General features: G+C 41.9%; 9 protein-coding genes across 17 annotated transcripts; 4 read left to right on the top strand and 5 right to left on the bottom strand.

The window, feature by feature from the left end:
• Positions 1–156,427: 156,427 nt before the first annotated feature.
• shcbp1 (SHC SH2-domain binding protein 1) lies at positions 156,428–177,916 on the bottom strand. Its single transcript, XM_020489194.2, has 13 exons — positions 177,527–177,916; positions 171,849–172,031; positions 171,570–171,685; positions 171,068–171,276; positions 169,410–169,505; positions 168,370–168,600; positions 166,321–166,498; positions 165,772–165,892; positions 159,633–159,764; positions 159,228–159,346; positions 159,000–159,086; positions 158,419–158,566; positions 156,428–157,236 (listed from the first exon to the last, which is right to left on the bottom strand). The coding sequence occupies exons 1-13, from the start codon at positions 177,732–177,734 to the stop codon at positions 156,893–156,895; spliced, it is 2,172 nt and encodes a 723-aa protein (XP_020344783.1). The 5' UTR covers positions 177,735–177,916; the 3' UTR covers positions 156,428–156,892.
• Positions 177,917–188,092: 10,176 nt separating this feature from the next.
• Positions 188,093–190,234, top strand: LOC109895022 (histamine H3 receptor-like). 2 transcript variants are annotated; one of them, XM_031830747.1, is made up of 4 exons: positions 188,093–188,513; positions 188,722–188,888; positions 189,075–189,244; positions 189,335–190,234. In XM_031830747.1, the coding sequence occupies exons 1-4, from the start codon at positions 188,177–188,179 to the stop codon at positions 189,969–189,971; spliced, it is 1,311 nt and encodes a 436-aa protein (XP_031686607.1). In that variant the 5' UTR covers positions 188,093–188,176; the 3' UTR covers positions 189,972–190,234. The 2 variants fall into 2 exon arrangements, with proteins under 2 accessions (XP_031686607.1, XP_020344267.1); XM_020488678.2 differs by having other exon boundaries at positions 188,094–188,513; positions 189,075–190,234.
• Positions 190,235–190,667: 433 nt separating this feature from the next.
• On the bottom strand, positions 190,668–204,749 carry vps35 (VPS35 retromer complex component). Of its 3 annotated transcripts, none has more exons than XM_031830744.1 (17): positions 204,521–204,749; positions 203,412–203,498; positions 203,070–203,166; positions 202,785–202,908; positions 202,388–202,570; positions 201,712–201,931; positions 201,012–201,095; positions 199,300–199,409; positions 199,077–199,173; positions 198,629–198,777; positions 197,743–197,950; positions 194,447–194,602; positions 194,223–194,345; positions 193,371–193,550; positions 192,952–193,191; positions 192,370–192,513; positions 190,668–191,815 (listed from the first exon to the last, which is right to left on the bottom strand). In XM_031830744.1, the coding sequence occupies exons 1-17, from the start codon at positions 204,521–204,523 to the stop codon at positions 191,636–191,638; spliced, it is 2,385 nt and encodes a 794-aa protein (XP_031686604.1). In that variant the 5' UTR covers positions 204,524–204,749; the 3' UTR covers positions 190,668–191,635. The 3 variants fall into 3 exon arrangements, with proteins under 3 accessions (XP_031686604.1, XP_031686603.1, XP_031686605.1); XM_031830743.1 differs by having other exon boundaries at positions 203,412–203,510; positions 204,521–204,646; XM_031830745.1 differs by having other exon boundaries at positions 203,412–203,495; positions 204,521–204,639.
• A 106-nt stretch (positions 204,750–204,855) lies between these two features.
• orc6 (origin recognition complex, subunit 6) lies at positions 204,856–208,354 on the top strand. Of its 2 annotated transcripts, XM_031830746.1 has the most exons (8): positions 204,856–204,965; positions 205,047–205,310; positions 205,463–205,589; positions 205,727–205,890; positions 206,064–206,153; positions 206,248–206,357; positions 206,710–206,796; positions 206,947–208,354. In XM_031830746.1, the coding sequence occupies exons 2-8, from the start codon at positions 205,126–205,128 to the stop codon at positions 207,072–207,074; spliced, it is 891 nt and encodes a 296-aa protein (XP_031686606.1). In that variant the 5' UTR covers positions 204,856–204,965; positions 205,047–205,125; the 3' UTR covers positions 207,075–208,354. The 2 variants fall into 2 exon arrangements, with proteins under 2 accessions (XP_031686606.1, XP_020344786.1); XM_020489197.2 differs by having other exon boundaries at positions 204,879–205,310.
• LOC109895488 (myosin light chain kinase 3) lies at positions 207,347–246,131 on the bottom strand. 2 transcript variants are annotated; one of them, XM_020489196.2, is made up of 13 exons: positions 245,602–246,131; positions 219,921–220,014; positions 217,934–218,219; positions 216,658–217,196; positions 216,370–216,475; positions 215,352–215,445; positions 212,049–212,158; positions 211,685–211,826; positions 211,492–211,562; positions 211,110–211,238; positions 209,919–210,071; positions 208,915–209,050; positions 207,347–208,780 (listed from the first exon to the last, which is right to left on the bottom strand). In XM_020489196.2, exons 1-13 carry the CDS (start codon positions 245,677–245,679, stop codon positions 208,706–208,708), a joined length of 2,013 nt encoding a protein of 670 aa, XP_020344785.1. In that variant the 5' UTR covers positions 245,680–246,131; the 3' UTR covers positions 207,347–208,705. The 2 variants fall into 2 exon arrangements, with proteins under 2 accessions (XP_020344785.1, XP_020344784.1); XM_020489195.2 differs by lacking the exon at positions 245,602–246,131 and adding an exon at positions 229,825–230,566.
• Positions 246,132–248,547: 2,416 nt separating this feature from the next.
• LOC109895490 (UPF0547 protein C16orf87 homolog) lies at positions 248,548–256,110 on the bottom strand. Of its 2 annotated transcripts, XR_002255992.2 has the most exons (5): positions 255,747–256,110; positions 254,654–254,750; positions 251,933–252,112; positions 251,085–251,458; positions 248,548–250,460 (listed from the first exon to the last, which is right to left on the bottom strand). XR_002255992.2 is itself a non-coding variant. In XM_020489199.2 (4 exons), exons 1-4 carry the CDS (start codon positions 255,885–255,887, stop codon positions 251,340–251,342), a joined length of 537 nt encoding a protein of 178 aa, XP_020344788.1. In that variant the 5' UTR covers positions 255,888–256,110; the 3' UTR covers positions 250,600–251,339. The 2 variants fall into 2 exon arrangements, 1 of the variants encoding a protein (XP_020344788.1); XM_020489199.2 differs by lacking the exon at positions 248,548–250,460 and having other exon boundaries at positions 250,600–251,458.
• A 5,494-nt stretch (positions 256,111–261,604) lies between these two features.
• LOC109895491 (alanine aminotransferase 2) lies at positions 261,605–276,498 on the top strand. The gene is made up of 11 exons (XM_031830742.1): positions 261,605–262,179; positions 264,864–264,953; positions 266,045–266,153; positions 268,206–268,339; positions 268,552–268,795; positions 270,388–270,467; positions 270,593–270,729; positions 271,240–271,414; positions 271,524–271,679; positions 271,898–272,010; positions 272,510–276,498. Exons 1-11 carry the CDS (start codon positions 261,859–261,861, stop codon positions 272,619–272,621), a joined length of 1,671 nt encoding a protein of 556 aa, XP_031686602.1. The 5' UTR covers positions 261,605–261,858; the 3' UTR covers positions 272,622–276,498.
• A 284-nt stretch (positions 276,499–276,782) lies between these two features.
• cdca9 (cell division cycle associated 9) lies at positions 276,783–279,745 on the top strand. Of its 3 annotated transcripts, XM_020489201.2 has the most exons (10): positions 276,786–276,937; positions 277,017–277,148; positions 277,246–277,286; positions 277,395–277,443; positions 277,514–277,572; positions 278,798–278,850; positions 278,995–279,081; positions 279,267–279,357; positions 279,433–279,519; positions 279,602–279,721. In XM_020489201.2, exons 1-10 carry the CDS (start codon positions 276,829–276,831, stop codon positions 279,659–279,661), a joined length of 768 nt encoding a protein of 255 aa, XP_020344790.1. In that variant the 5' UTR covers positions 276,786–276,828; the 3' UTR covers positions 279,662–279,721. The 3 variants fall into 3 exon arrangements, with proteins under 3 accessions (XP_020344791.1, XP_020344792.1, XP_020344790.1); XM_020489202.2 differs by lacking the exon at positions 277,017–277,148 and having other exon boundaries at positions 276,783–276,937; positions 277,222–277,286; positions 279,602–279,745; XM_020489203.2 differs by lacking the exon at positions 277,017–277,148 and having other exon boundaries at positions 276,785–276,937; positions 279,602–279,745.
• A 2,566-nt stretch (positions 279,746–282,311) lies between these two features.
• On the bottom strand, positions 282,312–287,468 carry LOC109895493 (dnaJ homolog subfamily A member 2). Its single transcript, XM_020489204.2, has 9 exons — positions 287,287–287,468; positions 286,041–286,100; positions 285,656–285,882; positions 285,425–285,505; positions 285,116–285,249; positions 284,601–284,797; positions 283,740–283,884; positions 283,494–283,621; positions 282,312–283,121 (listed from the first exon to the last, which is right to left on the bottom strand). The coding sequence occupies exons 1-9, from the start codon at positions 287,362–287,364 to the stop codon at positions 282,936–282,938; spliced, it is 1,236 nt and encodes a 411-aa protein (XP_020344793.1). The 5' UTR covers positions 287,365–287,468; the 3' UTR covers positions 282,312–282,935.
• Between the last annotated feature and the right edge of the window lie 890 nt (positions 287,469–288,358).

The following is a 288,358-nucleotide window of genomic DNA, read 5'->3' as shown; positions in this document are numbered from 1 at the left end:
AGCGAAATGCCTTTGAACTGTATATAATCTTCAGATGTGACACAACACCTTAGTGCCCTCTAGGAGACTTCAGTCAGGCCACTTTGGTTTAGATGCTGTCGATGCACAGAGCGGACCTGTTGCCAATAAAACTGTCTTACACAATCAGCCTCAATCTCTCAGTCCCCCTTGAGACCCAGGCCAGAGTTAATTAACATCAGTGACGCCATTGTGGAATAGCATGATGATACTCTGTAACGTATCTTTATGATACCTACCTGGCCATTTCAAACATACCATTTGCCCGTTCTCTATAAAACTACCAATAAAGCTATGAGACAGAACACTGGTATAACACTGTGGTTAAATAATGGACAGCAGCTGTTGATGAAAGAAACCGTTCCATATTTACAAAGACCAAACTTGTAATTACATTTTAATATCATATTAATATGAAACAGCAGAGCAGTTGTGCATTCCAGGCAAAATAGTGCATTTCTCTCTCTGCCACCACCTCATCAATTATGTGCTACAACATTAAGTGCAAGGTAATGACCCACAATATGATGTGCTTTTTACCCATTTTATTCATGGGGGCTCAAGACCTTATTGAACATGGTGTTAATCCTACATTACAAATCGCTGTCACAGAGAAAGGCATGCAATTGCTCATTCACCAGCAGAGCAACTATCCTGCGGAGAGTTTAAAGGTGTCCACCAAAGCATATCTTCTATCATGTGGACAGCTCACCTTCACTCTTCAAGTACGGAAAAGCAGGGATGAGTGTATAATTACAACTTCTTCTCTTCCTCTTATCTGATAGACAGAGGCATATGAAGCCTGTTAGATGTTAGCATAGTTATTTTGTTTGTGGTTAATCCTTTACTGTGAAAATAGTTACAATATACATTTCACACCTAGTGCAAATACTCAATGAACGTAGCCCAAGTGTACATTTGATTTGACTTAGATTTGAATTTCCCAATATATTAACAATGATGTCGATGCTGCAAATGTTTTTTGGTAATGTTTTGTTCCAGTGTGACTTGCCACAGTAGAAATATTGTCATTTAATATGCTTGGCTACGTCTGATGACGTGTTCATCACCACCAGTGAGTCAGCTCCTGGCCCGGCTTTATAGAATCATCTATGTGGTTAACATAAACATTTATGTAACACAACTACTGACAAACAGTATCTTTAAAAAAAAAGGTAAATGGAGGGAAAACAGGGAGCATGGAAAGTTTGTCCATGTTCCCCACAAGCTCTTATTTTAATACTCTTCCCTCAGGCAGCTGTTTATAGAACAAACACCCACACAAATGAGGTGCCCAGACAAGTGGCAGAATGTTTCACTGTTACTCCAGAATTAAACAGAGGGAGAAAGAGAAAAACAATCTTATTCTGGGGCCAGGTCCCGCTGAAGCTGCTCATCCAGAAAAGGTAATTTGGTAAACTGAATAAAGGAGCTTTGTGCACACATGGGTGAATAAGATGCAAATGAATGGCTGGGGTTGGCCATTAAGACCAAGGCCTTCGTGCATATTCCTAATTTCCCAATATGCTTGGCAGGCTCAGGGGTCACCTCAGAACTGGTCTCTGCCCCCCCCCCCCCCCCCTCCTCGTCTCTGGCCCTGCTGCCCTGTTGTCCTGCAATAGACGCGACCTGTCACGTAAAACAAATGCCACCTCTACAGAGCTGAGATGGGGTGTAGAGGTCAAGGGACGCCTGGAATTCCATTCTGTCTTAGAGAAGTGAAAACTCTGGTTTCAAGCCATGCTTGAGGGCTTCCTGATCCCAGCACAATTAGAAGACATGTAATGTTTGTTTGGATGTTATTGTTATACAAGCCAATGTGGACGCCTACAGTCTGATTCTAGTTATACATGGTTAGGCTGATTTGGTGTACATGGTTAGGCACATGTTACGGTAATAGTCACACACGTTATTGTAATAGTCACACACATTATTGTAATAGTCACACATGCTACTGTAATAGTCGACACAAGCCTGAAAGAGGACTACATGATTCTCCTGATTTGTGCAGTAAAAGGATGAAAGGAAAAGTATCTGGGGCACTCCGTCGGGTGGCTTGAACTCTTTGTCACAAATTACTGCTGCTGAATGATGTATTGTACAAACAAGCAGCAGCTGCCTGCTGTCTTCTCAGTCAGTCAGATTGTTTACTTCTTAATCCATCTATATGGTATATATACTATGACATTGATAACCAAAGGTCACCGTGTGCTGCCTACATTGTGTGTAGGACGTGGCTGATTTCACAGACGAAAACAATCATGTTTACAGGAAGAAGGCTTCTTTACAGAACGATTTTAACCGTAAGTAAGTATTACAGAACATGTGTAGGATGTGTAGGATGTTTTCAACATTAAAGCATAATCTAAAATTAAAGAATAATCCCTTTCTTTGATATAAAAAAAAGACCTCCCTGGAGTGGAATGTCTTATTGTTCAAACGTTTGAATTTCTTACCTTTAACTTTAATTTACATAAGCAATATATCCATAGGTTGTTACAGACATGCTGACATTTCAAATACATAGAATGGAAATGAATGTGTGGTACCATTTTGTATTATTGGAAATGCGCTGACCTATGTGCAGGTGGACCGTTTCAGCAATGGAACAAAACAAGGCTGTTAAGAAATGCCTGTGAGCTTTCTAAAAGTCCCACTCTATTCCCAGCTACAAGCTGCAATGTGAGACCTGTGCCAAAAGCCTAATAAAAACACATCGGGTTCAATTGCAAGGGGATTTTCCTCACATCTAATTCTGTTTTATTCCCAAAGATTTAAGCATTTTTTACTTCACCCTAAGTTGCCTCTAGTGGTTGCAGACTGGTTGCAAATGGACCGTCGTTTGGACCAATTGGGTTCCGAGCTATATCTTGCATAGCTTTGCTGACGTGACCCACGTGAGGAGGACCTCCGAGTTTGGTATCAATAAGTCTAGATTTTACTGTAGTAATCTGAAGAAAACAATCAACACTTTATTAATCAGTATTGTGACATTGGATATCTGCAAGGTCATTGTGGAACGTCTTCTCTTTAACTGAAAGACTATTTGGTAGCCACATATCACTTTCCAACAGTTTATTCTGTGCCTGCGAGTTTGACTGAATGACATTGACTCATTCCCTATGGGATGAAATCCTGTTGCCAGAGCAACGGAAATCAATCAAAGATAAGTATTTCTCATGGCTGCCTCTGCCTTTGTTTACAGCTTGACAACCTAAACACGTCTGAAGAGCAGACCTACATCTTCATTAGCGTTGCATTTCTCACACGATGTAGCCTACGGAACACCTAGCTGTACTAAATAATATGGGTGGATCTTAATTGAGATCTGTATGTATACATATTTATAGGCCACCCGCTAATTAGTCTGAGTATATAAAAACATCTTTAGACTTCTGTATGACTTTGAACAACTTCACTGTAGAATGTATCAGATTCGTTCAAAGATCTGTATAAGGGGTATGTAAAAAAAAATATGGAATCAGAGGACATTGAATTAGAGGACATGACTAAAAACACCTGTTGAAACTGAAATAAAACTAAAACAAAAACCTAAACTATTTTATATGTAAATGCTCTTCCTTTGACATCCTTTTACACATTGACACAGAGGTAAAACATATTTTTTTTAAAGATACTTTTTTTTAAAGATACTTTCCTGGAAAAATGTTTCCCCCCTGTGTGGAACTACACCATCGCCATTGTTACAGGCACATTAACCTTCTCGTCTTCTCACAATGTGTAATTTAGTCTGAGGAAGGTCTGACTGTCTGACAACCCATCTTATTAAGTGTACCATTGCACTTGTTTATTCGCCCACGGCACCCGTTGTGATAGACTAATAGCTACATTTCACGTTTAAGGCGTTGGGAGTCTCATACACTCAGCACAATATTGCCCAAGTTAAAGCTGTCACAAAGGTAATATTGGCTGTACCAACATTCAATGTGTTTCAAGTCGAAGACAGACAAAAAAAAGTGCATAGGAAATGAATGGACAGCACTTATAAAGCATATCAGGGCTTCACTCACAGTTCCAGCAAATACTTACTGCTTTTAGAAGAATCAAATGCTGTTTACTGATCAAATTCCAAGACACGGTAGCAGCAAAAGATAATGTTTAGCCAGATACACTCTCCCACCAATAATATAACACATTTTCCCTCACCAGATGGTAAATAAAACACAAATAATTGCCACAGGCTTTCTTATCAATTGTTTAATTATAATTAGGGTAAAAAGCATTATGAATACATCAATTCCACCTCGGATAACCCTCAGGCATCGAATATCATCAACTACTGCAATGGGTTTGAGTTTTTGAAGCAATTTCCTACTATTTGACTTTCAAATTGTAACTCATTTTGTGCTGTGAAGAGAAAACACCCTGTTTCTATTGTTGGTTTAGTTTGATTGGTTCTCTTCATACTTGAGCAGTCTCTTAGAGTCGGCAAACAGAGAGTATGCTTAAATTGGCTGACAAATAAAGACCCTAATATGTATTATTTTTTTCAGTCCCTTCAGGTCTCCCTAATGAAACAGAAAATGTACACTCAAAATGATGTGCTCTGAGTGAGAAGGTAAGAGTATTCCACTCAATGTTTGCGCTCTCTCTCTCTCCTTTGTCAGTTTTTGTCATTATTGTGCTAGCTTGCTTGTGTGGTTCAAGAAGCCGTTATCATTCAACGACTACAATATTAGTTGACTTTTGCCATAAACTCTCCTGCAATTCAAGGCTACTGTACCCACTTAGAGCTAGATCGTTTCACAAATAGAGCACATTTTGGGTAGTGTAACTTGGTCAAGAAAGAATATTCATTTCTCCACCAAAAATGTAACACATTTGGAACTTCATAAAGAAACATGTTTCCCCATCTCAAGGGGTTAAATAAAAAATAATGAATACAAAGTGGCAATAAAGTGCCATTAAAGTAACATGGTTGAGGTTGTCATCTTAAATCAGCCATGAATCCCATTGTGACAGGGGGAATTGAATGCATGCTTCACAATTTTGGGGGAAATAATCTTAAACCACTTCTAGCCTATCTACCTATGGGTAACAGGATTGACATGTTATGCTAGACATGCTCAGTTCTCCACCACAAAATACCAAAATACTTCCAAAAAGAGTAGAACCAGCTCACCTGCATTTATACTATGATTTGACTATTATATGTTCAATATTATACAGTATGTCCTTCCATTACAACGGTTGGATTTTCAAATCCAAACAATGAGAGAAAAACAACAACATTTGAGTCAACCAATCAAACCCATTGCACAGTTTCTGAGCCAATATTATATTAACAAACGGCCTCTTTTCCAGTGTCGTCACAGCTGTCCCTGCACTGTGAGGCACGTGGGTCGTATCAGCCAGGCTAGAGAGAATAAAGTAGATGTCACGGGTCAAAATTTTGATTGATGACCCTATGTGAACCTATGTGAACTCTATGTGAACCCTATGTAGTGATGACGTGTGCATGTCTTCTGGTCAGGCAAGCCTGGTTAGGTGGGGGCTATGGGGTGAGTAAGGGTCCATTTGACAGGCCGTTAATGATTGATGACCCAAGCCTGATAGGCAAGCCTGGTTAGGTGGGGGCTATGGGGTGAGTAAGGGTCCCTTTGACAGGCCGTTAATGATTGATGACCCAAGCCTGATTTATGACCCTATGTAATGATTTATGACCCTATGTCATGTAGAAGGGTGCATGCCCTGGGTTGAGTAAGGGACCATGTGTCAGGTCAACCGGTTACTGTTTCTCACGGTTTGGGTTGGTTAAGGCCCCTTATAAAGCCGCTGAACAATACCTGTTTAAGACTGTACATGATAACCCCCCCTGAATATTAAACAAAAATGACACCTATGCCAATTTTAGGGATGTTATGCTCGGCTTGTCATGAACCCAGTGACCAAAGCCTTGAAGAAGTTCTGTGTGAAGCTCCAGAATGTTTTAAAGGATTTTTGGGTACGAGTGAGGGCCACATGTCTTACATATTCCACCCGGAGGATTCTACGGTAAAGATATTCACAGACCGGGGACCCAAACCCCTTTATCCTGCAAAACCTGGGAGTTTTCCCCCGGCTCTGGGGATGAGAGAATGGCTAAACATCAGGCTGGCTCTTTGTAAAATTGAACAGGTCCTAAGTGTTACAAATGTGCCAGGATATGCGTTGGAAGAACAGGTCTGCGGCCGCAGTGATCTCAAGGCTCTAAGAATTGCTTCAATGGACTATAGCCCTGACAACAAAGTGACAATTTTAGCCTGTGACCTTTATGATAAGGCTAATGCTACAAAGTCTGTCAATTCTCCGGTAGCTTCCAGAGCACGCAAACATGTAAACTTTTTTATTCCTGTGTTTAGTTTTAAATGGGTGGATTATCCAATTTTCATAACACTTATGAATAAGCTGGACATTCTCTTCCAAAATGGGGAACAGTTAAAGCGCTGGGCGAGGCTTTCCTTGAGACAGAGTCAAGACCAAAAGGCCCGACGGAGGATCTACCCCTGGAGTGAAAACTTACCATGTGTTGATGGACATAGCAAGAGAGCCTTGCCTTTTGAGGGTGAACTCGACACGGACAATGGCGGTTGGTTGCATAAGCTCCCAGGATCTGTAAGAAAGGCATCGTAAAATACCTTAAGAATGTAACGATATAAAATGTATGTACTAAATATTTTGAATGAAATAAATGGTTTTAAAATCAGAATCTCACCACGTTATGAACTCTCGCGTTTGTTCACTCTTAGCGCAGTCTGTCCCTGAGAAAAATCTTGCGGAAAAAGCCATGTGCGCGCGCATGTGCGTGAGGGAGTTTTCTGTAGTGGCTGTGTGTGTGTGTGTGTGTGTGTGTGTGTGTGTGTGTGTGTGTGTGTGTGTGTGTGTGTGTTTCAAAAACAGAAAAAGGGGGGCGGGTTGTTTGTTAAAAAAATACCAGTGCATGCCTGGTGGGTCGTTTGAAACCAAGGTTTACACTAGCCTGCAAAACAGATGCCTACCCCCCAACAATAATATTGTGTCTTACGACTCCTAATCTTAAAGGCCTTTCATAAAACTATTTTTTTAGGTGGGCTAAAAAAGTCATTCATCCCAGCGATGTCGAGAACAACACACCCCATGCATCTAGGTGCTAGCACCCCGGAGATTTTAGAAGCTCCAAAAGGATCCTAATGTTTAGACACACCCAATACCATGTGTTTGAAATGTGTCAAATATACCATGGGCGGGGGTATAGCCCGAAAAAAACGACAAACCCCAAATGCTATGTAAAAAAATCATTCAGGGGTTTTTCTCTAGGTCGTAGGGTACAAAAGCGCTAGAAACCATGGGCAATGTTAGCAGCGTTTTAGTTCCGATGCAAACAGCACCTCCAGAAACTCCAAGAATCGTTATCGGACTGAAGCGTTAAAAAAGATAATCGGGGAAAAAAGTCTAATGGATCTATCGCAAGGTGAGTTCTTGAAATAAATCTTTATTAGATTTGGTTGTTGTTGGGGAATTGTTTGAAAAGCGTGGGATGTTATAGAAATATTAAACAATCATTAGGATCAGTATGCTTACCGTATAACAAGGCAATATTAGCTAAAGTGATTATAGCTTTAATATTGTCGAATGTTTTATAGATTCTGAAGCATTCACGCAGATACTCCGAGGTATAACTGAGCTCGAACCATCCAATGGGGCTCCGAAACAAAGTGCCGACAAACAAACGCCTGCCCTGAATTGTCAACGTAAGTAAGCTCCAAGAATTCCATACATAAAAATATTTATACCTTAAAAACAAAAAGTGTGGGCATCTTATATTAAAAGTTATTTTATATGTTTACAGAGGACCTAAAGCCTAGAAGGTTAAACGATGCCCTATGGAGCCTGAACGGTTTCTGCGAAGCATATGACTACGAGACAATTCTGCCCTACTCCCAGGATGTATTTACACAAAAGCAGCGAACAGAGACTTTAAACGGCAGGTCAACTCCCCTTGGCCAGGACAACGTTGTCCCCCATATTTCTAAACACCAAAGGATAATTAGTGCTCAGATCCACAGTTCCGCTTCACCCGAACAATTCTACTTGGCCGATATTCACGAGACGTCGTTCCAAGGACTAGGTATGAATCAATTATATATTATTATTTATATATATTATTATTTTAATATTTATATATTTTTTTTATGCCGGAATATGTTAAAACAAGGCCTAATGCTGTTTTTTTTGTTTGTTTGTTTGTTTTTTTCAGGCTCACCATCTACCGAACCTGCAGATGCTGTAATACAGGTTGAACAAAGACATCAGCCCCTGGTTTCAGAGCTTCTTCAGAACAGCCCTCGTCAAAAAAGCCGAGGTATTTAATTAATGTATTGTTAATATATAGGCTTATATCTGAAATGTATTTGGCATTTTTAACATATTTGAGGGTTAATAACCTATTTGTGTATGTATTATTTTTATTTCAGACTCCTCACCGGCTTATGAACACAACGCACAAACATCGGAGGATGCCCAGACAAGCATCCCCGAGGAGGCTCCAAAGACACCAGCGAAACCTGATGATGTCAAAGATTTAAATGACATTTCTGAGGTAGACGATTTGATGTTCTGTGAAGCTGCCAACCTTCTTGAATCGGCCAATTCTGTGGGGGAAACAGCAGATTCTGAAATAGACCAAGAACGTTTTTTCAAAGCGTTTACCCTGGGTTTAAAATCACGAAAGGCTCTACTCCAGAGGCGCATGTGTATTCTACTCGAGCATCAATACAATCAGGATGTGTCATTCTGGCGTAGCGAGCTACCCCGTATGTTAAAAAACATTAGGGCTAAAACAAGCAAATACCGCCGTTAAAAAACACACATGTAAACACACACACACACACACACATCCTTAATTAGACAGATGGCGCCCCCTATAGACCAAAGTGAGACAATTGAAACCCTCTTAGCCAGGATCCCTACAGAGCTCCAAGATATAGTTAACCATATGAATGATTCGGGGGTAATTGACATAATGACAATAGATGAAAATCTATTATCCCAGATTCCCTCCGAACTCATAGACATTATTACACGTATGAATGAGTCAGGGCCTTCCGAGGAAAACATGTTAACACAGATTCCCGAAACCATCATATCTCTAATTACCCAGCTTAACGCGAGCCCTAGGTTTAATTCGGCCCCACAGACACCTCTAAGACAGCCTTTAACAACATTGTCCGAAGAGTCTGAAAGTCAATATGATGTTTTTGAACAGTTGGACAAATGTCTAGCAAATCTGGAGGGGGGCGGTCTTGAGATCAGTGTACAGAACGAGAGCGCTAGGTTTAATTCGGCACCCCAGACACCTATAAATCAGCCTTTAACACCAATGTCCGAAGAGTCTGAAACCCAATACGATGTTTTTGAACAGTTGGACAATTGCCTAGCAAATCTGGAGGGGGGAGGTCTTGATCGAAGTGTACATGTTTTGCGTCGAAATAAATTCAACAATATTGAGGTTCGCCAGTTTTTCAATTTCGCATGGGGGGGTCAGATTCGGGAATATGCTGTGTTTTACGTAATGCTTATGGACACTTTGAATGAACTGTTAGCGAGGATTAGAGATTATAGCGAACCTAGGGATCTCTTACAGTTGGAAATTTGTGGAGACAGTCTACAGAGCAAGGTATCGCTTATTTTACAGAATGGTGAAGCAGAGCTTGAACAATTTGTTAAACTGCTAGAACGCCTTGTTCAGTCAAATTTAAACGTGCTAGCAGATAGGACCCTCGAACTTGTAGTACAATTAGTACGCCAACCACAAGGGGGCGGGGGTCAGAGACGAAAGCTCGAGAGTTTAATGCAGTCCGAAATCATAAGCAATAAAAGGGCCTATCTCATAAACGTTCACAATCCAGGTAATAAGCTATGTTTTGCCATAGGTTTGGCCCACTTACTCAGCCCAGGATGTACTGATCAAGCCGCGTTACATAAAGCTCGAGAGCTACAAACTGCGGTGGGTCTCGGTATACAGGATGCTGTGGCTTTCTCAGACATAGTCAAATTTGAAAACTTTCTGAACATCAAGATTGTGGTTTTGTACCACAGTAGGGCTAATGACGCTCTCCTCAAGTTCCAAAATATACCCGAACCACATCCTAAGACTATGTACTTTTATGTGCAAAATGAGCATTACTATGCCGTAACTAACATCACAGCCTTTTTAGGCGCGCCATATGTCTGTCCAGCCTGTCATACCGGCTACACACGCATGGGGGGGCACTCGTGCCGTTACAACTGTTCAGTATGTCTGGATAAACATTGCCCTATGCAGCCGCTAAACTTGACCCCCTGTGCGGATTGTCACCGCACATGTCGTTCGGCCTACTGTTACGAAAAACACAAAACTGAAACATGGCATCCCAAGGCATGTAAATCTGTAAGCAGTTGTGACATTAACAAGAAATGTCCAAAATGTCATTGCAATTACAACCTTAAAATAGATAGACCTAAACCTCATGTTTGTGGAATTATACACTGCCCAATCTGTAAAGGTCCTTTGAAAAGCAGAGACGCGGAAGCGGTTCAAGAAGTAACACATGAGTGTTACATTCAGCCCTTGGCTGAAGATGAACATACAGAGAAATATGTGTTTTATGATTTTGAGACAACTCAGCAATCAGGGGTTCATTTGCCTATTTTTGTGTCAACCATGACTTTCAAGGGTGAAAAATGGTCGGCCGAGGGACCCGATTGTGCCCGACTCTTTCTAAAACATTTTAGAAAAGCCCAGTACAGAAACTTCACGTTTATAGCTCACAATGCTAGGGCCTATGACTCCTATCTGCTTCTGAACCCTTTGATACAGCAAGGCGTGGCACCCAGTGTCATAGCTCAAGGGAGTAAAATATTATGCTTTGTTGACCCCGCCTTCAAACAGAGATACATTGACAGCTTAAGCTTCTTACCCATGAGATTGGCTCAAATGCCAGAGGCCTTGGGTTTTGAAAACTCTGTCAAAGGCTATTTCCCTCATTTCTTCACATCTGAGGAGAATCTACATTATATAGGATCTTATCCAGCCCCCGAAATGTACGGGTGTGATCAAATGTCTCCCAAAGAGCGTGAGAGATTCATGACATGGTACGAGACCGTAAGACATGGCACTTTTGATTTCCATAAAGAGATGGAATCATACTGTGACAATGACGTTGTTATACTTCGTGAAGGATGCCTCAGATTCAGAGAAGAGGTAATCAAAGATGCGGGCATTGACCCCTGGAGCTGTACAACTATTGCATCAGCGTGCATGAAAACCTATCGTACACACTATCTAACTCCTGAATCTATAGCTATCCCATCGCCAGACAACTACCGACGCCAATTCAAGGCCTACTCTAGTGGTTCCATTCAATGGTTGGAGTACTTGGCCCAGGATAAAGATATTTTTATCCAACATGCTTTGAATCGGGGGGAGAAGGCTTTTGGGCCTTACCATGTAGATGGATACACACAGATTGACGGGGTTGAGACAGTGTATGAGTACAACGGTTGTTTCTTCCACGGTTGTAAATTATGCTTTGTCCCCCACACCTTGTGTGTCCTAACCCAAAAGACTTTTGGGGAAATGTACCAAGAGTTTCAAGACAAACTGAATTCTTTAAAGGCTACTTACGGGTTAAAAGTTGTGGTTTTGTGGGAGCACGAATGGACAGCCCTCAAAAAGGCAGATCCTAGTGTTAAGGCCTTCCTTACCCATTATGACCCTCCAGAGCCCCTGGAACCGCGACAGGCCTTGTTTGGAGGCCGGACCAATGCTTTGACATTGCGTTATGTAGCTCAACCCGACGAGACAATAGGCTATGTAGATTTTACATCCCTATATCCTCATGTAATGAGTTCCTCATTCTATCCTATAGGGCATCCTGAAATTATTCACAGCGACTTTGACGAACCCCAAAATTATTTTGGTTTAATCAAAGCGACTGTCTACCCTCCTAGGGGGCTGTTTATACCTGTGTTGCCTTACAAGGGTCCTAAAGGAAAACTTTTCTTTCCCCTTTGTCGCACATGCTGTGAAAACCACAACCAGGAAAACCCCTGTGATCACACAGATCAAGAAAGAGCCCTGACCGGTGTATGGGTCACTGTAGAATTCTCTAAGGCTTTAGAGAAGGGGTATCGTGTGGCCAAAATCTTTGAAGTGTGGAACTTTTCCAGGAAATCAGACACACTTTTTAAAGAGTACATCAAAACCTTCTTGAGATGCAAGCAGATGGCTTCAGGCTATCCTGCATCGGTCACAGATCAAGAAAGTAAAGACCAGTACATTCAAGACTACCATGACAGAGAAGGCATACTTCTTGACCCTGACAGAATAGAGGTCAACAAAACCAAAAGAAATGTGTCGAAATTGTACTTGAACTCCCTTTGGGGGAAATTAGCGCAGAGATGCAATATGCTAACAACTTCGATCATTAAAGACCCCGAAGAATTTTTGGAATTTGTTTTTTCGGACCAATACGAAATTTCACATTTTTCCTTCTTGAGTCAAGACATTGCCTTGGTGCAATGGAGGCGCCACCAAAAGTGGGTTCTACCCCCGGGTAATGTAAATGTGTTTCTTGCAGCATTTACCACAGCCTATGGCCGCCTTGAACTGTACACCCTCATGGAACAGCTTCAGAGGCGGGTTCTTTACCACGACACAGACTCTGTGGTCTATGTAAGCAAACCGGGGGATTGGACCCCCCCACTTAGCAACTATCTTGGGGGTTTAACGAGTGAACTCGAAGAGGGTGACCATATTACAGAATGGTCCTCATGTGGTCCAAAAAGCTATGCTTTTAGGACTAAAGCCAATCACGTGGTGTTGAAAGCCAAAGGCGTGACTCAAAACTATGAAAATGCACCGCGTGTAAACTTGGAATCAATCACGCGCTTGGTCGAGGGGTTCGTAAAGGACAAGAATAGTGACTTGGAGATTTTGAGCTCCTACAACAAAATAGTGAGGGATAAAAAGGGGTTCCATCTAAGAAACGCACCACTCACTAAAAGATTCAGGGTAGTCTATGACAAGAGACAGCTATTGCCTGACGGTACCACATTGCCCTTTGGCTACTGACTTATGCTACAAGCCCCAGTGTGTCTTAAAGCTTAAGATATTATGACTGCTGTCGAGGGTTTTGACCCCCGGCTACAATTGCCTTTTTCAGCATTAATTGCCGGCCCTTCAAACAGTGGCAAAACTTTTTTTGTAAAAAGTATTTTAGAGAATTCTGAACATGTGTTATCTCAAAAGCCTGACAATATTGTATGGTGTTATTCATGTTACCAACCTCTGTATGATGAATTATTGAAGACAATAAAAATCAAGTTTGTTGAAGGAATACCCGATTCTCTGTCTGATGATGAACTTCTCCCCCCACATGTAAATAATCTGCTGGTTTTGGACGATATGCTATTTGCTGGTAGCGAACACCCTGAAATTGCACGAGCTTTTACCCAATATACTCATCATAGAAACCTGTCCGTGCTTTACTTGGTCCAGAATGTGTTTCACCAAGGTAAAAATAGTCGGACCATTAGCTTGAATGCCAACTACATGGTATTGTTTAAAAATCCTAGAGACAAACTGCAAATTAGCACTCTAGCTCAGCAGATGTACCCTGGACGGAAATCATACTTTATGGAGAGCTATGAGGACGCTACCAAAGAGCCATTTTCTTATTTAATCGTGGATTTAAAAGCAAATACTCCAGAACACCTTAGGCTACGTACAGGGCTGTTTCCGGGGGAGAGGCCTGCTGCATACCTTCCTAAAAAGTAAACGCTATGTCTCTGCGTTTAAAAAGAAACCTCCCCCTCTTGAGAAGGCTAGTAGGTTCTACAGCTAAAGAACGGAAGGCCATCTTGGGTCGCTGTTCTTCAGATCTCATATTAGCCCTATGTGAGATTGCTTTGAATCTTCTCAAAGGACGCATTCCACTCACCCTGAACCAATTGAAAAAATTAAGGAGACAAAAGACAGCGATCAAACTCTTTGCCAATAAAAGGGCCAGTCTTCAAAAGAAAAGACATAGTATACAACAGTCTGGGGGTTTTCTTCTACCTTTACTCAGTATAGCCGTGCCCTTCATCACCAGCCTTATTGCGGCCAGACGTGGTGGTTGAACACGTGGGTGTGATGGCCACTAAAATGTACTTGGTGCCTCAACAAGAGTTGGATAGACTTAAAAAACAAATGCAGGGTCCTGAAGATATCAGACAAACAGCGGAAAATGATTTGGATACGGCCATGAAGGATGTTTTGAACCGAAAAGGATTGAACCCCTATGATAAGATTCAAAAATACACAAACCTAATGCAAAGGTATTTGACTCGGGTAAAGCAAGGGGAGAGAGAGACTAACCATTTAACCCTTTCCCTACCGGACCCTTTAACAGATGTCGAACCTAACGATAGCCATGCCCCTGTAAGGCCTGTACCGTCGATCTTACCTAGTGGAGATAATATGTCGGGTGAAGCTCAAAGGCCATTTGAAGATAAAGTTATGCATGACCTACTGACACATGTGCCTTTACGTAACAGGAAGAATGTTAAATACATTATGAACAAGATAAAAGACTCAAAGGGGATAGCTGCTTGGAACGACTCTGGAGAGTTTATCCTTCAGGGCTCTGTGGTTAGGGGGTCCCATATGCAGGACTTGCTTAAAAGTACCACGGCTGCCCACAAGGTTGCTGATGACCGAAGGCCTCCCGGCTGGCGTCAGTTTCTTAAGGCCCTGGCAATCCTCAACATCCCCCTCTCCGGTGTACCCAACCATAAGCTTCGTCAACAGATTCAAGCTTTAAAACAAAAGCCTTCAACGAGATACAGCACCCCTAAAGATGCCCCAACGACACCGGCCCCATATGAAAGCGATGATGCTAACTCATTTACTCCCATGAACGTCTCAGGACCTTTTCCTAAACCCGATCTCTCGGCGTGGTTAGACTTTTGAAAATGACTTTTGAATGACTATGATTAAATTCAATAAATTTTTTATTTGAAAAATAAGCAAGTTAACATTTGTGGCATTCTTGAAACATATGACGTGAGCATACGCCTTGATTACGCGTTCTTAAAGGACACACATTTGAACACTTTTGATATTTTCTAACAAAACAAGATACAAGGTTATCATTACTTCTTAAATCATCCTTATAAAGAGACATAACATCTTCAAAAGAAACTCCCCGGGCTCTTTGGCACAGGTAAAATACACAGTGGTGACCGCATGTAGTGGAAAGGTTATCTTGCACTTGTTTGATGTTGTAGTAGATCTTTGTACCGTTTAGGGTCAAAAAATCTTTAATAGATTTAGGGAAATGTGAAAAACCGGGGGGAAAGCCATAGGAATCAAAAAAAGTTGAGATTTTTCGTCCACCTTCCTGTTCTAATGTCATAGCTAGCCAATGTTCACCAGGCATGTGTTTAGGATGGGTATTGACAATAAACATTGCAGGCCTCTCAGACCATATCTCCATAGGTAATTCATCACAAGCCAACACTCCACAAAATTGTTTTCCAATCAAGCGGCTCATGAGCCCGTCCAACTCTTGGGTATTCATGTCTTTGTTCAAAGGTCCTTAATAATAATCCACTAAGACCTGTCTTCGGGCATTCACTTCCAAGATTGAATCAGAGCATGCGTAAACAATCATGCTAACTGTACAGGTTAAAGGTGTACGGAAACGCATTTCCAGCCTGAGGTTACCTTGGGACACCACAGACAGATTTCCTGAGGTGTCATCATCAGGTGATAAATTGAAAGCATACAATGTGTAACCCTCTGCAAAATCATTTCTGTCAATAGGTAAAGAGAGATCTTTTAGATGTCGCCCTGTAGCCAGGAATAGATTGTAAAATTCTCGCACAGATATGTTGTTATTAAATTGTGGTTGGAAAGCCTTCGCCGGAACCTGACGTCCGTCCTGACAGAGCGCTACATACTCTGCATTGAAGTGCTGAAAATTAAAGGGGTTTTTATCTAAACTGCCCGTATTAGAGGCGTGATCAACCAGACCTATAACCACATATCTAGGTAAAGGGCCTAGAAATAGGTTTTCTTGACTGCAGATTCTACTGCCCACAGGTATGCTAAAGGTTTTCATGGTAATTCTTTGGAGAGGGTAAAGGGCATTTCCTTTCATCAAAGCATGTGAGTGACCCAGGCGCACGGCCGGAGATACAGATACTTTTTTAATAAAAAGGGTTGCCCCCAACACTTTCAAACTAAAATCCCCGTCTTGGGGAGACATCAGGCAAAAATCATCCTTGGCCCTGGTTAATTTTAATCTTAAATCAACCGAATTTAAGAGTAACCGTTCTTGAAAGAAAATGTCAGAGTGTATAGGGCCTAGCAAATGAAACTCTCAAGATTCGGCGCAGTAGCGAGCTCGTGCCGCTAGTCCTTTGTTTGCACCGGTGGAAGGGTCTGTCGATTCCATAGAGGCTCCTGCAGTATCCTTGCTAAACAGCCCGGCGCTAAATTGGGTTTTGAGAGTGTCTTCGGAGTAGTTTAGTAAACACTCCATGATGGCTCTATAAGGGTATGTAGCGCTGCTTTGACTGATTAGGCGTTCACCCAAAGTCACATCAACTTGGGAGAAAATGGTGGCCAAGGGGTAATTAATGAGACTCACTTTGGCATCGTCTGCAATATTAGACCCATCTCTTTTGGTCACTTTTAGACGTAAATGCACCAAGGTGTTGTTGAGGTCCAGATAGTTGTCACCATGGCCTGGTATGAAAAATTCGATAGGCCCGTTATCGGTAATAGCAGAGAGAGGGGCTATCTCCACATAACTGGATCTATCTATTGAATGCTGCGTTAACGGTGCCGTGAAAAGATCAAGTTCTGTCTTTATAGCTTCAGAGGACATTCGATGTAAAAGAGCCATGTCACTTATTCTTTTAGAAAATACTTCCTAGTATTCTTTTAGCCTGTTTTGGTACAGACCTCCTCACTTTACCCCGTCTTTGACTTACTGAGGTTCTTTTAACAGTTAACCGCCGCTTTTTAGGTGCAGGTCTACGCCTTAAACCAGGGGGTCTCTTTTTAGGCCTTCGAGACAATATCATAAGCCCCGAGCCTTCTTGATGCTCCACCTCTGGTGACGCCCTTCGGGTCATAGCATTGGCTACAACCTCACTTACTATATTTTTAGCCGCTGATTTTAAATGTGGTTTGGCTATGCTGAAGCCTCTCTTCATAAACGGTAAAACCATCCTGAAGAGGTTACGGAATATACCTCCTATCCCCGAACCATACATTGTCGGCGCTCCATGATATCCTGGTAGTCCATTACCCACTTGATCCACATAGTATGAAACATAACGGTTAGGGTCGAGCTGATGGTGCTCCATAACCCTTTTATTTGTATTATGTTTATAAATATAATACAGCTATTATATATGTAGAGAGGTTTTGGTGGGTCTAAAGTGGAGTTTTACAATCGTTTTACCATAAGTAAATTCAATGTTTTCGTTCTGATCCGTTTTAAGCTCAACCAGAATGTTTTCAATATAGTTCTTGCTGACATGTACGTAGTGCGGCTTGTCATAATTGACAGTGACGATGTCCCCATCCTTGCCGTCTATATGAACTGTTCGCAGGAGGGGCACACAGCTGTCTCCGACCCTTTGATAGGTTATGATGTCGGTATAGACAAATATGTTGTAAAAGCCTGCATGTATATCCGCAGGGAATGGGAATAATTTATCGTTCACATACGTCCATTTATTGGGACCCATCCCCAACATGTAGGATAAATTACCGCTGGTCTTTATACCTCCGTTAGCAGGCCCTGAGATTTGTATCCTTTTATGGATTGGATTGTAGAATAGGAATATTTCCATCTTGTTCAGGGTTAGGTGTTCATTCAACTCTGAGACGATCCTGTCGACGGTTCTATAGAAACCTTTTTTAAGCTTAATAAGTTTCGCAGGTTCCGAGAACCTTTTGCAATAAAAATCACGGTCCTTAGCTTTGATATTATACCAACTATGGGGGTATGTAATCTCGCTGAGACCTACTTCCCAAGCCTCTGATAACTCTATAGGCTTTGGAAAATTGGTTGTATACTTCGAACTCTGATTATTACGATATATCTGTGCCGACGCATTACTGGGGAGAGTCAGGTAGAAGCCGCTGTGTTCCATGATGCCCAACTGTGTACACGCGAATGATGCGCTAGTTATCATGACTAGGGGTTTAAATTAACCCCCGTTGCCTCCACCACATCCTGCTCCAATACCCAACTGTTGAACTTTTGAGGCCAGTTTTTCCAGCGGACCAGCAACCATTTTTTACCCTTTTCTCTCTTCTGATCTAGAATCTCCTCCACGTGAAAGACTTTGTCTTTACCCAACTGGACCTTCTGTAATTCCTTCTCATAAAAAGATCCCTCTATAAGATCCCTGTCATAATCTTTTAATTTGTAGACCGGCGGAATGCGTGGCAGACATTCGGTAACGGTAAACAACTCCGAGCTAAAGCCTTGTTCGTATTTTTTGTCGAAAACACCCCTCAACTTTGTGGGGTGACGCACCAAGTCACCCACTAGGAATTTAAAAGTCATTTTTTTCTTACGGCGAAGTGGGAACAAACCATACATATTTTTAAAGACTTGAAAAGAGTTTTCCGAAGAGACCTCCGAGGGCTTCATACGTATAGTCTTATGGTAGCTGTGGTTGTAACCGTTTACTAAATCCTGAACTATGTCTGTATATCGGTTGGTGTTGTGAGCTGTAAAATAGCGCCACATCCGCTCTTTCAAAGTCCTATTAAAGCGTTCCACAACCGAAGCTTTCAAATCAGAGCCTGTAGCAAAATGTACTATATTATACTTATTCATTAGCTTCTGAAATGTTTTATTAAAAAATTATTTTCCGCCATCCGTCTGCACTTTCTTGGGGGCGCCTCCTGCCTTCAAGATCGATTCAAAGGCCCTGGTCACCTCTGCCCCGCTCTTATTTTTTAACACCCTTACATAGGCTAATTTAGAGAAAATATCTATAACCGTTAGCATGTAGCGATTTCCATCATTTTTATCGGCAAGGGACTGCATGTCACATAGATCCGCCTGAAATTGGGATAATGGATGCGTAGAAAAAACTCTATTTCTTGGAAAATGTTTTCTTACAGGTTTATGTAGAGTGTAGGCATCTTGCTCTGATAACCATTCATTCACTTTAGCATCGCTTAACAGACTACCTGTTTCTTCGACTATAGCTCTCTGTAAACGCTCTTTACCCCCATAAGACCCGGGGTTAGAGGGATTATAATATATGTTTTTCAACAGCTGCTCAGCCATCCTTCTTGCCTCTCTGAGGTACAATAACTGTAATGAGCCACTTTCATATAACGACAACATTTCAGTTTGTGAATTTTTATTTTAAGAATGCAACAATTATTACGTATACAGACAATTCAGGATTTGTTGCAAGATACAAGTCCCCGTTTTCTCAACAATCACAGCATGCAACACCCTGTATATATTGTTTAGATTTACAGGTTTGTTTCGCTGAATTTTTAAAACACACACGTCTGATATATAAGTATATAAACAACAAATATGATACACATTCACATTAAAGGGTGGTTCAAACAAATAATGTAAAATCTTAGCCAAAGTTATTTCTAGTTCTTCAGAATCCTCAACAAGCCTTGATACCATATGTGACCATTGTAAACTCTCGCCCGTATGTCGGACATGTTTCATGATTTGCTCCATTTTTAACACACGCTCTACAATAACCCCTGTATTGTGGGTTGTGTAGAACTTTACATTGTTCACTTTATTTTCAATAATCTGATGCATAACATTTGTAAGGTCTCTCAAAAGAAAAAATGTATTTATTCGCTCAAACATCGTAGACACATAGTTACCCATAGCTCTAAATAAACAAAATGTCACTCGGTCTCTTGGGATTTATTGAGCCAGAAAAGCATCACATCAGCCATCACAGCTTCCCTGTATTTGTTGTCGTCCACCAGGGTGTGTCGGATTTCTTTGAGTTTCTCATGGATGAAGAGGGCCTCCTTCAGTTCATGTAGGAAGGCTTCGGTTACCCCGTAAACTCTAGGGATAGACGGCGCAATACCCATAGACTCCAGGGCGATGACCAGCGCTGGTATAAAACGGCAGGACCACAGTCTTTTCACCAGCTCCTCAAAATGATTGAAAAAGTAGTATCTAGGAGGGTCGTAGAGGCAAGGATGACGACGCTGGCTGGGATGATTGATCTCACAGCCGATGCATTTTTCTCGTATATATTCGCCAATCACCACGTTTAAAAGTGTAGCTACAGAGGCCTTGATTGTATCCACAAAAACAGTACTGGCCACCCCATCAAACACATCCTCAGGCTGGGTAAATGTCGGGGGTGTCACGGGTCTTGCCAGGGGTGCGTAGAGTGTAGGGCTTCGTGGCATAGAGTCTTTAGTGTCGGGCCCCCATGACGTAGTGGCTTCCTCGTAGATGGTCTGGAGATCCATGGTGTATGCTGAAATGAAGAACTGGCTGCTTTTTTTCTTTTTATTGTAGAACAAGGCCCTTGGGTATCTGGGGGGGCGGGGTTAAAGCATCCGCTTACTTAGTTTTCTTCTGACGCTGTATCTTCTTGAGGCTCTTTTGCATCGTAATCTTTACGATTCGTATATATTATGCACTTCTTTAAATGAACAAGGCTCTGACGCTGTTGGCTCTGTACAAAGAGAGCATCCAACGGTTGCAACATTTTCAATTCCAGTACATCCCAACTGTTAAAAGGAATAAGCAGACGCAGTCGGGTATCCCCAGTCAGGCCACCACCCCTAAGTTTGTGGTTTCGGATTGCCTCGGTGCCGATATAGAACTCCACGCTGCCGCACGGTCGGCCATTCTTTCTTTGTATTTTCACCCTGTGAAATATTTGTCCTGAGGAGTCCGGGGTACCTTCCCAACGGGTCTCGTGGCCCGTGAACACACTATACCCCTTGGTGATAAGGCTCAGTTCAGGACACACAACCTTGCGAAAAACCGACCAGTCTTCAACACCATATTCCAAGCCTACAGTCTGGTCTGTATATTCTTCTCCTTCATCTACCGTATAGAGGGTCACTCTACAGGCCAGGTAATCAAACCGATACCCCCACTGCTGGCCATTAGACATCAACACTTGATCTGTCAGAGCATTTGCTGGCGGTATTTGGGTTCTATACACATTTAAAAAACGTTTTTTTGGCGCATCATATATTGCTGGTTGATACTTTGCCCTTGCTCTATGGGCAACCCTAAGGCCTGTTTCAGTTGTTACAGTCATCACTGCTTTGGTACCGATCCCAAATTCCATGGTTATTCTTAAGATCTTGTGCACTCTTAAACAGGTATTGTTCAGCGGCTTTATAAGGGGCCTTAACCAACCCAAACCGTGAGAAACAGTAACAGGTTGACCTGACACATGGTCACTTACTCAACCCCACCAACCCCCCTGGGCATACACCCTTCTACATGACATAGGGTCATAAATCATTACATAGGGTCATAAATCAGGCTTGGGTCATCAATCATTAACGGCCTGTCAAATGGACCCTTACTCACCCCATAGCCCCCACCTAACCAGGCTTGCCTGACCAGAAGACATGCACACGTCATCACTACATAGGGTTCACATAGAGTTCACATAGGTTCACATAGGGTCATCAATCAAAATTTTGACCCGTGACATCTACTTTATTCTCTCTCAGGCTAATGAAACCATGCATGCACAATTGCAAAACGAATATTGGAAAATCAATTGAAAGTGTTTAAAGCATGGCTTTCCAGTACACCCATCTTAGCTTACAATATCAACATTAAGAACATTATAAGATGGAAGCAGTTGCAGAGCCCCACCTGTCTTGAACCCCACATTTCTTGCAACAAATAAAACAGGGGCTTTTTATTTTGGCATTAATACGTGTCACATATCAGTTTGCAAAAAATGTTTAAAAGAATATGTATACATTTTATTGAGTGGTGGTGGTGGTGGTGGTGGTGGTGGTGGTGGTGGTGGTGGTGGTGGTGGTGGTGGTGGTGGGGCAAGCCGGCAGAAAATACAGAGCGTTGCGCCGTGATTGGCTCAGTGTTCTGTCACTCATGTGGACACTACGTCACCGCCAAGTCAAAGAGGAGAGCTAGCACCTTGGGTGCTGCCATAGAGTTACATTAGAAGTGCTCATCCAAGAAGGCTTAAGGTCCTTGGCCACAGATAAAATGACGTCATACACGTGATATGTACAGTAGCTTTGATTGGACAGATCATGTCAACATCATACTTTTAAAATCTTAGCTAGCAGTCATCATCATGAATCAAGTCGGCAATCTACTGGCTTTAATCCTTGTCATATAAAGATAAATAATGAAGAGAAATTATAGACAAAACGTATCGGTGCTCATCGGCCATTGGACATAAGCATTACCCAACAAGTTGGAAATCACAAATTCAACAATGAGTGGTTAGGGAGGAATCAGTGACATTGGCTAACGCTAACTGCAAGCATTGCAAAGCAGTCACTAGCCTGCTATTCAGTGGAGTGACTATGTGGCCATAAATCTGGGATTAAGGGGCTCTTTTCCATGTTTAAAATTATAAACATTCAACATTGGCCGTGCTGTCAATGAAGCATGATTTGTGCCGCGCTCAAAACAACTGTTAACTCGGAACTGCGAAAACTTGACTTCAGTGAGTTCAAGACACTGGGAGGTTGGGAATAAACAAGCTACAACTGGGAAAAATAGTTTTGAACTGTCATCCAACTCTGAATTGTTAATGCAGCCTCTTTCTAGAGCTACGACCTGAAGACCAATGACATCATCATGATTCAACCTTGTTTTTGTCAGAGTTCCCAGCTGTTTTGAAAGCACCATAAATCCAGAGAATGCCAGACTTTGATGACAAAATTTGACCACGAATGACCGACGCGCCACCTTCCTGTTCAAGTGAGCACAGCACAACAATGTGAGTCGAAAAATGTATTGTATGCTGCTGCATAAATCATGTAATATGCCAGGGAGATATGTATACTGTGGCTAAGAAAGTAATACTAAATGTATGTTGTGTAGTAAGATGTTAGTGCCTCACCCTAATACTTTGGTCAATCTATCCCCCTTAATTTAGCCTATTTGTCTGACTTGGTGGTGCACATGTAGCCTATAACCTGTTTTAGAAAAATATAATAATCAAATTTTGTAAGAGCTTTCATTGTCTACTTATATGCCCCCTTTATTTATCCGACGGTTCTGACTTGTTATACAGGGAGAGCACTGTAAGAATAGACCATGTTCTGAATTCTGTCACTGTACATTTCAAAAGTGCTAAACAAATAGTAATATTGACTATGTCCGTCCTAGCTCGCTCATTGATGTCTTTATCGAAATTACGGATTGCCTCTTATCTGCTTGTCGTCCCCTTATGTCATAGTTTTTACATCTCAATTGTCATTAGAAACCACATTTGTTTAAGCAAGTCAGCCATATCAGCTATGTTTTTTTAAAGGCAGTAAATGAGACTGAATGAACTGTTTCGCTGTCAGACAAGGCTCCGCTGATAGCCAGGTGTAGCAGTGGTAAGATGTTGGGACTGCTGTTGGGACAGCTTTATGTAGGCCGTTTGTGGGCACCGTTTGTCACCGTTATAGTACAATTAATGTATTGTTTGGTGTTGTGTTGTGTAGTGGCTTTGCTGGCATGCATCTCACCTTTTTATTTTTCTTGCCACACCAAGATGTACATGCTAAAATCGCCATTGGATGGAAGGACATAATAAGGAAGTTTTGGATTACCGAAAGATTGTGTCCTTTATCAAGTGTTTTTGTCATGACATTGGACCTCAAGTTATCAAGGTTACTGAAGAATTTTTATGCTGGGAAAATATTGTACACTTCAATACAAATGTCTTCTTATTTCTTTCTCATCTCCACTTTCACTTCAGACCAATATCAATAGCTTTATCTCTAAACCTTTCTCTCTCGTCTGTCTCCTTTTCGCTCAGTGTGCTTGTTGAATGTGCGTCAAGACTATGACATCATTCATCAGACACCAAAGAGGCAAATGACAAAGGAAAACCTAACAATCCATGACCACGGCTGATTTAAAGCAGGGCAGATGATCCTTTTTTCCCGGACTCCACTCAACTCTACGTTATACGCAGAGCAAATGTTGACTGATCCACTCATTGGTATGAGAGAGCACATCCATCTATAAATATTTTTGACCTAAATCCATGTGCTTAACACTGAGATTACCCAGACAAGTATCTCCAGATTTAATAACAAAGAGCCACTGCAACTTGATAAACAGTTGGTATCATGAGCTACAAGCTGCACATGTTATTTTATTGCAGTTCAGTTTGTACAACATGTTTACTTGCATATGGTGGCCAAACGGAAATTACATTTCACAATCAAGGCCCATTTGCATGTGGAAGTATGACATAATGCACCTTCAAGAAGAAGAGGAAAACATTTGATGAATGTTATGGACAATTCCAGTCAGCTCAGGAAGTAAATGAAAATGTAGGAATTGACTTGCATTCAAATGCATTTGACCCAAGCCATTGCTAGATACAAACATGGAGTCATCACCATAACCATTATAGATTTGTGGTGATATGTAGTGAGTATACTACGAAAAAAAGAGCACAGTTTTCAATGTATTTAATTTTTCAACCATAAATTGTCTGTTACACAAACACACACACCAGCACACAGACATTCTGCACGGCTAATGCATTTGTCATTCCGCTTCCGTGTTTCTGACTGCTAGCCTTTGATGTGATTTTCAGCAGCAATTGTATATCTTGGCTTTGGTTTTAGTTACTCAAGAGAGAGAGGAAATGGAAGTACATATCCAAGCGGAGGAAGTGAGTCGAAGAGTGTAAGAGTCCATTTCTGTGGCAATCGAGATATCACCATGAGACCTGAAGAAAAAATATTTGAGGCAGCATTTCTTAGTGATATCTGTCCACGGGTGAGATGGATCGATTCAGGTGGTCAGTCGGGGTGATTAGTTCTGGTTGTCAAGTGGAATCAAATCAAATCAAATCTTATTTGTCACATGCGCCGAATACTTACAGTGAAATGCTTACTTACAAGCCCTTAACCAAGAACGCAGTTTTAATAAAATACCTTTAAAAAAAGCATAAAATTAAAGTAACAAATTATTGAAGAGCAGCAGTAAAATAACAGTAGTGAGGCTATATACAGGGGGTACTGGTACAGAGTCAATGTGCAGGGGCACCGGTTAGTCAAGGTAATTGAGGTGCATATAGGTAGAGTTATTAAAGGAACTATGCATAGATAATGCTTGGGGGTAGAAGCAGTTTAGAGGCCTCTTGGACCTAGACTTGGCGCTCCGGTACAGCTTGCTGTGCAGTAGCAGAAAGAACAGTCTATGATTAGGCTGGTTGGAGTCTTTGACCATTTTTAGGGCCTTCCTCTGACACCGCCTGGTATAGAGGTCCTGGATGGCAGGAAGCTTTTTGGTCATAAGAGACGGTAGCAGCAACATTATGTACAAAATAAGTTACAAACAATGCGAAAAAAACTAACAAAATAGCACAGTTGGTTAAAAGCCAATAAAAAGGCAACCATCCTTTCCGGCGCCAATCCACACGCTGCCAGAAGATTAGTTATGCTTGTCCATAGATGCCTTGTCTGATTGGTTATGCCTGTTAGTAGTCAATCGCCCACCTGCCCTTCATTGGTTCACCTTAGTGTGTCTGTCTGTAAAAGGCCATGAACAGAGAGAACAGATGCATCCAAGATTAGGACAATTTAATTGGGTTTGGGTGTACTTTCTCAAATGTTCATGAATTCATCAACCACCTACAGTACAAGTGAACTGTGTTACTGTATGTAATGCGATTTACTTAGTCTATCTTATGCATGCATTACTCTCTGTGTTGTTAGTAGTGTATTTCTGCAGAAGGTTTTGATTTGCAGAAGGCATAACAGTAGAGAATAGGAATGGTCGGAGGACCTGAGCCTTAGGACCATGCCTCAGGACTAGGTGGCATCAAATCAAATCAAATGTATTTATATAGCCCTTCGTACATCAGCTGATATCTCAAAGTGCTGTACAGAAACCCAGCCTAAAACCCCAAACATCAAGCAATGCAGGTGTAGAAGCACAGTGATTATTCTGCCTGTGATTATTATTATTTGACCATGCTGGTCATTTATGAACATTTGAACATCTTGGCCATGTTCTGTTATAATCTCCACCCGGCACCGCCAGAAGAGGACTGGCCACCCTTCATAGCCTGGTTCCTAGGTTTTGGCCTTTCTAGGGAGTTTTTCCTAGCCACCGTGCTTCTACACCTGCGTTATTTGCTGTTTGGGGTTTTAGGCTGGGTTTCTGTACAGCACTTTGAGATATCAGCTGATATACGAAGGGCTATATAAATCAAATTGATTTGATTTTATTTGAATTGGCCCCCGGTGTGGATCATCTGCCTCTGAACTCAGTTACTGGACCTGAAGCACACTGACCACATCCACCACCTCCTACAAGCCCTCCTGTGTAGCCTGGTTGGCTACTGCATGCTGTGAGGCTTTACAGAGATACCATTATGACACTGTTTCTTGTGATCTGGATTTGGCTCTTGACTGTTTTTTGCCATTGCCCCTGCAGGGTGACGGTGGGACCACACGTATTTTAGTTTGTCCAGACATGCTGTCTACATTCACACATGCCGGCAAGAGAGATTATAGCCCCAATTTGCTGGATAGATGCTTCAGGCAGAAGCTTTTTGGGGTTTTGAACTTCTGCATCTTGTAGTCATTGCCTGACATTTCTCCTTTATTCCCATTGGTGTTTTGATCGTTCTTTCCTCGTGTCTGTTTTGGTCCTTCAGTTTACTGACGTTGGAAAATAGATGAGGGCTCCACAGAGACAGCAGAGAGGCATAAGGAAACATAATTTCCATGTAAAGTTCATATGAGCATGTTACATTTGGCTTCAATTAACAGCTAAGAGTTTTTGAGAAATTAAGGCATATATATTTTCAACTGTTATCCTTTAAAAACATTTAGAATAAGCAAACCATTTGATTTATTGTCAAAAAGATGGAAAAGGGCTCTCAGAAAACATGCACCATAAACAGTCTTAAAATGTGTTAGAAATACATCAAAACACAATGATGTTGAAATGAAGACCCCTGACAAGTATTATTATTTTTTTTTAAATCTGCCATCTGTAAATTTAAGAAACATTGCCTTGTGCCTTGTAATTCGTTTACCAAAGACCCACATATCTTTAAGACATTTTTAAATATCTTTCCCTCATGAGGAGGATAATGAAAGTTCACAGAAGTACCAAGTAAAGATAGACTTACAAATGATTTAAAGTGTTTTGATTGATATACATTTTTATTATGAGAATCGGAAACAGAATTTCCAAAATATCTGTAACCAAATTTTTTGCAATCATAGTAGTCACAAACCACATGTTACTGTCGTCCCTTCCACTGGCATACTGTTATATTCAGCTTATAACAGTTTTCTTTCTCTTTCTGTCATCTGGTGGTCAGAACAAGAGTCTGAGTGCGTAGAGTTCCACATATTTTAAATAATAGAAACTCACCAAACAAAACAAAACAACAAAACGTGGCGCTACTGGTGTGCACACGGGCAACTATCTGTAGACAAGATCCCACAAAGCACAATGAGGAAATGGCTGCCTAAATATGATCCCCAATCAGAGACAACGATAAACAGCTGTCTCTGATTGGGAACCATACCAGGCAAACATAGACCATTAATCACCTAGATGACCCATCCCAGTCACTATCATGCCCCAACCAACAGAAAATAAACAGCTCTCTATGGTCAGGGCTTGACAGTGAAACCCCTGCCTTTCTCTCTCCATTTCTCTCTCTCTCTCTGGAGGACATGCATAAAGATGGCGGCCACCATGTACGTACCACAAATGCCGCTTTTGCTAGGTTCACCGTATTATACAGTGGTGTGGATTACTCTTGTTTTAAATCTGTATTAGCATGATAAACTTGATCTCAATTCTAGCTCTACGATGGTAATTTGAAAAAAAACGAAAAAGTAGATTGGGCTGATTGAACCATGTTGCGTGCCGTAGTTTTTTTTCTTAACTCTGTGGGTAGTGCTAAAACAATGAGTTCATGTCACATATCATCCTTTTTTGGTCCGGAACAGCCTTGATTTCAATGTCCACCGGACCAAATCTGTACCACTCATGGACGAGTTTGGACAGTACAGTACAGTAGAGAACAGTACAATACAGTAAAGAAGAGTACAGTCATGGCCAAAAGTTTTGAGAATGACACAAATATTAATTTTCACAAAGTCTGCTGCCTCAGTTTGTATGATGGCAATTTGCATATACTCCAGAATGTTATAAAGAGTGATCAGATAAATTGCAATTAATTGTGTGATTCTCTCGTTAAGACAGGTGTGAGTGTTGACGAGGACAAGGCTGGAGATCACTCTGTCATGCTGATTGAGTTCGAATAACAGACTGGAAGCTTCAAAAGGAGGGTGGTGCTTGGAATCATTGTTCTTCCTCTGTCAATCATGGTTACCTGCAAGGAAACACATGCCGTCATCATTGCTTTGCACCAAAAGGGCTTCACAGGCAAGGATGCCGGTTCAATTGTTGTGAAGAAGGCTTCAGGGCGCCCAAAAAAGTCCAGCAAGCGCCAGGACCGTCTCCTAAAGTTGATTCAGCTGCGGGATCGGGGCACCACCAGTACAGAGCTTGCTCAGGAATGGCAGCAGGCAGGTGTGAGTGCATCTGCACGCACAGTAAGGCGAAGACTTTTGGAGGATGAAGCAAAGAAGCCACTTCTCTACAGGAAAAACATCAGGGACAGACTGATATTCTGCAAAAGGTACAGGGATTGGAATGCTGAGGACTGGGGCAAAGTCATTTTCTCTGATGAATCCCCTTTGATTGTTTGGGGAATCAGGAAAAAAGCTTGTCCGGAGAAGACAAGGTGAGATCTACCATCAGTCCTGTGTCATGCCAACAATAAAGCATCTTGAGACCATTCATGTGTGCGGTTGCTTCTCATTCAAGGGAGTGGGCTCACTCACAATTTGCCTAAGAACACAGTCATGAATAAAGAATGGTACCAACACATCCTCCGAGAGCAACTTCTCCCAACCATCCAGGAACAGTTTGGTGACGAACAATGCCTTTTCCAGCATGATGGAGCACCTTGCCATAAAGCAAAATGATAACTCCATGGCCAGGCCATGGACCCTGGCCAGGAAACTCCCCAGACCTTAATCCCATTGAGAACTTGTGGTCAATCCTCAAGAAGTGGGTGGACAAACAAAAACCCACAAATTCTGACAAACTCCCAGCATTGATTATGCAATAATGGGCTGCCATCAGTCAGGATGTGGCCCAGAAGTTAATTGACAGCATGCCAGGGCGGATTGCAGAGGTCTTGAAAAAGAAAGGTTAACACTGCAAATATTGACTCTTTGCATCAACTTCATGTAATTGTCAATAAAAGCCTTTGACACTTATTAAATGTTTGTAATTATACTTCAGTATTCCATAGTAACATCTGACAAAAATATCTAAAGATACTGAGGCAGCAGACTTTGTGAAAATTCTCAAACCTTTTGGCCAAAACTGTATAACTGTATAGTCCAGTACAGCATAGTCCTGTACTGTACAGTAGAGTAGAATAGATTGGAGTAGAGTTCAGTACTGTTCACAATAGAGCACACTGGTGTTAAGAACACTATAATGTGCTGTACTGAACCATACTGTACTGTACTGTGTTGAACTATATTCCACTTGACTATACTCTACTGTTCTGTGCTGTACTGTGCTGTACTCTACAATGCTTTACAGTGCTGTACTTTGATATCCAAACTTGAGAAATATACTGTAGACGTCTATGATTGACTGGTTCAGATTTGGTCCGGTCCAGACCCACCAAATTTGGTCTTATTTGGTGGCAGAACTTATTAAAATAATAGTATAGAATAATACTGAAATATGCGAAGGAGGATGTTGCATATTTATACCTTTGTGTACCTAAGTTAGATACATCGACATGAGTAGAATGACATTCATATTCATAATTATGCATTTCCGTGTAGTACAGATCAGGGACCCATGATGAAATTATGTTACAGCAATTCTGTACTGGGTGTACATCCACTTCACTTACTGTAGTTCAATAACCAAAATATCATTTTTCAAACTCATGGTGTCATGTCATAGCTGACACCCCCTTCTTTCTGCAGACATCTTTGAACAGTTTTAACAGTTTTTGGAAAGCATGGTCCCATTTCACCACAACTCTGTTACAAAATGTTTCATCTGCACAGTTCTTCCAGTAAATGTTTTTTTTGTTGTCAAATAGTCAGTGTAAGTTGTTAAAAGTAGTCCTTCTTCATGGAGTTGTATGGTTTTTGCTTGGCAAACATTTTCAGTGAAAAATCTTATAAGCTTAAATTCTTGTTAATATCACGGCACTGTCCAATTTACAGTAGCTATTATTGTGAAAAAATACCATGCTATTGTTTGAGGAGAGCTCCTAAAAACAAAACAGTTTTTTCATAGCGATAGGTTTGATAAATTCACCTCTGAAGGTGAAATGTGTACTTACATTCTGAAATCTTGCTCGGATTTATCATCCAAAGGGCCCCAGAGATAACATGAAGTGTCGTTTTGTTAGATAAAATCATTTTTCATGTCTTAAAAATGTCCATATAGCATGCACGATCGATTTTGTATTTCAACTCGTTCCATTTGCAAAGAAAGCAATCTGTGAAACGCTAACCCTAAACGTTGTTTCAATCAGTCAAATCACATTTGTATCTATTCCTCAGAGATCCTAGAAGGTAACAAGACTTCACTATTTCATTAGGGGTGTAGTATTTCCTATAGGACACCATATTTGGTCAGAGAGCGACGCCTTCATGGCACGCCGATGACGCGAGCGGCCATCACCTGAACGATTGTATCTTTGTCAAATAAGCACCTATCTAGCTAGCTAGCTAAAAAGCCAATGAACTGGGCTTTACAGGAGTATCCGGAAACCATGTATATTTCGTAAAATGTAGCTTTTAACCTTGTACGACAGCATGCCTTTTCATTTTGGGCAAAACTTATAAGGATATTCAGAGTTATGAAGTTATGAAACACTTAACTTAACACTTAAACACTTAAATCGTTGGATGCTACTTATCATTGCACACATAGGTTTGTTGCGGGTGCTAGCTACAGAACTCATCACTGTGTTTTATATCAAAATGTGGGTTGCACTTTGCTGTCCGTGAGACGAGAACAACATTCTCTCGTGTTTGTCTATAAAGCACTTCTGAATAAGCTACCTTCATATTTATCATCACTCATCAATATTAGAATTAGAATTCCTAAAACCAGGTCTCAAGCATGGATCACACTTGAGGCCCATGCGATTTCCATGGGTATGGCTGCCTTTTCCTGTTACGCTCCTTGCCTATGTAATAGCCTGCAGACTAAACTTAAACTTGAGACTCTTGTCCCCCTGTCACCCATTTAAACATTTATTGGAGGATTTGTATTTTTGTATTGCTTGTAACTGTTTGGGTAATGCATGTTCTTGTGCTGTTAGGGGAATAACCTGTTAGGGGAATAACTTGTGTGTAAATGTAATCTGTTGCTGTATTCTTTTGTGTTATCTGTGATTGTTTTGTTTGTCTTGTGTAGTTTCTTAATCATTGTACCTAAACTGTATGTAAAAACATGCATATGCAGGGCCCAGCTGTAAAAGAGACCTTGGTCTCAGTCTGTGTTCCTTGTTGAAATAAAGGTATAATAATGAAAACTGGTTGTTTTGCAAATGTTGAACTTATAGTATGGCTACTAATGCTTGGAAAGCTAAATCAAATCCAAGTATACAGATTTCACAATATTCTTGCAGAAAAATGGAATATGAATGCGAATGTCTCCTTCACGATTTGCCCAAATGTACCTGCGGACTTCACACTAAAAGTCTTGAGGATCAGTCATACTCCAAGTTATCAATCTCAAACTTTGCACATACACTTCTGCCATATTGTGGACACTATCGGAATTACAACATGAGTGATGGCTGTAACAGTGACCTTTCTCTTGCATTTCAAAGATGGTGGTAAAAAAAAAACACTGGTTGTTTTTTTCTTTGTATTTTCTTCTTCCCGATCTATTGTGTTATATTCTCCCACATTAAATTCACATTTCCACAAACCTCAAAGTGTTTCCTTTCAAATGGCACCAAGAATATGCATATCCTTACTTCAGGGCCTGAGTTACAGGCAGTTAGATAAAAGTTTTTAACACAATGATCAGAACCGTGTTGTTGACAGAGTACAGAAGTGTATACAGTGGCATTCAGACCTACAGTACCAGTCTAAAGTTTGGACACACCTACTCATTCAAGGGTTTTTCTTTATTTTACTATTTTCTACATTGTATAATAATAGTGAAAACAACAAAACTATGAAATAGCACATATGGAATCACATAGTAACCAAAAAGTGTTAATTAAACAAATCAAAATATTTGAGATTGTTCAGAGTAGCCACCCTTTGACCTTGATGACAGCTTTGAACACTCTTGGCATTTTCTCAACCAGCTTCATGAGGTAGTAACCTGGAATATATTTCAATTAACAAGTGTGCCTTGTTAAAGTTAATTTGTGGAATTTCTTTACTTCTTAATGTGTTTGAATCAGTTGTGTTGTGACAAGGTAGGGTGGTATACAGAAGATAGCCCTATTTGGTAAAAGACCAAGTCCTTATTATGGCAAAAACAGCTCGAATAAGCAAATAGAAACCACAGTCCATCATTACTAAGACATTAAGGTCAGGCAATGTGGAACATTTCAAGAACTTTGAAGGTTTCTACAAGTGCAGTCGCAAAAACCATCAAGCGCTATGATGAAACTGGCTCTCATGAGGACCGCCACAGGAAAGGAAGACCCAGAGTCACCTCTGCTGCAAAGGATAAGTTCATTAGTGTTAATTGCACCTCAGATTGCATACCAAATAAATGCTTCACCGAGTTTAAGTAACAGACATCCCAACATCAATTGTTCAGAGGAGACCGCGTGAATCAGGCCTTCATGGTCAAATTACTGCAAAGAAACCACTACTAAATGACATCAATAAGAAGAAGAGACTTGCTTGGGCCAAGAAACACAAACAGTGGACATTAGACCGGTGAAAATCTGTCCTTTGGTTCCAAGCCCCGTGTCTTTGTGAGACGCAAAGTAGGTGAACAGATGATCTCCGCATGTGTGGTTCCCACCGTGAAGCATGGAGGAGGAGGTGAGATGTGCATTGCTGGTGACAGTGTCAGTGATTTATTTAGAATTCAAGGTGCACTTAATTAGCATGGCTACCACAGCATTATGCAGCGAAATGCTATCCCACCTCTTTTTTAAAATCTTGTTGGACTATCATTTGTTTTTCAACAGGAAAATGACCCAACACACCTCCAGGTGTGTAACGGCTATTTGACCAAGAAGGAGATTGATGGAGTGCTGCATCAGATGACCTGGCCTCCACAATCACCCGACCTAAACCCAATTGAGATGGTTTGGGATTAGTTGGACCGCAGAGTGAAGGAAAAGCAGCCAACAAGTGCTCAGCATATGTGGGAACTCCGTCAAGACCGTTGGAAAGGCCTTCCAGCTGAATCTGGTTGAGAGAATGTTGAGAATGAGTGTGCAAAGCTGCCATCAAGGAAAAAGGTGGCTACTTTGAAGAATCTCAAATCTCAAATATACTTTATTTAGTTTTGTTAAACAGTTTTTTGGTTACTACATGATTCCATATGTGTTACTTCGTAGTTTTGATGTCTTCACTATTATTCTAGAATGTAGAAAATAGTAAAAAAAATAAAGAAAAACCCTTGAATGATTAGGTGTGTCCAAACTTTTGACTGGTACTGTATAACCACTGATTCGTAAGAATGGAGGGTTATCTGCAGAACTGACTAGTAAAGGAACTGAAGGTTTAATACTCTACGTTGACAGGAGAATAAGCGAGGAGAGGTGTATTAAGGAGAGAGGGGCACAATGTGTGGTCCTGACCTTTCCCATTTCAAAAAAAGTCTAAAACAAAGTTTAGAGAAGTGAGGCAGCCCAGATAGAAATTGCAGCAATGATGAAAACCTATAATATCATATATCTCTACATTCCCAGCTCGTGGCTTTCAAATCACGATCAGTTAATATTTGAAATGCACGGACACTTCTGGAAAGCTCCATGCACGGCAATAAGGTAGAATGTGTGTTACTTCAGCATACTGCTAATCTACAGTGAGTTTTGCTGAACATGCCAACCGGGGAACACACATGCACTGTGTACCCCAGAACCTTGGTAAGTTAGCTCATCGATAATGATACAAATTAAATTCATTTTTCTAGGAACTTAAAAAGGAAATTCTCCACTGGAGAATGACGACAACATGCTAACATGGCCTGAGATGTTACCGCTTGGAATATGCAGGTGATGATAAGAACATAAGAGAGACTTACAGTTTGTGAACATGCAGTATCCATGATTACAGCAGGAAGAAGACATGGATACGAAAAAAGGAAAAATGGAACCCCAAGTTGGAAACCAGAGGCTACATGGAATCCCCCAACAGTTCAGTATGGAACATTCACAGACACTCAGATAATGTAGATTGTGTCCATAGATAGGAACTAGACATAGAACCCTCTGATTACATCTAGCGTTGGGCATCTATCCCACCACACTGTTACAGTCACCCACAGTTGTAGCAACATACGCCATTACATTATCTTTGGTTTCTTGAGAGCAGGGGGACAGAATACTGATATGAAGCCAACAGTTGAGAAAAGGGCAGGAAGCAGGTGGCCCCAACTCAAACATATGCTCCAAACAAACCCATTCACTGAACAGAATGGCAAAAACACAGCAAGCAGGACCATAAGCATGCAACATTATCAGAAATGACAACCAACGGGTGCGCTTGACGAGCAATATGCTCTCTCATTTGGATTTTTTTGTGTAATTCATGCCCGAGCTGGTAGCATACATCTCTGCTTAACATTCTGTCTAGTACGTTCTCCAGACTGATGACTGATACAGAAAAGCCAGTAATCGAACTGCTGAGCTTTTAAAAGGTTTTTCACAAATCAATGTGAAGGGTTGTTGAGATGTGGGAGAGCACCTTGTTGAGGAAAATGTAACTTTTCTTGGCTGATGTTACTGATATGGAGGTACAGTATTTTCTCACCAATCGATTCCAATGAGGAAGAAAAATGATGAAAACACAATTGCTGAGCTTCCCTTTAAATGCATGAATTTCCAAAAGAAATCCATAAAGCCAATCAGTTTGTCATACTTCCCCTCTCTCTGGTCAAAGACACTATGTGATCTACACTGAACACCTTCCTAATATTGAGTTACACCCCCTTTTGCCCTCAGAACAGCCTCAATTCGTTGGGCATGGACTCTACAAGGTGTCAAAAGCGTTACACAGGGATGCTGGCCCAAGTTGACTACAATGCGTCCCACAGTTGGCTGGATGTCCTTTGGGTGGATGACCACTCTTGAGACAAACAGGAAACTGTTTAGCATGAAAAACCCAGCGGCATTTCAGTTCTTGACACACTCAAACCGGTGCGTGCGCCTTGCACCTACTACCATACCCTGTTTAAAGGCACTTCAATATGTTGTCTTTCTTATTCACCCTCTGAACGGCACACATACATACACAAGTCATCTCTCAATTGTCTCAAGGCTTAAAAATCCTTCTTTATCCCGTCTCCTCCCCTTCATCTACACTGATTGAAGTGGATTTAACAAGTGAGATCAATAAAGGATCATAGATTTCACCTGGTCAGTCTACTTCATGGAAAGAGCAGGTGTCCCTAATGTTTGGTACACTCAGTAAAGTGGGTCAAAAATGTCACCACAAAGAGCCTCTTTATACTCAGCAGTGGATGATGATCATTAACTGGATCTGTCATATAGAGTTGTGCTATTTCACTGTCAACTAATCTGTTATGCACCCTAACAAACACTTGTTAAGTTAGCTGCATTACACTTGCCAATTAATATTCTAATAACACACTTGTCCATTTCAAGGTCATAGGAATGCAACTGTGCCGAAAGAACAGAACTGAAAGAGAGAGAACTTCCATGTCACCTTACTATGTTGGACCCGTTATTAGTTTCATATCCATAGCTACATACTGTCAAAATAATATGTAGCCCATGATAAGAGAGCTTTAATTAAATAAAGGAGCCGGATATTGAAAATATGCCGTAGGTCTAAGCCACACAGCACTTGGAAGGTGATCTGGATTCAAGATTAGATTCGACCCTGCGTGTTTTGAATAATGAGACAAACATTTGGGTCATTGTCCCCTAAATGACCCCTTTTATCCTCTTATCGCACAAAAAAATGCCACACAGACTTGCCAGGTCATGCGACATTGGCAGGGTCATCAGTCTGATTGTTTGTGGTGATAAATCATTCATTTTGTAGAATTCTGCTTTAATTGGAAAAGGTCATTGGTTATTAGTAGGGCCAGGCGTGTTTTTTACTGACTGCGTGATCTGACCATGAAAGCCTCCTGGCTGTAGTTTTTGCCTTCACTGTCAATGGAAATCAGTTGCTGTGGGTGGTGGTAATATTTCCAGTCCATACTCCTCTAGCCTTATTTGAATACCTGCCCCAACACATAGATGAAACCTCAGATGCACACCCCCTTGTGCTGTCCATCCCTGAATATGGTGTTTAATATATACACTACCGTTCAGAAGTTTGGGGTCACTTATAAATGTCCATGTTTTTTAAAGAAAAGCCATTTGTTGTAAAATAACATCAAATTGATCAGAAATGCAGTGTAGACATTGTTAATGTTGTAAATGACTATTGTAGCTGGAAACGGCAGATTCTTTTATGGAATATCTACGTACATAGGCATACAGAGGCCCATTATCAGCAACCATCACTCCTGTGTTCCAATGGTACGTTGTGTTAGCTAATCCAAGTTTATCATTATAAAAGGCTAATTGATCCTTAGAAAACCATTTTGCAATTATGTTAGCACAGCTGAAAACTGGCCTTTTTTAGACTAGTTAAGTATCTAGAGCATCAGCATTTGTGGGATCGATTACGGGCTCAAAATGGCCAGAAGCAAAGAACTTTCTTCTGAAACTCGTCAGTCTATTCTTGTTCTGAGAAATTAAGGCTATTTCACTGAGCAAGAGGACAAGTACATTAGAGTGTCTAGTTTGAGAAACCGACGCCTCACAAGTCCTCAACTGGCAGCTTCATTAAATAGTACCTGCAAAACACCAGTCTCAACCTCAACAGTGAAGAGGCGACTCCGGGATTCTGGCTTTCTAGGCAGAGTTGCAAAGAAAAAGCCATATCTCAGACTGGCCAATAAAAAGAAAATATTAAGATGGGCAAATGGACACTGGACAGAGGAACTCTGCCTAGAAGGCCAGCATCCCAGAGTCGCTTCTTCATGTTGACGTGGAGACTGGTGTTTTGTGGGTACTATTAAATGAAGCTGCCAGTTGAGGACTTGTGAGGCATCTGTTTCTCAAGCTAGACACTCTATTGTACTTGTCCTCTTGCTCAGTTGTGCACTGGGGCCTCCCTCTCCTCTTTCTATTCTGGTTAGAGACAGTTTGTGCTGTTCTGTGAAGGGAGTAGTACACAGCGTTGAACGAGATCTTAATTTCTCGCATGGAATAGCCTTCGTTTCTCAGAACAAGAATAGACTGATGAGTTTCAGAAGAAAGTACTTTGAACCCACAAATACTGATGCTCCAGATACTCAACTAGTCTAAAGAAGGACAGTTTTATTGCTTCGGTTTTCAGCTATGCTAACATGAACACAAAAGGGTTTTCTAATGGTCAATTAGCCTTTTAAAATTATAAACTTGGATAAGCTAATACAACGTACCATTGGAACACAGGAGTGATCGTTGCTGATAATGGGCCTCTGTACGCCTAAGCAGATCTTCCATAAAAAAAATCTGCCGTTTCCAGCTACAATAGTCATTTACAACATTAACAATGTCTACACTGTATTTCTGATCGATTTGATGTTACTTTAATGGACAACAAAAATGTGCTTTTCTTTCAAAAATAAGGACATTTCAGAGTGATCCCAAACTTTTGAATGGTACTGTATGTTTTACTTTGCTGTGGGCAATTACAATTTTGGTCCTTCTCCTGCTCCTTACTTATTTCCATCATTCCTTCACTATCTCTGATGAGAACTCCACCAACACCAGTGCTCCATGATAATAAGGCTTGAAGGATTTGGTTTTCTTGGGCAGCGAAGGATTGCCTATCTGTACACAGCGTCTCGATGATACACTGCCAGCAGACATTTATTTAAAGCAGGGCTGTCTGTGGCATGTCAGTGGCTATGCAGAGTCTAGCAGAGAGAAAACAACCCCAAGGCAAGGATGGAGGAAAGTAGAATTTTAGGGAGTAGTAAGGCAAGGGAAGTTGAGTCAGCGATTCTATGTCAGTTTATTAACTTATGGCATTCTTATAGTTTTGTTTGTTTTGCATAACCTTGAAAATATCTAGTTCTCACATGCCCCAAAGGCAAAAAGCAGTCACGGAGCAGGAACCCCATTTCCAGGAATTCTTGGCCAGTCTTAACCCTAGTTCAAACACTGCTCTATCACCGCACCCCACAAAAAAATATGTAACATTCTATTTGGAAGAGTGGGGATAGAGTGCCGTCTGAAACAATTAAGTGCGTCTCGTCTGACTTTTGACGATAGTTCGGCACCGCTCTTTCGGCAGGGTACGGGTGAAGTACCTCTATGATTCATGCAGCATGCCAGAGCAGTTCTTCCACTGTCGGGAGAAATGGTAATGCATATTAATATATTTCAATTGCATGCAAATAAAGGTTGTTTTGCTACCACGCCAACAAGTGAAACACATCTCGGATTCGCAGGTCAATGTCATGACTGTCCTGATCAGGTCAGGTTACAGGAGACCACAACCCTACAGATTATCTCTCAACCCCAACAGAGGAGGAGAGATCTAGGGGTCTGAAGATGTGGGGGGTTTTATGGCCCCTCACGCCCCTGGTAAATCTCAGGCCACAGACAAATTCCTTTGTCCTGTCACTATGGAGAACCAGCCTCAGAACATTAAACATGGAATAAAGGGACTTTGGAACAAATGGTTTCCGTCAGCCACAATGGTGGTCATGACGATAGATGGAATATGAAAATGTATGTCATTTTTGTTTTGTTATTAAAGGTTAATAGATTACGTTATTATGAAAACATTGTAATGTGAAGGGTTTTCCTAGTATGTTTATACATTGTACGTTGTATGGAAAATATCCAAATCAAAGAGAATGTTTTGGGGAAGATGAAATGTTAAGTTAGTTGTCTAAAATTGGATTTGAGAAAAATCTGGACCTTACCTCATTAACTTTGTACGCCCAGAGAATTACCCTAAAGACGGCTACGCCCACTTCTGACCCAAGGGTATAAAGCCTGTGGGTATAGAATTTATAGGAGGTCTACGTGACCCCAGCTGCAGTGAGGTCTAAAAAAGTTAACGAACCCAGAACGCAACGCAAGTTTGAGGACAAAGAAATCCTTTTCTACCCAAGCTATGGATGAGTAGCTGTGTCTAAGCGGGTGAATTCAAGTCGATCCACCTAGCCTCCATCTCTCATCGAATCGTGGTATCTAAAGGGTTTCATTCCTATGCTGTGAGCTCTGAGCTACAGAGCTGTCTGTCCTCAGAAGACCCCTTCCATAGAAAAGGGTGAGGGAACAGACTCCTAAGCCAAAAAGGACACTGACACCGGGAGGACGAGCAGGGAGGTGCACAGGAGAAGTGCGTCATCGAACAGCGGAACGGTCCACGCAGAGAATCCTCGGAGATCATCCCCACGTAATTACATCATTATATTCTGACCCATAAGAGCGGCAGTTTGGGGCAAGGCTATGGTTAGAATAGCATAGCTGACAAATTCACCCAAATGTATATTTCTCTTGTTTACTTTCTTTTTTCTCTCTCTTTTGAAATTCCCATTGTGGGTAGCACGCGCCATAGTGTGTTGGCCCGTTATACTAAGTTCTAATCAATAGCCTATAATGTGTTTTGTCTGTATGTATCTTTTATCATAATTTTAGCTTTTTAGTAAATACATTTTCAACTAAGATTGGTGTGGTACGAATTCATTGGTGGGACCCGGGTCCGTGCAGATTCACGGGCTATACAACGTTCAGAACGAGATCGTTAGAGGCAACTGGTTAATTAGCGGCTGTTGTAGAATCGATATTCTGATATTCTGTGAAACTCAATAAAAACTAGTTTTCCCATGGTGCCCCAGGTTAATGAGTTAATAATTGCGTGATTCAGTTAATCACGCAATCATTAACTTGTAATCATTTGATGAGCAACAGTCGTCACATTAACTAATACAACATCAATGACTTCTGTGAGAGGTCGCTGTTATGCCTGAATTTAAAAAATAATCATTTTTACCCCTTTTTCTCCCCAATTTCGTGGTATCCAATTTGTTGTAGCGATCTTGTCTCATCGCTACAACTCCCGAAAGTCATGCGTCCTCCGATACACAACCAACCAAGCCGCACTGCTTCTTAACACAGCGCGCATCCAACCCGGAAGCCAGCCGCACCAATGTGTCGGAGGAAACACCGTGCACCTGGCAACCTTGGTTACACAGGAGTCACTGGTGCGCGATGAGTCAAGGATATCCCTACCGGCCAAGCCCCCCCTAACCCGGACGACGCTGGGCCGATTGTGCGTCGCCCCACGGACCTCCCGGTCGCGGCCGGTTGCGACAAATCCTGTGTGCAAACTCAGAGTCTCTGGTGGCACAGCTGGCGCTGCAGTACAGCGCCCTTAACCACTGCGCCACCCGGGAGGCCTGTTATGCCTGAATTTGACCCAAAATCAATGAGGAAGTCTGCTGCAGTATTGAGAGCGTGTGAATGAAACCAATCAGTACGTGAAGCCAAACGTTTAACCGTGCCAGCTCACTCTTAATTTCACTCTTAATTTCTATTCAGTTTAAAGATAGCTGTTGTTTTCCAATTAATTAAAAGACAACTGCAAGAAAGTTCATGATAGTGTGTGAATAAAGTGTAGCTAATAGGCTTAAAAATATATGTTTTTTAGAATGACTCTGCTACGTGAACTTTGAAACAGATCTCAACTTCACCACCCCCCACACAAACACACTCCCTCGTTCGCAGACATATTTGGGATCAAAGTTTGCTCCAGCATCTCTCTACACACCAGTAGACGGGAAGATTCAATCCATCCTAACAAAAGACAAGGCAACAGGATTCTTAAATGATTTGGAGCCATTTGTCGTGGAAGTATTGTGGATTATCCAGATCGTGGTCCATTTTTTCAGTAATGGGTGGACTTCAATCAAGCATGTGTCCCTTCAGGTCGGAGTCTAAATGTCACCTAATTGTCTGGCACAGAGCTGATTTGATAAATCGGACTGTGTTGGATGTGGTCCAGCTGGGATTCAGATATTCTCAGGGAGTTGACTGGTGCCAGGGAGACGATGACATTTTCCTTGGCTTTCTATAAAGACTTTGTGGCGGGATTACCTAATCCTTGCTCAGCCTTGATCAAGAGCTTTGGGGGCAGTCTGCTGTATTGGTCACCATGTTTTTAAACACCTGGCAAGGTCCTCCATCTATCTTTTCAAGTAAAGCCATTCCCTTGTCTTTTGTAGACAATCTGCAATTCATATTAACACATGGGTCTGAAAATCCCCGTGTTAAAGCAACAAGTCCATAATGAGCCTACGTTTACAAGGGAAATTCCTTGGGACTGTTGCATAGATGTGAGAAATGTTAAATAATGGTCACATTGTGGTGGATAATATTTATTTCCTTGTGCTCAATACTTTTGTGCACCTAAACTCTCTCTCCATGCACAGAAGATTTGAGATCTGAATTTTAACACCCATAGTGTTAAATGTAACACTTTCTTAGTGTTAAATATGTGACCAACCAAAATAGTGTTAAATTAAAAATGTTAAAGTGTTGATAAACTATCACCTCAAGAGTGTTGGGTCCCTAATATCATGGGTGTTGCAATTCCCCCACTAAATGTTTTAAATAATTAACACTTTATTAGACCTAATGCTGTTACATTTTCTCCGTTTTAGGGAACTAACCCCTGTGGTGTTACAGTAACTTGTTTTGGGGTGCTGTTTTTAACCCTGTAGAGTGTAAAGCCTTATTTGCATATTTATTTCCCAGATTGCCTTTTGGGGGAATTTTAGAGGTACCACTACCAAACATGAATGTGTTTGCTAGTGACAGAGACATGATTGTTGCATTTGATTGCCTTCAGTCCTGTAGCCTTATTTATGACCATACATGACTTTTTTTGACAATGCCATACTTCGACAGCCTAGTTTTAACCTAACACAGTGGCCTGAAACTCCTGGTTTGCAGGCCACATTGGCATGTCACATTATGCTGAGAGAGAATAAAGTAGATGTCACGGGTCAAAATTTTGATTGATGACCCTATGTGAACCTATGTGAACTCTATGTGAACCCTATGTAGTGATGACGTGTGCATGTCTTCTGGTCAGGCAAGCCTGGTTAGGTGGGGGCTATGGGGTGAGTAAGGGTCCATTTGACAGGCCGTTAATGATTGATGACCCAAGCCTGATAGGCAAGCCTGGTTAGGTGGGGGCTATGGGGTGAGTAAGGGTCCCTTTGACAGGCCGTTAATGATTGATGACCCAAGCCTGATTTATGACCCTATGTAATGATTTATGACCCTATGTCATGTAGAAGGGTGCATGCCCTGGGTTGAGTAAGGGACCATGTGTCAGGTCAACCTGTTACTGTTTCTCACGGTTTGGGTTGGTTAAGGCCCCTTATAAAGCCGCTGAACAATACCTGTTTAAGACTGTACATGATAACCCCCCTGAATATTAAACAAAAATGACACCTATGCCAATTTTAGGGATGTTATGCTCGGCTTGTCATGAACCCAGTGACCAAAGCCTTGAAGAAGTTCTGTGTGAAGCTCCAGAATGTTTTAAAGGATTTTTGGGTACGAGTGAGGGCCACATGTCTTACATATTCCACCCGGAGGATTCTACGGTAAAGATATTCACAGACCGGGGACCCAAACCCCTTTATCCTGCAAAACCTGGGAGTTTTCCCCCGGCTCTGGGGATGAGAGAATGGCTAAACATCAGGCTGGCTCTTTGTAAAATTGAACAGGTCCTAAGTGTTACAAATGTGCCAGGATATGCGTTGGAAGAACAGGTCTGCGGCCGCAGTGATCTCAAGGCTCTAAGAATTGCTTCAATGGACTATAGCCCTGACAACAAAGTGACAATTTTAGCCTGTGACCTTTATGATAAGGCTAATGCTACAAAGTCTGTCAATTCTCCGGTAGCTTCCAGAGCACGCAAACATGTAAACTTTTTTATTCCTGTGTTTAGTTTTAAATGGGTGGATTATCCAATTTTCATAACACTTATGAATAAGCTGGACATTCTCTTCCAAAATGGGGAACAGTTAAAGCGCTGGGCGAGGCTTTCCTTGAGACAGAGTCAAGACCAAAAGGCCCGACGGAGGATCTACCCCTGGAGTGAAAACTTACCATGTGTTGATGGACATAGCAAGAGAGCCTTGCCTTTTGAGGGTGAACTCGACACGGACAATGGCGGTTGGTTGCATAAGCTCCCAGGATCTGTAAGAAAGGCATCGTAAAATACCTTAAGAATGTAACGATATAAAATGTATGTACTAAATATTTTGAATGAAATAAATGGTTTTAAAATCAGAATCTCACCACGTTATGAACTCTCGCGTTTGTTCACTCTTAGCGCAGTCTGTCCCTGAGAAAAATCTTGCGGAAAAAGCCATGTGCGCGCGCATGTGCGTGAGGGAGTTTTCTGTAGTGGCTGTGTGTGTGTGTGTGTGTGTGTGTGTGTGTGTGTGTGTGTGTGTGTGTGTGTGTGTGTGTGTGTGTTTCAAAAACAGAAAAAGGGGGGCGGGTTGTTTGTTAAAAAAATACCATTGCATGCCTGGTGGGTCGTTTGAAAGTAACAGGTACCAGACAGTAGCTAATAGTAGCAGGTACCAGACAGTAGCTAACAGTAGCAGGTACCAGACAGTAGCTAACAGTAACAGGTACCAGACAGTAGCTAACAGTAGCAGGTACCAGACAGTAGCTAACAGTAACAGGTACCACAGACTAGCTAACAGTAACAGGTACCAGACAGTAGCTAACAGTAGCATGTACCAGACAGTAGCTAACAGTAGCATGTACCAGACAGTAGCTAACAGTAGCATGTACCAGACAGTAGCTAACAGTAGCATGTACCAGACAGTAGCTAACAGTAACATGTACCAGACAGTAGCAGGTACCAGACAGTAGCTAACAGTAACAGGTACCAGACAGTAGCAGGTACCAGACAGTAGCTAACAGTAACAGGTACCAGACAGTAGCTAACAGTAACATGTACCAGACAGTAACAGGTACCAGACAGTAGCTAACAGTAACAGGTACCAGACAGTAGCAGGTACCAGACAGTAGCTAACAGTAACAGGTACCAGACAGTAGCAGGTACCAGACAGTAGCTAACAGTAACAGGTACCAGACAGTAGCTAACAGTAACATGTACCAGACAGTAACAGGTACCAGAGACAGTAGCTAACAGTAACAGTACCAGACAGTAGCAGGTACCAGACAGTAGCTAACAGTAACAGGTACCAGACAGTAGCAGGTACCAGACAGTAGCTAACAGTAACAGGTACCAGACAGTAGCTAACAGTAACAGGTACCAGACAGTAGCTAACAGTAACAGGTACCAGACAGTAGCTAACAGTAGCAGGTACCAGACAGTAGCTAACAGTAACATGTACCAGACAGTAACAGGTACCAGACAGTAGCAGGTACCAGACAGTAGCTAACAGTAGCAGGTACCAGACAGTAGCTAACAGTAACAGGCACCAGACAGTAGCTAACAGTAACAGGTACCAGACAGTAGCTAACAGTAACAGGTACCAGACAGTAGCTAACAGTAACAGGTACCAGACAGTAGCAGGTACCAGACCGTAGCTAACAGTAACAGGTACCAGACAGTAGCTAACAGTAGCAGGTACCAGACAGTAGCTAACAGTAACAGGTACCAGACAGTAGCTAACAGTAGCAGGTACCATACAGTAGCTAACAGTAGCAGGTACCAGACAGTAGCTAACAGTAACAGGTACCAGACAGTAGCTAACAGTAACAGGTACCAGACAGTAGCTAACAGTAACAGGTACCAGATAGTAGCTAACAGTAGCAGGTACCATACAGTAGCTAACAGTAGCAGGTACCAGACAGTAGCTAACAGTAACAGGTACCAGAAAGTAGCTAACAGTAACATGTACCAGACAGTAGCAGGTACCAGACAGTAGCTAACAGTAACAGGTACCAGACAGTAGCTAACAGTAACAGGTACCAGACAGTAGCTAACAGTAACAGGTACCAGACAGTAGCTAACAGTAACATGTACCCGACAGTAGCAGGTACCAGACAGTAGCTAACAGTAGCAGGTACCAGACAGTAGCTAACAGTAACAGGTACCAGACAGTAGCTAACAGTAACAGGTACCAGACAGTAGCTAACAGTAACAGGTACCAGACAGTAGCTAACAGTAGCAGGTACCAGACAGTAGCTAACAGTAACAGGTACCAGACAGTAGCTAACAGTAACAGGTACCAGACAGTAGCTAACAGTAACATGTACCAGACAGTAACAGGTACCAGACAGTAACAGGTACCAGACAGTAGCTAACAGTAACAGGTACCAGACAGTAGCTAACAGTAACAGGTACCAGACAGTAGCTAACAGTAACAGGTACCAGACAGTAGCTAACAGTAACAGGTACCAGACAGTAGCTAACAGTAGCAGGTACCAGACAGTAGCTAACAGTAGCAGGTACCAGACAGTAGCTAACAGTAACAGTACCAGACAGTAGCTAACAGTAACAGGTACCAGACAGTAGCTAACAGTAACATGTACCAGACAGTAGCAGGTACCAGACAGTAACAGGTACCAGACAGTAGCTAACAGTAACAGGTACCAGACAGTAGCTAACAGTAACCGGTACCAGACAGTAACAGGTACCAGACAGTAGCTAACAGTAACAGGTACCAGACAGTAGCTAACAGTAACAGGTACCAGACAGTAGCTAACAGGAACAGGTACCAGACAGTAGGTAACAGTAACATGTACCAGACAGTAGCAGGTACCAGACAGTAGCTAACAGTAACATGTACCAGACAGTAACAGGTACCAGACAGTAGCTAACAGTAACAGGTACCATACAGTAGCTAACAGTAGCAGGTACCAGACAGTAGCTAACAGTAACAGGTACCAGAAAGTAGCTAACAGTAACATGTACCAGACAGTAGCAGGTACCAGACAGTAGCTAACAGTAACAGGTACCAGACAGTAGCTAACAGTAACAGGTACCAGACAGTAGCTAACAGTAACAGGTACCAGACAGTAGCTAACAGTAACATGTACCCGACAGTAGCAGGTACCAGACAGTAGCTAACAGTAACAGGTACCAGACAGTAGCTAACAGTAACAGGTACCAGACAGTAGCTAACAGTAACAGGTACCAGACAGTAGCTAACAGTAACAGGTACCAGACAGTAGCTAACAGTAACAGGTACCAGACAGTAGCTAACAGTAACAGGTACCAGACAGTAGCTAACAGTAGCAGGTACCAGACAGTAGCTAACAGTAACAGGTACCAGACAGTAGCTAACAGTAACAGGTACCAGACAGTAGCTAACAGTAACATGTACCAGACAGTAGCAGGTACCAGACAGTAGCTAACAGTAACAGGTACCAGACAGTAGCTAACAGTAACATGTACCAGACAGTAACAGGTACCAGACAGTAGCTAACAGTAACAGGTACCAGACAGTAGCTAACAGTAACAGGTACCAGACAGTAGCTAACAGTAACAGGTACCAGACAGTAGCTAACAGTAACAGGTACCAGACAGTAGCTAACAGTAACAGGTACCAGACAGTAGCTAACAGTAGCAGGTACCAGACAGTAGCTAACAGTAGCAGGTACCAGACAGTAGCTAACAGTAACAGGTACCAGACAGTAGCTAACAGTAACAGGTACCAGACAGTAGCTAACAGTAACATGTACCAGACAGTAGCAGGTACCAGACAGTAACAGGTACCAGACAGTAGCTAACAGTAACAGGTACCAGACAGTAGCTAACAGTAACCGGTACCAGACAGTAACAGGTACCAGACAGTAGCTAACAGTAACAGGTACCAGACAGTAGCTAACAGTAACAGGTACCAGACAGTAGCTAACAGGAACAGGTACCAGACAGTAGGTAACAGTAACATGTACCAGACAGTAGCAGGTACCAGACAGTAGCTAACAGTAACATGTACCAGACAGTAACAGGTACCAGACAGTAGCTAACAGTAACAGGTACCAGACAGTAGCTAACAGTAACAGGTACCACAGTAGCTAACAGTAGCAGGTACCAGACAGTAGCTAACAGTAGCAGGTACCAGACAGTAGTAACAGTAACAGGTACCAGACAGTACTAACAGTAGCAGGTACCAGACAGTAGCTAACAGTAACAGGTACCAGACAGTAGCTAACAGTAGCAGGTACCAGACAGTAGCTAACAGTAACAGGTACCAGACAGTAGCTGACAGTAACAGGTACCAGACAGTAACAGGTACCAGACAGTAGCTAACAGTAACAGGTACCAGACAGTAGCTAACAGTAGCAGGTACCAGACAGTAGCTAACAGTAACAGGTACCAGACAGTAGCTAACAGTAGCAGGTACCAGACAGTAGCTAACAGTAACAGGTAACAGACAGTAGCTAACAGTAGCAGGTACCAGACAGTAGCTAACAGTAACAGATACCAGACAGTAGCTAACAACGCTATTGTCTCTGCGTTTAAAAAGAAACCTCCCCCTCTTGAGAAGGCTAGTAGGTTCTACAGCTAAAGAACGGAAGGCCATCTTGGGTCGCTGTTCTTCAGATCTCATATTAGCCCTATGTGAGATTGCTTTGAATCTTCTCAAAGGACGCATTCCACTCACCCTGAACCAATTGAAAAAATTAAGGAGACAAAGACAGCGATCAAACTCTTTGCCAATAAAAGGGCCAGTCTTCAAAGAAAAGACATAGTATACAACAGTCTGGGGGTTTTCTTCTACCTTTACTCAGTATAGCCGTGCCCTTCATCACCAGCCTTATTGCGGCCAGACGTGGTGGTTGAACACGTGGGTGTGATGGCCACTAAAATGTACTTGGTGCCTCAACAAGAGTTGGATAGACTTAAAAAACAAATGCAGGGTCCTGAAGATATCAGACAAACAGCGGAAAATGATTTGGATACGGCCATGAAGGATGTTTTTGAACCGAAAAGGATTGAACCCCTATGATAAGATTCAAAAATACACAAACCTAATGCAAAGGTATTTGACTCGGGTAAAGCAAGGGGAGAGAGAGACTAACCATTTAACCCTTTCCCTACCGGACCCTTTAACAGATGTCGAACCTAACGATAGCCATGCCCCTGTAAGGCCTGTACCGTCGATCTTACCTAGTGGAGATAATATGTCGGGTGAAGCTCAAAGGCCATTTGAAGATAAAGTTATGCATGACCTACTGACACATGTGCCTTTACGTAACAGGAAGAATGTTAAATACATTATGAACAAGATAAAAGACTCAAAGGGGATAGCTGCTTGGAACGACTCTGGAGAGTTTATCCTTCAGGGCTCTGTGGTTAGGGGGTCCCATATGCAGGACTTGCTTAAAAGTACCACGGCTGCCCACAAGGTTGCTGATGACCGAAGGCCTCCCGGCTGGCGTCAGTTTCTTAAGGCCCTGGCAATCCTCAACATCCCCCTCTCCGGTGTACCCAACCATAAGCTTCGTCAACAGATTCAAGCTTTAAAACAAAAGCCTTCAACGAGATACAGCACCCCTAAAGATGCCCCAACGACACCGGCCCCATATGAAAGCGATGATGCTAACTCATTTACTCCCATGAACGTCTCAGGACCTTTTCCTAAACCCGATCTCTCGGCGTGGTTAGACTTTTGAAAATGACTTTTGAATGACTATGATTAAATTCAATAAATTTTTTATTTGAAAAATAAGCAAGTTAACATTTGTGGCATTCTTGAAACATATGACGTGAGCATACGCCTTGATTACGCGTTCTTAAAGGACACACATTTGAACACTTTTGATATTTTCTAACAAAACAAGATACAAGGTTATCATTACTTCTTAAATCATCCTTATAAAGAGACATAACATCTTCAAAAGAAACTCCCCGGGCTCTTTGGCACAGGTAAAATACACAGTGGTGACCGCATGTAGTGGAAAGGTTATCTTGCACTTGTTTGATGTTGTAGTAGATCTTTGTACCGTTTAGGGTCAAAAAATCTTTAATAGATTTAGGGAAATGTGAAAAACCGGGGGGAAAGCCATAGGAATCAAAAAAAGTTGAGATTTTTCGTCCACCTTCCTGTTCTAATGTCATAGCTAGCCAATGTTCACCAGGCATGTGTTTAGGATGGGTATTGACAATAAACATTGCAGGCCTCTCAGACCATATCTCCATAGGTAATTCATCACAAGCCAACACTCCACAAAATTGTTTTCCAATCAAGCGGCTCATGAGCCCGTCCAACTCTTGGGTATTCATGTCTTTGTTCAAAGGTCCTTAATAATAATCCACTAAGACCTGTCTTCGGGCATTCACTTCCAAGATTGAATCAGAGCATGCGTAAACAATCATGCTAACTGTACAGGTTAAAGGTGTACGGAAACGCATTTCCAGCCTGAGGTTACCTTGGGACACCACAGACAGATTTCCTGAGGTGTCATCATCAGGTGATAAATTGAAAGCATACAATGTGTAACCCTCTGCAAAATCATTTCTGTCAATAGGTAAAGAGAGATCTTTTAGATGTCGCCCTGTAGCCAGGAATAGATTGTAAAATTCTCGCACAGATATGTTGTTATTAAATTGTGGTTGGAAAGCCTTCGCCGGAACCTGACGTCCGTCCTGACAGAGCGCTACATACTCTGCATTGAAGTGCTGAAAATTAAAGGGGTTTTTATCTAAACTGCCCGTATTAGAGGCGTGATCAACCAGACCTATAACCACATATCTAGGTAAAGGGCCTAGAAATAGGTTTTCTTGACTGCAGATTCTACTGCCCACAGGTATGCTAAAGGTTTTCATGGTAATTCTTTGGAGAGGGTAAAGGGCATTTCCTTTCATCAAAGCATGTGAGTGACCCAGGCGCACGGCCGGAGATACAGATACTTTTTTAATAAAAAGGGTTGCCCCCAACACTTTCAAACTAAAATCCCCGTCTTGGGGAGACATCAGGCAAAAATCATCCTTGGCCCTGGTTAATTTTAATCTTAAATCAACCGAATTTAAGAGTAACCGTTCTTGAAAGAAAATGTCAGAGTGTATAGGGCCTAGCAAATGAAACTCTCGAGATTCGGCGCAGTAGCGAGCTCGTGCCGCTAGTCCTTTGTTTGCACCGGTGGAAGGGTCTGTCGATTCCATAGAGGCTCCTGCAGTATCCTTGCTAAACAGCCCGGCGCTAAATTGGGTTTTGAGAGTGTCTTCGGAGTAGTTTAGTAAACACTCCATGATGGCTCTATAAGGGTATGTAGCGCTGCTTTGACTGATTAGGCGTTCACCCAAAGTCACATCAACTTGGGAGAAAATGGTGGCCAAGGGGTAATTAATGAGACTCACTTTGGCATTGTCTGCAATATTAGACCCATCTCTTTTGGTCACTTTTAGACGTAAATGCACCAAGGTGTTGTTGAGGTCCAGATAGTTGTCACCATGGCCTGGTATGAAAAATTCGATAGGCCCGTTATCGGTAATAGCAGAGAGAGGGGCTATCTCCACATAACTGGATCTATCTATTGAATGCTGCGTTAACGGTGCCGTGAAAAGATCAAGTTCTGTCTTTATAGCTTCAGAGGACATTCGATGTAAAAGAGCCATGTCACTTATTCTTTTAGAAAATACTTCCTAGTATTCTTTTAGCCTGTTTTGGTACAGACCTCCTCACTTTACCCCGTCTTTGACTTACTGAGGTTCTTTTAACAGTTAACCGCCGCTTTTTAGGTGCAGGTCTACGCCTTAAACCAGGGGGTCTCTTTTTAGGCCTTCGAGACAATATCATAAGCCCCGAGCCTTCTTGATGCTCCACCTCTGGTGACGCCCTTCGGGTCATAGCATTGGCTACAACCTCACTTACTATATTTTTAGCCGCTGATTTTAAATGTGGTTTGGCTATGCTGAAGCCTCTCTTCATAAACGGTAAAACCATCCTGAAGAGGTTACGGAATATACCTCCTATCCCCGAACCATACATTGTCGGCGCTCCATGATATCCTGGTAGTCCATTACCCACTTGATCCACATAGTATGAAACATAACGGTTAGGGTCGAGCTGATGGTGCTCCATAACCCTTTTATTTGTATTATGTTTATAAATATAATACAGCTATTATATATGTAGAGAGGTTTTGGTGGGTCTAAAGTGGAGTTTTACAATCGTTTTACCATAAGTAAATTCAATGTTTTCGTTCTGATCCGTTTTAAGCTCAACCAGAATGTTTTCAATATAGTTCTTGCTGACATGTACGTAGTGCGGCTTGTCATAATTGACAGTGACGATGTCCCCATCCTTGCCGTCTATATGAACTGTTCGCAGGAGGGGCACACAGCTGTCTCCGACCCTTTGATAGGTTATGATGTCGGTATAGACAAATATGTTGTAAAAGCCTGCATGTATATCCGCAGGGAATGGGAATAATTTATCGTTCACATACGTCCATTTATTGGGACCCATCCCCAACATGTAGGATAAATTACCGCTGGTCTTTATACCTCCGTTAGCAGGCCCTGAGATTTGTATCCTTTTATGGATTGGATTGTAGAATAGGAATATTTCCATCTTGTTCAGGGTTAGGTGTTCATTCAACTCTGAGACGATCCTGTCGACGGTTCTATAGAAACCTTTTTTAAGCTTAATAAGTTTCGCAGGTTCCGAGAACCTTTTGCAATAAAAATCACGGTCCTTAGCTTTGATATTATACCAACTATGGGGGTATGTAATCTCGCTGAGACCTACTTCCCAAGCCTCTGATAACTCTATAGGCTTTGGAAAATTGGTTGTATACTTCGAACTCTGATTATTACGATATATCTGTGCCGACGCATTACTGGGGAGAGTCAGGTAGAAGCCGCTGTGTTCCATGATGCCCAACTGTGTACACGCGAATGATGCGCTAGTTATCATGACTAGGGGTTTAAATTAACCCCCGTTGCCTCCACCACATCCTGCTCCAATACCCAACTGTTGAACTTTTGAGGCCAGTTTTTCCAGCGGACCAGCAACCATTTTTTACCCTTTTCTCTCTTCTGATCTAGAATCTCCTCCACGTGAAAGACTTTGTCTTTACCCAACTGGACCTTCTGTAATTCCTTCTCATAAAAAGATCCCTCTATAAGATCCCCGTCATAATCTTTTAATTTGTAGACCGGCGGAATGCGTGGCAGACATTCGGTAACGGTAAACAACTCCGAGCTAAAGCCTTGTTCGTATTTTTTGTCGAAAACACCCCTCAACTTTGATATACGCACCAAGTCACCCACTAGGAATTTAAAAGTCATTTTTTTCTTACGGCGAAGTGGGAACAAACCATACATATTTTTAAAGACTTGAAAAGAGTTTTCCGAAGAGACCTCCGAGGGCTTCATACGTATAGTCTTATGGTAGCTGTGGTTGTAACCGTTTACTAAATCCTGAACTATGTCTGTATATCGGTTGGTGTTGTGAGCTGTAAAATAGCGCCACATCCGCTCTTTCAAAGTCCTATTAAAGCGTTCCACAACCGAAGCTTTCAAATCAGAGCCTGTAGCAAAATGTACTATATTATACTTATTCATTAGCTTCTGAAATGTTTTATTAAAAAATTCTTTTCCGCCATCCGTCTGCACTTTCTTGGGGGCGCCTCCTGCCTTCAAGATCGATTCAAAGGCCCTGGTCACCTCTGCCCCGCTCTTATTTTTTAACACCCTTACATAGGCTAATTTAGAGAAAATATCTATAACCGTTAGCATGTAGCGATTTCCATCATTTTTATCGGCAAGGGACTGCATGTCACATAGATCCGCCTGAAATTGGGATAATGGATGCGTAGAAAAAACTCTATTTCTTGGAAAATGTTTTCTTACAGGTTTATGTAGAGTGTAGGCATCTTGCTCTGATAACCATTCATTCACTTTAGCATCGCTTAACAGACTACCTGTTTCTTCGACTATAGCTCTCTGTAAACGCTCTTTACCCCCATAAGACCCGGGGTTAGAGGGATTATAATATATGTTTTTCAACAGCTGCTCAGCCATCCTTCTTGCCTCTCTGAGGTACAATAACTGTAATGAGCCACTTTCATATAACGACAACATTTCAGTTTGTGAATTTTTATTTTAAGAATGCAACAATTATTACGTATACAGACAATTCAGGATTTGTTGCAAGATACAAGTCCCCGTTTTCTCAACAATCACAGCATGCAACACCCTGTATATATTGTTTAGATTTACAGGTTTGTTTCGCTGAATTTTTAAAACACACACGTCTGATATATAAGTATATAAACAACAAATATGATACACATTCACATTAAAGGGTGGTTCAAACAAATAATGTAAAATCTTAGCCAAAGTTATTTCTAGTTCTTCAGAATCCTCAACAAGCCTTGATACCATATGTGACCATTGTAAACTCTCGCCCGTATGTCGGACATGTTTCATGATTTGCTCCATTTTTAACACACGCTCTACAATAACCCCTGTATTGTGGGTTGTGTAGAACTTTACATTGTTCACTTTATTTTCAATAATCTGATGCATAACATTTGTAAGGTCTCTCAAAAGAAAAAATGTATTTATTCGCTCAAACATCGTAGACACATAGTTACCCATAGCTCTAAATAAACAAAATGTCACTCGGTCTCTTGGGATTTATTGAGCCAGAAAAGCATCACATCAGCCATCACAGCTTCCCTGTATTTGTTGTCGTCCACCAGGGTGTGTCGGATTTCTTTGAGTTTCTCATGGATGAAGAGGGCCTCCTTCAGTTCATGTAGGAAGGCTTCGGTTACCCCGTAAACTCTAGGGATAGACGGCGCAATACCCATAGACTCCAGGGCGATGACCAGCGCTGGTATAAAACGGCAGGACCACAGTCTTTTCACCAGCTCCTCAAAATGATTGAAAAAGTAGTATCTAGGAGGGTCGTAGAGGCAAGGATGACGACGCTGGCTGGGATGATTGATCTCACAGCCGATGCATTTTTCTCGTATATATTCGCCAATCACCACGTTTAAAAGTGTAGCTACAGAGGCCTTGATTGTATCCACAAAAACAGTACTGGCCACCCCATCAAACACATCCTCAGGCTGGGTAAATGTCGGGGGTGTCACGGGTCTTGCCAGGGGTGCGTAGAGTGTAGGGCTTCGTGGCATAGAGTCTTTAGTGTCGGGCCCCCATGACGTAGTGGCTTCCTCGTAGATGGTCTGGAGATCCATGGTGTATGCTGAAATGAAGAACTGGCTGCTTTTTTTCTTTTTATTGTAGAACAAGGCCCTTGGGTATCTGGGGGGGCGGGGTTAAAGCATCCGCTTACTTAGTTTTCTTCTGACGCTGTATCTTCTTGAGGCTCTTTTGCATCGTAATCTTTACGATTCGTATATATTATGCACTTCTTTAAATGAACAAGGCTCTGACGCTGTTGGCTCTGTACAAAGAGAGCATCCAACGGTTGCAACATTTTCAATTCCAGTACATCCCAACTGTTAAAAGGAATAAGCAGACGCAGTCGGGTATCCCCAGTCAGGCCACCACCCCTAAGTTTGTGGTTTCGGATTGCCTCGGTGCCGATATAGAACTCCACGCTGCCGCACGGTCGGCCATTCTTTCTTTGTATTTTCACCCTGTGAAATATTTGTCCTGAGGAGTCCGGGGTACCTTCCCAACGGGTCTCGTGGCCCGTGAACACACTATACCCCTTGGTGATAAGGCTCAGTTCAGGACACACAACCTTGCGAAAAACCGACCAGTCTTCAACACCATATTCCAAGCCTACAGTCTGGTCTGTATATTCTTCTCCTTCATCTACCGTATAGAGGGTCACTCTACAGGCCAGGTAATCAAACCGATACCCCCACTGCTGGCCATTAGACATCAACACTTGATCTGTCAGAGCATTTGCTGGCGGTATTTGGGTTCTATACACATTTAAAAAACGTTTTTTTGGCGCATCATATATTGCTGGTTGATACTTTGCCCTTGCTCTATGGGCAACCCGAAGGCCTGTTTCAGTTGTTACAGTCATCACTGCTTTGGTACCGATCCCAAATTCCATGGTTATTCTTAAGATCTTGTGCACTCTTAAACAGGTATTGTTCAGCGGCTTTATAAGGGGCCTTAACCAACCCAAACCGTGAGAAACAGTAACAGGTTGACCTGACACATGGTCACTTACTCAACCCCACCAACCCCCCCTGGGCATGCACCCTTCTACATGACATAGGGTCATAAATCATTACATAGGGTCATAAATCAGGCTTGGGTCATCAATCATTAACGGCCTGTCAAATGGACCCTTACTCACCCCATAGCCCCCACCTAACCAGGCTTGCCTGACCAGAAGACATGCACACGTCATCACTACATAGGGTTCACATAGAGTTCACATAGGTTCACATAGGGTCATCAATCAAAATTTTGACCCGTGACATCTACTTTATTCTCTCTATGCTGTTTTGTAAAATGGTATATAATTCCTAATGGAATTCAGCCAGAGTTAGGATATCCAACAGTTAGAACGTTTAATCTGCAGTGAGAATGATAGGCAAGATTGATAAATCAGACTACCTAAAACCTCTAAACTGGAACAACCATCCCACCATGGGTGAAATAAATCCAAACACTTACAGATTGAATTAGTTTTGAAATGTTTTATTTACCTTTGTGTAGTATGAACTCAGTTAATCAAGTAATGTTCATGCAGAAACACAGATATTAAAATAAACTATTCTAATGAAGCTCCTCGTTTGTCTTTTTCACTCAGAGTCAACGGAAATTAACTCCATGTGGTGTTGATTCCACTGCGAATCAAATACCACTTCATTTATTCACTGCAGGTGGCATCAATTTCAATCTCACTGGTGTTAACCCACTAGAATCAAAACTCAGATACAACGCTAACATTTTTTACCTCAACAACTTAGATTTTAACACCCGCAAATTTGCTGTGTTGTTGTGGTCCACCCAAAATCATCTCTCCATCCCTCCAATAATACACACTCACACCCACACATAGAATTTGGTATTCTAATCTGTTTTGGATTAATTTGATTCATCGCACGTCACATGCACACAAACAATAGAAGGAATCCTCCATTTCCACTGACAATGAATCTTAGTGTTTAATTATGTTTCTGTATGGGTCGCTCCATTTTAAACAAACTCTCTTGGTGATGGAAAGGAACATAATTGTACTATTATCTGTCCGAGTGAGTTTGCTATCAGCCTTGAGCTTCCTGCTTTCTCCTTGCTCCGTTTAATGGGGCCACACAGCGATTCCATTCCTGCCAAGACAGAGCCTTTGATAAACTGACAGCAACGGAGCACTTTCTCCAAACAGTCTGTTTTCATTAAACGGCTAATCTAAAATCAATCAAGCAAAACATAGAATTTCGGCCTGCAATGGGGGGGGGGGGTATTTTCTCCATATGCATTAGTTTACTGCTGCTCTATATGACAGACCCCACCCCACATGCATGCATTCCCATGTTGCCACACAGCCAGTAGCGAGGACTTGCAAACTCAAACAAAGACAAGGTGATGTCACCTGGAATTACAGATCCATGCAGATATCCATGCAGATATTAATATGTGTGTTATAAGCCCTGGGTTAAATGTTACCGACATAATTGGAGAATGTTTTAATAGTTGACTGCTATAATTCATTTTCTGGGAACTTTCTACAGCTGTTTTACCTGGAACACAGATTTTAATTGGATGATGGAAGCAGAGATTACAAACAACAAGACCGTTTAGAGCGTTTCCCGCTATTGCATCAAGGCAGTGACGTGGTTTGCTTACTTTATAACTGTGTGATGGTTTTTATATTATCCTTATGACAGTAGTGGCAGGACCCTTTAATGCTATCCATTGTTCATTTACTAATATGTTTTCTTCAAAATACAGCGAGCGTCAGCAACAAGAACTAAGCCTGACACATTTCTCTGGTTCAGTTTGTTCTCTCATAGGTGTTCCTTTGGCTTCAGCCCAGAGCAACATCAGTGTTTCTTTCAAACATAATAACTGATAGATATTGACTAGCTCTCAGGGGCTGCATCTCCTAATGCTGGCATCTTACTCGGACTCGTCACCTGAAGCTGAAGCCGCACCATTTCAACTGATGCAAAGGGACTTCTGAGATATGTCTAGAGGACAGGTTAAGACCTGTGACGCAGGCATGCCTTCTCTAGTATTGGAGGTCATTAAAAATCCCTCACTCTCTAGGAGAGGCCCTGCTTTGTAATGGTCAATACTGCCGGGTGAATAGTTTATGGTAATCCAGGCTGAAGTGTTGTTTTAGCATGCATTTATTCATGACCATTTTAATATTCAGTGAGTGCACAAAACATCATGAACATTATGCTCTTTCCATAACATAGACTGACCAGGTGAATCCAGGTGAAACGAAAGCTATGGTCCTTTATTGATCTCACTTCTTAAATCCACTTCAAATCAGTGTTGATGAAGGGGAGGAGACAGATTAAAGAAGGGTTTTTAAGCCTTGAGACAATTGAGAAATGGGTTGTGTCTGTTTGCCATTCTGAGGGTGAATGGGAAAGACAAAAGATTTAAGTGCCTTTGAACTGGGTATTGTAGTAGGTGCCAGTCGCACTGGTTTGTGTCAAGAAGTGCATCACTGCTAGGTTTTTCACGTTCAACAGTTTCCCATGTGTATCAAGAATGGTCCCACCCAAAGGACATCCAGCCAACTTGACAACTGTGGGAAGCAGTGGAGTCAACATGGGCCAGCATCCCTATGGAACGCTTTCAACACCTTGTAGAGTCAAATTTTAGAGATATAGAGCTCTCTAAACTTAGAGAAAATGTGATTCAGTACACGTGTTTTTTGGTTGATTATATTGTATACAGTGGGGGAAAAAAGTATTTAGTCAGCCACCAATTGTGCAAGTTCTCCCACTTAAAAAGATGGAGAGGCCTGTAATTTTCATCATAGGTACACTTCAACTATGACAGACAAAATAAGAAAAAAAATCCAGAAAATCACATTGTAGGATTTTTTATGAATTTATTTGCAAATTATGGTGGAAAATTTGTATTTGGTCACCTACAAAAGTTTATCTCAATACTTTGTTATATACGTTTTCTGTGAATCTTCACAAGGTTTTCGCACACTGTTGCTGGTATTTTGGCCCATTCCTCCATGCAGATCTCCTCTAGAGCAGTGATGTTTTGGGGCTGTTGCTGGGCAACACAGACTTTCAACTTCCTCCAAAGATTTTGTATGGGGTTGAGATCTGGAGACTGGCTAGGCCACTCCAGGACCTTGAAATGCTTCTTACGGTGTGTTTGGGATCATTGTCATGCTGAAAGACCCAGCCACGTTTCATCTTCAATGCCCTTGCTGAAGGAAGGAGGTTTTCACTCAAAATCTCACGATACATGGTCCCATTCATTCTTTCCTTTACACGGATCAGTCGTCCTGGTCCCTTTGCAGAAAAACAGCCCCAAAGCATGATGTTTCCACCCCCATGCTTCACAGTAGGTATGGTGTTCTTTGGATGCAACTCAGCATTCTTTGTCCTCCAAACACGACAAGTTGAGTTTTTACCAAAAGGTTATATTTTGGTTTCATCTGACCATAGGACATTCTCCCAATCTTCTTCTGGATCATCCAAATGCTCTCTAGCAAACTTCAGACGGGCCTGGACATGTACTGGCTTAAGCAGGGGGACACGTCTGGCACTGCAGGATTTGAGTCCCTGGCGGCGTAGTGTGTTACTGATGGTAGGCTTTGTTACTTTGGTCCCAGCTCTCTGCAGGTCATTCACTAGGTCCCCCCGTGTGGTTCTGGGATTTTTGCTCACCGTTATTGTGATCATTTTGATCAAACGGGGTGAGATCTTGCGTGGAGCCCCAGATCAAGGGAGATTATCAGTGGTATGTCTTCCATTTCCTAATAATTGCTCCCACGGTTGATTTCTTCAAACCAAGCTGCTTACCTATTGCAGATTCAGTCTTCCCAGCCTGGTGCAGGTCTACAATTTTGTTTCTGGTGTCCTTTGACAGCTCCTTGGTCTTGGCCATAGTGGAGATTGGAGTGTGACTGTTTAAGGTTGTGGACAGGTGTCTTTTATACTGATAACAAGTTCAAACAGGTGCCATTAATACAGGTAATGAGTGGAGGACAGAGGAGCCTCTCAAAGAAGAAGTTACAGGTCTGTGAGAGCCAGAAATCTTGCTTGTTTGTAGGTGACCAAATACTTATTTTCCACCATAATTTGCAATAAATTCATAAAACATCCTACAATGTGATTTTCTGGATTTATTTTCTCATTTTGTCTGTCATAGTTGAAGTGTACCTATGATGAAAATTACAGGCCTCTCCCATCTTTTTAAGTGGGAGAACTTGCACAATTTGTGGCTGACTAAATACATGTTTGCCCCAATGTATATCGTGTAGAGAGTGTGAGAGTGGTGTGGGAAACTAAATAGTAGATACTCCATGTGAAATCATACAAGCAGGTCCACCACCCAAAGGACATCCAGCCAACTAGACACAACTGTGGGAAGCATTGGAATCAATGCCCTGACGAATTGAGGCTGTTCTGAGGGCAAAAGGGGATACAACTCAATATTAGTAAGGTGTTCTTAATGTTTTATAAAGCTAGTGTTGGTGATGTATATTATGACTTTGTGCAGAGGTGACCCTCAGAAATGTTGGAGTCTCTAATCCAGCTCAATGCAGGATGAGTTGGCTCAGAAATATGAGCCTTTCTGAATTTGTACTCTGTTCCAGCGACCCCATTTATATTTTGTTCATTTCATGCTTCATTTAAAAAATATATATAATTAAATGGGTCTTCTGTATGATGTTTAATCAGATATTGTTATAACAGTCTAGCGACTGATACCACATTTGTCATAATGAATGGCAATTTAAACACAAATCATCCCGATTCTGAATGCATTTTGTTTTATTATGTTATTTATTTTACTTTCTCCACGTGCGATTACATAACTTTACACATTTCTGGACTGTTACACAAAGTGTTTGTTGCACAACTGTCCCTGGGCGCTCATGCACTTAGCATGGCCCACTTTCAAAGATTCCAATAGCCCTCTCCACAGTCACCACGAATAAATATCCAAAACCCCAAACTCCCTCAATCAATTCATAGCCTCCTCTTAATGCAGCCATGACATGAAAGAAGACAGAGAAAACACACCAAAAAAGATAGCACATGATAATATAAAACATGGATGGAAAAAAAGGTAAGTGCAGCACCAAAAGAAAAGATAATCGTGTACCCTTCTTTATGAGGGTACGTCTTTGGCATGCATAGGCGTTAGAGGGAAACAAGAGCAGTCTCCACCTCAGCCCAGAATTCAGACAGTCAATCCCTCCCCGGGAAACAGTTCCCAGCCTTACTCCCCCGCCTCCCACTCCCAGCCTCCAGCCTCCAGCCCCTGGAACTGAGCCCCAGCAACGTTCACAACCAATGATTTATAAAGCAGCAAGGGAGAGGGGAGGGGGAAAAAAACAACATTCAAGTGGAATGTGGCATAAAGCAACGATGAGGAGAGCTCGGGATGTGAGACTTGCGTATTAACGAAGGGCATGCCGCTTTTACGAGAAGCCGCTGCATCCTATGCACAAACTGTTGCACTGACAGGGAGGAGGGAAGGGGTGCAGCATGAGGAAGAGAGGGGATATCTTGAGAGAGAAGGAGGAGGGAAGAGAGAAAAGAGAGGAGGGATGAGAGTGATAAGGCTGAGGAGAGAAGGAGATTGGGAACATGGGGATTTATTACATATTTCTGAGATAGCACTGCAGTTATCTCTCAATGCTGCAGCGCACAGTACAGTAACTGCAGTCATGATGACAAAAGTCAAAACAACATGCTGGGGACCCATGACAAAACATTCAAACGAAAAAAGAAGAGACAGCAATTACAACATTCTATGACCTCTACTTTCTTCCTTAGACATACAATTAGAAAATCCTTCTAATTTCTTCAATCGAGACGCCTCTCTTCTGTGTCATTATTACGACAGAGGGAAATCGAGATGTAGTTTTTCCTACTCCACAAGGACCTGCTGACAATCAATCGTGCTATTGATATTCATGAGATGGTGGGATCCCCCTGCTGCCAACACAAATAAGAGCAGAGTGAGAGAAAAAGACCAAGAAACACACCAAGGGGTTGAGAAACCATCAAGAGCTAACAAGAGCGAGTGGATTAAGCTGGGACACAACGGAATAATTGTGCTCATCACCACAGATCCGGAGAGCAGAGTAGAGAGTAGGAGAGGAAGCGTTGCTTATTAGCCCACGTGTAAAGTGGATTACCTCCTCAGTGGGTGCACAGGCCTGCAGTCAGAAGGAGGAATATTTAAATGAGTCTCTTTAACAAGTGAGCAGAGCAGGGAGGGTGCTCGGGAGTTCTCTTTCCAGGGGAAAGGGCTTGGATGTCATGCTATATTCATAAGATCATGAGCGTGTGCCTTTACAGAGAATGTACAATCTATCTCAATCAACGGTGGACATTTTATATTCATCACTTTTTTTATGGAATGCAATTAAAGAAACATTTTCTACCAGTAGATTGTAGTGAGCTCAACATCTTGCTGGAGGAAGAAAATAAACAGGCAGGCTTTAGGTGGCCACTGAGCACAAACTGATTAAGTCAACGTTGTTTCAACGTAATTTGTCAGCGTATTGTGATGTGGAATCTACGTGGAAAATACGATGGATTTGAAAAAAGTCATCAAAGTCAACTGTTGTTGTTTGGTGAAATTTAAATCGCAGGATTATGTAATCATGGTAACCAATTTTCAACATAGACAAACCTTGTATAAAATATGTTGAATTTGTAACTTTGAAAAAACGTCAGGTCTTCAACATAATATCCACTATAAAAGAAAGCATCCGGGCAGCATCTCCTACTGGAGAGTGGATCTATCTATAGCTATCCTTTTGGTCTCATATACAGGGTTTAAACCATGGCCAGTTCTGCTAAGATATTTGTCACTGACTACTCCCAATGTGCCATCGTGAGAATGATTGTTGAGAAATCTCCACTTAATAGATTCACTGTTGCTATCAAGTCATTCCAAAGAATAGATTTAACAGAGAGCAAATTAAATGTAAAGATACTTTATCCATCATACATACGGTTGAAGTCGGAAGTTTACATGCAGCTTAGCCAAATACATTTAAACTCAGTTTTTCACAATTCCTGACATTTAATCCTAGTAAAAATTCCCTGTCTTGGGTCCGTTAGGATCACCACTTTATTTTAAATATGTGAAATGTCAGCTTTTATTTATTTCATCACATTCCAATGGGTCAGAAGTTGACATACACTCAATTAGTATTCGGTAGCATTGCCTTTAAATTGTTTAACTTGGGTCAAACGCTTCGGTTAGCCTTCCACAAGCTTCCCACAATAAGTTGGGTGAATTGTGGCCCATTTCTCCTGACAGAGCTGGTGTAACTGAGTCAGGTTCGCAGGCCTCCTTGCTCGCACAAGCTTTTTCAGTTCTGCCCACAAATTGTCTATGGGATTGAGGTCAGGGCTTTGTGATGGCCACTCCAATACCTTGACTTTGTTGTCCTTAAGCCATTTTGCCACAACTTTGGAAGTATGCTTGGGGTCATTGTCCATTTGGAAGACCCATTTGCGACCAAGCTTTAACTTCCTGACTGATGTTTTGAGATGTTGCTTCAATATATCCACATAATTTCCCTACCTCATGATGGCATCTATTTTGTGAAGTGCACCAGTCCCTCCTGCAGCAAAGCACCCCCACACCATGATGCTGCCACCCCTGTGCTTCACGGTTGGGTTGGTGTTCTTTGGCTTGCAAGCCTCCCCCTTTTTCATCCAAACATAAGGATGGTCATTATGGCAAAACAGTTATATTTTTGTTTCATCAGAACAGAGGACATTTCTCCAAAAAGTAAGATCTTTGTCCCCATGTGCAGTTGCAAACCGTAATCTGGCTTTTTTATGGTGGTTTTGGAGCAGTGGCTTCATCCTTGCTGAGTGGCCTTTCAGGTTATGTCGATATAGGACTCGTTTTACTGTGGATAAAGATACTTTTGTACCTGTTTCCTCCAGCAACTTCACAAGGTCCTTTGCTGTTGTTCTGGGATTGATTTGCACTTTTCGCACTAAAGTACGTTCATGTCTAGGAGACAGAACGCGTCTCCTTCCTGAGCTGCGTGGTCCCATGGTGTTTATACTTGCGTACTATTGTTTGTACAGATGAACGTACAAACAATACGTTCATCCCAAGGATGAACCAGACTTGTGGAGGTCTACAATTTTCTTGGCTGATTTCTTTTGATTTTCCCATGATGTCAAGCTAAGAGGCACTGAGTTTGAAGTTAGGCCTTGAAATACATCCACAGGTACACCTCCAATTGACTACAATGATGTCAATTAGCCTATCAGAAGCTTCTAAAGCCATGACATCATTTTCTGGAATTTTAAAGGCACAGTAAAGGCACAGTCAACTTAGTGTATGTAAACTTCTGACCCACTGGAATGGTGATACAGTGAATTATACGTGATATAATCTGTCTGTAAACAATTGTTGGAAAAATGTGTCATGCACAAAGTAGATGTCCTAACCGACTTGCCAAAACTATAGTTTGTTAACAAGACATTTGTGGAGTGGTTGAAAAACGAGTTTTAATGACTCCAACCTAAGTGTATGTAAACTTCCGACTTCAACTGTATAGGCCTGGCGTCAAACTCATGTCAAACTGTACGAATCCAAAATATCAATTATTCATTTGTAGACAAACTTGAATTAAAGTTTGACTCGGTGGCAGAAATGGAACTATCCTAGCAGAAGATATATCTCTTTCAAATGTTGATAAGGTTGGTTGTGTTGACAACCAAAAAATATTCAATATTGCTTCTGAAATACAGTATATAGCCTATTAACTTGTCAACAAGTTAAGAATGTATATGTTAGATTCACTTCTCCATCTCAACAAAAAAAAATGCAAATTTAAGAATAGGATTAAGCCAGTGGCTCATGGGGAACTATCCAAGCAGAAGATACATCTCCTTTAAATGTTGATATTTGGTTGCGTTGTCAACCAAATACAACCAAACTCAATATTCCCTTTGTAATACAGCAAATAACAAACAGTTCAGGCTATCTTACAAACTTATGTCAACAGTTTTGATTCAACCTTAAAATGTCTAACACATCATGGCCACATTCTGAGGTTACTGGAACAATAGATGTCTTGTGTCATCATATAAAGTGTGCATGTTCAAGATAGCATGCAAAGGTTGCAGGCCTGTGGAAATCTTCACAAATGCTTGAATAATCTGTAATGGCATTGGTCCCTTGTACTTGACTGTATTTGAATGTAATCTCAACTGCAATCCAGGTCATTTGGTTGTGCTTTTAGATGATTCACAGTGATAACACATTAAGCTGTTGTATTCCCATTTGAACTTTGTTCTGCTTTGAAATTGTTAAAAGTGCAAGGATAACGCATTTAGGTGACAACCAAACCAAAAATCAGGTCATTGATTTTCCATAGAAAATTTGGTTGTGCTTTTAGATGGTTGAAAGCATTGTGATGACACTGTGAATTCAACAAACTTTTGGCTGTCTTTTTGAGTGGGTGAAAATAGGTTGTAATGTCATTGATCAACGTATCCACCAAATATTACCCAATTCTCCACATTGAAATGAGTGGTGTGCCAGTGGGGCTTTACTTCACATCCCAGAGAAGCAGCAGGGATTGAATGGAGCGAAGAGACATCAACGGGAGGAGCACAAGCGGAATACCAAACATGTACATATACACAAGCACTCTGAATTTCGATAAGCCCCCTTCATCACCTTGGCACTGTCAGGAGTCACAGTGCCCCCTGCTGGCCTCTGTGAGAAGACCCCCCCCCCCCCATCCTGTCAGCTCTCCCCTTACTAGTGTCCACTGTCTAGCTGACGTCTCATGCCACTCTCCCACTGATTAATGGTTTAACAGTGGGCTCCATTTTTATAATTGAGCAGAAGTGATCTTAAAGCTCTCCGGTTTTCCGGTGGTGCAGCGGTTGTTGAGGGGATTCCGATAGACATTTGTCAAAACGGAATAAAAAGGCTTTCAGAGAAGTATGCATTTAACAATCCTTTTTCTCTTTTATCACCCATTACCACACCCAGGTGGCCAGAGAGTGGTCAGTGACTTCTGCCAATGTGAATGACTGGCAATATCGGCTGAGTCAATAGTGCTTTTTTTGATTACTGGATGTTATCAATGCAGTGGCAGGGTGGAGTGGGCCAACAATCCAATCCCTCAGACGGACCCGGAGGATGACGAGTGTCTGCCCTGGACAACAGCCTGTGCAATCACAATCTCATATCACACACACATGCAGGCGCGCGCACACACACGCACACACACTAGTCCACACACAGAGAGACACACACACACAATGATGTCGACTGCTAGACATGCCAGTTAGGCAGCCACACTCCTTTCAGTTCTTATTATTACAAGTCAGCATCCAGCTCATAACAAAGTCAGCGGATCCCACGGTGTATCACGCTGAGGTATGGTTCAATCCCTCTGAGCGATTGAAGGGCTGTTGAGAGTCTTATCAGCAACCTCCGTTATCAAAATCTGATGTTTATTTAAAGCTGGAGATATTCAGCGTTGATTATAAAAAGATTTCAAAGCCACATTACTTCTTGGTGCAGCTTGATGAGATGAATTATAAACAAAGCCACATTACCTCTTGGAGCAGCTTGATGAGATGAATTATAAACAAAGCCACATTACCTCTTGGTGCAGCTTGATGAGATGAATTATAAACAAAGCCACATTACCTCTTGGAGCAGCTTGATGAGATGAATTATAAACAAAGCCACATTACCTCTTGGTGCAGCTTGATGAGATGAATTATAAACAAAGCCACATTACCTCTTGGAGCAGCTTGATGAGATGAATTATAAACAAAGCCCATTAGACAAATTGTTCAGTCTTACCTCGCTCATTTCCTGAAATATTCAGATGAAGGGAATTTGTTCTTAGAGGCATAGCCATAGTCAAGCTTATAGATTTGGCATAGGACTTTCCATCTAACCGACAGTTACTGCATGTGTGCTTAAATCAAACACCTTTTTAGCCACAGATGCTATTCAAAAGCTCACTCAAATGAAGTACAGATTATATTCCATTTAGACTACTACCATTTATCGTATGTATGGCAACTACCAGGTTTCCTATGGTCTTTAGCTATGGGCAGATTGGCAGACACGAATACTGAGAATGACAAGCAAGGCACTTTAAAAAAAAATGGAAATCTCCTTTTTAGGGGGTAAAGTGAATTTAAATACGTTTTTTCAAACAAGATTCTGCACAAACTGGTTAAGACCAATCATTTTACCACATAGCCTTTAGCCATCTGAAACCTGATCAAAACTGTTAAGACAATGATGTCATGGCGCTTATTGTTTTCCTCAGGTGAAACACCACACTTTGTCACAATACTGTACCAAGAATTTAAGAACCATAAAGCAACATATTGAGCCAACACAGTAATCTCCTACCCTGGTCACAATACCATAACATTCACTGAAATGTATCTTTGGCTGCTATTTTACCCCAGCTGAAGCTGTATCTCATAAATCCTGAAGTGGAGGAGAGAGTAATGTGGTTAGATGAACCAATAAGCTTACATCTTCATTCAAGCCGCACTAAACTGTCCTAGCCCTGTCCACCAGAGAGGCTAGAGGGGAGATTGAAAAGGCCAGACAAGAGGAGAGCTCACTCACATCTTCCTCCTGAATCTCATTGCCTCTCGAGCGCTATAGACTTGCCATTGACCCAATTTTCCAGGGTTGGCTCAGTAATGCGTCTGCTGCATGATGCTGTCACTGTGCCACCATATCGGCAGGTGAGTGAGGATTATGCTGGACCTTCTTACTGGTTATGGAAATGAATTTCCTTTGAGGCCTCGTTTCCCTCTGCTTCCCTAAGACAAAAAAAATGTACAGTGTGGTACAACATTATAGACACCCTTGATAAAGATGTGCAATAATGACTGTATAAAATAAATCATTCAAAGACTGAGCTATATTGTGTGCAATTTTTTTTTTTTATAGAGATATATTATTTCACACTAATACAATTGCTCAGAGAAAGAGAACATGTGAAAATAATTTCTCAAAAAGGTACGGGGAAATGATTGACGCCCCCTAAAGATTCAAAACATAGTATTTGGTCCCATATTCCTAGCACACAATGACTACATCAAGATTATGGCTACAAACTTATAGAATGCATTTGCAGTTTGTTTTCGTTGTGCTTTAGATGACTTTGTGCCAAATAGAAATTAATGGTAAATAATGTATTGTGTCATTTTGCAGTCACTTTTATTGTAAATAAGAATATAATGTGTTTGTAAACACTTCTACATGAATATTAATGTTACCATGATTATGGCTTATCCTGAATGAATAGTAATTGACACTATGAATTATATTATTAGTATAAAATAGTATAATTTAATATTTTTTTAGCATACAATATAGCTCAGTATTTGAATGATTGAAGTAATAGTAGTTATTTTCTCCATATTTATGGATTACCACTAACATTCTATTTCGGTTCACAAATTGCAAGAACTAAAGATGTTCCTCCAACCTTCCTTTTTAAAAACTCTTCTACTTTTCTACTTTAAGTTAAAAAAAAAAATTATACCTAACCACAATTCTAACTTTAGGGTATTCTAGTGGTTAGAGCGTTGGATTAATAACCAAAAGGTTGCAAGTTCAAATCCCCAAGCTGACAAGGTACAAATCTGTCGTTCTGCCCCTGAACAGGCAGTTAACCCACTGTTCCTAGGCTGTCATTGAAAATAAGAATTTGTTCTTAACTAACTTGCCTAGTTAAATAAAGGTATAATAAGATTTTTATTTCAACTCAAAAATCTATTGCTCCACATCATCATACAGAAAGAGATATCTGACACCTTAGTTCAAATAAAGTAAAACACATTGATATGTGGTACATTTGTTGTTTTACTGATGGAAGCACATTGTCATATCAATAGTTGTTACAATTTGCTTAGTTGCTTGTTTTATACCTCATCCTGCAGCTCCCAATTCAACACAGTGAGAAAACATTCCAACCCTGTTCCTTAATAGGGTGAGTCAACCGGGAGTTGAACACCTTTCTCCACAATGAACATGCCAATGGGAAAATGTGAGACGGTTCGCCCCGGGATTAATAAGGGTATGAAAATGCCCTAAGTGTTTTTTATGATGCAGAGTACACACCACAAATGCATTTCATGATAATGTTCTCTTGTAGATTTTAATGCCTGTTTACTCCCAAGTGCACTGCGAAGCCCACAGCTTGAAATGGTTGTTGTAACTGAACATTCATTTGTGATGTCTGTCTGGGTTTGTTGTTCCTCAATCCCAAAGTAATCATTACCATTTCTACACGGGTTCTGATAATCCCAACTGGGCGTTTGCATGGGTGTGAATGAGAAAGCTGGCCAGGCACATTTGAAGGCGACAGGTAGTTATTGCCAGTGAGGTTGGAGCAGATCCAGCCTAAACCCCTCTGCAGCACTGAAAACTCCTGGCTCTAAAACATCTTGCTGAACTTTTGAACTTTTTGGAATAAATCCAAACATGCACAGAGTCCAAGTCACCTCTATTTAGCTAATCCTCCTCTTTATTTTGGCTGAGAGAGGTTATAACATGATTCCTAAGCCTCTTACAGGATGATATCCAGGTGGGTGAATTGAGGTTTTAGCCATATGGATCGGGTGCTCAGAAAATATCAAAAAGTGAAGTGTTAAGTTTGTTAAGAGTCTGGCCGAGAGAGAGAGAGACCTCTGGCCGCTTTCACGGTGTAAACAGATTGAATTGGCATGTGTAGGGTTAAGCATAGAGACAGGCCACCCTGTACTTGGTCTAACATTTTGAGGCAGTGTTCGAATGTTATTTCTGAGAGTTCAAATTGCGCCTGTCACCGTGAAAGAGAAAGAGAGAGTGGGGGCATCCACAAGCCAGGGAACCTGGTTGGATGCAGCATCTGCCTTCATATTTCTCTCTTTATCCCAATCTCAATTCCCCTCTGTGTTCTTTTTTTCTCTCTTTTCCTCTCTCCGTGTTTTTTTCATCAACCACACTTTCCACTGAGGACTTCTGTCACTTCCCAGTCCAGGTGGGTCTGACTATTCACATTCCAGATGGTGGGGGAGTAGAACAAAATAACAGGAGACTGATTCTCTCTCCTCCGGGACGGCAGCATGAACGAGCAGTCAAAGATACTCCGTCACCAAAGCGACGCGACAGTATGGGCATGCGGGCACTTTGGTTTGGGGACGGTCTGTCCTGCTCAAAATTGCAATTACATTAACAGACACAATCGCAGAAGATTATAAGAGCCACAAGGCTGCAGTCTCTGTCTAATTCATGATGTTTTCATCATATGAAATCCTTTGCCAGAGCTGTGAATGGTGGTTAATTATTGTCAGACTCTTGAGGTGGATATCTCTGTATCCTTTCACAGGCAATCAAGAAAGAAAACAGAAGACAGGGCCAGGAACAATAGCAGCTAAAAAAATGTCCTCAAAGCTTATTTAAAATGGGAGGCAAGTGACATTGCAGACCTTTATTGTGTCAAGCTAAGAAAAGACAAGACAGTCCTTTTAAAATTCTGATTATTAACATATTTATCCTTAACTTTATACTTTGGGCTCAAGTAGCATACTTGTAAGCTACTCCCTTTTAGATTATTTTTAGAAAGTCACAGCAGGACTTTGATAGTGCTTATTAACCCTGAAACTTATAAATGATTGTTTATGATATCACAATGAACATTGGTTTACACAGCGGATGAAAGCTCAAAGGTTCGTGATTACCTTGGCCCACATTGTGAGCAACATGGTCATTTTGTGCATTTTAGCGGAACCATGAATCAAAATGTTAAAGTTGGTCAAACGTTTACATGTCCCGCCCTGACCATAGAGAGCTTTTTCTTTCTCTCAATGTTGGTTAGGTCGGGGTGTGACTAGGGTGGGTCATCTGGGTAATTATATTTCTATGTTGGCCTGGCTGAGGACCAAGCCTTGGGTGGTTGTGTTTTGTGTTGCGGTTGCTAAATATCTTTTCACAGTGATCCTGCACCTTTTTTTTTTGACAAAAAAAATGAAGACAAAGTACTTCAATGTACCATTTCAAAAGCCCCGTTTGTTCCCTTGGTTGTCTCACAACATTGAGACATAATGATGATGACCTTCCCTTGCTGGGAAAATGTGAAGTGGGCATTGGATAAATACCTGTCAACAAACAACAGACGCTTTTATATTGGTGCTTGTTAATCTGTTAAAATCAGGGGAAGCTTAATAGCAGCTATGGGGATGAGAGATGTTGCATCGTTGTTTTCAAGGTTATTAAAGGGTAATAAGGACTTGGGCACACGTCTTTTTTAACCATTTGTTTTTACGCCATACAATTGACAACAGCAGACGTTCTTTGAGAAACTATTTGACCCCTTGCTCATATTTTTGTCTAGTTCCCTATTTTCTCCTCTGTACTGGGTCAAAGATAAATAAAAGATCTGGAGAAAAGTTTTTGCGCTTCCAGTTAAACTCCCCCATCTCGCTCTCCCCCCTGTGTATTTCAAACCCATCTAAAGGATAACAACCTCCCAGGCCCAACAAGGCCTCCCTCGCTCAGCTTTACTTAACGGATGTCTTACATGATAACCAAACCCTTCACATTGTGTGGGCTCAGTGAACATTTGAGCTGGGGCTCAATCCCCTACACAATAAGGCCTAAGCGATACTCCCCTGGATTCAGCTTCATGCGGATGAATGTTTGTGGAGGTTTATTTTCACAAAGCCAGCTGCAGGTTATTCTGTTGGATTTGAACGCAATAGGGGACCTCTCTCAGTCCTTTCTCTCCTTCCTTCTTCTTCCCAATGGTTACCCATTGCTTCTATAGCATATATTGCTTCTATACACACTAAATACAAAAGGTTTGATACAGAAGCGGAGCTAGGGGGCAAGGGCCCCAAGGGCCCCAAGGGCCCACACACATAGAGGCCTCGTAAGGGGATCCCTGTCTGTGAAGATTTTAAAAGAAAAACATTTGATGTAGTTACATTTGTTAGTACATTTTTTTGGGGGGGGGGTATCTTACTTATAGCCTACTTCATACAGTACCAAAATTAAGATGAAAAGTATTCTAAAATGAAACGAAAACAAATTGTTTTTAGCCAAGACCTTTCATTGTTCATCGTACATTTTTTTTCAAAAAATAATGTTTGTCATATTTTATTGACTTGTAGCCTACCCTGTGCGAGCTCGACGTCGCTCACGTCAGGTCATGTCTAGCTAGCTAAGTTACACTCAGAGGAATGTCTCGATGTGAATCTTATGAGAGGCCAAGCCTGTGATGGGGTAAGAACAATGTCTGAACACTTAAAGGGACTGCAAGCTAGAGTAAAAAGGAACTGTTCGAACTGTGCACTGCTGTAGCACACAACCTCAATTTAATTCTACTGGATGTTGGGTGTTTCCTGTGTAAAGCAAATGTTGTTTTTTTATACACTGGAGGCCCTGAACTTCTTTTTACTTCTAGCCTACCAAGGTTTAAACAGTCAGGTCACTCAAGAGTGAAGTTAAAACCTGTCCACTAGGGGCAACAGTGAGCGCTATTACCATCAAGTGTCTTGGGTTTTGCTAGGGTGTTGTGGACACGGGTGGTGGATGGGCGTATTCCCATGACTCTGTATCAGGTTGCATATTCGATCCCCGTTGTCACGCTGAAGAGCCTGTCAGACACAAGGTGGGCCTACAGCAAACAGGCCACAGAAGCAGTTATTCCACAGCTAGAACAATGAGACAGATATTTCACCGGATGTATAAATGTGAAGCACCCGCTAAGGCGTTTCCACTCACTACCAAATATGGTGGTGAGAGGAAGTCCAGTGGCCAGTAGTGGGAGATGATGGAGTGAGATGGATTCTGAAAATGTTCTTATCGATGAAACATTTGATCTCAATACAGTTTTCTGTTCCCAAAACTAGAATCTGCTATCAACAGAGTGGACTACGGTTTTTCGACTTTACCCTTTACCAAAGTTTCTGAAATGTACGTTGTTTAGAAGGATTGCAAGGGCGAACTGAGTTATTGCACATGCACACTTCACAGAGTAGGCGTTCCCTAACGGAAATACGCAAATACATATTAGAACGCGCTAATAGAATCTCACTAGCTTGTGCTTGGCTCTGCCCCCTCCTTGCTTGTTCTTCCCACAATGACTCATTTGTTCCCATTGGAAACAACAGGCTATGGTCTATCTTGGGTTAGGTTATTAACATCTTTGGTTATATAGAGCCTGCCTGGGCTCCTTGAAGCCCTGTGCAAAATAAAGCACCATAACCATATTACACCAAAGATGCCCTCTGAAGCTGATGGCCTGCTTTCAACAATGAGCACATTTGAGTTTACATGCTTTCTAACTATACCCGCAAAAGGATGCAATAAATGTAAACACTGCAGTGGATCTAACGGACTGCTGCATGGCTAAGATCAGCCAGACGGGCACAGATGAGGCCTATGACAAGATGAGGAACACTGCGAAAGAGATGGCCCGACAAAACGACACAACAGAGGATGACCCAATTCCAGAAAGCACAAGGTGCTTTTAAAGCTGATGTATACAATTACATACTCAATGTTTTTGTGGGGCAGTTTGAGAATCGATTTGTCGACTTCATAGAAACGGCGTGACTGTTCTCTGTGCTCAATCCAAAGCGTTTTGAACACCCTGTGTAGAGAATAACATGCTTCAGCTTGCACATTTCTACTCAGAAAACATTTCCAAGCCTGAAGAAATTGTGCATGAGTTCTTCTCTTTCCGCACAATATATTCCGAGTTAGCCATGGATCTCAACTCTGACTCAGTCCTAGCATTCCTCATTGCCAATAACATGCACCGAGCATATTCAAATCTGACCATTCTCCATAGAATCTACAAAATCATTCCCATCAGCAGTGCCAGTTCCGAGCGAATACCTATTTGCATGCATGCGTGAATGAGGGCAGACTATCCATCCTAACATTGCTATCTATTCCGTGGGACATTGACATACCCAAAGACATAGTAGTTGGCAGGATTGTCAACATGAAGAAGAGGAGTATGGCGTTTAAAACAGGACCTTCATTTGCACATTGTTCGATGGAATGCAAGATGATGGAAATAGCAAATGGACTGGACTACATCAAACTACAACATGGCTACATCGGCTGAGCAAAAGACAATCTGGTGAGTGAAACATCATTTTGGTTAAGATGAAAGCAGTCAGAATGTTATTACAGGGCCTCTCGCTTATCACCTCTTGTGACCCATAGGCAGGCCGTGTGTGTGTGTGTGTGTGTGTGTGTGTGTGTGTGTGTGTGTGTGTGTGTGTGTGTGTGTGCGTGCGTGCGTGCGTGCATGTGAGACACTGCCTGCCTGATTTACGCTGTGCCTGTTTTGTTGTTGTAGACCACTGTGTCTACTTTATCATTGAAAGTAGACCTGAATGTAGACCTTTCTCTGTCTGTCTGCTAAACAAGCACTTCATGCGCTGCGATTAATGGTTTTGATTAATCATTGCCTGGTGCTGCTGTCCATGGCGCTGACGACCACTGCGCTTTGTAGAGTGGTGTGTGCTGTCCTTGGTACTGAAACCTATCAGCTACCCTTTTTTAAAAATGATTTGGTCAGAAAGGCCCATCGAGTCCCCTCTGTGCTGAGACCCTGGCTCTGTGCCTCTTTCTATATAGTGCAAAGTTGGGATAATTTGACTTGTAACCATAGCGGAACCCTTTTTTTGTGCTATATAAACTCAGCAACTGAGACATAAACTGAACAAGTTCCACAGACATGTGACTAACAGAAATGGAATAATGTGTCTCTGAACAAAGGGGGGGTAAAAAACATACGTAACAGTCCGTATCTGGTGTGGCCACCAGCTGCAGTGCACCTCCTCCTCATGGTCTACACCAGATTTTCCAGTTCTTGCTGTGAGATGTTACCCCACTCTTCTTCCAAGGCACCTGCAAGTTCCCAGACATTTCTGTAGGGAATGGCCCTAGCCCACACCCTCCGATCCAACAGGTCCCAGACATGCTCAATGGGAATGAGATCCGGGCTATTCGGCTGGCCATGGCAGAACACTGACATTCCTGTCTTGCAGGAGATCACGCACAGAACGAGCAGTTTGGCTGGTGGCATTGTCATGCTGGAGGGTCATATCAGGATGAGCCTGAAGGAAGGGTACCACATGAGGGAGGAGGATGTCTTCCCTGTAATGCACAGTGTTGAGATTGCCTGCAATGACAACAAGCTCAGTCTGATGATGCTGTGACACACCGCCCCAGACCATGACGGACCCTTCACCTCCAAATCGATCCCGCTCCAGAGTACAGGCCTCGGTGTAACACTCGACAATAAACGCGAATCTGACTATCACCACTGGTAAGGCAAAACCTTCAGCGACGGCGGGTTTGTGCCCATAGGCGACGTTGTTGCTGGTGATGTCTGGTGAGGATTTGCCTTACAACAGGCCTACAAGCCCTCAGTCCAGCCTCTCTCAGCCTATTGCGGACAGTCTGAGCACTGATGGAGGGATTGTGCATTTCTGGTGTAACTCGGGCAGTTGTTGTTGCCATCCTGCACCTGTCCCGCAGGTGTGATGTTCAGATATACCGATCCTGTTCAGGTGTTGTTACACGTGGTTTGCCACTGTCCATCCTGTCTCCCTGTAGTGCTGTCTTAGGCGTCTCACAGTATGGACATTGCAATTATTGCCCTGGCCACATCTGCAGTCCTCATGCCTCCTTGCAGCATGCCTAAGGCACGTTCACGCAGATGAGCAGGGACCCTGGGCATCTTTGTTTTGGTGTTTTTCAGAGTCAGTAGGAAGGCCTCTTAGTGTCCTAAGTTTTCATAACTGTGACCTTAATTGCCTACCGTCTGTAAGCTGTTAGTGTCTTAATGACCATTCCACAGGTGCATGTTCATTAATTGTTTATTAAGGTTCATTGAACAAGCATGGGAAGCAGTGTTTAAACCCTTTACACTGAAGATCTGTGAAGTTATTTGAATTTTTATGAATTCTTTTTGAAAGACAGGGTCCTGAAAAAGGGACGTTTCTTTTTTAGAAACATTTAGAACCCTTTTTTGAAGGTTCTATAAAGAACCATGCTCATATGTTTCTAAATTAAACCTGTATGGTACTATAAAGAACCCTTTCCTAATGTTCCATAAATGAACATTTCAAAAAGGTTCTATATAACACCAAAAAAGGGTTCTGCTATGGTTACAACCCTTTTTGGTGCATTATAGAACCCTTTTAATGGATCTTTATAAGACCTTTATGGAGAATGGTTTTATTTAAAAAATTCTCAATCTCAAAGATTCTATAAATAACCTTTTGAAGAACCATACAGGGTTCTTTCCTCTGGTTCGCCATAGTATATTGTTACAATTCCATGAGTTTGATAATTGTGTTTATTGACAAGTTGTAGCTCTGGAACAGCTGAAAGTCCCTGAGGAAAGAATTGAGAGTATTGATTTACACAACAGTTCTCAATTGACACAAGGGCTACATGAGTCTTTCATAAGACACATTTACATTCCATAGTCATATTTAATTATTAATGGTATAACACAACAGATAAGATAAACTGGAACTTTATTTATTTAACCTTTATTTAACCAGGAAGGGCACATTGAGATTTGAAATCTCTTTTTCAAGAGAGTACTGGCCAAGATAGGCAGCACAATTACAGACAGACAACATGAAAAACTACAAGTAATAGAGTAAAAACCATAGAATTCACAAGAGTATAACAAAATCATAAAACAGCTAATTAAAAACATTAATACCTCGTGGACTGGGAGGGGTATGGTCCGGAGCAGAGATGCTGGGTTCCGGTGTAGGACGTGTTGGATCCTTCAAAAAAGATTTTCACCGTCTCCATCCTTCTCCATCGCCCTGCACCTCGCCCCCCGGGTCGTCCCGGGTCGTCCCCGAGGTCAGTGTCGAGGTCAGTGCAGCTGGAGCCGCGCGTCAGGGGGTGTACTGTCACGACTTCTACCGAAGTCGGTTCCTCTCCTTGTTCGGGCGGTGTTCATCGGTCGACGTCACCGACCTTCTAGCCATCGCTGATCCACTTTTCATTTTCCATTGGTTTTGTCTTGTCTTCCATCACACCTGGTTCCAATCCCATCATTTACATGTTGTGTATTTAACCCTCTGTTTCCCCTCATGTCTTTGTCGGAGATTGTTTGATTGTATGTTATGTGCAAGTTATGTGTTGGTGTGCGACGGGTTTTGTACCCACTTTTATTATTTTGTATATTTTGGTTTTTGTAGTTTTGTGATCACTTAACCCCTGGGATATGTGGGACGCTAGCGTCCCACCTGGCCAAAAGCCAGAGAAAATGTAGAGCGCCAAATTCAAATAAATTACTATAAAATCAAACTTTCATGAAATCACACATGCAAGATAGCAAATTAAAGCTACACTTGTTGTGAATCCAGCCAACATGTCAGATTTCAAAAAGGCTTTTTGGCGAAAGCAAACAATGCTATTATCTGAGGATAGCAGCATAGTAAACAAGGAGAGAAAAGCATATTTCAACCTTGCAGGCACGTCACAAAATGCAGAAATAAAAATATAATTCATGCTTTTTGTCACGCCCTGACAGTAGAGAGCATTTTATGTCTCTATTTTGGTTTGGTCAGGGTGTGATTTGGGTGGGCAGTCTATGTTCTATGTTCTATGATTTTCTATTTCTATGTGTTTGGCCGGGTGTGGTTCTCAATCTGAGGCAGCTGTCTATCGTTGTCTCTGATTGAAAACCATACTTATGTACCCTTTTCCCCCACCTGTTTTGTGGGAACTTAACTTTGTCTTTGTTCAGGGCACATAGCCCAAAGCTTCACGGTTTGGTTTTTGTTCTTCGTTTTGTCGGTGTCATTTTTGAATAAAGAAAAAATGTACTCTTACCATGCTGCACCTTGGTCCAGTCCTTCAGCCAGCCGTGACACCTTACCTTTGACGAGCTTCTTTTGTTGGCACTCCAATTTGTCCCATAAACATCACAAATGGTCCTTTTGTTCGATTAATTCCGTCGATATATACAGTGCCTTGCGAAAGTATTCGGCCCCCTTGAACTTTGCGACCTTTTACCACATTTCAGGCTTCAAACATAAAGATATAAAACTGTATTTTTTTGTGAAGAATCAACAACAAGTGGGACACAATCATGAAGTGGAACGACATTTATTGGATATTTCAATTTTTTTTAACAAATCAAAAACTTAAAAATTGGGCGTGCAAAATGATTCAGCCCCCTTAAGTTAATACTTTGTAGCGCCACCTTTTGCTGCGATTACAGCTGTAAGTCGCTTGGGGTATGTCTCTATCAGTTTTGCACATCGAGAGACTGACATTTTTTCCCATTCCTCCTTGCAAAACAGCTCAAGCTCAGTGAGGTTGGATGGAGAGCATTTGTGAACAGCAGTTTTCAGTTCTTTCCACAGATTCTCGATTGGATTCAGGTCTGGACTTTGACTTGGCCATTCTAACACCTGGATATGTTTATTTTTGAACCATTCCATTGTAGATTTTGCTTTATGTTTTGGATCATTGTCTTGTTGGAAGACAAACCTCTGTCCCAGTCTCAGGTCTTTTGCAGACTCCATCAGGTTTTCTTCCAGAATGGTCCATCTTCCCATCAATTTTAACCATCTTCCCACGGCAGGGTAGCCTAGTGGTTAGAGAGTTGGACTAGTAACCGAAAGGTTGTAAGTTCAAATCCCTGAGCTGACAAGGTACAAATCTGTCGTTCTGCCCCTGAACAGGCAGTTAACCCACTGTTCCTAGGCCGTCATTGAAAATAAGAATTTGTTCTTAACTGACTTTTCATTGAAAAATACAGGAGGAAAACAAACTGTAGCATGCTTTCTGGTCACGCGCCTCTATCTAACAGTACACTTCAAGTTACCCTCGTTCAAGATGGCCATACTTCTTCATTACACAAAGGAAAAACCTCAACCAATTTCTAAAGACTGTTGACATCCAGTGGAAGCGATATGAACTGCAAGAATGCCCCTTAGAAATCTGGATTCCCAATTAAAACCCATTGAAAAGAGAGTGACCTCAACAAAAAAAATCTGAATGGTTTGTCCTCGGGGTTCCGCCTGCTAAATAAGTTCTGTTATACTCACAGACATTATTCAAACCGTTTTAGAAACTTCAAGTGTGTTCTATCCAAATCTACTAATATGCATATCTTATCTTCTGGGTATGAGTAGCAGGCAGTTGAATTTGGGCATGCATTTCATCCTGGATGTGAAAATACTGCCCCCTGTCACCAAAAAGTTAAACGACTCTGTTTATATCAAGTTCGTTCTCCTGCACCTGACTTCCCTGCCACCAACACACACCCATTACAATATCCCCATAGTCTAGTAAAGACATAAATGTAGCTGATACTAGCCTCCTTCTGGCTTCAAAAGTAAAACAGGCCTTATTCCTAAAATAAACAATAAGTTGTTGAATATTCAATTTAAAAGAGAGGCCGTCATCAATTACATTTCCAAGATATTTCTATGAGGTTACAGTCTCAATCTCAACCTGCCCTGACAGGTAGTAATAGGTGAAGGGTTCAGAGATCTATTTCTTGCTTTGGAAAACACTATTAGTTTAGTTTTGTCAGTATTGAGGATAAGCTTCAATTGACACAAGGTATGTTGAACAGTATAAAAAGCAGTTTGCAAGTTCTGGAAAGCTTTTGTAAGAGACGAGGCACAACAATAAATAACAGTATCATCAGCATAAAAGTGAAGTTGAGCATTTTTGTTAATTATTTATAGAAATAGTGAATAAGAGGGGACCAAGTACAGAGCCCTTGGGCACACCATTACAGTCAGACAATTTAACAGACATGAGCCCATCAAAAAGACCTACACTTGACAATTTCTGCCTCAATATATCATGATTAACTGTATCAAAAGCCTTAGAGAGATCAATAAAAAGTGATACACAGTGCTGTTTTTTGTCAAGGGCTTCAGTGATATCATTTAAAACCTTCATGGCTGCTGTAATTGTGCTATGCTTCATCCTGAAGCCCGATTGGTACATTGATAAAATAGAGTTAGTATATAAAAACACTTTTAGCTGTTCACTCACAAGGATTTCAAGTGTTTTCACCAGGGGTGCCAAATTTGAGATTGGCCTATACATTTTAAAAGAATGACACTCTCACTCACGATTGCACAAAAATAGCTGTGAGCAAATCATACCCCAAAATATTCTAATGAGCCATGCCCCTACACTTGAATGCTTTCCATCTTTCTCTGTCTAAAGATTATCAGAGATTGGTATTTATTAGAATGCCTATACTGCTCATGTCAGGTGTCATTTGACCAGACTCTTTTGGTCTTTTGGTTGTTTGACCATGGAGACATAATCAACACATCAGTCTATCTATCAGAATAAGCAGTATGGAGCACAAAACTCTTCTAGTTTGTGTCTCATTTTAACCATTACTTACTAGTACTCATGAATATACTATTTCAAGACCCATTCAATGTCATGTGCAGTTGAAATTGATATTATAATGTTATTACAATGCTGTTGGTCAAACACTTGAGCCTGACTAGTCATATTATTTAATTGTTATCATTTCCTAATGGCATGCATAGCCTTGAACAGGGACAAAATGGTTAAGAGTGTGTTCCTGTATTAAAGGGTTACATCAGGATTTTGGCAATTAAGCCCTTTATCTACTTCCCTAGAGTCAGATGAACTCATGGATACGATCTCTACATCCAGTATGAAGGAAGTTAGAGGTAGGTTTGCAAGCCAATTGCGCTAACACTAGTTAGCAGCTTCCTTCAATCTGCACACAGGAAGTATATTAAGGGCTTCATTCCCAAAATCTCAAAGTATCCATTTAAGGCTATTAGATTTTGTATTCATGCTAGTGCAAATAAATTACACTGCATTTGCCTCCAAATGGTGTGTTCATTAACACCAGTTTAATGTGTATTATGCATGAATAAATATTGCTAATTTTAAAGATATAACAAGCTCAAATGGCTGATGAAATGGGCAACTATCATCTTCCTGGCTGCAACATATTAACCTTGAGGTATTGCCAGTGAGTTCCCTCTGTCACAATTGGTTTTATCTGTAATCCTATTCCCTGTTTGAACATAGTATTCCCCTTATTTATAGTGAGGCTTATTCAAACTCAACTTGTGGGGCAGAGGCAATTCTGTTAGTGACACACTTATTTTATTATTCTCTTTTAATCTCGTCCACACTATTTAAGGTCTTATCAGCTTGCATTAATGACTGAGGAAGATAAGGGAGGGGAAATGAAGATCTCCGGGCCCAATGTCGGATGCTATGAAGTCAAGCCCTCAATGTTTCAGTAGTGATGAAGGGGCTGATAAAAAAAAACAGCAGAGCAAAGGCATTTCTCGACTGTTAATAAGTTAGACACATGACTGGAGCCAGTCAGACAGAAAGCCATTATGCTACCGTCCATTGTGACTAGGGATCCATGTGTGGTTTGAACCTTAGAGTAAATCCTCCATAGCTCAATGTCCTGGTTTGCGCATGTGTTTGAGTTTTGCATGTCTGTCTCTTATTTCACTCACCATCATTGCAGAATGTCAATCAAAAGTCTAAAAAAACAAAAACGAAAGAGAGCATCTGGCTAAATCGTGTAACATCACTGATACATAATGCATAAAAATGAATAAAACTCAGGAGAAGTCTTGGTTCTGTAACTTAGGGATCGGATCCCGCTAGCAGGATCAAAATCGACAACATCCGGTGAAGTTGGAAATTACAAAATTGTAATATTAAACAATAATGAACATACAGTGTCTTATATCATATAAAAGCTTCCCTTTTTGTTAATCCAACTGCGTTGTCAGATTTCAAAAAGGCTTTACGGCAACAGCATACCATGCAATTATCTAAGGACAGCACCCCACATCAAAATAATTTTTCAACCAACACCGGCTTTACAAAAATCACAAATAGCGATAAAATTAATCACTTACCTTTGAAGTTCTTCCACTGTTTGCAATCCAAAGGGTCCCAGCGACACAATGAATGTTCATTTTGTTCGATAAAGTCCTTCTTTATATCCAAAAATGTCTGTTTAGTTGGTGCCATTGATTTCAGTAATCCACACCTTCAACATGCTTACAAAGGAATCCAAAAAGCTACCGGTAAACTTCGGCCAAACAAGTCAAACAATGTTTCTAATCAATTCTCAGGTACCCTAATATGTAAATAAACTATAATACTTCAGACGTAAACAATGGTGTTCAATAGAAAAATAAAATTATGAAGAGCGAGACAAAAGCCTACCTTTTCTGATGAGAACTCCTTGGATAAACTACAACTACTTGTTCGTTTTTCAAGAAACATGCCTGAAACCCTGTATAAAGACTGTTGATATCTAGTGGAAGCCATAGGATCTGAAATCTGGGAGCTATTTTTTGTATATCCCATAGGCTTGCGTTGAAAAGGCCTGTGACCCCCCCCCCCCAAAAAAAAATAATCCTGATGGATTTTCCTCGGTTTTTCGACTGCCATATCAGTTCTGTTATACTCACAGACATTATTTTAACAGTTTTAGAAACTTCAGAGTGTTTTCTATCTAATGCTACAAATTATATGCATATATTTCTGGGCCTGAGTAGCAGACAGTTTACTTTGGGCATGTCAGTCATCCGGAAATTCAGGATACTAACCCCTAGCCTTAAGAAGTTTACACTTTTTCTGAATTGCTAAAACACTAAAACCCATTGGCTGAACAAAGTTCTCAGTTGTCTGGACTCATTTAGCTAATTATGCAGTCTGTTGTAAATACCTTAAACCATTTCACATGGTAAAACACAATTTGCAGATCTCACTTAGACTTTTCAGCAAAACTCTAAACACATTCTCATTCTCAAAACACATTCTGCTCTCTAATGCACATGTCATCCATACTGGTAAACACAAGTGGCAACAATCAAATACAAATAGAGAACACATGTCATTGATTGAACACAACCGCTCAAAATTGATTTAACCTGTTTCAAATGATGCGACACAACCAATATAAGCCAGTTCAGAGAGCAAACAGGTTGTTGAAGGTGGGAAGGAGAAAGTCTGAGAATGGATAGAAGAAACAATGTGAGAGGACAAGTGCGTATGCGAGGTGGGCGACGAGGAGGAAGAGGAGGAGGAGGGCAAGAAAGAGGAAGAGGAGGACGAAGAGGAAGACAAAGAGTGGAAATATCTGATGAAATTCGAGCAACAGTTATAGAACATGTTCTTGTCCATGAACTGACAATGAGGGAAGCAGGACTTAGAGTGCAACCCAATTTGAGCCGATTTTCTGTGTCCATCATAGTAAGGACATTCAGAGAAGAGAACAGGTACAGTATACCTACTGTATTTTTGTAATTGCAAATTTACTGTACTACACTATATGCAGCTGTTTCAATAGACATGTGTAAAGTGAATCACTGCATGTATTGTACTGCATGAATATGTTTTGGAACTGCACAACTACTTTTTGTAGAATTGCAAGGCTGCCACATGCAGGTGGAAGGACAGCTACAGTACATTCACTCGGGAGCAAGAGGCCGTTATAGTTGGCATGGTCCTTCAAGATAATGCAATACGACTCAGAGAAATCCAGGAACGAGTGATACAAGACAACACACACTTCCAGGGAATCGACAGTGTGAGTATTTCCACAATTGACCGTGTCCTCCATCGTAACAGGATGCGAATGAAACAAGTATACAGAGTACCTTTTGAGCGCAACTCACCAAGGGTGAAAGAACTGAGAGCTCAGTATGTGTGAGTAAGTGTACATTCAGAAACATTTACTGTAATCCAGATTGTCTACAGTACTAACACATACTATGTGCATGACATTACTTTTCAGTACATACAATGTATGTGAATCAGAAGCCTAATTGTACTCTACAGTATAGCATTGTTTCTGTACGACTTAATAAATCCTACATACAGTATATATACAGCATTTCTACACAGACAATATTTGACTTGGAATCCTTGGACAGACCCCATGAGTTCATCTTTGTCGTTGAAGCAGGCTTCAATCTAACAAAGAGGAGAAGGCGAAACATGATTGGACAGTTGGCCATTGTTGAAGACCCTGGTCAACGAGGTGGCAATGTCACAATCTGTGCTGCTATCAGCAACCATGGTGTTCTACATCACCATGTTACACTCGGGCCATATAACACCCAGCACCTTCTAAGATTTATTGCCAATCTAAGAGATATTTTATCTGAGCAGCAGGTTCAAGAGCAGCAGGGTCAAAAGCTCAATGATAATCCCATTCCCACCTATGTGATAGTGTGGGACAATGTCAGTTTCCACCGAGCTGCTCAGGAAAGGGAATGGTTTAACATCAATGGGCAGTTTATGAACTTGTGCCTCCCTCCATACTCGTCTTTCGAGAGAGAGAGAGAGAGAGAGAGAGAGAGAGAGAGAGAGAGAGAGAGAGAGAGAGAGAGAGAGAGAGAGAGAGAGAGAGAGAGAGAGAGAGAGAGAGAGAGAATACTTCAAATCACATAGGACACCGGATAAGACAGGAGAAATACTCGAGGTATAACAGACTGACACTAGCCCCCCGACACATAAGCTATTGCAGCATAATTACTGGAGGCTGAGACAGGAAGGGTCGGGAGACACTATGGCCCCGTCCGACGATACCCCCAGACAGGGACAAACAGGCAGGATATAACCCAACACACCTTGCCAAAGCACAGCCCCCACACCACTTGAGGGATATCTCCAAACCATCAACTTACTACCCTGAGACAAGGCCGAGTGTAGTTCAGGAAGATCTCCCCCGTGGCACGAACCCAAGGGGGCGCCAACCCGGACAGGAAGATCACGTCAGTGACTCAACCCACTCAAGTAATGCACCCCTCATAGGGACGGCATGGAAGAGCACCAGTAAGCTAGTGACACAGCCCCCGTAATAGGTTTAGAGGCAGAGAATCCCAGTGGAGAGAGGGGAACCGGCCAGGCAGAGACAGCAAGGGTGGACCGTCGCTCCAGTACCTTTCTGTTAATCTTCAAACCCCTGGGCCAGACTACACTCAATCATAGGAACTACTGAAGAGATGAGTCTTCAATAAAGACTTAGGGGTCGAGACCGAGTCTGCGTCTCTCACATGGATAGGCAGACCATTCCATAAAAATGGAGCTCTATAGAAGAAAGCCCTGCCTCCAACTGGTTGCCAATAAGGAGGTCTGCATCTTGTGACCATAGCGTACGTGTAGGTATGTATGGCAGGACCAAATCGGAAAGATAGGTAGGAGCAAGCCGATGTAATGCTTTGAAATCAGCCCTAGTCTTAACAGGAAGTCTGTGTGGCGAGGCTAGCACTGGAGTAATATGATCAAGTTTTTGGGTTCTAGTCAAGATTCTAGCAGCCGTGTTTAGCACTAACTGAAGTTTATTTAGTGCGTTATCCAGATAGCCGGAAAGTACAGTATTGCAGTAGTCTGATCTAGAAGTGTCAAAAGCATGGATTAATTTCTCTGCATAATTTTTGAACAGAAAGTTTCAGATTATTGCAATGTTACATAGATGGAAAAAAGTTGTCATTGAAACAGTCTTGATACATTCGTCAAAAGAGAGATCAGGGTCCAGAGTAACGCCGAGGTCCTTCACAGTTTAATTTGAGACGACTGTACAACCATCAAGATTAATTGTCAGATTCAACAGAATATCGCTTTGTTTCCTGGGACCTAGAACAAGTATGTTTTGAGCTTAAAGTAAAACATTTGCCCCCATCCACTTTCTTATGTCTGAAACACAGGCTTCCTTAGAGGGCAATTTTGGGGCTTCACCATGTTTCATCAAAATGTACAGCTGTGTATCGTCCGCATAGCAGTGAATGTTAACATTATGTTTCCGAATGACATCACCAAGAGGTAAAATATATAGTGAAAACAATAGAGGTCCTAAAACGGAACCTTGAGGAAACACCAAAATTGACAGTTGATTTGTCAGAGGACAAACCATGCACAGAGACAAACTGATATCTTTCTGACAGCTAAGATCTAAACCAGGCCAGAACTTGTCCATGTAGACCAATTTGGGTTTCCAATCTCTCCAAAACAATGTGGTGATCGATGGTATCAAAAGCAGCACTAAGGTCTAGGAGCACGAGGACAGATGCAAATGCAGAGCTCCATGTCTGACAACATTAAAAGGAAATTTACCACCTTCACGAGTGCAGTCTCAGTGCTATGATGGGGTCTAAAACCAGACTGAAGCGTTTCGAATAGAATATTTGTCTTAAGGAAGGCAGTGAGTTGCTGCGCAACAGCTGTTCTAAAATGTTTGAGAGGAATGGGAGATTCGATATAGGCCAATATTTTTTTTATATTTTCTGGGTCAAGGTTTGGCTTTTCCAAGAGAGGCTTTGTCACTGCCACTTTTAGTGAGTTTGGTACACATCCAGTGGATAGCGAGCCATTTATTATGTTCAACATAGGAGGGCCAAGCACAGGAAGCAGCTTTTTCAGGAGTTTAGTTGGAATGCAGCTTGAAGGTTTGGAAAAAAACATGAGTGTCTCCCTTGATCCTAGGTCCTGGCAGTGTTGCGCAGACTCAGGACAACTGAGCTTTGAAGAAATACGCAGATTTAAAGAGGAGTCCGTAATTTGCTTTCTAATGATCATGATCTTTTCGTCAAAGAAGTTCATGAATTTATCACTGCTGAAGTGAAAGCCATCCTCTCTTGGGGAATGCAGCTTTTTAGTTAGCTTTGTGACAGTATCAAATATACATTTTGGATTGTTATTATTCTCCTCAATTAAGTTGGAAAAATAGGATGATCGATCAGCAGTGAGGGTTCTTCGATACTGCACGGTACTGTCTTTCCAAGCTGGTTGGAAGACTTCCAGTTTGGTGTAGCGCCATTTCCGTTCCAAGTTTCTGGAAGCTTGCTTCAAGGCTCGGGTATTTTCTGTATACCAGGGAGCTAGTTTCTTATGACAAATGTATTTTGTTTTTAGGGCTGTGACTGCGTCTAGGGTATTACGCAAGGCTAAATTTAGCTCCTCAGTTAGGTGGTCAACCAATTGTTGTACTCTGACATCCTTGGGTATGTGTAGGGAGTCTGGAAGGGCATCTAGGAATCTTTGGGTTGTCTGAGAATTTATAGCACGGCTTTTGATGATCCTTGGTTGGAGTCTGAGCAGATTATTTGTTGCAATTGCAAACGTAATAAAATGGTGGTCTGATAGTCCAGGATTATGAGGAAAAACATTAAGATCCACAATATTTATTCCACGGGACAAAACTAGGTCCCGATTATGAGTCGATGATGGCTCCGAAAGCCTTTTGGAGTGGGTCTGTGGACTTTTCCATCTGAATATTAAAGTCACCAAAAATGTGAATATTGCCTGCCATGACGACAAGGTCCGATAGGAATTCAGGGAACTCGGTGAGGAACGCTGTATATGGCCCAGGAGGCCTGTAAACAGTAGCTATAAAAAGTGATTGAGTAGGCTGCATAGATTTCATGACTAGAAGTTCAAAAGACGAAAATGCAGTACTTTTTATTTTTGTGAATTGAAATTTGGTATTGTAAATGTTAGCAACACCTCTGCCTTTGCGGGATGCGCTGGGTATATGGTCACTAGTGTAACCAGGAGAAGAGAGACCTCATTTAACACAGTAAATTCATCATACTTAAGCCATGTTTCAGTCAGGCCAATCACATCAAAATTATAATCCGTGATTAGTTCATTGACTATAACTGCCTTGGATCTAACATTAAGAAGCCCTATTTTGAGATATGAGATATCACAATCTCTTTTAATAATGACAGGAATGGAGGATGTCTTTATTCCAGTGAGATTGCTAAGGCGAACACCGCCATGTTTAGTTTTGCCCAACCTAGATCGAGGCACAGACACGGTCTCAATGGCGATAGCTGAGCTGACTACACTGACTGTGCTATCTGCACCCTATCTCATTGTGGAGCTAGAGGAGAGAGCCCTGTCTATGTTCATAGATAAGATGAGAGCACCCCTCCAGCTAGGATGTCACTCCTCAGCAGGACAGGCTTGGTCCTGTTTGTGGGTGAGTCCCAGAAAGAGGACCAATTATCTAACAATTCTATCTTTTGGGTTGGGCAGAAAACAGTTTTCAAACATCGATTGAGTTGTGATACTCTGCTGTAGGGCTCATCACTCCCCCTAACTGGGAGGGGGCCTGAGACAATTACTCAATGCCGACACATCTTTCTAGCTGATCAACTCTATTGTTCGATGCCGGCACATCTTTCAACAACCTGATCAACTCTATGCGAAGGAGATGTGTCACACTGCATGAGGATAATGGTGGTCACACCAGATACTCACTGGTTTTCTGATACACACCCCTACCTTTTTATTAAGGTATCTGTGACATTTTAAATGCACGTGTATTCCCAGTCATGTGAAATCCATAAATTAGGGCCTAAATAATTTATTTAAATGGACTAATTTCCTTATATGAATTCTAACTCTTTGAAATTGTTGCCTGTTGCGTTTATATATATTTTTCAGTATATATTACTGTTCTCTATAAATCATACTGCTCATACTTTCAAGACAAATTAGGCCAACCTTGTTACCATTACTAACAAAGACAATCTGCTAAAATGTCACCTTGTCAGTTTCACACCAAGGGAATTTGTGCAACCCAACAGCTGCTGATGAATACTACCACTCATTATTAAAACATGTTCTGGGGCCCCAGTGAGTGGGTGGTGTAGAGGCAGACACAGACACATCTTTTTTGGTGTCGAGACTCAAACCAATGGGTTGCGTGTTAAAATCCCACATGGAGCACACTTGCTGTACCCTTGAGAGTTGAACTAACCTGCCTTGCTGAGGAAAACATTCAGTGGAGTCAGAGGATTACATAGAAAAATACATATTTTTGTGATGTGGGCGGCCAGCCGGCTGCGAGTGAAAATTTCAAACAGTTAAATCCACTAGATAAGTCAACATTCCAATCTAGATAAGTAAACATTCCACTGTCTTTCATAAGGGGGAAAAAAAAGTTTGGTATTCTATTCAACTGCAGTAAACTTCACTTCTTACAGACTCTCCAAGGAAACAACTGCAGTGGAGAGATAGGCTACCGTTTCCTCTCACCTGTCAATGCATCCTTGACTCACATGCAGACACATACTCATGCACTGTCAAATCACTATCGCCTTAGGCCACAGTCTGGTGCTGCCACGGCAACACCGTAGCGACAGTAGATTCAGAGGGAAAGCTAACAGACAGTTGGAAGAGTACTCTTTAATCCCACAGACATTTGGCAGGTATTGTAGTGAGGTTGAATATGCATCAGCTGAAAGGAGAGCAGTGGGTGGATGAGAGACAATGGAGGCTAAAAGACAATGAGGAAAGGGGCTGAGGTTTGTGTGTGTGTGTGTGTGTGTGTGTGTGTGTGTGTGTGTGTGTGTGTGTGTGTGTGTGTGTGTGTGTGTGTGTGTGTGTGTGTGTGTGTGTGTGCGCGTGCTTGCGTGGGTGCGTGCGTTCGTGCGTGCAAAACAAAGATTCATACCTTGAGACGATAACAGTGTCAATTATCACAATTTATTATTGTGAAGTGGCAATACAGGGAGCTCATTTGGGTTAATTGCTAACTTAGATGCATGTGCATGATGCCTTTATTGCTATCCATTTTATTTGAGCATTGATGATGTAAATGGTATTCATTTTCTGTCTCAATCAACCTTTTCCAGTGAGATTGAACAGCCACCAGTGCAGGTCCATTATACATTTCTTTGATCATAAGAATATTAACTGAATAAATTCGCTATTCTAATTTGTACAATCAAGCATGGGATAGAGTGTTGAATATAGTACTTGCTAGATATCAAGAATATACTTTCACATTGTATTATAATATTGTATTTAGGATAGTAGGATCATTTTGGGGGGGAATTTCTCAAAATATTTGTAAAAAGAATTGTTGGAGCATGCACATAATATGTATATGAATTGCCTTGCATGTACAGTGATTGCAGGTCTTGGTGTATGTATACTGAACAAAAATATAAATGCAACATGCAACAATTTCAAGAATTTTACAGAGTTACAGTTCACAAGGAAATCAGTCAATTTTAAAAAATTCATTAGGCCCTAATATATGGATTTCACAATACTGGGCAGGGGTGCAGCCATTGGTGGGCCTGGGAAGGCATAGGCCAACCCACTTGGGAGTCAGGCCCACCCACTGGGGAACCAGGCTCAGCCAATCAGACAGAGTTTATCCCCACAAAAGGGCTTTATTACAGACATGGGATGTAAACAAATGTGTGCACAATATTTTAGAGAAATACGTTTTTTTTGTGCGCATGGAACATTTCTGGGATTTTTTTATTTCAGCTCATGAAACATGGGACCAACACTTTACATGTTGCGTTCATATTTTTGTTCAGTGTATATGAGTCAGTGTTCTGTGGCATCCCTTTCCCATGCTCCAGCACTGGCCCCCCAAGGGGACAAGGGAGACTATTACAGCAAGCTAAATGGGTCAGAAGCATCCAGTGACCTGGAGAGCCTGGTAATCAAACAACTGTTTTCTCCATTACTTTTTATAACCCTGTGCTGTAACAGTCATCTGCCACTGTTTTTTATCCAGCTTTGTTTTCCTTAGCGGAAGAGATAAAAAATGAAAAGTGATTGTCACCGTCATTCCTCTAGTGTAAGATCATGACATAGACAATTGATTCCAAGACATTGTAAATGGAAATAACGAAGCTCTAACACATTCTAATAAACACTCGCTGACAGACACACCAACACCAGCTGCAGCCTCCCAGTCCATTAATTCTTTCCATCCAGAAGTCATTATAGTGACTGGTCAGAATGGTGGTCGCTGATATTCAGACACCACTCTGCAGAGTTAATGTATTGGGCATAGTTTGCTAATGTACAATATATGTTTCAGGTAACCTTTGTGGATGCAAACTGTCCTGGAATTAATTTGTTGAAATTACATTGTGTAGTCCTGGAAAGATTGACTCTAGCGACCAGAAAAACATTGTAAATAAAGAACATTGTTGTAGAGGGGGGGTGTTTATCTGATGTGTACTGTTAACTTGTATAGTTAAAGGACAAAACACTGGTTGGTTAGCAATGAGGACCCTGCAGGTGCCAGGAACATCATACTAAAATCTAACACCTATACCTTTATAGATAAATCAAGTCTGCTGCCCCAGCTGTTTCCTGACAGAGAGCGAGAAGAGAGAGAGCGGGGGGGGGGGGGGGTCATCATTAGCGTGTTGGCATACACAGGAACAGCTGTTTTGTTGCACTCCCAAAAAATGTACTATTCCTCTTTTCTCCAACACATAAACATCACTTATATGCTTTAAAGCTGAGGCTAGACATATGACCCCATTGGATCAGGAAGACATTTTGTCCCATGCATTTCCCATCGTGAAAAACGATGGGAAATGATCCGGCCATGTTCCATAGTATTTCTCCTACACAATGATATTGTGAAGGGTTCCATGCATTATTGTGCCATGTGAAAATGTGTGTCGTTAAAATGTCCATCTTTTTATTCTAATAATTTCCTAAACGGAGTTTAAAAAACCCTAATGTGGCCATTAGAGCGGGTCATTTGCATGAAACGTAATGTTCCTGCTTCTTGCTAACCAAAGCCTGACATAAAGGACCATAATGAAGTGACAGTCTAAACCTGCAGACCAGGGGCCATAAAAAGTGATCCCACCACCTGATCTAATAAATTACATCTCTCTCAGAATTCATCAGCAGCCACCGCACAGTGACACATATCCCAGAGGTTGCTAATGAAAGTCACCTGTATTGTGCGCGACGTCGATTCATTACTCTCTTTCGGTAAATGATCAGCCTACACGGATTGCAAGTCACTGACTTGGGCATAAACACAGGAAGAGACATCATCAGATGTTGAGACGATGGGTAACAGTTGACACCGCAATTAAAATAATATACATTTATTTTCCCTCTAATTTTTATCTTCAGGCGTACCAAAGTAATTATAATGTTTGAAGATGAAACGAGAGCTTTAACAACTGCTCTAGCTATCAAAGCTTGAGTACCATAGAAAAAAAAATACATCTTCATTTTCTTCCCTTGTTACATCAAGGGTCAATGAAACTAAAAAGCAGTTGAGCCTCGTTTGAATATTCCTCCTCGTGTCATTTTCCACAGTATCTTCAAATTGTTTGGTGTCTGACTTGCAGAAACAAAAAAAACATTTTGACTTGGACAGTCTTAACCAACAGTCGACCCTCTAGCCACACTTTTCACTCCACCCCTCCATCCCTGACTAAACCGTATTTCGCGAGACGCAGAGAGAGTTGCAATCAGGACAGGGCCTGGAACACAACATGTTGTCTGGCATGACTAAACTGCATGTAAGAGTTGCACAGCAGGAGGGCTCATGCATAGTTCCCCTCTGCATTAAATCAACCCGTTCCCTGAAACCCATGAAATCAGATGCCTGTATAACACTGGAGTGGAGGCAGCAGACTGGAAATGAAAACCGGGAAGCAGGCCCCAATTTGTCTGGTAATGGTGCACTGTCCGAAAAGGATTACACTGCTGCCTGACTACTTTTATCACTCGTTCCTCTACACTCATAAGTTATTACATTTCATTATTAGCCATTTATAATGGAGAAAAAAATGAATGTCCAGGTAGTATGAAATCTAATAAGAGAATACAATTACAATACAATCAGTGTCTCCCGAAGGCCAAATATTCTCTACACAGAAATCAATGTCTAACAAATGTGAGGGGGAAGTGGTATTGTGCATGCAATAAATGTTGACCACGCATTGGCTATGAACCCTTGCTTACTTGTTATTGATGAAATCAATGCTGATTGGATAATGCTGCAGGCTCCTGTTTACCTCCTTTGCTTACCTCAGAAGGCAGAAAATGTCAATTAAATTGTGATACCAGAGGGGAATTTGAACATTCAAAGTGTGGTTAGCATCTCTTCTCTCTTCTGTGTTTCAGGTGACCACACCAAAACCAACAACACAGATTTACCTACAGTGAGCAAAGAAATCAAGATGGAGGGTATGTCTTGTCTGTTTTACTCCTTTATCTCTCCTGTGTATGTCAGTCAGACAGGGTATCATTTGTTCTTTGTGTTAATGGTGAGAGGTAGGTGAGGGTGTGAGACGGATCAGGTGGGCCTTGTTATGGATTGATCTGGATGGGGTCTGGATGGATGGAGCAGGAGGAAGTTGTGCCTCCTACTGGAACCATGCGGTTCAGTCTTCATCTGGCCCAATGACAGTGCTGTCCATGTGAGGGATGGATACGCACTGGACCTGGATGCAGTGACGTTCAAATCCCTCACAGTTAATAAGATCCATTGTCGCGTAGGACTCCAGCGCTTTTTCAGTGTCAAAGGTCAACTTGAACCAATTTACTGTGTCATGGATCATTTTTATGTGATGGCCTTAGGTTCCGAAAGAAGACAATGACGGGTACCAATCGATCCAGCTGACTTTTTTCACATCATTTTTAGAGATGTGTTTGCTGCAATCTTCAGTCAACAGACAGAGGCCTTGATTTTCCAAAGTAAATGGTAATGTTAAAGGACAACTGGAAAATCGGATTACGATGGAAACAACCGATAAAACCCAGCCTCAAGTTGCCGTTTTTCATGTTATAAGCGTTGATTGCAAACCAGCAGTTAGATGTTCCAGCTGTTAGGGGTTTGTAGAGAAAGTGTGATTGTCTCTGTTCGATCACACGTCTCCAGATGGAATGGTAACACCAATAATAATGCTTCAATCTGTTGCTCTGTCTTCTGCTGCTTTTCTAGCCAGTCATCGAGTTCATACTCTCTGGCCAGTTGAGACTCCAGATTCATTCCCCCTACAAATGGGCCACAACCAGCATTAAGTATTCTAAAAGCCATAGCTAGTATAACAAAGTTTGAAACTTTGGAATTGAAGTGCTGCGGCAAATCACACAATCACCGCATTGGGAAAAGGTTATTAATAACTAGTGGGGGGAAAAAATCTGTATGCAATATCTATTTAATTGAATGTATCAAACTTAATAGAGCACTGTTTCACTCTAACTCCCCTGAATACCCTCTGATACACATCTAAATGAAGGATTTACATTAAAAGGGGAACAGAGAAGGCTCATGGACAGAGACAAACTGGCAAATGCCTCTTCCAAAAAAAATGTGCTCTATAATTATGTTAATCATTATTCACCTCGAGCGACGGGAGAAGGTAAGAATTACTACTGAGGAAAGACAGGGGAAACCTGGTCAATGCGCATGGTAATGAGCTGTCAAATATAATTGAGCTAATTTTACATAATATTCATACGCAGTGTGAGCACGTTATTAACACAGAGAGAGGACATATGGAGGCGTGGCTGTGCTATGGTCCCTAAAATGCTGTTTCAAATGTACCTCCTAATAGGAGCAGGCAAGAGGGCGTGGATCTTCTCAAGCTTCAAAAGCCCCTCTCAGCATCTCCAAGGCCCCAAGGCCTGAGAGGTACTCGCACTGAAGGTAAAAGCAGGCTAAAGGGAAACTAGAGAAAACTGGATGGGCAGGTGCTTGAGTCAGATACAAGGACAACCGGCATGGGGCGGACGAGCTGGAGAAGACTGATCAGAACAGAACATCGATGACCTATGCTTCCAAAGGAGCGGTGGGCCTAAGTAAGTTAGTGAAGGGAAACTATTAATCTACAGCCAGTGCAGGCTAGGGTAGGACCATGAGAGTTCACGTGGGGTCATGTCCCTTTCGCTTTTAAGTGAGTACATTTTCTTGGAAGAGAACTATGATAGTTGCAGTGGAAAGTGAAAACTGAATGACGATATCCATCATTAGAGAGCGGAGGAGGGGCAAGGTGGAAGTGTGTTGGAATGGAATAGTCATTGGTGTGTTTCTGTCATGTCCCATGGGCCTTGGCTGACAGCCCCCTGCCAATAGAGGGGGGTACAGATTAGAACGCGAGGCTTGCGTAGAGTCCGGGGCTCATCTGTGTGCCATTAGAGACATTGTGGCGGCACTCAGTGCTTCATTGGCTGCTCTTCATACTCAATAACCCACAGCTGCCACCCAGCCTCATTGTTTTCTCTCCTAACCGTCACATTACCTTGGCGATATATGGCACCGAGAGGCCAGATTACTGTGTATGAGCCTTCGCACTTCACTTTCATTATTTCATTATTTTGTTTGACATTTTGAGCAGGACAGACTCAAGTTTTCACGCTTTTGTGTAAGAGGCTTACCTTTGTCTTAAGTGCCTGTACAAAAATCTGTCCACTGTGCTATATCTCTGGGGACATTTTGCTCATTCGATTGAAAGTAGATCGAGTTGAGGGTTTGTTGATATCAAATCACAATTCTAAACAAAAATACTTTGATTATGAGTTATGATGCTTATTGCAGCTGGTAGAACAGATGGAATATTCTACAGGGCAAGGGAAAAGTCTTGCCACTGTCGTATGCATTAATGCCATATATCAGAAGAACTATTGTTATGGCTGAATGATAATGACTCAGAGAGCTGCATAGGACAATCCCTTCTGTATTTAAGGTTTAAAAAACCTTTTGAAATTAATGTTGTGTGAAGCATCACAAAGCTGTTATGTGTCTATGACTTCAAAGCGCTTGAGTAAAGGGTTTAAAAAGTGTATTCAAATTATATACATTTAAGGGAGAAGTTTGATGTAAAATATTAAGATTTTTTTGTTTACCCCTTTCTCATGGTATCCAATTGGTATCCATTGCTGCAACTCCCGTACGGACTCGGGAGAGACAAAGGTCAAGAGCCATGTGTCCTCTGAGCAGCACTGCTTCTTGACACAAGGCCCGCTTAACGCGGAAGCCTGCCGCACCAATGTGTCAGAGGAAACACTGTACACCTGGCGACCGTGTCAGCGCGCATTGCGCCCGGCCACCTCAGGAGTCTCTAGTGCGCGATGGGACAAGAACAGCAGGCCAAACCCTAACCCGGGCGATGCTGAGCCAATTGTGCGCTGCCCCATGGGTCTCCCAGTCGCGGCCGGCAGCGACAGAGCATGGACTCGAACCAGGATCTCAGCACAGCTGCCTTGCGCCACTCGGGGGTAGATAAAAGTCCAATTACATTTAATGTCATCTCTAATAACCAAAAAGCAAGTCTCATCAACATTATGGTGATAAGTCATATTTTGCAAACACATGGAAATTGCACGAAATACAAATGTTTTTCTTGATAGTATTTTTGATGTATAATACCCAGTGCTCAAAAATCCTCCCTCCTATCCTCAGTCACTTGTCTTATCATCAGTCTCCTACTGGTTTAGTCAGGATGACGGAGGATACTGACAGAGGATACTGACAGAGGATAAAACACCAGAGAGGAAACTGAAGCAGTCCTAATCCCTCTCCTGGATCTCTCCTGGCTCCAGGGTCACAGGGGTCATGTTAGCAGTAGGTGAAAAGCTAATAGATATCATTATAGGAATGGCTAGATTAACCAACTGTTATGGATTAGCATTATTCATCATCTAGTCGCTAATTGTTTACATTCTGATGATGGTATGTGTCTTTAGTGATGTTGTGCATATTTGTCAGAGCTGGAATTGTAAAAAAGAAAATTGTATAATTGCAACTATTTCCTTTGATCCTATGCCCTCTGATGTCATTTAACACATGCATGAAGCATATCTGAAAAGCTCCTAGGAATAGGAATCGTGTTAGAGTAAAATCTAGTATTTTATGAATGTTACATGAATTTTCACACAAAATATGTGCGACATTCACTTCTCTGTGGGAAGTCAATGTCTAAATGGGCGCGCTAAGATGGAAAGTGTTGCATTGGGAAATGCAGCTACTCAATAAATCTTCTATTTTATAGGCAGCCCATAAACCAAGAAAGGAGCATATTTGACCCATGTCGGTGACCTTTGCAGTGGGATTGCATTATTTGCATTGCAACCAAAGAGTTTCTCTCTTTCTTAACAACAGATGACTGCTGTGATGTCTGGTGCATTACAGCCTAGGTGACCTTAACAAGCGTAAGCAGCAGCAAAGAGAAACTAGTCAGATTTCCCCTGTCTCTATTGATTAGCCGGTGGAAATGTAGATGGACAGCGTGGACTAAACTCTGCTTTGTGGGTGCAAAGGTGACCTTGTCACTTTGTAATTAGAACAAAATGAGTGTAAATAATATGCGCTTTATCGAAGATGGCTGGTGAGTGATTCAATTCTTTAGAGGGCGATTCAAATTAATTTGTTCCTCTACCAAGGAGAGAAAAAGAGGCCATTGTTAATTTAGCCAATTAGGGCGCGTTGGAGGCAATATCACATGCATTACAAAAAAAACTTTCCCGGGTGTGTCGTGGTTTAGCATGAAAAACTCAACCTCCTGAAAATCCTGGATGCGTGTCAGAGACTAAAAGTTGGATCTGACCCTGCGAAGCTAGGCGTTAAGCCACTAATTGCAATTAGAACTGAGCCTTTGATGAATAATAGGTGGAAGTCTCTGGGTATTACCCTTGAATGCAAATGTTCCGGAGTAATTGCTTTTCTTTCTCTCATCTAATCCACATTCATTGTCTAAAGGTGTCAGAGATTGAATGACATTGATCATGTTAAGCATTTCCAGAACCTAAACCTCAGTTCATTTAGCTACGTCATGTTTGACAGTGGAGTTGATGAAATGGTTCACTGTTACAGGTGTATTCGGAATCCACATCCACGGGACCCCACAAAAACACGGGTATACCTAGGAACCTTTTTTTTTCATCTGTAGCTATGCCTCGAGGTTGAATATTTATTTAAACTTTTCATTTGCTCTTGGTCAAATGGTAATATGAAGAAGGAGCTGACATTCAAACAATGTTCTTACTCCATCTAGTCTCTCTGATGGGGACTTTTCGAGGTAGGCTGCTGGCTGCCAGTTAATCCTCCTTCAGACCCGGCACCAGGTAAAGTGACTAAGAGGGCAGTTGAAATCGGTGAGGGGGGGGGACATTTTTAGCTGGTTCTTGCATCGGAAATATATTGAATTCGGCTTATATCGCGCTATGCCCAAAATAAACATGGAGTTCAATTGCAGAGACTCCGAGACCATTGAGTGCTTTTGAAGTGACAGGTCTCCGTTGCTCTGTATAAGCACAATGGATAACACACTCTACACACTAAAGAAAGGCCATTTTGGTCATGAATGTAGGCTACCAGTCAGATAGGGTAATTCACCTATTACAAACAGCCTATAGGAATGCAGCCGTACACACAGTTGTCTTACCAAAATAATGCAAACTAAATGGTGAAAGTAGTAGCCTAGATATTCATACAAAACAAAAAATACTTGAATAGTAGTTTGGCTTAGAATACAGACACAACTGTGAATACGAACTAATGAATGTGAACGGAACAAAACCGCTGTAGGCCTACTATAAATGTCACGCCCTGGCCATAGAGAGGCTTTTGTTCTCTATTTTGGTTAGGCCAGGGTGTGACTAGGGTGGGCATTCTATGTTCATTTTCTATGTTTTGTTTTTCTTTGTTGTTTGGCCGGGTGTGGTTCTCAATCAGAGGCAGCTGTCTATCGTTGTCTCTGATTGAGAACCATACATAGGTAATCTTTTCCCACCTGAGTTTTGTGGGTAGTTATTTTCTGTTTAGTGTGTTTTGCACCTGACGGAGCTGTTTTCGGTTGTTCCTTTTGTTACTTTGTATTTAGTGTACAGTTCTATTTATTAAAACGAAGATACACGTACCACGCTGCACCTTGGTCCTCACCTTCTTCCACCAACGGGCCGTTACAATAGGCCTATAAACAAACTATCATATTGATAAAGACACGACATGGTCTATATTCAGGCTAGTTACATTAACAGTAAACAAACACGGTAAGCAAAAGGCAAATGCAAATAACCAGAACATACAGCCTACGACAGTGAGATGCAGCACAGCTGTCTCGACGAATAAACAGACCTACAGGCCCGCTTCAAACACAGAGAATCATGCAGCTCGTGAGTTCAGCAACACGTTGTGATATGATACATTAGACTTCAACACACTTCTGTGGGCCCAGTCTCTAATGGCACCCTATTCCCTATAAAGAAGGGAATACACTAGGTTTGTGCTGAAAATGACACCACTGGCTTTGCCACCAAGATTGGATTGTTTCTGACATTTTCAGAAGAGTTGCAGCCTCCTTTATGCTCTGTTAAAATCCTGAGTAATCGGTCATTCCATTCGCCCCAACAGTTTGTAAGATGCCCCTCAAATGCCAGTTGGATTAGTGGAGATTTCCTTGGGCGTAGCATGCGTCGTCTGTGCTTCCCAAAGTTGGAAATTAGTTCTTGCCGGCTGCCTATCACCTCAGTTCCCATAGCACTTCGAACTTGTTTTTCTTTCCTCAGTGCAGTGCATTTCAAATGCTCCTTGCTGGATGCACGCCTAGCAAATCCTTTGGTTCTATCAATAGCATGCTTCAAGTTAGGTGAAGGCCTTGTCTGAAACTGTGCGATCAGGTTGCTGCTTTAGTATTGGACCCAATACAGAACTTTCGACATTGGAACAAAAAATGCAGCATCTGCAGTAACCGAGTATTCCAGCCACTCTCTTCATATAAACCAGTTGCTATTAAATGAATTTGCTGATTAGACCAAAATGGGCTGATAACACTAAAACGCCTTTTACATCTAGCTAAGAAGCTAACTAAACTCTGTAGTGGTGGGGCGTAAGGCTGAGTTGAGTGAAGCAGCTTCCACTGTAAACTTGACCCCATCCTTATAAATCACAGATGAGCAGCTTTTTCCCCCACTTTTTACCTAACTGCCCAGTGGCTTTCCATAGCCCTCCTAAACACACACAGCACAGCGCCAACCTGTCAATTAATCATTTTAACTTTTTGGGTATTTTTATATATGGATATTAAACTGAAACTGGGGGGGCACAAGTTTCAACTGACGAGGCTAAGCCCCCTTTTGCCCTCTCGTGGAGCTGGGCCTGCCCTCTTTGCTCCTAGCTACCTCAACATGAGGATAAAAGACTATTTGGCTGGCAGCCAGCTTATCTACTGCCACTGTGCTGGCTTCCATCAGGTTTTTCACACTGATGCCTATGTCTCGCTATGATGAGCCCTAGGGCTTGAGCATTTACATGCAAAACCTTTTATTTCCCCCTGGTTGGGGTGACAGAGGGTATCGCTGCTTATTCTCAGGCCTAAAAGATAACAAGAATTATAATGCTAATTACTTATGGTTAAGCTAATGAGTTCTGCATTGCCTCTGAGTGTAATTGAAACGGTTTTATTCCTAGTGTAGTCATTTAAAATGAATGTATAAAATCTTCTTATTTTAAATGAATTGTTTCAACATTTCTGTTGGATTTTCTCAATCTTTTCAAGGCAACACGGACAGACATTTCAGGTAAAGGGTAAGGGAAAGGGGGAGACATTCAACTGAAATGTGTCTTCAACATTTACCTCAACCCCTCTGAAACAGAGAGGTGCGGGGGGCTGCCATAATTGACATCCATGTCTTCGGCGAGATTCACGCCGTGGGTGTAATCAGGTAATAGTCATTATAACTTTATCAAACAATGTCTTAAAGCACTAATTCTGTCTGGGAAGCTGATTCACACAGGAGTAAGCTTCTCATTAAAAATAAAATAAGCTTGTATGAAGTTTGTTTTGAATAACTTTTTCCCATTCCACGCTTAAATTTGTATGTGGTTATAAAGAATGGGGATCTCTTTATGTTTCTAAAAACTCTCCAAAAAATGTCTGATTAAATTAATCTATTGATATACCACATCAAATAAGAATACCCTCCCCCAAAAATGTATTGGTCACATACACATATTTTGAAGACGTTATCACAGGTGAAGCTAAATGCTTATGTTTCTAGCTCCAACAGTGCAGTAATACCTAACAACACAAATCAATACACATAAATCCAAAAACGAACATGAACATGAACATGTATACTGCATATATATATATATACACAGTACCAGTCAAAAGTTTGGACACTCCTACTCATACATTTTTACTATTTTCTACATTGTAGAATAATAGCGAAGACATCAAACTATATTACATATAGTTATATATGTTATGGTGTTATATATATATCTTATAACACATATGGAATCCTGGAGCAACCAAAAAACTGTTAAACAAATCAAAATATATTTTAGATTTGAGATTCTTCAAAGTAGACACTCTTTGCCTCGATGACAGCTTTGCAACTCTTGGCATTCTCTCAACCAGCTTCATGAGGTAGTCACTTGGAATGCAATTCAATTAACAGGTGTCCCTTCTTAAAAGTTCATTTGTGGAATTTCTTTCATTCTTAATTCTTAACTCAAATAAGCAAAAGAAATGACAGTCCATCATTACTTTAAGACATGAAGGTCAGTCAATCTGGAAATTGTCAAGAACTTTTAAAGTTTCTTCAAGTGCACCTGCAAAAACCATCAAGCGCTATGATGAAACTGGCTCTCATGAAGACTGCCACAGGAAAGGAAGACCCAGAGTTACCTCTGCTGCAAAGGATAAGTTAATTAGAGTTAACTGCACCTAAGATTGTGGCCCAAAATAAATGCATCAGAGTTCAAGTAACACACACATTTCAACATCAACTGTTCAGAGGAAACTGCGTGAATCAGGCTTTCATGGTCGAATTTCTGCAAAGAAACCGTTACTAAAGGACACCAATAAGAAGAAGAGACTTGCTTGGGCCAAGAAACACAAGCAATGGACATTAGACCCATGGAAATCTGTCCTTTGTCCTGATGAGACAAAATTTGAGATTTTTGGTTCCGACCGCCGTGTCTTTGTGAGACGCAGAGTAGGTGAACGGATTATCTCTGCATCGGTGGTTCCCACCGTGAAGCATGAAGGAGGTGTGATGGTGTGGGATGCTTTGGTGGTGACACTGTCAGTGATTTATTTAGAATTCAAGGCGCACATAAACACCATGGCTACCACTGCATTCTGCAGTGATACGCCATCCCATCTGGTTTGTGCTTAGTGGGACTATCATTTTTTCCCCCAACATGACAATGACACAAAACACACGTCCAGGCTGTGTAAGGGCTATTTGACCAAGAAGGAGAGTGATGGAGTGCTGCATCAGATGACCTAGCCTCTACAGTCACCCGACCTCAACCCAATTGAGATGGTTTGGGATGATTTGGACCCCAGAGTGAAGAAAAAGCAGCCAACAAGTGCTCAGCATATGTGGGAACTCCTTCAAGACCGTTGGAAAAGCATTTCAGGTGACTACCTCATGAAGCTGGTTGGGAGAGTGTGCAAAGCTGTCATCAAGGCAAAGGGTGGCTACTTTGAAGAATCTCAAATATAAATATATTTTGATTTGTGTAACACTTTTGTTTGCTGACCACATGATTCCATATGTGTTATTTTGATGTCTTCACTATTATTCTACAATGTATAAAATAGTAAAACATATACAGTATATAAATAAAAACCCTTGAATGAGTAGGTGTGTCCAAACTGTTGACTGGTACAGTATTTGATGGTGTGTATAGACAGTATGGACAGTATATGAATAGAAAAGGTGTGTACAGCAGTAGTTATATAGCATGAGCTTTGACTAGAATCCAGTATATATGTATGAAGTGGGTAAAACAAAGCACTTTTTCAGTCTCTCGGACCCAGCTTTGATGCACCTGTACGGTCTCTGCCTTCTAGATGGTAGTGGGGTGAACATGTAAAACCAGACTAATTACAACATGGCCTCTTTATTTATATCCTTCTCATCATCCACTCAAAATGTTCAATGACACGCTGAACGACGAAGGAATATTTGGTAATTCCCCTTGTGACTACCTGCAATTGAAATGAGACAACTTATCAAACATGGATTGCCAATTAGACGTTGTTTAAACTAATTTTGAAAAAACACGAGGGAGATGACTTGAAGAAATGAAGAAAGACAGGGAGTTGCTTGAGTCGTGATGAGGCAGGGCAGAGCTGAATGGCAGAACAGAACAGAGGAGAACAGCCAGTGAGGTCTAAAATACAGACAGGGAACTGTGGAGGGAACCACAACCAAGTCGCTAATCACCCAGCATGTTAAAGCTGGATCTCACGCCATAAACAAGCACTGTCGAAGTGGTCCCTCAGAAGACCGACAGCAGAAAGAGGCAGGCAGGCAGTGAGAAGGAGAGGTGCTGCTCGTGCGGACAGTCAAAGCTTTGTGATGCAAAGTCTCTGTATCGTTGTACTTTACTCCGCTATCTCATTAAGATGATGATCTTCTTTCAAAGTGTCCAATTTAGTTATTATAATCTGTCTGTCTGTGTGTGTGCGGGTGCGTGCGTGGCAGTGTCTTATGTCCCACAGCCACATTTCAAAACAGTTATGGGAAGAGGAGGTCAATGGGTTAATGGAGGACTTTATTGACCACTTTACTGCCTCTATGTCCTTAGAGTTTGTCATTGTTGAAGAGCATGAGGAGACTAACGATCGGTCCATCAGGAATAATGCTAGTGTGTCAGGGGTGTCAAGAAGGCCAGGCAAGAACTCCACAGAGAATGGACCTGATTTAACGAAGAACCTGTCTCTTTCTATGTACTGTGTAAACGGAGACAGGTGGAATCCACACGGAACAGTGATTCATTAATTTATCCTTCAATGATATTTTCCTATTTTATATGTGTATGATGAGAGTGTTAATTGTTTTGCCAGTCTTGGTCTTATGGGCATTGACTCAAAGAGGTGCATCTGTGATAGTGTTAGCCCCGCAGCATGCTGGAGGTGAATTAATAGGCATACCATGGCACCTTTTCATATTAAACTAAACCTTTCCACAGACTCCACTGTCCAGACCAATGAACGTGATGCTGTGGGGCCAGACAGGACCTGACAGGAGGACAAATCGCCTCGCTTTTCACCCCTCTTTGAGCAGCACCTCACCTATCTCTCCCGTCGCATTAGAAGGAGACGCGCCGTTTCATCACCCGACCGATCCCCGACAGCACTGGCCGGCTGCTCCCCATGCCCCCCTCCCAGCCACCCCATGCTCAGAGAGCCTCATCTACATATGGCTTCTGGCCTTGCTCGCCAGCCTAGCCCCCGATGAAGAATCACTGTGTCAAATGGTGGAGCTCATTAAACTTTTATACCAAGATTGTTGTGCTACCCTCGGCCTTCCCGGTATCCGTTCCTCCACAATGCCTTTGGCTTTTTGCCCTGGAGGCAGAAAGCATACGCAAAATCCACCTGGTGGTGGGTTCAGCAATGTGGGGAAAGTAGGACGGTAGACATGGAAAATGAGCTTATTCCCTTATTACAATTTAGGACATGCATCAGATTCGGTCTTGACCACAGGCCCTATCAGAGAATCTTTCCAGGGTGTGTTGGACACTGAGCTATTAGATCATTAGCACTGCCTCTGGTGGAAATTCCTGCATCTCCTGGCCTTTAAGAATCCAGCCTTCTGGAATGTTGCTCTGTCCCCTTCTAGCGTGTCCAGATTCAGAGCCAAGGATCCTCTCGTGTTGCTACTCTGAGAATCACCTGTACAGGACGTGCACTGATACCTTCCCCCTGGGAACAGATTCGACCGACCATCCGTCAGAGGACGAGAGAAAAAGACCTCTGGATCCATTGATCTCACCTTCAGGATGCATGACTGTCAACAGAGCTGTGGATGACATATCAGGCAGGAAGCTTTCTCAGGGGTTCTCTAATCTCTGTTTCCCTGACAGTAATCCAGTTTGATTTTGGTTTAATCTGCTCAACATTCCACATGCAAGATGTCCTTGTGAGTAGCAAACACAAGCCGAAATCGGGCTAAACAAATTTGTCCCAACAAATCCCTGTGAATATCAATCATAATCCAGCACACCATTACTATGAACATTATATTGTGCAAATCATAATCAATCATTTGAGTCTCATTGTTGTCCAAAGAACACAAAATAGTGCTGAAAGAGATTAAACTACCAAACATGTAGATTCTTGCTGTATTTAAATGACCAATAGTGGCCTGCAGTAGCATAGATGTACACAACAGTTGTTCAGTGTTGACTCCCTGTCTAGACAATACTGTTTGTCTTTATGTTACATCTCACCACTAATGTGTTTTAACACCCCATCCACCTCCTCTCTGCATACAATCTGCCCTCAGCTTCGCCAAGAATAAACGTCTGAAAAGTTCTCAACCACTTACCCTAAAGCGCCAAGCTGTGAAATTCATCCATTTAAGCTACCTTAAGCAAAAGGTCATCGACCCACAATATCTGTGAATGAGATGAAACCCATTTCCAGAGCTGCTGATAAACACTTGTGATTATCTTTAGGTTGGGGAAAGAGAGGAGGGAAACCAAAGAAAAGGAGAGGAGAGATAAGATCTAGCTGCCTCAAAGCCTCTGCTGATATAGACCAACGCTGTTAGTAGCGGCTAATTTGATTGTCTGATGATTCAATTCATAAACAAAGTTAGTCAGAGGAGGCTTCTATAATTGGATTGTATTCCGTTAGAGATGTACAACTTGAATCTCTTGAAATTGCACAGCTTCGTTTCCATCATGTATAGTCATTCCAGAGACAGGCATCTCCTGTCATGCTTAAATCTAGCATATTTCCCACTAATTAGTTCTATGAATGATGCTAGTAGGCTCTGAGACTTTCATAGAACACAAGGCGATTGGGATTAAACCATTAATCTTGGGTTGGGATGATGCAGACCATCCCAAGGCTCATTGTAAAGTGAATGTAAACATTTGCACTAATGTTTCAGTGGGAAATAGACCTTTAATGAGGTGTGATTGCTGCTTGGCAGTGCGGGTGTGGACGGAAAGGATGTTTTATCAGGTGGCAGTACATTGCTTCTCATTACTGAGCTAAATGAGTTCACTTTCAGTCACTTAATTTAGCCATTTCCACTAAATGTGTATTTGGGAAATCAACACGGACGCTTGAAATAAACTTTGTGCAGAAGCTAATCATTGCACAGATTCACCCGATTAATGATTGGGAGGACCCATAATTGTGTTACTACTGCTCTTCCTTAGCCATCGGCACCAACAAACAGTTCACATTAGCACTACATTCACTAAAAGACCTCAATCGCAGCAACAGCCAAATGATACATGCAAATGAAGTAATGATTATCTCATTAGTAACCCAAAAAGTAAACACATTTAAAGCAGTGCGATCCATGCAAGGTACAGTACCACGCAGCACAATGTAGAAGGCGGTGAATATCAAGTAGACACAGTGCTGAGCAGGCTCACAAAGATTGTACGGTCACAGGATGGGAAAGTGACAGGTGAGTTGAGTGGGCAGTGTGAAGTGTAGGCAAACTCAACAGGGTTCAAACAAATTATACATTTTAATAAGGCAGGACATGTCTCTGCTCAAAGATCAATGATGCGCCATTCACTCCAGTCCCGAACTGCTTCAATCAACTCTACATTTCCCCCCTATCTAAATCTACTTATTTTAATTAAATGTTTGTCCGTTTACTGTAATTCTGCTTTCAGCTGCATATAAACCTTACTATATCTTCATAGCTCTGTTCATGGGTTGAATTACATCATTGTTGACATTGCAATGGAGTAGCCAACTCTACAGTCAGACAGCAGGCAGGGTTTTTCTTAAGCTCTGCAGTGAGGAAAGGAAATACAACAGTCCCTAGTATATTCTATATAGTAATATATAGTAAGTCTATATAGTAACAGTTAATCTGAAACCAGTTCCATCTGTTACACACAAAAAACTAAATTTCTCCCATCATTCATCATTAATGAAGTTTACGTACCACCCCATTCAGTGACACGTACTCAAACGCACACTCTCTCATGGAACAAGCAGCCCATCATCTGTGTGTGTCGACCAAGACAGCGCCACCACAACCCTGCAATTTCGTCTTCATCATGTGAAACAATAACGATGAGCCCCACCAGTGACACTATCACTCTGTAGGCAAAAAACCATTTCTGTTGGGAGCTCAGGAAACCCAGATGTAATTTGATGAGGCGAAGATTTCCTTCTCTCAAATGACAGGCTTGACATTTGAGAGATGTACTACTTGTGAGTGCTCTCTCACTTTTCCCCCTCTTTTTTGACATGACTAATGGATGCTGTGAGCGATCCTCCCGCAGTGGAGAAGAAACAGTGCTGTAACACATCCTCCCCTCACCTTTCCCACCTCCACTTCTTCAAGTAGAACATGAGTTGTGACATGTGAGAACCTCACATTACGATACAGTGCCTTGCAAAAGTGTTCATCCCCCATGGCGTTTTTCCTATTTTGTTGTATTACAACCTGTAATTTAAATGGATTTTTATTTGGATTTCATGTACTCGATATACACAAGTCCAAATTGGTGAAGTGAAATTTAAAAAATAACTTGTTTCAAAAAAGTCTATATTTTTTTTAAACGGAAAAGTGGTGCGTGCATATATATTCACCCCTTTGCTATGAAGCCCCTAAATAAGATCTGGTGCAACCAATTACCTTCATAAGTCACATAATTAATTAAACAAAGTCCACCTGTGTGTAATCTAAGTGTCACATCATCTCAGTATATATACACCTGTTCTGAAAGGCCCCCGAGTCTGCAACACCACTAAGCAAGGGGCACCACCAAGCAAGCGGCACCATGAAGACCAAGGAGCTCTCCAAGCACATCAGGGACAAAGTTGTGGAGAAGTACAGATCAGGGTTGGGTTATAAAAAATATCAGAAACTTTGAACATCCCAAGGAGCACATTAAATCCATTATTTAAAAATGTAAAGAATATGGCACCACAGCAAACCTGCCAAGAGAGGGTTGCCCACCAAAACTCACAGACCAGGAAAGGAGGGAATTAATCAGAGGCAACAAAGAGACTAAAGATAACCCTGAAGGAGCTGCAAAGCTCCACAGCGGAGATTGGGGTGTCTGTCCATAGGACCACTTTAAGCCATACACTCCACAGAGCTGGGCTTTACGGAAGAGTGGCCAGAAAAAAAGCCATTGCTTAAAGAAAAGAATAAGGAAACATGTTCAGAGTTCACCAAAAGGCATGTGGGAGACTTCCCAAACATATGGAAGAAGGTACTCTGGTCAGATGAGACTAAAATTGAGCTTATTGGCCATCAAGGAAAACGCTATGTATAGAGCAAACCCAACACCTCTCATCACCCCGAGAACATCACCCCGAGAACACCATCCCACAGTGAAGCATGGTGGTGGCAACATCATGCTGTGGGGATGTTTTTCATGGGTAGGGACTAGGAAACTGTTTCAGTCTTCCAGAGATTTGATACTGGGACTGAGGTTCACCTTCCAGCAGGACAAGGACCCTAAGCATACTGCTAAAGCAACACTTGAGTGGTTTAAGGGGAAACATTTAAATGTCTTGGAATGGCCTAGTCAAATCCCAGACCTCAATCCACTTGAGAATCTGTAGCATGACTTAAAGACTGCTGTACACCAGCGGAACCCATCCAACTTGATGGAGCTGGAGCAGTTTTGCCTTGAAGAATGGGCAAAAATCCCAGTGGCTAGATGTGCAAAGCTTATAGAGACATACCCCAAGAGACTTGCATCTGTAATTGGTGAATGCTTTCACAAGCCACTGTATCACTGTTAATATCCAACCTGACATAATAACAAGGAGCAAACACAGAGGTTCCCATACTTTGGAAAAAGGAGAGGGAAACATTTGAGGAAATAGCAGTTTTGGCATTTAAAACGAATTGCAGTTGCATGCCTGTGACCTTTGCCTACAGTATAGCATATGAATGATGAATAGAATTCTCCCCACAACTTGCATCACTACCTATTCACATTTTAGCCGACCTTCTCCTCTTACCTGTTCCATGTATAATCTAACTTTAGGAGGTTATTTCACAGTTTGAATATAATCAAACTGCCATTGCACAGAGGTTTTGAGACATTTTGATGTGATGAAGGTTAAAGTTATCTTCCGGTTTTTTCATCTCTTCTAACATAATCTGTATGGCTTCATGTAGCTTGAAATGCACAGCATCTGTCTACACAGAAAAGCAGCAGAACCCTACTGCAGTCAACCCCTGCTGTAATCTAGCAGAGCTCAGTTGTTCCGGCAGAGCAGGGGTGGCCTTTATTACTCAGAGTTTGTAGAGGTCCGCCAACAGCCGCCCAGACCTTTTCTTTATCGCCGCGGCCCGGTGGAGCACGGTTTCAGATAACACGTGACTGCAGGAGATCAAGAGCGGGAGGAAGACACAGAGAGACACAGAGAAAGAAGGAGAGATCCCTGGCAACTTTAAAACATTGGTTCCTCACATGAAATGGGTGCAGTTAAACAATCTTTTCAACTTGAAGTATGCCTGAGTAATGAGTAATGACTGAGGAATACCTGAGAACAGCTCCTGAAGAAATGTCCTGTTTAAACCTTTCCCTCAGTACATCTCAGCTGTTGGAAGAAAACGACAAAGAACATCAGTGACAGATGCATCTTTAAAAGTTGCCAATAACTCAGGCTAAAGTATACTGAAGGAGCAGCATTTGTTTCCTAAACTCAAATTATTTTCTTGCAGTTTTCTTGGTCCTGGGGATTTTCCTTTTTTTTTAATGTACTCAGTGTTTTCCAGCATTATATAACTCCAGACGGCAGAAGAATGGCCCACCGTTATGTGAAATCTTAAGCGCTTCAGAAGTCATTAAATATGAGGTTGCTGCCTAATGTTTAACTGGACGTGATTTTGTTTCATTTTGCCGAATTGCAATTCCATGTAATTGCTTTTAGTGAATGCATCATGCCCAGAACTGAGAGAAGACTTACAATGATTTATAATACTAACAATATAAGGCATAGATGGATAACTGCCTAACACAGTAAGATTCCCATCATCCCGAAGCGATCAAAATTGAAAGCCATGACATTATCTAATCGAGAGCCTGGGACCATAAAACTGTTCTACCTGCATTTTTATAAAAATGTAGTTATTGACATAGTCTTGTTTTGTTCAGTTTTCTCTACCTAGTAAGTACTCTAAATTCCCCGATTCATGTTGTTAAGTTCAAAAGAATACAAGATAAAATTGCTGACAACATTCAAACCAATGAGGCTTTGGAACTTTAAAGCCAATTATCTCAGAACCATATTTTTGCAGATAGAACCTTATAGTCCCAAACTCTCACAATGACAATTAGTCCAGCATAAAAACTAATATATTTTACATGTCATTATTAGCCGTAGAGAATATTTGTATTTCTGGACCTTTGAAGAAACGAGAACATGCAGGCTGAGGATTTTTTTCAGGAAATTCCAATCCTCTGCAGGGTACTTGCCTAAATCACAAGCTGACTTGGACTGACTTGTTGACATATTTATAATGAGCATCCATGATCACAAACAGAAGACAGATGACAAGTGTATTCTGGCACAACAAATCACAGCCTGATCTTCAGTCTACTTTACTGAAGTATCTTCAATGAAAAGAGATGAGGGATAACGCACACACCAAAGCCCTGGGCCTTGGTCTGAGGAAGTGATGTTTGGACAAATAGAGCACAGCTCTTATGACCTCAGCCTCCCAGGACAGACTTTGGGACAAGCTTACTCTTGCCTAACAGCAGGTGCCAAATACAGGGAAGTGGGTATCTGTGCCAGGATTCTGGGAGAACACACACACACACACTCGTGATATGAGTGAGAACTACCTGGGTGTGCCAGAGGGGAATCAATTAGAGCCAATTGTGATGTTGTGTATGGTGCAACAGTGATGCTGATATAACTGCAAAATAATGATCTCCATAGGAAAAGATCACTCTAGATGCCCAAGAAAGCCATTACAAACAATTCAGTAGACAATAACCTACATGCACAAAGTAAGTCCCAATTGCAACAGACCAATTTTTCTACAACCTTTCCACAACCCCAAAACTTTCTGAAAAATGTATACTATGAAGTGTTGGTATAATTTCCATGGTAGGTTAGCAGACAAAGTGTAATTGGCAGCTTAAAATGAAAACTACCCAAAAACACATATCAAGTGGAGGTGGAAAGAAACAGTGACAGGCTTTCAAAATGAACCGCAGAGAATTGAAAAACAGGAAAACTGACAGTGAAAGACAAAATGTCTGAGAGAAATAGAGTCAATTACCAATGGGACAAGAGTGTATCACAGTTTTGAGTGATCGAAGAAACCATTTCATGCGGGAAGTTAGAGCCAAGGCACCTAGTTGAGTGGCAGGCGTCCCACAGCGCTCCATTATCTTGGCCCTAGATGAGGCCAGGAAATGAAATGGTGGACGGGGTGTCAGACGTTGGGAGGGAACACCAGCTAACACGGAGCCTGCGGACCCCACGCTGGGCATGGAGTAGCCCGGATTAGGCCTCCATTAAAGCTCCTCCGTTCATCATATCAGTCCTTCGGCAGGGATCCTCACCTCTCTGAGCTCAACAATAGCTCCCGTGAAGGGTCACAGACATGTTAAACACTGCCAGGTGGCTTTTAGCCCTGATCCCAAAGCTCAGCAAAACACTACGGCGCGAGTCATCCATTTCGTCCAGTGTTTCAATCTTGTTGGTGCGGAGTATCTTGCTGAAACATATACACACATGTGAGACTGATGGAGAATGTTTTGTGGTATAAGCAACAAGAAGCTGTTTACGCTTTCCATGAGTAATCATTGCGTTTTGAAACCCTCACACTGCCATGCTGTTGCTTTCGACCAAGTTTCACACAGGAAGGACCAATGGTAACTGTGTAGTAATTTTTGAGGGGACTATCAAAAACCTTGAACTAACTTTGATGCTGTGTCAGTGTTGACTACATTGGTCCACATCATATTTCACCCATTACAGAAATAACAAACTGACAACAGGGCATCTAGGATTTTTTCATCTCACCCGGGGAGAGATCGACCACGCTGGTTGTGTTTGGTGTTCTCTACAGGCGAGGGGATCTCTGAAAGCAGCATCCCTGTCACTCCCACCTCCCAACCAATCAGCTGGGCAGGCGGGACAAGGTTGGGGGACAGTGGGAGGTCATGACAATTACTCTATGTTGCTCCACATAGTGCACCATGGAAGCCATACATAATTCATGGTGAGGCTGTCAAATTAAGCTTTAGCCCCACACATTTGCTATTACCAGATGCCACTGAAAAACTGGCCACATGAGCAGTTTTGTGCAGATGAAAATGGCATGGTTGTGGAAAAAAGCTAACGTACACAAGCTCACAGAGACACTTAAACGCAAAACCCAGAGAGACCACCTCACCCCATGTGTCAATCTTGTTTGCACGGACACATATCTTTAAGATGTGCGGCAAAAACACCTCTTCGAAAGCCGGAATCCAAGGACTCCAAGGTCGCTCCATGGTCAAACACATTACAGGACCATTTATTATCCTAAGAACTCATTCCAGATCATCAGATTCCTGTGTCTGCAGCATGGCCCTCTAATGAAGGCTGTGATGATCTACAGGACTACCAGGAGGAAGTGAACCCCAATACAGTTACTCTGATGGATGGCTTCCATAATGAATGACTCATTTGTCACTAAATGAAGTTCTGAAAAAGAAACAGCAAAGGCTTTGATGAATTGAAATTGGTTGAGGAAGAGGATAAGCTGAGTGATTTAAGGGTGACATGATGTTACTGGTGTTCTGGATCTGCGTTTAAGTAATTCCGTTATATGATCAGCGATCGGTAGTTGAGAGAAAATATAATAGACATGAGTGATGTGACTCACATTTGCTTGGTTGTTTTCACATAGTCATCTGTGCTGGTGAGGGAAAATCGTTCATAAAAGATTTAAAATATTTGAGAAAAGAGGAAAAATTGGTAAAAGCCGTGGAACATTTAGCACTGTATGGCTATGGGTAGAGAGAATACCCATAAAAAGACATTGTTTTTGCTGATTGAAACCCTTATCTAAATATGATTAACTCTGCCTCTCTACAGTGCTGGTGGCAATGAACGTCAATCTTCTGAATCGTGGAGAGGAAATCAAACCAGCGAGCAGAGGATTTCCTCCTTCTCGTTCGACCGCAGGACAAGCTCCTCATTACTTCCCAGACCAGGAAGAGAGAGCACTCACCTTTTTTAACAAGCCCCAGTAAATGTCACACTGCAATTTGACAAGAGCACATTTCCTACGGTGAAGTGATTTGCAGCAAAATGTTCCTGCAAATCATCCCTCTACAAATCATCTCTTTAATGCTCGCCAAAAATAATATGTTGGGAAAAGGATATTCCTAAAATAATGGTACCCAGAGACAGAGATTGGTAAATGTTGATCAAGAAGTCGCGTTCGTGGGCCTCCCGGGTGGCGCAGTGGTTAAGGGCGCTGTACTACCAGAGACCCTGGGTTCGCGCCCAGGCTCTGTCGTAACCGGCCACGACCGGGAGGTCCCTGGGGCGACGCACAATTGGCCTAGCGTCGCCCGGGTTAGGGAGGGGTTGGCCAGTAGGGATATCCTTGTCTCATCGCGCACCAGTGACTCCTGTGGCGGGCCGGGCGCAGTGCCCGCTAACCAAGGTTGCCAGGTGCACGGTGTTTCCTCCGACACATTGGTACGGCTGGCTTCCGGGTTGGATGGCGCTGTGTTAAGAAGCAGTGCGGCTTGGTTGGGTTGGGCATTGGAGGACGCATGACTTTCAACCTTCGTCTCTCCCGAGCCCGTACGGGAGTTGTAGCGATGAGACAAGATAGAAGCTACTAAACAATTGGATACCACGAAGTTGGGGAGAAAACGGGGTAATGGATGGACCCTGTTCAATGTCTCCATGCTGTAAACGGAACATTGATCCCTGGAGATGACACTGCCATCAGATTTCCATTCACTATCAGATGGAGATGACAGTTACAGTATACTGATACATTATGAATGGCAATGTTATGTCTTACACAGCTGTCCTGATCTATCAGCTTTGGGTCTGAGTGATTTGTCTGACCTTCAAAACCATCCTGTGACCTGTGATTCTGTTAAGTTAATGATTTAGTAACGGAGGTCTGAGGTAATAGGTTTCTAGTTTTGATATAAAAAGCATCAGTGTGCCGATGGTTGGTGGGAAGTGTTTTTTTAATGCTCAAATACTAGATATCCGGCTTACACATACGAAGCACAGACTGTTTTGGTTTTAAGATGGGAAAACCACAGTGGATTGAGACTACAGGCCCTCAAATAGCTCTCATGTCATTGAAAAGCCATAGTAATAGTTTCTATTGTCGCTCTTATACCTGTGTAATAACATGGTAATTACCTAAATGGTAACGTTGCAATTACTTCTGACATCTCAATTATTCCAATTCCACACTGTTAGAGATACTTTGCCGTATCTACCTCCTAATGATGTTTGGAATGGTGAAAAAGACAGCCTGGTCGTGTTAATGCTTTGAATTCTATTAATATTTAAAAGTATTAAAATAGTTCAAAGCAATTAGCATTAAGATATGGTATGGAACCTTTCACCTTTAATGGCTCAATGTTCTAGCAGTGGTTGCCTCAGAAACTGAGAAACATTTAACAGAGACGTCTAAAGATATCTACACAAAGTCTGTTCTCTGGCTAATAATTAGTCCAACGGTGCAACCTGGTCTCAGAGCATTTCGTATTATTCTGTATGTAAATCTAGACAATCCATTTAGAATGATATGTATTAATTTGGGGATGTCCATGACCCATTTGAAATGATGTGTTACGATTTACAATTCATATTATATGTTATGAACATATTTAAACAATCACCCCCGATTGCTCAGTTTGGCAAGGTGGCCAGCTCCCTTATATAGACGGTTGTGTGCCTTTCCAAATCATGTCTAATCAATTGAATTTACCACAGGTGTACTCCAATAAAGTTGGAGCAACATCTCAAGGATGATCAATGGAAACAGGATGCACCTGAGCTCAATTTCAAGTCTCATAGCAAAGGGTCTGAATACTTATGTCAATAAGGTATTGCTTGGAAACATTGGAAACATTTCTAAAAACCTGTTTTTGCTTTGTCATTATGGGATATTGTGTGTAGATTGATGAGGTAAAAAATGTATTTAATCCATTTTTAGAATAAGGCTGTAACTTAAACAAAAATTCAAGGGGTCTGAATGTATCACACTAATTTGAGTGTCCCGGATTTATATTTACTATGCTACCTCTAGTCTATGAGACCTGGCTGGCCCAGACAGTCCAGCCATGTTCAGCCTGTGCGGAGCAGAGCATTGTGGTACACACAGAAGCCCCAGCTTTGTAGGACAGGCTTCATGGAGAGGGACGGATCAAAAGGAGAGGGAGGCCAGTCGGGGTGAGGCTCTCTCTACTCTAACATCTTCCTTTGCCTTTTTGCAGACCTCTCACTGTCCAGCCAAATTGATTTTTTCTCCTCAGCAGGCAGTTAAGAGAAAGAAAGGAAGAGACCCTGCTGGATAGGAGCAGTTCTAACCACGCTGCCAACAGCACACCCTCACTTTAGCTGGTAGAGGGATTCTCAAGTGGAAATGTTAGTGGGGTCTCCCCTGAGAACTCCCCTTTCATAATCTCTAAAGGAACGTGCAGTTTGGCAAAAAATAGTCTTCCAATGTCAGGGAAGGAACTCAAAGAATACACAGCAAATTTGGGGTGTTAAAACCCCAGTCTTGAGGTAAAAAGTGTTGTGAGTGTTATATCTGAGTGTTGACTCTAGTGGGGGTTCAAACCAGTGGGATTGAAATGAAGATTTATCAATCTACCATACATTGGCAGTCATTCTGAGTGCAGTTGGGGTGATTAGATGTTCCAATTGCTGGATATCCTAACTCTGTGGCTGGATTCCAATAGGAATTATATATCACTTTGCAAGCCAACATAACGTGAGTTTCAGACCACTGTGTTATGGTAAAACTAGGCTGCCCAAGTATGGTAGTGTCAAAAATAGTAATGCATTGTCATAAATCATTTAATTTTTATGATATAAAATATTCACTCACTTGGTGAAGGCTACAGGACTAAAAGCCTTCAAATGCAACAATAATGACTATGTCACTAGCAAACACAGTCATGGGTGGTGCTGGTACCTCTAAAATTCACTTAAAAGGCACCCTAGGAAATAAATATGTAAATGAGGCTTTAAACCCCTCAATGTTAAGACAACAGCCCAAAACAAGTTACTGTAACACCATAGGTGTTAGTTCCCTAACACTGAGAAAGTGTAACAGCATCACCTCTGATAAAGTGTTTATTTAAGTCAGAATTTGCATGGTATTAGGAACCCAACACTCTTGGGGTGTTCGCTTATCAACACTTTGAAAATAATTTGACTGGTTGAAAAAACATTTAGGCTTAGATTTTCACGGATTCCTTTCTTTGCAAATTGAACGAGTGGAAATACAAAATTGATCGTGCATGCTATATGGACCTTTTTAGGATATGAAAAAGGATTTTATCTAACAAAACGACACTTCATGCTATCTCTGGGATCCTTTGGGTGATAAATCAGAGCAACATTTCAGAATGCAAGTACACATTTCACCTTCAGAGGTGAATTTATCAAACCTATCGTGGTGAAAAAAGTGTTTTGTTGTTAGGAGCTCTCCTCAAACAATAGCATGGCATTTTTTCACAGTAATAGCTACTGTGAATTGGACAGTGCAGTTATATTAACAAGAATTTAAGCTTTCAGCCGATATAAGACACTTATATGTACCGACATTTGTTGTTTCTCTAAAATCTGCGATTGTGACATACGGCTCTGCATGATTTACAACTGTCCCGTTGACGGGACTCCTATCCCTAAGTTAAGTGATTCATGTAATTGTGTGATTCAGTACATGTGAAGGGGAATTATAAGTAACGATTATCGTATTTTGCCCACTCATGTTTTTCTATCCAGTCTGGTGTACAAAAGGACATTATGTCAAGAGATTTTTGTTGCTTCACATTTTGTTACTGAGCACGATCAATTGAGGTAAATGCTGAGAGCAGAATAGCTATATCAGGATATTTTAGATGGGATGCAGTGTAATTACATTGAGTTGAACTTATTACATGGGTACATATAGTCGAGAAACAATCATTCAGATTTCCTGAAGATGTAAGCAGGATATGATTCATCCACAGACTCTATCATCACGCATGCAAACAAAGCTAGTTCTTTGAGAACACTGAGACGTTACTTTAAATAGTAAATACGCCGTCTGGAATACATCTATGAGAACACTGTGAATCACATGACGTTCCAACTGGAACAACTGCAGCACAACCCCTGTGCTTGAAGCTAGCAATCACTGATAAAGCAAATAACAAGCTTTTTCTGAAAACCTTTAACAAATCCACTCTCTGTGACATCCTTATAGGCCACAGTAGAGTATTGCATTGTGGGTGGTTGACCAGGGTAACCAGTTGGTTGGAAGCTGTTTGAAACGTCATTGGCCTATTAGGCAGTACACTCCACCAAGGGGAAAAGCTGCAGACTGTGGTCCATCCTCACATACCGATTAATAACTAGTCGTGTAGCCTATCCAATAGCTTCTTGTTTAACTTCAAGGCCAACTGACCATGTCACAAAACAGGCTTTGCACAACCTGTGCAGTTCACACTGAGATATGACAGCACAGACCACCCAATACACAGGGAGGCATTCCCATTGCCACAGATTCTGTGATGTAGAAAAGGCTCCACCTTGCTAACGCAAGATAAAATACTGTTAAACTCACATTACATTGCAGCGTCGTCAATGTTGTAAGATGGAGACTATTATTTTACCTGAGTCTAAGTAAATTGTGTGCAAATATGTGGCTTGCAATACAATTACAAGGTAAACAATGTTAGCTCCTGCAGGTATTTGCTCAAACACTACAAACATTGTCATGCATTCATACGCTCTCATAAATCTTGGTATATTGGGTCTTAGACTCTAGCAGATGCAGGGGACAGACACTGTCAGGTCAGAGCGAAGGAAGAGAGAACAAGGATTGTACCTCAATCTTCTTTGTTTACAAGTACAGAAAAATTGAATTTCCACAAGGACGAGAGGGATACTTAAGGATTGTCAGTGTTAAAATCCCTCAGCCAGACTGTGTGCTGCCTGCTGTCTGCTGCCTGGCCCTTACTTAACCAAACGCTTTAGTCAGCTATTCCACACGGGTTGGTGCACTTTTGGGCTGACTTGGGGGTGTTTACAATCGAGATTCAACATTGTTCTCTCTTGCTCTCCTTCTCCTTCTTTTTGTAACCCCCTCTCTCTATTTCTCCCATCTACCTCCCCCCTCTTCCCACTCTCTTTGTGTGCTCGTTTGTAGCTATACACACAGCCATGAATAATTATCTCCAGAGGGAGGGGAAACAAATAGCTAAATCTATGTTATGACATGGCAAGGAGAGTTATAGTTTCCATAAGTGCAGGCTATTCCCCGATCCTCTTTATCTTCCATAAGGCCTGACTGAGTATGCTTCCAGGTAGTGCCCTGTGTAATTCCCCAATGGAAACTGTTTCTTAGGGTGGCTTGTGGAGTAATGAATGGTATAGGGCTCTTCAGAACAACAATTGCTGACAGAACACTTCATCTGTTGAGAATCTCAGCAAGGCTGCACACTGAATCAAATACTTTCTCCTCTCGAGCCTGGTATGTTCTTCACTGCCATTTGACCTTACTATTCCCTTCCTTTCAGAACCCTATAGGGACACAGCCACTTTTCAACATCCTTGATGGACCAAGCTTTGTTTAACTGCCACAGGAATGGGTCTGTTAACTTGAATACATTGAACAAGGATGAAGTCCTTGGAGCTTGACCTGGAGGGACTATCAGCATAATGTACCCATGGCACAGGACCGTTTCTAGCATTTCGGGGGCCTAAATGAGATTTGGTTGGATTTACATATCGTGTATTCTACTATCCAAACCAGCAGTAAGTTGAGACCCCGACTGGACTTACACATTTCTGCCATGACAACACTGACAGTCTGAATGGCAAGTGTGAAAGTATTTCAGCTCCAACAGACAAGGATTCCACTATCTGTAACTGCTGTTACCACAATGTTCCTTTTCCCAGTTGAAAAAGTATTCTCATGAGTCTCAGAGTGCTGGGATGTGATGTCATACGTCAGATACAACACTCACACGGACTTGCCTGGTGATGGTTGACGGTTTTGGTCAGGATCTATTCTGTACCTTGCATCTTGTAACACTCTGTCATCACTCCACGCAGCACCACGTCAGGCCAGTGACCCTGGTGCACTTTGTAGGGGAGCAAGAGCTCATTGATTTTCAGGTGAGGTTTCATGACATTGATTCAGGCCGAGTGGGCTTCTCAACGTGTCCCTGCAAATCGAGGAGGGGAGGAGGGAGGAGAGCTGGGAGCAGGTCGCACAGAGGACAGCTGGGTTGAGCTGCTGCTCTGTAGCCCCAAAATGCCAAAGACGTACTCAAGATAGTAAACAGAGCACAAAGTGGCGGGGTACAATACAGTATAGATGCTACACAATGCACAGCAGCGGCTTCATGCTATTAGATCCTACGAGGTCATACTGCCTTACCATGCCTCATCCATGTTTCTCGAAAGTCAAATTTTGAAGTTGTTCCAAACTTCAAACTTCAAAGTGCTTAAGGTTAAGTTTAGGCATTAACTCTGTATTTTTCAGGTTGGGCATTAAACTCAGAATGGTTAACGGTTAATATTAAGAACGGTTAAGGTAAGGATTAAGGTTCGGGATGGGCTTAAAACACAAATATCAGAAACAACTTTCCATCGCTGGATTCAAACATGCAACCTTTGGCTTACACCCATCCACAAAGCTGAAACCCACTTGAAGCTAAGAGCGCTCACAGTTGCCCCTATCTCCCCACGTCCTCAGACATGGATGGATGTCGAATATTGACTTGTATAACAGGTGACCTGGCTGGTTAGATCCCTCCATACCGGCTGTAAAAGCACCGCGCTTTTGAACTCACATATCCACACTAAGGCACATCATGATATGTTATGTTGGCTTTCACTTCAAACATATGCTTTTGATACTAAACTCTACACCATCACAGCATAACAGAGTAAAACATCCGCTTACAAGCCTCATTGTTAGGCGGGGTGGAGCCAGCTGAACCCAAGAGCAGACTCAGACGAGGAGACAGGGATAAGGTAACCAAGGTATATATTGAAAAGCGAGGGGGAGATGGGGTGTAGGCCAGCAGGAGCTCGGGTATGTAGCAGTGAACCAGGAACTGAGGGTGCGGCAAGGGGAGTATAGTCAGAGCGGACTAAATGAGAAGAGGCTACGATCTGGCCGCGTGGAAGTGGCAGGGCTGAATATTTGTAGAGGTCTTGATTATGGAACAGGTTACAGCTGGTGGGGATCTGCTCTGACTCCAGCACACCTGTCTCCACTCACACAATCAGATACATCCACACAGAGAGAGAGAGGGAGAGAGCACTGGGGGAGTGGCGGCAGGTTAGGGAGACACAGGATGAGAAGTAGAGGGCATGGCAAGTGCAGATGTAACACTCATACTGCAGCACTAACTAAACCGCTCAATGTGAATTCATCGACTTCTGTTTTCACTATGTCACATGTCTATTTGATCCTAGAGCCCAAGATGAGTCAGTCTATCCCGTTCAGTTACACAAACAGATTGAATTAAAGTATAATGGTTCTAACATAGGACAAAACAAATTCATCAAATGTAGACGGTGATCTATACTGTATGTTTGTTTACAGCTTCACAATTGTTCTGGGTATCCAAGCTAAAGAAAGCACAGCCATGCTTATGTCCAGTTAACTCTAATCCTAGGGGTATATTTTGAGGACATGACCACTAGGATTACATACAAATCCTACTTACCCCAGCTTTTTTTGATGGGCCCCAGTGGCCGAGCCGTGAACCTGGATATATAAAGTTATTCAGAGGGACTTAACGACATCGAGCATCCTGATTACACAAAGACAATGACAAAGCCTCAGCAGCAATCATTTTAGAGTATCAGAAAACAACATTAAAGGAAAATCCGCAAAGGCCCTGCAAAAGGCATTATGTAACAGATATACATTTTACAGCTGCAGTACATGTTGTTTTGCTGCTGTTTTGCCAAACTACTGAACTGCAGGTCATTGCTCAGTGCTCAGTAAGTGGGAACAACAGATATGCCTCTCTCTGATAAAGGTTCATTTGTCGTTGCTGAGGGGTGCATGTTTGTACAGGTTGGCGTTGGAGAGGCTAAGTGGCTGACCACTTCGAGATGAAGAGTGTTCCATATCGCAGCTGCTGCTCCCTAATGGCGGCCTGATTAACGGTGCGATGGCAGGGCAGCAGAGCAACGGGGCCTGAGCGGCCGTGGGAGAGACTCTTGTAGGCAGCCACTCGGTGACTTATGGTGTTTTATTTTTAAATTGGCCTTCTCCACCGTGTCTGATAAATCAACACGCAGGTCATTAAATGGTTCATTATCCTCCTAATATGATTCATTGGCGGAAACACAGAACGCGCCAATGGGCAGCGCCACACAATCCACTGGGCATGTTGAGACTGTCTGTCAAACTGATTTATGGAGTGGAGGAGACTGCGGACGACACACACAGAGGTCAAACAGAGCACAGGCTCTACAGCGGATCTGTTCTAAAGACCCCCCCCCTCTTCCTGTCATTTTAGCTCTCCTGCACCTCACTCTGCCCTAACCTCTTGTAATCTTGTAAATCTGGAACAGGCTTATTCAGTTGCTGTGTAGTGCTGCCCTCTTTGTCTTTGCAATGTCAGGTCTCTAATGGTTTTTATCCATGTCTGCTCTGATTTCCACAGACTGGAAATGCCATTGGTTTTCTTTTCCTTTTTTTCTTTGGCACAGGTACATAAAGCCCTTGCTGTGTGCTCATATTATACACATCCCCATTTCTCAGGCTTATCCTGTTCCCCTTCAGTCCCCCGTGGGTTGATCAAATGATAGCGTCATTATAGTCATTTGGCAAAAGAGAGCTGGACAATTACTGAATCTTTGTACTTGCCATCATAATCCTCAGTCCCATACTTTCAGACCAATTATAGAAATTCAAGTGCTGATGTATTGCCAAGGTATAAAGGTATAAAAGCATTCCAATGTTTGAGGGTAGAGAGAGTACAGTATGTGTGTGCACGTCAACGTGTGCATGTGTGTATGTGAGAGGAAAAGAGAATAACTCAGCCTTGGCAAGGAGGATACAAACCAAACACACATGTACACATCGAGTCACGATCAGCACATCTCGTTTCTCACCTCTTACCCAGAATCAACAACAGAGTCAAAGGCAAGAGGGAAAATTATGAAAGGCTGAGAGAAGTGTAGAATATGGGGAAACAGCATTCCAGAGTATGGGACACCTAGCAAATCAAAATGACTAACGGATCGATCAACACTTGAAAATGACTTCCTCTGTGACTCTCCCCAGGGCCCCATCCGGTGGCCAGTGCAGGGGTAAATTGAATGAGCCCATGACGAAAGGACTGTGTCCTGCCCAAGCTCTCTCACTCCCTGCTGAAGGTGGGAAAAGTCATGCAAAATAATGTTCTGTCTCGACATCAGCGGTGATGATTTCCACAGCGAATGAGACCACGTGTCATCCCCTTTAAAGCGATATTGAAGGAGAAGGGGGGGAAACTGAAACGTATATTTCAATGCAAATGTTTGCATGCGGCACCGTGTTCTATTTGCTTTGTCTTTAACCTCAAATGTAATGCCTGAGCATCTTCATCTCGCCTGCGCAGAGAACAGAGAAGTGACAGTGTGATGCATTCCATTACATCCTCCACAACCCGCACGTCAGTCACATCAGAAAGCATGCAATCAAAAGCTGATCTCGCTGTGTCGGAGCGATGGTGAGACGCAGAGATTCTTCTATTAACGAGGTAAACTTGTGTTTGAATTGTGCCACTGAGGCGAGGGAGGCTGCCTGGACTGCCCGGGCTCCAACTGTCACGTCTCCCTGTGATTAAGTGTGTCGTTATTAAGAGACATTACTGACTCAAAGTGCACTATACAGACATTGAAATGTACGGCATATGGATCCACCAGAAGCTTTAGGCTCCCTGGCCACCTGTGTTTAATATTAAAATGATGTAGGCTTTTATAATGAAGAACTTTTATGTTAGCTGTATGTGTGCATAGTGAGGTACAGACACTACTGTATATATTAAGCTCACTTGAAGATGTCTGTGTATTCTGATTCATCCACATATGAATCTCCCACCATCAACTGTGCATGATACACCCTCAGAAAAATGGGTTCCAAAAGGGTTCTTTGGCTGTCCCCATAGGAGAACCCTTTCAGATTCCAGGTAGAACCATTTTTGGTTCCAAGTAGAACTATTTTGGGTTCCATATAGAATCCTCTGAGGAAAGGGTTATTGTTATTCGATGGGTTCACCTATGGGGACAGCCGAAGAACTCTTTCAGGTTCTAGATGGCACCATTTTTTCTATTAGTGTAGGAAAGGACCAGGAGAACCCGGTCCAACATTAAGCCCATCCACACCAGTACCTCCACTTACGAAATCCCAATATAAAGCCTGCTAGCTATCCATCAATAGACTGGTAAGATCTACGTCGTGACTAACTCATCATCAAAATGAAATCCACACACTTCCATATTGCTGTTTTCGTAGGAGACCAAATGAAACCTTGTCTTTTGCAGTCAACATTTGACCTATTATAAAAACTACATCAGTTATGCAAAACATGCCACCCTGTCTTCCCTCAGTCTCAACATTCATTATTTGATATATTTTCCAGACAGGAACTTTACCATATATTCCAATCAGGGGAAAAGCCCTTATCTATGAGACGGACCCACAATATAGATGGGGACCAAACACACACAAACACACACACACACACACACACACACACACACACAAACACACACACACACACACGCAAACACATTTCGTTTTTGTTGTTTTGCAATAATGTCTTTCAAATTCTATATCTAGTTACAACATTGCCTCCTAGTGGCAACAATATTGCCAATGTGTTTTTTTAATACGCAGTCGACCTGTTTGGAATCGCAGTTTGGGGGTTTTGTAGGGAAAGTATTGGATGATAGATTCTCCAAGGTTGTTTATGTGTTTGAAGTGGCAGTGGGGAGTGGAGTGATTGATTTGATTTGATTGGAGTGCTTTCACAGGATACATTGAATTCAAGTTGAAGTTGAGATACACTAAGTGCATTAAGTGCTTTAATAACATTTGTGTTAACCCAGGAAAAAAATATATATAATATAATAAAATACATAGAAAAGATTTCAGGAAAACAGGCCTCCTTGCAGATAAGCACACAGTCCTAACAAGGGACGAGATGGCATCGTACTACTGCAGGCGGATACTGGCAGATTTCAGCACCTTGGACAACACCACCCTCCTTTCCCAAACATTGCATGATTCGTGAACACATTTGTCTAAAGGCTTGATATATATATATATATATATACATATCACCATGTTGTAAAATGTTACTAGAATGGACTATTTTTTTAAATAACAGGTGCAAATATTCCACCAATGCAAAACACTCCATAAATGTGGGCCATGTCATGTAGACCAAGCTAATGATTCAAATTCCACATCGGTCCATACATCTTGGTCTGTAATACGGGCTTTCCTGTGGATAATCCTTGTCAGCTGCCTCAACGCTAGGAGAGAAGGGGTTAATAGTAGCCATACTTCATTAAGCAACATAGTAAGTAATGTACCAGCCGCACAGTGACGCAGAGGGCTGCAGTAAGCCCTGTGTCACAGACTTTAAATTCCTCCTCTGGAATAGAAATAAAATCTTCTTTGGAGCATTTAGCCATATTGGAGGAGAGGGAGCGTGTCTCTGCTGTACAATTTTACAGCAATTGCTGAGCTAGGTTTAACTGTGGGCCACTGTGCTGGGTTATCTGTTTTACTCACGCAGAAATAGGTCCAGTACTTTATCTGGTCAGAAGTGCTTAATCTTGGATCTCTCAGAGAGTGGAGGTTCTGGCTGCACTGTTACTGGAGCCATGTCAGCGATGGGACAGCTCAATCAGCCTGAGAAACTGGCAGGAACATGGAGGGTTTTGTTTCACCTTATTTGCGTGCTGTGTGGAAGTGCTGCTTTTCTCAGTACTGATAAGATCATTGGGTAACGATGGTCAATGATACGCAATGTACCACATGGCCCAACGCACAATCTCTGCAAACTGCGGGAGTGTGTGCTCATGCGTGCGTTCGTGTTTTATGTTTCACTCCCACATGCTTAAAAGCCAATGAATGTGAGATCAAACAGGGACATGAGCTTGGAAGTTTGCATCCTTCACATCCTTAGAAGTGAGTACATTCATTTTGCCAATATTTACATGAATATCTATTCCAAACAATCTTTAGAATAACATAATGACAGATGGTCTGAGTCATTAAGTTGAATAAAATGGGAAAACTCAACACGACTCAGAGATATTTTTCAAGTCTCTCCGCGTATAGAGATTGAGAAGTTCACAGTCATTCCCTAAGGGATGCGACTCTTCTCAAGTGTTTGAGATAAATGGCACATTGAAAGTGAAATCCATTCCCCAGCGTCAAAAACAAAACAGTCTCTTTCTATGGGGCTATTTACAAATGGCTGCCTCTACTCAGCTCCCCTCCCATCTCTCTCATTTATCCATTAGCATACAGGCTTTATGTTACATCTCTTCCAAACGGCTGAAACTCAGTAACTAATGTCATCAGTGTTAAAAAAAAAAAGGCAGTGAGACAGCGGGGGGGAAGGCAGAGGAGACAGAAAAAAGGAATGTTCCCTTGGTGTGCCATGCACACTCAGACACCTCCGGGTCCAATTAAGGTGAGCAGAAGATCACAGCTCTGTCTTGTTCACTCTGTCTGTGTACTGCTGCACAGTGGAGGTCAACGAGGTCAACTGCACGTCTGCGTCCGCCACCTGTGCCGACCTGCCGTGAGCAATGCACATCCGGCGGGACTGTGATCTGGTTGAACACGGCGATTAAAAGGCAAAAAGGGGACGCGGTTGGAACGCTCGCTAACGGCCCAAGGTGCCTTTGTAGCGGACCGCCGTGGTACTGTCTCCGTGAGGACAGGCTTAGGCAAGCCCCATTAGATAGAGAGGACCCATGCAGATCTTGGAGATAAAGGATCTGACAGCTAGGGCCCTCGCTGGCGCAGTGATAAATAAACATGATCTTCCCATTGTTTAGCGTGGCTGGCAGGAGTGCTTCTCCACGCGAATCCCACAAGGAACACAAAGTCTCATGAATAAGCCACGAGAGCCGGGGTGACGTCTCCACAGCAGGGAGAAGTAAACATGTCTCGGTACAACAGGGAAACACCCAGACTACACCACGAGAGCGGGAGGCAGAGACAGACTCTGAACTCTAGACTCTACAGAGCATGTCTTAAGCATATCATTCAGAGGATGACAGAGAGGCAAAAAATAAATTCCGTGTTATACCCAGGCCAGTAGTATGTCGGTTAGAGGGATGGACAACCGTCAGTATCCATAAAGCTAACCATGGAAACTACACTACATGACCAAAAGTATGTGGACACCTAATTTTGTGACTATAGTGTATGTTGGTGCTCAGGTGTACGTGAGTGACCAAGCATGAAGGGGAGCATTACAACGTTGCTCATTTAAATCCCTTAACTGACTGAGATAGAGATGCAAAGAGATAGAGGATTGACCCCACATTACATCAAACCCGATCAAAGAGTTTGTGTTTGACCCAGCTGGAGAGCTAAGTTAAGGTGTACTTCCCCCTCCTTATCCGACTGTGTGGCACCGACCGACCGACACATCCTCTGGCTCCTGGTGGCCCAGTGGCATGTGGAGAGTGATACCCTCTCCTGCTAACACACCTTGTCCTTGAGCTCCCACGCGGCGCTGCGCAGCTTCACATTCCAGCGAAGATAACAGTGTCAAAGTCAGCCTCTCAATAAGGTTGATTCAATTTGTCTGTTTGGCTCAGTGGAAAAGGCAGGGGGTTAGAAGCTACAGGAGAAATAGACAGAGGACAGGGGGAGCGAGATTAGATTTAGGGAGTGTGTGTGTGGATGGAAGAGAGAAGAGGATAAGGAGTTAAACAACCACTCCACGGCTGAGACAGAAGAAAGAGGAGGTTGAGGGGAAAGGAGGAGAAAGGGTAGGGTATAGAAAAAGGAGGACATCGATGGGAGGCCATCCTCCTCACATGATAGAGGCTTCCTTCACACCATGGGGCACTTATACATATGCTAATGGTCTCGCTGGGGCGTAAAGCATCAGAGGACAAGAGGAGCAGGGTCGTACAGCAGGGAACTCTAGTGACCTTGTGTGGAGGAGATGTTTGTTTGCCCTGTGCAGGGTTGAAAAGTAAGGGTATATTACTGGACACTTTTGAAGTTTACCAGTAAACTACCAGAATTTTGGTAACTTTCAAGGATTTTATGTCATTTCTTACAAGACATCTAGTGGCTCTTTTGGGTACTTCAGATTATTACAGGTATCTGCAATTTGCTCTAGCCCCCTATGTGGCCTTATCACGTGTAAAATATATAAAAAATTAAATGACAAAGCTGCAAACATGATCATAAATACAAACCATCAACTTAGTGAATACCATTGGTGTTTAATATGAGGGTTTAAGCATGAAATGTCCGTTCTATATTTGTTACACTTTTATTTATTTTCAATGTCTTTGTTGTAAATGTTTTGGGGCCAAAAGATGGAATCGTCAATAGTTGGAAGAGTTGCAGAGTTGATTGAAAATAATGCCATTGTTGATTTAGATGCTTTTTTCATTAATTAAGCCATTTCATCTCTAACCTTTAGGTTTATCCATTAGAAACTCATGGACAATAATGTATACAGTAGTATTTTTGGTTTTGTTATTCAAGCATAAATGACCAAGTATACCACAGATTACCTATTAATTAGCAAAATTACAGAGGATTTTGGTCATATGACCGGTACTTTTGCAACCCTAAACTATGTTCTAGGGCTGTTGCCAACATATTTACTGTAGCTTTTGAGCAGTTTGAAAGCTAAAAGGAAACAATGGAGCTCACTGGTAGACATCACCTCTTCAATGAAGCATTGTGAGAACTGCAGAGATAGCTCAATGAAACAGTTGACTACAGACTGTTTTCAAGATTTAAGCACAAGATGTAACCATCATCAATCTTATGCTGTATCTAACAGATTGTATCCCCCCCCCCCCCCCCCCCAGCCAAATGCAAGTAGAATGCAGTGAGCTTTTTTATGGTGTCATTGATAGAAAATTTATATCAGTTATAGGATCATGCCCCATGATTTAGGTACTGTGAAATATAATACAGGCGGATGGAGCTTTTAAAACAACGGGGCCACATCCTAGATAATTGTAACTTATTGGAGAGCTGAACGCTTTGCCCAGCAAGCACATAACGTTCTGAGAACCATATGTTTCTTAGAGCTTGGTGAGAGCGTGGTTGTCTTATGGTTATTTTGCATACAACTTTCCCACAACTTTCTGGGAATGGTGCAGGATAGTTGCTTGATTTTGGAACATTCCAGCACATTTAAGGAACTCGACAAAATAACATTATTTCCTTAGTATTTCATTACTTTAACAGAATGTTTCCTTAAAGTTTAAACATGGTTACATTTTGTTAAGATTACAACCTTCTTCTGTGGGAATTTCAGTACTTCAGCATAACGTTTCCTCATGTTTCGATTGGAAGTCATGTTCCCAAAATGTTGTGAGAACGTTAAGAAAACGTTCCATAAAAAAACACAAGAAAAAGTTCAGAGAATGTTCTAAGAATGTTAACTAAAAACATATAAAGCTTGTTCTCAGCGTCAACAAACTCTGCATATCCTCTATCTTGTTAATCTAATTGGCCACACCGTATCTTAATGAGTGCTTGTTTCCTTTGAAATGCGGTCTGTTTGAATAGATTCAAATGAACAGCTTTGTATGTGTAAAAAACAACACGGCATGCTAGCTTCATCCTGGTGGCGCAGACTAATTCCATGGTTAGACAACAGAAGATTCTAGGTTTGAATCACTGTGTTTGCCTGATTAATGTCTAAGGAAACAAGTTTCCAAGTGTTCTGTGCTTGGAGTTCAACAAAGTTCAACCAAAATAAGATATTTAAGTGTTATTAAATATCGTCTTAAAACAGTTTTAAGGGAGTTATTCAAAAACCTTCAAATAACCTACAATTTAAATTCTCAGAGTTAGTAAAACCTCCCAGGAAAAACTCCAAGGAACTAGAGTAAAACATTCTCAGAACCTCCCTGCAACCTAAAAATAAACGTTCAAAGAACAGGTGAAAGTTTCACTATTTAAAGTTTCAGTTTTACTGGACTGGAAACATATGTCCTCATTCCTAGAACCAATGGGAAACCAAAAACATAAGTTCCTACTACTTCCAAGGAACCAAATGTGCTAGCTGGGTGGTGTGTTGGGGTGTCTGTAGGGGGAGTTGGGGGGGTGAAGTATTGGGGTCCTTATTAGTAAACTACCTCCTACGCAGTTAAGAAGATATTTGGGACCTGTCTCCTTTCTCTCAGAGTTAAATAGCGTGCCAGTGTCTGATCTTGTCCTCATTGATCCGGCTAGCTTTTGAAATTGGCCAATTAGTATGCAGGGTCAACCTCCAGACAGAGCAGAGAGGGTGTTTGTGAGATGCTGCCGCTGCAGGAGACACTGACTCTTCCCCTAGCACAACAAGTCACCTTTAATGAGTGCTGACTCCTTTCTGATACAAACACAAACACTGGGTAGCCCACCCACCCACCTATTCCTACCAACACTCTAACATTATTTTATCCTTGTGGTGGTAAGGCGTGGGGAAGTGGAGACAGACTGCAATGAGGAGTGGAATCACTGACTGATTGTTTGATTGTATATCTGACTTTGGTGCGACAAGAGTTGTATCGTCTCACCTCCACATCCTGTTTGAGAGACACCTTTCTGATCTGTCTGTATCTACGTCTGTCTAATTTTCTCTCTTTTACTCTTTCTCTCCTTTTTCTCTCCCTCTCTCAGAGAGAGGGAAATAGAGTTAGGGACTGGGTTGAAAGAGAGAAAAGAAGAGGGAACAGATAAAGAGAAAAGGAGAGGGCCCATCTGACAATATGTGCTCTCAGTCACCACATTTTATTTTTATTTAGGCCAGTTGAGAACAAGTTCTCATTTACAACTGCGACCTGGCCAAGATAAAGCAAAGCAGTGCGACACATACAACAACACAGAGTTACACATGGAATAAACAAACGTACTGTCAATAACACAATAGAAAAAGTCTATATACAGTGTGTGCAAATGGCATGAGGTAATGCAATAAATTGGCCATAGTAGCGAAGTAATTACAATTTAGCAAATTAACACTGGAGTGATAGATGTGCAGATGAGGATGTGCAATTAGAAATTCTGGTGTGCAAAAAAATCAGACTGGGGATGAGGTAGGTAGACAGGATGGGCTGTATACAGATGGGCTGTGTACAGGTGCAGCGATCGGTAAGCTGTTCAGATAGCTGATGCTTAAAGTTAGTGAGGGAGATATAAGTCTCCAACTTCAGTGATTTTTGCAATTCGTTCCAGTCATTGGCAGCAGAGAACTGGAAGGAAAGGCAGCCAAAGTTGGTGTTGGCTTTGGGGATGACCAGTGAAATATACCTGCTGGAGCGCGTGCAGGTCCGGCGCAAAAATGCAAATGCTTTCCGTTTGAGTTATATTAGGTTTTATTTTCATCGTTATCGTTCATCGTCATCTGTTATGGTGACCAGTGAACTGAGATAAGGCGGAGCTTTCCCTAGCAAAGACTTATAGAAGACCTGGAGCCAGTGGGTACAGCATACAGCCGACGAGAGCATACAGGTCACAATGGTGGGTAGTGTATGGGGCTTTGGTGACAAAACGGATGGCACTGTGATAGACTAGATGGATCCAGTTTGCTGAGTAGATGGTTGGAGACTATTTTGTAAATTACATAGTCAAAGTCGAGGATCGGTAGGATAGTCAGTTTTACGGTTCTAGATTCTAGATTTAATTTTGGATTGGAGATGTTTAATGTGAGTCTGAAAGGAGAGTTTACAGTCTAGCCAGCCACCTAGGTATTTGTATTTGTCCATATATTCTAAGTCATAACCGTCCAGAGTAGTGATGATTTAGTTTTACTTGCATTTAAGAGCAGTTGGAGGCCACGGAAGGAGAATTGTATGGCATTGAAGTTCGTCTGGAGGTTTGTTAACACAGTGTCCAAAGAAGGGCCAGATGTATACAGAATGGTGTCATCTGCGTAGAGGTGGATGAGGGAATCCTCCGCAGAAAGAGCGACATTGTTGATATATACAGAAAAAAGAGTCAGCCCAAGGATTGAACCCTGTGGTACCCCTATAGAGACATCCAGAGGTATGAACAACCGGCCCGCCGATTTGACACACTGAACTCTGTCTGAGAAGTAGTTGGTGAACCAGGCAAGGCAGTCATTTGAGAAACCAATGCTGTTGAGTCTGCCGATAAGAATACAGCGATTGACAGAGTCGAAAGCCTTAGCCAGGTCGATGAAGATGGCTGCACAGTACTATCTTTTATCGATGGTTGTTATGATATAATTTAGGACCTTGAGCGTGGCTGAGGTGCACCCATGACCAGCTCAGAAACCCGGATTGCACAGCAGAGAAGGTACAATGGGATTCGAAATGGTCAGTGATCTGTTTGTTAACTTGGCTTTTGAAGACTTTAGAAAGGCAGGGCAGGATGGATATAGGTCTGTAACAGTTTGGGTCTGGAGTGTCACCCCCTTTGAAGAGGGGGATGACCGCGGCAGCTTTTCAATCTTTAGGGATCTCGGGCAATACGAAAGAGAGGTTGAGCGGACTGGTAATAAGGGTTGCAACAATGGTGGTGGATAATTTTAGAAAGAGAGGGACCAGATTTTCTAGCCCAGCTGATTTGTACTGGTCCAGGTTTTGCAGCTCTTTCAGAACATCTGCTATCTGGATTTGGGTGAAGGAGAAGCTGGGGAAGCTTGGGCAAGTAGCTGTGGGGGTGCGGAGCTGTTGCCTGGGGTTGGGGTAGCCAGGAGGAAAGCATGGCCAGCAGTAGAGAAATGCTTATTGAAACATCTCATCTCACCGACAACTCCCACAGCAAGACAAGAAAGTCCCAAATGCCATTTGGATGAGCCCATATCTCCCAATCCCTCTCACCACAGCACCCATCCCTCCCACTACACTTTCAAATGAATGCTATTAGGAGGTCAACAGGTATCTATGGGACTGTGCTTTCACTCAGGCACCCCACCGGTTCTGCCATCTACGTGATAATGGCTCCAACAAAAGCAATAGGGCCAAATATGACCTACACATCATTGTCTCTGACCCAACTCACAGAGCAATTAAAGCAATTTCCCCTGGCAAATGCACTCAGAGAAAAAAAAACGTTCATCGCTAATAGCTTAGCATTGCCTCACTAGTGTGCCAAGGAATGAATTAATGACCTTTCGATCAAGACTCAATAACTACTTCTCCATGTATCTGAACTGCTACGTTTTATTGACACAGATCAGACAGCTTATGTGCACAGAGTCAGTAGAGGGAACTTTAATCTAGCAAGTATGTCTTTTTAACTCGACTTCAGAGGCGGATTAACACATGTAAAATGAACAGGCTTTATGATGCCTCCTGCTATGGGGATGGGGCCCTACGGATAGACACTGTCTGCATGCCGTTAAAATTAGTTTAATCTTGTATCTTTAACAACTTGCTTTATGTGCCACACCGCTTCCTGAGTTAATTGTTAATTTATTCACCTTATTATGACTGGTTGTTAGTTCCTCAGGCAGAAAACAGTGTGTCTGCGTCTCTAAAACTGTATGAATAATAATTTAGAAACAGTTTCAGGATAGGCGCAGGCATTGCCGACACTCTTAGATAAAAAGGGTTCCGAAAGAGCTATTCAGCTGTCCCCCATAGGAGAACCCTTTTGGGTTCCATGTAGAACCCTCTGTGGAAAGGGTTCTACATGGAACCCAAAAGGGTTCTACCTGGGACCAAAAGGGTTCTACCTGGAACCAAAAATTGTTATTCAAAAGGTTCTCCTATGGGGACAGCCGAAGAACTCTTTTAGGTTCTAGATAGCACCTTTTTTTCCTAAGAGTGTACGACAGTTGCACACCCTATGCAAATTGTATCCATTTGAGTTTATCTGGTTGCTCGTTAATCAAAGACAAATAATGAAACTTAAGAGATACCTGTGGGTATTAAATATCCAATAATGAATGTAATTTCATTTAATTACAACCAACATTGAGATGACAAGGACTATTTCCCTCCCAGCAGTGTAAATCTGTGTAAAAAAAAATGTGTTACATATCAACATCATTTGTGTTTTGAAAAACAAAGAAATACAAGAAAAGTTAACTGAAAAGGACTTTGACATCATTGCATGCACTACCTAGTTTTACATGGAGGTATATGTCAGAAGTCATTTTGGCATAAAAGCTTTGATATAAAAGCTAACATCTTGATATGAGGCCTTTGCTGTTTTCCGAGAGGAAAGATATGGTGTGTGTGCATCCCACACGGAGCACATAAAAAGAAGACGGATTTGAAGCTACAATGAGGCAAACTTCAGGCTGAATCAATGGCGTGTCTCAAGGGTAGATGTAAAAGTTTGAGTGAAGGCTTACAAGCAAATCTGAGGTAATAAGAGTGTTTCACACAAGAGACTGCAATGACCCTTTGAAACTGAAATACATACAGTGGCTTCAGAAAATATTCATACCCCTTGACTTATTCCACATTTTGTTGTATTACAGCCTGAATTCAAAATCGATTCAATCGAAGAAGGAAAAAAATCACAACCATCTACACACAACTATGGGGTAGCATAATGACAAAGTGGAAACGTTTTAGGATTTTTTTTGTGCAAATGTATTGACAATTAAATACAGAAATATCTCATTTACATAAGTATCTACACCCCTGAGTCAATACTTTGTAGAAACACTACTTTGTAGCAGTCTCTAAGAGCTTTCTACACCTGGATTGTGCAACATTTGCCCATTATTCTTTTCAAAATTCTTCAAGCTCTTTTAAATTGGTTGTTGATCATTGCTAGACAACCATTTCAGGCCTTGCCATAGATTTTTAAGTTCATTTAAGTCTAAACTAACTCAGCCACTCAGGAACATTCACTGTCTTCTTGGTAAGCAACTCAAGTGTAGATTTGGCCTTGTGTGTTTGGCTATTGTCCCGCTGAAAGGTGAATTCATCTCCCAGTGTCTGGTGGAAAGCAGACTGAACCAGATTTTCATCTAGAATTTTGCCTGTGCTTAGCTCCATTAGTTTATTTTTTATCCTGAAAAGCTCCCCAGTCCTTAATGATTACAAGCATACCCATACCCCCCAAAATATATATTTCTTATGCAGTATTACAATTATGTACCCTTTCTTCGTAGAATATGAAAGAATGTTTACTGATACCACTTTGTCTTGAAACCGAGCTGGATTTTTTGTGTTTTGGATTTAAATCAACTTTTAATTATGGAGCTAACCCAGGCTGGTGAAAGGACCCCACTGAGCACAGACATCAATTCAACATCTATTCCACGTTGGTTCAGCATAATATAATTGAAATGATGTGGGAACAACGTTGATTCAACCAGTGTGTGCCCAGCGGGACAGCAGCTGGATTACCAAGTGGAGCAAACCCCTACACATGTTTATATGACTGAGTGTTTTAGCAGAAACCATCAATCCTCAAATCCACATTGAATATCCTGTTTTAGAATTTACAGACCCCACAAACCATTGTGCTATCCAAACAGGTTTTTTATTATGTGTACGAGACAAAGTGGAGTGTAGGATACGACAATATCTGTCAGAGAGTCTGTCTATAAACTGAGAAATGTCTAACATGATCGGTTAGGACAGATGGCTAGTTTTCATTGCACATAACTCAGAGGCAGAAACAGTGGTGGTTCTCTTTCAGTGCAGACAAATGTACATGTCACAGGTTGGTTCAAGTATTGAATAAACCGTCCCCAGGCTACACCAACAAATTCTGAAATGAATTACAGTACAACAATCCAACAGTAAGATTATCCATTGTACCAATCTGTGATACTTTTACCACAGCTTACAAAATATGGTGTCAAGGAACGGACAATTAGAATGATAACCAGGAGTGTAATGCCACTATGACGGAAAGCCATCAGTGTCAGCTCACTGCTTTAAAATGTCCTTCTGTTTTGGGTTGTAAAGGTGATACGTTCTTTGGATCTGGGTTGAGTAAGCAGAGAGAAATAGAGACAAATCACAAATAATAATGCTTAATTATGCTCCTTCGTCTCTTCCATCAGCAATCCAGACACACTCAGGCAAATATTGGTGAGGCCAATTCTGTTCCTCAAATTCTGTTTCTCTTTTCTCGTTCAGTGCCACTCAAACTCCTACAATCACTTAGGTCCACACCACGGTGATGACACCTGTCTGAAGGAGAGTGAACATGGTGGAGGGGAGATTGCTTAGGATTGTGGGGGATCAGAGCTGGTGATTCTATTCTAGAGATCACTTAAGCACAAATAATTTAAGTACTACTTAAGTAATTTTTGGGGTATCTGTACTTTACTATTTATATTTTTGACTACTTTTACTTCACAACATTCCTAAAGAAAATTATGTACTTTTTACTCCATACATTTTCCCTGACACCCGAAAGCACTGTCGAATGCTTAGCAGGACAGGAAAATGGTCCAATTCATGCAATTGTCAAGAGAACACATGGTCATCCCTACTGCCTCTCATCTGGCAGACTCACTAAACAAAAATGCATCGTTTGTAAATCTGTGTTGCAGTGTACCCCTGGCTATTCATTAAAAAAAAAAATCAAGAGAATGTATTTACTGTATACTTTTACATTTACTTTTGATACTTAGAACCAAATACTTTTAGACTTTTACTCAAGTAGTATTATACTGGATGCCTTTAATTTTACTTGAGCACATTTCTATTAATGTATCTATACTTTTACTCAAGTATGACAATTGGGTACTTTTTCCACCTGCAGCTGCAACACCCAACTCATCACTATTCCACACACCAGAGTAAATTGTTCACCTCGATACAGAGAAGCAGTCACAAATAGAATTTAGCGATGTGGCAACCAGCAATCTTAGCTTTGAATACATTCAGTCGCTACGTCATTTTCATGACCAGAACTTCTCACAATGACCTCTTTGGTTGAGGCACAAAAGCTGACACTTCCATACATACACTTTTTCTCCATCTAAAACAACTTTCCACCAGGGGAGCGGGAAGGCCTTCCTATGACAAAGAGAGAACGGGATAGGTAGACTGTGACGACGAAGTCAAGTGCTGTGATAATAGAACCTTACAGAGGCCAGCCAGGTCAGAGAGGTTGCTGCAGGTTGCTGCCGGCTTTGTGCCCTCTTGTAGGATCTGGTTGTTGTGTAATCGAAAGGAACTCTGGAGAGAAGATTTTCATTCGGTTTTGAAGAACTTAGAGTTCGCTCCACTTAGAGGACCTTTCACCATGTTGCTTAGAACTACTACGTTCCCTCAGATCGGCAAAAACTGAAAATGTAAGGGCTACATTGCACGTGTTTAATGCTGTTCCGTCAACAGAGCAGAGTTGTTAGTCATTTGAATTACAGTGTGTAAGCCCTCAGGTACATCATTCCCAGTGTGATAGCAGTGCCAGCGGCGCATTTCTCTACCCACAGACTGCTCTGTTGAAAGAGATGTTTGACTCTTCTCTTTCATCTCCTACTGAAGAAAAAAAGATCCTCGCTGTAACACTTCCAGCTTTCTCCGCCCATCACGAGGGACCATTCATGTGGCAGCCTTATTCATATGTATAATTTTCGGAGATGAAAATGTTATGGCTGGGGAACTTCATCTGTGTGACAACAACTCAAACCAGCTGTTTCTGTGCATCTGGCAGAGCGGAATGGGTCACTGCGGCCCACAGATGGCAGCTTGTTTATGCGTCTTCACGCTCTGGGTCTGCAGATTGTAGTTGGGGTAATTCAGAGTGCACTTTTCTGAGCATTCAGAGTGCTCTGCACTCTGTGCCTCTGAGATATTCTGTAAAAGGTTGTTTAACCAAAGCCTAGAACAGAAGAGCAGCCTCCCCTCTCCCCGCCTGTTTCTGTTCCACAGTGAGGAGGGAACTTCCTCAGGGAATTATTCCCTCTTTATCAGGTTTGTTGCTCAACACTGCAGCAGCAGTAGCCTAACCATCCATCGGTAATTTGCGAGGGGCCGCCTCTTGTGACAAAAGGGACAAGTGCGCTGTAATTGTTATGAATGGGCGGAATCAGAAAAGAAAACAAAGAGCGTTGGGAGAAAACAAACCCAATATGCTACATGACAAGTGGAATTAATCTGACGCTCTAAAAAGCCACTAGCGCCACTGCAACCAGGAGTCACTGAGGGTCTGATTGACTGGCTAACTCTCCGTATTGCATATTCATTAGGATAGGACCGAGGGGCCCTGACGGACCCCCGTCAAATGGACAAAGCCTGTCCAACAGGTGTAAAGTCTTGTCCAACCCCTCCATTAGGAACGGCATCATGATTGGAGAAATCTCCACAGGGAACGTGTGTCCTCCTCAGCAGAGCTGCAAAGGAGCCATCTTGTGTTGGAGACGGCTGGATGAGCAGGAGAGCACGGAGCCTCTGGTGTCCTGAGCACATTCCCTGGGGAGAATGAGTGGAAGAACAGATGGAGGCGTGTAGAGATGCAATCTTTCACTCCGAGAGTTTAATGGCTGAGAGGAAAGGGATGGGATGGGCCTGAATAGCTACATAACAACTTCTGAACTCCCCTGCCCATGGAAGGAGCTGGACATCCTGGTTCCTGTCTGTATTTTAATGTGAAAATCAGACTGACAATTGGGAGTCAGTCCATGAAAAGCAACACCTGTTCACTTCTTAATTTGATTTTTCATCTTAATGTGGCTTATTTCTTTACTTTTGAACTTTCTAAAAACAGATTTCTAACAACTAGATTGCCCCAATTGAGATGCCTCAAAGTTCACTGAAGAGTTTCTTACGTTATTGTTTGCACTTCTCTAACACGTGCCAGAGCATTAATCAGTTAAATCATTCGATTATCATTTTCTCACACACACACACATCATTATATTAGGTTGCTGTGGCAACACTTGGATGAAACAGAATTCACACATTTAGTATAAGTTACTTAAATAAAAGAAAATAGACTCCCTGAGACCAAATCTTTTTTGGACACAAAAGATAACTATGGCCGAGACAATTAGAGTGGGCTTTTATTTCTAATATTTACTTGGCTGGTAATGATGGACAGACTGATCCATAGGTATGCTCATACAAAGTGACATCAAATGTGAATCTTATATACCGTACATAGTGCTGTGAACTCATACGTCTTAGCTCACCCCGCTGACTATGGATCTTGAATAACTGATTTAGCTGAAAATAGACTTCTGGAGAAATAAGAATTAGAAGCAGAGCAAACCAACAGCCATCCGAGTCTATTCACAGTGCCTATTTTTCTCACTTGTGTCCACAATGCCCCGAATGCATTGTGAATGGCTGGGGTCTGTTCATGCTGACTCTGAAAGATATTTCATTACTTATTAACTGTTGACTGTAAATGGGACATATGGAAGTTTGTTCTGGGTTTTTCGAAACCCTTAGAATGGTTATATTCTATTGATATAGGCAGGATGACACATCCACTTCTGATTTCTATGAATAACAAGGATGTTTGGACTATGGAAATAACCTCAGAAGGTATCTCATTTGCCCTCAGTAGCTATTATAATGAGACCTTTTGATTTAGTATATGACTGATACAGGTCATATGCCCCTTCAATAGGAATAAATATGCCGTGTTCCATGGCGTCCATGGTCAACAAACACTGTGGGTGTGTAGAGGAGATCAAATCAAATGTTATTGGTCACATACACATGGTTAGTAGATGTTATTGCAAGTGTAGTGAAACGCTTGAGCTTCTGGTTCCGACAGTGCAGTAATATCTAACATGTAATATCTAACAATTCCACAACAACTACCTAATACACACAAATGTAAGTAAAAGAATGGAATAATAATATATACATACAAATATATGGATGAGCAATGACCGAGAGGCATAGGGCAAATACAGTACATACATATGAGATGAGTAATGCAAGATATGTAAACATTATTAAAGTGGCATTATTAATGTGACTAGTGATCCATTTATTAAAGTGGTCAATGATTTCAAGTCTGTATGGAGGCAGCAGCCTCTCTGTGTTAGTGATGGCTGTTTAACAGTCTGATGGCCTTGTGATAGAAGCTGTTTTTCAGTCTCTCGGTCCCGGCTTTGATGCGCCTGTACTGACCTCGCTTTCCGGATGATAGCAGGGTGAACAGGCAGTGGCTCGGGTGGTTGTTGTCCTTGATTATCTTTTTGCCCTTCCTGTGATATCGGCTGTTGTAGGTGTCCTAGAGGGCAAGTAGCTTGCCCCCGGTGATGTGTTGTGCATGCCGAGGAATTGAAAACTTTCCACCTTCTCCACTGCTGTCCTGTCGATGTGGATAGGGGGTTGCTCCCTCTGCTGTTTCCTGAAATCCATCTCCTTTATTTTGTGGACGTTGAGTGAGGGGTTGTTTTTCTGACACCACACTCCAAGTGCCCTCACTTCCTAGGCTGTCTCGTCGTTGTTGGTAATCAAGCCTACTACTGTTGTGTCGTCTGCAAACTTGATGATTGAGTTGGAGGCATGCATGGCCATGCAGTCATGGGTGAACAGGGAGTACAGGAGAGGGCTGAGCACACACCCTTGTGGAGTCCCAGTGTTGAGGATCAGTGAAGTGGAGATGTTGTTTCCTACCTTCACCACCTGGGGGAGGCCCGTCAGGAAGTCCAAGACCCAAATGCACAGGACGGGGTTGAGACCCAAGGCCTCAAGCTTAATGATGATCTTGGAGGGTACTATGGTGTTGAATGCTGAGCTGTAGTCAATGAACAGCATTCTTACATAGGTATTCCTCTTGTCCAGATGGGATAGGGCAGTGTGATGGCGATTGCATAGTCTGTGGACCTATTGGGGCAGTACGCAAATTCAAGTGGGTCTAGGGTGACAGGTAAGGTAGAGGTGATGTGATCCTTAGAGCACTTCATGATAACAGAAGTGAGTACTACGGGGCGATAGTCATTTAGTTCAGTTACCTTTGCCTTCTTGGGTACAGGAACAATGGTGGCCATCTTGAATCACGGGGGGCAGACTGGGATAGGGAGAGATTGAATATGTTCATAAACACACTAGCCAGCTGTTCTGCGCATGCTCTGAGGACGCGGCTAGGGATGCCATCTGGGCCGGTAGCCTTACGAGGGTTAACACGTTTAAATGTCTTACTCAAGTCGTTCATGGAGAAGGAGAGCCCACAGTCCTAGGTAGCGGGCCGCGTTGGTGGTACTGTATTATCCTCAAAGCAGGTAAAGAAGGTGTTTAGTTTGTCTGGAAGCAAGACGTCGGTGTCCGTAACGTGGCTGGTTTTCTTTTTGTAGCCCATGATTGTCTGTAGACCCTGCCACATACGTCTCGTGTCTGAGCCATTGAATTGCGACTCCACTTTGTCTATATACTGACATTGCAGTGACAATAACTGACGAGAATTCTCTTGGGAGATAATACGCTCAGCATTTGATTGTGAGGATTTCTAGTTCAGGTGAACAAAAGGACTTCCTGTATGTTGTTACAATTACACCATGAGTCGTTAATCATAAAACATACACCCCCGCCCTTCTTCCCGGAGAGATGGTAGCGGGCGACACACAAAGAATCCCAGTGGCTGTACCGACTCCGACAGCATATCCCGAGAGAGCCATGTTTCCGTGAAACAGAGTATGTTACAATCCCTGATGTCTCTCTGGAAAGCAACTCTTGCCCTAATTTTGTCTACCTTGTTACCTAGAGACTGGACATTAGCGAGTAATATACTCGGAAGCGGTGGGTGGTGCGCGCGCCTCCGAAGTCTGACCAGAAGGCTGCTCCGTCTTCCTCCTCTGCGGCGACGTTGTTTTGGGTCAGCCTCTGGAATCGGTTCAGATGCCCTGGGTGGTTCGGACAAAGGATCCGCTTTGGGAACGTCGCATTCCTGGTCGAAGTGATGGTAAGTTGACGTCGCACTGATATCCAATAGTTATTTCTGGCTGTATGTAATAACACTTGAGATTTTCTGAGCTAACAATGTAAGAAATAATACATAAAAACTAAATACTGCAAAGTTTCCTAAGGACTAGAAGCGAGGTGGCCCTCTGTTGGCACCACCTTAGTTGACTGCATAATAAAGTGTAAGCTGCATGCCCATGTTCACCTACAGATGTACGATCTTAATTTGGGCCAGATTGCTACAGCAACAACAAAAATCCGGCAGCAACATTAAATGTGAATTATTATGTGGATTATAATAAATGGACAATTTTGTAGGGGTTGATACATTTTTCATAAGGGAAAATCAAGTCTGAAATGTCAAAGTAGAAATTAGTGTCAAAGTAGAAGCCTTTTCAAACCTACAAGTTTTACATTTCCTGCAATGCAGTACAATTCTCCAGCAACAGGGTGATCAAATTAAGATCCCACTTCTGTAGACCATCGGTAAACAACACACTTTCTTCTCAATCTAGACTTAAACACAGCCTGGTGAGTCTTTCTCTCCCCTGTAATTCCCAATTACATCCCAGTGAGTAATGAGTCTTAGCTGATTAAACATCTTTATCCCTCTCACACACTGATTATGTAAGCCAGAGAGCGATATGCAGGGATGAGAAAACAATCACTACTAACATGAACATGCACACACACGCGGACATGCACAGACACGCACACACCCACCACACAGATGGGATCGTTCCCACAAGTCTTCCAAGTCTAAACCCTATGCTAGATGAAGGATGGTGTGGGGGGGGGGGGGGGGGGGGGGGGGGGGGGGGGGGCTGGCAGTATAGTTTCACAAAGTCCTCAGAGGAGTCATTCAATGCCGGCGGTATTTCATTAATGAATTAACGACATAGTCCTTTGTAAATTAAATACTGTTTTCAGTGAGATCTAATGACTTTAAACTTTGACAGCAAAAACAATTGCTTAGTTTTATTAAGCATTCCTATTTTTTTTAACCTTTTTTCTTCTTTTCCTGAGGGCAAATCGGTTGCAATATTGTTTGTTGGCGCCAAGAAAGCCGGCACTGTCAATTTAGATTTGGCTGTGATTAAATAGCCTACCAAGTGAAATTCAATGTGACATTGCCCCTGCTGTTAAGAAGCCTAAGATTATTTTTATTTGATGGAGAGAGGAAGAGAGAGAAGATAATGTTGGAGAGGGAGAAAATTGCCCTCACAAAAATATTCCATAAACCAAGGCTCTTGATCATGAAGTCAGCGCTTTGCCCAATTATTAAAACTTCCCTAATACAAATGAGTTGTTCACTTGACTGGTGTTACCAGTTCTATGGACCAGTTAGGACATCTACTTGTCAACCTTTATAAAATATCCTAACCCCTGCTGTTCCTTACTGTTTTACCCGCTACTGCCTTCTCCTTCCATTCTATCTTTTCTTGGTCTAGTATTCTCTGTTTATCCTTCCCCTCCTCTCCTCACTGTGTTCACCAAGGAGAGTTGGCAGCTCTGTTGGGGTTCTCTAGCTTGCATAGGGGGCCTGATGTTCCACCAGCCCTCTGCTTACACCAGTGGAGGAGATTCACATCAAACAGCAGAAAGGCAGAGCCACAGGCTGTGAGAGGATGGAATGGGACGTGGAGGAACTGCATGATTCAACCTCCCCTCAACACCGGCACCGGCCTGTTTCCCATCTATCCCACCTCCTCTGCTTTACTACAGCCATATTCAGCAGACACGGATAGAGGCGTATTCAAAGGCAACCCTGTTATTATGACATCAAAGGAGACCATTGCCCTTTGAGACATGTTTGTAGATGGAATGGCTAGTACAATTTCCCTATAGCTGTTGACATGGTGATGTGGAGGTTGAGGATGAGGTTGAAACACAAGTGTTTGATTTCTTAACACAGATAGAGGGAGAAAAAATACAAAGCCATTGAAATAAATTGGTCGAATATCTTTTTCCTGGAAAGGCTAGATTGTGCAAAAGTCATGATGGGGGCAGTGTTCAGGGGATAGGGTGGTAACCAGCGGCGACAGAGGGTCAGACAAAAGTCTGTATCACGGTGGACATGCATGCTTTGAGAGTAATGAATGTAAATGTTCAGAGTCAGACACAGACAAACAGTCACACAGGGAGCCGAATCCTCAATGACCCTTTTAATAAACTCTGCAGGACAAGAGGTACCACGCACGGCTTAACTAGAGGCCAGGAGAGACAGGTGGAATGGTTAAGTAGATGTCAGGCACGGGTCCACCTTGCCTTGTTCAGAAAATAGGGAATAAAGGTGATAGATATATATATGTGTGTGTGTGTGTGTGTGTGAGTGAGTGGGTGAGTGAGTGTGTGAGTGTGTGAGTGCTTGGAGCCCTTAAGATTTCCAGAGCCAGCACTGTTAAACTAGGAACATCAGCAGAAAGAGACGGGGCTTTCACACGAGGATGCTTGTGAGGGTTATCCTATTTATTCACTATTTGTTATCCTCGTGGTGCTTTCATTTGATACACAACCAATATCACAGACTGCATACGGGAGTTGAATGGCAGGTTTTCTGTGGACTCTGACTAGACAGTTTCCCAGCTCGTTTTTTGTATTGAGCCTGCTGTATATAAGTCCCCTCCTGCCGTCCATGGGATGCATAAACCCATCCTCCGTCAACAGTAATGAGACTCCAAGGGGAGGACACACACAGAGTCATTCAAATCCCCTCTGCAAGAAAAAGTCAGCACACTCATGCAAGCCATTAGCAAACAAAAAAAAACATGCACTATTTGTCAAATGATCCATCTGAAGCCCGTAATTGCCTCGACCGGATTTACATACTGAAGGATAATAAGTACAAAATGGATTCTAATGTGACAATGAGGGACCTGACATGGGGCTGAATAGCGATGAGTATTAGCATTCTCAGGGAGAGTATTTGCATTCAGCTCAAGGCGTGTTGATACATGTACAGCAATCAGTGCTATGAGGGAGACCAGCGCCCTTTTGTAGAAAAGCTGCCCTCTCGTCCCTATTATGGCAATTATACGGCCAGTTTATTCCTCACTTTTGACAACAATTGGCATTGCTTTTTGGCAGTACTGCTGGGCAGTAGAGTTGAACGGAGAGAGCCATGTCAGCTCAGAAGGTTGTGGTGGTTTTATGACCCTTAAGTAAGAAAGTGGTAGGAGACCTAACAAATACCCACTGTAGGGCTGCCTGACACTTGAGAACAGCAGATTGGCTTGTACTCATCACAGCCTGGGGAGAAAAAGGGAGATATAACAGTAGGAAGAGATTTTCAAGCAGAGTAACAATATGTAACAATCAGAGACGGGGAGAAATGCCCTGTTGGAGTGCTATCTACGACAGTGTCTATTTTATTATGTTGCATAGAAACTCAGCGACAACAAAAAAAACGCCCTCTCACTGTCAACTGAGTTTATTTTCAGCAAACTTAACGTGTAAATATTTCTGTGAACATAACAAGATTCAACAACTAAGACAAAAACGGAACAAGTTCCACAGACATGTGACTAACAGAAATGAAATAATGTGTCCCTGAACAAAGGGGGAGCGTCGAAATGAAAAGTAACAGTCAGTATCTGGTGTGGCCACCAGCTGCATTAAGTACTGCAGTGCATCTCCTCCTCATGGACTGCAACAGATTTCCCAGTTCTTGATTTGAGATGTTTCCCCACTCTTCTACCAAGGCACCTGTAAGTTCCCAGACATTTCTGGGGGGAATGGCCCTAGCCCTCAATGGGATTGAGATCTGGGCTCTTCGCTGGCCATGGCAGAACACTGACATTCCTGTCTTGCAGGAAATCACGCACAGAACGAGAAGTATGGCTGGTGGCATTGTCATGCTGGAGGGTCATGTCAGGATGAGCCTGTAGGAAGGGTACCACATGCGGGAGGAGGATGTCTTCCCTGTAACGCACAGCGTTGAGATTGCCTGCAATTACAACAAGATCAGTCCGATGATACTGTGACACATCGCCCCAGACCATGACGGACCCTCCACCTCCAAATCGATCCCGCTCCAGAGTACAGGCCTCGGTGTAACGCTCATTCCTTCGACGATAAACGTGAATCCGACCAACACCCCTGGTGAGACAAAACCGTGACTCGTCAGTGAAGAACACTTTTTGCCAGTCCTGTCTGGTCCAATGAAGGTGGGTTTGTGCCCATAGGCGACGTTGTTGCCGGTGATGTCTGGTGAGGACCTGCCTTTACAACAGGCCTACAAGCTCTCAGTCCAGCCTCTCTCAGCCTATTGCGGACAGTCTGAGCACCGATGGAGGGATTGTGCTTTCCTGGTGTAACTCGGACAGTTGTTGTTGCCATCCTGTACCTGTCCTGCAGGTGTGATGTTCGGATGTACCGGTCCGGTGGTCTTGTTACACGTGGTCTGCCACTGCGAGGATGATCAGCTGTCCGCCCTGTCTCCCTGTAGCGCTGTCATAGGAGTCTCACAGTACGGACATTGCAATGTATTGCCCTGGCCACATCTGCAGTCCTTATCCCTCCTTGCAGCATGCCTTAGGCATGTTCACGCAGATGAGCAGGGACCCTAGGCATTTTTGTTTTGGTGTTTTTCAGAGTCAGTAGAAAGGCCTCTTTAGTGTCCTAGGTTTTCATAACTGTGACCTTAATTGCATACCGTCTGTAAGCTGTTAGTGTCTTAACGCTCCACAGGTGCATGTTCATTAATTGTTTATGGTTCATTGAACAAGCATGGGAAATAGTGTTTAAACTCTTTACAGTGAAGATCTGTGAAGTTATTTGGATTTTTATGAATGATCTTTGAAGACAGGGTCCTGAAAAAGGGACATTTCTTTTTTTGCTGAGTTTACATCAGTATCTATACATATCTGGTTATTTTTTTGTCCTTGTTTTGTTTGTGGTATATCTGTGTCTGTTTTCTCTGTCGATGGACTTCAACAAACCCATTTCTTTCCTCTACACCGTGGAGCCATGGTGCATCTCTAAGTTGATGTATGAGCCGATTTTCTGCAACATTCCTCTCCTGCGTACAGCGTGAGAAACATGCAGCAGTGCAGGAGCAAGGGAATCATTACTCTTGATATCCACTGATGTGTCTTGACCTGCTTTCGTAAATGGGTAACACACACACCGTCTTTGTGTTCTCTACAAATTTGCTCACGTCTACTCTTTTCGACCAAAAAATAGAAAAGCCTCTGGTGGAAGCTATTGTATCAGTGATTCCATCTGTGTTTGGGTGTTGCGGAGATACCAGGTTCAATTCATTTTTCATACTGTTGCTAGCCATAAAGACTAGTAGCCTATACAGAACTAAGATTTGGATTGGGGATTATAACTTTGTCCACTATTTTACTCAAACAACAAATGTAAAAAATTCAAGGTTTATTGTTATTCCATGTAAAATTCTCACAATGCTAATGAAACTGACAAAGAACCTGAAAGATAAAAGCCCATAGAGACCATCAACATTTTTGGGTAAAAGGGGTAGCTGGGGGGGAAAAAAATGTATGATGAAGTTCACTGCTTTCGTGTAGTTGAAGAAAACTTCAACTTCAAAACAGTCTCTTGCTATTAGCTTTAAGCAATCGGTGCAAGAAAAGAGATGATGCCTGCCCTATCAGTGGTATCAGAAATAGGTTGGCAAGGGGCACCGTAGCAAGAGCTGACAATTACCCGTCTTTAATCCAGCCCAATTGGCCAATTGGCCTGGGCCTGTTGAGGATGACAGATGGTATGAGATATTGCAGTCATTAAAGCAAGCAAACTGTGGCGGATGACCCACCAAGACTCCATCGATCTGCCTCTGCAGCAGGGTCTGGGTTCGATACACTCTGAACACCGATTCTGCCCCCCTGACTCCCAACAAAGTAGATAAGGGGCAACTAAAAGAGATGAAGCAAGTGAACGTATATGGATGAAAGCTTTTGGTGTTAGCAGCAATACTCTGTAGCCTTACGACTGTCTGAGGGGATGGACATCATGGATCACAATTAACTGCTGCATCTAACCAGCTAAATATCTAACTTAGTTACACCGTCATGGATTTCCTGTAAAGATCCGGTCTACTTCACGTTTTAAAAGAATTCATTAGCTCTCTCCGATCAGAGGTGGTCTATTCTTGAGAGTGATAATAATAGCCTGTTTCCCATAAAGGATCTCAAATAAAGCTTTCTACACAACTTTTCAAGGGCTCAATCCATCCATTTTGGCCTACGGATAATTGTCCGCCATCTGTGACAGATCTAACACACTTCTCTCTCCTCAAACGGAGCTGTCTCCAACCACATTGGCTCTCCTTTTTTTACTGATCAGGTAAAGAAAGGCATGTGTGATGGCAAATGAATAAGCTTATATGAATAGCTTATACACATTTTCTTCTCAGTCAAATCTACCTCTCACGCATGTCAAAGCCATTGGCCCCATTTCATGCTAGCTGTTGTGCCATGCCAAATGTGAGATTTAGCTGAAGCCAATTGCTCCACAGATGGCGGCTGGTAGATCAGTTGAGCACAAACTTTATTCGGTAAAACAAAGCTTTTGGTCCTAGTTTGTCCATTGATTGTGTTCTGAGCACATAGTGGTAATTTTATGCCAAGAGCTTGACTGGCAGGGAACGGAAACATATTTTGAGAACTTGCGCTGAACTTTGTCAGTAAGAAAAATGTGAAACATAAGAGACGAAATAGTACTACGGATATCTATCTGCAGCACAGACATTTACTTTCCATGTTGTAGCTGCCCTGTAGCACAACAACCACATAAGAGCACACCCTCACTCCCAACAGAGCACCTCATGATTATCATTGTCATGCTGTCAGCATACAGTCACAGATGTATCAATTCCAAAAATGTCAATGTTAGTATGTATTGATCGGAACTAGCCTGGTTATAGTCTGCTGACACTGGAGAACTATAATGGAAATAGACGGAAAAACAGTCCTCCTACACGCCTCCTCAACTCCCTTTTATTTATTTCACAGGGACCTCAGCTAAAACCCCATATATCCATTGTGCTGATGGCCGGCTATTTTAAACGATCTTCACTCATACAGTTGCAATTAGCCGCTCCAAAGGATTTAATGTTCGACCCACTAGTAGCCCTAAAGAGGCACATTCCCAAATGATCAAACCTGTCTGAAACTGCCCTAAAGCTGTTTGGCTCCTTGGCCGAGATGATTACCAAATGAACATGTGTGTGAATGTAAACAAGCAATCACATATACGCACACACACACACACACGGGGCTTGTTCGACATTGCAGCTGACATTGCAGGCGACTGCGGACTGACTGATCCATCAAACCTTGCATCGTAAATAACTACTCATTGTTATTTGTAAATCAGTCAGTCAGCCACAATTTACCCACAATGCATCACAGATTTGAACACGGCTACACACATGCACAAGAGTGCATTCAGACTCACCACACCCTTTTTGTCTGCCATCTTCAAGTCATGCAAGGACAAGAGACAAAAACCAGGACAGCAGACACAAGTATTTGTTGGACAGTATTCTGTTCTATATCATACTTTCCCCACAGAAATATAACTATTTCTATAGTTTTCCCCTTTCTTTTCCCTTTGCTTCATCTGAACAGCCTAGTTGTTTTTTTTAACTGCCTTCCCTCAGATGACTTTCTGCGCCCTTCAATACCCCTGGTCAGCCTCCATCATGTTCAGAACAGATTTAGGTGCAACGGGTTGTGAGCAAAGATTTCAAATCCATTTGAGGTCCTGTTTCCTTCTCTCACGTCGAGCTGCTGAGGTGACCGTATTACCACCACACTGGTGGTCATGGGTTGTGACCGCAGTAAAATTCCACGTGACCGTTGAGTCACAGTCATCTCCTCTTATGCACTCTGGACATGCTTTGGTAGTACCCAACTCGCTAATGGCCTGGAAATTAGGGCTCGACTGTCCCTCTAACCACGCTGACATTGCAAATGCGATCACAAATCACATCAAACACATATCAAAACAGTATGTGTTTTTAAAGATCACATCAATGTCAGTTATCAATTTCCAGTCACAACTTGCAGACTTGTTTACGTGTTGCTGTGCATTTTGTTGGCAACCTAAACTTTGCTACCTGACAACTATTCATTTTTTACTTTTTAATTACCATTTATATTATTGTTTTTTTCCTCACTCAACTTTTTCACTCCGGACGCTTTATCTGGACATAGTTCGTCAAGACCTCCACCAGCCGAAGGAAGCTAAGTAGTAACATTAACATTATGATGCCTTCTAATTGCAGTCGCTGTACTCATAATATACAGGAGAGCGGTCGCCTTACGGCGAGGATAGCTGTGCTGCAAGCCCAGCTTCAGACACAATCGTTAGGCAAGTAAGTAGAGATAGTAACGTTAGTATAAATCCCCTCGCACGGTCCCCACAGCCGGACAACTTTCTCATGGTTTCTGGAGGCAAATGCTGTAGGAATGCTCAATCAGTGTCGCTCATTCAGCCAACAGAAACTTTCAACCGGTTTTCCCCATTAAGCAGCGAGTCGGAGTCTGAGGCCGAGCCTTCTCTTGTCGCTACTCCTCCCGTTACGGGGTCTGAGATGCCGAAGCTTCCCACCATTAGCTCTGACAAATTGAAAACCCTAGTCATTGGCGACTCCATTACCCGCAGCATTAGACTTAAAACGAATCATCCAGCGATCATACACTGTTTACCAGGGGGCAGGGCTACCAACGTTAATGCTAATCTGAAGATGGTGCTGGCTAAAGCTAAAACTGGCGAGTGTAGAGAGTATAGAGATATTGTTATCCACGTCGGCACCAACGATGTTAGGATGAAACAGTCAGAGGTCACCAAGCGCAACATAGCTTCAGCCTGTAAATCAGCTAGACAGATGTATCGGCATCGAGTAATTGTCTTTGGCCCCCTCCCAGTTAGGGGGAGTGATGAGCTCTACAGCAGAGTCTCACAACTCAATCGCTGGTTGAAAACAGTTTTCTGCCACTCCCAAAAGATAGAATTTGTAGATAATTGGCCCTCTTTCTGGGACTCACCCACAAACAGGACCAAGCCTGACCTGCTGAGGAGTGATGGACTCCATCCTAGCTGGAGGGGTGCTCTCATCTTATCTACCAACATAGACAGGGCTCTAACTCCTCTAGCTCCACAATGAAATAGGGTGCAGGCCAGGCAGGAGGCTGTTAGCCAGCCTACCAGCTTAGTGGAGTCTGCCACTAGCAGTTAGTGTAGTCAGCTCAGATATCCCCATTGAGACTGTGTCTGTGCCTCGACCTGGGTTGGGCAAAACTAAACATGGCGGTGTTCGCCTTAGCAATCTCACTAGGATAAAGACCTCCTCCATTCCTGTCATTATTGAAAGAGATCGTGATGCCTCACATCTCAAAATAGGGCTACCTAATGTTAGATCCCTTACTTCAAAGGCAATTATAGTCAATGAACTAATCACTGATCATAATCTTGATGAGATTGGCCTGACTGAAACATGGCTTAAGCCTGATGAATTTACTGTGTTAAATGAGGCCTCACCTCCTGGTTACACTAGTGACCATATCCCCGTGCATTTACGATAGCAAATTTCAATTTACAAAAAAATGAAATGTATTTTTTGTCTTTTGAGCTTCTAGTCATGAAATCTATGCAGCCTACTCAATCACTTTTTATAGATACTGTTTATAGGCCTCCTGGGCCATATACAGCGTTCCTCATTGAGTTCCCTGAATTCCTATCGGACCTTGTAGTCATAGCAGATAATATTCTAATTTTTGGTGACTTTAATATTCACATGGAAAAGTCCACAGACCCACACCAAAAGGCTTTCGGAGCCATCATCGACTCAGTGGGTTTTGTCCAACATGTCTCTGGACCTACTCACTGTCACAGTCATACTCTGGACCTAGTTTTGTCCGATGGAATACATTTTGTGGATCTTGTTTTTCATCATAATCCTGGACTATCGGACCACCATTTTATTACGTTTGCAATTGCAACAAATAATCTGCTCAGACCCCAACCAAGGAGCATCAAAAGTTGTGCAAATATTCACAGACAACACAAAGATTCCTTGATGCCCTTCCAAACTCCCTCTGTCTACCCAAGGACGTCAGAGGACAAAAATCAGTTAACCACCTAACTGAGGAACTCAAATTAACCTTGCGCAATACCCTAGATGCAGTTGCACCCCTAAAAACTAAAAACGTTTCTCATAAGAAACTATCTCCCTGGTATACAGAATACCCGAGCTCTGAAGCAAGCTTCTAGAAAATTGGAACAGAAATGGCGCCACACCAAACTGGAAGTCTTCAGACTAGCTTGGAAAGACAGTACCGTGCAGCATCGAAGAGCCCTTACTGCTGCTCGATCATCCTATTTTTCCAACTTAATTGAGGAAAATAAGAACAATCCGAAATTTATTTTTGATACTGTCTCAAAGCTAACTAAAAAGCAGCATTCCCCAAGTGAGGATGGCTTTCACTTCAGCATGTCACGGTCGTCCTCCTCTTCATCTGAAGAGGAGAGGCGAGAAGGATCGGACCAAAATGCGGCGTCGTAAGTGTCCATGGTAAATCTTTAATACCGAAAGTACTGACACTGTATACAAAACAATAAACAAATGACGACCGTGAAGCTACAACATAGACAATCACCCACAAACAAACAGTGCAACCCAGGCTACCTAAGTATGATTCTCAATCAGAGACAACTAATGACACCTGCCTCTGATTGAGAACCATACTAGGCCGAAACATAGAAATACCCAAATCATAGAAAAACAAACATAGACTGCCCACCCAACTCACGCCCTGACCATACTAAATAAATACAAAACAAAGGAAATAAAGGTCAGAACGTGACACAGCAGTTATAAATTCATGAATTTCTTTGAGGAAAAGATCATGATTATTAGAAAGCAAATTACGGACTCCTCTTTAAATCTGCGTATTCCTTCAAAGCTCAGTTGTCCTGAGTCTGCACAACTCTGCCAGGACGTAGGATCAAGAGAGACACTCAAGTGTTGTAGTACTATATCTCTTGACACAATAATGAAAATAATCATGGCCTCTAAACCTTCTAGCTGCATACTGGACCCTATTCCAACTAAACTACTGAAAGAGCTGCTTCCTGTGCTTGGCCCTCCTATGTTGAACATAATAAATGGCTCTCTATCCACCGGATGTGTACCAAACTCATTAAAAGTGGCAGCAATAAAGCCTCTCTTGAAAAAGCCAAACCTTGACCCAGAAAATATAAAAAACTATCGGCCAAAATCTAATCTTCCATTCCTCTCAAAAATTTTAGAAAAGGCTGTTGCGCAGCAACTCACTGCCTTCCTGAAGACAAACAATGTATATGAAATGCTTCAGTCTGGTTTTAGACCCCATCATAGCACTGAGACTGCACTTGTGAAGGTGGTAAATTACCTTTTAATGGCGTCAGACCGAGGCTTTGCATCTGTCCTTGTGCTCCTAGACCTTAGTGCTGATTTTGATACCATCCATCACCACATTCTTTTGGAGAGATTGGAAACCCAAATTGGTCTACATGGACAAGTTCTGGCCTGGTTTAGATCTTAGCTGTCGGAAAGATATCAGTTTGTCAAGTTCCTCAAGGTTCCGTTTTAGGACCACTATTGTTTTCACTATATATTTTACCTCTTGGGGATGTCATTCGAAAACATAACGTTAACTTTCACTGCTATGCGGATGACACACAGCTGTACATTTCAATGAAACATGGTGAAACCCCAAAAGTGCCCTCGCTAGAAGCCTGTGTTTCAGACATAAGGAAGTGGATGGCTGCAAACCTTCTACTTTTAAACTCGAACGAAACAGAGATGCTTGTTCTAGGTCCCGAGAAACAAAAAGATCTTCTGTTGAATCTGACAAATAATCTTAATGGTTGTACAGTCATCTCAAATAAAACTGTGAAGGACCTCGGCGTTACTCTGGACCCTGATCTCTCTTTTGACGAACATATCAAGACTGTTTCAAAAACAGCTTTTTTCCATCTACGTAACATTGCAAAAATCAGAAACGTTCTGTCCAAAAATGATGCAGAAAAATTAATCCATGCTTTTGTTACTTACTACTTTCCGGCTACCCGGATAAAGCACTAAATAAACTTCAGTTAGTGCTAAATACGGCTGCTAGAATCCTGACTAGAACCAAAAAACTGGCTTCCTGTCAAGGCAAGGGCTGATTTCAAGGTTTTACTGCTAACCTACAAAGCATTACATGGGCTTGCTCCTACCTATCTCTCTGATTTGGTCCTGCCACACATACCTACACGTACGCTACGGTCACAAGACACAGGTCTCCTACTTGTCCCTAGAATTTCTAAGCAAACAGCTGGAGGCAGGGCTTTCTCCTATAGAGCTCCATTTTATGGAATGGTCTGCCTACCCATGTGAGAGACGCAAACTTGGTCTCAACCTTTAAGTCTTTACTGAAGACTCATCTCTTCAGTGGGTCATATGATTGAGTGTAGTCTGGCCCAGGAGTGTGAAGGTGAACGGAAAGGCTCTAGAGCAACGAACCGCTCTTGCTGTCTCTGCCTGACTGGTTCCCCTCTTTCCACTGGGATTCTCTGCCTCTAACCCTATTACAGGGTCTGAGTCACTGGCTTACTGGTGCTCTTTCATGTCATCCCTAGGAGGGGTGCGTCACTTGAGTGGGTTGAGTCACTGATGTGATCTTCCTGTCTGGGTTGGCGCCCGCCCTTGGGTTGTGCCGTGGCGGAGATCTTTGTGGGCTCGGCCTTGTCTCAGGATGGTAAGTTGGTGGTTGAAGATATCCCTCTAGTGGTGTGGGGGCTGTGCTTTGGCAAAGTGGGTGGGGTTATATCCTTCCTGTTTGGCCCTGTCCGGGGGTGTCATCGAATGGGGCCACAGTGTCTCCTGACCCCTCCTGTCTCAGACTCCAGTATTAATGCTGCAGTATTTTATGTGTCGAGGGGCTAGGGTCAGTTTGTTATATCTGGAGTACTTCTCCTGTCTTATCTGGTGTCCTGTGTGAATTTAAGTATGCTCTCTCTAATTCTATCTTTCTTTCTCTCTCTCGGAGGACCTGAGCCATAGGACCATGCCTCAGGACTACCTGGCATGATGACTCCTTGCTGTCCCCAGTCCACCTGGCCATGCTGCTGCTCAAGTTTCAACTGTTCTGCCTGTGATTATTATTATTTGACCATGCTGGTCATTTATGAACATTTTAACATCTTGGCCATGTTCTGTTATAATCTCCACCCGGCACAGCCAGAAGAGGACTGGCCATCCCACATAGCCTGGTTCATCTCTAGGTTTCTTCCTAGGTTTTGGCCTTTCTAGGGAGTTTTTCCTAGCCACCGTGCTTCTACACCTGCATTGCTTGCTGTTTGGGGTTTTCAGGCTGGGTTTCTGTATAGCACTTTGAGATATCAGCTGATGTACAAAGGGCTATATAAATCAATTTGATTTGATTTTAACAACAGTATGACACTGAGTGGAAAGTATGGTAGTTGTGGATGTTGTTTCAAAGTCTAACACAACGAAATGGACGGCACTTTTTAAGGTGATTCATTCAAAACACCCATAAGCATATTAAAGCTTATTGCATTCACATAGGCATATATATGAGCCCAAGCACACAAAAAAACTGCATTAAAATGTCATTACAATACATAGCCTACCGCATATTAAGCATTGGCAGAAATATATATTTTTAAATGATTTAAGATGTCTTTGGACATAATTGGTCTGGCTTATACTCCAAAATGTAACCAATTCTAGTAATTGGCTTTGAACGTGGACTGTATTTTTATGCATACTGAATGGACTGTTACATTATGCTATGCTCCAAACTTTCTTTGCATGAGTCCGAGGGGGAACGTAAAAGCCTAGGCTATACTGTTGGTTCATTGATTGTGCAGGGGCGGCTTATAGAGTTAGCCTACAATTATATTGAATTTGTTTTGATTTTAAACAGCCTGGTAATAGGGCTTTAAAAAATATTTTCATAAGTAATAGGCTGACATTACCTTTAGCTAGCTACAGAATATATCTCATACACACACACACAGTGTATGATACACGTTTCCCTTCCTTACAATATATTCAGTGGAAATGGCAAATGTGAGGGACACTAGGATAATTGCAGGCATGACAAAGTCATGGGGAGAGGTGGAACTACCCTGACACAGCTAACTGCCAACTGGAAGTCATTCTTAATTCAAATATGAATTCTCATAGCAAATTGAAAAAATGTATCATAAGACAAAGAAGTCTCAAACTTCTCATTTAAAGACTGGAAGAGTATTCATTAACAAACTGCTATTGTCACAATTTTTTTTTTGATCAATAAGATCAGCTATGTTGCCATTCATTGGGCAAAAGTTCAGAATTTAGCTGCCTGTGTGAATGCAGGCATTTAGGCCTTTCAAACAATTTATAATACACTGCCAGGAAATGTATTTTTAACATAGAAGCTAAGAGGTAGTGGAGCTACTGACAGTGATTATGTATTTGGACAAAAGTTTGAGATAAATAAAGTGAGGCTGAAAGGCAGCCAAACGGCTATCTGCCCCTCATATGACAAAGCACTGGTCCCACAGTAGTTTGGGGACAAGACAGACCCCTCTCCCCCAGAATGATGGTCACTGCTCGTTCCTGTAGACACTCACTATTTATAAAGGACACCACTTCAAACAGCACTTTCCACTGTCCTCCATCGCACAGAGCTCTAGTTTTGGTCCTACTTGAATTCTACTCTTTTGAAGATAAAACATTTGTCACAAAAGCCCTGCAATTTCTTTCTCCACCCATTCTGTTTTGACATCTCTAGCATGTCACTGAAACGTTGGGTAAAATCTATAATAATCCCCTGTATAGTTCTCAATACAAAACCACACGTTCCCTGGGCAGTGAGCAGTCCTACTAATAATTGGTTCCTAAAATTTTGACAGAATGAAAACCCACCTGGACCTTGTTCATTTCCAATATCCAGTGTACAGACCTATTCTTGACAGTTATTTTTGGCATTAATATCACTTAAAAAAAAAAGTTTGATTGTCACATACACTGGAGCAAATGAAGGTTAAGTGCCTTGAAGGGCACAGACAGATGGTTCCCCTTGTCGGCTCGGGTATTCGAACCAAGGAACTTTTGCCTAATGCAGAAATTACAGACAGGCTCAAATCATTCACTAGCAACAAGTCCTGCCGGGAATAAGCAGAGGGGGGGGAAGTAACTAACGCCTTGACACGACACATCCCCCCCACACACACAAAACAATGAAATACAAGAAACGATCGATCCCTAGGTTGTTTCTGGGTAAAATGTTTGTAAAAATATTAAATTCAACAAAAAACATTTCACATACAATTAGTCCCTTCTCCCAGTCAAATGCTGACCTAAATATGGACTTTTGTCAGACTGTACTCAGACTTTTTAACATTTTAAATCCATCATTGGATGCAGTCACTGGAATAATGATTACCGGCAGCATTTAATTCAGTTTTGGATTTGTGGAATAAAATTGGTCTATTGAGGTCAGCCTGGGACACCTCATAAGAAGCAGTACAACATGTATTTCACAGGGGCATGCTGGATTAGGCAATTCATCAAACTGCCTGTGGTGTAATGAGGTTTAACCAGCCCTTTAATCCCAAGGAAATTAATCAACTGGAATTAAACAATTGTGAGCATCTTATAAAAGGTGAAGCCTTAAGCTTCTTAATAAGCAGATTTCCCCCCCCCCCTCATCTGACCTGTGTCCAGTTGTAAAAATAAAATTAAAAGAGCAAAACGTATATAAACTCATTTTATTGGCTCATGATTTTGATTGTTTAGAGTGCCTTCAGCAACATTTGACAAAGGAATGACCAGAACTACAGGTGAGGGTGAGATACTAACTCAAAGGCAACACGATTTCCACCAACACAAAACAATTTCAAGCAGTGTCATCTTAATAATATCCATAAATATAAATTATACAATATCCACAAAAAAAAAAAAAAACATTTGCGAAGGACATTTGAGGCGCAGTGTCATCGTGAAAACAATTCAGTTTATTAGACTCAGGCATCCACAATATCAGTATACTAAAATGAGAATTGTGTTAAAAAGCCATGTTTTAAAAAAGCATTTAAAAATACACATACCACTCACTAGTCCGTGCAGCAAAATTTAACAAAGAGGTTGGAATAAATGAAGTAAAAGTGTGTTTGCATGTATGGAATACAGAACAGGAGGACGGGTCAGTTAGTCTCAGTATAAGAAGGTGCCGAAGCTGCCCATACCGTTCCTCCTGAACTGGTTGTCCTGTATGGAGACAAACATCTCCTGGGAGAGCAAGTTGTCATCTGCCTTGGTCACCCCCAGCTCCTTCAGCCTGCTCTTCTGGAGTCGCTGCTTCTTGGCTGACGTGGCCACCAGCTCCCTCTTGATGGCATCGTTGCCCTCCGTGAACTCCGGAGGAACGACGTAACAAGACGAATAGGAAACTGGCTCCTTCACGGAGCAGTCGTCCACCACAATGACAGGCACATCCACCTGCAGCTTCCCCTCGCCCTTCATCCAGTCTTCCCCCTCTTCTTTATCCAGTTGCTCATCTGGAAAATAACATGAATCAGTTCATGACAGGCTTGTCAGCACCTCACTGTGACATTGACCTAATACCACCACTTCCCTCTCCATCATGACATTCTGATTTGTCATGTTTATGAAAACACTACGTCTTTCTGTGAAATATTACTACATTCTGTTCAAAATCACACTGACTGTGTATTTTAACTGAGTGCCCTTAGTGATCAAATCGCAGATAATTGCCATGCTCTTACCTTTTCAAATCAAAATGCAAGCAGCCTCATCGACGTTTAAAGTGGGGAATGTTTAATTAATCAACAGCATTTTTTTGCTAATTTCCGGAAGATAAACACCAAAGCACCATAATGGACATATTTTCAATAACAACAAAATTACAATTATTACCCAGTTGTTGGCTTTGTAGTGTCTCTGAAAAACTGATGAATGCTGTATTTCAGATTTTTAAAAGGTAATCTGAAAAGAGATGGCTTTGTTCATTGTTTTATTAAATTTACACTCATTCCCTTGTCTGGGGTAGAGGTATTTATTCCTGCGTACTGGGGGTGGGGGTCAAACAATAAGGGACATTCCATTAGAGGACGCTGGAGAGGGAGAGAGATGGAGAGCGCTCCAAATGTATTTTAAGCCATGCCACCTTCAGCTGCATCTTTTATGCTGCAGCTGCCCTGGACTGAAGGTCAAGCTCATTTAAACTTCCCAGTGAAACTAACTCTGCCTTCCAGAAATAGTAAGCCGATTTATGTGGGAAACACTGCGTAAGACTTGGTTAGTACCTAGTCTCACGTGGCAATCCCTCCAAATCCTGTCTTGTGATTTTAAAATTGGAAGTCTGGAGAACTTCAGTATTGGATTATGTGCTTGAATGGGAGCGCTGGCATTCAACTCTCAAATTACATTTGCTCGAAGTAGAAATGACATTTCCCCTCAGATGCATTTCCAGTTTTTTTCTTCCTTGTTTCGTACATTCTCTTCCTACCGTGTCAGACAGTTTCAGTAGCATGTGCGGTGTTCGTTTTGTATCTAAAGCTTGTTGCAAATCAGAATAATTTTCAGAAAGGCAAAACTCAATTTGGAACGCCACTGATTCAAAAATGTGAATGCATCACGAGTTTCCATCTACACTCTGCTGTACGCCACCCCTTATATTCCTGAGGAAAACTTCCCAATGATTTGGAACTAGTTAGTACCTGAAGGGGTGTCTTCCTGTGCAGCCTCGCCCTGTGCAGCTGCAGCGTCACTAGGTTTGACCAGGATCACTCCGTATCCCTCGTTGTTGTGGATCACGTTGTTCACCATAGTGATCTTGGGCATGGTGTCCAGCTCATCAGCAAAGTCCTGTTGGAAGACGAGATGGAGGAGGTTGACAAATTGAGCAACAGATTGGGGGGGAAAGACGGGCATAAACAGAGTCATCACGTCCATCTTCCTGCTTATTAAGTTGTCCTGGCCAAGTCCAACACATCGGGCAGAGACAACAGGAAGGGAAGCTCTGAGAGAGCGATAAAAACACTACCGTTCTAGCCTCAGGGAATGAGATAAGACCCCAGAAGTCGTCTGGAGGTAACGAGGGAAATAAGTCCATATTTGTTTTTCGCTGTGTGTGCGTGCATTTTAACATTTTCTCCACTAAACTCAATTTCGTTTGAGGGAAGATAATGCCACAGGCTTAGAATTTAACAACCTAGAAAGAGATGAAGGTTAGATGTGCTAGTGCTGGGAACAGTGATACACAGATTGGTAAATTACCAGTAGAACTTCAGTCGCTTACCTTGATCAGGATCCCTTCTTTGCAGTGATGTATGCCATTTCCCACCATACTGCAGACACTGCCAGGATAGATCTCCACACCAGCTCCCTACAGCACAACAGTTATCAGCATGTAGAGACACAGCTAGGCTACTGCACGGCCTCAGACACACACAATGATTAACATAACAGCTAGATCTGTAGCAATCAAAAAAGAAAGCCACCATGAGAAGTGTCAATGACCTCTTACCTTAGAGCCGTAGAGGTCACACATGTTCATGGTCAGGTGGCCTGACGTCCGCACAATGACACCGGTCGTCTCGCACTGAAGGACACAGTTCTCCATCTCCAGCTTACCCTGACGTACGCCTGGAGACAAGAGGGAAATAAGACGAAAATCGACACTAGGGGGAAAATGAAGATGCCAGCTAGCTCCTAGTATTCCGAATGGTTACACACACACACACAACCCATTCTACTCCTAGCAAGTCATTGATATATGGCTGTTGCCAGATGTTAAGCAGCGCCAGCAGCTTAGGCAGAATTATTAATGCAGGCCAGTGGGTGGACTGATAGTAGAGTTGGGGGGGGGGGGGGGGGGGTTAGGGTACATGTAGAGAGGCAGAATCACATTGGGAGGACGAAGAAGACTCACAGAGGATGCCTTCGATAGCGTCGTGCTGGATGAACTTGACGTTGGAGATCTTCACGTCGGCTCCTGTTGACTCCACAAACGAGTCCCCTTTGTTCTTCTTCTCAATCACCACCTCATCAGGTAGACCAAACCCTGAAAATAAAGATTTAGCCTAAATCAGGGCCTAAAATGTACTTTTTGGTCCACCAGTCACCATAGCAGGTAGATTTAAAATTCTACCAGCCACTCAGGGACAAAACACAGATTAGCATGCTTTGTAATGTTTCTAAAAACAAATGCATTACTAGTAAGAAGTAATATGGTATATTGTTGAATTTTTTGAAACCTATTTTAACCAAAATATCACAGAGAAAAATATTCACCTGCCTCAAGGGCAGGGGGGTTACTGTGGTAACGTGACTCTAGTCACGTGTGACTGAGTGACTAGTAGCTGCGTTGTCTTCTCTTCCCTAATAGTTCACTCAAACATTGAAAAACCTGGCCTATGAACAACAGTCTACTGTAAATAGCAAAGAAACAGGGAACAAGTCTCACTTGAGTAGACTTGTCTCAAATAAATTAGACCAACTTGTGTCTGTGTGCTGCGGTTCTAAAAATGAATCATTCAGTTCTTCATGTGCGCACAGCCCCCAAGCCAGGCAGTGATGCAGAGCAAGGTGAGAGGCTATAGGGATTTGTAGTTTTTTACCAGCTATGAAACAAAAAAGGCTAAAATACTACAGAATCTCTTTAACTACATATCAAACGCGAATGAAATGCTCGCACTGTGGAGCCCTGACCAATCCACCAACATGGCTGGTGAAATAGACATCTGACCAACATTTGGCAGGTGTTCCTTTTAGGCTCTGGTCTACATACATCTCTGCATGTGAGGTCAACACACTAGCTGTGTGCCTAACACAGCTGATGACCACAGAACTACATGAATTGTACATAGGACTGGGAATTGCCTAGTGCGAATATTGAGATTCTATACAGTACCCGTCAAAAGTTGGGACACAACTACTCATTCAAGGTTTTTTCTTAATTTTTTACTATTATCTTCATTGCAGAATAGTGAAGACATCAAAACTACAGATGGAATCTTGTAACCAAAAGAAAGTGTTTAACAAATCAAAATATATTTTAGATCCTTCAAAGTAGACACCATTGCATTGACAGTTTTGCACTCTTGGCATTCTCTCAACCAGCTTCATGAGGTAGTCACTTGGAAAGCATTTCAATTAACAGGTATGCATTGTTTAAAGTTCATTTCTGGAATTTCTTTACATCTTAATGCATTTGAGCCAATCAGTTGTGTTGTGACAAGGAAGGGGTGGTATACAGAAGATTAGCCTATTTTTGGTAAAAGATTCAAAGTCCATATTATGGCAAGAACAGCTCAAATAAGCAAAGCAAAATGACAGTCCATCACTACTTTAAGACATGAAGGTCAGTCAATCTGGAAAATTAACAACTTTGAAAAAGTTTAAGTTCAGTCGCAAAAACCACACGCGGATGAAGAAATGGGCTCATGAGGACCGCCACAGGAAAGGAAGAGTTATCCTCCACTGCGGAGGATAAGTTCATTAGTTACCAGTCTCAGAATTCTGCAATTTACTGCACATCAGAGTTCAAGTAACAGACAACATCAACTATTCAGAAGAGACCGCTGATTCAGCCCTTCATAGTCAAATTTCTGCAAAGAAACCACTACTAAAAGGACACCAATAAGAAGAGACTTGCTTGGGCCAAGAATCCTGAGCAATGGACATTAGACCGGAAGAAATCTGTCCTTTGGTCTGATGAGTCCAAATGTGAGATGTTGGTTCCAACCACCGTGTCTTTGTGAAGCTGTCATCAAGGTAAAGGGTGGCCACTTTGAAGAATATAAAATATAAAATGCTGAAAAAAAGGAAACATCCCTTTTTCAGGACCCTGTCCTTCAATGATACTTCATAAAAATTCAAATAACTTCAGATCTTCATTGTAAAGGATTTAAACACTTTCTCATGTTTGTTCAATGAACCATAAACAATTAATGAACATGCAGCTGTGGAATGGTCGTTAAGACACTAACAGCTTACAGACGGTAGGCAATTAGAGGTCCCATTTATGAAAACTTAGGACACTAAAGAGGCCTTTCTACTGACTCTGAAAAACACCAAAACAAAGATGCCCAGGGTCCCTGCTCATCTGCGTGAACGTGCCTTAGGGATGCTTCAAGGACGCATGAGGACTGCAGATGTGGCCAGGGCAATACATTGCAATGTCCGTACTGTGAGACGCCTAAGACAGAGCTACAGGGAGACAGGACGGACAGCTGATCGTCCTCTCAGTGGCAGACAACGTGTAACAAGACTACCACAGGATCGGTACATCCGAACATCACACCTGCGGGACAGGTACAGGATGGTAACAACTGCCCGAGTTACACCAGAAATACACAATCCCTCCATCAGTGCTCAGACTGTCTGTAATGGGCTGACAGAGGCTGGACTGAGGGCTTGTAGGCCTGTTGTAAGGCAAGTCCTCACCAGATATCACCGGCAACTACGTCGCCTATGGGCACAAACCCACCGTCACTGGACCAGACAGGACTGGCAAAAAGTGCTCTTCACTGAGGAGTCACGGTTTTGTCTCAGGAATTAATGTTACAGCGAGGCCTATATTCTGGAGCGGGATCGATTTGGAGGTGGATGGTCCGTCATTGTCTGGGGCAGTGTGTCACAGCATCATCGGACTGAGCTTGTTGTCATTGCAGGCAATCTCAACGTTGTCGTTACAGGGAAGACATCCTCCTCCCGCATGTGGTACCCTTCCTGACATGACAATGCCACCAGTCACACTGCTCGTTATGCGCATGATTTCCTGCAAGGCAGGAATGTCAGTGTTCTGCCATGGCCAGCGAAGAGCCCAGATCTCAATCCCATTGAGCACGTCTGGGACTTGTTGGATCGGAGGGTGAGGGCTAGGGCCATTCCACCCCCAGAAATGTCCAGGAACTTGCAGGTGCCTTGGTGGAAGAGTGGGGTAACATCTCACAGCAAGAACTGGAAAACCTGGTGCAGTCCATGTGGAGGAGATGCACTGCAGCATTTAATGCAGCTGGTGGCCACACCAGATTCTGACTTAATTTTGATTTTGACCTCCCTTTGTTCAAGGACACATTATTCCATTTCTGTTAGTTACATGTCTGTGGAACTTGTTCAGTTTGTCTCAGTTGTAGAATCTTATGTTCAGCCAATTTACATGTGTAAATATTTGCATGAAAATTATTAGTTGACAGTGAGATCACGTTTCTTTTTTTGCTGAGTTTAGGTGGCAGGCGCACCGGTTTGTGTCAAGAACTGCAACGTAGCTTGGTTTTTCACTCTCAACAGTTTCCCATGTGTACCAACAGTGGTCCACCACCCAAAAGACATCCCAGCCAACTTGACAAATGTGGAAAGCATTGGAGTCAACATGGGCCAGCATTCCTGTGTAACGCTTGACACGTAGAGTTCATGCCCTGACAAATTGAGGCTGTTCTGAGGGGGAAGGTGCAACTCAATATTAGGTTCCTAATGTTTGGTATACTCAATGTAAACAGCATGTATTGCAATTCGATACTGTGATTTTACTGCAATTTGATGTTCTTATTGTATTGCTCACTATTTGTCTGCGGCAGAGGGACAAGAGAGTTATAAAAAGAGGCATTTTGGTCGGTCATGGAGAAGTGCTGAAAACATGTAGGCTAAACATTTTTTTTTTTTTTACGGCGAACAAGCTATAGAATGATGAGCTATAGGTTTTTGCGCATGTACAGCCGACTAGTGCTAGCTAATGCTAACTACCTAGCAACAATCTAAAACGTGGAGTCAAAGTATTTCGATAGGAAATCGGCAAAAATAATATTGCAATACTTATAACTTAATGTACTGATTTTTTTACCCCCTCACCAACTGTACATAGAAGACTTATCATATGGAATAAATTGAATTTGCTCTTTGCATGCTGACAGCTGGGACAACTGGCTCAGGGCTCAATGGCCAGTGTTGGGTCTGAACACTCCTTCCAACCTTGCAGTGGTTTGCATGACAAGTAGCGATTCAGCACAATCCCAGGCAAGCAGCACTGTACAACAGTGCAGAATGTGATGGACCGTGTTCTGATGGCTAGGGTTCATTATTCTCTGTTCCTTGACAGATGGCCTGGAGACACATGTTCCACAATGTGGCCAACAATTCTACAGCACTGACTGGGTTCCACACGCTGCCATTAGAAAGGCCAAAGGCTGAATATCGATTGGTAAAGTCATAGGCCCATGCACACTTCCAGGAGAGGAAAACCATATTCCCAGCGGGCTTAAAGACTGGCAAAAATGTGCTGCTGCTTAGAGAATTAATTTAAATTTAAAATGCTAAAACAGGTGCACTGATTGCAGATCACAAATGCATTCTGTTCTTAACAAGTGCTGACCAACAACCACCTCACTATTGAATTCTAATGTCTCTTCAGGAACACAGACCGTTTGGAAATTCTCACAATACTTATGAAGATGGATCATATGCATTTTTCCCACCTCTGTCTTTGATACAGCAATATCCCAAAAGCAATAAGCGCCTGTGTGCCTGGCTCCTCTAAATATCAAAGGCTCTTTGGTGGGAGGGAGAATTCTATTATGGTAATCCGGCGGTGGTCTAATTGAGTTGCTCATCTCCTGTCGTGGTACAGTGCCAGGCAGTGCTGCATCTTATTTCCCCCACCCTCTTTATCTCAGCTGTCTGGGGGTTCCTAGCACCACAGGAGGGCAAGCACATACAAACAGCCCCATGTAAAAAAAAAAACACTCCAATCTCCCCTCCATCCAACTCGGCAGCCCCCCCCCCCCCTTATTTGCATAAAGAGACTGACACTGCGCCTCTGCTCTGACCTCTCACCTGCGCTAGCCTTCTCTATTAATTAATAATCACCCCCATTCAAACGCTTACCGCGCCATCAAGCTCTATTTGCTTTATGAGGACTCCAACTGTACATCCCGCATCCCTCTCTGCGATACGTTTATTTCAATCCATCTACTGTACATTGAGGGGTGGTTTAACCTTCAAGAAAGCATGAACACGCCACATAGTGCAGCCAGTACCGTAAAAGTATCTGCAGGTGAACACTTGATTTCATATGGCCATAACAGTACTTGGCAGCACATTAGTCACAGCATAGCAACAGATTCCTTAGCGAGAGAAAAGGATGGAAGGATTCAGACTAGAGGTCGACCGAGTATGATTTTTCAACGCCGATATCGGCGGACCAAAAAATGCCAGTACAGATTAAAATCGGCCGAAATATATTTGTAATTATGACAATACTGAATGAACAATTTTAACTTAATATAATACATCAATAAAATCAATTTAGTCTCAAATAAATAATGAAACGTTGAATTTAGTTTAAATACTGCAAAAAACGTGTTGGAGAACAAAGTGAAAATGCAATAATTGCCATGTAAAAAAGCTAAAGTTGAAGTTCCTTGCTCAGAACATGAGAACATATGAAATCTGGTGGTTCCTTTTAACAGGAGTCTTCAATATTCCCAGGTAAGAAGTTTTAGGTTGTAATTTATTTGAACTAAATATGCAGATTTTTAAAAAATTAAGAAAGCCATTGATGTTTATGGTTAGGTACATTCGTGCAACGTTTGGCGAAGTTGGCTGTCTTTGTTAGGAAGGAATGGTTTTCACACAGTTCGCAACGAGCCAGGCAGCCCAAACTGCTGCATATAACGTTACCCTGACTCTGTTGCACAGAACACAAGAGAAGATACACAATTTCCCTAGTTAAAATAAATTCATGTTAGCAGGCAATATTAACTAAATATGCAGGTTTAAAAACATAAACTTGTGTATTGATTTTAAGAAAAGCATTGATGTTTATGGTTAGGTACACATTGCTGCAACAGTGCTTTTTTCACAAATGCGCTTCTTAAAATCACCTGTTTGGCGAAGTAGGCTGTGATTCAATGATAAATTAACAGGCACCGCATAGATTATATGCAACGCATGACAAGCTAGATAAACTAGTAATATCATCAACCATGTGTAGTTAACTAGTGATTATGTTAAGATTGTTTTTATAAGATACGTTTAATATAAAAGCTGCTTTCAGACATGTGAAACGTTACCTTCCACTGATATGGAGTCTGGGATACTGATGGAGCTGGTGACATTGTAGTGTCCTGGAAGGATGATGACCACGTCTCCCTCGTAGCAGGCACTCACAGCCAGCAGGGGCTCACTGTGAAACTAACATTTAACACAAGATCAGTTCCAGTACACTGTCTGTACAATACAGATCTGCACTCATGACTAAACAGATGGACACAAAAAAAACACTTGTTTTCCCGCTTCGGACGTCTCGGTGGAATACAAAAGATACTAGAGCCGAGGCGTTCAGGCGAACAGACACAGCTTCGACAAATCCTGGCGGAATGCCAGTTTACAGGAACTAGGGAGGTCATATAAAAAGACAGCCCAAGCGCCTCGGCAAATCCAAGCGCATTAGACCCTTACAAGTAAGACATGGTTAGAGAACATAACCATTGGGTTTAATCTCTGGTCATCTCATTAAACAGGCCATTTGAAATGGAAAACTGGGCAAACTTAAATTTGATCAAAATACAATATGCTATGGATGAAACATTTAGAAAAACCATTTTATTTGTTTGCCATACCTGTACTTCAAACTCTTCCCCTGAGAATTTGGGCCCAAGCTTGTCTGCCATCAGGCCCTGCAGCTGGCTAACTGTAGTGGAGACAGACACGACATGGACCATCCGGCCGCCTGAGGCACGAGGCCCCTTGGCCCTGCATGACTGCTGCCCCGAGTTCACCTTGTATCCCAGCACATACCTGCAGTGTCAGGAGATAATACATTTATGCAGACGAACAGAATGGTACAGCACTGGACAGAGCAGGTAAATCTTCCACTTTCCCATAGACTCTCAAAGTATAGGCCCAAGTGTGCATTAGGAGTAGCTATAAATTCAATTGCTGTGCCTTTTGTATTCTAACAAGAGGTCGACCTATTAAATCAGGGTAGATTTCAAGTTTTCATAACAATCGGCAATCTTCATTTTGGGACACCGATTACATTGCACTCCACGAGGAAACTGCGTTACGCGAGTGCAGCAAGGAGCCAAGGGTAAGTAGCTAGCTAACATTAAACTTTTTTTTTTTTTTTTTAAATCAATCTTAACATAATCCCTAGTTAAACTAGTAATATCATCAACCATGTGTAGTTATCTAGCTTGTCCTGCGTTGCATATAATCGATGCAGTGCCTGTTAATTTATCATCGAATCACAGCCTTCCTCACCAAACGGGTGATGATTTAACAAAAGCGCATTCGCAAAAAAAGCACTGTCGTTGCACCAACGTGTACCTAACCATAAACATCAATGCCTTTCTTAAAATCAATACACAAGTATATATTTTTAAACCTGCATATTTGGTTAATATTGCCCGCTAACATGAATTTCTTTTAACTCGGGAAATTGTGTCACTTCTCTTGCGTTCTGTGCGACAGAGTCAGGGTATATGAAGCAGTTTGGGATGCCTGGCTCGTTGCGAACTGTGTGAAGACCATTTCTTCCTTACAAAGATCGTAATTAATTTGCCAGAATTGTACATAATTATGACGTAACATTGAAGGTTATGCAATGTAACAGCAATATTTAGACTTAGGGATGCCATCCGTTATATAAAATACGGAACAATTCCGTATTTCACTGAAAGAATAAACGTTTGTTTTCTTCGTAATGACAGTTTCCGGATTTGACCATATTAATGACCTAAGGCTCGTATTTCTGTGTGTTATTATATTATAATTAACTCTGATTTTATATCTGATAGAGCAGTCTGGCTGAGAGGTGGTAGGCAGCAGCAGGCTCGTAAGCATTCATTCAAACAGCACTTTCCTGCATTTGCCAGCAGCTCTTCGCTGTGCTTCAAGCATTGCGCTGTTTATGACTTCAAGCCTATCAACTCCCGAGATTAGGCTGGCAATACTATAGTGTCTATAAGAACATCCAATAGTCAAAGGTATATGAAATACAAATGCTATAGAGAGAAATAGTCCTATAATAACTACACCCTAAAACTTCTTACCTGGGAATATTGAAGACTCCTGTTAAAAGGAACCACCAGATTTCATATGTTCTCATGTTCTGAGCAAGGAACTTCAACTTTAGCTTTTTTACATGACAAATATTGCACTTTTACTTTCTCCAACACATTGTTTTTGCATTATTTAAACCAAATTGAACATATTTCATTATTCATTTGAGACTAAATTGATTTGATTGATGTATTATATTAAGTTAAAAGTGATATATATATATATATATATATCAAATGTAAAAATCGAATTTAAAAATAGACCGATTAATCGGTATCAGCTTTTTTTGGCCCGCCAATAATCGCTATCTGCGTTGAAAAATCATAACCGGTCAACCTCTAATTCTAACCAGAGTATGGTGCATTGAACTGGACTGTAGTGTTATTACGTGAGGTGTTTTACTCTCAACTGGGGCAGTGTAGGTCAAACACGCTAGTTCAAGGACAGAGGTGAATCCAATAGCTTTTACTCAGTCGTCTTATTTTCATCCTCCGTAAAGAGACCAACTCCATCAGTCACACAACTATGCCCTCAACACACACACTCTGCAGAGACACTGATAGCTCCTCTCAGTCTTCCCACCCCGTGTCCCCTTGGGCAGTTACCTGAGCAGCGGGTTCTCCATGATCCGGAGTTTGCGCTTCAGGGCCTCCATCTGCTCGTACATCCTTAGGCCCTCCACCATGGACACGTTGTCCAGCTCCGACTCAGAGTCGCTGCTGATACCGTTCCGCAGGCTAGAGAACTCCTGGAACTTTTGAGAGCAGCGTGCCAAAAGAGAGTAATACTCTGCCACAAGTCCAGCAGGCACCCGATCTTCCAGAATATCATAAAACCTGCAGGATTGACAGCCACAGAGGGAGAAATACTTTTTTTTAAATGCATTATGGAGGTGGTCTTGAAGGAGTGTTGGGAACAAACTGTTCAGCAACATTGGAGGGTTAAGAGGTTAAGGTGAGATAACTAGTGGAGAAGATGAGAGCACAACATTGTTTTTTTGATGGCTTTGTCCGGAATTTGAAACGGTTCTTAATCATTATTTGGAGAAAGAAAAATACAAGTGAACATTGAGATTCTGAACAAGGAGGGTCTCGATTCTATCTAAGGAGCCGGTCGTGAATGGGTAACAAAGACTGTCTTTAAAAGCAAATTGGCGACATAGTGTCCTTGGTATAAACTAGGAGCTGATTGTTAGACCAATAAGCTTTAGGATTTCTGCTGAAGCCAATAAGATGTCTTAACCCTAGTCTCCACCCATAAATATCCACCCATTTAAAAAAATATATATAATAAATAAAAAATAAAAATCGATGCCACTGTTAAGACAGCTCAAAATCCCCAGGTACACACTGCCATCTATTGGCCAAATAAAAATCTGCACCCTCACTGCAACAGCCTTGAGCATATCCAGCTCCAACAATTAGACATGGAGCTTGCTCAAGTGCGTCTGAACTGCAATGATTTGCAAAGCTCTACAGGTTCCTATGCCATATGGCCGTTCTGATAGTGGCATTCAAATAATGGGTTCAACCAAGCCGTGTCATTGGCAGATCTGAACCAATACAGCCTAAATGAGAAAGTGCCAATCAAGCCCACACACTGACTAATCTTCCCATTCCCCACACTATCAACCTTCTACACATACAGCCTGAGGCGGGGCTCCACACATCTGACAAAGTAGTCAAAGTCATCATCCTCGTCCTCGTCGTCCCACTGTCTCCAGATGTGTTTGTAGAAAAACCTAAAAAAGAAGAAAACGGTTTGAGACAGTTCAGATAAGAGATTTCACAGCACAGAAGCAGAAGCAATTGTTCCACTGCATCATCTCTCTTCAGGGTATTTCTCAGTGTCTGTCACACCACGAAATTTGAACACACCCTTGTTATTTAGTATCACATCGAAGATAAACATTCTGCGGCTGTAATATGACGGTTCTGTCTTGCCTGTCCATTTACAATCCTTTGACTGTTTGTCATATCGTATCTGAGAAAATGTATGTGCAAAAAAGTTATATACTGCAGCTTTAACCACTCCAAAAAAAGAAGTTCCTTCACAGGAAAAAGTTAAGTTATTCTAAAGTTCTATCAAGCGGACCAAAAGACAAGAGGAACACATTTTCAGACACACATTAAGAGAAGTTAAAGTCAGACACACCCAAATTGAATGTCAGTTCCACCACATGCAAACTCCTACAACAAGAGGTTTCAATAATTGTTACGGGGGGATGGAACAAATCTCCTTCGGCACTTTTTCTGGTGCTTTCTCCTCTGACATGGAAAGAAATACAGTTGAAGTCGGAAGTTGACATACAATTAGGTTGGAGTCATTAAAACTCATTTTTCAACCACTCCAAAAATGGTCTTGTTAAACTGTAGTTTTGGCAAGTCAGTTAGGACATCTACTTTGCACATGACAAGTAATGTTTTCCAACAATTGTTTACACACAGATTATTTCACTTATAATTCACTGTATTACAATACCAGTGGGTCAGAAGTTTACATACACTAAGTTGACTGTGCCTTTAAACAGCTTGGAGAATTCCAGAAAACTATGTCATAGCTTTAGAAGCTTCTGATAGGCTAATTGACATCATTTGAGTCAATTTGAGGTGTAACTATGGCTGTATTTCAAGGCCTACCTTCAAACTCAGTGCCTCTTTGCTTGACATCATGAGAAAATCTAAAGAAATCAGCCAAGACCTCAGAAAAAAAATTGTAGACCTCCACAAGTCTGGTTCATCCTTGGGAGCAATTTCCAAATGGCCTGAAGGAACCACGTTCATCTGTACAAACAATAGTACGCAAGTATAACCACCATGGGACCACGCAGCCGTCATACCGCTCAGGAAGGAGACGTGTTCTGTCTCCTAGAGATGAACGTACTTTAGTGCGAAAAGTGCAAATCAATCCCAGAACAACAGCAAAGGACATTGTGAAGATGCTGGAAGAAACAGGTACAGAAGTATCTATAACCACAGTAAAACGAGTCATATATCGACATAACCTGAAAGGCCGCTCAGCAAGGAGGAAGCCACTGCTTCCTGGGAATGTGACGAAAGCTGAAATTAAATATTCTCTACTAATATTCTGACATTTCACATTCTTAAAATAAAGTGGTGATCCTAACTGACCTAAGACAGGGCATTTTTACTAGGTTTAAAATGTCAGGAATTGTGAAAAACTGACTTTAAATGTATTTGGCTAAGCTGTATGTAAACTTCAGACTTCAACTGTAACTGTGGCTTTAACAGCCCTTTGAATAAAAACCTCAGCAGTGTTAACCTGTTTACAATATGGTCTTACCGGAGGTGCTCAAGTGCCAGTGCAGTCTGGTCAAAGTCCCCAGACTCATCAAACACCGCACGGAGCTCCTGCAGAGGCACTTTTTGCAGCGTGGCCTCTAGGAGAGTGTTCATGGCCTCCTCCGTCAGCTCGCAGCCTCTCGTCTCACACTGCAGGGGCACCACTAGCTTGACCTGTGCTTTCAGCTCCTTATAGTTCACATCCACCACCTGATGAAAAGGGCACAAATATGAGGCTGTAACCTTCATATCACACTTTTCCCATGTTTGAATGGTTAGGCTACCCTGTTCAGTTACTCCTGCTTCGCTCATCAGATCCAACCATCTGCATAACATTGGAAAAGATAGCTGTTTCACACTGTTTAAACAGACCTCTGGATTCAGATTGACTATAAAACCACATCCAGAGTGCAAGTGTTCCAATTCATTTCATGCAGTGTAGAAAGCACAGCTCCTTTAGACAAGTCTCTTGCTGGGAAATCTTTCAGGTCGAAGTGACTTACCTCCACTAGCACATCAAAAACGTCTGTGCACCACTGTGCCTGCCAGTCACAAGGCTCCAGGACCTTCTCCAGGTAGTCAGCTGTGAAGGCCTTCACCTCAGATGTTTTACAATCACCTGTCCAAAACAACAGCACAGACAGCATTTGAGACAACCCCTCAAGTCAGTTTATTTTTTTAGCGTTGAAGATCAATCAATATGGTTGTAGTAAACCTCTTTTAACCACTTTAGCCAATAACCTTGACAGCAATTGATGCAAGACCGTGGGAAGGTTACATACCTAGCATGTAGTCTTGATAGGCTTTGAATCTCTCGTAATAAAGCAGTTCATTTGTCTGAAAGGTGTCAGGAAGGGAGGCATCTCCTATGCGTTCGGCACGTTGCAACCGAGTACCAGCCATATCAAGGTTGAAGTAAGCTGTGCCGCTGTCATCATCATCCTCATCATCATTTTGGAAAAGTTCTGTGTTAGAAAATAAAGTATAAGTTAGATTAGGGTTGCACATTTTGGGGAATATTCAAGAGGTGGAAACTATCCATGGGAATTAACAGAAATATGCAAATTAATATTAATAGCATTTAAATGTAGAGGTTTTCGCATTGGATATATTTATCATATCATATGGAGACAAAGTAAAAGGTTTGTTTCTATCATAAGTAGAAATAATTGCAAATGATTAAATCCTTCTAATAGAAATTTAAACAATTTAGTTACAAATTGAACTTTAAAGGAGTTCTCTTCACATGGGATGATTTCACTGAACAAAGGGGAAAATTGAATGACCCCAACGATACATCGCAACTCCCAAAAACATTTAACATTCAGCTGTAAAATGAGTCTAGAAACTAAAGCTTCCTCGCAGGCTTCCATGTCTTCTCCCTTCACCTCAATGTCCACCTCTTGAACATCAGACTCTCAGGCCTCATCACGGTCACTGTGCAACCCTGTTGAGGATGGCTCGTTGTCAGGATCAAAAAGCCTCAAATTTGCCCGGATGACCACCAATTCTTCAACCCTTGTATTGGTCAGCCTGTTGCGTGCTTTGGTGTGTGTGTTCCCAAACAAGGACCAGTTGCGCTTTGAGGCAGCTGATGTTGGTGGGATTTGGAGGATGGAGGCAACAGGGGAAATAGCCTCAGATCCACAAAGTCCCTTCCACCAGGTGGCTGATGAGATATGTTGGCACAACTTCCATATTGCATCTCCATCCCAAAGCCATGGCTTGGAAGTGTACTTTGCCAGACTTCCAAGAACCTTGCCCTTATCCAGGCCAAGGTGGCGAGACACGGTAGTGATGACAACATAGGCCTTGTTGATCTCTTCACCAGACAGGATGCTCTTGCCAGCATACTTGGGGTCCAGTATGCACGCTGCGGCGTGTATGGGTTTCAGGCAGAAGTCTTCGCGCTTTATGACGCATTTCAGAACTGCAGATTCCTCTGCTTGGAGCAACAGTGAAGTGGGCAGGGCACAGGCAGTACAGATTTCTTCTCTTACATCTGCAAGCAGAGTCTGAACATCAGACAGGATGGCATTGTCTCCCTCAATCCGTGCAATGGCTACTGCTATAGGTTTCAGTAGTTTCAGGCTGCTTACAACTCTCTCCCAAAATACATCATCCAGGAGGATCCTCTTGATGGGGCTGTCCATATTGGCAGACTGTGATATGGCCATTTCTTGGAGAGACGTCTTCCCCTCCAGAAGACAAACATGATGACAACACCAGCCCAAAGGGTGTTGCTGGGAAGCTTCAATGTGGTGCTCTTATTCTTCTCACTTTGCTTGGTGAGATGTATTGCTGCTATAATTTGATGACACTTCACATACCTAACCATTTCCTTGGCTCTCTTGTAGAGTGTATCCATTGTTTTCAGTGCCACGATGTCCTTGAGGAGCAGATTCAACGCATGAGCAGCACAGCCAATGGGTGTGATGTGAGGGTAGGACTCCTCCACTTTAGACCAACCAGCCTTCATGTTCGTAGCATTGTCTGTTACCAGTGCAAATACCTTCTGTGGTCCAAGGTAATTGATGACTGCCTTCAGCTCATCTGCAATGTAGAGACCAGTGTGTCTGTTGTCCCTTGTGTCTGTGCTCTTGTAGAATACTGGTTGAGGGGTGGAGATGTAGACAATTATTCCTTGCCCACATTCAACCACCCATCAGAGATGATTGCAATAGTCTGCTTTCTCAATGATTTGCTTGACCTTTAATTAAACTCTGCATCCAGCAAATGAGTAAACAAAGCACGTCTGTTTGGAGGAGTGTTTGCTGGGCGAAGGACATTCAGAAATCTCTTCCAACACACATTGCCTGTGAGCATCAGTGGTGAACCAGTTGCATACACAGCTCGAGCAAGTCATTCATCAGCATTTCTCTGACTACGTTCCTCCATTGAGTAAAACACTTCTGATTCCTGGAGGACCATGAGCTGTTGCTATCAATTAGGTGTCTGATTCATCATTTTCACCTTGAATAGAAGTCGGAGGTTGCTTGTTGTGAGCGCTGAGGGAACTTTATGGACTTGGCCAGATGATTCTGCATCTTTGTTGCATTCTTCACATATGATATGGCACAGTATCTGCAGATGTACACTGATTTTCCTTCTACATTAGCTGCAGTGAAATGTCTCCACACATCAGATAGAGCACGTGGCATTTTCCTGTAAAGACTAGAAGTTTTAATTAAAATGTTAAAAACGTTAATAAATTCCATGTACAGATAAATAGTTACGCAGTTTGATTAATCAACTCCTTTGTAAGATAAATGTTTTAAAATGAAACATGTACGGAAACAGGCAAATTAATTAACACTCAGTTAGCAGGCTCAAGCAAACTAAAACCCACAAACTCAGCAAAAAAATAAAACGTCCCCTCACTGTCAACTGTTTATTTTCAGCAAACTTAACATGTGTAAATATTTCTAGGAACATAAAATTCAACTGAGACTTAAACTGAACAAGTTCCACAGACATGTGACTAACAGAAATGGAATAGTGTGTCCCTGAACAAAGGGGGGAATCAAAATCAAAAAGTAAGAGTCAGTATCTGGTGTGGCCACCAGCTACATTAAGTGCTGCAGTGCATCTCCTCATGGACTGCAGCAGATTTTCCAGTTGTAGCTGTGAGATGTTACCCCACTCTTCCACTAACGCACCTGCAAGTTCCCTGTGGTGGCCCTAGCCCTCACCCTCCGATCCAACAGGTCCCAGACGTGCTCAATGGGATTGAGATCTGGGCTCTTTGCTGGCCATGGCAGAACACTGACATTCCTGTCTTGCAGGAAATCACACACAAAACGAGCAGTATGGCTGGTGGCATTGTCCTGCTGGAGGGTCATGTCAGGATGAGCCTGCAGGAAGGGTACCACATGAGGGAGGAGGATGTCTTCCCTGAAAAGCACAGCATTGAGATTGCCTGCAATGACAACAAGCTCAGTCCGATGATGCTGTGACACACTGCCCCAGACAATGACGGACCCTTCACCTCCAAATCAATCCCACTCCAGAGTAGAGGTCGACCGACTGATTTTTCAATGCCGATACCGATTATTGGTGGACCAAAAAAAAGCAGATACCGAGTAATCGGGCGATTTTTTTCATTTTATTTGTAATAATGACAATTTCAACCATACTGAATGAACACTTATTTTAACTTAATATAATGCATCAATAAAAAATCTATTTAGCCTCATAAATAATGAAACATGTTCAATTTGGTTTAAATAATGCAAAAACAAAGTGTTGGAGAAGTAAAAGTGCAATATGTGCCATGTAAAAAAGCTCATGTTTAAGTTCCTTGCTCAGAACATGAGAACATATGAGAGTTGGTGGTTCCTTTTAACATGAGACTTCAATATTCCAAGGTAAGAGGTTTTAGGTTGTAGTTAATATAGTATTTATAGGACTTTCTCTCTATACCATTTGTATTTCATATACCTTTGACTATTGGATGTTCTTATAGGCACTTTAGTATTGCCAGTGTAACAGTATAGCTTCCGTCCCTCTCCTCGCCCCTAACTGGGCTCGAACCAGGAACACGTCGACAACAGCCACACTCGAAGCAGAGTTACTGCTGCTGCCTACCATCGCTGTCAGACTGCTCTATCAAATCATAGAGTTAATTATAACATAACACAGAAATACGAGCCTTAGGTCATTAATATGGACGAATCCGGAAACTATCATGTCGAAAACAAAACGTTTATTATTTCAGTGAAATACGGAACAGTTTGGTATTTTATCTAACGGGTGGCATTCCTAAGTCTAAATATTCCTGTTACATTGCACAACCTTCAATGTTGTGTCATAATTACGTAGAATTCTGGCAAATTAGTTCGCAATGAGCCAGGCAGCCCAAACTGTGCATATACCCTGACTCTGCGTGCCACGAACGCAAGAGAAGTGACAATTTCACCTGGTTAATATTGCCTGCTAACCTGGATTTCTCTTAGCTAAATATGCAGGTTTAAAAATATATACTTGTGTATTGATTTTAAGTAAGGTATTGGTGTTTATGGTTAGCTACAGTAATTCAACGATTGTGCTTTTTTTGCAAATGCGCTTTTGTTATATCATCCCCCAGCGTTGCATCGATTATATGCAACACAGGACAAGATAAACTAGTAATATCAACCATGTGTAGTTATAACTAGTGATTATGATTGATTGATTGTTTTTTTATAAGAAGTTTAATGCTAGCAACTTACCTTGGCTTCTACTGCATTCGCGTAACAGGCAGTCTCCTTGTGGAGTGCAACGATAGGCAGGTGGTTATAGCGTTGGACTAGTTAACTGTAAGGTTGCAAGATTGAATCCCAGAGCAGACGAGGTAAGAATCTGTCGTTCTGCCCCTGAACAAGGCAGTTAACCCACCGTTCCTAGGCAGTCATTGAAAATAAGAATCTTTCTTTTGGTGTTTTTCAGTCAGTAGAAAGGCCTCTTTAGTGTCCTAAGTTTTCATTACTGTGACCTTAATTGCCTATGTCTGTAAGCTGTTAGTGTCTTAACGACCATTCCACAGGTGCATGTTCATTAATTGTTTATGGTTCATTGAACAAGCGTGGGAAGCAGTGTTTAAACCCTTTACAATGAAGACCTGTGAAGTTATTAGGATTTTCACAAATTATCTTTGAAAGGCAGGGTCCTGAAAAGGGGACATTTCTTTTTTTGCTGAGTTTAGTAGCAAAACTAACTAGTAGAAATGTTGGGTTAGAAATTATTTAAACACACTTTGCTGTAGGCTACTATTTATGAAGTTAACAAAAAAAAATCATAAAATATATTCACCCCACCCAGTATTGTAATCATAACTTACCAGAAAGAATGTGGTCCTTGGCTCAGAGAGTGTAGTAGTGTGGGCTTAATAGCGTCACATTAGTGTGCAAGATCTTGAGAATCAGCTGTACGTGTGATGGAAGAACGCACTGCGCATGCAGAGGGTTGCAATTCCATTAAATTGGGCAGTTTAACCAAAATATGCCACCAGACCTAGAATTGAAGTGTATCCCACAAAAAGGGATAGCTAACTTTTTTGATGAATTTAAGCAAAATTACCCCAATTCCAGGGCTTAATTTCACATCCGATGCATGGATGCATGTGTAAAGTGGTTCCCTTCAATTTTGCCCTCTCCTTCATGATCACTCACTATTATCGGGCATGGCCTAGAAGCGGGCAATGATCATGGGGAGATTCAAAAATCATACGAATAAGTGCTGAGACTTCTCTATTCCTCTAACAGTTCTTTGAAATTCAGCAAATAGGTTAATGATACATACCTAGCATTATTTGCTGTTATGAGTCAACAGTTGGTGGCATTGCATGTTCAGCTAGTTAGAGTAGTTAGCTAGATAACGTTACTCAATGTACTTAGCTAATTAACGTTAGCTTGCTAACGACGTTATTAGCCAGTTAGCTCGCTGCACGGTTGAAATGAGCAACAATAGTTACTAAACAAACCTTGTCTGACAACATCTTCTTGTCGCAAATTACAATCTCTGACATCCTCTTCTAATTCGACATTTGACTCCAAATCCACTTTGTCTGTCTTGTTCTGTCCACTTCGACAAGAAATTGAATCTGCTGTCGAAATCATTCCATCCGCCGCCGTTTCTCCTGCTTCAAACTGAGGCTCCATCATAGATGAACAACCGTCTTCTTCAGTCATTTTGCAACTTTCAAACTAGCCACAGCAGAGGTCCGAATGTACCATACAATCCAGCCCTGAGTAGTGAAATGACAGGTGAGCTAGCTAACTAATAGTGCCTTTGGTAAGAAATGCACTTTCACACAAACATCATTGTTGCAAATGCTCCTTTCAAAATTTCCCCGGTTTATGGAGTCTCGTCCAATGAACATTGACGTTGGCTGAACGTCTGGGGTGGTTCTATTGATGGGCGTTCCCAATAGTAAACCAGTAATTTTTTTCTTTTCTTTTTTTTTTTTTTTTACATATGAGGGCAAATGTCAAATAAAATAAAATGTTCTTTGACACATGCGCCGAACACAACAAGTGTAGACCTAATGGTATAAAGTACTTAAGTAAAAAATACTTTAAATTACTACTTAAGTCGTTTTTAAGTATTATTGATATTTTTGACAACTTTTACTTCACTACATTCCTAATGAAAATAATGTACTTTTTACTCCTTACATTTTCCTTGACACCCAAAAGTATTCGTTACCATTTGAATGCTAGCATGACAGGAAAATTGTCCAATTCATGGACTTATCAAGAGAACGTCCCTGGTCATCCCTACTGCCTCTGATCTGGCAGACTCACTAGTGCTTAGTTTGTAAATTATTTCTGAGTGGTGCGGGGTGGCTCTGGCTGTCTAAAAAAGATATATAATAATAAGGAAATAGTGTCAACTGGTTTGCTTAATATAAAGAATTTGATCTATAGCATTTACTTTTACCTTTGACTTTTTCCACCACTGTTCTTAAGTACATTTAAAACCAGATACAGTACATTTAGACTTTTACTCAAGTAGTATTTTACTGGGTGAGTTTCACTTTTACTTGAGTAATTTTTTATTAAGATATCTTTACTTTTAGTATGACAAGGGGTTACTTTTTCCACCTCTGTGTAGACCTTACTGTGAAATGCTTACTTACAAGCCCTTAACCAACAGTGCAGAAAGAGTTAAGAAAATATTTACCAAATAAACTAAAGTAAAAAATTATAAAAAGTAACATGTATCACAAATTGTCAAGAATCTTTGATAATATGTTAAATATGAGACATGTATATACAAAGGAAATGCCTGGTCTTCCTTTGACTATTGACATGCAGAATTAAACAAATGTAAAATACTCGAGATGCAGCCCTAGTCCCTGAAGTTCATACTTTTGTCCAGTAGGTGTCAACAGAAACATTTTCAAGAGTTTTTCAAGTGAAATCAACTAGGTCAGATAAAAAACAGATATGATATATATATTAATTGGTCAATTCATATTTATTAACAATTACATTAGACACTACTATCAAAGATTGATATTATTTTCTAAGGGGTAATGTGAACTTGCTGGTGATGTAGAAAATAAATCCTCAGTAAGGAGGCAAATAGAGGCCTTTTGAGTTGAAAGATAGAATGTTCATATCTATTTTCTTGAGAATTTGTTATGGGATTTTTAAGAATAATGACTAAATTATGTATACATTTAACATAGAACTATAACTAAACAGAATACTACTCTGTCATTGTATGAATCTTATTATAATCATAAGATTGAATATAATGTGTGTAGTTTTAGTCAAGAATTAGAACAAAGACTTTCTGTTCCTTGTTAGAAACGAATGGAGCTATCGTCAGAGCGGCTGGAATACTGTGTTCCTTACAGGACATTCTGTCCCTACCCAGGGAGGGGAGAGACCTTGGGCTTGTAGTAGATTGTATAACAGGTGGCAGACAATGTGAGAAGGCTTGTGAACTATATTGCCATTGTATCTGAGAGGAGGAGGGACATTTATGACGAAATGTGAGGTATATAAACCAATGTACATGGTATTATGACCAGAGCTCTCGAGAATAAACGCTATTGGCTAATTTTGGTGACTGGTCTCTGTCCATTTTATGCAAATAAGAACCTTACAAATTCTTAGAAATGGACAGAGTGTTTTAATTGAATTGGTTAATGAACACATAAGAACTAAATTCATCTAACAGAATTATAAACCCTTGTGACAATATTCCAGTATGTGTTAATGATCGTTTTTTGAGACCTTAATGTGTAAGGAACACATGTTCTGTGGGCGTTCACAGATGGGCTGTCATTTAGGCTGCTTCAGCCACCTGACAGCATACCCAAGTAGCCAACACTAAAAAAAAATTGCTGGGTAAGAAACAACCCAATTATTTATTCATTTTTGGTAGCCCAGCGCAGGGTAAATACTGGACAGAACACAAGCTGGGTTATTTTAACCCAGACAGTTGAGTTCCCAGCCAGCAATGAGGAATCGGCCCAGAAGCGGCCTTCTTCCGGGTGGCCGGAACTGATTGAAACAGTCCGGTATCGGGTGTCGCAATTAAAATGAATGACTGCTCAGAATCAGCCAAAGTGCCGATTTTGCCTGCATTTTACCAAAATACCCCCAGAAGTGGCCCGATGCAAATGTTAATAAATGTATACAAAATTACCCGATTCTGTCATATTAAATATTACTATTATACATTGTATACATACAAATTATACCCATCCACAAAGTGTTTGTTTTTTTACACCCCCTTTTCGTCATATCCAATTGATAGTTACAGTCTTGTCCCATCACTGAAATTCCTGTACAGCCTGCTGCTCTGCAGGATGTTTCAAGAATGGGGTCCAACAAAGCAACAAGAGGCAATCCATGTGCGGGAGATTTTCACCTCCTACAATTAGACACCCTATTACCTACACACTCATGTCTCAATCTGATTGATGGATTGTGTTGTGCAGTAAGCAGGCTCAGGTGTATTACTGTGCCTCCTTCCACCTTCAAAGAATAGGCAAGAGGGCCAACCATGGAGAATAGTAAGACACTTAATTATTTGTTTAACTACGCTATATTTTTTTGTCCTCGTGTGTCCGTTCATGTTTTTCAGCATAAAGTACTCCGCAGCCGCAGATTCCTGTTTTCCCTTTAACTACCTTATTTTCTCAAGAACAGTCTCTCTCCTTCACTTCATCCCTCCTCTTCCTAAATCCTTGAGGTTATATCAGCTGTTAGTTTTGCATTTCACCTGATTATTATGAGTAACAATGTTAGAATAAAAAATAAAAACAAGGCTTCAACATGCTCTTTCTCGCTCTCTCACCTTCGGGATGACAAGACACTACTATAATTGTGATGCACTGAGAGAATATTTGGGTAGCACGGTGATTCATTAATCATATCCCTGCTCCTATGTTCTTACCTCTTTCCCTTCCTGTCTTTTACTCCTCTTGCCACCTCATCTTTCTTCCTTTGTCTTTATTATTCTCAACAGATGTGTATTGACGGACAGATTGAACTTGGATTTATAAAATTACAAATTATAATATGAATGCATGTATTTATAACACTTGGACAATTAACTTCTTTCAATAAAGTGTTTCACATTCTCTACAGGTTGAAATGAAGTCTCTCATTTGATGAAATACTACACCTGTCCTGTGTTTATCAGATCAATGCAGATGAAGGGCATTAGATATTGAGATGAACCGGTTTTAGAGTATTTACATGATGCATAGGAAGTGTAGTGTACTGTTTAAAACAAGTATATTTCTGAATATTTGAATTACAAATCAGCCTTTAACTAGTTAAATCCTGTTTCTAGTCTGTTAGTTACCATGTGTAACCATTGATGTCCCAGGACCAAGATTGGTAAACACTGAAGTGTATGATTGTAATGCACACATGCAGACAGAGCATCATTCAAATACTGGAATTTGATACTCCTGGTATTGGATATGACTGAACAATTATCTCAAAGACATTCATACCCGAACTGCACCTTTATTTGACAAGGTAGAGTACATGATCAGGGAATATATTAAAATGTACAGTCTACAATATATATATTTTTTCACCTTTATTTAACCAGGTTGTCACGGCCGGTGCTGGAAGAAGACCAAGGTGCAGCGTAATGAACATACATTTTCCTTTTTATTTCAAAATGTCACCAACAAAGCAACAAACAAAAAAACAACCGTGAAGCTTACAGGGCATTAGTGCCACAAACAAAGGGAACTTCCTACCCTGAAAGGAGGAAAGGGGCTACCTAAGTATGGTTCCCAATCAGAGACAACGATAGACAGCTGTCCCTGATTGAGAACCATACCCGGCCAAAACATAGAAATACAAAATCATAGAATGCCCACCCCAAATCACACCCCAACCAAACCAAATAGAGACATAAAAAGGCTCTCTGTGACACAGGTAGGCCAGTTGAGAACAAGTTCTCATTTACAACTGCGACCTGGGGATGACAAGTGAAATATACCCGCTGGAGTGCGTGCTACGGGCGGGTGCTGCTATGGTGACCAGTGAGCTGAGATAAGGCAGGGCTTTACCTAGCAGAGACTTATAGATGACCTGGAGCCAGTGGGTTTGGCGACAAATATGAAGCGAAGGCCAGCCAACGAGAGCATACAGGTCGCAGTGGTGGGTAGTATATGGGGCTTTGGTGACAAAACGGATGGCACTGTGATAGCAACTTGGATGTAGTCTGAGTAGAGTGTTGGAGGCTATTTTGTAAATGACATCACCAAAGTCGAGGATCGGTAGGATAGTCAGCTTTACGAGGGTATGTTTGGCAGCATGAGTGAAGGATGCTTTGTTGTGAAATAGGAAGCCGATTCTAGATATAATTTTGGATTGGAGACGCTTAATGGGAGTCTGGAAGGAGAGTCTACAGTCTAACCAGACACCTAGGTATTTGTAGTTGTCCACATATTCTAAGTCAGAACCGTCCAGAGTAGTGATGATTTAGTTTCACTTGCATTTAAGAGCAGTTTAAGGCCACAGAAGGAGTGTTGTATGGCATTGAAGCTCATTTGGAGGTTTGCTAACACAGTGTCCAAAGAAGAGCCATAGGTATACAGAATGGTGTCGGCTGCATAGAGGTGGATCAGAGAATCACCAGCAGCAAGAGCGACATCATTGATGTATACAGAGAAAAGTGTCGGACCGAAAATTGAACCCTGTGGCACCCCCATAGACTGCCAGAGGTCCGGACAACGGGCCCTCCAATTTGAAACACTGAACTCTATCTGAGAAGTAGTTAGTGAACCAGGCGAGGCAGTCATTTGAGAAATCAACCGATAAGAATGCGGTGATTGACAGAGTCGAAAGCCTTGGCCAGGTCGATGAAGATGGCTGAACAGTATTGTCTTTTATCGATGGCGGTTATGATATCGTTTAGGACCTTGAGCGTGGATAGGGTGCACCCATGACCCGCTCAGAAACCAGTTTGCATAGAGGAGAAGTGGGATTCAAAATAGTTGGTGATCTGTTTGTTAACTTGGTTTTTGAAGACTTTAGATCTAGAGTGTCTCCCCCTTTGAAGAGGATCTCATGCATAGTAATAACTACATGTATATACGACTTGCATCCTTTGCACAAAAATATTATATCCTACTCAATCCATAGGCTTCATTAATGTCATTCAGACAGTTTTTAATTTGATACAACTGGCTATGATAGCTGAGGTTCATAGCTAGGCTCTGAACTAATATGTATACCAAACGTTTGGTTCCATACACAGATCGGCTAGATAGCTAGCTACACATCTATAGGCTTACAGGTATTTTTTACCCTCCACTGCACAATAAGCAAGAACATAGCTAGCTACGTTATTTAATCTATCTGCATGGCAAATATCAGCAAGACAAGCTTACACATTTGAACATTCAATTTGCAGTAAATGCTTTAACTAGCTAGATTCTGTTTCACAAGATGACAGCCTGGTTTGCTGGTTGTTTCAGGAGTCCCTAAAACATTAAACAACCAGAATTACACTATCATACTAATGTCACAACACCCATAAAGCTAGCCAGCTATCTGGCTAATGCTAGCTGTATAGCTAGCTTGTTAAATCGCGATATTTGTAAATTAACTTTATGATTTAAAAAAATATGCATAATCATTTGTCTCTACATTAACTGACATATTGTTCTCAATTGTATTTTTTTTTTTGCATGATTCGTTATAGTCACTTACATGTACTACCATCATAGCATTTTTGTCAGCAGTCTTTGCTGAAGAACGTCTCTAGCCTTGGGTCGCGTAGAGTCAAATTCGTCATGGGAACCACTCGAAATGATTGGTCATCATCCAGCGGACACCGCTGGTGATTTGCACAGTTGGGGAAAGTTTCTTTTTCACCGCCTCCCACGCCACCCAAAGGTCCCCCGCCCCCTTTCCATTGATTTGAATGGGAAGCGGTGTTTCACTGCGCGGCAGCCTGTGCTAGTGTATCATGACCGTGGTGGGTCTCCCGGGCGCGCCGGTTGCGACACATATGGGTATCAAACCAGCATCTGTAACACCGCAGGTTGCACTGCATGCAGTGTCTTATTGACCGGTGCGCCACTCGGAAGGCCGCATCCACAATTGTTTTAATGCTCATGAATTGCCTTGCACAAAGTATCAAAATACTAAAATACTACTTAAACAGAAAAGACTCTTAAAGAATTGAATTTAAAAGTAAAAGCAATTTTTTTTATCACAGTATGTATGGTTCTCAATCAGAGAGAACGATAGACAGCTGTCCCTGATTGAGAATCCTACCCGGCCAAAACATAGAAATACAAATAATAGAACATAGAATACCCACCCCAAATCACACCCTGACCAAACCAAATAGAGACATAAATAGGATCTCTAAAGGTCAGGGCGTGACATTAGGAGACGGTCCTGGCGCTTGCCAGACTTTCTTGGGTGCCCTGAAGCCTTCTTCACAGGAATTGAACCGCTCTCCTTGAAGTTCTTGATGATCCGATAAATGGTTGATTTAGGTGCAATCTTACTGGCAGCAATATCCTTGCCTGTGAAGCCCTTTTTGTTTAAAGCAATGATGACGGCACGTGTTTCCTTGCAGGTAACCATGGTTGACAGAGGAAGAACAATGATTCCAAGCACCACACTCCTTTTGAAGCTTCCAGTCTGTTATTCGAACTCAAATCAGCATGACAGTTATCTCCAGACTTGTCCTCATCAACACTCACACCTGTGTTAACGAGAGAATCACTGACATGATGTCAGCTGGTCCTTTTGTGGCAGGGCTGAAATACAGTGGAAATGTTTTTGGGAGATTCAGTTCATTTGCATGGCAAAGAGGGACTTAGCAATTAATTGCAATTTTTTTGTGTCATTCTCAAAACTTTTGGCCACGACTGTACACTGCAATTTTAAACGTTTCTTATATATTTTAGCATATTACATATTCTAATATAATATAATTTTGATTATTTATTACATATTGTAATAAAGTGGTAACTATCCCAACATTGGGACTTGCATTATCTCTTAAGGAACATATACACTTCTGTAAGCCTGATAAAAGCTTCAAAACTGCCTGAAATATAATTTTCTTTGAAATTATGCAATAGGAAGAGGGGGAGGGGGTAGAGAGAGAGAGAAGTAGAGGGACATATGTTAATTTTACTATCTGAAATTGTATTTTCTTTGAAGTTTTACGATAGGAAGACGGGGAGGGGGACATACGTTAGTGCCAACAACTTTTTATGTGCTAAGAATACAACAGAACAGAGGAACAGCAATGACATTAACTCTCACAAGTAGCCAAAAATAATATCTGAAAGCCACGTCCCTACTAAGCTATGCCTACCTTCTTATCTGACCCACTGGATCATATCTTAATAATAACACAGCATCAACAACCCAACTTTGCTCTTTTTTTAAAGAAAACAACCCCACTAAGTTGCCCAATGCCTGTAACCCAGCAGTTGGGTCATCCAAACAATTTTTTTAGAGTGTACTCATGTACTTCATCTGTCAAAACTGCACTTTTCATTGCTGTTTGCGGTTCTGTCAACAATGTGACACTTTTATATATGTATTTTGCTCTTAAGTTGTTTCATGTCAGTCACCAGCAGTGGTGTAGTGCTGTGTCGTGTCTGTTCCAAAGTATTCCCACAAATACAAAAAAAAGAGATATGTGATTGTGTCTCAAAGTAATCTAGGTATGAAATTATTATTTTCAAATACAATTTGCAGTGTACAAATTATTACAATTATGTTCCGGCCTGACCATCCATCCCGCAGCTAAGTCTAGTTGCCTACCACTGGCCTAATTTATAATAAGGTAGACCGAATTTGGTGTTTTAGGATTTGATAAAAACAGAAAATTAGCCCTATTTGAGCCACTGTGTGTAAGCATAGACAATCTGCAATTTGGATGATGCATTGTATGTCCATTCTAAAAATGATGCCGGTTAATTGAGAAACGATGACAAAATAAAAATGTGAAATTCACTCCGGTACCTACAAAAGTAGCACTCAACCACTGGTCCCCATGTCAGGTCAAAGCCGTGCACTCCAGCCCCCTTGTTCTTTACTCTTTCTAAAAAACTAAACCTGTCTCCATTCAATAGTGCATAGATGTAAGCTGCAATGGTCCTCCTGAGTTCCAGTCTGAAGCTGGTCCATAAGCTAAGGTTTCTGTACATCAATGTCCACAATGTCACTGAGCATAGAAAATACTGTAATTTACCATGCACTTTGAGTGTTTCACCATATGTGGAGAACACAATGAATCTACACGGAACAAAAATATAAACTAAACATGTAAAGCATTGGTCCCATGTTTCATGAACTGAAATACAAGATCCCAGAAATGTTCCACACACACAAAATAGCTTTTTTCTCTCAAATTTAGCCCAAAAAATTGTTTACATCCCTGTTAGTGAGCATGTCTCCTTCACCAAAATAATCTATCCACCTGACAGGTGTGGCATATCAAGAAACTGATTAAACAGCATTATCATTACACAGGTGCACGTTGTGCTGCGGACAATAAAGGGCCACTCTAAATGTGCAGTTGTCACACAACACAAGTTGTTGATGTCTCAAGTTGTGGGAGCATGCTGACTGCAGGAATTTCCACCATAGCTATTGCCAGATGATTGAATGTTAATTTGTCTACCATAAGCTACCTCCAACGTCGTTTTAGAGAATGTATGGCGTCGTGTGGGTGAGCAGTTTGCTGATGTCAACGTTGTAAACAGTATACCCCATGGTGGCAGTGGGGTTATGGTATGGGCAGGCATAAGCTACGGACAACAAACACAACTGCATTTTATGGATGGCAATATGAATGCACAGAGATACCGTGACGAGATCCTGAGGCTCATTGTCGTGCCATTCACCCACCTCCATCAGCATAATGCACACTCCCATGTCGCAAGGATCTGTACACAATTCCTGGAAGCTAAAAATGTCCGTTCTTCCATGGCCTGCATACTCACCAGACATGTCACCCATTGAGCATGTTTGGGATGCTCTGGATTGACGTGTACGACGACGTGTTCCAGTTCCTGCCAATATCCAGCACCTTCTCACAGCCATTGAAGAGGAGTGGCACAACATTCCACAATCAGCCTGATCAACTCAATGCAAAGGAGATGTCATGCTGAAAGAGGCAAATGGTGGTAACACCAGATACTGACTGGATTTCTGATCCAAGCCCCTACTTTTTTTTTAAAGGTATCTGTGACCAACAGATTGTAACAGCTGTTGGTGGAAGAAGGTGAGGACCAAAGCGCAGCGTGGTACATGTTCATGTTTGTTTGTTTGTTTGTTTATTTATTTATTTATTTATTGACACTGAACACTAAATACAAAGAGAATAACCGTCCTGAAAGGTGAAAAACACTAAACAAATGCCCACAAGACACAGGTGGGAAAAGGCTACCTAAGTATGGTTCTCAATCAGAGACAACGATCGACAGCTGTCCCTGATTGAGAACCATACCCGGCCAAAACAAAGGAATACAAACACATAGAAAAAGAAGAGAGAATGCCCACCCAAATCACACCCTGACCAACCCAAAAATAGAGACATAAAAAGCTCTCTACGGTCAGGGCTCATGTGAAATCCGTAGATTATTTCCGTATGAACTGCAACTCAGTAGAATATTTGAAATTGTTGCATGTTGCGTTTATATTTTTGTTTAGTATAGCCAGATGCTCTGACACAATATTAATATTAACATGAAATTAGATTTTTTTTAAATAATAATTTCCAGGAATACCTTTCAGAAATTTTCATTTATTTTTGCTTTGGAAATTCATATTTTCTAAAAGCAAAAGTTATGTTTAGAAAGAAATACAGAACACCAATATGCTTTCAAATGTTGTGTATTCTAAGGAAATCACAATTCTAATCTTTATTTCACGGTCTTTATAAAATGTCTGCTCAAACAGACGTAGGAGATAGGCATCATATGTCCTGTTTTTTTCAGTTCTCACATGCACTGCAAAACAACCAATAAAAACGCAGCTCTCGTTTTATGTAGGCTGCAGCCTATAAAAACGGTATTTTCCTCCTCGTTTTCAGTCTTCACGCGAACATGTTAGCTTTAACATGTTATTGAAGTTGTCTGGTTAAGCTAATATAATTTTTAAAAATGGGAACCATGCAACCCGAATCTTTATTGATGGGTGCTGGATCTTCCATGGCCGTCCCTTCGCATTGGAAATCGAATGAGATGCTCAACTGGTCTGTGGTTACCCAGGGAAACGCCACAGCGCTTGGGGATGTGGAGATGCCTGCGAACCCGCGTTCGCATTATGGACAATTCTCTCCGTCTACCTCGGTGTTCTTGACCGTGCTCATGACGCTTCTGGTCTTCGCCACTGTGCTAGGCAACGCACTTGTGATATTAGCCTTTGTGGTGGAGAAAAGTTTGCGAACTCAAGGGAACTTTTTCTTTTTTAATTTGGCCATTGCCGACTTACTCGTTGGTGAGTGCGTAAATGTGGTGCGTGAGCAAATGCATTGTGTGCCACTGTTGTAAAGGTATACATACTGTTGTGCATGATTCATAAGCAACTGCTGCCCATACATATTTTCTCTCTAATGTTCTATATTGCCAAAATATTTTAAAACGCGTTTCATATGCGTGTTTAATTAATAGTCGTTCGTAACATTTGTGTTCCATCCCACCTGCAGGAGGCTTTTGCATTCCTGCGTATATCCCCTATGTCATTACCGGCGAGTGGAGACTCGGACGAGGTCTGTGCAAGATATGGCTGGTGGTGGACTATACTTTATGCACGGCATCAGTGTTCAACATCGTCCTGATCAGCTTCGACAGATTTATATCTGTCACCAGAGCGGTGAGAGCATTTACGCACGGTTATCCTTTCCTGCAGCAGGTTTCCTTTTAAACTTCCTGCGAGTGATGGGAGTAATGACATTTAAAGCCATATCAAAAATGATAACTGAAATATTTTATTTAGTGCACCAAGAACCTGTGTACACTCCATTTGAAAAATGCCACCATTCCTTCCTTTCTGTATCAGGTGAGCTACAGGTGTCAGAAAGGTGTGACCCGGGAGGCTGTTCTGAAGATGCTGAGTGTTTGGCTGGCTGCTTTCCTACTCTATGGGCCAGCGATCATGATCTGGGAGTACATCGCTGGTAGTAGCGTGGTGCCCGACAAAGAGTGCCACGCAGAGTTTTACTTCAACTGGTATTTCTTGATGACAGCATCCACTGTTGAGTTTTTCACCCCATTTGTTACTGTCATGTACTTCAACATCAGCATCTACATCAACATCAGGAGGCGGAACCAGGTGAGGGATGAGCAGCCCGTCGAGGGGCCTGGGGACAGTGAGATGGAGGCCCTGAAAGCTGGAGTTCAGCATGTATTCTTCGTCAGACCAGTGGACGGTGAAGCTCCAAGGATCCCAAACAATGCTGCCAGGTTAGGAGGTATTCTATCTACTGCTAAAGTGTCAGCAGTAACTGGGAACAGCAACAATGAGACAAGTAAGGACCGCAGTATTCTGGACCTTCCTCCACTGCAAGTGGGCGATGTGGTCCAGCATTCCAGGAGGACGCGGTTCCAGGCTGCGGAGCCCTCGTTCAGTAAACAGCGCAGCCGGTCTGAAGTAGCTGCCAGTCGTTTCCGTCTCTCAAAGGACAAGAAGGTTGCCAAGTCCCTGGCAGTGATTGTGTGTGTATTTGGCCTGTGCTGGGCTCCCTACACACTTTTAATGATCATCCGTGCCGCGTGTCATGCCCAGTGTGTCCAGCACTACCTGTATGAAATTTCTTTCTGGCTACTGTGGGTCAACTCCTCCATCAACCCTGTCCTTTACCCGCTGTGTCACACTAGCTTCAGAAAGGCTTTCAGAAAACTGCTTTGTACCACCAAGATTAAAATTCAGCCACAGTATATGGAACAAATGTATTAAGCATGACCAATTTGCACAGAAAACTATGGCCTCGTTCTGACAGTTTTACACTTGATCAGTTGTCTCATGTCAACGTAGGTGGACAGGTCGTATGAGTGTTGCACAACACTGGGTACAGATGGTCAAAATGAATCTTGTCTTGTATTTCTGTGTAGTATGTGCGTGTTTAAAATCTTACAACGTGTATTATTTTAGAACACATGTAATGTCTGTTACGTTGAACAATAAATACATGCAGCCACTCACCTCCTGTTTATTTTCCTGGCATCTACTTTGAACACTGGTGCCAGATGTCTAAAACCTTGTGCAACACAGAGTATGTTAGCCTTTATATAGTATAGGCACCAACGCTTAGCTTAATGACAAAGAAAAACATGTTGCCAGCTGTGAAAATGATTCCTCTGGCCACCGAGAGCCTGTCTCCATTGAACAGTCACCTAGCAACGGATGACATAAAACTGGTTAACAGCAGCAGTCAGTAGATCGCTAATTGAAACTCATTCGGTAAGCACGAGTCACAACTAATTACAACATTGACCATACCATACTGAATGGTAGAAAACAACCAAAATAGTGATTCTAAAAATACACCCTTAATAATAACCTTGTCATTCTGTAAACAAATGTGAATCTCCCCTCATTTGCACTTCAGTGCCCTGACTCAACTACAGGATAACAGAAGATGGACACTAAAAGTTGGACATGTAGGTTTAATATCAATTTATTTGTGCAAATGACATTGATGATACTTATTCTGTTTTTGCTGATTTACAAGTAGGTCATACATACAATACATAGGGTTCAAAATCCAGAAGACAACGAGATGAATAGAACCCACCTCCAACGAAGCTCTTTTAATCAATGTGGACGTCAAAGAAATGAAGGTTAGCCACCACTGTATAAGCTCCAGTGACAAAAAGGGCATCATACACATCAGTTTCTCCTACCACTCATGGAGATAGCCAGAGCAGGTCTATGTAAAAGCATGCACCAACGCACGCTGCTTAACTCTCTACAAATGGCTGTCAACCATAGAAGGCTGCAACCAGAAAAAAAAAAGCTCAAGCCAAATGAGTGAAGCCGTTGAGAGAGGAGGGCAAAGGAAAATCTACAGCCCAGGTGTTAGTCCGTGGAGAAGGGGTTGTTGGGTCACAGCGTGAGGTCAATGGAATAACTCTCCCCAGTACGACCTCGTAATGACGCGAAATTCTCTAAAAACAGGCATTATTTCATTCTTCTGCATGACAATGAAATTATGACATACAGACAGAGGGGAGGCGAGTAGGGGTCAAAGTTTAAACATGTGCTTCCACTGGCTATATAATCTCCTTCTGAGGGTGACGACGGACGACAGAAATGGTCAAATATGAAGGAATGACAACACGCAGGAAGTGCAAGGCAAACCGCAGCCTGTACACCATGTATTCTCAAAAGCAACACCATTAAATGCAACACCTTATGCTAAAAATGGTAACATGAAATAAAGAGGGATGATAGAAGGAAGAAGAGTGAGGAGAAAAGGATAGAGAAAGGGAGATGGAAGGCAGGTGTTGTTGGTGGGAATGTCATTTTTCCCTAATGGATGGAATACCCTGGTGTGAGTGTACATGTGTCTGTGTGTGTGTAAATATATATAGATATTTTTTTTATAAGTGTAGCGAGCCCTACAGCACCAGGCCCTCATAAGCAGGTCCCTCGGCCTCCGGCGACTCTCTCTGCAGACGCAGGTGCTCCAGTGTGTTGTGGAAGTGTTTGTTGATCTGCTCCGTCTCCTCGCTGGCCTCCAGGTTTGGTAGGTCTTCTCGGATCTTCTGGATCAGCTGGTTCAGAACCTGGACCGTTACCTACAGGGGATCAAGACGTTTCATGATCTTAAATAATAATTTCAAACAGGTTGAAATTAGTTAGAAAAAACAACAATGTGTTACCTACTGTAGATATGCATAAATATACTCAGTTATAAAACAAAAGTTATACAATGATTAAGCGGGAAAAATTATGTTAGTGTCTGAAATTGTCATGACTATGGAGCCCCTGTTCTCAGTCCCTGGAGGCCTAGTACCCTCTGTTAAAAAGAACCCCCTGATGCAGATGGGGTGTCTATCTGAGGAGAGTGGGCGGGTGAGCTGTAGCCTCCTGTCCTTCCCGCGCTGGTAAATAACCACCAACAGTGGGCGTCGCCTTGGAGTCCTAGCAAGTCCTAACACTGTTCCAATAAACTCAGAGAACAGTGGAGATTGGATGGCACTTCTCCAGGGAGCTCAATGTGACCGTCTGCACTTGAAGTGTGTTGAAAAGACATCAGGATTTCATAATGTAGGCCTGGTTCTGAACAAGCGTGTCAGGAATGAGTGGTAGTCCAGACGAGGAGGACGAGAGGGAAGAAATGTGCACATACCGCATCATTCTCTCTTTCGTAGAAACAGACGTATCGGTTCAGGATCTCAATGAAGAGCTGCACTTGCAATGACGGGTCCATGCACTGGTTGGCGATTTTCAGGGCCTTCTTTAAGCACTCCATCACCCTCTTCCCGTCACGAATCTGAGGACAGAGACACAGGCGAGGTGTAAAACTCTACCACGCATTCACACACATGCCACCTGTAATGAAGAAAGAGGAAGTTGAAAGTGCTACGTGTTCGTAGTCACTTCAGCAGCAACCAATCATAGAACAAAGAGAACCTCGTCCTGCATTTCTCACACTTCAATACTCTGATTATGTATGTCATTATACACAAGGAACCTTAGAATTACCACCCCACTTTTTTTTTAAATAGTTTTTTTTAACCTCTCATCGGAACAGAAGACAAAGCAAGGCAATCAGTCTTAAATAATGGTTAAATAAAATAAATACGTCTCAAAACTTGGTTACTAGACGGTTACTGCATGTCCTGTTACTATGGCGACACCATCTTTAGTACTGCACTGTTTCTACACAATAATTATATGTATTCCTCCTCTTTGTGATCACAACCCCCACCTCCTCTCCATTCTTTTCAGTGTTGCGTCCGGACCAGAAGAGGTGTGCACAGATGCTGACGGCCCGACACTGGTCTGGCTTCTTGAGCAGTTTGGAGGCGGCGAGTGCACACTGTGTCCTCAGCGGTTCGTGGTTCTCCTCGCTGAAGCATTTCGTTCTCTCAAACGTGCCGATGATCAGCGTGATGGCTGCTAGCTGAGCCTTGGAGTCGCTGATCTCATCCTCATACAGGGAGAAGGCCTGGGTGAGGGAGGGAGGAGGGGGTTCTCAGAGAAAACAGATATAGAAAAATTCCTCACCAAAATCTGTGGATCATTGCTACCAACACAGGGCACAAGTAAACCTAAGGCAAAGAGGGGTAGTGACCTCCCTCCCTCTTTCCAATATGTCACATTCTCAACCCATTTTGTCCCCTGTACCTGTGACATGAACTCGTAGGCCACAGTCTCGTGGTTCTCGAAGCCAATCTCTCCTGCGGCCAGCGCCCCCTGTAGGAAGAGTCTGAGGGGCAGCTCAGCCAGCTCAGCCTTGATCAGAGCACTGATGGTTTGGTGGGCAAATGAGAAGATCTTCTGGCACTTCTTCTCCCATTTATCATCCTGTGGGACGTGTTGAACAAAGAGGAAACAGTTCAAATCCACCTTCCTGTTTATTATAAATCACCCTCTTCCTAAAAAACTACATGTATACGGTGCAAAAATATAAAAAAAACACAACATGCAACAATTTCAAAGATTTTACCAAGTTACAGTTCATAGAAGGAAATCAGTCAATTTAAATTAATTAATTAGGCCCTAATCTATGGATTTCACATGACTGGGCAGGGTGAGCAGCCATTGGTAGGCCTGGGAGGGCATTGGCCCACTGACCTGGGAGACAGGTCCACCCACTGGGGAGCCAGGCCCAATCAGAATGAGTTTTTCCCCACAAAAGGGCTTTAATTACAGACAAAAACTCCTCAGCAGCACAATTTTAGAGTGACAAAACTGCACATTTTAGAGTGGCCTTTTATTGTCCCCACCACCAGTGTAACAATCATGCTGTTATATCAGCTTCTTTATATCTCACCCGTCAGGTGGATGGATTATTTAGGCAAAGGAGAAATGCTCAGTAACAGGGATGTAAACAAATTTGCATTTGAGAGAAGAAAAAAAAAAGCTTTTTGTGTGTATGGAACATTTCTGGGATCTTGTATTTCAGCTCATGAAAAATGGGACCAACACTTTGCGTTTATATTTTTGTTCCGTGTAGTTAGGGTAAGGGTTACGTACTGATGAAGAGTTCTCTTTGTAGCGGAAGGCCAGCTGATAGGCAGCAAACACCAGCGGTGGAAGAGTGTAGCGAATCCTCTGGTTCCCCCCAGCACCAAAGTGCTTCCTGGCTGTATTCAGGATCTGAAGAACATGACGGAGACCTCTATTAACACATAAAACACATCTCCTGAAAACACATGGATACTGTGCCGGAATTCAACTGTACGGTGAGCTAGGCTTACCAGATACTGTTGGTCGGGGTCGTCGGAAAGCAGCAGATGGATAAAGCGACCCACAAGGCTCTGCTCCTCAGCAAAGTCCTCTGGGTCGGGGTCTTCAGCGGGCTGGTCTGGCTGGTCCTGGATCAGTGTCGACACCAGGGTCAAGATGGCATCCACCTTGAGGGAGAGAGAAAGAGGTGCTTCAGCAGTGAGATATTTACAGTGCTTTCAGAAAGAATTCGACTTTTTCCACGAAATACAAATGGATCAAATTGAGACTGTCACTGAGGCCAATGGTGATTTTAAAGCAATTACAGAGTTTAATGGCTGTGATAGGAGAAAGCTGAGGATGGATCAACAACATTGTAGTTACCTCAGAATACTAACCTATATGACAGTGAAAAGGAGGAAGCCTGTACAGAATAACAATATTCCAAATCATACATCCTGTTGACAATAAGGCACTAAAGTAATACTGCTAAAAATGTGGCAAATAAATGCACTTTTTGTCCTGAATACACAACGTTATATTTGGAGCAAATCCAACAACACGTCACTGAGTACCACTCTTCACATTTTCAAGCATGGTGGTGGCTGCATCATGTTATGGGTATGCTTTGTCATCAGGAAGGACTAGGAGGTTATTTAGGATAAAAACAAACGTAATAGAGCTAAGGCAAAATCCTAGAGGAAAACCTGGTTCAGTCTGCTTTCCAACAGAAACTGGAAGACAAATTCACCTTTCAGCAGGGAAATAAGGCCAAATCTACACCGAAGTTGCTTACCAAGAAGACATTGAATGTTCGAGTGGCCTAGTTACAGTTTTGCCAAATTGGCTTAAAACTCCAAGGCAAGAGTTGAAAATGACAATCAAGCAATGACCAATAACCAACTTGACAGAGCATGAAGAATTTTAAAATAATAAATGTGCAAATATTATTCAATCCAGGTTTGCAAAACACTCACAGCTGTAATCGTTGCCAAAGGTGATTGTAACATGTTTTGACTCAGGGGGTTGAATACTTATCTAATCAATTTCAATATAATATAATTTTTCCACTTTGACATTACAGAGTATTATGTGTGAACCGTTGACAAAAAAAAGACCATTAAATAAATAAAAATTCCCACTTTGTAACATAAAATGTGAAAAAAAGTCAAAAGGGGTGTAAATACTTTCTGAAGGCACTATCATCAATAAGCTTTCTTGAGCAGACTGGAAAGGGCAATTAAGCAGCGAAAAAATATATATATATTTTTTTTTTAAATAAAAAAATCAACAAACGGCAAGTATATTGTAATAGAGTTGAAGTTATATCACGGTCAAAAAGGTATGGGTGAAGATAGTTATATAAGTTTGAGAGAAAGGCTTTTTAAAAAAAGGCCTCTTATGGCATTAATGGGAAATCAACCTTTTCTTGGAGTCCCACTAAGAGCTCTCTTAGAAAAGACGTGCTCTGAATCATGGTTCACATTGACCTTTTCCAAATAGAAAAGTTAGAAAAGGTTAACGTGCCTTGAACAGCCAATATCTTGAAGAGAATTGATGAAAATACGTAGGCAGACTGCTTGGAAGTATACAATACAAAGAGCCTTTTGTGGATGCTTACCTAAACAGATAAAGTAAGGTAAAAAAATAGCCCAACAAGAAAACACTTGTGGGAAAGAACACAGCTCAATGTGTAATGTGCAAAAATGTAAGTAAGTAGAATATATCAGTGTGTGTGTACAGTGCTAGTCAAAAGTTAAGACACCTACTCATTCAAGGGTTTTTCTTTATTTTCAAAATTGTAGAATAATAGTGAAGACACAAACTTTGAAATAACACATATGGAATCATGTAGCAACCAGAAAAGTGTTAAACAAATCAAAATATATTTTACATTTGAGATTCTTCAAAGTAGCCACCCTTTCTTTGCCCTGATGACAGCTTTGCACACTCTTGGCGTTCTCCCAACCAGCTTCATGAGGTAGTCACCTGGAATGCATTTCAATTAACACGTGTGCCTTGTAAGTAGATTTGTGGAATTTCTTTCCTTCTTAATGCTTTTGAGCCAATTAGTTGTTGTGTGTCAAGGTAGGGGTGGTATACAGAAGAAAGCCCTGTTTGGTAAAATACCAAGTCCATATTATGGCAAGAACAGCTCAAATAAGCAAAGAGAAATGACAGTCCATCATTACTTTAAGACATGAAGGTTAGTCAATCTGGAAAATGTCAAGAACTTTTAAAGTTTCTTCAAGTGTAGTTGCAAAACCCATTAAGCGCCATCATGAAACTGGCTCTCACGAGGACCACCACAGGAAACGAAGAACCAGAGTTACTTCTGCTGCAGAGGACAAGTTCTTTAAAGTGAACTGCACCTCAGATGGCTGCAGCCCAAATAAATGCTTCACAGATTTCAAGTAACAGACAACATCAACTGTTCAGAGTAAACCGTGTTAATCAGGCCTCATGGTTGAATTGCTGCAAAGAAACCATGACTAAAGGACGCCAATAAGAAGAAGAGACTTGCTTGGGACAAGAAACACAAGCAATGGACATTAGACCGGTGGAAATATGCCTTTAGGCTGATGAGGCCAAATTAGAGATTTTTGGTCCCAACCGCTGTGTCTTTGTGAGCCGCAGAGTAGGTGAACGGATGATCTCTGCATGTGTGGTTCCCACCGTGAAGCATGGAGGAGGTGGTGGTGTGGGTGTGCTTTGCTGGTGATGCTGTCAGTGATTTATTTAGAATTCAAGGCACACTTAACCACCATGGCTACCACAGCATTCTGCAGCTATCCCATCTGCTTTGCACTTAGGGGGACTATCATTTGTTTTTCAACAGGACAATGACCCAACACACCTCCAGGCTGTGTAAGGGCTATTTATTTGACCAAGAAGGAGAGTGATGGAGTGCTGCATCAGATGACCTGGCCTCCACAATCACCCGACCTCAACCAAATTGAGATGGTTTGGGATGAGTTGGACCGCAGAGTGAAGGAAAAGCAGCCAATAAGTACTCAGCATATGTGGGAATTCCTTCAAGACTGTTGGAAAAGCATTCCAGGTGAAGCTGGTTGAGAGAATGCCAAGCATGTGCAAAGCTGTCAAAGGCAAAGGGTGGCTACTTTGAAGAATCTCAAATATATTTAGATTTGTTTTACACTTTTATGGTTACTACATGATTCCATATGTGTTATTTCATAGTTTTGACGTCTTCACCATTATTCTACAATGTAGAAAATAATAAAAATAAAGAAAAACCCTTGAATGAGTAGGTGTGTCTAAACCTTTGACTGGTACCTTATGTGTGTGTTGGGGTGTGTGTACTGACCTGCTCCTGGGCTATAATGGTGGTGTTGTAGTCCAGAGTGTTGCTCAGAACGTAACAGCTCATGCTTTTGCGGGACTCATAATCAAAGTACTCGAAGAGCGGAGGGAAGTGCTTGAGCTGCAGAACAGTCAGAATGTTGTTGTAGGTGTCCACTGGGATCTTCAGCAATCTAGTCAATTCTTTTGAGACCGCGCTACTGGTTGCAATGCTTTGAAAGGAGGGAGACAATAGTTGAGAATGAAAATACTGCAGTAGCAACGGTAGTTCTTTTCCAGCTATCTTTGAATATTGGGAAATATAATAAACTTCCAACTATCACATGCTGGCAGCAAAACAAATTCATTATCTATTTTTTGTCTAAAGCAAAAAGGGAATTTCATTAAGACATTACCTCAAACTTCTTACAGAGATTTGAGATCATAGACGTGGACGTTTTGCTTGAAGTTAACCTTCTTTTCTATGGTAAAATTTAAGACTGCACCGATAAAAAAGGTAGCTACACATCAGTTAGAGCGCTGTCTGCTGCTAGAATGCCCGTTCATTCATTTTTATCAGTGGAACTTTTTATCAGTGCAACTAAATGACAAAATTAGTCTGACGAGCTGAAATTACAATAAGAAGCATTTCAGATCTGCGTTTATAAATGCAGCAAGATATGTCTTACGCGTTTTAGCATATTTTTTTCTTCCCCTGCATGAAAAACACAGAATTCTGCGTTAACACAACCCCTGCTAATATAATTTGATTTTAATTTCCATTCATGTACATCTTTGGCCTGATGCAACGTTAAATTCCTCTTCTTCTTCTTACCAAACAAAGGAGAAAAAAAACTACCCAGAAGATTGACTAATGTAACACTGAGACGGGGACATGGTAGTGCTCTTACTGTTCCAGGTTGAGCTTGTTGAAGATCTCCACTGTGCTCTCCAAGACCTTGTCCACATAGTCCACCCGGTCAGGGTAGCACTTCATTGCCAGGTTGATGAGGGACACCTGTAGTGAGACCACATCCTCCGAAGGCATGTCCTGGCGGGACTTGGGGGGGGGGGGGGGGGGGGGGGAGATAAAATACAAGATAAGGTAATAACGTATAAAATGTAGCCTACTTCAGGTTTAATTTCTTAAACTTAAGCATACATCAAGGTCATGAGATTGAGTCGATGAGAGGAAAACTAGACCTAGATTTTGTGCCAGAATTTGTCTTTTGAGTGAGAGTTAACAATACAGCAATAGAACATGTGCAGGGGGATTTAACGACCAAATCAATGGGAAAATGGATTGCAGGAGAAAGACAGGAGAAGAAAAAAAGAGTAAAGTCTTTCTCCATCACTTACCTGTATTACTGTGGCTACTTGTTGGGAGAAAATATCAAACAGTTTGATTTCAGCAGGGATTCCAGGTCCATCTTCTCGGTGAGCAAACAAAGCCAGTCTAAAACAGAGAAGACCAATTGCGTCAGTGGGTTCCCAGCACAACACCAAGGGAAAATGGAAAAGTGCAATCCCGCGTGTAGTGTACTGATTGAAATGTAATCATATGTCGCAGAGTTTACATCACCTGTCAATGAGAGCGATGATGATGTTTTTGACATTGACGTGCTGATGCAGGTCGGCACAGGAACGAAGGAATAGGTTCAGTGTCTGAAGGTGGAACTCATCAGGGAAGACCTATTAGAAGAGGAGAAGGGCCAGAGACAGCAGAGTAGGGTGACACCTTCACCATGTGACTAGTCTGTGATGAATCAGTAAAACTTTTTTTTTATATGTAATCCCCTTTTCAGGACCCTGTCTTTCAAAGATAATTCGTAAAAATCAAAATGTCACAGATCTTCATTGTAAAGACTTTAAACACCGTTTCCCATGCTTGTTCAATGAATCAAACAATTAATGAACATGCGCCTGTGGAACGGTCATTAAGACACTAACAGCTTACAGACGGTAGGCAATTAGAGGACCCATTTATGAAAACTTATGACACTAAAGAGGCCTTTCTACTGACTCTGAAAAACACCAAAAGAAAGATGCCCAGGGTCCCTGCTCATCTGTGTGAACGTGCCTTAGGCATGCTGCAAGGAGGCATGAGGACTGCAGATGTGGCCAGGGCAATAAATTGCAATGTCCATACTGTGAGACGCCTAAGACAGAGCTACAGGGAGACAGGACGAACAGCTGATCGTCCTCGCAGTGGCAGACCACGTGTAACAACACCTGTACAGGATCGGTACATCACACCTGCGGGACAGGTACAGGATGGCAACAACAACTGCCCAAGTTACACCAAGAACGCACAATCCCTCCATCAGTGCTCAGACTGTCCACAAATAGTCTGAGAGAGGCTGGACTGAGGGCTTGTAGGCCTGTTGTAAGGCCTTCAGTAGAAAGGCCTCTTTAGTTTGCACTTTTCCATTTCCATCACCGGCAACAACATCGCCTATGGGCACAAACCCACCGTCCCTGGACCAGACAGGACTGGCAAAAAGTGCTCTTCACTGACGAGTCGAGGTTTTGTCTCACCAGGGCTGATGGTCGGATTCACGTTTATCGTCGAAGGAATGAACGTTACACCGAGGCCTGGATCGAGGTGGAGGGTCCGTCATGGCCTGGGGCGATGTGTCACAGCATCATCGGACTGCGCTTGTTGTCATTGCAGGCAATCTCAACGCTGTGCGTTACAGGGAAGACATCCTCCTCCCGCATGTGGTACTCTTCTTGCAGGCTCATCCTGACATGACCTTCAAGCATGACAATGCCACCAGCCATACTGCTCGTTCTGTGCGTGATTTCCTGCAAGACAGGAATATCAGTGTCCTGCCATGGCTAGCGAAGGGCCCGGATCTCAATCCCATTGAGCACGTCTGGGACCTGTTGGATCGGAGGGTGAGGGCTAGGGCCATTCCCCCCAGAAATGTCTGGGAACTTGCAGGTGCCTTGGTAGAAGAGTGGGGTATCCATGAGGAGGAGATGCACTGTAGTACTTAACGCAGCTGGTGGCCACACCAGATACTGACTGTTGATTATGACCCCCCTTTGTTCAGGGAAACATTATTCCATTTATGTTAGTCACATTGTCTGTGGAACTTGTTCAGTTTATGTCTGTTGTTGAATCTTGTTATGTTCATACAAATATTTAAGTTTAATATTTAAGTTAAGTTTGCTGAAAATAAACACAGTTGACAGTGAGGACGTTGCTTTTTTTGCTGAGTTTAGTTCTTGTGTATGCATTTCCTACTACAAACCTTGACGCAATGACAAACTGGAAACAGTAGTTACCTGAATGATGCACTCCATGAGATATTCTTGAGCCAGGGAATCTCGGCAGTTTACCACCTGCTCTAGGACACCGGACAGCACAATCTGGGGATAGAAATAACCCAAATACAATGCAACACAATGGGCATCCTCTCTAGATATACGAGATTTACGTATTTGTGTATTTTCTGCATGTTGTAATACATATTCAAATGTAATATTTTATCCAATACCGCATCCCTCTTTGCCAAACATAATTTCAAAGGTAAAGTAGATATAATAGCAGAAATAAAACATCAAAAGAGGTGCTCAGGGTTAAGAACCCCTCTCTGAGCTTGACAAGGATCATCTTCTCTCGTCTCCACTCCCTCAGCTAGACAAACAACAAAGGCTAAACCCTACAGGTGCTCTTTATTCTAGAACAGTGCATGCTGTGTTCCTAGTCTCCTCTGTATGGCATGACGCTCTCAATTGAAATAGATGAATACATTTGCAAGCCAATATCTGAAAAATCGCAAACAACCATTCTGATTAATATTAACTACAGTCTTCACGGCAGTTCCAGATGACTCATACATCAGCATTTAGAGTTAATGTCAAAGGTTCCATATATATATATATATATATATATATATATATATATATATATATATATATATATATATATATATATATATATATATATATATATATATATATATATAGACATGCAATCACAAACCTGTTTATACTTTTCCACGTTGACCCCCTCCAGCTGGCTGAGTCGAACCAGGTTGGTCCCGACCAGGATGCGCAGCTCCTGCCTCTCCTTCTCCCTCTTCTCCCTGTCTCGGCTGTGGCCCTGGTGCTGCATGCGCACCCACAGCTTATTCATCTCAGCAAAATTCAGCAGCACAAAGTCAATGGAGTCGTTAATGTCTCCCGTCATCGCATCCTCCCCTCTGGAAAGAGGTTAGAGATGAGATCCTCATTAGGTGGAGTATGATATATCAAAAGGAAGTATATAGGCCCTTTCATTAAATCAATAACTGAACGGTCACTTTTAAAAACTTCTGGGATGATTGCTAAACAACAAGCTCAAATCCTCATTCAATCAGAGGACGGAAACAACATAACGAGGATGTCTGGTTAACACACTGAGGCCTGGATTGCGAGTGGGAATCGGTCGATGAGAATGAGCGAGGGGCAGCTCAGGAGGGGAGCCGTGTGAGGAGAGACAGAGGATCTCAATTACATATTCCTTGCGTCCTCTTTTTCCTCACCTCCTTCTCAAAACCTTTGGATCAGAAAGCCAGAGGTCCCTCCCCTCTGACCTTTTCCTCCAAAAGGGTTTTGTGAAAGAGGCGAGGAGAGAGGACACAATGAGTATGTAATTGAGATTCTCCCTTTGTTCTTACTCTAGCTGCTCCCCATCATCAGGCAGGATGTTGCGGGTGCACTGCAGCAGGTAGTTTCTGAGGAACAGGCCTCTCAGCGGGTGCTGCACCCCACGACACATCTCCACCAGGTCCTTCAGGATGTCCTTACGCGACTGAGGGAAGGAGCGAACATACACCACCCCCACAGTGATCAGCAGGTAACTGGGGAGAGAGGAGGGAGGGAATCATTACTTGTCCCGTTTCCTATTCCTCTAGGGTCAAGCTGCATCTAGTTTGCACTGCCTAAAGAGGACATTGTCACATGATTGATCACATGTACAAGTAGGCTAGTCCAAGAGAACATGTGCAGTTTTCCATTTATACCCTTCACTTTATTCACTAGCTGACACAATCATTAGGGTGCTTGAGTACTCACAGTCTGGGGATGATGTTCCCTGCATATTGAACCAGCTCATAGAGGTCAGCCACCTTCCTGCCCTTGGCAAACTCATCTGTCAGGTACACCTCCAGGTAGTGGAGCTCATCAGAGATGGCCATGTCTGCACTCAGAATTAGGGACTCATAGCCCAACTGTAATTAACACCAAACCTGGACATGCCTAGAACAGTCAAATGATCTGGAGAATGAAACAAGTCATTAAAAAAAATATATATATATATGTCTAGACCAGAGATCCATAGGTGCAGCAGGTAAAGGATACAGAGTTCATAGTAGCTCTTTGGCGATAACATGGAGGTCCTGAGTTCGCCCAGCATGTTAGATGCATGTTTCAATGCATCCATCAGCTTGTTCTTGTCCTACAGATGGAAGTGTCAGCAGTCAAACAAGTCAAGTAACAAGTCAATATGAGTAAACAGTACAGTTACGTTAATCTCTGATACACTGCTCCAAAATATGCTGTAGTGTAACTTGTGGCTAGGAAACAGTGTCTCTCTCATACACTAATGAGGGTCAGAGAACACAATACATATTTGCTATATTGTTAACAGAAAAGACAAGGAAGTCAAAGGGCCCCCCACAGAAGGAAATAGGCAGATCTTACCAGGCAACGTTTCATCTGAAATGACTGGACCTTGACAGCCTGCACGGCTTCATCAAGTAGCTTTTCCTGCTCGTCCTGGGGTGACTGCTGTGTGGTAGGCTGAAAGACAGCACACTGAAGCTCAGAGGAATGCCATGCATGTTACTCTGACATACTCCACCATTATAGCTACAGTGGTTTACAGTTACAGTGAGCCGAGACATGACATTGACTCAGATGCTCAGTAAACTGGCTATGCCCCAAGGAAAATAATGAAATTATTGATGGTACTGTACTGGCCAACATAAACATCGATTTTGCTAATTTATAGTTATCCTACTGTCAGCGTTCTGGATGGCCTGAGATTAGAAATGGTGAAAAATATTAACTTGCCTCATCAAGACTGTAATAGGTGCAGACTGCAGGCTAGCACTGAGTCATTAGACTATCAAGTGGTTAACTACTAATTCGTATATGCAGTGTTCACACTAACCATGTTTATGTCTAGCTATACTGACATCACCAGAATGAATGATCAATGACTGACAGCTGATGGCTAACCTTTGCTTAGCCATCAACTATCTTTAGAAGTAGCTAGCTAACGTTAGTTGTGGTGGCCAGGTTTGTATATTTGGCCCTCTGTCACGGATAACCCATTTCTAGCTATCTAGCTTGTTCGCTAGTTAGATATGCCAAGTTAAATCGATATACTCTCTGATCTTTACTAGCTTCGTTAGCTAGCTAGATAGCTAACTGGCTACAGTCTAGACATTTCATGAAAATACTATCAAACTGCACTCCTTTGACTTTGTGAAATTTGTGCTTTAAAAGTAAGAGACAGAAATAATCGACCATAAGAGATGCTACTGGTCGATTCTTCAAAAATGAAACGTGTTGACAGTTAGCCTACAGTAGCCTTAGCCAGTTACTAGCTGGTAGGTAGCTATATCGTTTTTAGATAGGCCGTAGCTAGCTAGCGCCACACACAACTCGAGTCTGTTTTCGAGTCTCAGTATCAGCCATACAGCAATAACAAAAAAACAATACCTAAAATGAATGACTCAAACAGAAGGATTGGATGGATAATAATCACACGTATAAAGAGTAGCTATCTTATCCGTTTCACTTACCATGATTATCAAGTTTGTATCAGCAAACTGGTAGCTAACCCTGAAATCGTTTCCCAGTCATGTGACTGCTATCAATCCACCCAGCTACCCAGTTTCCACTAGTTATCACAGTCACAAAGTCAACTCGTAATATATCGTAAAAATGAATGAAAACAACCATTTGCTTTTTGTTCTTAATTTAAGGTCAGGGTTAGGCATAGCACTGTGGTTAAGGTTATGGTTGAGGTTATGATTAGGTTTAAAAAAACAGATTTTAAGAAGATACATTTTAGAAGTGGGTGGGGTTAATACTTTGTAGCTGTAATAACTAGTGACGACAGATTCGCCCGCATTGGCTGGGCCGAAAACAAAGTGTGGGAATACGTCTCCCATTGGCTAAATTACAGTTTGCAATAGTGGTAACGCAAATATTTAGACAGCGGAGATCCAATTAATACAATGTGATGTATGTAAATATATTGTGAGTAGATCATTTGATGCTCAATTCTCTTTGTAAAAAAAATAAGTATTCTGTTGTTCTTTTCAGCAACAAGTACGCAAACAGACGCAAACAGACGTCGTATCGTCATAGCCAATAGAATGTCTAAAGATGGCTGGTGGGCGTGATGGCGTCGGACATTTTGGCGGCGAGGGTCTGGCAAGTTTTTGTGTCTGACTACTCGACTGGAGGTCTTTGTTTTTTGTTCTCTCGTTGGCAGTCACGAACATTTTGTTATTTACTGGAAATGGAAAAAGAACTGTTTACTAATCTTGCATCTAAAATGGGTATAACCTCTGCAAGAATTCTAAGGTGAGTCTGTAAAACGATCATATTAGCTAGTTAGTATACTTGAAACGGGACCATAGTTCAAAGCTAACGTTAGCTAGCTAACCTGCTTGCCAACAGCTGTTATTATTTTGTTTCTTGATGCTTCCTAAACTCTGTTTGCATCTATATTACAGCCAAGCAGAGGAGTACATGCGGTTATCCCTGGTTAGATGCACAGGACTCAAAAATACTACGGGTACAAGCAAAGCAATAATTTGTCTTGAGCTGGCAGCAAAATCAATGAACTTACCCCTGGACAAAGTACGTTTATTTGTTATTTTTTTACATTTAGCTTTGTGATGACAAGGCACCTCGCCTCTTAATCAAATAACTAAATACCCTGGTATTGCTCCGCTAACGTGCCCTATGAAAACTGTCTTTGTGCTATGTTTCTTCAGGAATATACCGTCAAATTATCCGGGTTGAAAAATAAGCAGTATCAAAGCACTCTGAAGGCCATAGAATGCATGCTTGGCCTTGATTCTCACCTGGGACTCCGAGACCTTGCTGTTCAGTTTGGGTGCATGGATGCAGTCAAAGTAGCAACCAAAATACTAGAACGGTGAGGACTTGAAGAGTAGCCTACATCCGGCCAACACAACTATTCTATAAATCTTTTGGAAGCTACTATATTAAGCAAGTCTTCTTTCCTGAGCAAGACAGACCCAAATATCGTATAAGTTTATCAATGTAAATCTGTTCATTTATTAAGATTAACCCATGTTTGTGTTCCAGGTATGAAGCAAGCCTTCCTGCTGCTCAGCAGAAAGATGTGGACCTGTCAAAAGCACTCTTCACTACAGCTGCTTTGAACGCTGCATGCAAGTGAGTGTTACGGTGTTCTGTTTCTCCATAAACCATTTGACCTGATGATTAATAAAAATCTAATCACTATCCCCATATCCCCACATCTCTCCAGATGCTTGAAGATCAAAGTGGACAGGAAGCTGGTCACATCATCTGGTGCTAAAAAGGGAATCTTTGACAGGCTGTGCACCCAGCTCCAGAAACTGGGACAGGACATCTGCAGTAAGTCTGCTGTCAAATGATAAAGGGGTTTGACTAACATATGGTGGGAAAGCCCAGGAAGGGCCTTTGGATTTAAAAACGTACTTCTGAGCCATAATGTTCTATTAGCTAACGATACCATTTTCTTGCGACATACGCTTCAGAAAGCTGGTGTATGAATTATTGTGGCCTTTTTCATAGTGGCCATTTGTACTTTTGCCATTTGTACAACGTGCCTATTACAAGCAATCTCTGAATGTTGTGGCTGAAATCAGTGCTGGCAGTAGGTAGAGTGAGTTCAGGTATGGTCCTCTCTCAGGTATGATCTTTAAGTATCTCTTGATTTTTTTACTCTTTTTTTTCTTCTTATTAGAAGAAGCCACTCCCCTGAAGAATCCAGTTAAAATGTCTCAGAAAAGACAGAACACACTCATGGAAAGTATTGAACAAAAAGAGGAAGGTAAATGTGACCAAATAACAACCATGCCAAATTCCTGATTATGTCCTTAGAAGTTTGGAACTCTTAATCTTTGCTGTTGTGCAGAATTAAAACAGTGTTGGAGGGAATATTTTCTGCAGTCTATCAAGGCCTTTTCCTCCTCTATTTCAGAGGAAGATCTGCCAATGTCTCAAAAGCAGCTGAAAGTGGACTCTGAGAAGAGTGCAACAGAGGATTACGAAGAGTGGAAGCGAAGAATCTTGGAAAATGCCCTTAAAGCCAAACAAGCCAATGCATGAAAGTTAATTTGAAATTCATTGCTGTTTATATATTAAGAAAGAGTGTCGTGGCTGAGCTGATTGAGGGGAAAGGTTCTCACAAGCTTGGGCATGTGTTCAGTGAAAATGCTGTATGCAGTGCTGAGTAGTGAGGCTGGAGCTCTCGTTTTCTTTGAATGTGAACGCTAATGAGCAGGTACAAGTCTGCTAAGGAAGCACACAGCAGCTCCATATCTGATTTATTTCAGTTTTTGGAGAAGATTAACTGAAAGGGGTGTTTTTTTTTATTAGTGTTTTTTTTTTTTTTGATCATTGTTTGTTTCAACCATGGTTATTTTATGCTATAAGCAAGCATGATACGTTTCTATTCAAACAGTACATTGACTTGTCTGCCCCTCAGTGGTCATGTGTGAGATGTACTCTAAAGAGAATTCTGCTGGTCTATGTGTTGGATTTGTACAGTTTTAAGATGAACATTCTGTGGTGTTTTAAAACGGTTAACTATAATTTCCCTCATTTTGTAAAATCACAATTTATGGTGGATTATAGACTGTTTTAACAGTTGGCAGCTGGCATTATCAACTGTTTTTTTATTTAGACCACATTGAGTACCACCGTATGAGTCGAATGGTTCGAATTGTTTTTAATGTTTCCATCTGGGATTTTAGAAATCCTTAATATAAGTTCTGTGTTTCGTGTAGGCTTACCCCGGCGTGACGTTTTGATAACTGTACAAACCTCTCTCGGACAAGGTAATGTGTCAATACTTAGCATTGTGAAAATTGAGGCAAATGTATTGATTAAAACTCACCTTGTCCGAGAGAATAACACAGCTATCGAAACAGCGCGCGAAGGTAAACTTACACCGAACACAAAATGAATTAGAATTTGTCAAATGAATGGCGGGAAAAACCGTTGTAACCATTTTTGTGTTTATGGGTGTTATGACGCTTCTGTGTTGGGACTATTGACAATAGTAGAAGTCAGTGTCCTTTTGTGGCTTCACTTATTTTAATAAATTAACATTTATAGTCATATTGAGTTATTCTTGCTGATTTCAAGTGGAGGTAGGGACACTGTCACAAAATAATGCTGTATGGGAACACCGTAGTGTTGTGTAGCATGCAAACAAGTGGCCTATTCAAAGCCTTCATAGAAGGAAAGACAAGACAAGGCCATCTGTGTGATTGTGAAGATTCACTTACCATATTCAAATAACCAACAAAAAAAAGAAAGCCTTGCGAATAATTTGTCATTGTGATGTCAACTTGATGTACATTCAGTAAAGCAGTTCAAACACATGTCAGTAAGATTTGTCATTAAATAAACAATTACACCTAAGTAAGTAGGCAACCTGCTTGAAGCGCACTGTGAGTCCCAGATAATTTAGTAACCACTAACATCACCCACAGGAAGACTGCACAAAGTTGTGCACTGTACCGTATAAAAAGTGAGTAGAATACTACAGTACATTTCAATAAATGTCCATTGCAATTTGCATACCAATGCCAGACACTATTGCAGATCACGTCCTGTTCTGTTGCCTCAGTCCAACTAGCATAAATGGCAGGAATGCCTGCCATGGAGGTGCAGAACGTCAGCAATACACGCGAGGCACAACTACTCAGTCTTTGACAGCAGTCTTCTCACTGCTATACAGTGTTTATGGGATGATGCTGGCGAAACCTCTTCAGCCTGTTGGCTGCAGCAACCACATAGAAGTGTTTCTGCAAGGAAGTAGAATCATTGAATTTCGATCACTTTCTTATAAAGATTTTATTCTGACAATTCACTAACACAGATGCAATGTGACCATTGATGCGATTGCATGGGATCATGCGTAAATGGCTTCAGTCCTCACCTTCCACTGTTTATGAGCGGCCAGGTAGCGCTGGAGCTTGACTTGGGACTTGAGCCGAACCTGGTGCAATTTGGCTTTATCCTCCAGATTGTTCAGCCAGGCATGCTTCATGCAGCCAGTTGCACTGAGTCGACTGCTACAATACAGACCCAGGATAGGGGTATCAATACACACAGGTCTACAGCCCAAATGGACATTCAATCAAGAGACTTGGTTGACTATATTTTTACACGATGTGGTACAACTCCCAAAACTTGACAACTTCCAAAAACGTATTTCCCCCTTCTGTTTCTAAACTGAGTTTTCTATGCCTCTGCCATTATGGGGTGAAAACATTCTTTGTAACCCATGCCTCATCTAATGTTGTTAGCCTATAATGAAATAGCTGCTGCTAACAGCAGAGATGTACCCATTACCTGGAAAGAAAAGTAGCCTACAGAGAGAGGCTAATGATGAGCCCACTATGATCCTTTTCACCATGGCTGATAGTGGGTGTGGGGGTGAATAACACACAACTAAGTACCCCGATTAGGAATGACCAGTTCATTAATGGTGACACAGCACAGAAAGAACAACAAGGTGCCTGTTGCCATCTGCAATACGGGCTGCCGTTGTTTCCTGCCAGCTGACCACTCAGTGAACAGTCCAGTGTGGGAGCACACACAACTCACTCAGGCCCTGGCAGTGTAGTTTGCATTTAATGTGACTCAAATGTGCTACTTTCTATTGACCTTCTATATCCTGTTTACTCAACTCGTTTGGATTTCATGGCACATATTCAAATGACCCATTTAGACAAATGGCCAAATGAACCATCAACAGTCTGATTGTGATTAAGTGGCAATGAGGTGTATTCAGTTGGAATATTCCTGCCTTAGGCAAACAATAGGCCTTTTCATTTGATTAAATGAGATGGTGCTCTGGCCATGATTGAGTGGGGAGGACAAAGAGGGAGAAACAATATAGATGAATAGACAATTAATTGTAAGGAAGATATGAAATACCATTTAGTTGGAATCAGCAGTCTGGTAACAAAGTCCTTAGCTTCCTCTGTGACATTCTCAAATGCCTCTGAATCAAAATCCCAGTTGGCGTGAAGGATGTTGTTCATAGTCTCTGCATCGTTGTCCCCCAGGAATGGAGACAGTCCACTCAGACTAATAAAACAGGGAGATATTCTGGGTTAGTTACATTTTCATACAGTCCTTCTATACACTGACTCATTAGAAAGACAAAGCAGCCATCAAAGTCATGATGCTACAGAGAGCTCTGCCTCAGTGTCCTGTTGCATGGAATGAAAAGTACGGGCCAGGTATGTAAATATGAAGTTTGAGAATATGAATCTTAGACCCTTAACACACTTCAACACAAAAGACTGTGGGCAATGGTTACGAAGGAGCAGAAGTGTGTGCCACGTTCCAGAGAAATTGAAACAAAACACACTCACATGCTGATGCTTACTCAAAATAGAATAGAATAATTCAATTAGCACCATGGAGCCCTGGGTAGTGCTAGGTATTCAGGCAAGCTGGTGGGCATAGAGTGTGACAGCCACACATTCTTATTTTGGGCGAACCCTCCTTGGTCAGCTGTCAGTTTATTATCATTAATTGAATCTGCCGGGTCCTGCGAAAAAACAGACGGCCATTGGGATGCACACAGTTCATTCAGGGCCATGGTTGAGGCTGACAGGCAACGTTGCGAGGGGGCAGCAGTGGTATGAATTTAGTCATAGCTGAACAGTGTGCTAGTGTGGGTGACAAGAGACAAATGTGCATTTATAGATAGATTGCAAGCATGTTTCCGGTGGCTAGGATACCATTGGTTGACCCTTTACAACAGATCAGATCCTCATGTTACACACTATGTCCACTGTGTTACAAGGTATGATGCTGCTGCTGTGCAGAGGTGTGTGGTGAGTATATTTGTCAAGCGGAGGTGGTTCTCTCTCTCTCTCTCTCTCTCTCTCTCTGTGTGTGTGTGTGTGTGTGTGTGTGTGTGTGTGTGTGTGTGTGTGTGTGTGTGTGTGTGTGTGTGTGTGTGTGTGTGTGTGTGTGTGTGTGTGTGTGTGTGTGTGTGTGTGTGTGTGTGTGTGTGTGTGTGTGTGTGTGTGTGTGTGTGTGTGTGTGTGTGTGTGTGTGTGAGAGAGTGAGAGTGAGTGAGAGAGAGAGAGAGAGAGAGAAAGAGAGACTCACAGCATATAAGTAATGACTCCCACACTCCACATGTCCGTTGGGAAAGAGACAAAGTCGTAGTTGACCACCTCAGGAGCCAGAAATTCTGGGGTGCCAAAATTGACCTTTAGTTTCTCTCTGGGTCTGTACCTGAGGGGAGACAAGCACATTTGAACTATGGGAACATAAAGATCCCACGTCTTACAACAGAGCTTCATGGGTGGAGACTCAGAGTTACAGAGATGGCCAACTTTTTACCAAGCTGTCTACTGGGTGACTGTTACCATGACTGCCTCATTGGCTACTCAATTGAGAATGATGGGAAAAGGGGGATGTCAATAGATGAGATTTGCAGATTAAAACAGTTATGGTCACTGAATGGAGAAAATACTGAGAAACATACTTTCTGGCCAGACCAAAGTCTATTATCTTGATCTGGTTCCCTGTGGAGTTGACACAAAGAATGTTCTCTGGCTGAGAGGAAACAAGGAGAGCATGTAAGAATCCTCACACCAGGGTGATACGTAATATAATTCAAATCCATGTCAAACTAACAAGTCTTGCAATATATTCTATGTATAGGTTACGCTTTGTACCTTGAGGTCTAAATGAAGAATATATTGCTGATGGAGGTACTGTACCCCCTCACAGATTTGTCTCATAAACACGATGGCATCCAGCTCTGTCAGCAGGTAGTTCTCGTCAACGATCCGGTCAAACAACTCGCCACCGTCCACACTGCAAAGACAGGGAGCTGGTCAGTGCCGGAAAAGTGATATTGTGCTACTGTGCAAGAAGCAAAGAAGAGCTGAGGAAATTAAGTGACATAGGAGGTTAATTCCACTAAAACATTGCTTTATAGCCTGGAACAGTGTTTGCCGTACCCACATGAAATGCAGATAGGTGGTGCTATTAGAGTTGCAATTTCTAAATACTGACTTAATGCGAATAATGACTTACTACTCCATAATAAGCGTAAGGTTTGTCCGTGACTCAAAGGCATCATAAAGCTGAATCAGATTCACATGGTTAAGTTGGTTCATCACTCCTATTTCATTCTTCACTTCCTCCTTTGTTACCCAGTGGGAGGAAGGACAGAGAGAGAGAGAGAGAGAATAAGGAAATAAGAGAAGAGAGAGCAGGAAGTCACTCAACCTCAGCAAAAAGGAAAATCACAATCTATCACATTTCATGATTCTAGAGAAAAAATAATCAAACCACTCTGGAGGGTGCTTATACCCATACCAATTATACGTATATGACACTATACCTTAAACATATTCATTGAACAATGTATTATGCAGACCTGGGTTCAAATCAATGATGTATACAAACCCTGGATTGCTGATGCTATTTATTGGCCAGTGAGAGGCTTTGAAGCCACCGGTCGGCCATATTGGCACTACCCAGTAGGAGCAGTCCTCCATACGAATGAATGGAATTCTACAGTATTTCAATTAAATGTTCAAGGTCAAAATTACATTTATTTAAGTATTTTTGCTGTTGTAGTGGGGACAGTAACATTAGTAATATAAAAAATATATACTATGATTTAAAGATATACATTAAGGTGTCTGTAATAGAATAAATGTTGCAAAAACAAATGTAGACATTAGTAAATGCATTCCTATAGCTTCCAAAATATTTTTTGGGGGAGTGACAAAATGGAGGCATGGTGGCTTCAACACAGCCCCCCCCCCCCAATCAGTCATCTAATAATGTGGCCCCAATAAACTACTTATATTGAAATAATTTGAAAGTATTTTCAAATTATTTCCTATAAATAGTCTACTATTTAAAAGTATTTTCAAATACTTCTTTCCAAATACATAATTTCAAATACATAACCGACCCTGGCTAAATGCATGGGAGTGTATTTGAGTCAGTGTATTTGACTATTTTCAAATACATGCAAATGTATTTTCCAAACACATTCCAATATTAAAATACTTATCTTTTACAATAACAATTTGTAAAAGACAAGTATTTTAATTTGGAAGTAATTGAAATATCCTAAAAATATATTATATTATATGATATCATTCCAGTAAGAAACAAATTAAAAGTGGATGTTTCTGATATTTAGGAGTACAAAAGAGCCATTTGCCATTCTGACCAAACAGAAATGTATTACCTCTGAACAAAATGCGTACATCACATATTGGACATGAGAAACATCGTACTTTGCTCAGTGTATGATTGATTAAGAAATGCATTATTAATCACAAATTCAATATCAGCTTTCTGTACCAGCTTTCTGTTGTACTCATTCGATGTGTCAATAAAGGCAAGGTCAGAAGAGAAGCCAAAGTTGCATCGTTAAAAAAGTGCTTATAAAGAGAGTGTGGTGATTAGCAGGTGTAATAGGAGGCGAAGGATGTGAAATGAATCCTGACGGGAGCCATGATGGATTTTGGGTAAAAGAGACACAGGTGCGTGCTGTGTGCGTTCTCAGCGAGTGTGTGTCTGTGAGTATCAAAGAGAAATGGAAAGAGTAAGAATAGAAAATGTAAATATTTGTAAAAATATGCAGAAATCAATCTGCCATTTCCTGGAAATATCTTTTCAATAATCCAAAATATAGTTTTTTCAGCTGTTTGCTGCTGGTGTACAGATCCGAAATTAAAAGACTCAAAAATGAAACTTACCAATGGGAAGCATAGAAATAGTGCACATAGAACAGATCTACCGCTTCTTATGCCGGGTGTACACTACATGACTTTCAAAATCCAAACATCGCTGAACCTCTCACATTAAACAACCGTCTTTCCTGTGGTGATTTGTCTTGCTTGCCGATCTGGCACAGACGGGGTGTCACACACTACAAGATTATTCACTTGGTCATGAGGATTCTCCACACCACCACGCTGTCTTGTGAAAACAATGACGTGATGATGTGATTAGATTGTTAATGTAGCTAGAACGAGCTGTGGCTCAAAGCAGGCTCATAAAAGTTTTCAGTCAGACATTCACGCTTGCCATACAGAGTTGAAATTTGTAGCCAACATTTTGAATTCAAGAACATTGCTTCTGAACTTCATAGCTGAACTTCTGAACTTTTAACATTGCTTCTGAACTTCATAACGATTTGACACTTTTGCTTTGGTCAAAGGCATGTACAAATGCATATCACCCTGCATCCCACTGCTGGCTTGCCTCTGAAGCTAAGCAGGGTTGGTCATGTTCGGTCCCTGGACGGGATACCAGATGCTACTGGAAGTGGTGTTGGAGGGCCTGTAGGAGGCACTCTTTCCTCTGGTCTACAAAAATATCCCAGGGTAGTGATTGAGGACATTGCCCTGTATAGGGTGCCCTCTTTCGGATGGGACATTAAATGGGTGTCCTGACTCTCTGTGGTCACTAAAGATCCCATGGCACTTACCGTAAGAATAGGGGAGTTAACTCCGGTGTCCTGGCTAAATTCCCAATCTGGCCCTCATACCATCATGGCCACCTAATCATCGCCAGCCTCCAATTGGCTCATTCATCCCCCTTCCTCTCCCCTGTAACCATTCCCTGTGTTGTTGCTGTAAATGAGACTGTGTTCTCAGTCAATTTACCTGGTAAAAGAAATAAAATACTAGTGGTAGGCATGGCTCCTGCTGGAGAGTCTACACATCCTGGGTGATGCGGAACAACGTCTTCATCTCACTGGCTTCTTCTCTGGCGAGCTCTCATTGACCTATTACTGACCACCGTTCTCAAAAGTTGTCGTTGCACATCTCACACAACAAGAGCGTTGCAGATTTTGTGCCGATAAAATCAAACGCGTTTGAAAATATCGGGACGTCTGGGACTGCTCAAAGATGAGATCGGTAGCCCTCAGATTGTTTCTCTGACACACTCACGTTAAATGAGTTGGTGACGGCTGCGCTCCCTGAGTAGGCAACGACATGGGGATTTTGTCTCTGATCTCAAAAGCTTGCCTGGGATAGCTAAATCAGGACCAAAATCGTGTAGTGTACACAAATTTGGTCGGGTCATCCAAAAGTTAGATTCTGCAGCTTTAACTTTGTTGCGTAGTAATTTTTTATTTTGAGATAGAGAGAGAGCTTGTGTGTGTGTGTGTGTGTATGTGTGTGCGCGTGCGCGTTTGTACGTGTGAGTATCTCTTTAAGCTGCGGCTAGAGAATTGCTCACATAGAACCTCATAAATAAACTTGACAGGAACATAGAGAGAGGTCAGGGTGGGTGGTGAAAGGTTGGGAGTCAGAGAGAGGAGGGGTACAAAGACCACAGGTCTGTTGTTGTATATCCACTTACTCTCTCCCTCATTCCCTTTACTTTGATAAACTTCGCCGCGAGGATTAGGCCCGACGACAGTTCTGCACACTTATGGACCTGCCCAAAACGTCCCCTGTGGAAACAAGGACACATATGAGTGCACAGATACTCTACATACATGCTAAAGAGACAGGTTAGAACACAAATATTTGTTCATAGACATTGATGAACACACAGACACCCTAGCCACGCAAGCACAGAGTCTCAACGCGGTATTCTCAGAATCCGAGCTTCAGGTTATGCAGAACCTTTAAAATGCTAGAACTCAAGGCTACAGACACCCTGACAAAAGGCACCAAAGGGCACAGACCCACAAGCAGTCAACCTTGAGGGGGTATCCTTTGCGTTGACCTCTGTCAGGGCTTTGCTGACATACTCCAAGGACCTGTTTTACTCCTCTGGTTTCATTGGAAGTACATCATCATCCGCCACACATGGAGAGTTTACTAAGCCAACTTCTTGATGTAGCGAGAGAGCGCCTCCACTCGACATGGACCACGGAGATTTAAAAAAGCCCCTATGCAAATGGGAACTCAACACCTGCCCAAAATAAACCCTGTCCATGACAAGCATAAAAGAAGCCAGTGCTTATTTGCAGACTCTGTTGGGGATTAGCCATGTCTGCGTTGCCAGTTGTTCAGCTCTGCGGCTACGTACTATCTCTCCCTGCTTTGCCCGTCGCCTGCTATCATGCTATACAGCTCAGTATGTCAGTCTGCTAACCCTGTTTATCTGCTAACGCTGCGCCTGGTTACCGCTGCTGCAGCAAACGGCTCCTGGTGTGTTTTCTACGTCGCTATTGTCAGCCAACATCATTGGGTAGACCTGACAGTGTGTTTATAACAGTAAAATAACAGTTGGCAACCCTCACTTTCAGTAAGTATGTTGTGGTTTGGGGGAGGGGGGGGGGTAACAATAATGGGAATAATATATGCGACACCACAGTCTTATGTGTACAGTAAACACATTCTCGTTGCCCTTAAGAATTAGGACTCACCCTCCGAGAACCTCGTTAGGCTTTACAGCGTAATAAGAGCCCATCGGGACTTGCTTGGCACTCACAATGCGGTGCTCAAAGGGGGCGGGCAAGGGTGGGCAGTCATCTGGAAGAGAAGAGCACCGGAGCATGATTTATTATATGCTTGGTGGTATGGGTAATGATCTGTGGACCTATTGGAGGACTGACAGACCATGAGGAGCAAAATTCATACTGCATTTCACCCAGTAACATACCGTTGTGCAATCTATATTGTGCTGAAATAGACATTGTTATTGCCCTTCTCACCTATGACCAATTGTTGTGCATCCAGGGCAGCCCCCTGTGCAGTTGCTGTAGGGTTTTTAACAACTAAAGGGGGAGTTGGCTGAGGGATAACTGGTTCCGCCGAATCTTTCACTGTCTCAGACTTTGGTTGAGGTGGAACAGGTTTTCGCTGCTCTGTGGCCGACACAGGCTCAGGCTGGACCTGAGGGACCATCGTTACTGACTCTGGTTCCGGTTTGGTGACCACATCCAGTGGGCTTGTTAGCGCACTGCTGTATGGGGTTGGTGGTGTTACGATGATAACTGGCTCCTGAGGACTGACCGAAGCCTTTGTAAAGTCCTCTTCAGGGAAAGTGTCCTCCTTGGAAGGAAGAGGGAGACTTTCAGCGGCTTCCCCCAGGGGTTGCCCCGACAGTTGCTCCGGCGGTTGCTCCTCAGTGGTGGAGGTAGGTGGCTGAGATGCAGTGGGTTCTGGATCTTGTGGAACCTCTGTCTCCTTGACTTTGACGTACTGACTGTCTAACTCACTCCCCACCGAAATCAAGGTCACATCAGGAGTCCTAGCAACACAGTAACATTACAAAACAGTCCATGTTTGAACAATGCACAGACCTACACTTTTTCTTCATTAATGAAACAGAATATACATGTAACTAATGAAAACAAGGTGACGGCAATATATTAGATTACATTTTAGATTGTGTTTATTAGTCACATATACAGGGATGCAGATGTAATTGCAGGGTACGGTGAAAATATTATGCTCTGGGTTCCACTACTGCAGGTCAAAATATAGATAGTAACAATAAAAGTTATAGGCTATGAGTAGAGATAGATGCTGATTCTCATGTTAAGTACCCCCCATTCTTGAAATACCACTTAGTAGGCATGTAAAAATTGGCAACAGAAGAACCCTTTGATGTTCTGTATTCCCTTCAGCATATACCTCATGTTGCTCACCCTACTCACCCTACTAGTGAGAGCCCACTGCCACTTGAAAACCTTTCACTAGAGACATGAAAAGGCAGCAGTGGGGTTTAGCTTGAGGATCATTTATCATATCCCCCCGTGCGTTCACATTTCTAGCTGAAAGTGTAGATCAGTGAGTGCAAGTTCTTTGTTATCTCTTCGATGACAATTGACGTCAACTCAACAGCTCCACCTGTCACACTTTTCATAACCCTGTTGGGAGTAATGGTGCTGCTATTTGTTGACAAAAAAAGCACTTAAATAAAAAGAGAGATTTCCCTTTGGAATTCTGGTATTTTCTTTTGGTTATGAATCAGTGACAGCCTACCTCCTCAGCTCAGAAAGCACTTCGATGGTGACCTCCACCTGAGCTACGACCACATCAGAGGCGAAGGTCTGGACTCTGGTGGGCTCTCTGCTCTTTAAGGTGACCTCTTTGGGCTTGCGAGAGCCTTTACTATTGGTAGATGGGAATAAGGCCTCGTCGACTGCAGGGCCCTCTGTGAGAGCTTCTGATAACCTGCAGGGATCATGCTCAGGAGGATTTGGGACTTCCACTTCATGGTCTGTGGCCTTCGCTTCCTTTACAGGGAGTTCTACCACCGGCTTGTAACCTGTGGGGAGAACAGCAACAGACGTACGAGAAGGAGTTAGCTCAAGTAATCACTAATTTGCTTTTAAATTAACAGGTGTGCCTTGTTTGTTAAAGACCAAGTCCATATTATGGCAAGAACAGCTCAAATAAGCAAAGAGAAATGACAGTCCATCATTACTATTAGACATGAAGGTCAGTAAATCCGGAAAATTTCAAGAACTTCAAGTGCAGTCGCAAAACCCATCAAGCGCTATGATGAAACTGGCTCTCATGAGGACCGCCACAGGAATGGAAGACCCAGAGTTACCTCTGCTGTTAAACAAATCAAAATATATGTTCGATTTTAGATTCATCAAAGTAGCCACCCTTTGCCTTGACAACAGCTTTTCACACTATTGGCATTCTCTCAACCAGCTTCATGAGGAATGCTTTTCTAACCGTCTTGAAGTAGTTCTCACATATGCTGAGCACTTGTTGGCTGTTTTTCTTCACTCTGCGGTCCAACTCATCCCAAACCATCTCAATCTGGTTGAGGTCGGGTGATTGTGGAAGCCAGGTCATCTGATGCCGCACTCCATCACTCTACTTTATCGTCAAATAGCCCTTACACAGCCTGGAGATGTGTTTTGGGTCATTGTCCTATTGAAAAACAAATGATAGTCCCACTAAGCGCAAGCCAGATGGGATGGCGTATTGCTGCAGATTTATTCTAAAGAAATCACGGAAAGTGTCACCAGCAAAGCACCCACACACAATCACACCTCCTCCTCCATGCTTCACGGTGGGAACCACACATGCAGATATAATCCGTTCAGCTACTCTGCGTCTCACAAAAACACGTCAGTTAGAATCAAAAATCTCAAATTTGAACTCATCAGACCAAAGGACAGATATCCACCGGTCTAATGTCTATTGCTCATGTTTTTTGGCCCAAGCCAGTCTCTTCTTCTTATTGGTGTCCTTTAGTAGTGGTTTCTTTGCAGAAATTGAACCATGAAGGCCTGATTCATGCAGTCTCCTCTGAACAGTTGATGTTGAGATGTGTCTGTTACTTGAACTCTGTGAAGCAGGGTTTTTGGTCCGCAATCTGAGGTGCAGTTAATTGCCGATTTCTGAGGCTGGTGACTCTAATGAACTTATCCTCTGCAGCAGAGGTAACTCTGGGTCTTCCTTTCCTGTGGCGGTCCTCATGAGAGCCAGTTTCATCATAGCGCTTGATGGTTTTTGCGACTGCACTTGAAGTTCTTGAAATTTTCCGGATTTACTGATCTTCATGTATAATAGTAATGATGGACTGTCATTTCTCTTTGCTTATTTGAGCTGTTCTTGCCATAATATGGACTTGGTCTTTAACAAACAAGGCACACCTGTTCATTTAAATGCATTCCAAATGCAAGCTGGTTGAGAGAATGCAAGAGTGTGAAAAGCTGTCATCAAGGCAAAGGGTGACTACTTTGAAGAATCTCAAATATAAAATATATTTTGATTAGTTTAACACTTTTTATGGTTACTACATGATTCCATATGTGTTATGTCATAGTTTTGATGTCTTCACTATTATTCTACAATGTAGAAAATAGTAAAAATAAAGAAAAACCCTAAACTTTTGACTGGTACTGTATAAATAATATTTTATTGATTAATTGATTGATTGATTGAAAAACAACTGAATTTTTAAAAATCAATGCCAACTGATAACACAGAGACAAGTCCAGCTTACCTGTGGCGATTTGTAAGCCCTCCTCCTGGACCTGAGTCCCCTGGTCGCAAAGAGTGACTTTAGGCTTTATGCTGCTATCTTCTGATTTAGTTTTCTGAGGGAAGAGAACATCCTTCATATATATTGTTCCTTACTACTTCCTCACAATCAGGTCTAACAATCATTCTACCACCAATGTGGTATAGTAGCTCAATTCCAGGAGTATGTATGATATCAAGTTTGAACAAGATAAACCATGTATAGCAAACAGGAGAAAGAAAAAAACAAGTTAAAGGCTGAAATATCTGATCTAAATGTTTGTTCACATCCACTCATCACCACATTGCCAATACTTCAGGCATGGACTTGAGGCATGGAGAATGATTGAGGCACGGTCTTTTTAGTATTAATGATGAACTAGTGTGACATATTTGAAATGACAACACATAACTGATAACAGATGCCTACTGGGCCGACTCAGCTGGACTCTGTTAGTAGTTTACTCTAAGCCATGAGTAACTGGGAGATGCCAACAGGGGATCTGGCCTGGAAGTACACCGCAGGGTCATAGCATGGGTGGGCAACTGTGTTCGCACGGCATACCTTACTGGCTCTCATTAGAGTCCATCTGTCTGCCTAACGCGATCAGACTATTTACGAACACTGAATTAAACTACACTATCTCCACCCCCCAAAAAAATATCTACATTTCAATCTATTAATCAAATGTATTTTATAAAGCCCTTTTTACACCAGCAGTCACAAAGTTTTTTTGTGAGCCTCAAACCCTTAAGAGCAAGCAATGCAGAGGCATTAGCACAGTAGCTAGTAGCCCTTGACTGTCAGTTCCATTTCATGGCACAAAAGAGTCCTTGGACGAAGGCGTTTTCTGTAAGGAGGATTTTTGTTCAGATCCGCGACCTTATCTTTCATATAATAATTTTCCAAAAACAGAATCAAATCAAATATTATTTGTCACATACACATGGTTAGTAGATGTTGATGCGTGTATAGTGAAATGCTTGTGCTTCAAGTTCCGACCATGCGAGGTTAAATTGATACTCACCTTTTTTGGGTTAGGGTTCCAACACGGCCATATTAGGTTACAGTGCTTGTTTACCGAAAACAGACGGCAGACAGAGTGGACTACCTGTGCTAATTAGCTTGCTGCATCTTCGAACAGCTGTGTGTAAACGGAAGACAGACGCCACAAACGTGTTGTCTCTGAAAAATAATGTTGGCTGCAACTGTGTTAATACAGGTTAAAACAGTGTATAGTAAGTGTGTATTTTGAAGTGATGTGAAAGTAGAGGATTTATATTTCTAGAACTTTACCAAAATAGAGACTCGATTCATGTTTAGATGGAGTATTTGGCTGTTTTGGATTCCAGAGCCAATTCACCCTTTAACCAGAGCATGGAAAAGGACAAAGGAGTAAAGTTATGCTCCTTTAGTCCAATATTGGGCTAAGTGGCTCCTCTTCTGGCTGTACCAGGTAGAGATTTAAGAGTACTTGTGTGGCCATTGAGACCACATTGTTTTACAAGACTTATATTGGTGCTATATCTGAGTGTTTAACACCTTTTCTGTCTTCGGAGTTGGGTCATTTTAGGGGATTTGAATCTGAATTGGCTATCCCTGGCCTCAATGCATATGCATTGATTTTAAACTCACTCAATTGATCTCAAAACCCACATGGCGAAAAGTGAAAAATCCTGTTAACTCCTCCTTGATTGATTTAATTCTTACTAACCCGCATAAATATTTGTCTAGCGGAGTATTTACACATGATGTCAGTGATCATTGTCCCATAATATGTATTAGAGATACGAAACCGCAAAATACTAATTCTCATTGAATTAAGAAGACACATTTTTAAAAGTTTTCTCCTCAAGGATTTTTACATGACATGTTCTACTCTGATTTAGCCACCGTCTCCTAACCCTGAGTTGGCTCTAGAACATGTATCCTCCAAATGTATTCCTCTGGCACAGTGGTTCCCAAACTTTTTATAGTCCAGTACCCCTTCAAACATTCAACCTCCAGCTGCGTACCCCCTCTAGCACCAGGGTCAGCGCACTCTCAAATGTTCTTTTTTGCCATGATTGTAAGCCTGCCACACACACACTATACAAGACATTTTTTAAACTTAAGAATGAGCATGAGTTTTTGTCACAACCCGGCTTGTGGGAAGTGACAAAGAGGACCAGGGCACAAATAAATATATATTAATTAATAATTTTGCTCTTTATTTAACTATATTACATATAAAACCTTATTTGTTCATCGAAAATTGTGAAAAACTCACCACAGGTTAATGAGAAGGGTGTGCTTGAAAGGATGCACTTAACTCCGCAATGTTGGGTTGTATTGGAGAGTCTCAGTCTTAAATCATTTTCCACACACAGTCTGTGCCTGTATTTAGTTTTCATGCTAGTTAGGGCCTAGAATCCACTCTAACATAGGTACGTGGTTGCAAAGGGCATCAGTGTCTTAACAGCGCGATTTGCCAAGGCAGGATGCTCTGAGAGCAGCCCAATCCAGAAATTTGGCAGTAGCTTCTGATTAAATTAAACTTTCACAGAACCGCTTGTTTCAATTTTGATGAGCCTCTCTTGTTTAGATATCGGTAAGTGGACTGAAGGCAGGGCATGAAAGGGATAATGAATCCAGTTGTTTGTGTCATCCATTTCGGGAAATACCTGCGTAATTGCGTACCCAACTCACACAGGTGCTTCGCTATATCACATTTGACATTGTCCGTAAGCTTGAGTTCATTTGCACACAAATAATCATACAATGATGGAAAGACCTATGTGTTGTCCTTGTTAATGCAGACAGAGAAGAGCTCCAACTTCTTAATTATATCATCAATTCTGTCCCGCACATTGAATATAGTTGCAGAGAGTCCCTGTAATCCTAGATTCAGATCATTCAGGTGAGAAAAAACGTCCCCCAGATAGGCCAGTGATGTGAGAAACTCATCATCATGCAAGAAGCCAGACAAGTGAAAATGATGGTCAGTAAAGAAAACTTTAAGCTCGTCTCTCAATTTAAAAAAAACATGTCAATACTTTGTCCCTTGATAACCAGCGCATTTCTGTATGTTGTAAAAGCGTTACATGATCGCTGCCCATATCTTTATACAGTGCAGAAAATACACGAGTTCAAAGGCCTTGCTTTAACAAAGTTAACCATTTTCACTGTAGTGTCCAAAATGTCTTTCAAGCTGTCGGGCATTCCCTTGGCAGCAAGAGCCTCTCAGTGGATGCTGCAGTGTACCCAAGTGGCGTCGGGAGCAACTGCTTGCACGCGAGTTACCACTCCACAATGTCTCCCAGTCATGGCATTTGCGCCATCAGTACAGATACCAACATGAGCAGCAGCTACGTTTGTCTACATACGGACCGTTAGTGGAATTCCCGTGAGAGAGTAACGGTTAATGTGATTGGATGTTAATTATTTGACTAGGCTACCTGTATTTGACATTGTGTTGTTATTTCGCTGAACACAAGATGGTTTAATTTTATTTTTGGCAGTGAAACGACGCTACTCAGGCAAGAAAAAAACCTCACCAAAATGTATAATCACGTTGGAAAATATAAATGGGCTGTTTGAAAATGTGAAGAAGATTTTGCTTTACATTTTTACAATTTTAAAATTTTATTTTTGAAAATGTGAATCACGTTTTTATTTGGCGTACCCCCGACGGCATTGCGCATACCACCCCCAGTTTGGGAATACCTGTTCTGGCAGATAAACATGCCCCTTTTAAACAACTCAGATTCAAAGATAGCTCAGAAGAAAACCAAGAGTTAGATCTATCTCAGCTCATTCAGGTGAGAAATCAGGCTTGGGCCAAAGTAAGGAAAACTGACTCTGTAGTGGACTGGCAATCTTTGAGGCAATTGAGAAACAGATACTATCTCGATTAAGAAAGTTTAGTCAAGCTACTTTCTAAGCTCTATCTCTAACTCTGCTGGTGATCATTTTACATTTTGGAAAACAGTAAATGCTCTGAAGTGTACAAATTCCTCTTCATCCCTGCCTTAACAAGTTCTGTCTGACTCTGGCATCATAACTGTGAAGAATGGGATAAATTATGCTTTTAGTCCTAATTTTATCTTGACAGGATTTTTATTTTAGAGAAATGGTGGTTTAACTGACCCTGGTCAGTCAATCTACTGCTCTTCCCTTTGCCAGCCTCTAGCTCCACTGAGGCTGATATGCTTGATCCATTTTTGCTGCAGCTCTCTGCCGCCTTGATAGCTGAATAATTAACCCAGATTTTTTACTGGTCTGTTATATCTGGTACTATCCCCAAGGTTTGGAAGACAGCCCATGTACTCCCCCTTCACAAAGGTGGCCTTATTTCGAAACGTTCTTGCCCAGCTAAAATATCAGCTAAGATCTTCCTTATCTTTGAAATGCATTCTAAATGTACATTAGTCAGGTTTTATACCCAGTCATGATGTGGTTAACTGTATGGATAAAAGGCAACATTGTGCTGCCCTCTTCATTGACCTGTCAAAGGCTTTCGATACTGTTGATCACTCACTGCTAATTCAGAGGCTTTCTTCAATTGGCCTAGACCAGGCTGCATGTAACTGGTTAATAAATGACTTGACAGATAGAACTCAATGTGTATCTACTGGTGGTGTTAAATCAGGATAATATGAAAGGTGTCCCGCAGGGTTCTGGGCCCTGTATTTTTTACTGTTTCCATCAACAATATTGACCTGTCTGTAACAAATTGTAACCTGCACTTGTATGCCTATGATACTTTTGTGTATGCTTTTGCCCCCATGGTTGACCAGGCTCTACCTGAACTACAGGCTGCATTCCTTGTATTACAGAAAAACTTTATTGCCCTGAAATTAGCATTGCTGGTAAAACTAAGTATATATTGTTTACATTTACATCATTTAGCAGACACACGACTTACAGTAGTGAGTAATTTTTTTTTTTTGTGGCCCCCCCATGGGAATCAAGCCCACAACCCAGGCATTGCAAATGTCATTCTCTACCATCTGAACCACACAGGAGGATGGATACTCACTGGAGTCTAGAGCATAAAAATAATGATTTAAGCATATGCACTTTTGATTGTGTCCATATTGATCGTGTCCCGGCTTATACATATCTGGGCATCTGGATAGATGAAAAGCTGTCTTTTAAAAAGCATATTGACCAGTTAGTTAAGAAGCTGAGAATAAAAATGGGCTTCTATAGAAATAGACCCTGGCTCTTGCTAATTAGTAGAAAGCAGATTATTCAGTCGACGTTCCTATCGGTCCTAGACTATGGCGACATGATCTATGTCAGGGGTGGGCAATTGGCTAGGGATGTAGAAAAAGTGTGACACCAATCGGGCCCTCGGAGGACTGGAGTTGCCCACCCCGGATCTATGTGAACGCAACTGCCACTTCATTAGAGCCGCTAGATGCAGTTTATCATTACAGGCAACAGTTTTAGTGCTCATCACTGCATTCTCTACCAGAAAGTTGGTTGGACCTCTTTGATATTGCTTAGGTTGATACATTGCTATGTCTTAATTTATAAAGCCCTTTTACAAAAAGTCCCACTGTAGCTAACATCTTTCATAAACTTTAGACGTGCGAATTACCACATCCGGTCTCCGGGTTGGTTAACTCTGGAAATGCCTTTGGTCTCTACTGAGTTAGGTAAATCAGCTTTTAGTTTTCTTGCACCTTATTTGTGGCTCAATCTTCAAAATGTTCTTTAAATGTAACGTTTGGGTGCCTCTAGGAGAATTCAGAAAGCTGATTGAGGACCTTATTACTGATGAATGTGTTTGTTTTCTATCACCATGTTATTATCAAGATCGGGTTTTGTATGCAGCCTGTTAGGATTTGGGCTAAATCAACTGATGCTGATGTAATTGTGTTTTCTGAAACCTGGCTCAGCAAGTCTGTTTTTGATAAGGATATTTGTATAAGTGGTTACAATGTTTATCGCACTGATCGAGTTAAGAAATGTGGGGGTGTGGCTATATATGTAAAAATCTCAATTCCATGTAAGTGTGGCAAAGTCTGAAACTATTTGTAAACAGTTGGAATTTCTTGCTTTGAATATTGAGGTTTCAAAGGGTCTCTCTATAACTGTGATTGGCTGTTATAGACCCCCCTCTGCTCTCGGTGATGCATTTTCTTCTCTGATGAACCTTATGTCTAAACTTCTTTACAGTGAAATGATCTTGATTGGTGATCACAACTGGTGTTGGTTAAAGCCGGTGTCTGATGATTTAAAAATGTTTTGTAATTCTATGAATCTTACCCAGTTGATTAACTCGCCCAAATCATAAATGCCCAGATAAATCTACCCGGATTGATTTGATATTGACAAATGTTCCACATAAATATTTTGCGGTTGGTGTTTTTTGTAATGATTTAAGTGACCATTGTGCTGTTGTTGCTGTTAGAAATACTAAGGTTCCAAAGACCATCCCACGTTTTATTCGTAAGAGAAATTTGAAGTGTTTTAATGAGCAGGCATTCTTTCATGGTTTGTTTTATTTTGACTGGAGCAAGATTGAGTTTATCCCTGATGTGGAAACTGCCTGGAAATTCTTTCATGATGGTTTTCCCAAATAGTAAACAAACATGCCCCATTCCGCAAGTTCAGGGTTAAAGGGCGGGATAATCCATGGGTTTCTTCTGAGCTGTCTTGTATTATTCACAACCGTAATATAGCCTGGGCTAAAGCAAGGAAATCATGTTCTGATGCTGATTGGCTTATTTTTAGGCAGTTACGAAACAAGTGTTCTTTTTTTCTCAGGAAGGCCAAGTCTGAATATTTTATGTCTGTTACCACTGATAACCTGAATGACCCTAGAAAGTTTTGGAAGGCTATTAAGTTTATGTCTGGTAACAGTAATGTTAATGAATTACCGTCATTTGTTTTGAAGGACTCTGTTGCTATATGTGACAAAACTGAAATGCTGAATTGTTTCAATGAGCACTTTGTATCATCTGGTAGGCTGTTTGAGTCAGTGTCCTCTGTCTATGTACAACCCTATGTGGATGAACCAGTGAGAGCTGGTCAAACTTTTAGCTTTTTGCCATTCTCAGTGCAGGTGGTACATAAAGCCCTGAACTCCTTAGATCAGAGAAAGCCTGCAGGTCCTGATCTTTTGGATCCCTGCTTTTTAAATCTGGCAGCTGATTTCATAGCTGAACCACTTACATCTCTGTTCAATCTAACCCTGGAATGTAATGAAATTCCAAAGATCTGGAAATCAGCATTTGTCCTACCACTTTTAAAAGGGGGAGATCCAAATCTTTTAAATAATTATAAGCCAATCTCAAAGCTGTCACCCCTGGTGAAAATACTTGAAACCCTTGTAAGTGAACAGCTAAAAGAGTTTTTATTTACTAACTCTATTTTATCGATGTACCAATTGGGCTTCAGGAAGAAGCATTGCACAATTACAGCAACCATGAAGGTTTTAAATTATATCACTGAAGCGATTGACAAAAAACAGCACGGTGTCTCACTTTTTATTGATCTCTCTAAGGCTTTTGATACAGTTGATCATGCTATACTAAGGCAGAGATTGTTGAGTGTAGGTCTTTCGGAGCATGCAGTTGCATGGTTTGCCAACTATCTGTCTGATAGAACTCAGTGCACTCAATTTGATGGGCTTATGTCTGTTAAATTGTCTGTCTTGAATGGTGTGCCCCAAGGCTCTGTACTTGGTCCTCTCTTATTCACTATTTATATAAATGATTTAGACAAAAATGTCCAAAATGCACAACTTCATTTTTATGCTGATGATACTGTTATTTACTGTTGTGCCTCGTCTCTTACAAAAGCTTTCCAGAACATGCAAACTGCTTTTTATACTGTTCAACATACCTTGTGTCATTTGAAGCTTATCCTCAATATTGACAAAACTAAACGAATGGTGTTTTCTAATGCAAGAAATAGACCTCTGAACCGTTCACATATACCTGTCAGGGCAAGGAGATTGAGGTTGTAACCTCATATAAATATCTTGGAATTTTAATTGATGACTCTTTTAAATTGCATATTCAACAACTTACAAAAAATTGAAGCTGAAATTGGGATTTTATTTTAGGAATAAGGCCTGTTTTTCTTTTGAAGCCAAAAGGAGGCTAGTATCAGCTACGTTTAAACCTTTACTAGACTATAGGGATATTTTATATATGAATGCTTCCGTTCAGTGTTTGAGATCAATAGACACTCTTTACCATGGCACTTTGAGATTTATTTTAAACTGCAAAACCCTTACGCACCACTGCACTTTGTATACCAGGATTGGCTGTCCTCCTCTAGGCACTCGTAGGCTCAGTCACTGGTATACTTTTATTTACAAAGCCATTTTGGGTTTACTACCTTTTTAATTGTGCATTTTTATTGTTCAGAAATGTGGTGGGTACTCTCTTCGTTCGCTGGACTTTATCCTGCTAACTGTTCCAAATGTCCAAACTGAATTTGGTAAAAGGGCTTTTATGTACTCTGCGCCATCATCTTGGAACACCTTACAAAATACTTTTAAACTGGAAGAACTTGTCCCGATTGATGTTTTATAAATCACTGATGAAGGATTTTGAGGCTGATTCCCTGACATGTCAATGTTTTTAATTTGCTGTTTTATACTCTTGTGAATTCAATGGTTTTTACTAGATTACTTGTAGTTTTTCATGTTGTCTGTAATTTTTTTGTAATGACTTGGTGCTGCCTATCTTGGCCAGGGCGCTCTTGAAAAAGAGTTTAATCTCAATGAGCCCTTCCTGGTTAAATAAAGGTTAAATAAATAAATTAAATAAAAATGATTTTTGCTTGCATTTTGTATTTATATTTTGATGTGTGTATTTTCTGTCATTTCCATCATTCAGTACTCATCTGTAAAAGAGACCTTGGTCTCAGTACGACTCCCTTATAAAATAAAGGTTCAATAAATAAATAGAGATCCTATTGAATTACTATTCTAATCCTAATCCTAATCCTAATTCTGCCTTCTAATAGCTTGTTAGTAGGCTACTTTATGTTGTAGCAAAAATTTGTATTTAATGTCAAGATTATCAAGATGCCAGTGATGAGATTCTTCATACATTATAATCCAGATTATTTACCCTAAATTGTAATGAGCTTGGGGGAAAAGCATACAGTCAGTGGGACAAATCCCTCTCACTTCATTTTCACTTTGGATTTTATGCTAGCAAACAGCCTTATCTTGACAGTAACATGACTGAAACAGCTCACATTGTTTCCCAACAGCTGAAGAAACATTTTAGAGACAGTCGGACAGAGACACAGGTCGCCAGGTTCAGTGACTTTGCACAAGGCTACTCTGTAGCAACACTTTGCACAGGGGATTTCAACAGACATTTTGCTGGACAAACGCCCACCTTCAACTTACACTTCCTCATTATGTTAGGTCATGCCCTATGAAAATAGCAATGACCATTTACGAAGAGTTAACATTTAACAAAGATGCTGTTATCGAAGTCAAATCACCAACATTGAAATCCTTTCCCCGCAAGCCCAAAGCATGGATTTGTAATTTTCAAAGAGAAATCGTTCCCTTTATTTTACACCACATCATGTGGTGAACTAAACAGGATGAACATTGCATATCTGTACTGCAAATGATGAACTAATTTGACCTCATGTCTCCATTTGAATGAGAAGTATTTAAAAGTGTGAGAACAAAACAATGATAGTGTACACTGTACACTATACAGAATGCACTGCGTTCTTTACAATTATTAAATTAAGTGGGTAAGGGTGAACGGGAGAGTCATGGCTCACAAAATAAATGAAAGCAGATGTTAATACCATAACTCAAAATAACTCAAACATTTTTAAGCACCTAAGGACATCACATTTAATGAAATGGCAAAGATGTGCCAGCCTGCTTCAGTATGACCTCACTGACCTCCTCCTCCGCTTGGATGTACATTAGGCCCTGTTTCCTCCAGGGTACGATGCCTTTCAAGATGAACTCCACTATCTTGGAGTTTCGGAAGACTTCCCCCACGTATCCCCAGAGCTTGTCCATGGCCGAAACCGAGCTCTCTATTCCCTCAATCTTTTCCCGTTGCCATTTACCCTCCTGCTGCAGGTTCTTCAGCAGCGCCACGGTCTCCCCACACAGTACCTTGACCTCCGAGAACAAAGAAGGGTCCCCTCCACCTCCACGAGAGCCCCTGTCCCTGTCCTTTCTGAGCTGGGCCAGGTCCTTCTCCAGCGTCCCCATGCCCTGGCACACCATGTCCAGCCTTCTGAGGACCTCTGTCTGGCTGCAGGCTATCTGCTCCACCTTCACCTCCAGCTGATTCAGCTTGACCTCCATGCCTCCCAGGCTGTTCAGCAGGCTGTTTGTTGGCTTTTTCATTGCTCCAGAAGGGGCCCCAGCATTGTCCAATTTACCCCCCTCGTACATCTTGGCAATGCAGGAGGCCAATGTCTCTGGTTTACTCATAGTTCCAAGAAATTCCACACAGCGGGGAACAAGTGTCAGGTGAGACAAAGGAAGCTGTGCTAATCCACCTTGCTCCAAGCTGCATTGGATCTATTTTAGTTCAAGCTCCCGAGGTGTTGTTGTTCCTCTCCCATACAGGCAGCTCTGTCGGACCCTGTTGTCTGTATGTGCCAGAGACATGACACCACTTAAATAAACACCAACTCTTCGCTATCTTATCTTTCCACTTGTCTCCCCCCTCCCCTCTCTCTACCTCTCTGTCCTAAAGTTTTTATATAGTAGCCCCGCCACTGCCAAAATTCCAATGGCCGCTTGACGTCACCAAAACTTTTAAATTCAACCTCAGAAGATGCTATTGACTGGTGGGCATGCACGGAATGACCTTTTGATGATGGCCTTTTGCCAGTATTAAGAGAGAGAGATGTTGTGAGCTTTGAAAAGGGTGTTGTTTTAAAATGTTGACCCATTGTCATGTTGCCGACCCATTGGGATGTACAGGTTGTTTGTTTGTATATGTTTTAGTGTGTTTACTGGTGCTGATAGAGTGAAGTGTGCCATTGGTGGATCTAAAGGTTCTGGTCCGCCCAGCACAGCTTCTCTGATTGGGCGACTGTACCCCATCATCGCTCAAAGGAACGTGACTTGACACCTCCCTTTAAAAATAAACCTCTGTAGACAGAGGAATGATGATGAAGTGCAAGCAGGAATCTAAGTAGTTTGCCCTCTCCCTCTGGTCCAGGGTAGGGGAGACTGGGGTTGGTTGTCTCGTAGGTTGGTTGTCACAGTGCTTGTTACTCCCAATCTAGAGTGTGCTGTGTAATAAATTTAAGATTCAAATGTGTGAATTCTTTGAAAGAACTCATCCGCCTTGTCAATTCATGTCAGTGTGACAAAACATCGAGGTGAGTGGAATGTATGTGTTTCTCACAGATAAAATAAAAAACATAAAGTATGTCTTGTTATTTTAGTTTATAAATGTTTGAATTATGGGATTATACATGAAAAATTATGTTTATCAAGCCATGTGGTAACTAGCATTGGTGGGGTAGGTTGTCACTATTAACTCCATTGTAACCATACTGTTCGGGGACATTGCCACTGCCAGTATACAATATATCCCAAGCTATTTTGTGCTGTTGCTATAAAGACATCCCTTCCCAGTAAAAACGAACAACTTTGGACGACATATCAAAATGTGTTGGGAATATGTAGTGTGGAGAGCGTGTTCAGATTGGGAAGACGTCACCGAGACATCAGAATAGAATGTTGATGCCTGGGCCGACGTATAAACGATGTAGAACTCTAGAATTTAGAATGTAGAATGTGAGACGTCTTTTTTTTTGTGAGACGTCTTGCTAATTAGCAAAAGATGTCTAAAATGCATCTTCCCAATGCATCACGTATACATCTGTTGGACAGAGGTGTCTGTGCTATCTGGGAGTGTTGTCTCTCTCACACACATCTTTTTGATTTCACACACCCACACATGTACACGCGTGTGCAAACATAAGAATTTCACTGTTGTATTCGGCGCAAGTGACAAATAAACTTTGATTTGATATACAAAAAAACGTCATACATTATTCTCAAGGTATAAAATGCTGAATTCTGTTAGAAATATCATTCTATCAAAGATAAGCTATTTCTAAGAATGTGTGCTATATTGCGTTATTTCCTATTACGAAAAGAATAAGCTACAAGCAAACATTGTGACTACCCTGTGATGGGGCTGGTTGTCACAAGTGGGCAGAGTGTGTTTGATGGCGTATAACTTCATGTTGGAATAAGATATGAGAATAAAAAGAGTCCCTATTACCACCCAAGACCATTGTCTTTCTTTTAATGTTGAAAAGAGTCTTGTAAGATATACTGGTTCTGAGAAATACACACGAGTAAAAACGGTGACAAACAACACCCGTCTCCCCTACTATCCCATTGGATGGGAATGTTTTCTTGGAACATCCTGGCATTTTGTACTGCACGGGTCTTTCCCATCTCCCAGTTATTAGTAAGGTATTGCAAATACTGTTTGTTGTTTAAACTATTATTGAAAAGACAGCTCTATGACAAATGGACCTCAATGATGTAATCCGTGATTTTCAAAGATTCAACAAGCTAGACCTTAATAAAATATGTTTAGGCTAACATGCTCAGCTGTTGACCAATGAGCTCTAGAAAACAATTTGAAAGCAAAATCCTCCTGGTAAATATGTGTTACGGCCATTTCTGAGAAGACAAACGTGTTGTCTCCTAATTCAGTTATCATACATTCTGAGGATACTGCATGTCTTCATCCCAGCGCTGTGAATAGTGATGCGATGATTTGCTGAAATTATGGGTCCCTGTCTCCTGATCTGGAGAGCAGAGGATGGCCCATAGAACCATCCATATGCAGCTGTAACACTGCCAAGTAGTAGACTTGAGTCCCTTAGGCCCAGTCTAATGGGCAGAATGTAAACTGGGTTCTTTATTTATAAATCTCTTCCCAATGAGACTATAGGCTAGCTCTCTGCCTTGGGCCTATGCCAGGAACCATCCCACTGAAATGTAACCACATTATGCAATGGAGTGGCAATGGAAATCTCTGGTAGGATGCTGGCCTGCAAAATAAATGTGCCTCCGCTGTGGTTTTCCACTGGGGGTGTGCCGCTCAGCAGCTCTGAACCATCATAACAACTCTATTTACCACCCCATAACCCAGGGCAGGCTAGTTAGCTAGCATCCTAGCATATCAGAAAGTAAGCGTTGGCAGTAGCAGCGCTCCTAAATTAATGTCTACTCCCCCAAATGGGCAGGGCCAGCTGCAATGAATAACAGGAAACAATAGATAATGAGAGGTGCGGTGACATGGGATCAGGCCAGCGATGATGATGTGACCCAATACATATGGGTAATGTAGGATGGGCCCTTAATACCAAGACCGTAACAACATTTAAAATATAGACCGTGTCACGTCTACTGCCGCTCCTCCCCTCCGGCGTTCGACGTCGCCGGTATACTAATCACCGGTCCTGGGATCCATCATTACACACACCTGGCATCAATCATTACGCGCACCTGCATATCATCATGAGGCACACATGGACTCCATTACTTCACTTATTACCTCCCCTCTATCTGGCACTCCCTTATGTTCCTTCCCGAGTCAGTATTGATCCTGTGTTTAATGCGTAGACGCTACTGTTAAGTTGGCTCGTTCCATGTTTGATGTTTTATTAAACGTTTCACCTGCACCTGCTTCTCGACTCTCAGCATCTCCGTTACAGAATACTGACTCCAACAATGGAAGGAGCAGGAAAACAGAATATCTCCGAGACGGTCAACAAGCAGGGATACTTTCTACATCAATACCATGACCAACTGGCACAACTAGGGATGGCTATGGAAGAGGTTCTTTGCAGTGTGCAACGTCTCAAACATACCTGGGAGGCGTTGCCGTCAACTAGTGGAGGATACTCTACAACCAGTCGACCCAGCACAACAGCCCATTCAGCAACCCACTCAGGTCAGCGATGCCTGTTTGTCCCTCATGGATAAATATGATGGCACCCCATCTAAATGCCCGTGGCTTCCTACTTTAGTGCTCCGTCTACTTAACACACCAGATGGGGGCCCCCACCACCGAGAGGTCCAAGGTTACCACGGTTATTTATCTGTTGACTGGGCATGTGTTGGAATGGGCCACGGCCGTCTGGGAGAGAGGAGAGGAGGAGCTAGATTCATATGAGGGGTTCATGGCTCTGTTAAAATGTATCTTTGATCATCCCCCGGAGGGCAGAGAGGGGGCAGGGGACCAGACGGCTGCAGAGTACGCACACACCTTCCATCCGCCTGGATAACCTACTTCAGGAACGTAGGTACTCTCATCGCTTCTCTCCCTCCCTCCCTCCGTGAACACTCTGGATCAGAGCCTGAACCCATGAAGGTAGGGGGTCACACGCCTCACCGCGGCGGAGCGATGCAGGACGAGACAGCTGGGGCTCTGTCTGTATTGTGGTCAAGGGAGGGCACCAGCTCCAGTGGTGTCCGGCACTTCCTAATCCAGGATCCACAAGAGCAGAGGGACGGTCACATGATCTTCCACCTCCTGGGGCAGGAGTGAGTATCCCATCTTAATCACTTTCTGCTAAACTCTTTTGGTGTCCATCACACTAGTTGACTGTCCCTCGTGTACTGTGTCTACAGTGTTAGTGGATTCTGGTGCCACGGGGAACTTTATTGACCAGGTCCTTGCCTCCTCTCTTAACATTATCTCATACCCGCTCGCGTCTCTTTTCCCGGTTCAAGCCCTCCATAATCGGCCACTAGGATCCGGAACCATCACACACAACCACTCACCCTCACTGGGGAGTCAATTCATCAGGAGAACATCCCCTTCATCACCAGTGCACCAGTTCACATGATCACCACCTTGGCCTCCCTTGGCTTCAAGGTCAAGGATGAGACTCACAGACTGGTCACCTGAATTCCAGAGGACCTGCTTCCCCATCCCCTGTGGTTCACATCGGTTGAGAATCATGTGGTTGCCCTTCAGCCCAATATCTCGGAGGTATACCAGGACCTGCGGAAGGTATTCTACAAGACCAGCGCCACCTGTCTTCCTCCTCATCACCCCTGGGACAGTGTTATCAACATGCTGGCAGTGTCTACGCCTCTGCATCTACCCTCTGTCGGTGGCTGAGACCCAGGCCATGGATGATTACATCCAAGAGGCGCTCCAACAAGGTTTCATCCTTACGTCCACTTCTCCTGCATCGGCTAGTTTCTTCTTTGTGGCCAAGAAGGATGGAAGGTTACATCCATGTATTAATTACAGGGGACTCAATGAAATCACCACGAAGTACCGTTACCCTCTCCCGTTGATGCCGGCAGCCATCAAACAGCTCCGCGCAGCATGGTTCTTTACCAAACTGGACCTGCAGAGTGCATATAATCTCATCCGCATCTGGGAGAGGGGTGAATGGAAGACTGGGTTTAGCACGATGTCTGGCCAATACGAGTACTTGGTGAATCCATTTGGCTTAGCCAATGCTCCGTCAGTGTTCCAGGCATTCATTAACGAGATGTTCAGGGACATGCTCGGACGCGAGGTGGCCGTGTATATTGATGACATCCTGGTCTACTCAGCTACTGTAGGATCACATCACTCATGTCGAGCAGTTCTGGAACACCTTCTGGCTAACCACCATTTCATCAAGGCTGGGCGGCAGGTAGCCTAGTGGTTAGAGCATTGGGCCAGTAACCAAAAGGTTGCTAGATCGAATCCCCGAGCTGACAAGGTTCACATCTGTTGTTCTGCCCCTGAAGAAGACAGTTAACCCACTGTTCCTAGGCTGTCATTGTAAATAAGAATTTCTTCTTAACTGACTTGCCTGGTTAAAACATTTTTTTTTTAAGGCTGAGATGTGCTAATTTCAAGGCAGTTTCCTTCTTAGCTTAGGCTACTAAATCAGCATGCAGGGAATGAGGATGGCCGACAAGAAGGTAGATGCGGTCAGGTCATGGCCAGTCCCAACCACAAAAATAGGGGTTACAAAGGCTTTTGGGATTTTCCAACTTCTACTGCCATTTCATCAGGAACTTCAGCTCCGTCGCCACCCCTCTCACCTCTCTTCTCAAGGTTGGTCCCCGTATGTTGGTGTGGAGCCCAGCAGCCGACGAGGCCATCTGTCTACTCAAGGGACGTTTCACCTCCGCCCCATTGCTCAGACTGTCACGTCCTGACCTTAGTTCTTTTTTTATGTCTCTATTTTGGTTTGGTCAGGGCGTGAGTTGGGGTGGGCATTCTATGTTTTGTTCTATGTTTTGTACTATGTTTTGTACTTCTATGTGTTTGGCCTGGTATGGTTCCCAATCAGAGGTAGCTGTCAATCGTTGTCTCTGATTGAGAACCATGGTCCGATCTTGACTACTCTTCATCAGACAAAGAGGATCGTTACACAAACACCCAGATCCCATGATATCCTTTGTGGTTGAGGTAAACGCTTCAGAGGTGGGCGTGGGGACAGTTCTGTCTCAATGACAGGGTAATCAACAGTAATTGTATCCATGTGCATATTACTCAAAGAAACTGTCCCCTGCAGAGAGGAATTACGACGTCTGTGATGTTGGCATTAGAGGAGTGGAGACACTGGCTGGAGGGCACCAAGGAACCATTCATCATCCCAACCGACCATCGGAACCTGGAATACATACTGACAATGAGGAGGCTGAATCCACGCCAAGCAAAGTGGGCCCTTTTCTTCACTAGGTTCGACTTCACGCAGACCTATCGCCCAGGTTAAAAAAACACCAAAGCCGATGCCCTGTCCCTACGATTCGGCAGAGGGTCCTGTCCAGAATGCACCTATAATCACCTTACACCTTACTGTTGCTGGGAAGCAGGGCCGTGCGAAGACCTTTTGGGGGCATGTGCTGAAACAAAAAAAGGTCACCCTTCCACCCCAAATAAATCCCTACAATCATGGTCATGGACTCATTGAGCAATTATTAGGCAACTTTGATGATTTAGTTACTGTATATAAAAGCAATAGATGGTCACATCTTAATGGCAAATTAAATGACACAAATAAATAACTCTTAGTCTGAAAGTAATTTAATATTTCATCTATAATAACTCTGTAGTCATTTAGCACAGATCTATTACATTTATTGCTTTGCTTAACCCTTTACACTCGTGGAAACTGGCCTATATTGATAGGGACTAATTGAAATCTTTCTAACAAAATAACTCTAAAAAAGGCATGGTAGCAATTGAACGAGAACACGTTGGATCTTATGGGTAAATTATCAGACCAAATGAGAGGACACAACAGTTCACCTGACACAAGACTGAATCCAAACAACAACAAATGCTCAAAAGTTGCCCATTTAATGTGAGTGATTTAGAACGGCTGTCAAATGTAGAATGATTGTCAGTCAAAACCCATATAGAGCTGCAAAGCGGAGACCCTGAGCTCTGACATCATGTATAGAATGTTACTGTACAGCCACTGCGTTCCAATTTAGGGGCTTGTCAATGACCAAATCTGTCATTCCGACTACTTTAACAATGATTTGTGGGCAGTGGGTTCAGAACAACAGAAAATATTTGAAACATTTTTGGGGGGAAATTATACTTCCACCCAAAAGGGTGGGAGTATATTCTCGGCAAAAGGTAGAGTCCTATCTGTGCACATGCCTGCCGGGAGGAACCATTACACATCAGACACACGGACAGTTTCCTTCATTTGCACAGCTGCTGTGGTACCACTAGAGTTACAAAACACATGTTTACTTGTATTTAATGTCTGTAACAGTGTCCGTAACAATAGCAGTAAAATAAACATGGCTCCTGGCAGTCACTAATAAAATCACAGAGTGGAAGTCATTCAGACAAAGGAAGTAAAGGAGACCCAACTAACTGGACACTGAAGCTGTCTGTAGGAATACCATGGCTCTTTGTATTGAACAGGGTTAACCTGGTGTATTTGCCCTCTGAAATGGAAACGTGACCCCAAAGCTACCTCCCTGACACAACAACGTTTCACACCTGTGAGGTCACTGGAGAGGGTATTCTGGGTTTCTTCCGGTCCTCTCCATCTAACCCTGTCTAACCATACCCCATTAAAGCCTATTGTCTACCAAAAGAGGGAACATATGAAAACTGTCTGACTGAACGCCTCTGCATATAGTTTCCATTCTTCTGGCTAGTGTTTACGGGGGCAGTTCCATGTTACGTGACCACATTCTGTGAGGTGGGGTGAAGAAAAATTGGGGGTGGAGGTTAGTGGGAGGTTTGCCGTAAACGCAATAGAATCTAATTATATCTTTCCTGACAGGTGTGCACCTCTCTAAAGTGTACACAGCATGGAACATTCTGGAGTGCATGTCCTGCTAACAGTATTGTGTGCATGGGAAATTCTCTGGATTTGTATTAATATCTGACTGGTATTCCTGATTCATCAGAACAAGTGTGCGTGGCAAGGTGTTTGCCTAGTGGGACTAGTTAGTGCTGTTGGCAGTATTTTGATCTGTTTGCAGAGCTAGTGATGGAAAGTTTTTGCTGTACCTAATTCTCATCTTTCTCCATGACCCCTGACATTAACATGATACAGTGTACAAGTCGGAGGTTTACATACACTTAGGTTGGAGTCATTAAAACTTGTTTTTCAACCACTCCACAAATTTCTTGTTAACAAATCTATAGTTTTGGCAAGTCGGTTAGGACATCTACTATGTGCATGACACAAGTAATTGAAATAAAAAACCAGAAACACCATGGGACCACGCAGCCGTCATACCGCTCAGGAAGGAGACGTGTTCTGCCTCCTAGAGATGAACCTACTTTGGTGTGAAAAGTGCAAATCAATCCCAGAACAACAGCAAAAGACCTTGAGAAGACGCTGGAGGAAACAGATACAAAAGTATCTATATCCACAGTAAAATGAGTCCTATGTCGATAACCTGAAAGACCGCTCAGCAAGGAAGAAGCCACTGCTCCAAAACCACCATAAAAAAGCCAGATTATGGATTGCAACTGCACATGGGGACAAAGATCGTACTTTTTGGAGAAATGTCCTCTGTTCTGATGAAACAAAAATATAACTGTTTGGCCATAATGACCATGTTTGTTTGGAGGAAAAAGGGGAGGCTTGCAAGCCAAAGAACACCATTCCAACCGTGAAGCACGGGGGTGGCAGCATCATGTTGTGGGGGTGCTTTGCTGCAGGAGGAACTGGTGCACTTCACAAAATAGATGGCATCATGAGGAAGGAAAATGATGTGGATATATTGAAGCAACATCTCAAGACATCAATTAAAGTTACAGCTTGGTTGCAAATGGGTCTTCCAAATGGACAATGACCCCAAGCACACTTCCAAAGTTGTGGCAAAATGGCTTAAGGACAACAATGTCAAGGTACTGGAGTGGCCATCACAAAGCCCTGACCTAAATCCTTTAGAACATTTGTGGGCAGAACTGAAGAAGCGTGTGCGAGCAAGGAGGCGTACAAACCTGATTCAGTTACACCAGCTGTCAGGAGGAATGGGCCAAAATTCACCCAACTTATTGTGGGAAGCTTGTGGAAGGCTACCCGAAACGTTTGACCCAAGTTAAACAATTTAAAGGCAATGCTACCAAATACAAATTGAGTGTATGTGTAATAGGGTTGGTTATGTTTCCACTTGCCTCTAAAGAAATGTGTATTTAATGTTCAAGCATTCTTATTGGTTGGTTCAACTCTGATGACAATAAGGTGTGTTGTGATTGGCCCCACTTGCAGATAGGGGGAGATCGCGACCGTCAGGTCTTCCCAGTATGAAAATGTGATGCAGGGGGTAGGTCACATTCTGATTTATATTTTATATTTTACAATGTGTTTGCTGTACGTTACTGATTTATACATGTGTGGGTATATGGTACCTATATAGGGATTGAAGTGCTTTCTGGGATGTGCTTTGGCATATGATTGCTGTAAATAAGTGTGTTAGCTAGCATACACTGATGTAATGATCACATAAGCCCCCTGCTAACACAGTTGTCTTCATGCTACAGATTTTGCCATCGACAGCCATCAATACTGCTACGCCCTGCACAACTAACGTGCTGTTTCCCATTTAACAACAGGTATTTACACGTTACATTTTGTATTGTATTTTGTTCGCCCAGTATGAAAATGTGATCGCAAGGGATTTGGCCATCGACAGCCATCAATATCGTTAAGCCCTGCACAACTAACGTGCTGTTTCCCATTTAACAACAGAAATAAATGATGCTCAACTGGGACCACTGATGCTCAACTGGGACCACTGGCTTATTTACATCATATGCCAAAGCACATCCCAGAAAGCCCTTCAATCCCTAACAGGTACCATATACCCACACATGTATAAATCAGTAACGTACAGCAAACTTGTACACATTGTAAAATACAAAACATAAAACAGTAGTCAGAACGTGACCTACCCCCTGCATCACGTTTTCATACTGGGAAGACCTGACGTTCGTGATCTCCCCCTTTATTTGGAGAAAACACAACGCAAGGAGAGTACGATTTACATCTATTACATATGTAAACTTCTGATCCACTGGGAATGTGATGAAAGAAATCATATCTGAAATAAATCATTCCCTCTATTCCCTCATTCCCTCTATTCTATTCTGACATGTTACATTCTTAAAAATAAAGTGGTCATCCTAACTGACCTACAACAGGGAATTTTACTAGGAATAAATGTCAGGAATTGTGAAAAACTGAGTTTAAATGTTTTTGGCTAAGGTGTATGTAAACTTCTGACTTCAACTGTATGTCAATCACAAGTTTAAAATACCTTTGTGGTTCTGTGGGATTAATACCACACAGCGTATCCTAGTGAAAGGTTGATGTAATATTCACTGTATCTAAAATACATTTCAACAAAAGTCATGTTGAAATAGGCTTAGGGATGGTAAGTGCCAGTTAGTAGACTTCCCAAAGTTCCCATTGGTTGTTAGTTTGTATGCACATAGTGGTGGTAGTCTGAAGTGAAGAGACTGTTTACTACTTGCTCCCTTCTTCTGAGTATCCACTCATAAGCAATGTTCCCTTAAAAACATGACGGCACTGAGCACATTTCAGGTCTGGCTGAGCGCAAACTTGAATATTGTGAAAATGATGAGCAACTTCCAGCGTGCGTTCACTGTTAACACTGAGGCTGTATTTGATCATAATGTAGGCCTACCAGAGTGGCCTATCATCAAGAAAATACACCCTGTGACATTTTAACATAGAAATAGCTGTTCTGCCATACAGTTTACAGTAGCAGAAAATGTGTGGTGTTCAATGTAGGCCTACAGACTTCTAGGGGAAAAAACAGGTAGGTCTTAACATGAACCTGTTTATCCACTTGTCCTTCAGACAAGGAGGTGACTGAACATGTTGTGTTGTGTTGTTTGATGAAAGAAACCACTTTACAAAATAGAAGGCATTATTATTCCCATACTATTATTACAGAGAATCAGACAAATGATGCTACCCTCTGCCTATTGGCTACTTGGCTTATTCAAGCCTGTCTCAAAATACAACACTGACCCTTTAAAACAAAACAAAAAAGCTCTTTTACCTGACTCACTTTTCAAAGATGTCTAGAAATGTACACATTTTGTGCTCTTGTAGGAAGCAATCACTCCCCTATTGCTGACTACAAATGATCTAATTCACTAACTAGCAAAGGATATTACCAAATTATGCACACGTGGCTACATGCTGCTCTCGCTTTGATTTCAAAACAAGCGCATCTAATCATGATCACTCATGCTGTAAACACAGTCCAGTTCAAAGTAAACAGCACAGATCCATATATGGCAAAGGTCTATTTGCATATAGGCCTACTGCAACTCTGATTGGTTATGGCGCACTGGTAAAGTGTAGAGTCCTGCATGTCAATGCAATATAATCTTACTCGATGCATTCTGTCTAAAAAAACAATTATTGCATTGTTCTCTTTCCTTTTCTATATGTTGCATTGAAAGTGGCTGATATTGCGTTGATTCGACCACAATTGAACAGTAAAGGGAAACGTTGAAAGTATTAATAGGGAAAACTCTAGACCAGTGGTCCTCAACCTTTTCGGTGTCAAGATCACTTTCTGAGTCAAAATGCATGCCGAGATCTCCCGCTCAGATTTATTTTTAACAATACTTAAAAAACATAAGCCAATGCAACATTAATCAATTAAAAACAGTACTGTGGCAATCAGGTTTGTGCAGTAAACCATATATTATCACCGCATATTGGCTTTGCTTGAATTGCCCTGTCAATGCATTGTTGTTCGGGACATTTTTGGAAATTATATTTCAAAATTTGAAGTAGGCTATATGAGCATACATGTTATAGATCCGTTGTCGTATTACGTGTGAGGCACCGCCAAGTGGGCATACATTTAACTAATTCGCTTTTTCTTTTTACTTTACTGGGCCGATGTTGCCTGCATCTATGGTCAGTCTCAGTGGAGAGAGAGAGCAGCAGACTGATGGTCCGCCTCTCAACATCCCCTCCGCTCTCCCTGTCCTCCACTGACACTCACCAAAAAGGGACACCATCTTCCAGTTGATGGCAAAACTCGAGTCGCACGGCATTATTTCTGCCTCATGCACAGATGCATATTGTTACTTTTATGAACAGAGAATGTGAAATATTCCTATTAAAAAAGACCCAAGCAGCTAATAATGACAACAACGCCAGCCTATCGATACACTTTCCTACTCATTGATTACTGCTGCAATGCTTGTTGTAGCGCTGAATGGAAATAGGAAGAAATAAAGCACATTTCATGGCTTACAGAGTGTTGACAGGGCTGAGTAAGAACTTAAACTTTGCTGTATTCGTTGGCAGACTCTCTAGTCATGGTTTTACATTTTTTGAAATCTCACAGTATCAATTTCGCTGAAGCTTCATTTGATGCCTGCTATGTTACTGCAGACACGGTAATCGGAGCCATCCGATTGGCCAGTGGAAGACCTATAGTACACTTCATTTGCTGTCTGAGCCCACCGGGAAGCCAGAGTTTGTACATTAAGACACATAAAATCTTTCAAAATGGCAACGGTTCGCCTACCCGGGCGCAGGGCTGCAGAATCGGGTGCACCTACCGTAACCCATATACATATATTTTTTATTTTACAGTTATTTTACCAGGTAAATTGACTGAGAACACATTCTCATTTACAGCAACGACCTGGGGAATAGTTACAGGGGATAAGGAGGGGGGATGAATGAGCCAATTGTAAACTGGGGGTGATTATGATGCCATGATTGTATGAGGGCCAGATTGGGAATTTAGCCAGGACACCAGGGTTAACATTATCGTATGATAAGAGCCATGGGATCTTTAGTGACCACAGAGAGTTAGGACACCTGTTTAACATCCCAATCCGAAAGACAGCACCTTACACAGGGCAATGTCCTCAATCACTGCCCTGGGGCATTGGGATCTTTTTTTTTAGACCAGAGGTTTAAAATGCAGGGATTCAGAGTTTCCAATTAAGGGACTGACCTGAACCAACCCTGCTTAGTTTCAGAAGCAAGCCAGCAGTGGGATGCAGGGTGGTATGCTGCTGGCCCGAGATTAATAAAAAGGTGCTTCTCTCCATTGGCTGATATATCTTCTGCTTGGGTCCCAGAGGTGTTGTGTGGCAGTCTCGGGGCTACTGTGCACCCGCACAGTTTAAAGGGAATGTTGCTCATAAATCACTCAACAAGTACAGCTTCCCAGAGGATAATAGGGACTTGTGTATGTTCTTAAGCCAGCTGCCAGAGTTAAAGCTATGGATAATACACCAGTGGCGGTTGGTGCCGTTTAAGATGAGGGAGGACAAATCTATTTTTTTATGAGCATGGACAAATTTTTGATTACAGCATATTGAATGACTGTCATTCATATTCCTTTCACCCAGCTCAATATAACATCGATAGGTTTAGGAAAGTGCATGATAGTCGAATTTTCCCTATACCCATCAATTGGTTTCTACAACCTAGCCTATGAATTAATGTTTACATTGTAGGTACATAGGTCGAGAGAAAAATGTGAGTAATCGAGGTGACAGACATTGACACATTCAATACCGCCTTGCACACGCTTGCCTGCATCTAGCTAATCTATAGTGTATTCATTAGTCCAACAGTTGCAAACGAGAGTTTCTAATGGACAAATTCAGGTATGTTTATCCCTGTTTCGATCTGTTTGCTTCCATTTAAGAAATGTTTTTCAACAGAATTGGAGGAATGATCCCACACAGCCTACATTGTTGTCACCATGTTAAAGTCATAGTCAACATACTGTAGTTACTAGAACTAACACGTTATTAAACATGCTACAATCAAGCAGTGCAGTGTACAGTCAACAGCAAGCAGTTTAGCAGTTGCACCGGCGGGCACCAGTGGCAATAAATGTATAAAGCCAAAATCTTACCTTGACTTGGGAGAATTCCCGTTTTGGATAGTCATAGCCAACTGTTCAACTATTGTCTTTCTCTCTCTTTGAGTCAACTACTCACCACATTGTATGCACTGAAGTGCTAGCTAGCTGTAGCTTATGCTTTAGGTACTAAATTCATTCTCTGATCTTTGATTGGGTGGACAACATGTCAGTTCATGCTGCAAGAGCTCTGGTAGGTTGGAGGACGTCCTCCGGAAGTTGTCATAATTACTTTGTAAATCTATGGAAGTGGTTGAGAACTACAAGCCTCCTAGGTTTTTTAATGAAGTCAATGTACCCAGAGGAGGATGGAAATTAGCTGTCCTCCAGCTACACCATGGTGCTACTCTACAGAATTTATTTGAGGCTACTGTAGACCTTCATTGCAAAACAGTGTGTTTTAATTATTTGGTGACGTGAATATATTTAGTATAGTTTTAACTAAAAAGGGTAACATTTTTAATGTTTCACTATTTTTATTTGTTGAAATTCACTAAGGAGGATGTTCCTCCCCTTCCTTCTCTGAAGAAAACACAAACACACACACACACACACACACACACACACACACAAACTGTTATCATTTCCCTGAAGATATTTTTGATATGGATAGACAAAAACAGACCTTCAAAACTACAACTTTTTTTCTGCAAGAAGCCATGTTTTCAGCAAGCTTGTTGAACAAATGATCTAACCCTGAGTGCTATGCTTCACATATTATTTAAGAACATAAAATAAAAAGTATTACTTCACAAGGAAGTCTTAATTCAAGCACTTGAAAGGTAATTGAGAAAAACAAGACTCAGCCGTAATAACCCACTCCTCTCCCAAATGTTATTTGACCACCTCCAAATAACATTCCCCCATGCTCCCATGCTGTGTTAAGGGCAATGCTAAAAACTAAAGGAGTTAGCTATGGTACAGTGAATGTGACTTGGTCTCGCTTCACTGACCGATTACTAATGTGATTTTGAGCACGAGGCTGTTTCTTCGTTTCTGTTCAGTGATGCCGATGCATCGTTTTCTTTGAGTGTATGATGACTTGTGTTTCAATATTATGTAACCCCTGGCCCTTATGAATAAAATCATAAAACATAAATGTTCTAGAGCCTAGTCAGTAATTCATTTAGTTTTGTCTTTTATTAGATGCCTATCATTATTAGGCAACCTTGTGTGACCAATGGTCTGTCTTGAATCATCAGACATTTCATCCACGAACCTGATGAAATAAAATGACAAAAATAAAACTAGCTTGTATAACCTCAACCCAGAAGCAATGAGAGCCAGGTCTCTTACCGTGAACTTTTGGATGTAGTCAGACACGCTGAAACCTCCAGTGCGTAGAAGGAGAGTTCTGTAGACAGAGGTCCCCATCACTTTCTCTCTGCCTAAAAGGTTAGGACCTACAGTTCTCCATACCAGGGTCTCTATGCCTTATGGAGAATGGGGAAGCCGGGCCCTCTGGGTACTGAAACATAGTGGAAAAGAAAGATGGGTACTGACAGAGACAACTCTATCTTATCACCCGGTGCCTCGTCCTGTGCTGTAGCCGGGTCCCTGTCCTGTCCCCTCCTGTATTGATATCAGCACTGCACCAGCACCACAGCCGAGCCCAGAGCGAAGAGCACTTCCTGCAGGGAGATAACAGCTGCCTGAGATTAGGCAGGGTATGCACGAAATGTGAGTGTCCTGCTTTATTAATAGGGGTTCAGATTGGCCTTTTTGTTTTGGAAAGTCTCTGTGGGGGTCCTCCTCCCACCCAGTGATGATGAGAGGATGATTCCTAGTCTGAGGTGAAGAGAGCCCGTTCTCAGATCTCTCACGAATGCCCTCTCTCTGCACCCCACTGAGGTTAATACCAGTTTACCCCACCCTGTTCACCCCTCCGTGTGTGTTTTGAGTGCGTGCGTGTGTGAACCTGTTAGGGATCTGATCCCACACGACTCTGCTTTGGGGCAACAGAAGGTGCGTCACCAACACTCAAATGCAGTGGCATCGTGTTGCTGGTCTTAACCTCAAAACCACCCAAGTCTTAGACTCAGGGAAAAAGAGGACTCCTCTCAGCCTGGCAGCAACAGGGTTTCAGGTGGGATGGAAAAGTCTTCACCTCCTGGCAAGCATCCCACTGCAGTTTTTTCCTCCTCAGACAGAACACCTTGTTGAGAAGTGCAGGGTATTTTTGGGATATTGTCTACAGGCTCTGCTGTCCGCAGGGGAAGTGTCAGCTCCATGATGCAGGAAGAGGTATGCACGCCAGAGGGATGATGTCACAATGGTCCTAAGGAGATGATGATGATGATGGTGCACATTGTCATTATCACTGACCTGTTAACCTGTCACTGTGTATGTACACGTGCTTGAGCCACACATATGACATATCTATTATGAACAGCATGTACTAGTGTGTGGCTGGTGGGGCGGTGGACTGTTACAATGCCATAATCCTCCTTCTGATGTGGATGCTGCTTCAGTTAACTGTCTGCCTTTAGACATCACAGGACAGCTGGTGGGTAAGGGAACAACATGATTCAAACTGTTGTCATGACTGGTGTGTATAGAGTTTTACACGTTCTGTCTTAAGTTGTACACAATCTGTCTTTCTTGGATGCCTGACGTGTGTGTGTCTGCCTCTGCTGTCGTCCTTGTCTCTGCCTCTGACTCACTTCATGTGGAATGGTACTCAATGTCCCGTCCTCTCCGACCAAAGTTTTTTTGTTGTCAAAACAGCCCACTGAGTCCTCCGAGACGGATACACAGGCACTCTAACATGACTGTTAGATATAAATGGAAAGCGCGATGATTCTTCCGAACAAGACTTAACAGGGGCGTTTCATCTCCTGAAACAATATGTTGTTTACAGTACTGTTCACTTACTGTAGCTGGTCCCCTGGACGCTGGGACTTCGGAATGACTGTCCAGTATTTCATTGAAAGAGATGTTTCTACCACAGGAGGTTGGTGGCACGTTAATTGGGGAGGACGGGCTCGTGATACTGGCTGGAGCGCAATAAGTGGAACGGTATCAAATACATCAAACACATGTTTTGATGCCATTCCATTTACTCCGTTCTAGACATTATTATGAGCCATCCTCCCCCCAGCAGCCTCCACTGGTTTCCTTAGCGTTTCCATCTAAATCCAGAGTCAGAGAAAGAAACAAGCAACGGCGGAAGATTCCTCTCATGTTCTCTTCATCCATCAATCCGTTTCATAAAAAATAGCTGGACTGACTAATGTTCCTTGAATTAGAGTGGCTTATAATTATATAAACCCCTTTTCATGTGAGGTTTGTTCATTTGAAGACATTTGATTCAATTCTTTCTGGCATATATGATGTCATAGCAGAGGAGACTGAGAGATCAGCATTTCACAAAAATGAACACTTACTGTGATTTTTGTCAACTAAGCACTTGATTATAATGTCACTGGATTGCCCTCCAGTGGTTGAAAGGGAGACTACATACTATATTAGCATTTCAATGCCAAAGAAAAGGACTGTACCCAATTCAAATCGTATGTGTTCTGCTTTGAATTGTCATTTGAATAAATCAAATGATTTGGCTTTCAGCATGAATCCTTTTCTCAAATGACAGGCAGTAAATCTGGTCTCTGTATATCACCGTAGCAGTTGGTTACCTGAATGCTAGCACATAACCCTTGTAGTCAGTCTAGGGGCTCTTTCTTATCTTATATGACAAGCCTTCTTTTTTCCATTAGGCAGGAAATATCATGTTCTTCCTGTCAAATGGCTTCTTGTTGAATTATGGCATAATTTTTTACTGTGTGTTGATGTTTACAAACTTGATGATAAAGTGTGCACTTTACACAATCCCATGTCTTCTGTGTAGCACATCAAATTGTATTAGTCACATGCGCCGAATACAACAGGCGCAGTAGACCTTACATTGAAATGCTTACTTACGAGCCCCTAACCAACAATGCAGTTTAAAAAAGGAACAAGTAATTAAAGAGCATCAGTAAAATAACAATAGCGAGACTATATACAGAGGGGTACCGGTACAGAGTCAATGTGTGGGGGCACCAGTTAGTTGAGGTAATATTTACATGTAGGTAGAGTTATTAAAGTGACTATGCATAGATGATAACAGAGAGTAGCAGCTGTGTAAAGGCACTCAAATATACATTTGCATGCAGTAATTTGCGCATGTTATGAAGGGAGTAGGGTCTATAGCAGAGAAAGGGTAAACATTTAAATGTTGGTCTAAGGACATGAGGAGGGGGGTTCACAGTTTGACATTTGTTTACCAGTAGGCAACATACTCAAACACGCCTGACAAGCATGGATTATATGCAAGCTATTGTATTGTGCAGATAATAAACCGAACAGATTCGATTTAAAAAGTAATACTGTTAGAAGGAATATTAGCTACTGTATGTTTAATCATTTTTATAATAATACAATTGTCCTCAAAATTCCTTAAGAATATAAAGCTAATAATATACAGTATCTCATGTTACATTGGAAAGTAGCCAGGTTACATGTGCCAAGATCTGAACAAAGAACTCTCTCCCTGGTTAATGAGACCACATGCGAGTCATGTGACTTGGGGAACCCTCCACACTGAACAAACAGCAACTTTGTTTGAGTAAGAATAACTGACTTTTAGTGTGCACATGTCTCTCTCTCTCTCTCTACACCCCTCTTCTCTCTCTCCATCTTTCTGTCTATGGGCCTGGGTGCTTAATATTGCTCACTTCACTATTTCCTGTTAGATATAAACCCAGGGATCTCAGTGTTCCTGGGGGCATGTGGTAATAGGGCATGGTATTCAGGCTGGGCCAGGCATTTCATCATTAACAGCCCTGCCCAGCCTGGCCTCAGCGTGTTCATTTCAGCCCCACTACCAGCCATATGCAGTTATGATCCATCTGCAAACAGTCTTACTGTCATCTTTAAACTTTCTCACAGAACAGTGTGTCATTTCTGAAATGTGTTCATCAGGTAGCGTCCGTTATCCTTCTGCCCTTAAAAAGATCCAAATAAGGTCTGACTGCCTGAGTGATTCCCATTAACAATCGATTCTTATATCAGTCATATTCTACATTTCACAGAAAATACTAATTTTCTCAGAAAAGATCATTAAGATTGAGTTTCAGTATTTGACTAATATCGTCATGCCTTTCTTTTCAAATGTGCTTGTAGATAGTGGACGGATGTGCATTATTCAGTGTTTGAATGTATTCGACACAGAGGCCCAATGTGAAAGTAGACACCCATCTCCTGTGGTTTTGCATTGCAACAGGCAGGCTTTACTCAAGTATTTTATGTAAATGATGGCTTTGAGAAGAAAGAAAATCCCGGGTTCACCCTGAATCCCTTCTTCGTTGTGTGTATGTCTCATCTGAGTATTTGGGGGAAATTAATACGTTTTACGGCAGCCAATCCACATAATCCCAATGACATTAAAAAAATGCATCCTGGATCATTTACAGCCATATACTGCCAATGCCCTACTCTTATGAAACATAATCTGGGTTCTGTCAATTTCAGGGAATTTAAGGGTCAAAGTTCTTTAATCCAACTCTCAAATAACCTTTGCATTACTTCACTTAGATTCTAATGAATTACTTTCCCCCTTATAGGAACAGTAGTGTCTTTTGTTTTTACTCAGATGTATTTCCCATAGGGACATGCTGAGCACTGCCTCTTTCTAGTTCACTGAATGGCCACAGTTTCTCGCAAGGACTGAGGTGTCAATAATACAACACACAGAACCCTTTTCCGAACCAAGAAGAAAGTCTCGTCATTACAGCTCATCATTAACAGCCCTGCATCGCATATTAAAATGCCAGCAGTGTTTCCTCTCAGGTTTCACTCATTGTATGAATAACCAGGATATGATGTAAGCATGTTTCTGTACATTCATACATGTATACAATACAGTTGGGTGAACAAAGAAGAGGCCAGGCAGTTGAAAATGTCTCCAACAGGATTACCCTGTGAGGTTGAAATCTGTTGAGAGTTCCATGGAAACTGGGATGTGTTCCAGACGGATGAATCGTTAATGGCAGGGCCTTTCCCCTGTGGAGGGAGGTAGAGCAGAGCTGGAGAAATGGCAGCAGCAGCTGTCTCCAGGAGAAATGGGCAGGTTACAAGCAGGTGTCTCAGGGGCCCAGTCCATCCCTCACTGCCTGCTGCAGGGTAACGTATAGAGACATGAGAGGGTTGGTAATACACACCATTCACTAGTACTATAGTGTATGTGCAGTAAATCAACAATGTACATCACACTCTTAAATAAAAAACTAACATTTGCCCATCTGACAGTGGTGGTTGTGATTAATCTATTTTAATGACAAAAGAAGTCACATTAAAGAGGATTTGCCTTTGACATTTAAATGACAGGTGTCAAATATTACATATTTAATATAATGTCACCAATAATGAAACAAAATATAAAATAATATGCACTTAAATTAAGATAGTACACAAGCATTATAAATACAAATGTACAAGGCCTTCTCCCAAAGCCCTAAGCATGATACAAAATATATTGAACATTATGTTCCAATGGCATCTAGACTTAAATAAACAGTGTTTACTAGCAGTACAAGCCAATAACATTATAGAAGCCAGTTACAATGCTAGGATGGACCTCCATACTTCAACACATGTATGCCCTTTTTTAATAGAAATGATTTGCATTTGTTACTGACAGCTGTATTGGTTGACATGGTGATGAATCCTATACCTATACCATATCATCAAATATATATAATATAAAATGTGATTAAAAGATAAATATTCAGATGTCCTACCCACTCCAATTCCATAAGCTTCTCTCTAAAGACAAAAGTTGGTTCCAACATTTCCTCTTGAGCAGAACAGATGCCTGCTTCCCCATGTTCCCCAACATCTCCATTTTCCCAAGGCTTCGACCAATCCGACAGGGAGTTCTTTGGGTCAGAGTTCATACCCTGTTAAGACACACTGTGGTGGTCATCCATGGGTCTCTCCACAGTAACAATCTTAGGTTTCACATGTCAATCCCTCACAGCAACTATCTGGTCTGTCTATAGGATCAGTCTTTGGCCCAGGATCTTTCGGTTGATCTCGGCCAATGCCACCGAAAACACAAATGCTTTCTCATCTGAGAGGTTGGCATAGATATCAACTTCTTTCTCAAATTTTTCTGGTAAAAGAAAACACAAACAAAATGAATAATCAACATACCTGGTTAATAGAGAAAAACCATTGAGAAACAGACATAATTTGCATGTGGCAACAATAACCTTGTGCAATATATTAACATAATTTCTGTCTTCAACAGAGGAGGAACATGCATAATGTTATTTCTACTCATAGATCAGCCGCTAAAGCACAGGCAAAGTCAGGGACATCATGATTTATTCATGAGTGAGAGAAGAGAGCAACCCTCTCTGTAAATCATTCATCCAAACACAAATCCCCCAGCTCTGTCCCAATACTGCACTAATTAATCGCCAGCCTTATCTCCTGTGACTGGAAAATACTGAAACATGACTAAAAGTGTCAGCACAAAACAATGAATAAAAAAGCTTCGAAAGTATCTTGGAAACGCTTAATATCTTATAACTGCACCATGTCATTGAGTGTCACCTATAGAGGCTTTTCATTCTTGTATTACCTTTCTCCTCCTCCTGCTTCTTCAGCCCAACTGTCTTTGGCCTGCCCCGCCCTCTCCGGATCTGATCCGATTGGCTGTTAGAGCGGCATCGCCTTCTATTCTCCATGTCATTGGTTGACGGAGAGTTGATCTTCTCTCTGCGAATTCTTTCAGTTCTCCTCCTCTTTGCATCCAACTTGTCTGAATAGACCAGAAAAATAAGTTTTACAATTGTTTTAGCCCTATAAAATTGCAATATAGAAATGAAATATGAATGTATAATAATGTATGGCCTTCAAATATGTCACAGTGTCAAATGCATCATACATCCTAAGGACAAATTGTCTTATGCCAATGACTCCTGTTTAAATGTATGTTGCGAAAAGTATATGGGAAGGGCATATGGTATTAAACATCTTAGCCTCCAATTTTTCTCTCTTCCCAACCCCCCTCCTCCAACACACCAACTGCCTTAAAATAACAACAGTATAAGAACAGAACAGAAACAAAATAACTCCTGTGATTCCATTGCATATCTAGCATCCTAGGTGTGCTGTTGCCTCAAAACCACTTTAAGTCATTGAATCAGTGGAGTGTTCTGTGGAGTGTTCTTATTACCAGAGCAGGAAGTAGGCCTATATTTCACTGGGAGTTTCTGTCTAGTGGCTTTAAAAAAAAAACTTCCTCTTCAAGATCGTCAATTACCAATTTGCTGCTTCCTCAGTGGTGTAGGTAGTGAGTGTGCACTTGGTAGTATTTAGGTTTAAAAATAAGCACGGATTGAAAGCGGAAGATAAAATAGTGATACAAATAGAAAAAAATATTTGGTGCCCAAAAGGGTAACACTTTATAATTGTGTAGCCGCCCACCACTAACAATATTGTATCAACATATCATTGCATAGTTTTTTTGTAACTCTGTAATAATTGCATAGCAATGGTGTTGCTATTAAATTCAATAGAGTGTTTCAAAGTCTGGACAAGGCCTGAAAATATATTTTCTACATCAACCACGTTTCTGCTATGAGAATACACACAACTTCAGAATATCCCAGGAATTCTAGCCTTAGCAACAGCTTGCCCAAACAGGAACACACTTCCTCTTCAGACTGACAATATTCTCATAAAATTGCAACATAATCAACAGTCTGACAAAACTGTTGCATTCCATACTGTAACATAAACATCATATCGATAATTTACTACTTCACCTTTTCCAACGCTAAATTCTCATAGTCAAGAACAGCTGACATTTTTAAAAAGGCCATCGAAAAATAACACGGTCTTATATAAATATGTTCCACTAAGGAATCCTGAGTGAGCAAAAAAATAAATACAACTCTCTGCACTTTTATCCAGAAAAAAATGGTTCTCAGTGCAACCTTGGTCTTCATATTCAACAAAAATCATGTTTTATTAGTGTCTGTTTCAAAGTTACAAAAAAAAGTACTGAAATTACACAGAGGAGAGGAAAATTATTAACTATTTAAGGAGAGGTGGAAGCCAAAACCCATCATTAAAAATCACAGAGCAGAAATTCAAGACACCTTCCTCTTCAAATGGAAGAAGTCTTCATTGCCTTCAAGATACTTATTAACTACAAAACCTCAAAGTTCATTCGGTATCATGTGAAACTAATTACATTGTATCATGAATCGAGAGAAGATGTGAGTAATTCTACTCCCTAAACTGTCTAATACTAAGTGTATAATAAAACCAAGGTTCTCAGAAAGGCATGTTGTGTTTAACATTCCATTGATAACTCTGGGCACTGTGGCAGCCTATACAGATGATTTCACCCCTACCCAGATTTTCATTTTTTAAGTACGAACCTACATTTAGCATTCCACTCACTCCATCTTTAAAAATCAAAACAGCCGCATTGTATTGATTCACGTTTGCTTCTCATTCTCTAAGGATGAAAAAAAAAACGTTGCATAAATGTGTTTATTATCAGGTAATAAAGTAGTACTAAGCTATTTAAGGCTATGGGCAGTAGCACATTGATGACATGCACACTGACTATTTACTTCTGTTCCATCTATCTATCTACCTATCTAATCCTCACACTTTCCATATTTGACAGGATCAAAGCAGCATGAGCTGGCATTTCATAGGTTATATAACAATTCTGTATTCTAAGGTATTTTCCTAATCACCCTTTGGAAATAGTTTAATCAAATCCTGTTAGATATCTGTATTCTGAACATGTAACATTTCATGAAAGACAACATGATCTAACTCTACTGCTAAATGTAACTTTTCACAGAGAGTGGTACAGGCTTCCTTATGCTACTGCAGAAGCCTACAAGAGAGAACTGAGGGAACAAGCTTTTCAGTCAGGAATTAAATATCCCATCCCCCCACTTCTTGCAGTAGGCTACTCACTCAAGCAAATAGCGATTTAAGCCAGCCACCACTGCACCACTCAAAAATTATACTCTGATCCAACTGAGAACTGGGGAGGAGGGGGCGGGGGCAAATCAATAATGACCAAGGTGAATACAATTCATTACAAAACGGACAATTCAATAATGACCCAGATTAATACAGTTCATTAGCTGAGTTTAGTCATGTATTAATACAACTACATTCTGGTTACTTTATCCCCAATCTCATGTTGAATGTATTACAAGCTCATAATAAACAAAAAAATACCTAGGTTAATAAACATTGTAAAACTGAGTGTGTGAAGAGAACATCAAAGAAACTATTTTTAGGCTCCTGAAGTATGTGAATTTACCTATTGCTGGTGGTGATCTCTCACCCAGTTTGGCATTTAGAAGTTTTCGACTAATGAATACATAGCCACAAGGACAAGACTTGCAAGCAACTGGAATCTAAAAAAGAAACAGGTTTAAACATGGTTAATATAAAATATTCCTCAAAATTGTAGCAACTGTGTTGATGAAGTCCTTTATGAAGCATGGGCTACATTGCAGAAGCTATATAAACTTGTTTAGTATTCATTTGTTTGTTATAGTTAAACAAGGGCGTAGCCAGTGTTAACCCCCATGATAACTACTGCCCAACAATTGTGATATATTAGAGGACTGTCCTTTGTAATTCATGGAAAAGTCCTTGGCGCAATCTAGCTGAAACTCGCATCACATATTTTGGACACGTGCCGATAACAGCGGTGACATAAAAAACATTCTAATGAATAAAGCGTTTTCAAATTGAATGTAGACTGGTAGCCAACACATTATTTGTGAAAATAAGTCAATTAATCAATGCAGTTTACAGAAATAACATCAAGGAACGATCTAAATGCTAAATCCAAATGTCGCCATTTGGTATAAAACACGATGTATTTGTGTAATATGTTTGATTTTTTTTTAAACAATATATCAAATATCAGCAATGCAGCTAAATGTAACGACATTTCAACGCACTATATTGTTCTAAGGCTAGAGTGAGTCTATGATTGGCAAAGTCAGATCAGGATGATAAACCAGTTTCAGTCAGGTTACAGTATTACAGTGTATCAAAAATAAGGAAACGTCTAGCTACATTTGGCGAGCGATAACATTCCGACTCGTTAACCGGATCAACGTGTCGTTGTCAGCAATTACTAGCTGTAGTTGATGTACATTGTAACATAGTGTTTGAGATCTAATGCATATACTAATTTAAGTGATTAACCTGATATTTGCATTAGATTATACTATGTTGCTCCAGATCTAGCCTATGTTGCTCCAGATCTTGAATTCATAGGCAACCATATGGGATTGCAGCAGCCTACAGTGGCTTTAAATCCCATGCTTGTGAGCAAAAACAACATTATCACTAAGTCAAAATATACCAAAATGAACAATATCTATACATTTTCTCACCTGTTGGTCGCACTCAGGGCACGATTTGGTAGCCATTTTTACTTTCTTAGCTTTATTTACCGACATATTCTGTTTCCTTATCCGATGATTCCTTTGAAAAAAGCCTACTTCAACGCCGTAAAACTTATTTCTGCAATACATGAAGTGCAGCTGATCTTGCTCAGGCGGACATAAATGATACAAAAGCAATGACCATGCGCACTGAAGTCAATGAGAGAGAGACTTAATTATGCTTTTCCTTTACTATGACGTGGGGCATGCGCGCAACTCAGCCTAAAAAACAGTAGACTACATACAGTAGACTATAAAATGTTCAGCAGAATTCTTGCATTTTTATCCTCTCTACTGAGCATGCGTTACTCTCTCACAGAGTCGGAAAACAGGGCTCAGTTGGAACCAATGATTTATAAATACACTAGTGACTAGATGACTGAAGGGGGCACTGTGTTGAAGCCACCATGCCTCCATTTTGGCACTCACCCACTGTTGTACAAATATTTTGGGAGCAATAGAAATGCATTTATTAATGCCTACATTCGTTTTTGCCACATGTATACTATTACAGATACCTTAATGCATACTTTTAAATTATATTATATTAAAAAAATTAACAGATATATATTTTTTAATTCCTTAAATAGTTAGATCATTTAGATTACTAATGTTACTGTCCCCAGTACAACAACAAAAATACTTCAATACATGTCATTTTGTCCTTGAAACATTTGCATTCATTCCTATAGAGGGCTGTTCCTACTGGGGAGTACCAATATGGCCGATCTGTGGCTTCAACGCCTCTCAACGGCCATTACATAGCATTTGCGATCCAGGGTTTATTTACATCATTGGTTGGAACATTCGTGGACTATTTGTTAAACCATATTTAATTACATAAATCAAATGACTATAGCCATCTGAAATTAAATTTCTGTGGATGCTAGGCCTTCTTGCATTTCATTAGGGCACATATGCACACATATTGTATTCTATCAACCACGTGTTTTCAGTGGCTTAGGATTTTATTGATACAATAGACATCCAATGTTTAACATCATGTCTTACTTATTGTGGTAGGCCTACATTGCATGAAATTGTGTGTCAGTCCATGCTATTGTGATCTATGTACCTGTATGATGTACATTAAAGATACATGGCAATATAAAAAATATGTCTGAAAAGCAAAGAGGCTTAATGGTACACATGGCTACCATCCCCCATACAAGGCACTATAGGCTGCCAGCAAGTTTGCTCTGTATTACGATGAGTGAGATACAGCGGTAATAATGGTGACTAAGACAAAACATGTCTTCGATTTGAAGTCATTTCAACTGAAGTATCACAGTGTACAGTGATGATGAGTAATGGTGTACAAGGTGTACAATTCCCACATTAATATTGCTTGGAAACAAATGCTTCCTGTGGGATAGACTGAAGCTCGACAGTTTTTTTGTGTGACCAAGCTATGTCTCCTTTCTCGTTTGACAGTTTTTGAGTTGTTGTCAGATTATAATTTGTGTATCATGTACTCACATCTCTGACAAACGTTCCACTAATTTCCTCACACTCCTTCGTGCTGCAATGGGCAGGCTCTTGTCCTCCCCCCACAGCTATTTATGCCTCATCAGCCCTTGCCTAATAAATATTCATGATGAGAAAGGTGAAGAAACAGCTGTCATTTTGTGGAGGATGAGTAGGTATCTCAGATAGGGTGGAGTGAGGCCTAAGAGGGTTTTTAGAAATAAGCATCAACCAGTGTGTCTTGCAAAGGGGTATACAGAGATGACCAGTTTACAAAAGAGTATAGAGTGCAGTGATGTGTTCTACAAGGAGCATTGGTGGAAAATCTGATGGCCGAATGGTAAAGAACATCTAGCCGCGCGAGAGCACCCTTACCTGCCAATCTGTATGGGTAGGATGGTAATCTGAATCAGGGTTAGTTTGGCAGCTGGGGTGAAAGGGGAGCGACGTAATCGCTGCAGCTTTGATATGTGCTAAGAGAAGGACAGTGTACCGTCTAGCCATACTCCCAAGTACTTGTATGAGGTGACTACCTCAAGCTCTGAACCCTCAGAGGTAGTAATCACACGTGGGGAGAGGGCCATTCTTCTTACCAAACCACATGACCTTTGTTTTGGAAGTGTTCAGAACAAGGTGAAGGGCAGAGAAAGCTTGTTAGACACTAAGAAAGCTTTGTTGTAGAGCGTTTAACAGAAAATCTGGGGAGGGGTCAGCTGAGTAAAAGACTGTATCATCTGCATATAAATGGATGAGAGAGCTTCCTACTGCCTGAGCTATGTTGTTGATGTAAATTGAGAAGCGTGTGGGGCCTAGGATTGAGCCTTGGGGTACACCCTTGGTGACAGGCAGTGGCTGAGACAGCAGATGTCCTGACTTTATATACTGCACTCTTTGAGAGAGGTAGTTAGCAAACCAGGCCAAAGACCCCTCAGAAACACCAATACTACTTGGCCCACAAGAATAGAATAGTGTACCATATCAAAAGCTTTGGTCAAGTCAAAAACAAATAGCAGCACAACATTGCTTAGAATCAAGGGAAATGGTGATATCATTGAGGATGTTTAAGATTGCAGTGACACATCCATAACCTGAGCGTAAACCAGATTTCATACAAGAGAGAATACAATAGACATCAATAAAGCCAGTCAGTTGATTATTGACAGGTTTTTCCAACACTTTTGATAAACAGGGCAAAATGGAAATAGTCCTATAACAGTTAGGATCAGCTTGAACTTCCCCTTTAAATAAAGGATGAATCGTGGCTGGCTTCCAAGCAATGGGAACCTCTCCAGAGAGGAAAGACAGGTTAAAAAGGTCAGAGATCGGCTTGGCATTGATAGGGGCAGCAACCTTAAAGAAGAAAGGGTCTAAACCATCTGACCCATATGTTTTTTGGGGGGTCAAGTTTAAGGAGCTAATTTAGCACCTCAGACTCAGTGACCGCCTGCAGGGAGGATTAGTAATAATGGATTAGTAAATAGTTTATTCATAATTTATTAATCATTACTCCCATATTTGTAAATGTTAGTAACCTAGTTATTTACACATTTAAAAACAACTGCCATTTATACTTTATATGTTCAATATATTTCCTTTAACATCCTGTGTTGTGTGCTTAGTATTTTACCATGGCAATATATTCTTGACTATTTTGAGACCTTAACTTACTTGCCTAGATAAATAAAGGTAAAATAAAAAATAAAAAACATTTATAAAGTATTTATTAAGTATATATAGCTCACACTTTACATGAGGCCACGCAAAATGGCTATTATTCATGCTTTATTATGTTGAGTTATTATAAAGTAGCCCTAAAGGCACTGGCAGATTTACCATTAGCAAGAAGAGGCAAATGCCTCAGACCTCACATCATTAAGGGGCCTCATGAGCTTGGCATAATAATAATAAAACAAATATTTAAATAATTTCGGCCTTCCCATCTGCGGTGGAAGGTGGCAGAGCTGCAGTGCTGTTTGTCAGAACAGACGACATCCTAAAAATCGTCCTTCTCACGAAAACATCTGTAGCGTCTGAATAGTTTGGGCTACACACCTCTATGGGAACATGAGACTCTCACAAACATGATATTGTTCTCTGCTTTGCTCTACAGCCCCCACAAGTGTCGGGGCTCGGTTTCAACCAATTGCGAATTGAAGGAAAGTTGGCAGGTGCACAGTGCACTGTTCGGATGCAGGAATGATTTTGAGTGAACGTGCGAAAGTAACCTACTTTTTGGAAGTGACATGAATGTGTTCATGGCACATTAAAAAGGTAATGCATTTTTACAGTTAAATTACATGTCTTTACTATGAAACCCATACAAAATAATTGTGCATGCATACACAGGAGGAGCGGGGGTGAGGCCTCAGATTAGCCTCTGCCTGGGGGACTCCAAATCACTAAGTCCGCCCCTGCCTAAAGGTTTATATAACAGAGCAGCATACAATCTTTAAGGTATTTGAAATTATTAAAGTTTTATAATGTTCTCTGACAATATGCCTAGTTGATGTTTCCTGGATTTGAGTTCAGTATACTTAACACGGTATAAATGTTGTTAGTGTTGCTGTCTCACCAGAGTGAACCATTCATGAGTAAAAGTTCAGAGTAAAATCTTTCAATCTGATCCAGCCCTGAGTAACACTGAGGACAGCAATCTGGCACTGAGAACCAACATGTCTGACTGATCAATGGGCTTCCATGCATAGCAAGGGAAACTGTAGTCACTAAACGTGGTCGACGCCTACAGTTGTGTAGGCAACGGCACGCACATTTACATAGAAAAAAGCCTAAACATCCCTTGTCTGTCGCGAATGTTGAATAAAATCATATTTGAACATACTCTGCCAATTGTCTGTGGCGTTGATGCTTCAGCTGGTTGAAATTTAAGACAGAACATCCATAGGAAAGTATTGTTAAACCGACTTCAAAACACAGGTCTATGTGTGTGGAAATCAAGATGTGTTTGCTCATGACCGAAGGCATGTCCACAAGACGGCAGTATCCAACCATGTGTTTACATGGTCTTGCTCATATGCCAGGTGATAGACATTTCAACTTTAGTACAGGCGCTCTAAAAAGTTTGGTAAACAATCCTTTCCTGCCACAAATTTCAAACAGCTGAAGAATCAACCGCACTAACAACCAGTAGATTGAGTTCAAATGTAATTTTACTTAGCATTCTGGTTTGTAAGGAAAATGTCCACAATTTTGCAGTGCTTTCTTTGAGACTGTATACCAACAATCATACGCAAAGTAGGGATTCACGAGGAATGTAGAAATCTTTAACCTTTTCTGCAGTGTATCTAAAAATGTGACAGTATTATTAGACAATATTATAATGACTGTCTAACATGTATCCTTATTTTGAGAATTGTATTTCCTTTATTTGAAGAATTTTGAAGAAATTCATTTAGATGCAAAATTACCTTTATTTGAGGCACTCTTTTACTTCACATTATTTGCTTGTGCATTTTCCTGCCAAAGCCATTCTGTTTTTTTACTTAGCCCTGAACCCCCATACCGGTAACTGGATTTGATTGAATATGGCCCGAGGTTATTTGGACAGTTAAGTACACAGTGCAACCATGTGTCCAATAGATGGCACTATCTGCTTTTTGTCCAATCAGCTAACCTCCCATCCCATGTGCTGAGTGTAGTTTGGTTGGATTGATTAAGTGAGTTGCCAAGTGAATGAGTGGGCTACGTTTTATTTTAGAAAGAAGTGTGTATGGTCAGAATCAAACAAAATATTAATGATTTGAATAACATTTGGCAATGTATCAAACAAACACAGGGGGTCAAAATACATGTCTAACACTTAGAAATACTTTAGCTTAATTTGATTTAGTGTTCTTGGTACAATTGGCAACAATGGAATGCTCCCAAAAGTGCAAACTCCAAATTTAAAAAACAAAGCCAACTCAAATACTTTTTGACATATATTCACATGTTGACATGACCCAGACTTGGTATCATATTGACAGGCAGTCCTCACTTTTGATTAGAACAATTCATTTAAAGTCAGTTTTGCAGTGGCTGTCCAGTCCTAGCACTCCAGTATTGAAGGTGTGGGCAATGGCAATTCAACCTAACCGGGGAAAATTCAAACTTTCTGAACGTTGCGGAAGAAACGTAACCCGTTTGGGTGATATTACTCTACATGTCTTAAAAAATGGATAGCAGTCAGGAGGTAAGATCAGGTGGGGCCATTCTAGCCAATGAGAGGGAAGATACATGTTCCGAAGAACAGCGTTTGTTTTTGCCAGGATGTCACGTGTCCTACTTATATCAGTACACCCCTAACAACCTAACAATTACGAAACAAATGTTAGATTAAATAAGCCTCACGTAAATTAAGCAATTCCATTTTTTTGTAGACCAAATTCGACACTCTCTTTGACCTCTATACTAAAACTCCTCGCTGAGTGAGCGGAAGAAAAACGAAACATCGCCACCTGCTGGAGAAGATAGATTTCGTGCCCAGTTATCCCTCTCCCATCGCCTCTTCCTCATATTGCCGTTCTTCATGTACAGCTAGCATTAATTTCCCTCGTCGTGGTTCAAACTAACCTGCTGCATCGACTTCAACATCATCATGCATCGACTTCAACACTTGGCAAATAGATCATTGATTGCTGGTGTTTTTGACCAGTCTCCAGCCCTTGTGCGGACAAAGGCTCGGGAGACCGCATGTTTAGTGCAGTCCATACGACTCAAAACACAAGGACCGGTTGAACAGTATGGACTGAAGCGATTCAGTACAGCTGAAGCAACCGTGATTTTAAGAGAGGACGGCAAGATGCGAGAAAAGACTCTGACCATGGACACCCTCAATCCGCAGGTGAAAGCGGTGGAGTACGCTGTGAGAGGACCCATTGTCACGAAGGCTGGGGACATCGAGAGAGGATTGCAGCAGGTGAAAACACATTGCCCACCAGTTTAGCTACATAGCTTGGGGGGGGGGGGGGGATCAATGGGTGAGCTTGCTAGCTCATGCTAACCAGCATTTACCGGCAACTAGCTATTTACGTATCCGTAACGTTGGCACATCCTCCTCAGCATATTAGCTAGCTAGTCATGGATATGTGCTCTCATGCTTTATACTATCAACTAAAATAGCGTATGACAGTTGGGGAAACGGGCAAGTAACGTTAGCTTGGTAGCTAGTTTCTCGAAGGACAGGTGTAGCGTCTTGGCTCAGTGCTGATACAATGTTGCATCATCATCCTCCAGTCGCGATGCATTCCATCCCGTTGAAACGTCAGGTGTGCGATAAGGAACCAGTCCTGCCTCGTGATTTCCTCAGCCATGGTGGACGTGGCAGTGATGAGCTTTGACAGAGGGGACCGACAGATAGTGCTAAATCTACCGTCTGGGATTTTTTTCTTTGTTTGATTCTGGCAACGGAACCTCAAGTCTGAATGTTGACTACAATTACAATTGAAGTCGCTCTTCCTGTTGTCTGCGTGGTTGGTCCATTTGCAGGTAGGACTTTCGGACGATCCACAGGAAATAATTATTAACAACTTTTCATAGCACTGGTAGTGCGTTCACATGCCTTGCCGAACATGTAGAGTGCGCATGTTTACATGGTTTAACGGCTGCTCCAGGTGATATAATTCTGAACGCAACTCAAGTGCTCTGAACACACTAATAATACGTTCCTGTGGATGTATTGGCTGAAATAACCAACCACGCAGACAACCAGTAGGGTAAACATATTTAAATATATCCAACATTTTTGACCTGGGAGGACCATTTCCAGGATCAAACACTCAACAACAACAACAACACAAAAAGCTCTGACGAAGGCCTTGAGGCCGATACATAAAGATCAATAAAGTACAGTGATACTAGAAAGAGCAGCGGGCGTGGCTTCTATTTTCTCTCATGCTATTCCATTGTTACCATGCACCTGCACCAAATATAGCTCAACTCTGCAAGTACTTAAAAAAATAATTTAAAAAATCGCAATCAAACACTGAAGAATCCCAGAAGGCAAAATCTGATTCCCAGGCAATGATGAGCTTAGCTAGTGAAAGCTCAACCAAAGATACTGGTAACTAACCCTTCAATCAGTGGCTCAACTGCTACTCATGTACACATTGTGCTGTTTAGCGATGCCTTTAAATTAATATCAGGGCAGAACTTGTGATCCAGACTGTTGTGTGGGAAAGTCGAGGCAAGTTTACTATCATGATGGAGATGAGCAACAGCACAGATATCCTTTTATTTACATGTAATTCTATGAACGACAAGATCAGTGTACCGGAATTCATTCATTCAGACTAATGCTGTGACTGACCTATACACTCCACTTGAACAAAAGTCACCTTCAAATATCTATTCACACTACTCTTCTTTCACTCCAGTCTTACACTCACTTGTTTCTCTCTCACGTTGGATAAATTGATTGATGTGTGCCTCGGGCACTGGCAGTTCAACTAATAATAGCCCTGAAACAGGTGCCTTCCTTGGGGTCGGTAGGAGCACGTGATCCTCGTACCACCCTCACAGATACAAGACCACACTAGGGTTGGTCGCTTTGTCATGTCCCCTGCATACTCTTGTCCAAAATATGATTTAGATGTTGGGCCACCACAAGGACATTAACATGAAATGGTAGGCCTACAGCACTTGGGTTAGGCTAATACATCATGTAATGGATGGTGTCAATCAATCACAAATTTGTTTACATCCCTGTTAGTGAGCATTTAATCCATTGTCGAGATAATCCATCCACCTGACAAGAAGCTGATTTAAACAGCACAACCATTACACAGGTGCACCCTGTGCTGGGTACAATAAGGCCATTCTAAAAATGTGCAGTTTTGTCACACAACACAAAGCCACAGATGTCTCAAGTTTTGAGGGAGCCTGCATTTGGCATGCTGACTGCAGGAATGTCCACCAGAGCTGTTGCCAGAGAATTTAATGTTTATTTTTCTACCATAAGCCGCCTCTGCCTAGTGGTTAGAGCGTTGGGCCAGTAACCGAAAGGTTGCTAGATCAAAACCCTGAGCTGACAAGGTAAAAATCTGTCGTTCTGCCCCTGAGCAAGGCAGTTAACCTACTGTTCCCCGGGCGCCGAAGACCTGGATGTCGATTACGGCAGCCCCCCACACCTCTCTGATTCAAAGGGGTTGGGTTAAATGCGGGAGACACATTTCAGTTGAAGGCATTCAGTTGTACAACTGACTAGGTATCCCCCTTTCCAACGTAATTTTAGAGCATTTGTCAGTACGTCAAACCAGCCTCAACCGCATATCACGTGTAACCATGCCAGCCCAGGACCTCCACATCGGGCTTCTTAACCTTTAGGATCGCCTGAGATCAGCCACGGGGCTGATTGGCTGGGCCTGGCTCCCCAGTGTGTCGGCTTGGCTGCGCACCTGCCCAGTCATGTGAAATCCATAGATTAGAACATAATGAAATTATTTAAATTTTCTGATTTCCTTATATGAACTGTAACTCAGCAAAATCTTTGAAATTGTTGCATTTTATATTTTTGTTCAGTATAGTTCTTCATATGTGCAGGGATATTTACAAAATTCAAATGTTCTCTCAACATGTATCTAAATGTACCTTTCTTCCCTCCAGGGTCAGAAACATCCCTTCACTGAGGTCATCAAAGCGAACATTGGAGATTCACATGCCATGGGGCAGAAGCCAATCACGTTTCTCCGTCAGGTGAGTGGCAGGGATGTGTCAGGAAAAGTGTGGTCTTGCGAAGTCACATTTATATCACCTGTCCTACCACCATAACCACAACTAGGTGAAATAGACTTCAAATAGTATTCTGGCAGGACGGCTATCTGTTTATTCCCAGTTACTAAATCAGTCATCCTTGGCCGGGAATCAGTTTGGCCAATGAGGCTGCACATCGACACATTGTTTGTTTAGGCTACTATTTGCACTCTGAAACATTAGAGGAACGTCCTCGGCTCATGGAGAGGTTGGAAACGGGATCACCTTTATTAATACTTAATAATACAGTAATCTCTTAACAGCAGCATAACATGTGTTATCTCTATCTGGTATTTTAGAAGAAATACCTCTAAAAACGACTTACTGTTGTATTTCACCCAGCAAATGTGTATTGGATTGGCTAACTGGGCATGGGCAGAGTGTGGGGTGTTCTGGTCTCTCCTAATGAAAGTGCACATTCCAGAGATGGGTCAAAATGATGTCCAGTCTTGTGCTCCACATTGTTATAACAATCACCTAGGGCAGGGTGATATTGAATTCATTTGAATTTATGTTTTTATGTTATCTTCCAAATGCCTGTCTCAATCTATTTATTTCAAAAAAAAATTATGAGCGTTAATGTCTGCTTATTCTCATGTCGTCTTTTTGGTGTCGTCTCATTTGCTCCTTCTGTGCTATGTGCAATGACTTGTAAGCTGTGCACCTTCCAATATACACACACACCAAGCCCCTCCCCCTGCCACTCACAACAACAAAGATGAGCGATCATTCCTTCCTTTCTGACAAGCGGATTCAACTCGCTATTTGCATTTGAGGTTTGGTCCAACAGAATTAGTCAAATACATTTTTATTTGTCACATGCGCCGAATATAACCTTACCGTGAAATTCTTACTTAGGAGCCCCTTACCAACATTAAGAGTAAAAAAAAAAAAGTTTTTTTCTCCTGCTGGCTCACCTGGGTGGGATGCTTATATAATGCTATTTACATAATATGTCAATTAAATTGTGAAGGTGTCTGTGTGTCTTGATGGGGTTGAAGTTAACATGGAACACCTCCTGTCTCTATGTTCAGGTGGTGGCTCTCTGCTCATTCCCAGAGCTGTTGAACAGCCCTAGTTTCCCAGAGGATGCCAAACAACGTGCCCGTCGCATTCTACAGGGCTGCGGGGGACAGAGCTTGGGTGTGTACAGTATGCCTGTCTGACTGCGCTGCACTCACATTCCTGTGTTGAAATATAGTCTAATAATATAGCTTTAAATGCTGACCCAAGTGGGAGCTTTGGCCTTCTGCGCACTGTTGATGGGTTCAGAATTGTCACACTGACAAATAACAGGATGCTAGGTTAAGTTCTAATGATGCTGTGGCCTGAGAAATGCAGAACCTAGCAGTGTTTTGGTTACAACAATATGCTTTTGAAACATTATTTGTGTGGCATACCTTTTGCTGCAAGATATGGCTAATAGTTTATTTGAAACTGCATTTGTACGGTGGAGCCAGAAAGTGTATGCAAGTTGAAGTTACAGTGCCTTGCGAAAGTATTCGGCCCCCTTGAACTTTGCAACCTTTTGCCACATTTCAGGCTTCAAACATAAAGATATAAAACTATTTTTTTGTGAAGAATCAACAACAAGTGGGACACAATCATGAAGTGGAACGACTTTTATTGGATATTTCAAACTTTTTTAACAAATCAAAAACTGAAAAATTGGGCGTGCAAAATTATTCAGCCCCTTTACTTTCAGTGCAGCAAACTCTCTCCAGAAGTTCAGTGAGGATCTCTGAATGATCCAATGTTGACCTAAATGACTAATGATGATAAATACAATCCACCTGTGTGTAATCAAGTCTCCGTATAAATGCACCTGCACTGTGATAGTCTCAGAGGTCCGTTAAAAGCGCAGAGAGCATCATGAAGAACAAGGAACACACCAGGCAGGTCCGAGATACTGTTGTGAAGAAGTTTAAAGCCGGATTTGGATACAAAAAGATTTCCCAAGCTTTAAACATCCCAAGGAGCACTGTGCAAGCGATAATATTTAAATGGAAGGAGTATCAGACCACTGCAAATCTACCAAGACCTGGCCGTCCCTCTAAACTTTCAGCTCATACAAGGAGAAGACTGATCAGAGATGCAGCCAAGAGGCCCATGATCACTCTGGATGAACTGCAGAGATCTACAGCTGAGGTGGGAGACTCTGTCCATAGGACAACAATCAGTCGTATATTGCACAAATCTGGCCTTTATGGAAGAGTGGCAAGAAGAAAGCCATTTCTTAAAGATATCCATAAAAAGTGTTGTTTAAAGTTTGCCACAAGCCACCTGGGAGACACACCAAACATGTGGAAGAAGGTGCTCTGGTCAGATGAAACCAAAATTGAACTTTTTGGCAACAATGCAAAACGTTATGTTTGGCGTAAAAGCAACACAGCTCATCACCCTGAACACACCATCCCCACTGTCAAACATGGTGGTGGCAGTATCATGGTTTGGGCCTGCTTTTCTTCAGCAGGGACAGGGAAGATGGTTAAAATTGATGGGAAGATGGATGGAGCCAAATACAGGACCATTCTGGAAGAACCTGATGGAGTCTGCAAAAGACCTGAGACTGGGACGGAGATTTGTCTTCCAACAAGACAATGATCCAAAACATAAAGCAAAATCTACAATGGAATGGTTAAAAAATAAACATATCCAGGTGTTAGAATGGCCAAGTCAAAGTCCAGACCTGAATCCAATCGAGAATCTGTGGAAAGAACTGAAAACTGCTGTTCACAAATGCTCTCCATCCAACCTCACTGAGCTCGAGCTGTTTTGCAAGGAGGAATGGGAAAAAATGTCAGTCTCTCGATGTGCAAAACTGATAGAGACATACCCCTAGCGACTTACAGCTGTAATCGCAGCAAAAGGTGGCGCTACAAAGTATTAACTTAAGGGGGCTGAATAATTTTGCACGCCCAATTTTGCAGTTTTTGATTTGTTAAAAAAGCTTGAAATATCCAATAAATGTCATTCCACTTCATGATTGTGTCCCACTTGTTGTTGATTCTTCACAAAAAAAATACAATTTTATATCTTAATGTATGAAGCCTGAAATGTGGCAAAAGGTCGCAAAGTTCAAGGGGGCCGAATACTTTCGCAAGGCACTGTATCTAAGCTCTCATTTATTTCCTGAAACAGAACATGAAAATACAATCCAGAGTTGATACCATATTGTGTGTGTTTCAACTCCAGGGTCGTACAGTGCCAGCCAGGGAGTGGACTGTATTCGGCAGGACGTTGCTGTCTACATAGAGCAACGGGATAAGGGCGTGCCTGCCGACTGGGACAATATTTACCTAACCACCGGAGCCAGTGATGGCATCGTGGTACGTCTTTAGTTCTCAATAATCCTCTTACAAACAAAAGTGTTAGTTGGTATTTGTTTAATCTGAGCAGTCACTGAAAGTTAATTGGATTTATTAGGTATTTTCATGTTTTTGACAGTGAGTTATTTCTCTTATAACCAATATCGTTCTAATTCTGGATGCTTTCCTACTAGTTGTTGATGTTGTGAAACGATATTCTCATCTGACCGTAGAGCATCTTGAAAATGCTGGTGTCGGGCCAGGGCCGGTCCAGGAGTGGTGTGATGATCCCCATCCCTCAGTACCCCCTGTACTCTGCAGCCATCTCTGAGTTGGAGGCCGTTCAGATCAACTACTACCTGGACGAGGACAACTGCTGGGCCCTGGATATCAACGAGCTCCACAGAGCCTACCAGGCTGCCAAGGAGCACTGTCACCCCAGAGTCATCTGCATCATTAATCCAGGCAACCCTACCGGTGGGTCTCACCAGCCAGAACAATGAGATTAGGCTCCTTATGTAATGTGGCTGTCCAGTGTTCAACACATCTAATACCAGTATCACACACACATCTAATACCAGTATCACACACACATCTAATACCAGTATCACACACACATCTAATACCAGTATCACACACACATCTAATACCAGTATCACACACATCCAAGACCAGTATCCACCACATCCAAGACCAGTATCCACCACATCCAAGACCAGTATCCACCACATCCAAGACCAGTATCCACCACATCCAAGACCAGTATCCACCACATCCAAGACCAGTATCCACCACATCCAAGACCAGTATCCACCACATCCAAGACCAGTATCCACCACATCCAAGACCAGTATCCACCACATCCAAGACCAGTACCCACCACCTCCAAGACCAGTACCCTCCAAGACCAGTACCCACCACCTCCAAGACCAGTATCCACCACATCCAAGACCAGTATCCAACATATCCAAGCATGAGCATCTCACATCTATATGTTGCAAATGTTTCCCATGTCCCATAAGGCCAGTAAACACGATGATTATCTTTTAAGAGGTAGCTATGTTGATACTGTACAACCATTGAAACAAGCAACTAGGCCAAGGGTCATGATGTCATGTTGTGTAAGATATTATATGTGGAACCCCCTCTACTCTGCTGTGTCATGTAGGGTAGCTGATGGGTGTTTATAGCCTGCATAGGAAACCGGATCGGTCTTCACCAGCTGACATTAGGGTAAAGGAATCTGACTCCCTCTTACATAGCTGTAACATAACTCGGCAAAGCTGTAACTTAATAGTCTGCCTGACACCTAAGTCTTCCTGACTTCAGAGTCTGGAAAGGCTCCACTGTTGTAGGCAAGATGTGTTGATAATGAAGGAGGCTGTTTTTTTTTTTCCTGATTGGTTCTCCCCTTTCTCACTCAAACAGTCACATTAACAGCCACACAATCAAAGCCCAAGCCAACTTCTGTGTGAATACTGCACTAACAACGGGCTCCTGTCCACACCAGTGTGTCACAGTTCTCCTTCGCTGTGTACCACCTGAATCTCTTCCGCCAGGCTAGTAACCTGTTCTGCCTTATTATTATTCGACCATGCTGGTCATTTATGAACATTTGAACATCTTGGCCATGTTCTGTTATAATCTCCACCCGGCACAGCCAGAAGAGGACTGGCCACCCCACATAGCCTGGTTCCTCTCTAGGTTTCTTCCTAGGTTTTGGCCTTTCTAGGGAGTTTTTCCTAGCCACCGTGCTTCTACACCTGCATTGCTTGCTGTTTGGGGTTTTAGGCTGGGTTTCTGTACAGCACTTTGAGATATCAGCTGATGTACGAAGGGCTATATAAATAGATTTGATTTGATTTAACCGTCCGTGAGGCGATACTGTGGTCCTCTGGTTTCCAGCGGCCTCCATAGTACAGTACATTCTGTCTTTTGTAATCATGGTATCCCCTGTACAGATGGAAGGCACATGTAGAGTTGCTCATGTTCTCAATTCCAGCACTTGTGGTGACCGCTCTCCCTCCCTCTCCCCCTTCTCTCCTTTCTTTCTCTCTGGCAATATTCAGGTCAAGTGCAGAGTAGGAAGTGCATCGAGGACGTCCTCCACTTTGCATACGAGGAGAATCTGTTTGTTATGTCCGATGAGGTAATTATTTGCTACAATAGTGTATTGAACTGAACGGACACTGACTATTTCTCGACTTTTCCAGTCCTGTGAGAAGTATCAATTCTCTGTTGATGTAATCCTCTTGTGTGTGTGTGTGTGTCCAGGTGTATCAGGACAACGTGTACTCCCCAGACCTTCAGTTCCACTCCTTTAAGAAGGTGCTCTACGAGATGGGCCCAGAGTACTTCAACACTGTCGAGCTGGCCTCATTTCACTCCACCTCCAAAGGATACTCAGGAGAGTGAGTATTCACATCCACGTGCCCCTCGCACGGGGTCACTATTTCCCTCAAAGTACCCTTAAAACACCACACACTGTCTGTGCTCACTCTGAATTCTATGTCTGACCCCCATAAGTAGTCAGTCACAGTAGACACTGTACATTACACTTTTCTATGTATCCGTAACCGGCTGTCCAGCTCTTATAGCCCCTCAGTCTCATGTGTTTGATCTGCAAGAACACTATAAAATGTTAGCCGTGTTGCCTTTGCGTGACAGATCCGCCCTCTGCTTTAGCCAACTCCTCTGATTTGCGTTGTCGTGCTTGTGTAAACGTCAGACGGGTTGGCTAAAATCACAACGCTGACTACCAGGCCCACAGAGAGACGACGCCCTTTGTATGCAGACTGACTGGTTCATCAGATTGTCCTTGCCATGGTTTTGATCTAGGATAAAGTCCCATTTGGTTCTATTGTGTGTGACTGTGTCCCCAACACTAACACTCCCCTCTCCTCGGTCCTCCTCCCCTGCAGGTGTGGGTTCAGAGGGGGATATATGGAGGTTCTCAACCTCGACCTAGAGGTCAAGGCCCAGCTGGTGAAGCTGCTCTCTGTGAGGCTGTGTCCCCCTGTCTCTGGACAGGCTGCCATGGATGTCATCGTCAACCCTCCTCTGCCACACGAACCCTCCTACCTCCAGTTCCACAAGGTCTGTCACTCAATGTTCGGGGGGCAGGCAATGCTCTAGGTTTAATTTGTTAGTGTTCAGTTTCGATTGTCATCCAAGACCCATGTCTGACCTCTGTGTTGTCTTTCAGGAGAAGAGCGCTGTGCTTGGAGCTCTGGCTGAGAAGGCCCAGGTGACCGAGCAGACCCTCAACACGGTGCCTGGGATCAAATGTAACCCTGTGCAGGGAGCCATGTACGCCTTCCCACGCATCTTCATCCCCCCACGAGCTGTGGAGGAGGCCAAGGTCTGTTCACCTAACACCCATTGAGAAACCTGCTGAAATGTGATTCCACTCTACTCCCATTTGTCCATTAGTGAATTTGTCACTTCTCAGCTCACTCATAAAACTTGCGTGGTGTAGGTACTGTGCAGCTGACCACAAATTGGCATCGGTATATAATTGTATGCCTCCACACCCGAAACTAGAAAAACAGGTTTGTAGACTGTGTCTCTCTTCTGCAGTCCCTGGGAATGTCTCCTGACATGATGTACTGTCTGAGACTGCTTGAGGAGACTGGCATCTGCCTTGTTCCAGGCAGTGGCTTCGGCCAGAGGGAAGGGACCTATCACTTCAGGTAACTGTTCAACTAGCAGAAACATTGCTGACCATCATACATTTATAGAGACATAAGAATTTAGAGAAGCCTTTCATGAAGATTGTCTGTGACGACAGTGTTTTGTTTGTCCTGATATACCAGTTGTATTCAAATCAAATTGTGACAGTAGCTAGTGAGTTACATTGAAGCATTGTAACCTAACCATTACAGTGCCACATCTACCAGGCTCAAATTGGTCGGCAGTGACATCTCGCTTGCATAAGTAAACTAAAAAGATTTAACTGAGCTGGAAATTGCGAATATTACACTAGCCGGAGAGGAGCTAACTGAATAGCTGGCCTCCATTCATTCCAGATGCTGTGTTTAGTTTGCATTGATATCTTCCTTCCTGTCTGTCTTTTGCCTTCTAAGGAATCTCTCATGGACAGATTTACGTGTAGCAACATTCGCAAGATTTTTTACTTCCGCGTAACCGAGATGACCTGCTAAATTGTTTTTACATATGATTTCCCCCTAGAATGACCATTCTGCCCACGACAGAGAAGCTGAAGGTGCTCCTGGAGAAGCTCCGGGATTTCCACATCAAGTTTCTGAAGGAGTACGCATCACTGGAGGAACCAAAGAGATGAGAGTCCAGAGGATGACATTCGGGACTCACTAGAACAGTTCAGATAGTCCCCGTTTGAGAACGTTTAACACGCGTAACAAAAACAGAGTTTACGGAGGTATCGACTAACGCTAATGTAAAGAAAGTAACCCCTTTTTTTAACTCTACTAGTGTAACCTATGATTGCTTGACGTTTTATCTGATTTCAGGAACAGTACTTGTGTTTTTAGAGACATTGTGCCTTTGTCAGACGAGGTAAAAGTGTGGGGGAGAAACGATGCCGTCTGTACAGAGATGTTAAAGGGGCAATCTGCAGTTGCCACAAACGTTTTCAGACTTATAAATGAAATTGTAAATCGATGTACCCATTTGATTATTGAAGAATACAACTTGGGCATGCCTCATAAGCTGTCGTACCCGATCAGAACCCAAAATATAAGCTTCGTAAATGTAAACAAACACTATATAGCCTTAACATGGTTAAAACTGTAATGTTGATATCATGGATGAGCAGTCCTTGCATCCATAGCTCTGGCTATGAATTTGGTTACAATTGTCCAATCCCATCCCTCCAGATTTTTATTGAAACTGGCAGTGAGGATGTTTTATTGTAACTACAACTGATTGCCCCTTTAACACTAAAGCAATGTACTTTGTGATGTACTCAAAGGTGCTCTATTATAGAGGACGCACTGGGAAATGGGACACAATGTTCTGATGACATTTTCTCTAGCACTCCATTTACTTGTTTTTGTGCCCGAGAAGTTTACACTGTTTTGTATTTTCTATCCGTCTTGAGTCTTTTCTGTCTCCTTAAGAGGCATTTTGTGTGAGAGCTCGACGCAATGAGGCACTGTAAGTGCAAATACTATCATAGAACCAGCTGTACCTTTTTCAGTGTGCCAAATGGAACAGGGGTTGTTTATGTAGGTCATGGACTCCGGGACAATGAGTGCTGCTACATCAGCTCTTGTCCAAAACCCATTTCTAACATAACATCCTATCAGTACAAGTCATACAGCTTTGAGCCTGCATAGCTTCCTGTTGGGCACATGTTTACCCACACAGTACGTGTCTCGCGTGATACTGATCTGAGGTGTCTGTTGCACTTGGATAGTTTTTTTGGGGGGGGTGAATGTCTGTACTCTCGGGTGCCTAGTTGGAAGGAAATGCAGTTGTTTTGTGTGCTACTAATTGAAGAGTTAAGGTCAAACCAAGGGAAATGTAGGTTCTGGTCATTCTGTATATCGGCCTTGTCCCCATATTAGGCTATTTATTGCATAGATTGTTTACGCTTTTTACTGACGGTGGCTTTATGGCTGTCATTCACATTTGTATCACAACTGAGAAAGGGAGTACGGTTACATCTCAGATGGTGGGTTGAATGCACTTAGTTTTTTTGTTTGTAAAATGTTTGTGGGAAACCTTCTGCCCGTATCTATCTTTTTGCAACCTCAGGAAATGTCATCGTGAAGTGAAACACTACAATTTCATTTTTTGTAGGTGGGAGATGAGTGCAGTGACCCACACAAGGCTGTCTAAAAGCTTCAGTTAAACCAATGAATTCGGGCAACTTTTATTCTGACACCAAAACATCTCATTTCTATTTTTGTATGCAATTTAATGCTGAATGACCTTGGCAGCCATTCAATGTATGAAACTCGACTGACCTCAACATGAATTGTTTTTAACCATTTGACAGCAATGAGGTGCCTTCAATGGCGACAAACTATAATTTACATTGAGTGGCTTTTGAGAATGTCAGCAAATTCATATTTTATGATTTTTTATGCACATTTTTTGTGAAATGTTTGTTTTCATTTGTTTGCCTGGTTTGTATTCATCATTCTTCATGAGCTGAATGTTAACTGCAACTGGAAAAGGTTTTCGGTTCAACATCAATGTGCTTATAAATATCATTTGAAGTCGGAAGTTTACATACCTTAGCCAAATACATTTAAACTTAGTTTCACAATTCCTGACATTTAATCCTAGTAAAAATTCGCTGTCTTAGGTCAGTTAGGATCACCACTTTATTTTAAGAATGTGAAATGTCAGAGTAATAGTAGAGGGAATGATTTCTTTCATCGCATTCCCAGTGGGTCAGAAGTTTACATACACTCAATTAGTATGCATTGCCTTTAAATTGTTAATTTTAGCCCATTCCTCCTGACAGAGCTGGTGTAACGGAGTCAGGTTGGTAGGCCTCCTTGCTCGCACACACTTTTTCAGTTCTGCCCACACATTTTCTATAGGATTGAGGTCAGGGCTTTGTGTTGGCCACTCCAATACCTTGACTTTGTTGTCCTTAAGCCATTTTGCCACAACTTTGGAAGTATGCTTGGGGTCATTGTCCATTTGGAAGACCCATTTGCAACCATGCTTTAACTTCCTGACTGATGTCTTGAGATGTTGCTTCAATATATCCACTCATTTTCTTCCACAAAATAGAAGGCATCATGAGGAAGTGCACCAGTTCCTCCTGCAGCAAAGCACCCCCACAACATGATGCTGCCAACCCCCATGCTTCTCGGTTGGGATGGTGTTCTTCAGCTTGCAAGCTTCCCCCTTTTTCCTCTAAACATAACTATGGTCATTATGGCCAAACAGTTCTATTTTAAGTTTCATCGGACCAGAGGACATTTCCCCAAAAAGTACGATCTTTGTCCACATGTGCAGTTGCAAACCGTAGTCTGGCTTTTTAATGGTGGTTTTGGAGCAGTGGTTTCTACCTTGCTGAGCAGCCTTTAAGGTTATGTCTTAATAGGACTTGTTTTACTGTGGCTATAGATACTTCTGTACCAGTTTCCTCCAGCATCTTCACATGGTCCTTTGCTGTTGTTCGGATTGATTTGCACTTTTCGCACCAAAGTACGTTCATCTCAAGGAGACTGAACGCGTCTCCTTCCGGAGCGGTATGACAGCTGCGTGGTCCCATGGTGTTTATACTTGTGTACTATTGTTTGTACAGATGAATGTGGTACCTTCAGGCATTTGGAAATTACTCCCAAGGATGAACCAGACTTGTGGAGGTCTACAATTTTTGTTTCTGAGGTCTTGGCTGATTTCTTTAGATTTTCCCATGATGTCAAGCAAAGAGACAATGAGTTTGAAGGTAGGCCTTGAAATACATCTACAGGTACACCTCCAATTCACTCAAATGAGGTCAATTAGCCTATCAGAAGCTTCAAAGCCATGACATAGTTTTCTGGAATTTTCCAAGCTGTTTAAAGACACAATCAACTTGGTGTATGTAATTTCTGACCCACTGGAATTGTGATACAGTGAATAAGTGAAATAATCTGTAAACAATTGTTGGAAAAATTACTTGTGTCATGCACAAAGTAGATGTCCTAACCGACTTGCCAAAACTAGTTTGTTCACAAGAAATGTGTGGAGTGGTTGAAAAACGAGTTTTAATGACTCCAACCTAAGTGTATGTAAACCTCCGACTTCAACTGTCGTTTCTAACTGAAATAAGGCTGTTTTTCCTTGTTTTGGATATGCATAATTGTTTTCATAATTCCAGATTTTCATTTTTTATTTCTGTTTTGTACAATAAATACTTTTGAGATCCATTTTGAGAGATGATTAAAAATAATTTGTCTGAAACTAAGGATGCATTTACACAGGCAGCCCAATACTGATATTTTTTATCTGTAAAAAGAGATGATGTGATTAGTCAAAAGACCAATTAGTGGGAAAAAAGATCAAAATTGGGCTGCCTGTGTAAACACATAAATGGTCTCTGAAGATGTATCCAGAGATTCTGTTTCATGAGATATGAATTTAATTTAATCATTGTACTTGGGGAAACTACTGAATCTAATGTTTTGCCATTTACCCAAACAACAGAAACTACAATGACACAGTTCAACAATAAACAGTCTACCATCTAATACAGGAGGACAATTCACTCTCCACCAGTCATTGAATACCTGCATGTCACACTTCCACCGAAGAGAACACCAGCTTTCCAGTACTGAGTGTTGAACTGTTGATAGATCTTAAATTTGGCTATATTTTAAATGTATATTAGATTGCCCCACAGGACAAGGGTGCACAGTTTTTTCCTAGCCCAGCACTAATGGTTAGTGAGTTGAGTTATTAGTGGCCTCAGGTGGATTCTAGGGTTAATTGACTGGTCAGGAGCACCTGGTGTCCTTAAGGTTATAAATCAGTGTTCAGCCGATGTGGCAGCAGGGGGAAAAGGGCACACTGATGAAACCATGGCACCAAGAAGGATAAGGAAAGTCAGCAATCAGTCAGATGGGCAAATTAGCAAGGAGATACGCCAAAAGCAAGGGGTGCTTTTTATTCAACAGTTTGAGAAAGAAGGTACTAATTTCATAGTAGGCCCATCCTTACCGTCTGTTTTCCTCAAATTAACTGAATTCACTATGTTGCCCCTTTACAGCACAGGACCGTATAAATGAGATGGAGGCTAAATTGGAGCAGACTCTTGCAACAGTCGATCGGGTTTTTAAAGTGGAATTGATGAAAATGCCACCCGTGCTTCAAAAAACTGTGATAATAGATTTAATTAATGGTGTGATTTTCCAATTGTATTTTAAATATTTCTTGGAATGAATGCATGCATGCGTGGTGACTTTTTATTTCAGTTGTTTCCCCCCGTCCTTTCCTAGCGGATGACATTTCTGCAGGTGAAGTCACCATCGCCATAAAGGTAGGACTAAACATGGATTATCAGACCGGCTGTAAATGGTTTAATGCTGCGTCCTTGTGGTGTACTGTGGAAATGTGAGCAGCTAACTTTTTCAAATTTGATTTCCAGACCGTTTCACCCGAGATTCACCAGCCTCTCACTAGGAAGCTTAGTAAAGGTAATGGTTTATTTCCTCTAGTTAAAAAGAATATGAGCTTGTTAATTATACATTTTTCTTATTTATGTAGTGAAAGTGAGTGAAGGTGCATCGGCTCATAAAAGGAAGGCTACAACAGAACCATCAAAGGTAGCTAGTAATTCAAAGGGCTTTATTGGCATGGGGAAACATGTATTACATTTCCAAAGCACGAAATTGATAAACAATTAAAGATGCAGTAAACATTACTCAAGTTTCAAAGGAATACATTTCAAATGTCATATGGCTATGTAGTGTTATAATGATGTGCAAATAAAGTACAAAAAAGATAATAATAAACATGGTTTGTATTTACAATGCTGTGTTGTACACTGGTTGACCTTTTCTTGTGGCAACCGGTCACACATCTTGCTGCTGTGATGGCATACTGGTATTTCACCCAATGGCTATAGGAGTTTATCAGAACTTGATTGGTTTGAGTTATTTGAGGGACCGTGTAATGAGGGAAATGTCTCTATGGTCATATATTTGGTAGGAGGTTAGGAGGTGCAGCTCAGTTTCCACCTCGTGTTGTGGGCAGTGTGCACATAAGCAAACCTGGCTCTCAAGAGAAGACAGGCTATGGCGGTCTCTCAATAGCAAGAGATCTCACTGAGTCGATACATGGTCAAAGCTTTCCTTAAGTTTGGGTCAGTCACAGTGGCCTGGTATTCTACCACTGTGTAGTTTGTTTAGGTCCAACTAGGATTCTAGTTTGTGCTGTTTTTTTGTTAAGATTTCCAATGTTAAGTAATTATATTTTCTCTTGATTTGTGTGGCTGAAGCGGTCTTGGGGTTCTGTTTTGTGAACCGAGGCCCTGGACCCGCATGCTTAGGGGACTCTTCAGGTCAATCACTGTCGGTGATGGCTTTATGGACGGTTTGTTACTTCCTTTAAGGTAGTTTTAGAATTTAACGGCGCTTTTCTGTATTTTGATAATTAGCGACCTAATTCGGCATGTGTTATTTGGTGTCTTACGTTTGTACACGTGTTTTTTTTGGGCAGAATTCTGCATGCGGACTCTCAATTTGGTGTGCCGCATTTTGTGAACTCTTTGTTGGTGAGCGGATCCCAGCCCTCACAGCTATGACGGGCAATTGGTTCTAACTGATACAAATATTATTTCTGCCCGATTCTAATTGGGATGGTAATTTTATGTTCCGTTTGATGGTGTAGAAAGCCCTTCCTGCCTTGTCTCGATCGTTCACGGCGTTAGGCAGAGCTAGGTATAGTTTAGCTCGACTTTATTTGCGTGTCATTAGGCTGTGTGAAAAGTTAACAAACTGGGCATTTCCACTTAGAAAATGGACTAAATTGGGTATTTCTGTTCTACAGGGTTCCAAGAAAGCCAGATCACTTGCCAATAGCTCCAGCACTGGAAGCCTACGGTAACTCCCTATATATTAATCATTCCTGGTGAGCAACTGGTGGTTGCTAGTTGTTCCAATCACCACTCAAACACCCGATTTGAACTCATTCAGTCGTGTTCGCTGAAACGTCTTCTGGTTGATTCTGCTCATTTGTTCTTGCAGGTGTGCCACACCCACAAACGCAAAAAGAACCAAAACTCGTCTTGCCAAAATCAGTGATCAGTCTCCACTGACTGGAACGAAACCCAGGTTTGTCTTCACTTATCAAAATCCCTTATGGAAAGAAAGATTGCAGTCAGTGTAGTATAACTGCAGTTTTTCTGCAATTACTGGGTCCAAAATACCAGTTGTCGACTGCAGTTTACAAACTAATCTTTTTAAGGGATGCTTGAGTTAATCAAACTAATTCTGTCCTAAATTCTCCATGTTTCTAGATCTGTTTTGCGCTCAGCCAGTGACGACTACCTGTATTGCTCCCTGCCTGGATTGTCTCCACATGTAATGATCTCTACATCCCATGGAGAGGTAACGTTTCATATTGAGGTTGTTGGGCTCTAAGTTAGGTCGAGCAGTCTAAACCAGTCACTATTTTCTCCCAAGACATTGTGCCTCTCGGATGATACTGTTGAAGATGTCGACATCGGGTTACTGGATGACATGGCTGTCCTCCAGATGCAGAAGTTGATGGTAAAATGTGTTCTGTTCATTTAATCTTGAAATTAATCATTTATCACCTGCAATTTAATTCTCACTGATCTTTCTCAATTAGAAACTGATGGACTACCTTTTCAACAAAGTCAAAGCGAATCAGCCGCTGAGTGTGCAATGATACCAACACAGCTAATATTGATCCACTAATGCCACCTGTGCATGTTTTACTTACTATAAATAAAGATTTGTATATTTGTCTTTACTGGCTGGTGAGCAATATTTAGCCCCAAGAAGTTGGTTGTGAGCATCCTATTGAATGTTTTGTATTGATAATGGCCAAACTGAATGATCTTGCAAGCAGTGCTCGACTTGGGCAAGAGGTCACCTAAAATGTTCTGCTTGAGCTCCTATTTCTCTCAGGTAATTTTTATAAGGTATTGTGGAACTGTCTAGCACTACATACAAATACATACAGCCCAACTTATTGTGCCGGAATGTCACTTTATGGTAACATCTGCTGGGTGATAATGATTAACTGACCACTCATTTTCTGACCCTAACAGGACAAATGCTAATACAATTATGACTGGCTAATCATATGCTGAAGCAGTCCCACTATGACACTGAATTAGATTTTGTGTATGCAGGGGAGAAATCTAATAGAACCGGACAGTTTTGGGTTACTAGAGAAACTAACTTGATCTGATGTTACAAGCTATATATATATATATATATATGCTTAACATGGGAGGGGGGGGGGGGGGGGCATACAGTAGGCATCCATGCCCAGGGGATGTTTGGGGCCCTAGTAGTTGCCTTAGACAGGCCTAACGGTGTCACCGCGGAGGCCTCACGAGCATTCCCATCAGTGGTCGGAACGTTTGTTCCTTCAATGCATTCAACTGAAATTGTTACAGAAAAATGCTGTCCACGCACTATTATACATGCCATTAAAGTGACCATGGCTGCGGTAGCGCTGTGCACTCATAAGGTAAGGAAGGCTCTAAATCCTTGTAGGCTCAGGGCTGCGGTCACGCATCTTCTGAGGATCCAGGGAGAGAGAAGGGTAATATAGCACTTATGCCTGGCCCTGGAAGGCGAACTGCAGAAAACGCCTGTTCCGGTAACACAGGGATGGGAACCATTCCCTTGCAGCTAAAGTCTAGAGAACATTGACATGTGAAAGGGGGAGAATATAAAATCCAAAACTGGACATGGGTTGAGTAAAAGCCATTGATAACTCTTCTGATCGTGCCCTTCCCCAGGAGAGATGTCCAGTAGGTCAGGTGCTGCTGGGTAAATCGGCCGACAGCATCGCTGTCTTGTACTGGCAAGCACCTGTGTTGGGCTGGGCCGAGTGAGTGTGGCAAGGTTCACGCGTCATGCCTGGGATTTGGGTTCCAGTGAGTAGCCTAACTTCATTCTACGTTCGATGGCCCGCTCAGCGGGGCTGAAGAGCGTAGAAGTGGTTAGAGCGTTGGACTAGTAACCGGAAGGTTGCGAGTTCAAACCCCCGAGCTGACAAGGTACAAATCTGTCGTTCTGCCCCTGAACAGGCAGTTAACCCACTGTTCCCAGGCCGTCATTGAAAATAAGAATGTGTTCTTAACTGACTTGCCTGGTTAAATAAAGGTAAAATAAAAAAATAAAAATAAAAAATTCTCAGCGTCCGTCTACTTATTGGGTTTGGGTGAGCCACAACAGGGATGACAGTCTAGCTTTCTGGTCATGAAAGCAAACACTGAAGAGTTCCCGATGCGGGACGCTGTGTCGTAGGACTGTGTCAGCGGGCCATGTTTTACGTTGCCCATGGCAGAGTGTCCTTGCCACAGGTCAGCCCAGCATCTCTGAAACTAAGAAAAGCCGAAGGTGGCACAACTGTGTAGCTGCTGGGGCCTTACTAAAGAATGGGTTAGCGGGTCATCAAGCTAAGGCCGCACACAGGATCGTGCGTATTGAGGCAGAGCCTCGGAATGACTCCGACCCATCTTTAGTTGACTGAATGGGTCCATAACACTGGTTAGCACCTCCACCATGTTGGGCATGTCATCCTTATCCCTAACGTACTTGATTGGATAAGCGTGGACAGCAGGTCATCATCCCAGCTGAGTCCTCTGTTGCATCCCCCATGCTGGAGGGTGTGCTAGATAGAGGGCCCTGGAAGGAACGCAAAGGTGTTTTCTTTAGCTGCTATAAGGAATCGACCTTCCAAGTGAGGCTCTTTGACTTTATACTGGGGGGGTGCAATCGATTGAGGGCCTAACGCCAGACGCAGGTAAATTGTGAAACTAAGCCCAGATTTAAGATCAATTCTAAGCAATTAAGATCAATTCTAAGCTTATGCAATACAGACTCAAATGAACAAATAGTGACCTAAGACTAAACCGCTACAATAACCTGGCAGGAGCTGAACAGCACCTGCATAATGTATTTTGCATGAGCCTAGCTATGACCAGAGCTGGAGCATGTTTAGACTTATTTATGCAAAACATGCACAAATAGCTGTCTGGTAAGCAACGCTAACAGTGGCAGCTGTGTGTGTGTGTGGGGGGCTAGAACATACCTACCATAGATGACTCGTCTGTGACAGCATGGGCAATGCCAATGCCAATGCTATTGAGGGTACAACTCAGGAAGCATGGTGGAAACCCTCAATGGGGCTGGCTGCCCATGCCAAAACATCCTTTTGGCCACTAGTGGCCTCTATCATTCTCTGATACCCATCAACATTAATGACAAAGGACTGAGACGGTAACTAAAATAAAATTTTCCTGACTGATGACATCATTTCCCAGACAAGGACAAGACAGAATCACAGACATCCAGTATTGCTGTTTGAGATTTGAAGAACGTTTATTTAACAACTTAATAAACCTTGTTTCACAGAAGTTATGCTGCTTTTAAATAGTATTTTTCCCAGCTTCGCTCAATAGGTTTGATGTTTAATCAGTGCAGGAACCAATGCGGTCTTAACATGCACCAGGGTTGAGGACAGAAAGTGTTTTCCATTTGTATCACCACTGTATAAGCGCAGCTGATATAAAGCTCACCGACAATCACTTTCATATTATACACAATGTTGTCTTATGTTTGAATTTAATATATAGAAAGGAAAACAAAAGTAAAAACCTACAAAAACAAATCAAGTGGTAAAAATCAAGCACAGATACATACAAACCTAAAAATGCGATGTTTGTGTCCTGTGTCCATTCAGGATCTTCCTCCCCTAACTCACACCTCACAGTCCAGAGGCTGAGGCCAAAACGGCATTGTATGGTTAGTTTAAATTAAATTATTGTAAATACTATGAAAAAATGCAAGTTACACACCAATCAAAGGAGAAATGACCTTTTCCCATCTTATCTGGTGCTGCCACAAGGAGATTGAGGGATGCGTGATCGGGATGGAAGATTGGGCGGGTGCAACACATACATTCTCCCCTGTGCCAGATGCTACTGGTGGGCACACTGCACTCCAGGGCCGTGGTGGCCTCCCTCATCATCTGAGCTGTCGTTGTAGGCCTCACGTCGTCCTCCAGACGAGCCCTGGCTGACGTCATAGTCCTGCAGGTCCACCTCCTCCGCGTCCCCAGACACGATGGGAGCCTCGGCACGTGTTGGCAGCAAATCCTCCAGCTCCTAGGGGTTGACAGAGGGTCACAGAAAATTAGAAAAACAATGTCTAGTTAGCAAAGCCCCCTATTCAGCATGCAGCTATCGTTACAAAACCCTTAAAAATAGACACTTGTGGGGTACCTTAGCTCTTAAATACCAATATTCATTAGTAATGGTGTTTAAAAGCTGAAGTAGCAGACTCACATAACAAGGGCTGTTTTTTAAAATTATATATAACAAAGTGCCGCTAAACATAACTAGTATGGTCTGGGTCAAAATCCTAATCTGTTAGGAATGATCAAATTGTGTCATTCAATCCCATAATAGAACAAACAGTACCATAATATTCAAGCTTGTGACAGAAATGGACACGTCTTTTCATAGTCCATGACTTACATTGAGTTTATCGGGGCTGATCCAGTTGTTTTCTGGGAACTGAACATCAAATTTAATATATAGGTCCCCTTTTTCAAATGGATTACGGTACTGTGGCATCCCTTCCCCTCGAACAACTCGGACAGAGCCTGTAAAATAAACATTGTATTAAAAGAAACATTGCTTTCACATACTGCACGGATTAATATTCACATACTGTTGTATCATCTTCCACATGTAACACTAGTAAAAAGATCCAATTCTTACCTGGCTCAATGACTTTGCCAGCAGCATACTTGACTACAATCTGTCTGCCGTCTAAGTGTTTCAACGTAAACTGGAATCCACAAAGTGCTTCGACAAGGCCAATCTTATGGGTCATGTGCAGGTCATGGGCCGCTCTTTTGTATGTCTGTTGGCATGAGAAAACAGGCAGAGTGTCAATATAGTAAGAGACATGGTTATAGGCCAATTTAAAATAACACTTGATAGAAATGCAACTAACTGATACTGCTGGCACATAAGTAATGAACATAAGAAAGCAGCAGCAGCACCCCCCCCCGGAAGCGGTGCATTTACATCCGGTCAGGGTACTGTACTGGTCTGTTTTCCACATGAGAGGCTGGTGCCATTAACATGTGTCTGTTCTCCCATCTTCAGAGGAGTGAGTGAGTCTGGAAGTGACAATGGAGTGGAAATGCTAGGACTACAAGATTAGGAACTACGTGCCACTCATGACTATAATTAATACCAAGTTATGCCAGACATGCAGGGGGCTCAGAGGGTAGGGGCACAGTACTGGAAACTGGATTACAATGTGTTCTCATTGGCCTAGCAGCATCGTGCTGTCACTACAATCTGCTCCCAAAGGATCCCAGTCAAGAGTGCTGGAGGACCCAACTCAGCCAGCTGGACGCTTTTGTTCAACCAGCTACGATTCAACATTCGCCACCTATACTATACTCCTCATAGACATGCGAGACATAATAGCCGAGTAATAACAAGTTTACACATCAATGTTGCAGCTTCACTAATATGTTTCCACATTGTAATATTGCCCTTAGTTAACAAGAGCCAGTCTTAAGGTGTGGGGACCATGGTGTCCAGAGCACAGCAGTTCATCTCTACCTCATGCTCTTTCTCTTGCAGGACGAGGACAATGTCTCCTGGCTCTACCCCAGGCGCCTGGTCGGCTTCCCCTCCGAAGGTGATCTTCTGCCCATGCTTCATGCCTTTGTCGACATGGACCTCCAGGATTTTCACCTCCTTGCTAACCTTCTTGCCCTCACACTTTTTACAGCGGTCTTTCTCGTTGATGACCTCACCTGTGGGTATAACAATAGAAGTTTAGGAGTCAAAGCCTTTTTGCTAACCACCTAGGCTACCTTGGGCGGCAAGTTGCTGGATCAAATCCCCGAGCTGACAAGAGGGGGAAAATATCTGTAATTCTGCCCCTGAACAAGGCAGTTAACCCACTGTTCCCCAGTAAGCCGTCATTGTAAATAAGACTTTGTCCTTAACCGAAATACCCAGTTGAAAGTTTTTAAAATTATTATTAAAATATATATATATATATATATAATTTAAATCATGCGTATCTGGGTACTACAAGTATAGGGTTTCTAAACTGTACTGTTACTTACCTTCCCCATTACAATCAGTACAAACAGACTGCATCTGTTGGACCATCCCAGGAGCCAACTGTCTGATCATGATGCGCATACCACGCCCCCTGCAGGCCACACACTTCTGAACTGCGCCAGTCTTTCCACCCTGGCTGTTGAGAAGTTAACTTTTAGTCTAACACACCAACAAACCTACATGATCAACACGTATGATGCAATAATTGACAAGCAAAAACAGCAAGATCTCAACACTGCTTCATGTGGGCTAGAGAAGTAATTGAGGGAAAATTGTTGCTGATACAAAAGGATGAAAGTGGAAACACTTACCCATTACAAGTGCCACAAAGAACATTCTTGCTCAGCTGCAGTTTAGTTGTTTTTCCATTGTACAGGTCTTCCAGTGAAACTCTAAAAAACCAAGGCGCATAATTGGAGAGCGTAGCAAGGTCATAGAAACCACAGGTCACTTAAACAGTCAGACAATGAATCATAATATAAAAAATATTTAATTATCACTAAAGAGATCTGTGACACCCCCAATAAATAGACTAAGCTTACTTGAGTGGGTGAACCATGTCCTCTCCTCTTCGTCTACCACCATTTCGGCTGCGCCCCTGTCCGCCCATGAAGCCAAAGAGTCCACCGCCGAAGATGTGTGAAAATATGTCATCCATTCCCCCACCACCACCACCTCCTTCTCGCAGTCCCTGCTCCCCATAGCGATCATAAAGCTCCTTCTTCTCTGGATTAGTCAACACTTCATATGCAAAGCTGATCTCCTTGAACTGTTTTTGAAGGAGACCGGTGTACAGTAAGTGTTATGACATTTACAGATATTTGTTAACATTCGTTTTGCATCTACTCATTAGTTTAAGGAACGATTGAACCCTTTCCTCACATCGTATCCCTTCCCCCAAAAATGTACTTCAAGCAATTTCAATACCTTGTCGCCAGCATTTGGGTTTTTATCGGGGTGATATTCCTTTGCTAGCTTCCGGTATGACTGAAAGAAAAGGCAAGCACATGAATACAACAAGGCACTGGTTTCGATTATTTATGCTAGCTAACGTTAGTCAATGAGTTGTATAACCATTTCCACTTTTTACGTAATCCCCGTAGTGGCCATCAAATATTGACAGGAATCTGACGTTGCTTTTTACGGTAAGGTTAGTTAGCTGGCCTAAATTAGCTAGCTAGTAAATTGAAGTTAAAATAACTGCGGAAGATAGCTAACTACTATATGCACGTTGACGGGCTAGCTAGCCACCTTCTCACAATGACTAAAGTAAACTACTGGCTAAACAGTTAAAATGTTTTTCACAACTATTAACCAGCTATGAATCAAATTTTCCCCCAACAAAATCAACCCAAAATGTCCGACCTTGGAGATTTGGCCACAAAATGCCATTACTGTGAATGATTCTGTAAACACGTGAGTTAACGTCGTAGGTTAGCCGGCTAAATAACGCAACTAGCCAGCTAACTCGTTTGGTGGCACACACTACGTTAACGAAGAGTTAGTTAAACGTTAAAAGATCAAACTGGGGTAACCTTGATATTGTAACTTATCTATAGCAACCTGGTATGAGGCGACTCGGTTGCGTCTTTTATCTGTTATAAGCAGACAGACGCACGAGAGTTAGCTAGCTAGTCATTGTCTCAGTTAGCAACCACCAGTCTGGAAAAACGTAAACAAAACTGTTAATCCAGTGCTATGAAACGAGTTGATACAGTAAAATGTTTAATATTTAACAATACAGTGCGTATTATGCGGGCTCTAAACTAAAAGACAGGTGATAGAGCTACCAACCGCATGCTAACTTTTACAAAAAATATATACTCGAAGCCGGCGTTCGTTTTACGAGATGCCATCATTGTTGAAACTGAAAGCTAACGTAAGCGCAAAGTATAAACATCTAAAAGACTTTGCGCCAAAGACAGAGGTAGTTAGCTAAAACATTAACGCAGATAAATTGTAGTACAGGACACACAGTTAACAAGTATTTGCTGATTGACGCTAACGTTTGTTAGCAAGAAACAGAGCTAGTCAAACTAGCTAACGTTACCGTTTCTAGGCCAGACTAGCTTTTAGCCAGAATAACCTATTTCCTGTTTCTACGAACAATTCAAACTCCACAGCACCTAGATTAAATTTAACTCGATAAATCGGGAGCTACAGTCAACGTTACCTTTTTCAACTCATTTTCAGTGGCAGTGGGGGACACCCCTAGTATGTCATATAATTTAGTATCGACAACGTTCGCCATGATGAAGCTGGAGATCGGACCTTCTGCACGGGAAGCGAGAAGAGAAAGAAGAAGAGCCGGTCGAAAACGTCACACGTTGCGTCAACTTTAACATTTCTCCTGGCGTTAGAAAAAAAGAGGTGCATCTCAATTATAGGGTGACTTCCTTCTTTTCACGTCATATATTTTCTCCTCTCTATTATACATGAGCAATTGATTCAGGTATTTTACAAGGCAGCAGCACTCTTCCTGGGATCCAGAAACATTAAGAATGTTTAAATGTTACAATACATTCACAGACTGTGTGCCCTCAGGCCCCTACTCCACCACAACCACATAGATACAGTACAAAATCCATGTGTACGTGTGTGTATATATGCATGCATTTATCTGTTTATTTTTTTTAATCAAATTTTACTGTTTGCATGAGTTACTTGATGTTGAATAGAGTTCCATGTAGTCATGGCTCTATTTAGTACTGTGCGCCTTCTGGACTTGGGGACTGTGACGAGACCTCTAAGATGAAACTTTGACAAAATCACAACCACACACATACAAGCTCGCACATGCACTTATAGACACACAGTTTTTGCTCAGTCTGTATATTTCTGTATGTGCTTCAGGAGTCATTTGTCCGCTCTTGGTTGACACCGTCCACAATATCTTTACATCAAGGCCTACAGAATCATATCATTGGGTCTATGTTGGTAGGAATATGAACTGTATATCGTATCCATGAGGTGTTGTAATGACTGGAACCTGGAACAAAAGGACACTTGAGTTCACATAACTTTGTGACTGATCATTTGAGTATTAGATCACTATGGGTCTATTTCAATTTAGGCAGATTGAGAATTACAAGCACCACAACACTCTGTTGACCTCTGTGACTATGTTCATAGATTATTTTTTGTGGGTTTCTGAGGGCTTCGTTGTAGCTTCAGATCCCATTGTTACTTGTGGCACCCTGTGTCTGTCCTCTGCCTTTTTAAGACAGATGAAGCCCTGAGCGCAT

The sequence above is a fragment of the Oncorhynchus kisutch genome, linkage group LG8, assembly GCF_002021735.2.
Source record: "Oncorhynchus kisutch isolate 150728-3 linkage group LG8, Okis_V2, whole genome shotgun sequence".
Classification (NCBI taxonomy): domain Eukaryota; kingdom Metazoa; phylum Chordata; class Actinopteri; order Salmoniformes; family Salmonidae; genus Oncorhynchus; species Oncorhynchus kisutch.
The sequence above is the reverse complement of the archived record's forward strand: the minus strand, read 5'-3'. Positions and strand labels throughout refer to the sequence as shown.

Excerpts from the sequence above, each read along its gene's own strand:
- LOC109895488 (XM_020489195.2), bottom strand. The coding sequence starts at position 230,370 with ATGAGTAAACCAGAGACATTGGCCTCCTGCATTGCCAAGATGTACGAG. Across the intron at positions 220,015-229,824 it reads ACATCCAAGCGGAGGAGGAG|AAAACTAAATCAGAAGATAG; the intron begins GTCAGTGAGGTC and ends CTCTTCCCTCAG. Across the intron at positions 211,827-212,048 it reads CTTACGCTTATTATGGAGTA|TGTGGACGGTGGCGAGTTGT; the intron begins GTAAGTCATTAT and ends CTGTCTTTGCAG.
- cdca9 (XM_020489201.2), top strand. The coding sequence starts at position 276,829 with ATGGCACCAAGAAGGATAAGGAAAGTCAGCAATCAGTCAGATGGGCAA. Across the intron at positions 279,358-279,432 it reads TCTCTACATCCCATGGAGAG|ACATTGTGCCTCTCGGATGA; the intron begins GTAACGTTTCAT and ends TTTTCTCCCAAG. Across the intron at positions 279,520-279,601 it reads TCCAGATGCAGAAGTTGATG|AAACTGATGGACTACCTTTT; the intron begins GTAAAATGTGTT and ends TTTCTCAATTAG.
- shcbp1 (XM_020489194.2), bottom strand. The coding sequence starts at position 177,734 with ATGACTGAAGAAGACGGTTGTTCATCTATGATGGAGCCTCAGTTTGAA. Across the intron at positions 171,277-171,569 it reads TTTTTGATGTGCTAGTGGAG|GTGGTGGATGTGAACTATAA; the intron begins GTAAGTCACTTC and ends CCTTTTCATCAG. Across the intron at positions 159,765-165,771 it reads AGACTCCATATCAGTGGAAG|GGTTTGGTCTACCTGATGAG; the intron begins GTAACGTTTCAC and ends CTTTATTTTCAG.
- LOC109895490 (XM_020489199.2), bottom strand. The coding sequence starts at position 255,887 with ATGTATTGCAGAAATAAGTTTTACGGCGTTGAAGTAGGCTTTTTTCAA. Across the intron at positions 254,751-255,746 it reads GCCCTGAGTGCGACCAACAG|ATTCCAGTTGCTTGCAAGTC; the intron begins GTGAGAAAATGT and ends TTTCTTTTTTAG. Across the intron at positions 252,113-254,653 it reads GAGATCACCACCAGCAATAG|ACAAGTTGGATGCAAAGAGG; the intron begins GTAAATTCACAT and ends TGGTCTATTCAG.
- vps35 (XM_031830743.1), bottom strand. Across the intron at positions 199,410-201,011 it reads TCATGGAGTGCATCATTCAG|GTCTTCCCTGATGAGTTCCA; the intron begins GTAACTACTGTT and ends CTCTTCTAATAG. Across the intron at positions 191,816-192,369 it reads ACGAAAGAGAGAATGATGCG|GTAACGGTCCAGGTTCTGAA; the intron begins GTATGTGCACAT and ends GATCCCCTGTAG.
- orc6 (XM_031830746.1), top strand. The coding sequence starts at position 205,126 with ATGGCGTCGGACATTTTGGCGGCGAGGGTCTGGCAAGTTTTTGTGTCT. Across the intron at positions 206,358-206,709 it reads ACTGGGACAGGACATCTGCA|AAGAAGCCACTCCCCTGAAG; the intron begins GTAAGTCTGCTG and ends TCTTCTTATTAG. Across the intron at positions 206,797-206,946 it reads TATTGAACAAAAAGAGGAAG|AGGAAGATCTGCCAATGTCT; the intron begins GTAAATGTGACC and ends CCTCTATTTCAG.
- LOC109895491 (XM_031830742.1), top strand. The coding sequence starts at position 261,859 with ATGCATCGACTTCAACACTTGGCAAATAGATCATTGATTGCTGGTGTT. Across the intron at positions 264,954-266,044 it reads CAATCACGTTTCTCCGTCAG|GTGGTGGCTCTCTGCTCATT; the intron begins GTGAGTGGCAGG and ends CTCTATGTTCAG. Across the intron at positions 266,154-268,205 it reads CTGCGGGGGACAGAGCTTGG|GGTCGTACAGTGCCAGCCAG; the intron begins GTGTGTACAGTA and ends TTTCAACTCCAG.
- LOC109895022 (XM_020488678.2), top strand. The coding sequence starts at position 188,177 with ATGGGAACCATGCAACCCGAATCTTTATTGATGGGTGCTGGATCTTCC. Across the intron at positions 188,514-188,721 it reads CATTGCCGACTTACTCGTTG|GAGGCTTTTGCATTCCTGCG; the intron begins GTGAGTGCGTAA and ends TCCCACCTGCAG. Across the intron at positions 188,889-189,074 it reads TTATATCTGTCACCAGAGCG|GTGAGCTACAGGTGTCAGAA; the intron begins GTGAGAGCATTT and ends TTTCTGTATCAG.
- LOC109895493 (XM_020489204.2), bottom strand. The coding sequence starts at position 287,364 with ATGGCGAACGTTGTCGATACTAAATTATATGACATACTAGGGGTGTCC. Across the intron at positions 283,885-284,600 it reads TGCAAGAGAAAGAGCATGAG|ACATACAAAAGAGCGGCCCA; the intron begins GTAGAGATGAAC and ends TCATGCCAACAG. Across the intron at positions 283,122-283,493 it reads TCAGCCCCGATAAACTCAAT|GAGCTGGAGGATTTGCTGCC; the intron begins GTAAGTCATGGA and ends GTCAACCCCTAG.